Here is a 288358-nt window from a genome sequence, read left to right on the forward strand (position 1 = left end):
GAACGGTCTCCTCAACCTCAGCTGGGCGTACCTGGGGGCCACGACCTGGTCCCAGCTTGTTGCAAGTCCATCCCCCCCATCAGGGGCTCTAGTGAAGAAGCTGGCTGGGGCTTAGACTCCACACCCTGGGGAACCCCAAGTTGAGGATCAATAAGATCTCACTACCACAGGTGCTGCCAAAGTGCAAAATAAAGAAGACTGCAACAGAATAAAAGAAAATGGCAAGTAACACAGCTGCAGCAAAGCTTTCATTTGTGAATCTGACAAACCAGAACTACCAATCTTGAAAATTCAAGTTGAAAATTCTCCTGATAAGAGAAGGTATGGGGAAATGTATAAATGAAGTCAGGTTACATCACCCTTCAGGTGAGTGGATAGCGAAAGATCATAAAGCTCAGAGCACAATCTCGCTCAGCTTAGAAAATGATCAAATCATACATATATAGCACCCTCCTAGGTAGGTGCTAGGTTTAGAAACTAAGTCCTGAAGTGTACATAGTTTGTTTTTGGAGTATCTCACTTAATTCCCTCAACCATATCCAAGTTCTCCAAAAAAAACAAAAACACCTCTAGACTGGTCATTGAAGAAACATTTGAATGAGTCTGTCTGGCTGTTAAGCCAAGATTGTGGGAAACCTAGACAGTATTCCTGTGGCTCTTACAGGAGTAGTGCTACATTTGGGGGCTTGGTCCGGGATATTCCCCTGAAATACTGTACTGCATTAGTTGCTGCCGACAACAGCCAAAAAAAAAAAAGGAGGAGAGGAACTGTCAGTATTGCTGTGTGGATCGCATGATGGTAATTGGTATGAAAAAGTGTTGTGCCACAGTGGGGAATGTCTGCTGTACAGTGGGAACAGCTTCCAGTGCAGAAGCATTTCCTGGAGGTGGCACGGAAAGAGTTAACTCAGGGAGCGGGAGCAAGAGCACCAGAAAGGTCTACCTAGGTTCAGGCAGGATCATCGCCAGTGTGTGTGCGCTATTATAGAAAAATGTCTGCTACGCAGTTATCAGTACAAAGGCATTTTCGGCTGGTGGCGATGAGGAAGTAAACTAGGCACTGGAGTGTGAGTGAAGCCTTTTGGGAGACATGGGACAATGCCTCCATTCTGTGTATTACTGCCTGCTTTATAGTATGATTTGCTAATGCCGGAGTATGTGATGGCAGGGAAGAGGTTAATTCAGAGCATGGAAAAGTGTGTGCTGGAAGAGTCTGCCCAACAGGAGAGGTGATCATTAGTGAGTAAGCCTATCTGGAGGAGCAGGAGGTGTTGTTGCCCAGAGTTGGACAATCCAGAAAGCAGGGCATGCTGCAGTGCCATATCCGGGTGTAGCAGAAGGAGAGCCATGAGAAATAAGTAGCAAGATGGCGTACGCAGGTGGGAGTATGAGTACCGGAGTTGCTGGGGGAGGTAGTGGATACCCAGACAGGCTGACGGAGCAGCACGCTGAACAACAGGTGGCTCTGTAAAACGGATATGACTTCCCCTATGTCGCAGAGGAAGTCATGGAAGAGATAGAGCCTAGGTGGGTCTCCTGGTGTGAGAATGAAATTTGGGACTTTGTTTGTGACCAAGCAGTTCTGGAACTGAACATACCCCCCATCTTTGGCAGCAGTTCCAGGCCATTAAAAAGGAACTTCTGTGTTTGAGAAGATCCATACACATGGATAAGGTTCTGGTCGTGAAGGCTGGTCACAGGGATCAGGAGTGGTCCATCAACATCTGATGAAAATATGGTCCAGATTCCCAAGCCAGAGTTTTACTGCTAGAGAGAAAATTGGGAAGCCACAAGCACCACCCCTGTTTACATTATGGTAGGACTGTTCAGCAAGCCGAGTTATTATAGCTTCAGATGACAAATACCCAGGATACAAGTTGTTAATTATGTTCACAGTAGAAGATAGACTCCTGGCTTATTCTCGATCGTTAAGTACTTTTAAGGGGGCAAGCCCCCTATTTCTTATATACCTTTCTCTATTATCCTTGCAAATTAAAGAGAAGGGTGCTTCAACTTCTATACAAAGGAACAGCTGAAGCCAAGTCCAAGTGGATGGCTGTTATGGCAAAGGGGCAGCAGCTTGCTAGAGTTCACAAACCCTAAGGAGAAAAGACTTTCATTCAAAGCCCTCCAACCAAGTTCCTCAGGATTACAACTTAAAAAAGGGTCAAATGCCTTGTTCTAAATCCTTTTCTGAAAAAGGAGGGAGAGGTAGCTTTAGCTTGGGTTTGGGCATGTTATGCTGAAAGGAAAGAAGTCTTTGTGAAGATTCCAATGGAAAAGTCTTTGCGAAGATTTATGTTTCAAGTAACTTGCAAGAACTGAACTGTTGCCCGACATAGAGGGCAGTTTTTGTTTGCTTCACAGAAGAAGGATCCCCTATTGTGTTTCATTCTGCCATCCTTACATGGATTCATGGACTTTGATTAGTAGAGCTTGGATCCTAATGCTTTATTAAGGACTCATGTTGCTGCTCTATGCTACTAAGTATTTCTGGTCAGGTGCTGGTATCTGGATAGCTAGAAGATAGGATGTTTTTAATTAGTGCAGCACTTACTGTGACCCAATAAAAAGTAAAGTATATAAAAATAAAAGAACCAAAATAATCTCCTACAAGTTCATGGCAAATTGTAAAGTGCCATTCTACATCAATCTCAAGTGCAGTATATGAACCTCATACATGCTGTAAATAATATACATTTATTCCTTTGTGCAAGCAAGTCTGGGAAACCCAATGAAGTAAATCTTTAATCTACAGGTTCATTACAAAATATAAAAGTGCCATCATATTAGTGTCAAAATCTAAAGTGCCAAATATATATCCTGAATAAATAATATACACTATATTGCCAAAATTATTGGGACACCTGCCTTTACATGCATATGAACTTTAATGGCATCCCAGTCGTAGTCCATAGGGTTCAATATTGAGTTGGCCCATCCTTTGCAGCTATAACAGCTTCAACTCTTCTTGGAAGGCTGTCCACAAGGTTTAGGAGTGTGTCTATGGGAATGTTTTACAATTCTTCCAGAAGCGCATTTGTGGCTTCTGATGTCAGAGGAGAAGGCCTGGCTCACAGTCTCAGCTCTAATTCATCCCAAAGGTGTTCTATTGTGTTGAGATCAGGACTGTGTGTGCAGGCCAGTCAAGTTTCTACGCCCCAAACTGACTCAAGCACCTAGGCATGCAGACTGCTTCTACAAACATTTCTGAAATAATGAGTTGCTCTCAGGAGATCAGTGAATTCAAGTGTGGTCCTTATGGTCTTTGCTTTCTACACTGGTGTCAAGTCATGTTGGAACAGGAAGGGACCATCCTCATACTGTTCCCAAAAATTTGGGAGCATGAAATTGTCCAAAATGTCTTAGTATGCTGACGCCTTAAGAGTTCCCTTCACTGGAACTAAGGAACCAAGCCCAACCCCTGAAAAACAACCCCACACCATAATCCCCCTCCATCAAATTGGCAACCACCAAACCCAGGCACGTCCATCAGATTGCCAGACAGAGAAGCTGGATTCATCACTCCAGAGAACACACCTCCACTGCTCTAGAGTCTTTGCATTGCACTTGGTGAAGTAAGGCTTGGATGCAACTGCTTGGCCATGGAAACCAATTCCATGAAGTTCTCTTCACATTGTTGTGCTAATCTGAAGGCCACATGAAGTTTGAAGATCTTTAGCTATTGACTCTGCAGGCAGTTGGTGACTTCTGTGCCCTGTGAGCTTTAGTATGCGCTGACCCCGCTCTGTCATTTTACATGGCCTACCACTTTGTGGCTGAGTTGCTATTGTTACCATTTGCTTTCACTTTGTTATAATACCACGAACAGTTGACCGTGGAATATTTACTAGCAAGGGAATTTCACAGATGGACTTATTACACAGGTGGCAACCTATCATGGTATCACACTTGAATTCACTGATCTCCTGAGAGCAACTCATTTCACAAATGTTTGTAGAAGCAGTCTGCATGCCTAGGTGCTTGAGGCCATGGAGGAGATTGGAACATCTAAATCCAATGATTTGGAGGGGTGTCCCAATACTTTTGGCAATATAGTGTATATCCAATATAAAAGTCCCAATTAAAAAAAAAAAAATCACTGTGTATATTGCTATAAAAAAAGTCCACTGTGCAAAATAAAGTGACTGGTGCTCAAGCTTCACATTCTTCGGTGTTCAATATGTGCAACACACTTTGTGCTCCCCTTGTTTTTTACCACACACACCGAAATATTGTGACCCTTTATGTGCCATAAGTGGGTCTCAAGTGCTTTTTTAATGGAGTATTATCTCCTACACTGGTCCTGGTGTCACCGCTCTGTTGGAATGTTTTTCCCATTGCTCCTTTCCGTTATACATGTAACAACATACATATTTCATACCTGTGGAATAGCTATGGAAGTGCAGAACCACTGCAGTAGTCACCAATACTACAGTGATCACTGAGGTCTTCTGAGTCTTGCGCCGAGTTTCTGTCCTTCTACATAGTGAACACAGAGGGTCGCTCACTTTTTACCACCCCTATTCACAGATTACTTTGTACCTTTGTCAGTGAATACAAGCAGTTCTTTAATTGGACAAGGTAGAGATGTGAGGTGGAGACATCATGAGCTCCACCTTGTCCAATCAGAGAACACCTTGCATTCACTGAGAAAAATAGAAGACGTTTAGTGAATGGAAACCAAGCTGAGTGAGTGAGCCACTGCGGTTACTATGCAGGAGAGCAGCCACTTGGCACAGGACCCAGACAGTGGCCATTACTGTAGTAGTGGCAACTACTACAGTGATTCTCTGCTTCCACAATAATTGGCCAGATATAGAATATGTATACTTACAGTACATTCATCCAAGCTGAACCAATGTAGTTACATATAACCAATATGCAATATCAAGCATATCTGGAATTCAGCCATACAGGTGCCAAAATATTAACTGCAATTTAACAAACAGTAGAAGAACTATTTATTAAAATCTATAAACATTTACAAGAACAAACCTTTCTAGAGACAAATATTCAATCCTAGGAAAATCAAGGATTGGCAGTTAGATAAATGTAACAAAATATGTTCGTTGCATGACACAATGACTTTACTCATGCTACACATTCCTTCAGAAGTGAAGCAATTCACTAAACAAGCAGCAACACTGGCTGTAAGATTCCTTTATGACCTTTGATCTGCTTCTCTCACAGAATTCCCCATAAAGAACAGTAAGAATGCTGACTCATACTGAGTTTGCAGTGGGCTGTGAATGTCATTTGTATTGCAGCAGTTTTACAACTGTCACTGCATTGTGAAAACTCCCACAGCACTATTCCCTTTCTATGAATGTGTAAAGTTAAAGTGTATGTAAATGTAAAATTAGAAAACTTTTAAAGATATGTTTTATTAGAAGGTGGTAATAACAGTTGTGTGGTTGGTAAAATTGGAAATTTAATTGTGCTGGTACAATTATAGGAAATCATAAAACATCACAGCAAAACCATACATCCAGGTACAATGCAATGATGAAAATATGTAACATAGCATAATATTTTGGCAGTATGTTTACATATCACATATTTTATATAATAATACATTTACGCGCACTTGCATTTTTATTGGGTACACCTGTTCAATGGCTTGGTAACACAAATTACTAATCAGCCAATCACATGGCAGCAACTCAATGCATTTAGGCATGTGGGCGTGGTGAAGTTGACTTGCTGAAGTTCACACCGAGCATCAGACTGGGGAAGAAAGGGGATTTAAGTGACTTTGAACATAGCATGGTTGTTGGTGCCAGACGGGCTGGTCTGGGCATTGCAAAAACTGCTGATCTATGGTGATTTGCACTCACAACCAACTCTAGGATTTACAGAAAATGGTCTGAAAAAAAGAAAATATCCAGTGAGCATCAGTTGTGCGGATGAAAATACCTTGGTGATGTCAGAGGAGAATGGACAGACTGGTTGCTACAACATTTGCTACAACATTCAGATGGTAGGGTAAGAATTTGGCATAAGCAACATGAAAGCATGGATCCATCCTGCCTTGTATAAACGGTGGTGTAATGGTGTGGGGGATATTTTCTTGGCACTAGCAAGGTGTACCTAATAAAGTGGCTGGTGAATGTATATAACAGTACTACAGTGTGCCGTCTTCCTTTACTTCACCACATTTCCCACTTACATGATATTAAAAATAGAACTAAAAGGCAAAACTTTTTTTTTTTTTTTTTTTATAGAGTGGAGAGGTTTAAGAACACCTGTTGGGTTTTTTTTGCTGTCTGTGGCCCAGTTAGTTTTCCTGACACCAAGAGAAAAATGGTGACAGGGAAGAACCTCCAGCAAATTGCAAGCCTCAGCTTTGTTCCTGTGAGCTGTGTGGAGTGGGGTGTATCCCTCCACTTCAATCTGCTCTTAGAGCTCTCCTTATTGACTTCAGCACTCTGCCCCTTTTTTTCTGAACTCTCAGAAAAGCATTATAAATTCTGGACTTTTAACTGATGGAGAAAAGAGAATACTGCAAATAAACAGGTACAACTTTTTAGAAAGATTACTTGTTTCATCTCTGTGTATCACCTGAGGCCTGTCACTTCAATGGGTATATGTGAAGGTTTTAAACCAATTTAAATTACATTGATCCAAAATGATTCTAGTTTCCCTTTAATTCATTTTCTTGAGGGGTTTTTCTATCAAGAGTCAGAAAGTTACACTCAAATTATGGTTCATAGTTTGCCTTGTGATGGTTAGACATGCTAGGATATAACATTTGGGAAAACCGCTTATTTCCCCATTTTTTTCTCAAATCCGTTTTTTTTTTCATGAAAAATTGGCAAAATAGAAAAAAAGTGTTGAATATGTTCTTTTACAATGATAAATATATGACATGGTATTCAAACTATAGAACATGAGGACCTTAGTGAAAGATTTCTGAGACTTTATGTAAATGTTTTCCACAACACAGCGTAAAGTTTACCTATAGTCTGCTCAGTAAATTGTTTTTTCTTTTTTTTCCCTCTCAGTAAAAATGATGAGACCAACATCTAGCGTTTGGAAACATTTCCACAGTGCAATTTCTTCTGAGATCAAAACTACAATTTCCAAATATTTGGAGAAGAAATATTCTTTTCCAAATGCTACAATGATGACGAAACCCATCCTGGCATGCCAGAGGTGCTTCAAAGACATTAATATATACTTCATGGAATGAAATGATGAGGAGCATTATGAAAAAGTGCAAGCAGCTTTTCTCTCCAGAGTTCTCATTCCAGAAACACTCTGCTTCTTCTGGATTATCACAAAGTGTTTCTTCACCAGCAGCATCTTCAATGAAGGAAGTGTTGCAAAGCACAGCATTCCCAAAAATACACAATCTCTTCATTTATAGAAGACATGACACCTGAAAATCAGGAGAACATTCATCAAGCTTTTCATAAGTCTCCATACAAAATTGGCGTTTTAGTAATGCTGGTAGCATTAGCTGTGTAAAGTTGCATTAAAAATGCAAGTTTTTCCGTGTTTTTTTTTTTTAGAATTTTCGCATTACTGTTTAGCCACGTTTTTCCTCATTTCTAATTTTGCATTGAAACGAATGGGATGCAATTTTGCATTGACATCAGTAGGGCATTTTTGCATTGAAGTCAATGGGACGCAATTTTGCATTGAAGTCAATGGGACGCAATTTTGCATTAAGGTCAATTATCACCAAAAAAGTGCCGACTACTGTATTTTCAGCCAATAACTTTCAGAGGCTGTTATATCAGTGCATCACCAATAATTATGACAAACATTCACATCGTTGCAATAAAAAAAAAAAAATCACTTTACTTTGTCTGTACGTACCATCTAGGTGCCATAATGTGGTATTTTCCTTAAATAGCTCAATCAGAAAAAATTATGCATTATCGCCACTAGAGGATACGGACGATCATAGGAAATAAACATATTAGACAAAACACAACAATTTTTGGTTGCAGATGTGTGACGTTTGTCACATTCACACAGTCAATTCTTTAAAAAATAGAAAGCCCAACTAGTGTGAAAATCTCTCTTTTTTTGGGTAGACTGTGGTAGGGCTGGAACTTCTCTTACTGTGTCCCCACAATGAACATTTACTCTCACTTTCTATTCCAGGGACAGAAGTGAAAGGGACAGGATGTGATGTGATGGCTCTGCAATGGGGACAGAGAGCCTCATTTTTTAATACAACAGGAAAAGGTTAGAACCAGGGGCGGAAACTCAGGCACTGCCCGAGGGCCCAGGGTTAGTAGGGGGCCCCATGAGATGCCCCGGTACCTTTTTCATAGGCTTTTTTGAGTTTGGGCAAGGACACAGGGGCCCCATGATCCCCTATTGCCTGGGGGCCCCATGAGTTGTCAGTCCGCCCCTGGTTAGAATCTCAGGTTTTATCGCTGTCTGCGATTACCTTTACTGGCAATCCAATTACCCTAATTTTTTGTTCTGTAATCACAAAGGAAACCTCCCCACAGGAATCGATAATAACTTAGTAGTGTTTCTTACATTTCCCTACTCTGTTCAAAACTAATAATTTAAAAAAAAAAAAAAAAAAAAAAAGTCTGATGCTCCTTTTTAAGGCAAACTGCATTTCTGCATATATCCACTAGATGGAGCTCATGTTGAATGATAACATGAAATGTACTTCTTTGAAAGTAATTGATTTTACAGCTGAGCACATCCAACTTTCTTTTTGTACCATCCAATAGCCAGTCCTAAGGGAGAAATTAGAGCAGCAAGAGCAAGAGCAGCATCACATCTGGCTGTGTATCTCAGGCACAGCATCATTACTAAAGAGCTCCCCCAGGATCCCAAAGTAAATATCTAGAATCTGGGATGTAATAATCTGCTCTGCTATGAAAGGCTTCAAATCATTTCTTTTTCTGTTGCATCTAATTGGCAGTTTAATGGTAGGTATATATACATATTATTGTTCCGTGCACTACCCACTGTCTGAATGTATGTATTAATGTTTTATATGCAGGATATATAAGTTTATTGGCAAAACTTATTTCACTTATTCAATGTGTCCAAAATATATATATATACACATATATACATACACACACACATACACACAGATTTCATTCCTATTAGACGTTTTCCTTCCTTATTTGCCATGTCACAAACTTTCCAGTTTTGCTGTTCACCTGGCAGGCTGTTCACGTTAAGCAGTCTACCATAACACTAATAGATTGCCACCCCCCAAAAACCTCATTTAATGTGAAATGTAACAGATTTTCTAGAACTTGATGTCGCGGAAAAACACAGATTACTCCCACAAATCTCCCAGTAATACACCTAAGGGAACACTGAAATCTGCTATATCTGCAAATGTTTAATACATGAATGATTTTCAGAGAAACATATTTTGTCTAGATTTTTATTCTGATTTAACGGATGCATTTATGTATGTTTTAGCTCCTTACATTGGAAGCAACTGAAAGCTGGCATGACTTGGATAACACAGAGTATGACTGCTGGCCTCTGGAGAAGCCTGATGAAGTAAATATGATAGATTGTGGAGGTAAGGCTGCAATAAGCACGCTGGAGCAAGAGATGCTGATGCTGCACTATGAAGCTAGGCAGAGCACATGATCTGCTCTCTAATAAAAACGAGATGTTACAATATGTACCAAGTTCTATTGGGTATGCTTTAATATGTATATATTACAAATAGACATTCTTAAATAACATGCAGTGCATATTGACATGTTACTATGTCTGTTACTACTACCACATTCAGAGACTGAATTCCGTCTGATCTGTTACGGCTCAGAACCCTAAAGAGAATGAATTGGACATTAATCATAAAATTAACACATACATAGGGAGTAGTATTATTATTTAGGAACCAAAAATCTCCACACAGCAAGCAATCCACACAAAAATCCACAACATCCAAGCAGCAAATCTCCTTGTTGCCTTGAGCTTCCTTGTGTAGTCAAAAGCCTAGGCAAAGGCTTACAGGATCTCTGCCTACTGGGAGTATTGTAAGTAGTCCAAATAGAAAGGCTGGCCATACATTATACAAATTTGAGAATTTTGCTTTAGATTTACCAAAAACCATTTAATATGAGGTCAAACCTAACACTTTTGATTGTATCTAATTAGGCAGGCCGTTGCACTACATAGTTGAAGGTAATTCTAAAGGAAATTGGGCAGAAATTGGACAGAAAATTGTATAGTGTATGACTAAGACTACAGGGGGATTGCTGTGTTAAATTAGACAGGTTCTGTCTCTGAAAATTGCAGTCAGATGAGGGGATCTACAAGACACAAGCACTGTGTAGCATATATAAAATATTTAAAAGTTTTCAAACTTTAACTTGTATTAATACCATTATGAACACAGATTACATATACTCAAATAATCATTTCACAAGTGTAGCTTTCTTAACTTCCAGTCCTGTATAACAAATCTCTCAATCTCTCTCGCCCCCTTTCTTACTATTTTGCACTTCTTTAGTCTCCCCCTTGAATGCACTCACTTTCCTTACCGCTTTCCTCTTCTGGCATGCCATCTCCTGTTCTTTAGCACCATTCGCTCTTTGTCCAGCTGACTCTCTCCTTGAACCCATCTCTATGTTCTGCAGGTTGTTGGCTCGACAAACCCATATATCCTATATATAGTATTTTGTGTTAAAAAAAAAAGTTTCCTAATGTTTTGAGTAGTAGTCTAATTATACTGTATATATTGATATAGTTTAGAGACTCTAGTCATCCACCGACTGCAATCACTATGACGAGGACTTGTAAAAGGAATTTATAAGTTGACCATCTCAACATCACAGCGCATACATCAGGAGACCATAGTAATACTTTATTGACCTTGTAATGGCAATGGAACAGGAGGAAGGAAGGCATTCTTGGGGCTTAAAAGCCCAAGTCCAGGATAGCACCAAGTCAGCCCGATGGCAGAGGTGTAATTAGTGAGATAGTCATTGGCAAACATATAAACAATTTTGAATTGGTGAGAAGATAGAAGCTTAGTCAGGTGAACAAGTTGAAAAGTGGGATTGGGATCAAACAATTCCACAATTAAAGGTCATATCAGCAGCAAACAGCATAAGAGGAAAGGTCTTTCAGTACTTCTCAGTAGAGCATTTCTTAGTCTTTTAAAACTAATTTGATGCACATTGGGCATTCAGATTCATGTGCACAGAAATATACAGACATGGCTACACCAATTGAGCTATAAAGTGTGTTCCTTCACATGCACCATTGAAAATTTTCAAGTTCTTTTGCAAAAAAGGTTTGCTTCACTGTACATAAACACTGAAGATGCCTATAAAACTTTGACGAGTATTTGAAAAAACAAAGGATACTTACCTTCCAAGATTCCAGCATAAATATTATTTATTTGTGACATATACTTTTATACTCAGTAATAATTGCAACTTTGTCATATTGTCCTACCCTATGCTCTAGTTTAATTGCTATGTTAGCTTCACATCAGTGTGTGAACCACCTTCCCTCCACTGTGAACTCCATCTATCTCCATACCCACTTTGTCCTCTTTTCCTTTGGTCCACTACTTCCATCTTCTGCCCTCTTTGTCTTCATCATCTTCTCACTTTGTACATTTAGGGTTCCGACTGTCTACCCTACTTTATTTTACATTTTTTTCAACCTTTTGCTCACTTAGTCCTTTTCCATCTACTGGCTACATTTGTCCACCATTTTCCTACTTATTCTAGGGATTTCTGTTTCTCTCTATCTTCTGACCTCTTCTGCTGTTGCACATCCCCACAAGTAGGTTACCAACTGTTAGAACTCTAACACCAGAGCGTAGTTAGGGCCTAAAATGACCACTGAAATCAGGAACCTAAAGTTCTTGGTTAACTGTCAGTGTTTGACTGTCTTTGAAGACAAGTCTTGAATTATTTTGCCCTTAATTGCACATGTCATATTGTGTTCCCACTTACAATTTCAGGAAAGCTGCTTTTATGGAGATAAATAATTGTGTCTGTTACCCTGATGGAAGCAAGAAAAAAATAGCAGATAAAACTTGCAATGACACAATAGACAATTCAAACAGGATGGGAATTTATCCTATTCACCATTCAGCTTTGCTATCGGTAAAATGATAAGCCAGTACCAGTTTTTAAAGTCTATTTACAACAAATGCAAAGGCGACACATGTATATAAGTGTTGGCAGAAAAACACCTTCTTTTGATAAATGGATTGCTTCCTAATGTGATGAGTGTGACCGATATTATAAACAACCATATTGATAACAAATCATATATAGATGGATATGTGTGTATTTAACAGTGCATACTTAGCTATGTCCTATAGATCGATTTCACAATACAAACATTTGGAATGAAACAATAAATGGTAACTGCAGATGAACATTTTTACGGTTTCTATTGATTTTTATTGTTCAAGTCTTATGAGATATTTTGGTCAAGCTCCAGAAATTCACGCACTTAGACTGAAATACAACATAGGAGGATATACTAATAGCAATTCAAACAAAATGTTTAGACAAAGGGAATGTATAATACTTTCAAAGATTTCCTATATAAAAGGCTTGATATAAATATGAACAATATGTGCTAAAGATTAAATAGAAAGTATTTTTATCGCAACAGATGGCTGAGACGCAGGGGTGATGAATAAAGTCTGTGTGCCACCCTTGCTGCCAATTTTTTATGTGGAATACCTTACAGAAGGTTTTTGCTTCCACCATGTAAAGCCATAGGTGTTTTTAAAAGGGGAGAAGTCTTGTTTGGAGAGGAAGAACAGACAGAACACAAAATATGGCAAAATTTCTTCCTCAGACTGGCTCTGTCTACTGTGTTTCCCCGAAAATAAGGCACGGTCTTATATTTTTTTTGGGCTCAAAGAAACAAAAAAAAAAAAAAAAAAAAACACACTAGGTCTTATTTTCGGGGTAGGTCTTATTTTTTTTTTAAATGTCCAGGTGTGGACAGGGGGTGCAGAGGTGAGCTGCAGGCAGTTGTGGATGAGGGTTACTATGAACAGGGCCAGTTGATGACAGTTGTGAGCTGCAGTCAGGTGTTGCAGGGGTGACTTGACAGGTGAGTTTCAGACAGGGTGCAGATAGGAGCCACAGACAGGGTGAAGGGGTGAGTTGCAGACAGGGAATGCAGAGGTGAGCTGTGGCCAGGGGGTCAGTGCTGAGCCCAGGGGGTACAGAGCTGAGGCTGGGGGATGCAGAGGTGGGTGGCAACTCAGCTCACCTCTGCACCCCCGCAGCCGCAGCTCACCTATGCACCCTGTCTGCAACTCACCTGACTCAATTTACCTCTGCAACACCTGACTGTAGCTCACCTTTGCACCATCCCCCCTCCACTGACCTCATATGGTTAGCTAGCTTTGCAAAACATAGCTGTCAGCAGCCGGCCCCTCTCTATAGTAACTTCCGTTTTGGGTCCTATCTTCCCACACAGTGCACCAAGCACACTTACTCACTGCTCCCCACTGGCCAGCGATCACCCCTGGGGCATCGGTTTCCATGCATTAGGCTGCAGGAGGAGATGCACCGTCCCTAAACACACTGCGCCTGCAGATATCTGTTCCTTCCCTGTCCCACAGTGACTACAGAGGTAGGGGGGTTCTGTGGGAGCGGATGGTGCTGTCACTTCAGCCACGCGGCTGTGTTTATAAGAGACAGTAGATATGGGTGTGCGCAGGGCCAGTGCTGGAGGTGGCGGAATGGTGTTCCGCCATGTTCCAGCTGAAATAAAGCCCTGATCACAACTAGGTCTTATTTTCAGGGTAGGTCTTATACTTTAGCAATTCCCAAAAATAGTACTAGGTCTTATTTTTGGGGTAGGTATTATTTTAGGGGAAACTGTACATTTATCATACACTCTCAGGGGGATGAATGTATGTTTCTTTGTGGATTAAACATGAGAAAAAAACCCTTAGAGACCTTGTCACCGTTTGAAAAGTTAGAAAAAAAAATAAAAATACTGCAAAGGAAAAGTGTAATTCTGTCGTGCTTGGCACAATGTAAATAGGCATATACAATTCCTGATCAGTGTCTGTGGAAGCTGTAATGGCCACAGTGTTCTGGGTGCTCTGCCAATGGCTGCCTTGCTGAATAGTAACAATAGGGTTAGTCACTCAGTACTGCTTCTATTCACAGAAGACCTTGCATTTTTCTCAATGAATGCAAAGCGCGCATTGAACAGACAAAGTGGGGAGGAAGGGCCATGTCATCATGATTTTCACATCGTCCAATCAGAAAAGGCTTTGCATTTATTGAGAAAAATACAAGATTTTCTCTGAATGGTGGTAGTGCCAATCAAGTAACCCTCAGTGTTTACTATACAGAAGGGCAACTTCTCACTACAGCACCTGAAAGACAGCAGCCATCACTGTAGTAGCTTGGGCTACTACAATGATTTCCAGCTTCCAGAGGCAGATCAGGTATTACATATTCATTCTTAAATTGAGCCAAGCGGACTCAATAGAAGTATGAAAAATCTCAAACTCGGGATTCATCTTTAACAGTCCAGTGGAATTGAACCAATTTACTATCGCACTATAGCCGAATGATGGCTACAGCACATTAGTCCAGTTCTGGGAGGGCATCATATGGTGTTCTCCCAGAATGTGCACCTCTCGCTGTCTGTGATCGCTGTGTCCTTTAGACATAGCTGATTACATGACATGGCAAAAGGCCAATCACAGCTGCCTTTTGCCATGTGATCAGCTGTGTCCAGTTACAGCTGACCACTATGTAAATACACTTGCCAGTTATCGGCAGTACTTTCCTCATGCGGTCACAGCATGAGGAAAGTACTGCTGGTAGTCGGCAATTGTCAAAGCAGATATCTGCACTGATTATCAGTGCAGCCCCAAAAGTGTTCAACAGTGCTGACCAGCAGTGCTGCCCATCAGTGACCAGCAGTGCTGCCTATCCTTTCCCAACGGTGCTGCCCATCAGTGCTGCCAATCTGTGCCCGTCCATGCTGCCAGTCGGTGCCGCCAGTCATTGCCCTTCAGTGCTACCCATTATTGACCTTCAGTGCCACCTATCAGTGCCCATCATTGCCACATATCAGTGCAGTATCATTAGTGCCGCCTCATCAATATCCGTCAGTGCTGCCTCGTCAGTGCTGCCTCGTCAACACACATCAGTGAAGGAGAAAAATGACCTAGTGCAAATTTTATAATAGAAACAAAGAACCATTTTTTTCAAAATGTTTTCTTTTTGTCATTTATAGTGTAAAAAACAAAATGCCCAGTGGTGATTAAATACCACTCAAAGAAAGCTCTGTTTTGTGTGAAAAAAAAATTCACATGGGTACAGTGTTGCATGACCATACATTTGTCATTCAAAATGCTGAAAGCTGTACACTGGCCTGGGCAGGAAGGGGGTAAAAGTGCTCAGTAGGCAAGTGGTTAAGACATACTATACACATATGATGTTAGTTCATTTAAGAACGCATGTTTGTGTGATAGGATGGAATGGTCGCTTTTTGGTGTTTTATGGTGCACGGAATAAAGAATACATTGTACTTCTGATTTTGAGATGTGCTGTTCTAGCAATTGTTGGTCAATTGAAAACTATGCCTTGATATGGTTATGACACTAGTGTCTTCACTTTACTGGTTTTTTATGTTTCTCCTCCAAACATTTGGATACATTTCTATGACCATACCTGCACTGTTACATTTAACATGGTATTAATATATTTAACAGTTACATTCTCCAGTTAGGAACAGTGTTACTCATTTCATAGGCTTGCTTCGCCATTTTCTCAGGTCTTAAGTCTGTAAAGGGGAAAAATGTGATCCTAGAGGTGTCTGTTGTGTTGAAGTAAATGTTTCTCCAGAGGCTCTGTTCACACCTATGCATTGGGTACAAAGTGCACATGATTTTGTGCAGAGCATTTGGAGCTTCCCTATGCATGAACACCGCACAAAAGAGCATTATTCTTTTTCAAAAATAATTGGGCACCCATCAGCAAAGTGCATGGTGGTGTCATTAAGATTTAATTGCACATCTGCATGCCTTCCAAAGAGCTGCACATTTTCTGCGATGAAGGAATGCATGTCATTTTGGGTGCGTTCCTGCAACACACAAATGAGAACCTAGCCTAAATGGATAACAATTACAAAAGCACCATGTATCACAATTGCCATTCAAAAAATGAAACTTCACTTTTCATCCTCTGTTTCATCTCAGTACTGCTGACCTCCTGCAGCCACTTTATGTCTACATGCATGAATTCTAGTGAAGGCTTCATTGCACTTCTCAGGGTAGGTTTCCTGATGGTGATAACATTGGACTATACCTGAGTAATGTGTTACTCAGCCAGGGTGACAAGATGACTACAGAGGAGCACATTTGGCAGACAGCGATAGGGTGTCTTCACCCTGTAAGTCTAGGTTTGTATCTATGCAGGTTGCATTTGATATGTTTCTGTATTGCGTTTTGCATTACGTTTTTGCACTTGCATGTTTGCTGCATTTTTCATTTTTTTAATTTTTCTTGTTGCTAGGCTGATATTAAACACAAAACACATCACAAAAGCAGCAAAAACGCAGCACAAACACAATACATGCTTTTCTGCAGCGTACCCATAGAAGTCTATAGAACCATAGGAAATCATATGTATATGGACTGTACTGCGTTTCTGCAAAACGCTGCAGAAAACGCTTCGGTGTGAACCTAGGGTAACAGGAAGTTTCTGAATGAATATCTTCATGGTAGAATCACTAGTGATTTTAATACTTCTGCACATTACATTTAACATCAGCTTGTTAAAACTTATGAGATTTTAGTTATTGGGTTTTCATAGTTTTAAGAAGGAAGTGCACTGAAAATGCAAGATCTGCCCATTTAGTGAAGGTCCCCTCCCATATGCCAAAATGCAGTTAGGCTCGGTTCACACTAGTGCAGGACATGTGGCCCACATTTGCTTGGATCGACAGCCCATTCTTGTGAATGGCCTGCTGTGCCACGTGAACCGTAGAAAAATGGTGCATGCACCTTTTTAAAAGTGCGGCCACAGGTCTTTTTGACCATGCGGTTTCCCTGTAATTCCCACACCCGCGATTGCGCTGCAGGCTGAGATGTGTGGGGTTGCCATGCAGAATGAATGGCAGCACTGCGCATCTTGGAAGCGCAGTTCGATTTGGCTGCGGGTGATTGTGGGTGCTGGAATCAATACGTTTCCCATAACCACAATGCGGGCTAGTGTGAACCTAGCCTTAAAAAAAAAAAAGAAAAAAAAAAAAAGTTAGTTAACCAGTTCCCTACCATGCTATAGCTGAAGGACAGCTACAGCGCGGTGGTCTGGTTCTGGGTTGACATCCACACACACAATTCCAAAACATGCCTCCTGCAAGCCCCCAGTGGCGCGCACCCGGCGCCACCGGTGATTGCTGATCATGTGATACGGTAAACGGCCAATCACGGCGGCCTTTTACCACATGATCAGCTGTGTCCATTGACACAGCAGATCACCAGGTAAATACAGTTGCCAGTCATCGGCTGCACTCTCCTCACGCTGTCACATCATGAGGAAAGTACTGCCAATAATCGGCAATTGCCAGAGAAGTGATCAGCACTGATCATCAGGGCACCGATGATCAGTGAGCTGATGTTCAGTGCCCAGCAGTGCCGCCCACCTGTGCTGCCCACCTGTGCCCAGCAGTGCCACCCACCTGTGCTGCCTATCAATGCATCCTACCAGTGCCCATCAGTGTTGCCTATGCTTGCCACCTCATCAGTGCCTCCTATCAGTGCAGCCTCATCAACACACATCAGTGAAGGAGAAAAATTACCTGTTTGCAAAATTTTATAATAGAAGCAAAGACAAACTTTTTCTTTCCAAATGTTTTGCTCTCTTTTTGTTTATAGCGCAAAAAAAAAACACCCAGCATCAATTAAATACCACCAAAATAAAGCTATTTGTGTAAAAACAAAATGATAAAAATGTCATATGGGTACAGTGTTGCTTGGCTGCGCAATTGTCATTCACAGTGCGACAGCGCTAAAAGCTGAAAATTGGTCTGGGCAGGAAGGGGGTATAAGTGCCTGGTAGGCAAGTGGTTAATATACTTACCTTACCCATGCTTCAGTCTGGTGTCTAGGCAAGGTTGAAGTCACCATTCTTCTAATGAGAACCCAAGAAATGCTGAGTGACCAAAATCTTACAAAGAAGAGCTCCTGTACTGTGCTTAAGCTTTAGCTGATAATATTTTGCCTAGGCAGCATTCCCTGGGATCTCATCAGATGTTTGGTGACATAACCTGCTGTACAGAAGGTGGGGTAAGGTAAGTATATTAACTAACCTTATTTACCCACAGTGTTTTTAGTGCGGCTTTTTGGCATGGAGGAGGAAATCTTCAAAGAGCCGCCTTATAGCAGATATACTGCTACAGGGCGACTCTGCTGTGCAAAATCACGTGTATATGTGATTTTGCATTTTCGGGTAGGGGGTGCATGCCGCCCTATCCACACCACTATTGGCTGCTTGATATGTCAATCACCGGGTCCCAGCTGGAGATTCCCAGCCAGGACTCAGTGATTGTCGGCAGGGCTGAGAGGGGAGAGATCTGTGTGTAAACAACACAGGTCTCTCTTTCGTCAGCATGGACATGCTGCTTTGTATCTCTGAGCAGCAGAGAAATACAAAGCAGCATGCCTCCCAAGCAAAACACAACATAACACACACAGCACACAGTTAACCCTTTGATTGCCCCATATGTTAACCCCTTCCTGCCTAGTATCATTAGTACAGTGTCCGTGCTTTTTATTAGCACTGATCACCAGGGGCGGACTGACCATTTGGAAACTCGGGCACTGCCCGAGGGCCCGGGGTCAGTAGGGGGCCCCATGAGATGCCCCTGGTACCTTTTTCATAGGCTTTTTTGAGTTTGGGCAAGGACACAGGGGCCCCATGATCCCCCTATTGCCCGGGGGCCCCATGAGTTGTCAGTCTGCCCCTGCTGATCACTGTATTAGTGTCATTGGGGATGTCAGTAGCAGTCAGTTCCCATGCAGTGTCAGAATGCCCGCTGCAGTCCCACTATAAGTCGTTGATTGCCGCCATTACTAGTATAAAAAAAAATATAAATAAAAATTCCAGTATATATACTGCCATTTGCACTATACACTATAACTTTCATGTAAACCAATTAATATACACTTATTGGTATTTTTTTTAGCATGTAGCAGAATACATTTTGGCCTAAATGTATGAAGAAATTGTATTTTTTTTATTGGATATGTTTTACAGCAAAAAGTCAAAAATATTGTTTTTTTTTCAAAGTTTTCGGTATTTTTATATTTATAACGCAAAAAATAAAAAAACCGCAGAGGTGACCAAATACCACTGAAAGAAAGCTTGCTGCAAGTCCATCTCCACCATCTGGCTCTGGTGAAGAAGCAGGCTGGGGCTTAGATTCTGCGCCCTAGGTAACCCCGAGTTGGTGGTCTACAAGGGCTCACCACCACAGGTTCGTGACAGGGGGTAAATCTGGAGGGCAAGTGGTTAATAAATGGACCTGGCTTTAAAGGTTAAAGGTAGAGCATTGGATCACTACTAGAGTTTCATGCATTTAGGGTGTAGATCCACTTCAGTGTATTGACCATGTGCCCTAGTGGGTAGGGCTGGTGCTTCCACTAGGCAAACTAGGTGGCCGCCTAGGGCACACTACCACCTATTGGTGCCTGGGCACAGCACAAGCTGGCACTCTCTCTGTGTGTGATGCTACCACATCATGAATGATCCTTCAGCTAAGGGGAGGGGTGGCAGAGGGGAGGAAGAAAGGATAGAGGAAGATGCTAGGTGCCTGGGGCCAGTGTAGCAGCTGATCTGCCGTTCCTTCCAGTGTTCCTCTCAGACTCAGTCCCTTACTGCAAGCCAGTCGGTGGCTGAAGATCACTGTGGAGTTCCAGCCGTTCATCCTCGAAGGCAGATCTGTGCCTGCAGAGGAACGTAATGTCTGGTGTCTCGTGTCTGTGTGAATGTGACCCAGTCAGCCATCCATCACATATGCAATGTGTCAGTGAGTGATGACATCACGATCCCACAGCCTGCTCTTCTAGTGCCTGCTGGGCCTGCTGATCTGTATCAGTGTTGGGGGTGTTGTGTCAGATCTGTCACTGTGTGGGATTGCTCAGTTCAGGTGTTCTCTTTGTGTGTGGGCTGGGCGACCTGCTGTCACATTGCCTGGGGAATTCCAGCCTGGGATCTGTCAGAGCTATCTTATGGCACTTATTTTTGCAAATTAAAAGAAAATGTAGTCGTTTTATGTTTTGTTGATATTATTTTCTACTGTTTTTAAAAAGGTTTAATTTTTTTTTTGTGGGGGGGTGCAAGTAGCTGGTCTTGTCTAGGGTGCAAAATAGTCCAGCACCGGCCACCAGCTAGTGGGCTGTTACATATCTTAAAATGTACAGAATGTTCAACTTGCATACTGTTTTCTCCAGGTCTGGAGATGGCATGGGTTCGCAGGCCTCCTGGAAGGGCATACAGTGGAGAGTCCTTTGTGGTCATCTACTCGGTTTCAGTGTCTGATGGATTTTATCAGTTTGCAGTAACAAAGGGCATTCTGCCACACAGGTATTCATATATTAATCTGCTATTTTTTTCAGCATAGTGGTAATAATTCTGTTGGTGTTGATTAGAGATGTAGAAATATATTACCGTACTAAAGAATGGTCTATATTGAGACTGAATCTCCTTCAAAGTCTATGGTTTACAGGATTAAAGACCAGTGCATCTGTGTTTCTGCGCAGCCAAGTGTAACAGGTTATAAAACCCTTAACACAGATGTATTACTGAAACCAAGACAGATTTCCACTCTGAAAGGTCGCATAATTAAATGGTCACAGTCAAGTTTTGTTCAGTCACAAGTGATTTGGGCTATATTCACACCTTTGTGTTCCAAAAACGTGTACAAAAAAAAAAAAAAAAAAAAAAAAAAATGTGCTGTGCACATTCCCAGAAATATGTGAAAAACCCATATGGTTGGTGCTCACTGCAAATGGGCTGCCCTATATAGTCACGTCACTTAGATGTAAATGGAGGAATTTGAAACTGCAACATTGTATTAAATGATGCAATCTCATGATGCATCTCACTGCTTCCATTTAACATTGCTTTGCAACAGGATTAATAAATGCCCACCTTTGTGTTAAAAGCAGGGGTATTAGAAGCATATATTTGCAAATCTATGTGGAAGCCACACTCTAGCTATGCAGCAGCCCTCTAGCATTGTCCAGAATTGTTAAGCCCCATACACACTGGAAATTTTTTTTTTTAGGCTCCTAGGGGCATCTGGCATTTTTTTTCCGGTCTCTAAACAACCCTGCATGTTAGATTATGTGTCCATTTTTTTTGTAAATGCACATCAAGCATTGAAGCACTAGAAGCATTCATTTCTGTTAGCAAAATAATTTTTCTGGCAAATAAAAGGAAATAACGCCCAAGTGTTGATGTGCCTTAACACACACGCATTTGCAGGCGGCAAGCATTTTTTTCCCCAAACATCGCTGCCAGGAAGAAAAGTGTCTAGGAGAGATAGCAAAATGTCCTGTGTGCATGAGGTAAGTAGGTATTTCCTATGCCCATCAGCTCAATCTAGTGCCCATTATGCTGCAGTTTGAATACTGCCCATAATAAAAGAACATTTGTTAAGAGACAAGTAGACTAAAGAACATTCATTATTATTTATTATTATTCTACAGGATTTATATAGCGCCAACAGTTTGCTCAGTGCTTTACAATATAACGGGAGACAATACAGCAACAATACAGTTCAATACAAGAGGGAAAGGAGGGCCCTGCTCCTTGGATCTTACAATCTAAGAGGGAGGGGCTAGTGGTACAAAAGGTAATAAATGTGGGGGATGGACTGGTAGGAGGAATAGAAGATTCCGTTATTAGCTGAGGGCAGGATAGGCTTCCCTGTAGAGATAGGTTTTCAGAGAACGCCTAAAAGTGAGCAAAGTAGGCGATAGTCTGATAAATTGGGGTAGAGAGTTCCAGAGGATGGGGAAAGCTCTGGAGAAGTCCTGGAGACGAGCATGGGAGGAGGAGAAAAAGAAGCTAGAGAGCAGGAGGTTGTGCGGGGAGCGGACAGAACGGTTTGGGCGACATTCATTTTTACTGATTCACAAAACAAATGTACATGTAAACTCCCTGGACAAATGGCTACGCAATTTTTTTAAAAAAAAATCGGCCCCATAGTGTTTAGGAGCGCTGGAGATTGCATTATTTAGCAATAAAAACCTGCCAGGGGTTCTAACCCAAAATTCATTTTCCGCTCACTATACACAAGAGATTTTTGCATGACTGTACTGAAAACATTAGTATAATCCTGCAATCTCTACACTTTCTGGTCATCCAAAATTGTGGTCTAACCACACTCACTCTTTAAAAGTTGATATTCTATTGGCTATTTACAGTATGTTACAAAGTGGTTGCTGCAACTCATCAGAGTCAGAAGAGAGAGCAAATGCCATTTATGTATATGCTGCCAAATTTCAGTTAATCTGACTTGGTGCTTCAAAGGAGTTTAGTAATGAATACAGCAACATTGAGTGCCTGTATTTAAGGTGATCTACAGTGTACCTATGGTTAAATGTAAAATCATATCTTCATTCTCACATTGTATTCCAACTATTTCTAGCCAACTCCGATTAACATGAATGATCTTGAAGTTTATAAATGTACTTTGTGTAGATCCCCATATGGAAGAAAAATATTTTAAAATTATTGTTCCCAAATATATTGCCATATATTTGAAATACTGCTTTGGCCATATTATATATTTTGCATGCTGAAATGCGTTTTTATTACAAAATATATGAAAAAATATTTTTAAAAATACATTTTATATATACTGTATGTCTTTAAAAAACCAAATATACATTTTTGGAATGCATTTACAAATATATGTAAAAATATATGTTACAATGACTTTATGTTAAAAAAAATCTGCAGAATATATTTAGAAATACACATTTAAAAAAAAAAAAAAAAAAAATTTTTATATAGATAGATAGATATATCTATATCCCAGCCACGGCACCACCTGCCTGGAGTTTGCATGTTCTCCTTGTGCAGGTTTCATCCGGGTACTCCGGTCTCCTCCCACACTCCAAAGACATGCAGGTAGGTTAATTGGATCCTGTCTAAATTGTCCCTAGTATATGTATGTATTAATGTTAGTTAGGGACCTTAGATTGTACACCCCTTGAGGGTTAGGGACTGATGTGAATGTACAATATATATATATATGTAAAGCGCTGCGTAAATTGACGGCGCTATATAAGTACCTGAATTAAATAAATATATTTTGTAATAAAATCGCATTTCAACATGCAGTGTATATGTATATATTTATTGAGATATATTTTAAAATATATTGAATAGGGCCAAAATTGTAGCATTTCAAATACATGGCAATATATTTGGGAAGAATATTTTTTTAAATATATTTAAAATATATTTTTGTTCCATGTGGGTCCCTACACATGTACTTCTTTGAAAGATACATATGTGAGTAGGCACTGCTGTGTCACATTTCACAGAGCCAGATCTACAGAGGTGCTGAAAGGAGGATTTTCAGCAGGCGGAGTCAGTACAGGAATCACAGCTTGCAGGTAGCAAGGTACCATGGGATATGTAGTCCTTAGTAATGGAGGAGAAGCTGCAAAGCATGCAGGGAATCCAGAAAGCTGTGGAAAGATGACCAGCAGAAAGACAGAACTCACAACATAAAAAGAGAATTTCCAAGTAGGATTATATTGGATTGGTAAAAATAAATATTATTTGTATTGTTATTACAATTCTGATGTTATAAAATGATGAAAAAGTATAAACTGTGATCATCGATTACTTTTAAGCTAGACATAATCATGTAGAATTTCTTTTAATTTCAACCTGCAAACTGAAAGGATAAAAAAAAAAAATCTAACAGATCACCCCCATTCATGCTACACAGCATGGATGGATGAATCTCCTGCTGTGGCTATTGAATTTTGAAATTGTGAAAAAGTGCCTATGTTTGAGTAGATAAAAGGTGCTGTTTGGTTGACAATTTTCCATCCGACTCCTTTGATTTTTTTAATTGAGAGATGCCAGGCAAAAAGAGGCAGATACAACCGCGCACTGAACGAATTTCAGCTGCTTCATCTGGAATCGGCTGAGATTCCCCCCATGTATGGCCAGCTTTAGTATTAAACGTATTTTCTCATATTAAAAGTGGTTGTAAAGGTGAAAATGTATTTTTACCTTAATGCTTTTTCTGCATTAAGGTAAAAAGCATTTCAATGTCCACCCCCACCTTCCCAAATACTAATTTGAGCCTGATCTCGATCCAGCGCTGTGCATGTCTGCAGTAGGTCTGCTCTTCTCTCCCCTCCTCTCAAAGAAGCCATTGGGCTCCTGCTGCTGTCAAATTGCGAGGAGGGGACGGGACATGAAGCTGAGCCGCACTGTATGTGTCAATAAAGGCACACTGTGCAGCTCTGGATCAAGCCCATACGAGTGCTCCCACAGCAAGCAGTGTGCTATGGGGGCACTAAGAGAAGGGAATGAGCCAGGGCTGGCAGCGGGGAACCACAGAAGAGGAAGATTGGGGCTGCTCAGTGCAAAACCATTGGACAGAGTAGGTAAATATGCCATGTTTGTTATTTTAGAAAAAAAATTCAACCTTTTACAAGGATTTTAAACACAAGTAATGTGTAAACAGACCATACACTAGAATTTTCTTCAAATTTGTTTTGCATATTTATTAGATTTCCTAAACATTAGTGGGGTCGAATTACATCAGTTTTCAACCGCAGAGAGAAAATTTAAAGAAGCATGTGTGACTCAAGGTTCATTAGCTCAATGGTAGATGCATTGTTTAGTGAAGTCTATGTCAGATAGAACTGTGTTTAAGGGCCTGGTAGCTCAATTTTATTAAAAAACAGACATAAAGCAAAAGTCTAACAAAAGTTTCCATAAGGGTTGCTCTCCAGCAAACTAGAAATGGAAAATACCAAGCCACCTTAATGCTCACCCAGCCTAGGTTGTAGTACCTAGCTGTACAGGCCCAGTCCTAACCTCTAAGTAGAGGTTCTCCTGACACCCCAGGCTCACTCACTCCACTGAGAGTCACAGATTCCTCTGGTCCCCTGGACTCTCTTCCAGTTGCCTCAGATCTAGTCTCCCAGAATCTCGCAGTCTCCCAGGCTCTCTCGGCTGGCCTAGCTTTCTCAGTCTACTGACCTGGAACTTCTCCCACATGGAGTGCTATCTCGAGTGGATTGCCTTGGTCTCTAGACAGGAGCACACCTCTCTTGGCTGCAGGAACACCAATAACTCCCCTGAGCTATGCTCAGATCTGTATTGATCCTGCACACCTGTGCACTCACACAGGCTGCAAGAGTCAACCAAAGCCTGGACAATATACTGAAGGTTCTATCCCACCCAAGACACTTTGGAACCTTCAAGCTCCCAGCCCCAATCCAGAACAACCAAAATTTAGAGAAAACATAGCACAGCTTTCTCCGTTCACAATAAACATGCCAGAGCTTCTCAAATTGTACCTTTTGAGAATCCGAAGTCATTTTTACAGATTCGCTAAATTTTCACCATGGCAGGGTCTCACAGTGGGCCCCATTCACAAAATTAACTTGTATGTAGGTGTCCAGATACATTGTACCTAAATATCGGATGCGATCCTGAAACTGTCAACTATACCGTTTTGCCGTATTTACCGCAAAACAGTCAAAATGTTTGTAAATACCGCATGAAAAAGTGTTAAATTCAATTCACAGAAGGAAATAAATAATTAAATGCATGTGGTAATAAAAATTAAAACGTAGAAGGGTCAAAAAGAAAAGAAAGTTCCCAGCTCAACTTGCCAGCCAGCTTACTAACAACCAAATTAACCTGTCTAACAGTATATGTTAAAAACAGCAGTTTAGTTAGCACACATTTGCAAATACATACATAAGCCACGTCACTGCACACCGATAATCTGTGGTCCTAACTCTACAAATTTTGAGAGCCCCCATAGAGGCACATGCATTTAATGGATAGACTAAGGGCAGGTGAACCTGAGAGAGCCCACACCTCCTTAACCACTTGCCTACCAGGCACTTATACCCCCTTCCTTACCAGGCCAATTTTCAGCTTTCAGTGCTGCCGCACTTTGATTGACAATTGCGCGGTCATGCAACATTGTACCCATATGAAATTTTGATCATTTTTTTCTCACAAATAGAGCTTTCTTTTGGTGGTATTTAATCGCCACTGGGCGCTTTACTTTTTGCGCTATAAATTTAAAAAAGTGCAAAAAATTTGAAAAAAAAAAAAAGTTTATTTGTTTCTTTTATAAAATTTTTCAAACAGGTATTTTTTCTCCTTCACTGATTTGCGTTGATGAGGCGGCACTGATGGGCACTGATAGGCGGCACTGATGGGCACTGATAGGCAGCACTAAAGGGCACTGATAGGCAGTACTAATGAGGTGGCACGGATAGGCGGCACTGATATGCAGCACTGATAGGCGGCATTGATAGGTGACACTGATGATGGGTACTGATAGACGGCACTGACTGGCATCACTTCTGGGCACTGACTGGCGGCACTGACTGGCACAACCCCTGGGCACTGACTGGTGGCACTGACTGGCAGCACTGCTGAGCTGCACTGGTGGGTGGCACTGGTGGGTGGGCACAGGTGGGTGGCACTAGTGGGCACAGGTGGGTGGCACTGGTGGGCACAGGTGGGTGGGCACAGGTGGGTGGCACTGCTGGGCACATGTAGGTGGCACTTCTGGGCACAGGTAGGTGGCACTGCAGAGTGGCACAGGTGGGTGCACTGCTGGGCACAGGTGGGGGCACTGCTGGGCACAGGTGGGGGCACTGCTGGGAATGGGTGGGCGGGGCTAGTGGGCGCACTGCTGGGCGGAACTTGCGGGTGTCACTGCTGGGCACCGATCATCAGGGCACTGATCATCAGTGCCCTGATGATCGGTGCCGATCCCCGCTCTGACAACTGCCGGTTCTCGGCAGTACTTTCCTCACGATCTGACAACGTGAGGAAAGTGCAGCCGAGAACCGGCACTTGCATTTCCCTGTGATCAGCGTGTCATTGGACACCGCTGATCACGTGGTAAAAGGCCGGTGGGATCGGCCTTTCACCACATCACGTGATCAGCTGTGTCCGTAGGACACAGCGATCACGGAGATCGCCGGGTGCGCGCCCCCTGGGGCGCGCAGGAGAGCGCGTTCTGGGAGGACGTCATATGACGTCCACTCAGAACTGGCCGGCCGCGGTGAAGCCGTCATTCGGCTATGCGCGGTCGGCAAGAGGTTAAAGGTACAGGAGCGCACTGGACACCTAGCATGTAGCACAATGGCAGCCAGGGCGTCCAGTGCGCCCCCTAACCAACAATTCAACAGTACAAAAAATGGCCACTGCCCCAGTCTATAACTGGCTTTTACAGCAAGGAACACATGGACGGGCAACGCATGTCAAAAAGAAAAGAAAGTTCCCAGCTCAACTTGCCAGCCAGCTTACTAACAACCAAATTAACCTGTCTTACAGTATGCATAAAAAACAGGGGTTTCATTAGCACATTTATATATATATATATTTATATATGTGTGTGATTTTAAAACTATTTTCATTCATTTAAAATTTATAAAGATATTTTGCATTTACTTCATTTAACTTAGTTGTTTTTGATACACCTCTAGGAAAGTCCCTTTGACTGGTATTCTAGTCACCTTTTTTGTTTTGTAATAATACATACACTGCAGGGACCGCACTGCCAAATAACTTTTTGGAAAAACGCTACGAGGTATTTTACTGCAAATTTTAAAGAGGAAAATACCCCTTTGTGAATGGAGCACAGATGAAAATTTTTTCTCAAACAAATATCTAACAGTGAATGTGGTTTTTGTTTGGGAACGTCCATTTATTTGAAAATCAGCTGTAAAAAGCAAATGAAAACTTTAGTCCTTTCAAATGACATGGATCAGTTCATTGAATGTGCTGAGAATTTTTGCACAATTTTTTGTATTAAATTTTATATTAATGTTTAGGCCTCATGCACACTCAGGGGCAGACTGACAACTCATGGGGCCCCCGGGCAATAGGGGATCATGGAGCCCCTGTGTCCTTGCCCAAACTCAAAATAGCCTATGAAAAAGGTACCAGGGCATATCATGGGGCCCCCTACTGACCCTACTGCCCTCGGGCAGTGCCGAGTTTCCAAATGGTCAGTACGCCCCTATGCACACCCCTTTCCGCAATGCCCCTGCATGTTAACCTATGTGTCTATGCACACATACGCATTTAAGCCCTCATGCACACTTGACGTTTTGATAATGCTGGTAACGTTAGCTGTGTAAAGTCACGCTAAAAACGTTTTTCAGCTTTTTTTAGCATCTTTGCATTAGTGTTTAGTGGCGTTTTGCCGCGATTAGCAGCATTTTCCCACATTTGCGTTTTTGGAGGTTTTTTTGGGGGGTCAAAGTCCAAAGACACCAGTTTGCAGCGTTTTGCTGCGTTTTGCCGCATTTTTCAGCAGTTTCCAGCGTTAAAGCATTTTTACAGCTAAAACACTCGTCTAGAAACCAACTAGTTCTGGGGTTTTTTACCAGCCAAAAAACATTGAGTACTATCTGTGTGCATGGACACATAGGATAACATGCTGGGGGGTTACTGGCTGTAGAAAAAAACATCAAAAGCCAAAAACAGCCGCTGTAAAAACGTCCAGTGTTCATGAAGGCTTCAGAAGTTTAGAAACAGAAAAAAAAAACACTATCAGTGCATCTAGGAGCATCAGCGTTATGGCAGAACCTGTGCCAACATGTGTAAACATAAAAGCTTATTAATGCTAGATGCCTTTAGCGCTTGAGCATTCATTTCAATGGCCAGAATAAATTATTATGGCCAATGAAATGAGTTAACGCCCAAGTGCTGGATGCACCTAAATGTGTTACACACGTTTACAGGCATCATGCGTTTTTTCTGCCAGAAGGAAAGACCTCTAGGAGAGACAGAGAAACCTCCAGTTTGTAGGAGGACTCAATCAGAATTGTACTAATGAATACCCAGCTTGAATGTCACACTTCCAGGTATTTATTTCCTCTCGCATAGATAACAGCTGCATGAAACAGCTGGGGGCATTTATGTTCAGGCATTGTCCAGGGTCACCATCTTTTCCCTGGAATGAGATGCTGGCTGATAGATGGCACAGTCATGTAAATCCTGGATCTTGTGCAGTTCTTGGCTGACACAGATCAATCCCTGCTACAGATTCTCACCTTGCTACAAAGTTACAATATAGCAGTACGATTACTAAAGTGGGGTGGCGGCGGGGGGGGTGCTGAGAAAACGTTTCCTCCTGTCTGCAGCAGATTGATGGTATCATCTCAGGCTAGGGAAAGTCATTTTCCGAGAGCCCAAGGACTGCTTATAATGAACAAAGCTGGAGCTTTTTTTTTTAAAAATTATACTGTTGTATAATGTGACACATCAGGGATCTAGTCATACAGATTTATAAAATGACTAAAAGGTCCGCTTTAACATCAGAGAGAACATTAACTTGTAAATCAAAAGTAAAAAAAAAATACTGTTAGAAAAAAATGTCAAAACCATAAAAAGAACAGTCAAAATAATGCCATGTATTGGCAACTCAGTAGACTGGAAATGTACGAACATTGGCTTTCTTCCCGAGGCGTGATATTCACAATCTCATTTTCCATAAGTACAGTATCGATATAACTATTATTAGTAACTCACTCTTGATTAAAATAATGTTGATGCAAGTAAAAAGAAATCTCAGGGGGCTTTCTTTTGTTTCCAGTGAAAGATTTCCTGTATATTTAAAGCAGAATTGTAGAATCAAATAATGGCAAAAGTGCACAGTATAATGACGTGATCATGTGTATGGTTTCTTTATGTGTATGCTGAAGAGATGCTGAGTCGGCTAAAAGGTTCTGTGAGGAACAAGAGTGTCCGGCCAACTGGAAAGATGCGAATGGAGAAAACTGCTGTGTCCATCATGCTAACATCCACTCCTGTCCCCTTTCCTTCATGGTAAGTACACAAGCCTTGCTATATGATAGAGTGCGTTGGGAAAAATAGGCCAACACCTGGTGTAGCAGTATGCTGGAAGTGCAGAGGTACATAAACGGTTTATTTATACCCTATCGTGTTATTTACAAAGAGATGCTATGCGACTCTTATGTTGCATCATTATGGTGAATTTTTATTTCTGTCATTTATCATAAAATGGCATTCTTAAGGTTTTTTTTTTTTTTTACAAAACCCAGATTGTATGTTTTCTGCTTATGTAACATGTACCTGCCCCAAGCTTCGTGGGAAATGTAAAAATGTATTTCCTTAAAGGCATAGTTTTACCTTTACCAAAATACTGCCTATGTAGGTGAGGGGTGTCTGTAAATAAATCAAGCTGTGCAGCTTAGACCAAAGTTGAGTAATGCCATTTTCATAGGTGTAGGCCATTTAGGTACCTTACGAAGCCTGACAAAACAAACTACAGCTCATTACCATAGACGTGAATGTATAGAGTTGACAAGCTCCAACTCCTCCAATATTCGATATGTAGCTGCATTTTTGCCACATAGCGATGCAACACGCTACATGTTTTTCAAATATGTCCATAATATTCATTCAGGCTACTATGCTAGGCATTGCTAGGCATTTGGGGAGTGACAAAAACACACCCCAAATGCCTTTTTCCAATGCCAGAGTGAACAGGACCTAATGGCCCTGTCATCTATTTTTCATGAAATTGTTTTTTACTGTATTTTTCTACCTTGTACCCCTCTTGGTAAGCTCCCAAACCTCTTTTTCATCCTTACTGCTTTGGAATGAGCAACTCACATTAGTTGTGGTTATGTACACTGCTCTATGCACACCAGTTCTGGGACAAGGTCAACTGGTGCTCAGGGCGAAGATGGAAAATTGTGCCCCCCCCACCCCCCCACTATTGGTTTGAGAAGGGTATGGTGCCAATAGTAATGAATGCCAAAATGTTTGCTATGTTTGTGGCATGCAATGAAATAGCACCTGTCAGGGATCTCCTCGATCCCCGCCGCGATGGTCCCGGCGCAGGCGCAGTGCACCGCCCTGTGCAGGGACACGGGCACTAGGTCCGGGCCGGCCGCGGCGTTCGCGCATGCGGAGTAGAAGCCGCGGCCGCCCGCTGGGCACCAATGGCAGTGCAGGGCGGGATATTTAAATGGCCCTGAGCTGTCATTGAGTGCCTTCTGGTCTTTCCTGCATCCTGTGATTCTGCGAACCTGTGCCCTGTAAGTTATTGACCCGGATTGTACCTGACCTTGCTATTTTCTCCTGTCCTGACCCTTGCTTTGCCTGACCTCTCTCCTGGATGCCCCCTATTGGATTTGACCTGCTGTTGCTGACCTGGCGTGTGACCCGACCATTCTCTGCCCGCTGCCTTGTACCTTACCGTCCTCTCTCTTACCGACCCGGCCCGTCTGACCTTGCTCATCCATCCATCCATCCACCCATCCCTCGCAGTGGGGTCTTCTGACCTCCTCATATCAGACTCTTTCCCGTGGGAGCCCTTGGCGCATACCACTACCACTGGCGGACGTACCCAGTAGCCACGACCTGGTCTCGGGGGGTTCCAAGTCCATCCCCACCATCAGGGGCCCTGGTGAACAAGCACCCTGGGACTTAGATTCCATGCGCTGGGGACGCCTATTCAGTGGAGTGACAGTGGTACCGCCGGGCGGTCCCTTACAGCACCAGTGAAAAGTTTAAAACAGGTGCACAAATATGAGGCAATGGAAAAAACTTGCCCTGCACTGGTGGCGTCACTGGAAGAAACACCACTACAATTTTCCACCCCCACACCCAGTACAGTGCTCTTCCTTCACCTACAACCCCCCCCCCCCCGACTACAAAGCCTACCCCTATCAGTGGCGTATCTTACACCTGGGGCCCGTACTTTCTTTACACCCCCAAAACCACCAGCATCAGTGCCAGTTTTTGCAATATTAATCCCCAGCAAAAATCCTCAGCAATGGTGTCAGTAGCAGCAATAACAACACCCAGCATTGGTGCCAGTTTCCTCAATAATAACATCCAGCATTGGTGTAAGCAGCAATAATAACTCCCAGCATTGGTGCCAGTATTCTCAATAATAACTCTCAGCATTGGTGCCAGTTTCCTCAATAATAACATCCAGCATTGGTGCCAGTTTCCTCAATAATAACACTCAGCATTGGTGCCAGTATCCTCAATAATAACACTCAGCATTGGTGCCAGTTTCCTCAATAATAACACTCAGCATTGGTGCCAGTTTCCTCAATAATAACACTCAGCATTGGTGCCAGTTTCTTCAATAATAACATCCAGCATTGGTGCCAGTATCCTCAATAATAACACTCAGCATTAGTGCCAGTTTCTTCAATAATAACATCCAGCATTGGTGCCAGTTTCTTCAATAATAACATCCAGCATTGGTGCCAGTTTCTTCAATAATAACACCCATCATTGGTGCCAGTTTCTACAATAATAATCCCCAGCAGAGGTGGTCTGTGGTGCTAGTTAAACCCCCCTTAAAGTGGAATTTCAGCTTAGACCTAACTATCCTTTAAAATGCCCCCCCCCCCCATCCCAACACCTATGCTAACTAACCTGTGTAGAAAAAAAGATGTATATACTTGCTTATTTTGAGAACAGCATAAATATTTGCCAGCACACCATGGATCTTCAGACAATGTCTTCTTTACTGTGATGCAACACCTCTTACTTTAACCTTTTCCTGACCGCCCTATAGCAGAAATACAGCTTCAAGGTGGCATGGCTGCGCAAAATCACTTATATATACATGATTTAGCATTACTTGGTAGGGGACGCGCGTGAGCCGCATGCGCGCCCTACCCTTGCCGCTGTTCGTGGCCACGGCTGTCAATCACTGGGTCCCAGACGGTGATTACTCGCCAGTGATTACCGAGGCTCTCCGACGGGGAGGAGGACTGTTTTGTTTACTAAGAGTTCTCCTCCCTGTCAGCATCGGGTACACTGCTTTGGATGGCTGTGCACATTTTTAAGGCTAGTTAAGCTGAAATTCTACTTCAAAAGAGAAGTATTTGGATTGGGTTAAACATAAAAAATTCTGCACTGAGAACTAAACGATCAAACACTCTTGATCGCTCGGTTCTCCCTTCCACTCTGAGCAGAGAGGCAGGACTGTCAATCACTGGTTCTGTGGAGTGGGTGGGACTGACTTGCTCAAACTCTTGGCAGCTCACTGAGAGGCTATGCACCCCCCCTGAAGGTGCCGGCAACGCTTTCTCTTTGTCTCCAACCTCCCAGCCTCTAAATGACGTCACCTCAGACTCCGAGGCCAGGACTAGAAATGATCTGATGGGCAGTGATCACTCCATCTGACAGATTAGACTGGTATCGGGGGCAGGAGCGCACTTGGTACACTGTTCCAGCTGTGCAAGCACTGTGTGTTGAGCAGCAGTGGTGGACAGTGATCTCCGTACTGGGCTGTGCATCTTCAACCAGGATGAGCCTGACTGGCATACCGTGTCTGCACTGAAACTGCGTGCCACCCCCCCCCCAACCAAGAAAATGATTGTGCCTGGGGCTCCTGTGCCTTCTGCCCACTCCTTGTCCCGGCCCTGATGCACACTACAAATCCCATAGTGCACGGTCCATCTCGGGAGTGAACAAGAGAGGGTGACTACGTTTCTACATATAGTGGGACCATGGAGGGCAAACATAGTCACCTCTAACAGGAACAGATCACAATAGCATTTGGTAATTTGGAGGAATCTGAGGGCAATAGAAGGTACTTTAGGAATACATACACAATTCTACATATATATGTTGTTTGTTTGTTTTTTTTTTGTTTTTTTAAATAAGAGTTTAGCGTCTGTCTCTAATCAGGACACCAAAACCTGACAGAAATGTCAAGTGTTTCCACACAAACCAAAACTGAAGAAATTTGATGTAGCCTTTAAAACTACTTTCTGCATCACTCATATAATATGACAGTTGTACATGGGACTTAAATGCCAACAGCGTTTTTAAAATATGCTGACATGAGCATTTTACTATTTATAGTTTTTCATTCTAAACAGTTTGAGGAACATACACCTGTCTTTCTGATTCTATTTTCTAATGCAGCTTTAGTATTCATTCCTCGCTTGTTTCTGTTTAATTACCTTAGGGAAAAGGGGGAATTTGTGGTCCTTGGATACCAGATGATGGGCAGATATTTACACACACCTTATCCACCACAGGAAAAATGACACAAGGGAACTGGACTGCCAAGGTATAGCTACATATTTTATACACGCTTCCCATGTGAACATTTCAGTTATGGATGTGGGTGAAGAGCAGTAATGATGAGCAAGCCAATCTGTACAAGTCATTATATTTATTTGACCTAAGACTGATGCCTGTAGACAAGAGACAATCAGTGATCCCCATCCGTAAGCACAGTTGTCACCTTTTTGCAGCCACGTGTGCAGATGACTTGATATTGGTCAATCAACCCAGGTCAAGCCAAAACCTATTTTGGATCGAGGAAGGAAGGTTTAGAACTACTGCTAGGTTTTCTCTGCCATTCAGGCCTTTATTAAAAAAGTATTCACCTTTATTCTTGTCCTGCTGACATTTTACCAGACAGGTAGTGAAGATAACTCTCCAAAAACTTTTCTTTAAAATGGAGTTCCACCTGAAAAAAAATAAATAAAAGTCAGCAGCTACAAAAACTGTAGCTACTGACTTTTAAATACAGCCACTTACCTGTCCCTCGGTCCAGCGGTGTCCTCACCACGGCTGGTTTCACCAGCCGTCTTCTCTCCCTGGCGCCGGCATCTTCAGTGTGGGCACTGCACATGCGTGAGAAGCGCTGCGCTTTGTGAATGGCCCCGTAATCTTCGTGTCCCACAAGGGAGGGAGGGGGGAGGACAACTCCCGCTTCCGATCTCCTAGGCTATCGCAGTGGAAGTGGGAGCGGGTATCTGTCAAATTCGGGTACCCGCTCCCCAAAGGGGCCAATCCTTAATGGGGAGCAGGGGACAAAGGCTTAAAGCGTAACTTCCCATTTTGGGTGGAGCTCCACTTTAAGCAAAGTAGAGCAATTCTAGAAGGGACAAGAAGTGAGGGTAAAGCAAAATAAGGGAGCTCCAAATAGCATCTCTAGATCTTACAGGAGCTCTAATTCCTTCCCTACTCTATCCAAAACATAACATTTTTGGCTTGACATACATTTTAAACCTCTAATTGCTGATTTCTCTGTAGCTTGTGAAGAAGTGTAAAATGAATTCATTTTGTCTACTGGTAAAATGATTTCTTAATGTGACATTCCTGCCCTTAAAGGTAAGCATTCATTTTCTTTTTTTACAGACTGGCTCTCATTCAATTTTTTAATCATAGCAACAGGGTCACATTAATCATAGAGCACTAACTGCCAAATTAGATGTGCACCCATTACTTTGATAGAACACTCACTGAAGATGGTTTTACCTCAATTCTTAGCATATATAAATTGTCTGGTTTCTGTAAGTAAAAGAAATACTGAAACACTGTCAAAAATATACTTTTCTATTGTATACCTAAATGTCAAAGGCAACTTCTGATCATAATCATGATATTTGGCAGGACAATGATCTCTTTTTTGTGATTACCTATATTCCTTTTTATATATATATATATATATATATATGCTTGTAAGCTGTTCAAGATGTGATAGCTTTCTTTTACTTTAAAGTGACACTTTTATCAGTATAAAAATTGCAGGCATAACTACAGATAAATCAAGTATAGTAAAAACATTTTGCCTTTCTATAAACCTTTTTGTTAATATGTAATGTACCTCTGAGCTGGCTAACAAATTTGACAAGTCAGTTCTCTAGCTCTCTTCTTGCCACATCAAAGCCCTCTCCTCTTCTGCAAGTCTTTAACCGTTTGCCCACTTCCCTATAGTAGAAATACTGCTACAGGGCGGCACGGGTGTGCAAAATCATGTGTGTGTGTGTGTGTGTATATATATATATATATATATATATATATATATGATTTTCTATTTCTGGGTAGGGGGTGTGTGCGAGGCGCGCGCTCCCTACCCATGCCGCCATTCGCATCCGTGGCTGGCAATCACTGGGTCTCGGCCAGTGATTACTCACCGGCACCAGGTGATTGCTGAGGGTCTCCGATGGGTAGGAGAACTGTTTGTAAACAACAGTTCTCCTCCCTGTCAGCTTGTGCACAGCGCAGCAATACAAAGCAGTGTGCTTACCGTGAAGAACAAAAACAGAGCCCCATAGTAAAACACACCCAGCACACAGTTAACCCTTTGATTGCCTCTCATGTTAACCCCTTCCTGCCCAGTGCCATTAGTACAGTGTCGGTGGGGGTTTTTTTTAGCACTGATCACTATATTGGTGTCACTGCAGATGTCAGTGACACCAGGTCAGTCCCCCCAGTGTCAAAATGCCCGCTATAAGTCGCTGATCGCCACCATTACTAGTAAAAATAAAAAACAAAAATTCCAGTATATATACTGCCATTTGTAAATGCAATATCTTTCACGTAAACCAATTAATTTACACGTATTGGGATTTTTTTTAGCAAACACCTGTCGCAGAATACATTTTGGCCTAAATTTATGCCGAAATTTGATTTTTTTAAAAAATTTTTACTGGACATGTTTAATAGCAAAAGTCAAAAATATTGTTTTGTTCTCAAAATTCTTGGCCTTTTTTTATAATAGTGCAAAAAATTAAAAATGTTCAGGCGATCAAATACCACTGAAAGAAAGCTCAATTCATGGGAGTAAAAAACGTAAATTTCATTTAGGTGCAGTGTTGCCTGACCGCACAAGTGTCAAAGTAATGCAGCGCCATAATGCAAAAAATGGCCTGGTCAGGAAGGGTGGCAAATCCTCAGGAGGGAAAGTGGTTAATTACTGTCAGTGCTAGTTCAGCAGTTCTGCTCTCCCTTCACCTCCCTATGGAGGAGAGAAGTTGAGTCTGCTGACATCACATTCAAGATGGCAGTACCTAGCAGCAGTTTCAGGGCTTGCCTAAAAACGCATGCCTAAAATACATGAAATGCAATCTCATGGGAAGATTGTTCTTCCATTGGCTTTCAACACATATCCTCACTCAGAAGATGTTATTACAAATTTAATATCAGTTGTCCATGTTTTCCTATGTCATCAGCAAGTTGTCATTTGACCCAGTGCAAAATAAGATAGTATTAGGCCCGCTCACATTTGGTCAGAATCAGAGATTCTGCCCCTGATTTCAAATCACAGCAAATCACGCAACGTGTTGTGATCCTGCTGGGTTTTGCAGGCATCTGAATTGCTTGGAAATCACTTCAAAATATGCAATTTAAAATCGCACTAAGATTGTCGCCCAGAGAGGAGCAGGAACATCTTTTGGGTGACAAACGAACATGGGGTAGACCATTGAAGTAAATGGGCTGCCCTGAGCATGACACATGGAAACACATGTAAATTGTGCTTTAAAATCGCAAATTGGGAGCACTTGTTCCTGCAACGTGATATCTGAACACGGCCTTGCAGAATTCTTCTCCAAGTATAAAAACAGGTCAGATAATACATTTCACCAACTAAGGTAATAATATCACTGTCCTGAATTTCATGACATTTATCAGAGATGTACCGCTGAGATTAGTGATATTGTTATAATACAGCGTTTCAGAAACGACAAAATTAGATCATGAAAGCACTTATCCCATTTCTACACACATTCTTATTGCATATATCACACAATCAGTAGGGTTTTACAGTATTTTAGTTGTTGACTTTTGTTTTGCTTTTTATTTTCAGGTTGTCTTAATTCATCCTGGTGTAACTTCCTTAATTGCTCATATTAGGGTTGGTAACATGCAAGTTGCATTGGAGGCTAAAACACTGGTGTTACCTGTAGTAGGTATGTTATAAATTATATGATTCCATTTTGTTGTTGATCATAGATAAGACACACTGGGGTTTAACTACTGAAGCTGGAAACCAGGCTCTCTTCTACATAGAAACCAATCAGTTTCCAGGTTTTATTGCCAAAGCTTAATTGAACAAACTGAGGTTAGAAGCTGATTCGCTACCATGCACAGCTGAACCAGATTCCGAGTGAACCAGTTTTAGTAAATACCCCACTCTGTGAAATTCATAAAGGCGATCATAGATACTGTCTCAAAGTGTGACAAATGGCATGTCTTGTGACAGATTTATGTAAGTGTCTGTAGGGTATACATTGATCTTTTGCAAAATTGTCCCAAAATATTTTTGTCCAAGCAACATTTTGCCTATGACACATTACTTAGGCAATCTATAGATGATGTGATTTGCTTTCCTGCAACCATGGTTGCAGGAAAGAAAATTGCTTGATTACCCCATCAACACAGCCAATGTTGATGGGGAAATCCCTGATGTGGGGCTATTGTGTTCTTTTGGCGGGGGTAGCCGGGAGCCATCTCTGCTGGGAGAACACAGTGATTATTGCTAGCAATTATAATTGCATGCTAGAAATCCAACATGCTGGATGTACCCTAGTCAATTGATGGATCAACTTGGGTACAATCAACCTGCCCATACATGGATCGAATCTCGGGTGGTCCCTGCTGAACCGGCTGAGATTCGAACCAATTATGGCCGGCTTCACACGTGACGTATTTTACTACAAACATGGAGGAGGTCTAATTTCCTCCACTTTACTTTATCTCTTTATAAATTTGTTGCAGCAATAGCGTCAAACAAGAAAAAATGTTGCAGAGTTTCACAAATTTGACTACATCAACACAGTCACAAATGCGTCACAAATGCCTTTCTTAAATCACCCACTAGGTTTTAATAGCAGGCTATTATTAATAATAAATAAACTAAACAATAATAATAAAAATAATAATAATAATGTGTGATGATTTGTGAGCTGCTGTTTTGGGTAACAGTCACTATTGTAGTTGCTTTGCCCAATCTTTATACAATCTTAACTTAAAAACAAAGAAAAGAAACCCATATAGATTACTGAACATCAGGTGGTTGCAAATATGTATAAAATGTGCCATGTAATTTATTCTCTTTCAAAATTAACATCCAGTGATACAAAAAACAAGTGACCATATAGATCATATAGTGCAAAATGTATGCTGGGTATCCATTGAAAGAAAGAACCTATTGATAAAGTGTGCAAGCCAGACTGCTCTTTTTGTCTCCTCTTGATATAGAAGTGTTTGTTTTAACCTGCTAAAAGAATGAAGGTGAGAAATTGTTTTGCAAACCCAGCAAACTGAATTGTAGTATTTGCTTCAATATTATATCCAGATGTGTTAAGTCTACAGAGGTTTAAACAAATCATAAATCCAATTTTCTTAATTATGCAATTCTCTGTAGATCAAACATGAGTCTATTAATAAAAATTTACCTCAGCATTGAACAAAAATTGCCTCATCCTTTTCACAGCCATTGCAAATATTCAAGTAATGTTTCCAATATGTGTATTTTCTATGATCATCAGCTCCATCTAATGACTATAATGTGGTATTTAGTGATTGTGGTATTTCAGGAAAATGCCTCCTTATGGCCACTAGACAGAGCTGAGAATAAACATGTTAGACAAACTACAGAAATTATTAAACACACATATTTTTTTTTTTTTTAGAAATAGACCCCATAGCCTAGGTAAATGGAAAATGTGCAAACAGACGGTTCTCAAAAATGATTGTTGTTTTTATATATATATATATATATATATATATATATATATATATATATAATTATTAAAGCAGATATATTATTAAAGCATATATATATATATATATATATATATATATATATATATGTATGTGTGTGTATATATATATATATATATATATATATATATATATATATATATGGATTAACCAGTTTCCAACCATTCTATAGCCAAAAGACCGCTACAGCACAGTCGGCTAGGTTTGGGGGGTGTCCATGGATGTCCTCCCATGCACCCCCTGAGATCATCAGTGCCCTGATGATCAGTGTAACCCCATCAGTGCACATCAATGTGGCTATTAGTACCAATCAGAGCTGGCAATCAGTACCCATCAGTGCCACCTATCATTGGCACATATCGGTGCAGCCTCATCAGCGCCTCCTCACCACTGCCCATCAGTGCAGCCTGATCAGTGTCCATTAGTACAAACTTATCAGCACACGTCAGTGAAAGCGAAAAAATCACTTATTTACAACATTTTATAACAGAAACTAAGAAACTTTTTCTTTTGTCTTTTTTCATTTGTTTAGCAAAAAATAAAAACCCCAGCAGTGATTAAATGCCACCAAAAGAAAGCTCTATTTGTCTCAAAAAATTATAAAAATTTAGTTTGGGTACAGTGTTGCATGAGCGTACAATTGTCATTCAAAGTGTAACAGCGCTGAAAGCTGAAAATTGGCATGGGCATGAAGGGGGTGAAAGTGGTTAAATGAAGACTTACATATTTGTCTACACTAACTAAATGGCTGAAATTCTGTTGTATAATCAGCATGAATTCAATGTCACTAACATCACTAAATTCACTAAAGTTCTATAGATTTGGAGCAGTTTATAATCCTGGATTATAAACAGTCCCACTTATTTCAAATACACTATACAGTGCAGTTACTCATCAACAGGTTTGCATTATTATCATATTGTTTTCCTGATCTCTTCTATTCCAGTGTGTGGCAATGGTTATTGTGAAGAGGAAGAGTTTTGTGCTACATGTCCAGCAGACTGCGGGGAATGTTCACTCCCATATGATGTTCGAATGGCCATTGCTATTCCAGTGGCAGTCATTACCGCAGGCTTCATTTTATCTGCTATGGTAAATCCATATTTTTTATCTAAACAATAATATGACAGTTATATTATTACTTGTTTTAGTATATAGGTTCATTATTACTGTTTTATCATTATTATTATAATTGAATTAGTAGGGTAGCAATAGAAAAAATGCGGCCCATCTCTCACTCTGATTCATGTCTAAACCCCATGTCATCTAATGTTCCTATGAGATCATCAAATTATGAATCTGTTGCAAAGAACAATCATTTACCAATGATTTCTCTCAGGCCAGAGACACCACTCAGTGTCACAAACAGTGTGTTTGTTGGTGTCTCTTATTTATGGGTATGCAGTTGAATGTCTGGATATTCTAGTGCTCTGGTGCCCAACCTGCACTTGGCACTTTTTGTGTGGCCATTGACGCCTTTGCAGTCAATCTGTGTTTCCAATTACCCTGTTATAGCAATGATTTCTAGCAGTCTCTTGTAATATGTCTCTAGTCTTTTGACTGTCTCCTGAAGCATGTCCCATGTCCCCAACAAATCATATAAATATGCTCACAGTCTCTGACCATCTGTTGTATCATGTCTGCAGTCTCTGACCATCTCTTGTATCATGTCAGCAGTCTCTGAACATCTCTTGTAGCATGTATTATTGTAATATGTCTAGTCTCTGAAGATGTCTTGTATTATGTGTTGCTCCTCAACCATCAAATGCCTTTTTTCCCCCCACAATGGACTAGAATAGGGTCTGTGGAAAAGGATTCTCCTTGTCATTGTAGTGCTCTAGTAATTGATCTTTTATTGATAATATTTGCTTGCTGCCATGCTGGTTCTGAAGCAGCCTATTTGTTGGATCCTGTTTAACAGCCGACTATCAAAATAAATATTTTTGAATACTGTTCCCAATTGACTGCTTCTGCTAAGTTTTACTTTAGCTGTGCTAAAGTTATGAACTATGTATTTGCTGTAACTCATCTACCAATTACTTCTCCCAGCAGATAGTACTCTGTGTTCTGAACCATGTTTCTGCTGCTGGTTTTCTTCTTTTGGCAGGGTACCAGTTACAAATCTGATTTTTCTAGTGGCTTAAAATGTAGTTTAATTCTACAGATGTGCTCAAAAGTTTACACACCCTGTCAGAAATTGTGAAATTGTGTCATCCATATTAAAAATATGATTGATCATGCCAAAAAAAAAATATTTTATTTAAGGATAGGTTCATATGAAACCATTTATTATGACATAGTTGTTTGGCTCTTTTTTAAATCATAGTAACAGAAATCACTCAAATGTCCCTGATCAAACGTTTACATGCCCTGGACACACAAGGTGACACACAAAGGTTAAATGGCAATCAAAGGTTAATTTCCCACATCTGTGGCTTATTAAATTGCAATTAGTGTTTGTGTGTATATACAGTCAGGTCCATAAATATTGGGACATCGACACAATTCTAACATTTTTTTTTTAAATGAAACAAACAAGATTTGCTTTAACTGCAGACTGTCAGCTTTAATTTGAGGGTATTTACATCCGAATCAGGTGAACGGTGTAGGAATTACAACAGTTTGCATATGTGCCTCCCACTTGTTAAGCGACCAAAAGTAATGGGACAGAATAATAAGCATAAATCAAATGTTCACTTTTTAATACTTGGTTGCAAATCCTTTGCAGTCAATTACAGGCTGAAGTCTGGAACGCATAGACATCACCAGACGCTGGGTTTCATCCCTGGTGATGCTCTGCCAGGCCTCTACTGCAACTGTCTTCAGTTCCTGCTTGTTCTTGGGGCCTTTTCCCTTCAGTTTTGTCTTCAGCAAGTGAAATGCATTCTCAATCGGATTCAGGTCAGGTGATTGACTTGGCCATTGCATACCATTCCACTTCTTTCCCTTAAAAACTCTTTGGTTGCTTTTGCAGTATGCTTTGGGTCATTGTCCATCTGCACTGTGAAGCGGCGTCCAATGTGTTCTGAAGCATTTGGCTGAATATGAGCAGATAATATTGCCCGAAACACTTCAGAATTCATCCTGCTGCTTTTGTCAGCAGTCACATCATCAATAAATACAAGAGAACCAGTTCCATTGGCAGCCATACATGCCCACGCCATGACACTACCACCACCATGCTTCACTGATGAGGTGGTATGCTTAGGATCATGAGCAGTTCCTTTCCTTCTTCATACTCTTCTCTTCCCATCACTCTGGTACAAGTTGATCTTGGTCTCATCTGTCCATAGGATGTTGTTCCAGAACTGTGAAGACTTTTTTAGATGTCGTTTGGCAAACTCTAATCTGGCCTTCCTGTTTTTGAGGCTCACCAATGGTTTACATCTTGTGGTGAACCCTCTGTATTCACTCTGGTGAAGTCTTCTCTTGATTGTTAACTTTGACACACATACACCTGGAGAGTGTTCTTGATCTGGCCAACTGTTGTGAAGGGTGTTTTCTTCACCAGGGAAAGAATTGTTCGGTCATCCACCACAGTTGTTTTCCATGGTCTTCCGGGTCTTTTGGTGTTGCTGAGCTCACCGGTGCGTTCCTTCTTTTTAAGAATGTTCCAAACAGTTGTTTTGGCCACGCCTAATGTTTTTGCTATCTCTCTGATGGGTTTGTTTTGTTTTTTCAGCCTAATGATGGCTTGCTTCACTGATAGTGACAGCTCTTTGGATCTCATCTTGAGAGTTGACAGCAACAGATTCCAAATGCAAATAGCACACTTGAAATGAACTCTGGACCTTTTATCTGCTCATTGTAATTGGGATAATGAGGGAACAACACACACCTGGCCATGGAACAGCTGAGAAGCCAATTGTCCCATTACTTTTGGTCCCGTAACAAGTGGGAGGCACATATGCAAACTATTGTAATTCCTACACCGTTCACCTGATTTGGATGTAAATACCCTCAAATTAAAGCTGACAGTCTGCAGTTAAAGCACATCTTGTTCGTTTAATTTCAAATCCATTGTGGTGGTGTATAGAGCCAAAAATGTTAGAATTGTGTCGATGTCCCAATATTTATGGACCTGACTGTATAATGAGTTTATTAGCTCTCACATGGATGCACTGAGCAGGCTAGATACTGAGCCATGAGAAGCAGAAAAGAACTGTCAAAAGACCTGTGTACAATGCAATGGAACTTTACGAAGATGGAAAAAGAGATAATAAGATCCAAAACCTTGAATATGCCAGTCAATACTGTTCAATCACTTATTAAGAAGTAGATAATTCCGGATTCTCTTGATACCAAGCAAAGGTCAGGTAGACTAACAAAGATTGCAGCCACACCTTAAAGAAAAACCTGAAGGTAATCTCAGGAGTTCTATGTTTGGAGATGGGGCTACAAGGCCTATAGCGACAAAAATACCAACCCTACTGTGAAGCATGGTGATGATTTGGGGGAGTAAACTCTAAAGTCAAGGGGAATCCTGTGAAAATTGATGGCAAGATTAATACAGCATGTTATCGAAAATACTGGCAGACAATTTGCATTCTTCCACATGAAAGCTGCACATGGGACTCTCTTGGAGTTTCCAGCATGACAATGACCCTAAGCCCAAGGCCAAGTTGACCCTCCAGTTGTTACAGCAGCAAAAGGTGAAGGTTCTGGAGTGGCCATCACAGTTTCCTGACCTTAATATAATCGAGCCATGCTGGGGAGATCTCAAATGTGCGGTTCATGCAAGATGACCAAAGACTTTGCATGACCCGGAGGCATTTTGCCAAGACGAATGGACAGCTATACCACCTGCAAGAGTTCAGGGCCTCATAGACAACTATTACAAAAGATTGCACACTGTCATTGATGCTAAAGGGGGCAATACACAATATTAAGAACGAAGGGTATGCAGACTTTTGAACAGGGGTCATTTCTTTTGTTTATTTGTTGCCATGTTTTGTTTTATGAGTGTGCCATTCTGTTGTGATCTACAGTTGAATATGAATCCCATACTGTATACAATTCTTCAAGGGTATGCACAACTGTATACAGTGCCTTGAAAAAGTGTTCATACCCCTTGAAATTTTCCACCTTTTTTTCATGTTACAACCGAAACCATAAGTGTATTTTATTGGAATTTTATGTGATAGACCAACACAAAGTGGCACATAATTGTGAAGTGGAAGGAAAATGCAGCTGTGGCTTTATGTTTAGGGTCGTTCTCCTACTGAAAGGTGAACCCCCGCAACAGTCTCAAGTGTTGTGAAGACTCTAACAAGTTTTCTTCTATGATTGCTCTCTGTTTGGCTCCATCCATCTTCCCATCAGCTAAGACCAGCTTTCCTGTCCCTGCTGAAGAAAAGCAGCTCTACAACATGATGCTGCCACCACCATGTTTCACGGTGGGGATGGTGTGCTCAGGGTGATGTGCAATGTTAGTTTTCCACCACACATATCGTTTTGCTTTTAGGCCAAAAAGTTAAATTTTGGTCTCATCTGACCAGAGCACCTTCTTCCACATATTTGCTGTGTCCCCCACATGACTTCTTGCAAACTGCAAACAAGACTTCTTATGGCTTTCTTTCAACAATGACTTTCTTCTTGCCACTCTTCCATAAAGGCCAGATTTGTGGAGTGCATGACTAATAGTTGTCCTGTGGACAGATTCTCCCACCTGACCTGTGGATCTCTGCAGCTCCTCCAGAGTTACCATGGGCTGCTTCTCTGAATAATGCTCTCCTTGCCCGGTCTGTTTAGGTGGACGGCCATGTCTCGGTGGTTTGCAGTTGTGCCATAACATGGGGGGATTGTGATCTTGTCGAAAGAACAATATTTAAGTGAATTAGCTATTCAACTTAAAGACATACATACGTATCAGATTTTGAAGAAAGACCCCACGGTTCAGTACAAAAAAGAATTGGAAATATTGGTAAAGAAAGGAGTAGGGAGTAACATTCTGAATAAAAAGGAAGCTAGGTACTTGGTACCAGACACATGTAGAGTACCGGTCATATATACGGTCCCCAAAATGCATAAGGATGAAAAAAATCCACCAGGGAGGCCTATAGTAAATGGCATAGAATCGGTCCTGGCAAGGATGGGACAGTACATTGACGAGTTCTTACAACCTATAGTGAAGCAAATGAGATCATATCTGAGAGACACTAAGCAACTTTTACAGATATTGGATGGGGTCAAAGGAGGGCAGGATTTTATTCTGGCCAGTGCGGACGTGTCCTCACTATATACTATAATAAGCCATGATGATGCAATGGAAGCAGTAGGCTGGGGACTTAGAACATGCAGTGATTTACCCTGGGCCCAGAGGAAATTTTTGTTAGAATGTTTGGAGTTTTGTTTGAGCCACAATTACTTCTGGCACAGTAATAATTATTACAAACAGATAAAAGGAGTGGCGATGGGCGCAAGATTTGCGCCGAGCGTGGCAAATATCTTTATGGGATATTGGGAAAATAGGGATTTGTATCAGGACCACCCGGAGGAGTTGAAAGTGTACAAAAGGTATATTGATGATGTGTTCATCATTTGGAAGGGTGATTTAACCACCTTGGTAGACTTTCTGAATAAACTTAATATTAACGATAAAGATATAAAATTTACTTGGGAGTATAGCAAAGATGAAATTAATTTTTTAGATCTGAACATTAGGATTACCAATGAGGGTATAGTTACCAAAACGTTTTTTAAAAAGGTTGACCGCAATGGATATATCCCCAGGGGGAGTTGCCATTATCCACCGTGGATATTTAATATCCCAAAAGGGCAGTTCGTTAGAATGAGAAGGAACTGCACCTTTGAACGGGATTATCTTGAACAAGCGGACCTATTAGGCTCAAGATTTATTGAAAAAGGTTACCCAGTAGAGGAAATAGAACGGAAAATTAAGGAAGTGGGTAATATGGATAGAAATACTTTCCTTGTAGATAGGAGTAAGGATAATGGGTTTGATGCTCAGGTTGCGGTCATTTTAGATTTTAATGTACATTTTAAACTAATAGAAAATATTTATAAAAAACATTGGGATATCCTTAAGTTGGATCCGGTTATAGGGAAATTACTACCCGACTCCCCTAAATTTATTTATAGAAGAGCTCCTACGATCAGGACAAAGGTGGTCAAAAACGTACTGGATCCTCCAATGACAAATCACATTACTTTCCTGAATGAAAAAGGTTTTTTTCCATGTAGAAATTGCTTTACATGTTTGGCTACAAAACGATTAAATAAAAGACGGAATAGCTTTATTGCTACTACGACGGGCCAGGAGCATCAGATTAATGACTTCATATCTTGCAAAACGGAGGGAGTCGTTTATTGCTTGGAATGTGAATGTGGGCTCCAATACATAGGCAGGACAAAGAGACCATTATGGAAAAGGCTAAGGGAGCATGCCCAGAATATTAATAAAGGATTTCCAAAACACAGTGTTTCGAGACATTTTGCACTATGTCATAATAAGGATCCCAGTAAAATGAAATTTTGGGGGATTGAAAGGTTTAAAAAACACTGGAGGGGGACTAACAAAATTAAATCCCTTAGCCAGGCCGAGTCTAGGTGGATTTATTCTATGAATACGCAAGTCCCCAAAGGGCTAAACGTTGAGTTTGACTTGAATAGTTTCATTAGTGATTATTGAGAGGTTGTATATACTCCTTTTTTGCCCATTAAGGATACTTTGAGGATAATATGTGAAGGATTTGCTATTATTAGTAGTATTTATTGTCGTTATTTTCTTTTATTAGTACTAATCATGTTTAATTTTTATAAGGTGAAGGGAGAGTAAGTTTTTTTTTCCCCCATCATGTCTATATATTTCTTGATTGTATTTTTATTATATTTATACCAATTTTATTGCTTATTATGTAAATGTGTGGGTAGATTGTATGACGTAGGGAACTATGGCGGTATTTTTATATATATTTTTTTATATATATTTTTATTTTTATTTTTATTTTCATATATATATATTTTTTAGTATTAGTATTTATTAAATTTTTTAAATTATTTTTTGAATTATGGGTATCATCTTAATATATTCCCCAGAGAGGTGGTTTGATCATTTATGTATTTAGTGTTATGAAATTACAGGGTTATCCCCTTAGTTTATCCCCTAGAGATGTGGATTGATTATTTATTTACTTATGGTATTTCTAATATAATCCAGCAGTATACATTTTATTGTTTTTTATTATTTAATTCCCCAATAAAGGTTTACCGATTTGTAGGATCCCCTGATGGGAGATTCTCCCATTGATTTTACGTTGTAATATGCGGCAGGCTATATGATAGGAGGGAGACGGGAAAATGGCCGCCGTTGATAATAGGAGAGGTAGTCGGGAAAATGGCGTGGGTACGGTGGAGTGCATGAGAGGCGGGCCTCCAGCGATGTTATTACATTGGGTCCAGTATAAAGGGAGGAACTGCGCTCGTAGGGTGTTACCCAGATGAAGTCACGAGTAGACGGTGACGTAACGCGTAGGTACGCGAGTCCGTAGTTCCGGTGCGTGGTGACGCATTTCCGGTGGGAGACGCCATCTTGCTACACCCAAGAGGTCCCATTCGCATGCAGTACACCCACACATCAGTGAGGAGGGAAGATTGTCTGCAATGTGAGTGTTATCCTTTTTTACTCTTTGGAAATAAAAACAAGTGGATTTAATACTACACTTAGAGAGTCTCTTTTTTGGCTCACTGGTTGGTGAGCTACTACTCCCCAGGACTGCCCTGACTGACTAGGGGCTCTTTGGAATTCTGCTGAGGAGATCCAGGGAAGGAAGGAAGCTGCTGGCCATTACAAATATAAGGATCCAGGTGATCCTGCAAGCCTGTTGGCCCTTCGGGGTCAGTAGGAGGAGGTGAGGGGGCAATTTAGCCATTTATGGAAGGAGTTTTGACACAGTCACGGCTTTATTCATCATCACAGCTGCACACCGCATGAATATATTTTTTCACTGAAAGGACATTGTTCTTAATTTAAACACGTATGTGGTTTTATTTGTGTGGCACTGTGTGAACACCACTATAGTTTTTTTCCTTATTGGACATTTTTTTGAAGCAATATTTACTTATGTATGCACATTATGTTTATGATCATGGTTTGGCACTTAATTTCCTGTTTTTGATTAAGGGTTGGCACTAATATTTATCACTGTTGAATGTTTTTTTTGTCATTTGTATCATTTTTGAGCGCTGCACTATTCTTTCACAAGTTGTGCCATACTCTTTCCATTTTCAGATGATGGATTGAACAGTGGTTCGTGAGATGTTCAAAGCTTGGGATATTTTTTTATAACCTAATCCTGCTTTAAACTTATCCACAACTTTATCTGTGACCTATCTGGTGCGTTTCTTGGCCTTCATGATGCTGTTTGTCCACTAATGTTCTCTAACAAACCTCTGAGGGCTTCACAGAGCAGCTGTATTTATACTGAGATTAAATTACACACAGTTGGACTCTATTTACTAATTAGGTGACTTATGAAGGCTATTGGTTGCACTAGATTCTAGTTAGGGGTATCCAAGCGTGCTGAATACAAATGCATGCCACAATTTTCAGATATGTATTTGTAAAAAATTTTGAAAACCATTTATCATTTTCCTTCCACTTCACAACTATGTGCCACTTTGTGTTGGTCTATTACATAAAATCCCAATAAAATACATTTATGTTGTAACATGACAAAATGTGGAAAATGTCAAGGGGTATGAACAGGGGCGGACTGACCATTTGGAAGCTAGGGCACTGCCCGAGGGCCCGAGGTCAGTAGGGGGCCCCATGAGATGCCCCTGGTACCTTTTTCATAGGCTTTTTTGAGTTTGGGCAAGGACACAGGGGCCCATGATCCTCTATTGCCCGGGGGCCCCATGAGTTGTCAGTCCCCCCCTGGGTATGAATACTGTATATTCTACCTAGTGGACTGGAATAAGGTCTGAGCAAAAGGGCCCATGTTATTGTAGTGCTTTGGTAATTGAACAATTCATTGCAGGTCACTCTGATTCTGATGCAGCATGCCTATGGGATTCTGATTGTTTTAACTGCAGACTGTTCAATTAAATATATTTTTTAAAACTATCATTCAAAAAGTGCAGCACTATCCCAATCTACTTAAAAATCACTGTTCATGAAACCAATATCTTGAGTATCAGTTTACCTGCAATACAATGTGCATTTATTATCTTTTTCTAACAGGTGAACGTATCCTTTAAGGTAGCCAATTTATCAATTAACTGCTTCCCAACCACCCTATAACAGAAGTACTGCCAAAAGGCGGCATTGCTGCAAAATAATCACGCGTGTATATACTGTATATATATAATATATATATATATTGTGACAGGATGAACGGCGAGGTGATAGAGGGACGCTATGTGTCACCTCGCATATGCTCATACCTGACCGTTTAGGTGGAGTCCACTCCGGGTTTTCGGGGCCACAGTTAAGCAGGTGGTTCCGGACCAGAGTTTGGACTCCACTGATCTCCACCAACAGGTGGTATAAAAAGGGCAGGGCTGGAGCAAGGAGTTGCTCGTGGCCTGGGACTCAGAGAGGTGTTCTGAGAGAGCTGTGTGTATGGACTATACCTACAAGAAAAGGTTTGCTTTTTGTTTTATTTTGGTGACAGGGAGAAGCCCTTCACCTCTGAGAGAGGAAAAGCCTTTTGTTTAGTTAGTGCCTGGATGGCAAGGATTTATTTTCATGTTTTTGTTTATTTTTCTGCAAACCTTTTAAATAAAGCTGACAACCAGTCAGATTTTGACAAGCCTGCTGTGCGGTCTACCTTTGTCCCAGGGAAGGAGATCCCCCACCTGAGCTAACCCCACAATATATATATATAATTTTTCATTTCCGGGTAGGTGTCGCGCACTGCCATTGGGTGCTCTCTCCTGCCAGCAGTAACATGCTGCCGTGTATTTCTCTGCAGGTTAATCTCACCATATAAGTAAAATGTTGCTCCCTGGTCTGCTCTCCACAGAGATCAATTTCCAGGATGGAGCCTCCTCCGTAAGAAGCCTGAGAGTTTTATAGAATCCAGAGTACTGCTTCAACTGAGCTTGTTAACTCATCAGTGAATCAAACAAGCTCACCACAAAGGAAAACAGTCTGTATACTGCTTGAATCTGGGACAAATTTACTGTATCTACCGTCCTAAAAACAACCAGTAGTTTTTCTTGGATTTTTATCACAATATCTAATTAGAATTTGTAGTTTTTAAATTGTTGTAAGATGTTTTTATCAATAAAATTATATATGTTTTAACCACTTGCCCTCCAGAGAATTTACCTCCCTTTCTGACCAGGCCATTTTTTGCGATACGACACTGCGTTACTTTAACTGACAATTACACGGTCATGCAACGTTGTACATATATTAAGTTTATGTTCCTTTTTCCCACAAATAGAGCTTTCTTTTCGTAGTATTTGATCAACTGTGCATTTTTTTAATTTTTTGTGCTATAAACAAAAGACCGACAATTTTGAAAAACAAAAAAAAACAATATTTACTTTTTACTATAAAACATATCCAGTAAAAAAAATTTTAAAAATCAAATTTCCTCATAAATTTAGGACAAAATGTATTCTACTACATTCTTTGCTAAAAATAAATCCCAATACGTATAAATTAATTGGTTTACGTGGAATTTTTTTTTTTCTAGTAATGGAGACTATCAGACTTATAGCAGGACTGCAGCGGACACCCCAAATTTTAATTAAAATCCCAGACCACCCCCACTTATGGCTTCAGATCAGTCCCACTTCAGACCCCAGATCAGCACCTCTCCCCTCCACAACCCCTTCAGACCTCAGACCAGGGTGGAGGCTCAGAGCACACTGAGGGAGTCTATTTCCAAACTACCCTTGTGACTGTGTGTCATGTGGTGATTTCAGGACTGTTGAAAGGTACACCTAAGTTACTATGCCAAAGCTATACGCCAACACTGTTCCTCAGCCTACATTAAAAGGCCATGGTAAATATATAAAATAAAAATTCAGCAGTAGGGTTAGTACTTAAATTGAATGGCAAGGACCAGTTTCGGACTGCTTTTTCATTGCTGGAAGCTGTAGTACAGCTTCTCTAATTGGAGGGGGGGGTGAAAAAGTCAGTCATATTCAACACTCTTGATGAGTGCCTATGGCAGGTGCAGTGGCTTGTATTAATCCCTACATCACCGGAAGACTGCAGCTGCGGAGATACTAGGAGACAAAGGTTGGAGCAACCACTGGCATAGTCAACTAAACTAAAGTTAGGCTATAATAAGGACTTCATTTAACTAGTTGTGATCAGTAGTATCTTAAAAGTCATTAAAGTCATAATCATTGGTGGTCAGTGGATATTTAAAAAACATCTCCTTATTGCATTAAGATTGTTGTCCTGCACCATTACCCATAGTGTCAGAGAGGAGCTCACAAGAGTAGTAGAGCTCTAGTAAGTGCAAATGCTAAAGCTGAGCACTTGGACAAGAGTTTCAGTGATGTTATAATCCTAGGACAGTCCTATAGAATCTGGGATGCTTGGCAGGTATGATCCATTTGAAATATAAAAGGTGCAGCGCTAAAGTAATGAATGAATGAAATTAAATACTTCTAAAACATGTGCATATACATAAATAAATGATAAGGTGAATAGAAGCATCAACAGAGCAAATAGCAGCTATGTTTAACCACTAGCCTACAGGGCACTTATACCCCCTTCCTCCCCAGGCCAGTTTTCAGCTTTCAGCGCTGTCACACTTTGACAATTGCGTGGTCATGCAACACTGTACCCATATGAAATTTTTATCATTTTTTTGAGACAGAGCTTTCTTTTGGTGGTATTTAATCACCTCTGGGGTTTTTTATTTTTTGCGAAACAAACCAAAAACAACTGAAAATTTTAAACAAAAACGTTTTTTTCTTAGTTTTTGTTATAAAATTTAGTAAATAAGTGATTTTTCTCCTTCAATGATGTGCGCAATGAGGCTGCACTGATGGGCACCATTAGGGGGCACTGATGAGGAGGCACTAGTAGGTGGCACTGATGGGCATTGACAGTCATCACTGATGGGCACTGAGGGGCAGCACTGATGGGCACTGACTGGCACTGATAGGCGGCACTGACTGGCGGCACTGACAGGCGGCACTGACAGGCGGCACTGATAGGCATCACTGATAGGCATCACTGATAGGCATCACTGATAGGCATCACTGATAGGCATCACTGATAGGCATCACTGATAGGCGGCACTGACTGGCATCACTGATAGGTGGCACTGACTGGCATTGATAGGTGACACTTAAAGGAAGCTCACATGGTCACTGATATGTTGCATTGATGTGCACTGGTAGGCACTGATATGTCGCACTGATGGGCACTGACAGAGGGCATTGATGGGCACTGACAGGTGGCACTTCTGGAGCCACACTGATCATAAGGGCACACTGATCATCAGTGCCCTGAAGATCAGTGCACATGTCCCCTTTGAGGAATGCCGATTTCCGGCTCTCCTCTCAAGCTGTCAGAGTAACAGCTCGTGAGGAGAGAAATGCCAATAACTGGCATTTCCCTACTTACATGTGATCTGCTGTGATTGGACACAGATGATCACATGACCGAGCCGACATCTTCAGCTCTTTCTGTCGATCGGTGATGCGCTGTGTCCGAAAGACACAGCGCACCACCGATCGTCGCACTGCGTGCCCCCGGAGCCATGCATGCGCGGTTAGAATGAGAGAACCGCCTTGCGCCCGTCATTACACTATATGGCAGGCGGGAGGCGGTTAAAAGCAGACACAGCATGGCGCTCTGATCAGCACTACCAGTCTAAAGTGTGAGAGTTCATGAATTATTAATATAGCAATAATTAATATACTGATAAGTGTGGTGATGGTATCCGTGACACTGAGTGGTCAGCGTTGGGTGATATAAAAATGAATAGTGACTGATAGTGAACATATATCAAATGACACAATTGCAATAAACAATAGTTATAAAAAAGTCCAGAAAATAAATATATGAACAGGTGACATCCAGTGCTAGTGAATCCGTGAGAAGTATTCCTTTATATGCACTCACCAGAAGTGCATATAAAATGCGCATGAACAGCTGGTTTCTTCCTCAGGTAAGTCAGGCAGCACACCCATCAGTTATATGACCATGAAGGCCAGCATGATCTCAGATAGGGATGATGACACCAAGCAGCATGCAAACTGCAATGAGAAATCCTGAGGAGTTAGCTCACAAAAGAGCCAGAGAAAATCGGCTAATAGTGTAGCACTTTATTAAAGGTGCAGAGTATCCACGTGGAGAGTACAAACGGTATAAGACAACTCACTAAGATGGCCGCTGGACCTTGGTGCGGCTCCGGCAGCGTGACATCTGTGTGTAGGCTCCTTTTCTGACGCATTTTGTGCACACGCACGTTTTCAAAGGGATATGCCTCAGGTATGATCCATTTGCTCCCTCTGCTGAAGAACCATCAGGAAGGGACAGGTTGTTTCTTCAGATGTCACTGGATAAGGTGTCCTCATTGAAACATGTCCTCACAAAATTTTGGCTTTTCCCCCAAAATTTCATCAAAGTGACAATGGTCACTGTGGCAGCTTGATAGGAATTTTCTCCTCACCGCTCTACCCAAAAGTTTAAAAAAAAAACAAAACTGGTTCAGAAACAGTATAAGCAGCCAAAACCATGACTCCCAGTGAAACCCAGACACACTATGTAGGGAAACTAGTGATGCAAAGGCCCCCAATAACCCATGGAATTTATGAGCTGAAATAGTCAGTCATGCTCATCATACAGTATGCTGATAAATGTATATGCAGTAGATGTTAGTAGTGATGCATTTTACTGGTCCATAGTGGCATTTTGCACTGGGGAGCAAAGGTATTAAGAGCAGTTATATCTTTGATGGATACAACTGCCAGGTAGATTGTCTAGATAAATGTTATTTTTGCATCTTGCGCAACAAAAGATTTTGTGCACTTAAACTTAGAACAAATTAGAATTGAAAAAAAATAAGACTAAGATTAGTTTATTTGCTTTATTTAATATAACACGTTTAATTTCTTTCTATTTCTTACTTTATATAGTGGTTTCATTACCAAAGACAAAAAATGTTTTGGGATGAAAGTTGGATCATCAAGCACAATGATATAAAACAAGGTATGAAGAACGTGTTAATACTTAGCATTTCTCTGCCCCAATTTTAAATGCATTCTTTATATGTAATGCTGGAAGTCTGCATATGACCTTTAATATCTCCATAAATGATCTTAGTCAGCACAACAGCCTGTATCTATTTTCATTGACAATGCATTTGCACACACTTACACATCCTTGTCTTTTCTGAGAAGAAGCAGGCTACAGGAATGACAATGACATGTCATCAAAATCATGTAGTGATAGCTAATGGTGTTTGTTTGTTTTTTTTGTGGTATCATGCTCCTCAAATCTAAAGGTGCCGGATGTATTGCTTACAAAAAAAAAAATACATAAATAACTAGGACACATGGATGACCTATTTGATCTCTCCAACCTTTTTAGTAAAAAGCATTTATTGCAATGTACGCTCCAGAGAAGCCCAATCCATCTTCATAAACCCCGTTGCAGAGTTACATATAAGAGTTGAGGTACATCCAGGTGCGTCCCTAGGGTTGGTGTCACCCGGTGCAATAACACTTGGTGACACCCCCTCCGACGATCCCCGCAGAGTGAATCGGATCTGTGGATTAGGGAGCATAATGGATCAGACTCCGATCCATTATGCTCAGTCCGCAGATCCGATCCATCCTGTGGGGATTGTCTGCTTGCTTTACAACTTACCTTTTGTGGAGCGGATCCGGTGTCGACACAGGCGGTAGGTGTCACCCGGTGCGGCGTGCACCCCCCGCACCTACCTAGGGATGCCACTGGGTACATCGTACATGATGTCCACCTGTCCTGATAGCTCAACTGCATTCTTTGCTGCTGTCAGTGTTTGGAATAAGGTATCTAGAGCCCAGCAGAAGAAATGAGTGGGGAAACATCTACAAGCAAAATGCAAAGGGAGAAGAGTGGATTGGCTTACTGCTAGTGAAAGATCGAGGTAAAGGTTGGCAGAAAACAAGAAGCTAGTAAGGGAAAAGTCAAGGGGTAGATGTACAGTAATATGGGTATGGATACAAGGGAGAAAAGGGGGTCTAATGGTTTTCTGGCAATTAGACAAGGAACCTGAGTGGTCTGGGGAATAGAGGCTTGGATAATCTGAGAGAATGGTAATTGGAGTGAAAAAATAAAGCTCACATTAGGGAATAGTGATGAGCCAAACACTCCTGGGTTTGGTGTGAGCAGTGTTCAGAGAACAGGAGTCAAGTCTGAGTGCCGTATCTAAACCTCTATTGAATTCCAATTGAGACAAATGTTAAAAATCAATTTTGGGTTAAAACGAATGGTATGTAGGGCTGGGGTACATGTGCTAAAAAAATAAAAATGGAAATATTTAATTTTAGTTATATTTAAAGTGAAGTATCTGTGCAATTTATGCAGCCTACTACAGAAACACTTCCATTTACAGAGAAAAAATGTATTTAAATTGCAAGCAAAATGACAGCTCCCAGGATGCTTTATTCTGCTTGTAACCTGCTTGTTCTGCTTGATTCTATTCTTCTATACCAGACCATTATTCCAGATGAGGGTCTATAGAAGTGGGGGGATACCCACAAAAGCACAACATATGGGTTACTCTATAACCTATAAAAGACCCTTCAAGGCTGGTATGAATTTTAGGGGGACCCCTCCAAATAAAAGTGTGAGGTCCTCACAAAGTTTCATAACACTTCCTTTAGGACTGATATGGGTTTTAAGGGGAACCCCACGCAAAATCAAGAAAAAAAAGTTTGAGATTCCTCTTAAAATCCATATCAGACCCTTATCAAAGCATGCAACCTGGCAGGCCAGGGAAGGCGGGGCCTTCCGGAAACCTATTTCAACTATACTCGTTTGTACTTGTATATTCGTTTTGTACTCCTGTGATCCGTTTTCAGCTGACATTGGGCTAAAGCTCACTGTTGGCTGATGTCACTCAGCCAGTCCAAGCTCTGAAAAGGTTCCAACGTCAAAGTTGGGATCCACCCAGAAGCCTGGATTGACACCTGGTTCAGCCTCTCAGCGAGGTGCTGAGAGCCTGAGCCAGCCACCTGCCCCCTCCACAGCTCGGTGCTCCAGTGAATGCTGGAGGGGCAGAGCAGAGAGCCAGTGACTCCTCTGTTAAGAGTTACAGCTCTCTGCTCCATCCAAGACATCTGCTCTCTAACTGCCTTATTACCTCCACTTATGCTCGTCTATGGGACTTCTCCAGAACTTCTTCCATCCTCTGGAACTCCCTACTCCAGTATGTCCAGTTAGCTCCTACCCTATCTGCCTTTAGGTGATAGTTGAAAATGCATTTATTCAGGGACACATACCCCACTTCAACCTAATAACTATACTTCTGCTACCTCTATCAGATCACCCCCCACAGCTATTACCTTTTGTACTACTTCCCCCTCCCTTTAGATTGTATGTTCCATGAGCAGGTCCTTCATTATTAGTATTGAACTGTATTTAACTGCTAGTGAACAGTGGAACTATTCTGTAAGCCTACTGTGTCTCTGTACAAACTGTTGGCACTATAGAAATCTTGTATAACATAATTAACATATATATATATATATATATATTGTATTATGTACAGTACATAACACACATATCGGTTAAAAAAAAAACTGTTTGCCCTTTGCAAGTGCTCTTAGGATGCTGATCTTGAAACAGTATTTCATATCTTCAGATAATTCTACAGCTCGGAATCCTACAGGAAGTACACTTCAAGCTGCCAGCACCTCCAATGGCAGTTGTATCACTACACTGAGCTCCTGCACAGCAGCTGTCAGCACTTCCAGACAGCAATTCTTCACCAAGACTGGCAGATAGTATGTCTTTATCAATCTTTTTTTTTTTTTTTTCTCTCCTGTTCTCTACAGAAATTCATTTGAAATCCCTTTCCTTCTTGCTCAGTTATTTGTCTTGTTAAATCTGATATTACTTTGTTTCCATGCAGAATAATCCTGACATTGTTTGGATAAGTCATTTAAATGTAAATAATTGCATATACCAGGAACAAATGTTGTTTGGCAGACAGAAAGATAAAACGTGCTGAATCAAATATGAATTTGAACATTTAGTCCTAGATATATTTAGTTTAAAATGAACTCTATTTATACTTTTATACGTATCTATACTACAGTGATACATATTACAATCACCTGTAAAATTGAGTATGGCTTTTGCATTGTTCATTAGGTGTAGTAACCAGCATTATTATTTCCCATAGATCTTTCCAATCTTTTTGTCCTAGCTTTATCCATTAACCTTACTGTAATTATCATAGGTCCTATAAAATAAACATGTATTATCGTATGTTGGATTACATGATCATGGACAAAAACAACTCTGAAGACCTTACTGTATCTACATACCTTTTTCAGATCAGTGACTGAAAATATTGAAGGAAGGAGGTCAGCAATATAGCCAGGAAACTAACATTTTGAGAGAGGTCAGCAATGGAGTCCTTGTTGTTCTCCTTTAAAAGCTGAACTCCTGGATAAACAAACATTGTCTAAACTCAAGATCCATGTATAGTCTTCCTTTAGTCTTGGTGCCCTTTGTGTGTTATGTTATACCTTCAAGATCTGTGCAGTAATTCAGTACAAAACAACTTTGTACTTTTTGTCTTTGTCATGTTTTTCAGTAATAAAGACCACCCACTGCTGTTCTCTTTCTTTGTATAAGGTGGCTGGTCTTGTCTCTACCCTCTCCTGGAGTTTTCTGCAGGCGGTTTGTAGTAGAAGACCTACTGGGCTTCTCCCACACCTCTGGTCAGACTGAACAATGCCACTGCTACTTTTAGGGTCCATGCACAAGGGGCTTAAAAAACCCTGCTTCTGCAGGAGTTTTGTGTTTTGACTGTAGAAGCAGCTCAGTGTTATCCTATGTGTCCATGCACATTAGGATATTTAGAGGCATGTTTTAAGCTCAGCATTTACAGGCAGAAAAAACCCTATAGGCAGTAAAAAATGCTAAATGCTCCTGTACATAAATGCTCTATATGAGCGTTATTTTTTTGCCAAGGTAACTGGCTTTTTTTTTAAGCCCAGTGTGTATGGACCCTTAAAAGGGAAATATCTGGGTTTGCAAAGTTGTTTTGTGCACAAAAATAAGATTTATATCCTTTGTGGCTATTGAGGAACATACGTATTTACATAGACGTTTTTGTGCCCGGGGTTGAGATGTTGATATAAATATTTGGTTTATAAACTTCTAATGGCTATTACAGAATAAGCGTTGCTCTGTTAAGCAGCAGATGGCAAATATTTTATGAGCTAAGGATGCTTTTACAAAGGGTTATGATATTAGTTAATGCACTATATTAGGAGTCAATATGCTTTCACTATATTAGCAGCCAATATGCTTCATTACACCAAATAATGTTTATCTAGCATCTGAAAGAAGGCAATATATTATAATGTAGATTATAATTATGGAAGTATTTCCCAAACTGCCACTTTACCTGTTTGTAGATTCTTGTTTGCATTTCTAGCTGCAAATCTAATGTAGGATAGGAATGTATGCAGTTGAATAACTGAAGATGTCGTATTACCAAAGTAGACGCAATGCTGAAGCATACGGTAGAGTGCAAGTACAGAAAGCCCGCAGAATTGATTTACTGCATGTCTCATACCATACATCACCACCTTCCACAGCTGACATGTTGTTCTACTGTTCACATGGCCTCTAAACCATTCTTCATGTCAGTAGAAATATATAATAATATAATATCTCCGCATCTACTAACATCAACAACTCTCACTTCCATTTATAACAAGTCATCATTCATTATTAAAAATATAGCACAAGTATCATCATTTAGCATGTAAGACTTGGCTCCAGCATGCAAACCCATACAAAATACATATCTGAAATAACTGCCTATTGTTTTCATCTTTAACATTTGTTTTACCCTATACCGTCATGCCAAATACACAATAAAATGGGGTTGAAATCAGTGCAGAGAGAGTTGTCTTTTTCCGTGCAGATAATGACCTAGTCTCACCGTGCTATAACAAACGCAGGTTGTTGTGGTTCAGTCTCTCAGCCGCTATATGGCATTTATTAAATAGAAATATTTTGAGAGTAGTCCCTAGTGTATGTTAGTTTATCGTAATTACTTAACCCGGTATACTTCTTGTCAGGACAAGGAATAACAGGACATGAGAGTCCAACAGAGACACAAATGGTAATAAATCATATTTTAGTGGAGTGAGAAGGGCGATCCTTTGTAAAGTTTTTACTGCTGTACATCTCCCTGTTAGGTATATCTCCCCTACCTTCCACACTGTGTGTCAGGGGGTCATAGGGCATCACAAGGACAGAAAAGAAAGGAAATCTCCCCAACAGAGATACAATCAATTTCTAACCTTTAACTACTCTCTCCACCACTAAAAAGTTCAGGCTGGGCCTTTAATCTCTTATCTTTTGTGAAGTCTTCAGTAAAGGAAATATTTTTTATGCAATTCTTTTGTATGCCATGGCCAGCCAGAATGCACAGTTTTAGACATCATGACCGTCCTGATGTAATCTTTAATATACTACATGATGGGGGAACATATCAATGCTCTAAAACACAGGTGTCAAACTGGCGGCCCTCCAGTTGTTGGCAAACTACAAGTCCCATGAGGCATTGCAAGATTGACAGTTACAAGCATGACTCCCAAAGGCGGAGGCATAATGGGACCTGTCATTTCGCAACAGCTGGAGGGCCGCCAGTTTGACACCTGTCAGGAATGGACTCGCCAATGGTGGTGGGACTCACCTGCCTTGTGGGCTGCAGTACCAAGGCTGGCCAGTGGGTGCTCTCAGCAGCCAGAATCTCACTCCTGCAATCAGGCCATCACCTGAGGCTGATTGCAGGAGGTGTCTTTAAGCAGAACCAGGCCTGTGATCAGTGCCTTGGTGTATGTTTCCCATGAGCCCCTGTACCTGCATCCTGTCTGCTTCCTGCCTGCTTCCTGCCTGATCCTGATTCTGCTTTGATCCTGACTCTGAACGAACTCCGCCTGTCCTGACCTCGGCTATTCCTGACCACTCTTCCGCTCGCTCCTGGTACCCTGTTTGCCTGTTTGCTACCTACCTGGCCTGCCCGACTATGTTTGATTTGTATATATGGTTATCTGTTGGAGGTTGGGTTGTTTGCACTGTGTTATGTTTACCTTGCACTGCGTTTGTGTTGTTTAGTCTTTTAATAAATTGTCTTGTAAATAAATTGACTCTATACCTGAAGCCTGCGTTTCCGTGTCAGTCCACACACCTCTGGTCATACCCGGAGCCTTGACAACACCCCTGCTCTAAAAGGACTCTAGATTATTTATTTATTGCAGGGACTTATATAGCACCGTCAATTTACGCAGCACTTTACATATTTATTGTACATTCACATCAGTCCCTAACCCTCAAGGGGTGTACAATCTGAACTTACATTTATACATACTAGGGCCAATTTAGACAGGAGCCAATTAACCTACCAGCGTGTCTTTGGAGTGTGGGAGGAAACCGAAGTACCCGGAGGAAACCCACGCAAGCACTGGGAGAACATGCAAACTCCAGACAGGTGGTGCAGTGGTTGGGATGCGAACCAGCGACCCTAGTACTGCCAGGCAGAAGTGCTAACCATTTAGCCACTTCAACTTCTGTAAGCCATCCTTCTGATGCTACTTCCCCTTTTACCCACTGTGAATGGTTGGAATTAGCTATCCTCTATAGCCGGGTCTCTGAACCCCCCTTCCCGGTCAGCATCGCAGAGTTTAACCACAAGAGAGAACTGTGTGTGTGGACTCTATTCCCCCTTTCTCCTAGCAACAGCAGCAATGGACCAATTAGCAGCAATGAGGAGAGAAATAGATACTGGAAAAAGGATGAGAGTGTGACAGGAGAGTGATGTGACAGGAGTGTGACAGGATGGTCAAGCAAACTCCACCTAAGAGACAGAGCCTGTTCAGTGGCGCCACAGCCATGTGAAGGACAGCCAGAGGGTACAGAGTAGTGAGCAAAGATGCTACCTACCAGAGTCCTCACGGGCAACCCAGAGTGAGCAGATACCCAATCGGAGAGACCACTGCTGCTGTGTCGCTGGGTCTGGTGAGAGGGCCTTGGAACCATTACTTGTTACCACTGTTAGAAACTTAGCCATTAGGAATTACTGGGCTACTTGTTACCACCATTAGAGACTGAGCCATTAGTAACTACCTTCCAACTACACTACAGCTCTGATACTGCCTGCAGGCTTTATTGGTGTCCTTAACACGCATCAACAGGACCCACCGTTTAGACGGCTGAAGAGTCAGAACTGTAGACTTTCCCTAACAGTTGCTGCCCTGAGGCCTTGTGTTTTTTTTGTTTTTTTTGTTAGAGGAACCTCCTTAAGAGATTCTGTATCCACTGTTTATACTGCATTTATTTACTAAGATTGTTTATTGCTGGTTTACTAGTTTACCCTTTTTATTCTGGTTAGTGGTATAAAACCTATTTTTTTGGTCAATTTGTCAGAGTTATTACTCTGTCTAGCAGACTGTGTCATATTCTATCTAGTGTGTGCTCATTTATGTTACATTTTCCATTTATTCCAACCCATATCAATAGAATGAGTATTTTCCACTAAACGGGTGTGTATCTATTTACTGGTAGTAGCCCACAGTCAGGCGAAAGTAGGGAACCACGGAGAGGCTACCACATAAAAAGTCTAAGGCACATCAATGGAGGATTCTCAAGTAGCTTGACAAGATGGTCTAATCTTCTTCGATGGTGAGGCGGACAAAAGAGGCAAAAGTGGTGGAGGCGGAGGCAATTCCCTGCAAAAAAAACCTCTTCCACAGAGGACCAAGGCTGGCACCTCCTGCATTGAAGACCGTGATGTGGGCACTACTGCTTCTAATTAGGGGGTGAGTGATCTTCAGCAATCCCCCCATCCCTCCTCTAGCCCTGCTGCATCTCCATCAAAGGCCTCTGCCTGCTCCTTAGGCCATGATTTCCACACTTCCTGTGCTTTAGATAAGGAGATGGCTCATATTTTCCTCAGTCAGAATAGTGGTGTGGACCCTGATCTGGTTAGTCCTGGGCGATCTCCAACACCTCTGTCTATCCCACCGCAGTATTTGGGAGACACAGTCCTTGTTGCCCGCTTTGCTGATCTGTTACAGTGGGAATTGGATAAGGCTACAGTTGCAAGAAAAAGTATGTGAATCCCTTGGGATTACGTGGAGTTTTGCATGAATTGGGCATAAAATGTGCTCTGAACGTCATCTAAGTCACAACAATAGAAAAACACAGTCTGCTGAACATAATACTACACAAACATTAGATGTTGCCATGGTTTAATTGCACATAACATGTAAACATTCACAGTGCAGGGAGGAAAAAGTATGTGAGGCCCTAGCTTAATGACTTCTCCCAGAGCTAATTGGAGCCAGGAGTGAGCCAGCCTTGACTCCAATCAGTGTGATGATATTGGATGTGTTGCTGACAGCTGTCCTGCCCTTAAAAAACACACACCTGTTTTGGGTTTACTGGTTTCAAGAAGCACTCTCTGATGTGAACCATGCCTCACAGAAAAGAGCTCTCAGAAGACCTACGATCAAGAATTGTTGACTTGCATTAAGCTGGAAAGGGTTACAAAAGTATCTCCAAAAGCCTTGATGTTCATGTGTCCACGGTAAGACAGACTGTCTACAAATGGAGAAAGTTTAGCACTGTTGCTACTCTCCCTAGGCGTGGTCATCCTGTAAAAATGACTGCAAGAGCAAAGCGCAGAATGCTGCATGAGGTAAAGAAGAATCCCAGAGTGTCAGCTAAAGACCTACAGAAATCTCTGGCACATGCTAACATTTTTGTTGACACATCTACAATAAGGAAAACATTAAACAAGAATGGAGTACATGGGAGGACACCACGGAGGAAGCCATTGCTGTCCAAAAAGAATATTGCAGCACGTTTGAAGTTTGCAAAAGAGCACCTGGATGTTCCACAGCACTACTGGCAAAATATACTGTGGACAGATGAAACCAAGATTGAGTTGTTTGGGAAGAACACACAACACTATCTGTGGAGAAAAAAAGGCACAGCACACCAACATCAAAACCTCATCCCCACTGTAAAACATGGCGGAGGGAGTTGTCATTGATGGGAAAATGAATTCCAGAGTTTATCAAGACATTTTGCAGGAAAATGTACGACCATCTGTCCGCCAACTGAAGCTCCACAGAGGATGGGTGATGCAACAGGACAATGACCCAAAGCATACAAGTAATTCAACAAATCAATGGCTGCAACAGCACAGAATACGCCTTCTGGAGTGGCCCAGTCAGAGTCCTGACCTCAACCCGATTGAAATGCTGTGGCATGACCTTAAGAGAGCGATTTACACCAGACATCCCAAGAATATTGATACAATGAAACAGTTTTGTGAAGAGGAGTGGTCCAAAATTACTCCAGATCGTTGTGCAGGTCTGATCTGCGACTACAGGAAACGTTTGGTTAAGGTTATTGCTGCCAAAGGAGGGTCAACCAGTTATTAAGTCCAAAGGTTCACATACTTTTTCCTCCCTGCACTGTGAATGTTTACATGTTATGTGCAATTAAACCATGGCAACATCTAATGTTTGTGTAGTATTATGTTCAGCAGACTGTGTTCTTCTATTGTTGTGACTTAGATGACGTTCAGAGCACATTTTATGCCCAATTCATGCAAAACTCCATGTAATCCCAAGGGGTTCACATACTTTTTCTTGCAACTGGTACTACTAAGCTAGAGGTGAATTTAAAGGCGTATTTCCAGGAATTGGGTCAATGTGTGGATAGTATTGTAGACGTAACTGTCCATAATGTAACTCAAAATTCTCACGATTACCGAGTTGCAGGACCGACTGGAAAAAGCTTACAGTAAAATAGACCACCTGGAAAACCGTGCCGGTTGCTACAATTTCCATATCCGGGGACTCACGGAATTGGTGAAAGATCTTACTACCCTTACTCAGTCACTTATGCGATCTGCAGTGCCAGTGACTGATGACCTCCATATGGAAATTGATTGCATTCATAGGGCCCTGATTCCCCCCAGACCGGAGATGTTATTGTCAAACCACACTTCTTCCAGATTAAGGAAGTGGTCATAAAATACGCTTGAGAAAACCCAGACAAGTAACTTGCTGGCCACAAAATTTAAATCTTTGCGGATATCTCTCAAACTACCATCCATAAAAGAAGATCCTTCAAACCATTACTTTCTTCCTTGGTACAGGGGGAGATTAGCTATCGTTGGGCTTATCCATTTCAGCTTCAATTTACCTACAATGATAAACCCTACACTTTTTCTACATTTCATGAAGGGGAAGAAATCTTACTCCAGCTGGGCTTCATTTCCCATAGTCATTCATCCCACAACCAGTCAAGGTCCAGGGTTCCGCCTCCACCACTTTTGCCTCTCTGGTCCGCCTCATTAAAGAAGATTAGACCATCTCGTCAAGCTACTTGACAAACCCTCCATTGATGTGCCTTGGACTTTTCATGTGGTAGCTTCTCCGTGGTTCCCTATGGAACATTAGCTACCACTGTTAGCTCATTTGGTTTCTTGCCTGTGCTTTTTTCCCTTCCCCCCTTCCTTCATCTTTGTTGCTTATGTTGCCCTGACACCCCCCCAACCTACCACTTGTGAGGAAATCCAGAAAGCTGTTAAAACTTTAGCTCTTCATAAATCACCAGGATCTGATGGTTTTCCTCCTATTTATTACAAAACCTTTCAGATCTTTTGGTTCCACATATGGCTTTTTACTTCAGTCATCTACGGGATGGGGGTGTAGTGCTACACGATAAGAGTAGAGCATATATTAGTGTCATTCTCAAGCTTAACAAAGCTACCACTGCTGTAATTAATTACCACCATATTTCTCTGATCAATTGCGACCTAAAGATTCTTACTTAGGTTTTGGCCTTGCGACTCAATACTTTTTCTGGCAAACTACATTCATGATGACCACTCAGGGTTTATTCAAGGACGTCAAACTCTTGATCAGATCCGTTAAACTTTAGCATTGATATCTGCAGTGAAATCTAACTGGGATAATTCCCAACCAAGGGAAATATTACTGCTATCTCTGGATCTCCACAAGGCATTTGATTGACCTGGGACTACTTATTTCATACATTGGGCGCCTTTGAGATTGGCTCACCTTTATTTCCCTACTACGAGCTTTATATTGTAATCCCTCGGCTCAGGTTCCAATTCGCAGGTATAAATCGGCTCCTCTTCTTATCAGATGGGGTACTAGACAGGGTTGTCCACTTTCCCCCTTACTCTTTGCGCTGGCAATAGAGCCCCTTGCTATTACTATTCGTTCCCACCCTGACATCACGGGTATTCAATGTGGCTGACAAGACCACAAATGTGCCCTGTTTGCTGATGATGTTCTTATGTATGTTTCCAATCCCCGAACATCTTTGCCCAATTTGTTGACTTTGCTTCATCAATTTTCTCTGGCTTTGGGACTCACTTTAAACTCTTCTAAAACTGCTCTCAACATTACTTTATCCTCTTCGGAGGTACAGAACCATTGAGACAATTTTGATTTTCAGTGGGCTACCCGTTCTTTCCCTTATCTAGGGATCCATCTTACACTCTATTGCGACATTATAATGTGCCAATTATCCCCCAATTTTTAAATGACTCAAGGAAGATCTGCATAGCTGGTCGGACTTCCCCTTGTCTTGGTTCGGTAGCATTTACCAAGATTACTCTATTTTTTTCGGACATTACTAATTGCGGTTACTGTGATTACAATCAAATCTCCCGATTTGTGTGGGGTAATAAACGTCACCGGATTAATAATTCAACACTATTCTCAACCTCTTGGTCTATTTTCATGCGGCCCAGATAATGCAGCTCTCCTACACTACAGCCAAGGGTCCTAAACCCCAGTGGGTTAGTATTGAAGCCCTATTTTGTCGTCCTTATGCTATCGGCTCTCTTATGTGGCTTCCCAATCGACTGCGTCCTCCCATTTTATGCCCTAAATTATCTTATTCTTTAGCAGTATGGGATAATCTATGCATCCGAAAATCCTTATCTTTCCCCCATACCTCCTTAGCTCCTGTTTTTTGTAAACCTGAATTTGTACCTGGGCTTGTGCCATCTTTATTTCAGTGGTGGATTAATAAGGGCTTTCTACGTATCGGGGACTATTTAGATGGGATTCGCCCATACTCTTCACAATATTTTCGAGGTAAGCACCATTAACGGAACCTTTAACACTTATTCTACCTCTCTCAAACTCTCTTGTTGAGCTTCTGGTATGTTAAAAGGTTGCATATCTACTATATATACTTCCCTTATTGATCCAAAAACCAAGCTTCATTACATGATTCAGTGGGAAAGGGACTTGAATATCTCTATAGAACTAACTGATTGGCAGGATATGGTTTATGCTTTGTCCACGATTTCCATTAATATTGAATCTAATTATAAAACGCTTCTGCGCTGGTACCTGGTCCCTACACACCTTACAAAAATGTACCCGACCATGTCACCTTGCTGTTTTTGGCATTGTGGGTGGGAGAGAACTATGTGCCATATTTGGTTGCAATGTCCTGTGGTAACTAGATTTTGGATCCGCAGATTTAATTTTCTTTACTCAGTGACAGGAGTGAATGTCCATAGGTCCCCAGAGGTAGCCCTTTTTGCAGAATTTGCCCTCGGGTATCCCCAAGAAATCGGTCAAACTGATTCTTTACATTCTCCTGCCTGCAAGGATTACAATAGCTGAATATTGGAAGCAATCGGTAATACCACTTGATTATGTAAAAAATAAACTTAATTGGATTATGAATAATGACAAGCTCATTTGTATTCTTAATAATAATGCCTAAAAATTCAACAGTACTTGGGATTCAAGGATTCGTTACCTCTCCTTCCCTAATGGGTTCATGGCTGACCCTCCTTTACATTACTCTCTTTTATGCTCTTCTTCCTTTCTTCTTCATTGTTTCTCTTCTACAGTTTGTGAATCTGATATTCCACTTTGCTGTATTATATATCGGTGTCTGACTACAGGTTGATTATGCCTATGGTTATTTGTTTCTCATTGTGCACTATATACCAGAATCCTGTTTACTGTTGTGATTTATTGTCTTGGTCTGTAGATTGCACCGGAGGGATTGTTTGGTCCCGTACCTAATTGCTCAGTCCAATTTTTTTTTTTACATTTCTGTACAGAACAGGAAAAAACATTTTTGAGGTTTTTTTTGTACACTATCTCTGTACAGAACACCTCCAGGTTGTCGTATTTCATTGATTTTTTTTGTTCACAATTTAAAAAAAATGACAGCAGCTTCAGACTGAAGTGTAAAGGCAACTTATAATAAAGTTAGGACTTCACATGTGGCTATACAAGGGCTGTACAGTGTATCAAGCCTAAGTAATGCTAAAGAAGTTCCATATGCTGCATACAGCCTAAATTACAAAATTAGGAGACAAACCACAGTTAACAGGAAGAAGTAAAGACATGGAACAAAAGTGAAGGGAATATATAAAAAGCAACACAGATACTCTTTGGAGTTCCCTCACACCTCCATACCAAAATTGTTTGCGTTTGTGACAGATTTGTGTACCTGGAACAAGTACATGAATCCATCTTAGAAGGTGGCACTGAGGCCAGAGTCCTTATTGTACATTCAGTCCTCAATGCAGCTAAAGCCGGCCATACATGGGTTAAATTCCGAAAGAATTTTCTTTCGAAAATCTTTTCTAAGAATTTTCATTCTAATTTCGCACCATTAGTGGGTCACAGAAACAGCTGATTTTCATGTGACCATCGAATTTGAGTGATCGGGCATGTTAGAAATTTTTTTTTAAAACTAATGAATTTTGATCAATGATGGGAGAGTTGTGCAAGAAATATAAATGAAAAAGAAATGAGCCTGAGCTATGACCTGGAAAGAAAAGAAAATTCTTGGCCACAAAAATTATTTTCTGTAACAACATGAGATGAAATTGAAGGCTTGGTTGTTTGAATTTTGAAATCAATGGTGGCGTCATTGGATTACAAAACGCACAAAATTTCTGATTTTCTAAAGAAAAGTAGTTCGGAATTCAACCCATGTATGGCCTGCATTAGGTTTTCCAACTCATTCCTTTAAAACCAAACACATATTCATTACACAGGTTTTGTGGCTGATTAAGGTGTTAATTAAACTCACTTAGAACCTTATCTGCATTAAATTTATATTTGTTTGGTTTTAAAGGGATGAGGTGGCAAGCCTAATGCAGCTCAGCATTATAGAGTGCCATCTCTATAGCCACTGTATCCATCACACAGACCAGCATGGTCAAGGAATTTTGTAGTAGGGTGGGTGCGACCTGATGGGCAACTGACTTGTTCCCCAAAAGGTTCACAGCAATGGAGTCCACTGTCGTGCATAGTCACTCAAAAAGCAAGGTGGACCTGATGGAGAATTTGATCTTTACGTTTTCGTTTCCTATTGGTATCCACCCAGCAGGTGCTGCTGCTGTGGAGTTTGCATACCCTGGCAGAAATTGTACAATTTTGGCATTGATATTGAAAATATGACTGATCATACCAAAAAACTGTCTTTTATTTCATGGAGCACAATAAAACGATACTTGAACAAAAATTAGCTGCATGGTTGAGTTGCCAAAAAGAAGCCACTACTATATCAATACCACAAAAAAGCCTGGTTACACAATGCCTGACAACACCTTGACACCCTTCAGTGGGCTTTCTTGTGTTTTCTGGAAACTCGACCATGCAGCTAATTTTTGTTCAAGTATCCTTGTATTTTGCTCCTTGAAACAACTACGGCGTATTTTTTTGTTTCAGAGCAGCCTGTATTTCTCCTGCGTCTACAAACTATGATATAGATACTGCAATTTACGCCATTGTTTGCTATACAGCGCTGCACTGGTTTAACTAACAATTGCGCGGTCATGCAATACTGTCAATAAATGAAATTAATGTCCTTTTTTCGCACACATAGAACTTTCTTTTGGTGGTATTTGATCACCTGTGCACTTTTATTGTTTACGCTATAAATGAAAAAAGACCAACAATTTTGAAAAAAAACTAAAATTTCGTCATAAATTTAGGCCAAAAAGTATTCTGCTACATGTTTTTGGTAAAAAAAAATCTCAATAAGTGTATATTGATTGCATCTACAAACTATGGTATAGATCAGCAATGGGCAAACTACGGCCCGCGGGCCGTATACGGCCCGGCGGACCTTTTAATCCGGCCCGCGGAGCTAGGCTCCCGCAAGGCCAGTGGTCGGCAAGCCGCGGCTCTTTACAATAGATGCGGCTCTCCTGTGTGCCGGGCGCCCGCTCCCCTCCCTCCTCTCGGGCGGGCGGGCGACCTCCTCTCCTCCTCTCCCCTCCCCTCCTCTCGGATGGCCGCCCCCCCTCTAGGATGGCCGCCCCCTCCCTCCTCTCGGGCGTCAGGACTCTGCAGCTGTCAGGATGTAGGCGGGGCAGCCAGGATGTAGGCGGGGCAGCGTGACGAACTCTTCTCTCACAGTCCTCCCTGAAGACCAGAACGGCGCGGGAATACGAGAGGAACGCGCGGAGGAGCAAAGGTAAGTGAATTGACACAGGGGGGACTTACTATATGGGGGACTTACTATATGGGGAATGAATTACTATATGGGGGACTTACTATATGGGGAATGAATTACTATATGGAGGACTTACTATATGGGGAATGAATTACTATATGGGGGACTTACTATATGGGGGATGAATTACTATATGGGGGTCTTACTATATGGGGAATGAATTACTATATGGGGGACTTACTATATGGGGAATGAATTACTATATGGGGGACTTACTATATGGGGAATGAATTACTATATGGGGGACTTACTATATGGGGAATGAATTACTATATGGGGGACTTACTTTATGGGGAATGAATTACTATATGGGGGACTTACTTTATGGGGAATGAATTACTATATGGGGGACTTACTTTATGGGGAATGAATTACTATATGGGGGACTTACTATATGGGGAATGAATTACTATATGGGGGACTTACTATATGGGGAATGAATTACTATATGGGGGACTTACTATATGGGGGACTTACTATATGGGGGATGAATTACTATATGGGGGATGAATTAATATGGGGGATGAATTACTATGTGGGGGATGAATTACTATGTGGGGGATGAATTACTATGGGGGATGAATTACTATATGGGGGATGAATTACTATATGGGGGATGAATTACTATGTGGGGGATGAATTACTATGGGGGATGAATTACTATATGGGGGATGAATTACTATATGGGGGATGAATTGCTATATGGGGGACGAATTGCTATATGGGGGACGAATTGCTATATGGGGGATGAATTACTATATGGGGGATGAATTACTATGGGGGATGAATTACTATATGGGGGATTAATTACTATGCTTACTATGGGGGAATATTACTATACTTACTATGGATGACACATACACATCATTCATCTACTCTTGGTCCGGCCCCCGGGTCCAATATATGAACCCATTGCGGCCCTCAAGTCAAAAAGTTTGCCCACCCCTGGTATAGATATTGGAATTTACACAGCTTTTGACTGCCTATAGAGGCATATTGAATCCATGGATGATTTTTTTTTTTTTTTCCCCACAAGGCTTTTGAAAAATGACAAACATTTGTCACTTAAATTATATATTTCTCACACAAGCCATGGGTATATGTGGAATTACACCCCAAAATGCATTCTGCTACTTCTACTGAATATGGGGATACCACATGTGTGAGACCTTTTGGGAGCCTAGCCACATACAGGAGCCTGAAATCCAATAACTACTTTGAAAGCCTGAAGGTGCGTAACTTTCTCATTTCACTTCCTCAATACCTATCACAGTTTTGGAGGCCCTGAAATGCCAGGATAGCACCAAACCCCCCAAATGACCACGTTTTGGAAAGCAGACACCCCAGGGAATTTAAAGAGAGGCATGTTGTATTTTACAGATCTATTATTTTCTCACAAGGTTTTGAAATCTAAAAAATGTTTTTGTTTTCTTTTTTCATTGTCCAAAAACGTGTGACAACAAACGATATGCAAGATACTCAGCATGCTTATCAAATTACTAGGGGTGTCTACTTTCCAAAAAGGGGTCATTTGGGGGGGGGGGGGTGCTCTCCTGGCATTTCAGGGCCTCCAAAACTGTGATAGGTAGTCAGGAACTGTAGTGAGGAAATAAAGCCATTTAAAAGCCTGAAGGTGCTTATTGGATTTTGGATCCTGTACTTGGCTAGACTGCCAAAACGTCTCTCATATGTGGTACCCCCATACTCGGGAGAAGACGCAGAATGTATTTTGAGGAGTAATTCCACATATAACCATGGCATGTGTGAGCAACAAATCATTTAAGTGACAATTTTGTGTAAAAAAAAAAAAAAACTGACACTTTTTGTTCACATGAAAAAAGTCAGTATTTTTTGCTAGGAAATTACTTTGAACCCCCCAAACATTATATATATATATATTTAATGCAGACACTCTAATGAATAAAATGGTGGGTGCTGCAATTTTTTATGTCACATAGTACTCACGAAGCGATTTTTCAAATGCAAATTTTTTTTAATGCACAAAAACACAATATATTGGCCAATTATTTAGTAAAATATAGAAGATGATGGTATGCCGAGTAAATAGATACAAAACATGACATGCTTTAAAACTGCGCATGCCCCATGCAATGGCGACAAACTGCATACATTTTTAATATCCATAGGCACTGCTTTAAAAACCTTCATAAGATACTATTTTAGATTTACAGAGGAGGTCTAGTGCTAGAATTACTTCCCTCAATCTGACATTCGCGGCGATACCTCACATGCATGGTGCAACCGCTGTTTACAAACTGGCACAGGGTCAACGCTCGCGTATGCAGGTGTGCCCAGGGGGGCAAGGGTGCTATTTTTTTTATTTGATTTTGTTAATTATTTTTACACTGTCCCTTTCGTTTTGTTTTAACACTTTTAATGCTATAACAGGGAATGCGAATATCCCCTATAACTTCAATGGGCATTGTCATATATTCTTTTTTGAGAAATCTGGGGTCTATCAGACTCTTGATATCTCCTCTGCGCTTACATTATCTAATATCACTAAAATCAGTGTGATCAGATGCTTTCCCAATTTCCAAATGGCGCTGTTTACATCCTACAAAACTAAAGCGATGAAATGTATTTTATTTATTTATTGCAGGTACTTATATAGCACCATCAATTTTTATTTATTTATTTACACAGCGCTTTACATATATATTGTACATTTACATCAGCCCCTAACCCTCAAGGGGTGTACAATCTAAGGTCCCTAACTCACATTAATACATACACATACTAGGGCCAATTTAGACAGGATCCAATTAACCTACCAGCATGTCTTTGGAGTGTGGGAAGAAACCGGAGTACCTGGAGGAAACCCACGCAGGCACAGGGAGAGCATACAAACTCCAGGCAGGTGGTGCCGTGGTTGGGATTTGAACCGACGACCCTAGTACTGCCAGGCGGAAGTGCTAACCATTTAGCCACTGTGCTTCCAATTTCTTAGACTATAGAGATGATTGGCACCATTCCGGTCTCCAATCAGCTCTATGGCCAGCTGGCAGAAACACCAACTGCACTCAAAGTTCAGTGATATACCAGTACGTTGCTGGTCCTTGTAAGGTGTATATGCTATGTTTTTTTTTTTTTTCTTTTTTTTGTGCAGCCTGTGGGCTGAATGAAAAAAAGAAGAAATCTCGGCCAGAAAAAGTGTGTGGATTTGAGGATTGGGCCACAGCACCTTCTGGATACAAAATTGACATGATGATCTCTTCCTGGAATTTCAGGAAGGATCCATTGCGTCCAGTTGCTTTGTAAATTACAAAAGCTTTATATATAGCCAATTGAAATAAATAAATAGACACCTTTCTGTACCAGTGTTGAGCTTTCCAGGAAACTAGGTATGGATTCATCATTTGGTTGTTGAAGTCCACCCCTCCCATGTTAAGTCGTGGACACAGAGGGGTTTCTTAACAACGCCAGATACCGTGTTAATTTGGACTATCACGTCTGTGTGAATGGAGGACAGGATGAAAACATCCCATTTGTCCTTCCACTTCACTGCAAGCAATTCATCATTCCTCAAGCAGGCTTTCTCCCCCTTTCTAAGTCCGGTATTTACAAGCCATTGTGGGAGATTAGCTCGCACAGTGCCACATGAGCCAATTTCAAGATTGTACAAATGTCTAAATAGTGGCACGCTTGTATACAAATTGTCCACATACACAGTTGTGTTCAAAATAATAGCAGTGTGTTGAAAAAAGTGAATAAAGCTCAAAATCCTTCTAATAGCTTTTATTTCCATACACACAAATGCATTGGGAACACTACACATTCTATTCCAAATCAAAACATGAAGAAAAATAGATCAAATTTGTGTTGTTCCTCTAAAAAAAATTGAAGAAAAGTGAATATTAGACTGTTCAAAAAAATAGCAGTGTTTGTATTCTTCTTTACAAACTCAAACATTCACTATATAAACTGAAAAATGTTAGAAGATTTTGCTTTCCTTTGAATCACTTAATGAATATTTTGTTGTATAAGCACTGTTTCTGAGAACTGCTGTACATCTGTGTTGCATGGAGTCAACCAACTTCTGGCACCTGTGAACAGGTATTCCAGCCCAGGATGATTGGACTACATTCCACAGTTCTTCTCTATTTCTTGATTTTGCCTCAAAAACTGCATTTTTGATGTCACCCCACATGTTTTCTATTGGATTAAGATCCGGGGATTGGGCTGGCCACTCCATATTGTCAATCTTGTTGGTCTGGAACCAAGATGTTGCACGTTTACTGGTGTGTTTGGGGTTGTTGTCTTGTTGGAACACCCATTTCAAGGTCATTTCCTCTTCAGCATAAGGCAGCATGACCTCTTCAAGTATTCTGATTAGAGATGAGCGAATCGAACATGACGAAGTGGAATTCGTTCCGAAGATTTGGAAAAATTCTATTCGCGACGAATCCGAAGATTAGCAAACTTCGGATGCACGAATCGAATTTTCCCAAAAATGGCGGCGACATGTGTGGCGACGGAGAAAATGGACAGAGAAGATGGGGCGGGGATCTCTGGGAAGGCGCGCTGACCCATAATGCATTCATGACATGTGATCGCATTAGCCAATCAGCAGCCAGCCAGCACTGTGTAATGGTGGAGCTATAAATCGCGGCCATCTTAGAATTCTCCATTAGCCTCCGGTCATTCAAGAGAGACAGACCTGTGTGTATTAAGGGACAGAGTTAGGGCCACAGAGACTTTAGGGCCACAGAATCGTTACTCAGGGACACAGAATCGTTACTCAGGGACACAGAATCGTTACTTAGGGCCACAGCTATCAAAGAATCGAAAATTTAAAGTGACATACACCCTTTTTTTTTTGGTGGCTGTCGTGCACAGTTGGTGCTGCAGTTTGCCGATTGTGCAAAATAAACTGACTTTCTGCTTCACAACCACTATTGTACGTTCAAAGAGTTAAATCCATTTACACGCCGGCTGGCGGTAATATTTTTTGGGTGATTAGTGCATTCCAGTGACACAAACGTACAGTTTCCAGCCAACGGCAAGCTGCAATTGACCGATTGTGTACAATAAACTGACTTTCTGCTTCACAACCACTATTGTACGTTCAAAGAGTTAAATCCATTTACACGCTGGCTGGCGGTAATATTTTTTGGGTGATTAGTGCATTCCAGTGACAGAAACGTACAGTTTCCAGCCAACGGCAAGCGTTGTGCGCATTAAGCCAGACACCAAAGGGCAGCACAGACCTGTTATTACTCGCTCAAGCATGGCTGAACAAAACCAGTCTCTACCACAAATTGGACCCAGACCTGCCCAGGGTCTCGTAACTAGATTGCACGGAGGAGTAGAGTCCGTTATCGGAATTAAATAGACAAAACGCCACACCAAAAAGAGTGGCCATTTCCAACACTTATTCCAGAAAGAGGAACAACCCGTTTCATATACGGCCCGTAGACGTTTCACGTCTGCCACATTCAGTCGATTTAAGACGCAAGCTCCACTTCCTGTGGTCTCTGACTGTCAATATACCTTTAAGTGTCAGCTTTGAAGCTATATTCCCTCCGGAGCACTGACACTGGTGCCCTTCCGTCAACATGCCTTTAAGTTTCAGTTTTCAACCATATTCCCCACAGAAGCCAAACTCTTGGGTATCCCAGAAGCTGCTCAGCGGGTCAGGGCAATAAAGCTCCCGGTTCGCAGGTTGTTCCGTCTTATGGATGGAAGTACGACGGTATATGATCTTCTTCGCACCCACGGCATTACCTCATAAAATTTCTGCATTGCATCTGCAATCACAACGCTGACTTCCCGGATCGCCACTCAGCCATTGGACTCTTGATAGTCGTCTCCCCACGCTGCTGCTGGGGGGACTTTTTAACATAGGCCTCTGTATGGCCTTTAATTGAAGCTGCTTACGCTCCGCCACTCTGCCATGGGCCTCTTGGGTATCCCAGAAGCTGCTCAGCGGGTCAGGGCAATAAAGCTCCCGGTTCGCAGGTTGTTCCGTCTTTTGGATGGAAGTACGACGGTATATGATCTTCTTCGCACCCACGGCATCACCTCATAGAATCTCTGCATTGCATCTGCAATCACAACGCTGACTTCCCGGATCGCCACTCAGCCATTGGACTCTTGATAGTCGTCTCCCCACACTGCTGCTGGGGGGACTTTTTAACCTAGGCCTGTGTATGGCCTTCAATTGAAGCTGCTTCTGCTCCGCCACTCTGCCATTGGACTCTTGATAGTCGTCTCCCCACACTGCTGATGGGGGGACTTTTTAACATAGGCCTCTGTATGGCCTTCAATTTAAGCTGCTTACGCTTCGCCACTCTGCCATGGGCCCCTGTACCGCCTCCTCTTGCTGCTGCCAGGTCCAGAGTGTGTCATGGGTCCCTGTACGGCCTCCCATTGCTGCTGACTTCATCGCCAGACTCTGCCATGTGCCACTTTCAGGTCTCCTTACACTGTTGGTGGGTTCCATTTTGTGATAGGGTGCTGTATGGCCTTCCATTGCTGCTGCCTCCACCGCCACCCTGCGCCATGTGCCTCTGTCGTCTGCTCACGCTGCTGACGGCTTCCGCTTTTTAACCGAGGCCTGTGTTTGGCTTCCGAATACTGCTGCATCCACCGCCACCCTGCGCCATGTGTCTCTGTCGTCTGCTCACGCTGCTGACGGCTTCCGCTTTTTAACCTAGGCCTGTGTATGGCTTCAGAATAATGCTGCCTACACCGCCACCCTGCGCCATGTGCCTCTGTCGTCTGCTCACGCTGCTGCCAGGTCCATACTGATTCATGGCCCCCTGTACCGGCTCCTCATGAACGTGGTTCAGCGGGTTTGCATCACTTAACGGCAAATCGTTGACAAACGCTGGGACTTTCAGTGTTGTGCGCATTAAGCCAGACACCAAAGGGCAGCACAGACCTGTTATTACTCGCTCAAGCATGGCTGAACAAAACCAGTCTCTACCACAAATTGGACCCAGACCTGCCCAGGGTCTCGTAAGTAGATTGCACGGAGGAGTAGAGTTCGTTATTGGAATTAACTGTGAGGGACTTTTAAACCTAGGCCTGTGTATGGCCTTCAATTGAAGCTGCTTCTGCTCCGCCACTCTGCCATTGGACTCTTGATAGTCGTCTCCCCACGCTGCTGCTGGGGGGACTTTTTAACATAGGCCTCTGTATGGCCTTCAATTTTAGCTGCTTACGCTCCGCCACTCTGCCATGGGCCCCTGTACCGCCTCCTCATGCTGCTGCCAGGCCCGTAATCTGCCATGGGCCCCCGTACCGACTCCTCATGCTGCTGCCAGGCCCGTAATCTGTCATGGGCCCCTGTACCGCCTCCTCATGCTGCTGCCTGGTCCAGAGTGTGTCATGGGTCCCTGTACGGCCTCCCATTGCTGCTGTCTCCATCGCCACACTCTGCCATGTGCCACTTTCAGGTCTCCTCACACTGCTGGTGGGTTCCATTTTGTCATAGGGTGCTGTATGGCCTCCCATTGCTGCTGCCTCCACCGCCACACTGTGGCTCCACACTCTGGTTTTGGCCCCGTGACTGCCCAAATGAGTGAAGTGTGCAGTGATTCTAAGATCGACGGCACTCATCTGCATGTCATACTGACTGACAGTATTATTTCTCTTCCCCAGCAGACTCCAAGGGCATTTAAATTAAAGGTACAGTGTTCTGCACTAATATAAAGGCTCTCTGAAGCCTAGAAACACCCTTTTTATAAGTTAAATTCGCAGCGAATATATTTGGCTCGAAGCGAATTTATTCGGCGAATTCGGCGAATCAGCCGAACCGAATTTTTGAATAATTCGCTCATCTCTAATTCTGATGTATTCAAACTGATCCATGATCCCTGGTATGCGATAAATAGGCCCAACACTGTAGTATGAGAAACATCCCCATATAATGTTGCTTGCGCAACCATGCTTCATTGTCTTCACAGTGTACTGTGCCTTGAATTCAGTGTTTGGGGGTCATCCTACAAACTGTCTCCGGCCACTAGACCCAAAAAGAACAATCTTACTTTCATCCGTCCACAAAATGTTGCGCCATTTCTCTTTAGGCCAGTCAATGTGCTCTTTGGCAAATTGTAACCTCTTCAGCACGTCTTTTTTTCAACAGTGGGACTTTGCGGGGACTTCTTGCAGATAGCTTCGCTTCAGATAGGCGTCTTCTAATTGTAACAGTACTCACAGGTAACTTTAGACCTTCTTTGATCTTCCTGGAGCTGATTGTTGGCTGAGTCCTTGCCATTTTGGCTATTCTTCTATCCATTCAAATGGTAGTTTTTCGCTTTCTTCCACGTCTTTCAGGTTATGGTTGCCATTTTAAAGCATTTTCTATCATTTTAGCTGAGCAGCCTATCATTTTCTGCACTTCTTTATATGTTTTCCCCTCTCCAATCAACTTTTTAATCAAGGTACGCTGTTTTTCTGAACAATTTCTGGAACGACCCATTTTCCTCAGAATTTCAGAGAGAAATGCACTGTAACCAGCATGTACAACATTTGCTGCCTTCCTTCCTTAAATAAGGGCAATAATTGCCACCTGTTTTTCAAAGAATGAATGACCTCACTAACAGAACACACTGCTATTATTTTGAACATGCCCCTTTCAATTAGTGATTCAATTACACAGAATCAGCAGCATGCATGTCATGACTGTTGGGTCTGTTGGATTTCTATTATTCTACACCTGCTAGTAAGCTATTTGCCATCTAGAAATATAATTTCTACCAAAAACAGTGATTAATCAGGTTAGTGATTTCTGACTGCTATTATTTTGAACACAACTCTAAGTGGTACCCCTTATGGAACAAACACGACACCAGGTCCTAAACTATCTTGCCACTGCTCCCCATGTAGTCTGGGCAGTGGGGGGGCTCTACTTCGCTGTCTCTTCCCTCAAAAACCCTAAATTTGTACGTATAGCCTGTGGCCCTCTCACAGAGCTTATACAATTTGACCCCATATCTGGCACGTTTGCTGGGGATGTACTGTTTGAATGCAAGGCTGCCAGTAAAGTGAATGAGGGACTCATCCATGCAGATGTTTTGCTGGGGTGTATGCACATCTGCAAATTTCTCAGTGAGGTGGTTTATGAGGGGCCAAATTTTGTAGAGCCTGTCATGTTCAGGGTCACCCCGAGGATGAGTGTGTTATCACGGAAATGCATGAAGCGCGTTATCGTCTCATATCTATGCCTGGTCATGGCAGCAGAGAACACGGGCTGTGGACCAATACGACCGCAACACATTCTTTTTTGTAATGCCCATGTTGAGGGTTAGGCCCAAAAAAGTTTTAAATTCAGAAACCGTAATGGGTTTCCATGTAAATGGTCTGGTAAGGTTTGAATTTGGGTTTGCGGTTATACAGTATATTGTTGAGCATATAAATTGCTTTGGTCCACAATCAAATTGTACAAATCTTCTGTGAAAAACAGCTCCATAAAATCAAGGGGAGTTAAATTTGCTGTTTCCACCTGAATTCCAGGTTGGGCAGTGAATGGAGTAAGTACGGGTGCTGCAGAATCTGTGAGCTGCCAATCAGGATTTGCAAGCACGTCCAGAAGGACACTATGGGCTTGTGTTTGAATTCTTGGTGGCTGAGGGACACTACTTGTGCTCGCCACCGCACCAGCTTGTACTGCACTTATGGGACTCACCACATCACCATATGATACTGCAGTACTGGTATAAAAAAGACCAGGATGTACTAGGCCGCTGGTGCTCGCCAGTTCACCAAAAGGTAGTGCGGCACTAGTACTGGCACTCTGCTGCATCTGAGACAAGTCATGCAACCCTAGCACTTCAGCTTCATGGGGTCGGGTATGCCTTATCTTAATAGAGACCTCTTTTCCGCCATCTGAGCTATGTGTCAGGGTGCTGCTGCTGTCTACAGGTTCGTATTCTGAGGCTGATTGTGTCAAGGAGTCTTCAACTTCGTTCTCACCTGACATGCTCAGAATCCTGTAGGCCTCTTCACTAGTGTGTCTTTCGTTGGACATTTTGGACTCTAAATTTACAGGTACCTAGTGCGACTCATGGGGAAAAGATCACCTGGCTATCAGGGACTGCTTGAACCGCTACAAAAAAAATTTACAGGCAAGTGCTAACACAGATCGGGCCTGATTCTGTGAACACTGCAGTTTTGTCTGCAATGTATTACAGGTGACAGTGATCAGAAATTATACTGACACTGCACTTCTTGTTAGGGATGGGGGGGAGCGTTGGGGCTAAAAGTAAGTGGTGGCAGCAAACGGGGATGATCCTGCTAACACTAAGTTTTTTGGGACACTAATACTAAGGGGGCACTGGTATAGTTTTGTTCGTGATCAATATATTAATCCGTACAAACACTATACTAGTAATGACAGTGATCAGCGACCTATAGAGTGAGTGTGATAGTGTACGGGCAATCTAACGCTAGCTGACCCTAGCTGGGAGGAACGCCCCTAACTGACCCCTAACTGACCCTGACGCTATCTGGCATCGCTAGTGGCACTAACACAGTAATCAGTGAAAAATACTGTACACTGACACTGTACTAATGGCACTGGCAGGGTGGCAGGGGGTAATCAAAGGGTTAAATGTGTCAATCAATGGGTTAAAATGTCTCTATCTAACGTGTGTGGGAGCTTTTACTCAAATGTGATGTCTTTCTTCTCTCTCTGGAACAAAATGGTTCCAGCGAGAGAAGAACCAGCTAGATCCTGTGCCTGTATGTACAAATAGAGGCACAGCTCTGCATCTCCATTCGCTGTACGAGATTGGCAGAGTCCCGGCCAAAATCACTGGCCAAAACCTGCTGACATACACCTCCTACAACGAATGAGAACGCACTTTAAATCCCCGGAGAGCAAAGCAACGTACAGATAAGTCACTGTGCCTGCAGCTACCACCCATCCGCAGTACATTGCGGGTGGGCGGGAAGCAGTTAAATAAGGATGGCATGATCAGTCATATTTTCAATATCAATGCCAAAATTTCACGATTTCATTTCATTAGCTTTCAGCCACGGAATATCCCAGTCATCGGCTAAATGGGGCCAGGAGTCTAGCACTGTGTGGAAAACTGTCACAATTATGACAGCTTCCCAGCAAAGACATGCTATATTATGAGCATTAGCCTCTCCCTGTATGCCAGTTTAGAGTTGATCTTAGTTACTGCAATTTCCTAATCTGCAAAGTAATGATAATTGTTTAAAAATCTATAGCAACAGCCTCTTAAAGTGGCAGTAGTAAGAATTTTTGGCATGTATCAGTACTATTACAGAAACTGGCACAAATGCCTGCCTGAATTAAGTGGGGATAGACTTAGTGGGACCTACTGGCCAAAAAATTGTCATAAATACTTTAGTGAATTCCTCACCTGGAGTTTACAGAAACTACAGGGGAAGAACCTAGTGTAGGTTCTGGTAATTAAAGACAAAGTAAAGGCTGACCTGACTTTTTTTACGGAAGGGACAGGTGGAAAAATCTATCAAAGAGAAAAAAAGGGACAACAATAAATGGAACCTGTGCAGTAGTGAAGACTGTGACATTTCTAACTAAAGTAGTACAAATGTTCTAGGTTTTTGTGCCTGAACAATATATCTTTTTAAACAGATAAAAGAATGATAAGCTTTTAAACAGGTCTTTCCTTTTGGATGTCTGATAGTTAAAAGATGAGCAAAAATCTTCCCAACTTTAGAATGATAAAAGTTAAATTTCTCTAGGTAATCTGATGGTAGACTGCGGTGAGATTGCTTGGCAGTTGCTACAAGAAATGTACTGCTGAGTGCTTGTATAAGTGAAAATCTCAGTAAGAGAAAACAAAACAATGAAAATCACTATTCTCCTTTTGTAGCGATGGCAGGATAGTGGCTATTAAGAAAATCCCAAAGAAGACATTTACCCTTTCCAAAACTATACGGAGAGAAGTAAAGCAAATTCGGTAAATGTATGCTGTGTTCCAGTGCTAGAATAGAAATAGTTTTAGATGTGTTATGTAATTCTGTGTTTTGTGCGTGCAGTGATTTTTTTTTGCTTATGGAACCTAATACTGCAATTTGCCATTATGTTAGCATAAAACCTTTTTATCTGGCTGGAGGAGGCTGTCATTAAAGTGGGCTACGCTGAAAGTTTCTAAAGTGAAAATAGTATGTGCTGCTCACAGTGCCCAATCACAGCTTGAATCTGACAGAAAGCAATAAAAATATGCTTGTGTTTCATTTTTGATAAAAAAAAGTCTAGTAATTAAATTTTTTTTTTTTAATTCAAATTGCATCGCCTCATCTTTTATAGGGATCTTGATCACCCGAATCTTTGCAAATTTATTGGTGGTTGCGTTGAAGTTCCTAATGTTGCTATTATCACAGAATATTGCCCTAAAGGAAGTTTGCATGATGTACTCGAGAGTGAGGATGTCCCACTGAACTGGGGTTTCAGGTAATTACTTGTGTATAGTTTGTGTCTATCCCCCCCTCTCTTTGAACAACACCCCTCTAGCATTTTTGGCTGTGGCCATCTTGAGTAAAGGCAAATGATTTATGTAGCACTTACTTCCTGGAATCCAAATTTTATAAAATTGTGTCGCGTTCCACTAATATATAAATAATGAAAATTATTAAATTAATATGTGTACTTATGCCCAGTGTAATCAACAAATCTCTTAAACAATATACATATATATCATTTGTGACCCTACAATATATCTGTGCTTATTTCCACATTCCATGAAACATTAATAAATGTGTAAACTTATTGCAAAAAAAAAAATATTTTATATAAAAAATTCCTTCCAAACAAAATATAAATAAATCTCAAAAGTCCACACAGTGATTCGTTCTCATTGCGTGCTCTTTCACTATATATTAGTGGAGTGCAACACGATTTTATATATTAGTGGAGTGCAACACGGTTATACCAGGATGATGCTGCAGGCATCATCCTGGTATAACCACTCAGTCCAGTGATGTACCAGTATATCGCTGGTCCTTGTTGGGTATATATTCTATGTTGTTTTTTTTTTTTGTATGCAGCCTGTAGGCTAAATGGAAAAAAGAGAAGAAATCTCTGCCAGAAAAAGCGTGTGGTATGCCCACCATTAGAATATATGGCCCTGCATCCACCCACTTCTAATGGTGGGCACACATTATTATTATACAGTATTTATATAGCACCAACAGTTCACTCAGTGCTGTACATTACAATGGGAGACAATACATGAGACAGTACAATAACAATACAATGCAATACACGAGGGGTTCGAGGGCCCTGCTCCTTGGAGCTTACAATCTAGGAATGTAAACCATGTAACATGAAATGTTCTTTTTTTTTTTTGGTCGTTCAGCCCTCTAATAGATTCCTCTATTCACATTGGTTAATGTGGATAAAGAAGTCTCTGCCAAATTTTGTTTTTTAAATATATATACACCAAAGCATAGGGGCTATCCACCCACTGGCCACCCCAGGCCTCCATGCTTCGGCATATATGCTCTTTTTTACCTGCAGATAAAAAAAATCAAATCCAACAGCGCTGCACACACTTACTTATGTATATTCTTAGAGCAAGACTCTGTTGCTGTCAGAATAAACAGGTCAGTGCTGCAGCTGAATGGCATTGCTGCAAAGAAAACAGCAATGTTAAAAATAAAACAGTAACAATAAAACAGTAACTCAATAAAATAACTTTTTTATTGAAATAAATGCTTTGGCATATATGCTCTTTTTTTAACTGTAGCTGCACACAGTTACGTATATTCTGAGAGCAAGACCCTGTTGCTGTCAGAATAAACAGGTCGGTGCTGGAGCTGAATGGCATTCCTTCAAAGAAAACAGCAATGGTTAACAATAAAACAGTGAAACCGTAACAATAGAACAGTAACTCGACAACAACAAAAAAACTACAACTATTTTTGGTTTTTCACATTTTTTATTTTTTTTTTCGTACTTTTACTTTTTCGTTTTTATGGGGTTTTTTTTAAATTTTAACTTAACCAGATTGTAGGGTCTCTCAAAATGCGATAGCCAGTTTCCTGACTACCTACCATCTTTTTAAACCCTGTGCAAATATGTGCCCTGAACTGTGCCATGCTGTACCCTATACTAATACTCCACTAGTGTGTGGTATCAACAGAAGCAGTACTTGAAGCAAAGACCAGGTTGGCCAGGACAGAATGGCCAAAAAAAACGTGGGTCATGCCTAATTCCATGTCTGCTACAGACACGACATCTTTTGTGGGTGTCCTTTGGGCCATAGCACATTCTGAATGCAAAAGGGCCGTGATGATCTCTTCCTGGAATTTTAGGATGGATCTACTACGTCCAGTTGATTTGTAAAACAAAAAAGCATTATATAGAGCCAATTGAAATACATTAACAGACACTTTTTTTGTACCAGCATCTGACTTTTCAGGAAACTCAGTACGGCTTCATCATCTGGTCGTTGAAGTCCACCCTTCCCATGTTAAGGTTATAGTTGTGGACACAGAGAGACTTCTCAACAGCACCAGCTGCTGTGGCAATTTGGATGGTCATGTCTGCGTAAATGGAAGACAGGACGAAAACATCCCGTTTGTCCTTCCACTTCACTGTGAGAAATTCCTCATTTCTCAAGCCGGCTTTTTCCTCCTTTCTAAGACGGGATTTGCAAGCAGTTGGGGGAAGCCCCGGAGATTAAGTTGCACGGTGCCACATGTGCCAATTCCAAGATTGTTCAAATGCCTAAATAGTGGCACGCTTGAATAAAAATTGTCCAGGTATAAGTGGTACCACATATGGAAAAAGGATGACACCAAGTCCCAAACTATCCTGCCTCTGCTCCCCATGTAGTCTGGGCGTCCAGGGGGCTCTTTTCCCTCATAAACCCAAAACCTATATGTATATCCTATTGCCCTTTCACAGGTCTTATACATCTTGACCTGATATCTGGCACGTTGAAATGCATAAAACGCATTATATTCTCATATTTATGCCTGGCCATGGCAGCAGCCCATGTTGAGGGTTAGGCCCAAAAACACTTCAAATTCAGAAACCGTAATAAGTTTCCATGCAAATGGTCTGGCAGGGTTTGAATTTGGGTTGATGGCGATAAACTGTTGTGCATATAAATTGCTTTCATCCACAATCAATGGATACAGATCTTCTGTAAAAACAGCTCAAAATAAAAAGAGAATAGTTACATTTGCTATTTCCACCTGAATTCTGAGTTAGGAAGTGAATGGGGGAAGTATGGGTGCTGCAGAATTTGTGGGCTGCGAATCGGGATTTGCAAGCACATCCGGAAGGACATTAGGGGCGCTATAGCCCTGTGTGGAAATTCTTGGTGGCTGTGGGACACTGTTTGTGCTCGCCACCGCACCACCTTGTACTGCACTTATGGGATCTGCCACGTCACCAAGTGATACTGTAGTGCTGGTATGTAAAAGACCAGGATGTACTAGGCCGCTGGTGCTTGCCTAAAGGTAGAGCGGCACTAGTACTGGCACTATGATACATATGAGAATCATCATGCGATTGTAACATCTCAGCAACCTGGGAACGGGGTCGGGTATGCCTCACCTTAGCAGGGACCTCTTCTCCATCATCTGAGCTATCTGTCAGGATGCAGCTGCTGACTACAAGTTCGTATTCTGAGGCAGATTCTGTCAGTGAGGCTTCTCCTTCGCTCTCATCTGACACACTTAGAATCCTGTAGGCCTCTTCACTAGAGTACCTTTTCGTTGGATGTTTTGGCCACTAAATTTATAGGTACCTAGTGCGACGCGTGGAAAAGAGCACCTGACTGTCAAGAACTGCTTAAACTGCTACAAAAAAATTTACCTGCAAGTGCTAACAGAGATCAGGCCTGATTCTGCGAACACTGCAGTTTTTTGAGCAATGTATCAAGTGACAGTGATCTATTGACACTGCACTTGCTGGGGGAAAGGGGGTAGGCATAGGGGCTAAATGCAGGTTCTGGGGCTGATCCCGCTAATGATGTGTTTTTGGGGACACTATACTAATATGAACGCTAGTATAGTGCTCATCAAAGATATTGATCTGTTCAGACACTATACTAGCAATGGAGACTTAGTGTGTATTTGAGCGTTTTCCTGGCAATTAAGGGGTTAAATGCAATGACTGTTGTAGTGAAGGGCAATCTAACGCTATCTGGGAGGGATGCTAACTGACGTCAACTGACTAGCTAAAGCTATCTGAAGTCACCGGCAACACTAATAGAGTGATCAGCAAAAAATTTGTACACTGTACTAATGACACTAGTGACAGAGCAGTGATAGGGTTAACGGGGGGAGCGATTAAGGGGTTAAATGTGCCTAAAAACTGAAATTGTGTGCTGCTTTTAGGGTTCATGTATACGGGGCATTTGGAAAACTCTTCTGAATGATGGAAACTGACTGCTGGAAAACGTAGGTAAAAAACGTAAGTTTAGCCGCGTTTATGCACGTTTGCGTTTAGAAGCGTTTTTAAAAGATAACCTCAGGAGACCTTTCCAAAAGCCCAGAATGCACTGAAAAATAGTAAATTCACTAAAAAAAGCCTACTAAAATACAGCATGAGTTATTTTATCAAGTCATGCGGTATTTTAGTAGTGAAACGCATACATCATGTTTCAGCTGTCAGCGGGATTCCCACTGACAGCTGAATGTAAAAGAAAGAAAAACAGCGTGGGGTCCCCCCCTCCCATCCATACCAAGCCCTTATCCGAGCATGCAGCCTGGCAGGTCAGGAAGGGGGGGGCGAGCAAGCGCGAGCACCCCCCCTCCTGAACCATACCAGGCCACATGCCCTCAACATGCAGGGGTTCTTTGGGGTAGGGGGAGCTCCCCCCCAAAGTACCTTGTCCCCATGTTGATGGGGACAAGGACCTCTTCCCCACAACCCTGGGCTGTGGTTGTGGGGGTATGCGGGCAGGGGGCTTATCAGAATCCCCTTCCCCACGTGACTGAGTATGGGGTACATGGTACTGCTACCCATTCACAAAAAAAAGTTGTAGTGTGGAAAAAAGACAGGAGTCATTCTTTCACAAGTCCTTTAATAAAAAAATGTCCCCCGAAGTAGATCCAACGTCAATCACGATGTCCACTGCCGCTCCAAAAAAAAGGCTTTGTTACCATCGCTGGCCCCAGGCCGTCTGGTCAGAAGCTGGTTTGACAGTTCTTAAATATGCAAGGGGCGGGGCCACCGGTGACATCACCTGAGTGACCCTGCCCCGTTTGACATCGACCGGGGCATGCTGGTCTCTGATGTCACACATACGTGATGGCCCCGCTCCTTACGCCCCTTCAGAGTGGCAGCGGACATCGTGATTGATGTTGAATCTACTTCAGGGACATTTTTTTATGTTGAGGGCATGTTGTCTGGTATGGTTCCTGACCTGCTGGGCTGCATGCTCAGATAAGGGTCTGGTATGGATTTTGGGAGGGAACCCCACGCCATTTTTTTTTGGCGTGGAGCTTCCCTTCAAAATCCATACCAGACCTGAAGGGCTTGATATGGATGGGAGGGGAGACCCCATGCCGTTTTTTTAAATGATTTTTTTAATTGCTGGCAATTCTTTCTTTTACATTCAGCTGTCAGTGGGACCCTGCTGAAAACTGAAACATGGTGCATGCTTTTGCACTACTGAAATACCACATGACTTGATAAAACCATGCAGTATTTTAGTAGCCTTTTTTAGTGGATTCAAATGGGGTTTTTTGAAAAAATGCTATGTGGTATCCTACTGCATACTCGGATGCAGTAGGATACCACTTCGTGAATTGTGCCCTGGATATGCACCAGTCAAAAAAGCTTCTAAACGCAAACGCTTATAAACGTGGCTAACCTGCGTTTGAAACGCTGATAAAATCTACTCCTGAACGGAAGTTTGGTGCGTTCAAAAAAACGACTGTAAACTCAACTGCCTGTAAACAACATAGTGTAAGGATCAATTTTCTTTATCCCCTCAGAGAGCCCCGGTCTATGGAGAGATTCCTGGTTTATCAACAGAATTCTGGGAACACCCTATGAACACGGAATAACAGCAAACAGCTTATGTTCAAAGATGTTCAAAGTTTATTAGACATTACTAAGATATAGGATACAGAAAAATAAGGGAGGGGAGCGAGTTTCAAAACTGTAACTTGTAAGTTTCCATCATGAGCTAACTACATGAAACATGACATATACATTTCTTGGTATAAACTGTTTTTGCTAGCTTTCTGAGAATTAGCCGGACAAAGAAAACTTCAGGGTCATCTTATCATTGTTTATACATTCTGGTGCAAGCTGAAACAGTGTCATTAAACTTCTAATATATCTGCAAAAACCTAACTTAATACTTAAAATGGCGTACATCAACAAAATGGAGGTTATCTAGATCCTTTCAATGGGCACAGAGGAAAACATTAGGGAGAGTTCAGGGGCTGCTGAAAAAAATGCAGAAAAGCTGAAAAAAATGCAAAGTTTATCAGCTGCACTGTACATGGAGCCTTACTCACATGTCTTCTTTCTTCTCTCTCTGGGACGGAATGTGCCCAGAGAGTGAAGATTGCTTCATTTCCTGTAGCTGTGTTAGTGTAATCACAGGTACAGGAAGATCTCTGATAGGACAGGGATCGATCATCCGATTCAAGTCGGACATTACTGGCCTAAATCGGATGATTGATCCCTTGGGCACCCGAACCATGGCATCTGTGGGTCGGCGGGCATGCGTGCCCCCGGCCCGCGAATCAAGTGTGGGTGTATATGTACGTGATTTTGCGCACCGGTACCGCCCTGTAGCAGACTGGAAGCGGTTAAGTGACAGATCTTCAGCTGTTTGTAAATAAAAAATTTCACTTTTAAGTCCTCATGCACACTAGGGGTTTATTTACTGGAATACTCAAAATCTGTTGCAGCTGTGCATGGTAGCCAATCAGCTTCTAACTTCAGCTTGTTCATTAAGCTTTGACAATAAAACATGGAGGCTGACTGGCTTCTATGCAGAGCTGCACCAGATTTTGTACACTCCAGTTTTTGTAAATAAACCCCAAGGCATCAAAAACACAGCTTTTAAGGGCATTCGATGATTTTTTTTTTTTTTTTGTCTGTGTGCTCATGCACACATAGGTGTTTAGAGGTGTTTGCAGGCAGAAACAAACCTCAGGGCCAGGATGTTCAGGAGGGAAACGTTTTGCTGCAAAGAAGTGCGTGTAAATGCGCTTAACTTTTAGCTCTTGAGCATTCATTAATTTCAGTGGTCAGTATAAATTAATATTCTGGCCAATGAAATGAATGAACATCAAAATGCTTGACATGCCTGAATGTATCCTAAATGCTTTTGGAAAAAATCAGGGCTTTAGGTACATTCTTTAATGCGTTTATAAAAGTTGCAGTGTGAATGAGGCCTTTTTATTAGCACTGATCACTGTATTAGTGTCACTGGAGATGTCAGTGGCAGATAGTTCCCACCCTGTGTCAGTTAGTGTCAGATATCCCGCCATGCTATCACAGTCCTGCTATATGTCACTGATCGCCACCTTTATCTAGTATAAAAAAAAATAAATAGAAAATTCTGGTATATATACCATTGTTTGCAGATGCTATAATTTTCATGAAAACATGATTTTTTTTTTGTACCAAAGACATGTAGCAGAATACATTTTGGCCTAAATTTTTGAAGAAATTTTATTTTTTTTTTATAAACAAACTCAGAGGTGAAAAGGATTTTTCAGACTCATAAAGCAGGGGGTGGAGAGCTGCAGATACACACTGCACAAGAGCTCTGAGAGCTGATTGGAAGGAAGGGACATACCCCCATCACATAGAATACAGGAACAGAGCTGAGGATGTCAATCACAGGCTATGTTCTTGAGATCCCTCCTTTGTCACCTTTTTTTCTGTTGGTGTCAGGAAAACTTGTCAGAAGTGACTCATACAGATAGCAGAGGAATGAGGCAGCAGGGAGAAATATAGAGCTTTGGAAAAAGGCAAGTAAACACTGTACAAATGTGTGCTTTATTCAGATTTCATGTCTGAGGTTTACAACCACTTTAAGGCATCCCAAAAATATGTTGGGTAGGGAGTTAAGACACTGGACATCTGTAGCTTGTCCTGTTCTTCTGTGGCTCCACTCTTCACATTTTCCAGCAATTGTGGAAAGTTAATATGTAACTCCCAAATTTTGACAGTTTTAGAAGCAGTTATAGAAGCTTCTGACCATCAGACAGTGTTTAAAAAATACGCAATATATAGTATTACTTACAGTATATGATTACCTTTAACCAATTCAATACCGGGCAATTTTACACCTTCCTGCCCAGGCCAGTTTTCAGGTTTCAGCGCTCTCACACTTTGAATGACAATTGCGCGGTCATACATCACAATTTGCTTATAGCAAAGAATTAGCAAGCATTTACCTGAATAATAATCGATTCATTCAGGGTTTTTTTTTTTTTTTTTTTTTTTTTTGTGCTTAGCTGTGATTTGGCCACAGCTAATCACATGACATGTGCATGTGATTAGCTGTGACCATTCACAGCTAGACACTAGTATACAATGGATGGCATGAATGAAGCCATCCATTGTATACAACTGTCATGTGACCTGCTGTGATTGGTCACAGCAGGTCACATGGTACCGGCAATGGGGGCCGATACTCAGATATGTCATCGGCCGTGTCCGAGGTACACGGCCGGTGACAGATCGCGCCGCTGCGCGGCTCTGCAGGAGCGCAATCTGCTCATGTGCGGGAGGATGCCATATGGCGTCCACCCGGAACGCTGATGACATTTACCGGCCGCCATTCGGCCATAGGGTGGGCGGCAAATGGTTAAATTCTACTGGATTTCAGTTAAAGTACCCTGACAAGTAAAAACAATTTTTTTTTGATAAAAAATTTTCCTATATAAAGTTACACTAAACTCTGGTTTAAAAAAATATTCAAGTATGTGCTCCTATCTCGAAAAATGACCTTTTGTTAGACTCATCTTCCAAATCTCAAAAAAAAAATTTAGTTTTTCCTGTTGTAATCTTGCTACCTGTTAGAATCTCTCTATGGTCACACTGTATATAGAACATAGGCACCCTCTCTTGCATGGTTGCAAGATGGACTAGAGATTATGGACTATGGAATTTGCAGTGTGCATAGAGCAGTGTACATGACCACCACTAACATGCACTGCTTGTTACAAACAAATGGAAGTGAAACAGAAAAGGAGACGTTTGGAAGACATGGAAGAATTTACAAGGAGGCAGAAAAACACTGAAACAATTTCATGAAAAATACATTACAGAGCAATGAATGTGTGTTTTTGACGTATACTATTATCATTTATCTCTTAGATTGTAAGCTCCAAGGAGCAGGGCCCTCCTGACTCTCTTGTATTGAACTGTATTGATGCTGTATTGTCTCTCGTTTTATTGTACAGCGCTGAGCAAACTGTTGGCGCTATATACATCCTGTATAATAATAACAATAATATTGTCACTTTAACTCTTTGTTAACATTTACAGTAGTTTACCATAATAAGCTTTAATTACCTACATCTGCCCCGTACCCCCACAACTATTATTTTCCAGCCAATTTTTTTTCATTTCGATTTTTCTTACCATTAATATTTTTTTGGTTTAGTATATTAATTTGTTCAGTGTACCATTATGAAAACAGCACAAAATTCAATTAAAAAAGCATTTATTTTACATTTAAATAACTTTGCAACAAATTTTAGACTATAGTCTACAGTATAGGAAACAATGTTAAAACAACTGTAGTGCATTTCTGCAAAACGCAAAGCACAATAAAAACATATAGGTGTGAGCCAGACCTATGTGTTTTGTGTTTCACAGATATGCACTACAGTCCATTTAACATGGTTTCCTAAGTGACATGTTCACATCTATGTCTTTTCAATCGCTGTGTTTTTGTAAAGGGTCAAGGACAGATTGCATTTTTGGTGCAATTGACTTCAATTAAACCATGTTTCTTTGTCAATAGGAAAGTATTGAGGGCAACTTTGATACAACTTTGATGTGACTTTACATTCTTTGGCACTCAAGACGCATCAAAGTAGTGCAGGAACATTTTCAAGGCTCTGCCACTTTAGGTTGCATAGATTTAAAGAAGTTCTATTGCCATCAAAGTTCTGCGACTTGTCATGCGACTTTGTGCACAAATTCTCATGTTAGGGTTATGGTTAAGGGTTAGGGTTAAATGTTAGGGTTAAGGGCTAGGGTTAGGGTTAGTTGTTAGTTAAGGTTACATTTTAGGGTAAGGATTAGGGTTAAATGTTAGGGTTAAGGGTTAGGGTTAAGGGTTACCATTAAATGTTAGGGTTCGGGTTAATGGTTAGGGTTAAATGTTAGGATTAGAGTTCTAACCCTAACATTTAACGCTAACCCTAGCTCTTTACCCTAACACTTATTCCTAATCCTAACTCTCGACCCTAACCCTAACATTTAACACTAACCCTAACACTAGCCCTTGACCGTAATCATAGACCTTAAAGCTAACCATAACATTTAATGCTAACCCTTAACCCTAGCCCTTAACTCTAGCCCTAATCCTTACCTCTAACCCTAATATTTAATGCTAACCCTAACCCTAGCCCTTAACCCTAACTTTTAACACTAGCCTTAACCCTAACCCTAGCCCTTAACCCCAACCTCTAACGCACATCACAGTAGCAGCCAATACTTTCCTATTGGTCAAAAATAATGCAAAACACAATCAAGAATGCATGTTCAAAAAGGCAAAACACACCGGAAAAAATCATCAATTGCAACATGCATAGTCGTGAACCTAGCCTAATGCCCAGTACACACTATAAGAAAATTGAACAAACAATCATCTAGTTTTCCTTCATGTTTACGAACATGTTTACTAATCATACGAAATTTCTCATACGACAAAGGTTTTTTTTGGTTTGTTTCTGATCATGTGCAGTCTTTCGTATTTGATTTTTCTTGTATGAAAACTGACAAAAACAGTGCACATTAATCAAAAATCGTTTGTTCTGTTCATGTACAAGAAGGATTTTGGAGTCTGTCCCTTCAGAAATTATTGTTTGGAAAGTCTGAATCGGATGTCGACAGTGGTGTACACTCTATAGGAAAATTAAATGATCATTCCTCGTGCAGAATTTTTCTTCCAATTTTCTCATTGTGTGTACCCCACCTAACACTTTTCTTTAAAACTAACAATGATAGAAGTAGAAAAAGTGTATTTTGTTCTTCTGGGGTTTTTTTATGTGATATTTAAAACCTTTTTTTAGTTTTGGATAAAGTGGAGATGGATTAGAACACCAGGCAGTCTTCATTGTCTGTGCCCCCAGTAGTGAGATTCAACCTCTATTTGTCCTGTTTACTGTTAGCATAGAAAGTGAAAGGAAATCTCAAATTTTGGGTTGATATCAGAACAGTAATAGAGGGAAAATCTTCCAATGGGGAGACTAGTTCTGGTGACCCTGGTTACATTCTGGGATTCTCTCACTTTGGACAAATTTTTTCTGACTTCCTGTTGTGCCTATGGGAAAGGAAGTGAAGGAAATTCTCCCCTATGTGACATGGTAAAAAAAACTGACAGGGGACACAACCCTGCCTTGCTTTATCAAAAAAAAAAAAAAGTTTAGCCTTTAGTTACGCTTTAAATAATGACAAATGTATTGCCAAATTTACAGGCCCATAGCAGAAATGTAAAACATTCTCGAATCCATAGTCAGAGTACAGGTGTGAAGATTTTGCACTGTTACATGTCAAAGTGCCCAGCTACCCGTGCCTTTCTTTAACAAAAGCTTGCTTGCAAATTATCCTTGAAAACAGCAGAAAAAAAAACAATTTGGTCCCTATAGACTTTAATGGAGTTTGGCACAATGTTCGGTGTTTGCCAATTTCCCATTGGGTTTGAACACAGAGTGAACCAAACTTTGCCTGCTTTGCTTATTGCTAACAATAAACAGGGTCCGTTCACATCATTCTATTCTAAGCAGTGTGTACATTACAGAATGTTAACCTTAGAAGTAAATATAGGCTGTAACATATTACCACATTTAATCTCCAGGCAGCTCTATGTGTCAATGTTTTACCTTTTTTCCCATACAGTCATTTTGCATATTAAATAGTAGTTCTTGCTGTCATTAGTGATGGTGATTTGGCTGTTGTCTAATGCTGATTTACTAAAACTGATGCACACATTATCTGGTGCAGCTGTGCATAGTAACCAATCAGCTTCTCGGTTTTATTGTGAAAGATTGATTGAACAAGTTGAAGATAGAAGCTGCTTGGTTATTCTGCAGAGCCGTACTAGATTCTGTACACACCAGTTTTAGTAAATCTCCCCCATTGGCTACTTTTTGGATTACACACACACACTTTTATGGGAATAAAATTGTATTTGGACCCCTTAGCAGTGTTGTGGTGCTTCAGTCTCCATTTTTGTTACAATACACTTGTAAGACAGGTCCAGCTACTCTGAAAGTCAACTTTTTCGATAGATGATTAAGAGTTAATTCATCTAATGGTTTCTTATGTCTCTCAAAGTTGTTGGACTCTTTTTTTGTGTGTGTGTGTTTTTGCTTTGTGTTTTTTTGATTTGTTTTAGATATAGTGGAGAGATATTAGTAAGTCTGTTGTTTTTCAACAGAACAAGCTGTCCTGCAGATGCAGCAGTTGGAAAGTTGGGACAAACCATTTAACACTGACAGTAATGTTTAAGATCAGCTTTTTATTTATGTAAAACCTTTTTCCCAAAATGAAGAAAAGAAAAACCTTTTTGCCATATAAAGTGTTAGCTGGAGTTTGAGTTCAATTTGTTTACTGAATCTAAACCTGCTAGTACATCTAACACTACCCTCCCCCACTCTGATAAGGCTGCTCCCCAAAGGTGTCTGTTGCTCCCTCATCCAAGATTTATGAGACCCAGCTGTTATGTCATATTTGCAAAATGTTTTGACAAGCTCAATGTAGACCTGCTTGACTAGAGATTACATAATAAAAATGCCTGAGGGTCAAAATGTACAAAGTGAATCACCTATTGACCTAATATATTTTTCTGGAAATCCAATAATGAGATCATTAGATCCCAGTTCTTAGAGAATCCAATACCCCCTTCACAAGGACCTAATTATTTTACGTTGTGGAGAATGCAGCAAAGTAGAGTGTGTGTAACCCTGTGATGGAGAGAGAGTCAGATCCAGAAACTCAATGTATAACGAAAAGTCTAGATTTGGGTGGATTGATCGTTTAAGACAAAAAGTTCAGATTTAATGTGGGTCTTCAAATTGCAAATTTGTTTCAAGCTGGTTTCCATTCCCATAGGTTATACTATGACACCTACTGTGGTGTGTACTACAACATGTGAAGAATACAGTGCCCAACCCTGCCCTTCTCACCAACTCATGACAAAGGACCAGCCAATCTCACACTGCACTGTCGCTTGCATAACAATGCCACTCTCAGCTGCACCCTGCACAAATATTTTCCAGCTCCGGACCACAATCTAGTACCAGCAGCCTGAGAGCGATTGACACTGGGTTAAGTTAATTAGCAATTAACCCTTAAAACTGCCACCAACACCTTTTTACTGAGGAAACTCACAAATCTTAGCAATAACACTATGACTTTAGCATAAATGTCTGCAACACAGACTGTCACCACAGACAGGTATATTCAGAGGATTATTATCAGTCGCACTCTTCAAGAGACAGGGATTCTTTAGTTTGCATTAAAAGCCTTAAAAATAGTTTTAACATTTTTCAAAATAGAGGTTTTTAAAGAAAAGGTCAAATGGTGCAGTTACAATATTTACAGAAAAGGATGTTACAAAGACATAAACAGAACAATAATGCAACAGAGAAATAAAAGGAGGTGAAAATGGAGAATACTTGCAAAGTCCTTGGTTCTGGCAGAGTCCAGTTGTCCAAGCAAAAACATTGCCGTGGCTCTCAAGTCCATTAAGATGTTCCTTGGTTGATGTTAAAATGAGAGCTTCCTTAGCTGGCCCTGTCATTCCCTTTTCTGTGAAATCAAAGAGGTGTCACCCGAGAACAGCTGACCAATCATCTGGTTTAAGGGTGCTGGGAGGTCACCACATTTATGACCAAGTCCTGGCTACAGTTTCATACCTATATTAATAACTTCCAATACATGCAGATGGTATTCTAGAAACTAACATAATATTATTCAGAATTATATTTCGTATCCAGGGATATTAAACACAGCATACCTTTGTCACACATTATTATTATTATACAGGATTTATATAGCACCAAGAGTTTGCTCATCACTTTACAATATAACGGGAGACAATACAGCAACAATACAGTTCAATACAAGAGGGATAGGAGGGCCCTGCTCCCCACATGAGGCAGGAAACTGCTTTCTTTCCTTTCGTATGTGCTAGGGTAGTCATGTATGGCTTTGAGTTATTTGGTATGATATTCCCAATTCAAATATATACCTAATATTAATGTGTCCTGTCCCTGTTGAATTCTATGAACTCTGTGTGGAATTGTTAGTTGTTGAATAGTTGTTTTATGGCACGCTCTGCGTTACTAGAGCTTTAGTGGCCTTACACTTCATGTGTGACAGGCTTGACTGAGTCATTATTGTTTTACGATAGGAGAGTTTTTCATGGTTGGAAACAGACATCCTGCCAAGACTAATTAGCTGTTTACAGCTCTGACTAGGTCTGGACATTGGTGTATATTGTGTTTTAGTTAAGATAAGAGGCTCTTTTGAAGTTTGTTAAATCTTACAGCTACACATTCCACAGTTTGCAAGAGGAGGGAAGGTGGAAAGTCACTGCTTATAAAAAACAAAATGGCTGAGACCTTAACAGGGTAGCTATCGCCTACAGCTTTCATTTCCCTATTGCGCACAATTGTTACACAACATACAGGGGGTTATTTACTAAAACTGGAGAGTGCAAAATCTGGTGCAACTCTGCAGAGAAACCAATCAGCTTCCAGGTTTTATTGCCAAAGTCTAACTGAACAAGCTGAAATTAGCTGATTGACTACCACGCACAGCTGCACCAGTTTCTGAATGCACTAGTTTTAGTAAATCTCCTACACATAGTATATAGCAGGGGTCTCAACTTTCTAAACAAAGGGCTAGTTTACTGTCCTTTAGACTTTAGGAATACTGGACTGTGGCCAGTGGGAGTAGACAAGGTCCCGACATTAGTGGGAAAAAATAATGCCCTATTGTTTGTGTCAGTCAGAGGAATTGTGCCACATCATTGGTGTTATTGAGAGGAATTGTGCCCCATCACTGGTGTAATTCGAAGGCGTTGTGCCCCCTTCATTGGTGTGAGGGGGGGAATTATGCCCGATTGTTGGTATCAGTGGATAAAATAGTGCCCCATGGGCCAGATAAAGGCAAGCAAAGGCAAAGCAAAGGGCCACATCTGGCCCCCGGGCCGCAGTTTGGAGACCACTGGTATATAGATACAATACAATAGTTATCTGAAGTTATTGAAATAATTTTAATTAACAGTACTTTTTATGTTACCTACACCTAACACAAACTTTTGCAGGTCTCATCAAAATTTCTAAGTTATGAACTGTATCAAATGAAATCAAGCAAAATGGCAGCCCCCCTGTGGCCTCCCTTCAGCAGGCTTGCTAATTGTAGCAGAAAATTGCAACGGTGCAAAAAAAGGAAGCAATATCAAGTGATGGCAGGAAGCAAAAACTGTTAAAATACATTGTGGTTTTTTTCATAGTATCACTTTTTTTGTAATGTAGGTTTAGTGAAATGCTGTAATAAAAGTTACATGTGAATATCTGTTTGGTAAATTAAAATATGAGAAGCTAATATTAAAGCAAGGTGAGCAAAAGAAGTAATACATCAAGACATACTTGTCCTTGCACTTTGTGTTGACACATCACCCTACTGTCTCTACAGAGAGCCTGCAGTTGCTTACTTAGGGATCCATTAATGACCTGTGCTTCAAAGGGAGCCATACAGTAATGCTTTGCATAGCAAAAGGTGTGCAAATCTTTACAGCCAAATAGTTATATATTGTTAACTTTTTTTTTTTTGCTTGTATATTTGTGTGGGTGAGTATATATATATATATATATATATATATATAATTATTATTATACAGGATTTATATAGCGCCAACAGCTTGCTCAGCACTTTACAATATAATGTGATATAATATAATATATTGTGTGTATTTGTGTGTATATATATATATATATATATATATATATATATATATATATATATTTATATAGTGTGTGTGTGTGTATGTATGTTTGTTTGTGTGTGTATTTATATATATATATATATATACACACACACTTTATGTATTTAATTTCTCAACTTGATCACTCCTGTGTCATTGATGGTGGCAATTATTATGTTTAACATTCTTATTCTTGCATGTTGAACTGCAAAACATGGAAAATATTTTCTGCTGTGTTCAGGTTTTCGTTTGCTAATGACATAGCAAATGGAATGGCATATCTACATCAGCATAAAATGTTCCATTCTCGGCTTAAATCCACAAACTGTGTCATTGATGATCGATGGGTTTGTAAAATTACAGGTGAGTAAAGTGCTTTGCTTTTATAACATAGAATAAAATAAGGAAGCAATTATTTATTTTGAATGCACAATTGTTTTTACATTTGGTAAATGTTGGGTAGTTCTTGGACTCATTGCCAGTATTAACATATTTTCAAACAGAGTATGGAAGTTGGCAGATAGTAGTTGTGTATACTCTGTGTCATAAGCATTTAGCGTGGGGCCCTCTAAAGAGCAGTCTAAAGATACAGACATAAGGTAAATGTCTCTCAAACCAGCTGGTTATGGTGACCACCATTTCTAGCACTAAGTCCTGGTTCACACTGAATGCAGATTTAAAATCTTGTTACTTCACTTGAAGTAGCGTGATATCAAAGCCACTGGTCTGTGCGATTTCATGTGCAGCTTGCCTGACATCTGCAACTCAATGCACAGATCTCTATGTAAGTAACACATGGAATCGACAAAATAGTGTAGAAACATTTTTTAAAATCAGTGCAGCACTTTAAAGTCAGAGTCGAACCGATTTAAACTGTTACATTGCCGGCAATGGAGTGCCACTTGTTATGCAATTTTGAGCTGAAAAATCACATGACAAATCACATCAATGTGAACCAGGGCTAATACTCGTTCAGTGCTCTTAATAGGTCATCCAAAATTTTGAATTGTCATCAGTACAGGAATAGAGGTTTTATGGTCACAACTGTCTAAGGGAAGTTACTCTTATTTTAGAAAGTTCCTCTCACTTCCAGTTGTGTCGTCTACAGTATAGGAACCTGAAGAGAAATCTCCAAAATGGGACACAGATGGCAAAAAAACTGATAGGGATTGTATCTATTACCTTACTATGTCAAATAAAAAATTGGAAATATATTAATTTAACAAGCTGCTGTGCCTAATATAGTGGCCACTGAGTGTATATTAGTGTGCAAGTATTAACATAAAAAATAAAGGTAGTTTAAAAAAACTCTGACCTTGCAGGATTTATGCTTGCATTTGGCCTCCTGTATGACTAAGTAAGTCCCAAATTCAGTTACTATGTGATGTATAAGCCTCATAAAGTAAACAAAAGCTTTCTTCATTTGTGACTTACATGCTCCCCCCCTCACAGATGTTGCAATCTACTTTGGGGGAGTTTCAGCAAAACAGGCAGTGTTGGCAATCTAGAAAGCAGTGGGCAGGATTAAATATGGACAGGTACTGATTAACCACATTTAGTCCATGCCAATTCTGGCATTCCTCTCCTACATGTAAAAAACATCTTTTTTTTTTTTGCTAGAAAATGACTAGAATCCCAGGCATTATATATTTTTTTAGGCACAGGCCCTATAGAATACAATGGTGGGTGTTGCATATTTTTATATCACAGTATATGCCCAGCAGTTTTTCAAACTAAAAAAATACACTTTTTTTATTATTTTGAATTTCAATCTACAAAAACATAGATTCTTTTGTAAAATATAAAGGATGTTATGTTGAGTAAATAGATACTAAACATGTCCCACTTTAAATTGTGTAAATCAAGAGAACGCCGCCATATCACAGTACCAAAAATCTTCATAGGGGACAATTTAAAAGCCTTTACAGGTTACCAGTTTAGAGTTACACAGGAGGTCTGGCTCTAGAATTATTGCTCTCGCTCTGATGTTTGCAGCGATACCTCACATGTATGGTGCAATCGCCATTTTGCATGTGGGACCAAAGAATGCCTTTGCCTTTACGCACAAGCATGATGGAACATGTGCACAAAATTTTATTGTTTGATTTTATTTTTTTTTCTTTACACTGTCCTTTTTATTATTTTTTTACCACTTTTATTGCTATCAAACAGGATAAACAACATCCCTTGTTATAGCATGGGCCATGACAGGCAGGGGCGGACTGACCATTTGGAAACCCGGGCACTACCCGAGGGCCCATGGTCAGTAGGGGGCCCCTTGCGATGCCCCTGGTACCTTTTTCATAGGCTTTTTTGAGTTTGGGCAAAGACACAGGGGCCCCATGATCCCCTATTGCCCGAGGGCCCCATGAGTTGTCAGTCCGCCCCTGATGACAGGTCCTCTTTTTAGAGAGATCTGTGGTCTATTAGACCCCAGATGTCTCCTCTTGTGTCCTAAGCATCAGATCATGCCAAGATCAGTGTGATCTGATGCTTGCTCAAGTCAATTTCTTTGAGACTGGAACTGGAAGTGAAGAAATCTTTGTCATCGTTCCTCTCACTGTGTCTCAGGAACAGAATGCCATCGGTCACATCCTTACATGGCTCCTGGATCGCACAGGAGAGCCTGATAAAGGCAGCAGAGGGGGGACCCCCTTACGCTGCCTGTAAAAGTAATGTAGTAGCTCTTTAGCTGCTCAGATTACTTTTCCAAGATGTGGAATCGACTGTTGAGAATTATATCTCGGTCATCACTGCAGCTTGTAAGGAGATATCACCCTTCCCATCCAAGGACATTCAGATACATCCTATGGATGAGAAGTGATGAACGACCTGCAGGCTGGTGAATGAGCAGTGACAATGCTGATAGCCACAGCCACTGTAACATTTTTTCATCCCTCTGTAATGCAAACAGGCACAGCCTACATGAAAGCAACAGCTCTGCTCTGAATTCTGGAGCAGTGCAGCATTGTTGCCCTATCATCACAGGAAGCTGAATTAGGTGGACTTCACAGGCAGGATCAACAGGTATTTCTGGGACCTTGCGTGGGGCTAACAGAAAATTGCACGTGTAGATACACTTATGATTACATATTTTTTTTAAATATTACTGGCTGTGAAATTTTGACTTCATTCAGCTAATATGCTGTTATCATTCTTTGCCTTCTTTTAGATTATGGTTTGGACAATTTCCGCAAAACAGTTTCTGCAGGTGATTATGATACTGCAGGTCAAGCATACATACCACTGGAAGTTCAACCTATGTCCAGCCAAGGGAAATCTGCAGAAGCTGATATATATAGGTACTAAATATATGTTTAAATGTGCAAGCATTCAGTACCTATTTGTCTAGAGAACTAGCTTTCATGATGTTTGGCAATCAGCTAGAAGTCAAGAAATCTTATCAAAACTGATGACTGATCTACCATTCTATGGCTGATCTGCGAAAAAGGTATTGCACCCAGGTACTGCTTGACAGCCCTACTAAGTTGAATATTTAATTTTACAAAATGATGCATAAGTTTAACATCCTTGTTTATGCAATGAAAACAACACACATGGGATTTGCAACATGCTGGTGAAATGTTCTTCAATATTTAAACTGGTCTTGGCTTGCACATATACACACATACAGCAGTATGATTGCAACAAGATGTAGCTTTGTAGTTAAGAAACATAAAATGATTTATTATTTTACAATAACAATTCTAATGTTTGCTTTTAAAAACAGTCTAAAATGTTTGTTTGTGCTGTAAGTGTTTGGGGGAAAATGCACAGGGTTTAGATTATTTTCTGAATAACTGTTCTGGACAATAAATTGTTCTTTTCAGCTATGCCATTATTTTACTGGAAATAGCGATCAGAAATGACCCCACATCGGTAAGACATTACTAATTTTATCTTCATAGATCCAAAGTTTTTTTTGCTTTTATATATCAAACGCAAGAAAAATATTTCTTAACTTTACAGCACAGGACACAAGAACTGTAATCTTAAGCATGAGTTATATGCAGCTGCCTTCAGGTAATTAGACACTGGCAACTGGCCCCTGTGGAACTTTTCCTACTCCCATTAAGCCTCAGTTCTTTACTAGTGTTTTTAGGAGATGGGCAGCTTCTCCTTTGAGAAGCTTACCTCTTTTTTTTCTCTTTTTTCAAGATTTCTGCTAGCAAGTCTTTGCTGTTTCCCAGCCACTGTTGCTATCCTTCTGCAGCTTTCTGAATCAGTTGATATCTCAGAGGAACCTTGGGGGACTGTATCCAAACTTTGTCTGGAAGAAGATGCAAGGCCAGTCTGTAATATCACTTCGGGCACTGAAACCTGTACAAGCAATCTCCTTGGCATGCAGTGCGTCATGTTGAGCTAGTCACAAGATGCTATACCATTCCCTGGTCCTGAGCATGCCATTGCTCCGATTTTCCTGGGGGCTTGTAGGAGAGCATGGGCCACAATACTTTTTTAAATGCTGCAGCCACGGAGCAGAACCACTAGTTGTTTGAATTTGACACCCTTTTTTCAGGCTCTTACACCATTTTTCTATCTCTTGGCATGCTCTGTCCAGCTGGCCATGCTGCATCATGCTCACATAGTATAGCACAGCATTCCTTGGACACTCCCTGGGCCCCAACTGCCTACAATGCCTGAAGCAGAGAGATTCACTGTTCCCTCCCCATATTAGTAAAGGTTGTGAGTACCCCTTTGGCAACATCTAGCAATGTGCATGACATATCATAGACACAAAGGCAGGGAGTCAGGGTCCTCCTCAGCTCTGACTCAGCTAGCTGCTTGGGGGAGGGAGACCAGCCATTTCTGGCCTTAATAAAACTTTGACAGGTTCTGTGGAAGATGTTCCCATCTTCAAGTATCCGGTGGACAAGAGGTTGGAAGCCCTCTTTAAGGCCTTGTTTTAACTAACAAATACTACCATACTACCACGACCATTTGCCAAAACTGTGTTGTCTGGACTAAGGATATTGCCCGAGATCCTGGTTCCAAGTTATTGGATCCATCCGTCCACCATCTCCTAGAGCTTATATCTGTAGCTTTTACTATTTAGCCAATACACTTCACCAGAAATCCAAGACACGCCTTCTCCCCATTCACATGCGAAGCTCAAATGCTGGTTGGCAGAATTCACAAACATAAGAAGTGTCTCAAGAGAATGCCCTTTAATCCCTATTTGGTGCCCCTATGGACACATATACAGTATCAAGGAAATTACTAGGGGTAAGAGTTGCCCAAGAAAAAAGGCTCATTGGCTTCTGAGTCCCTGAGTCCAGGAAAGGATCTTTTTGCCCCCTCAAGCTTTAAAGTGGTTGAAAAGCCTGAACGTTTTTTTACCTTCATGTATTCTATGCATGAAGGTAAAAAAACCTTCAGTATGCATCTCCCCTAGCAGCCCCTGTAATACTTATTTGAGCCAGTGATGTGCATGAATGTGGCTTCTGTCCCAGCTCTCTGCCTCCTCATTGGCTCAGAGACAGTAATGGGAGCTGCTGCTGTCAATCACAGTAAGTGAGGAGGGAGCAGGGGCCAAGCCCCATTCTGTGTGAACGCACAGAGCAGGGCTCAGAAGTGAGCATGCACGACTTCCCCCAGAGCAAGTAGCTTGCTCTAGGGGCACTCAGAAGGGAGAGAAGCCCAGGGTGCCAACAGGGGATCTGAGAAAAGGAGGATCAGGACTGCTTTGTGTAAAACCCTTGCACAGGGCAGGTAGCCATAACATATTCATTATTAAAAAAAATTAAGCCTTTAATATCACTTTAAGTCTAAAACTGGGGCAGACTTCTGTCATAAGGCATGGACCTCAAAATCCAAAACCCTCCAAGTCTGGAAGCAAGTCCCCTTGCCATTAAAAGGGTGTCAGAGACTTTTGGTTCCAGAGTGTCAGATCCAGGATCTACAGGAATAAGAGTTTGACTCGTCCCCATTTCATTCTTTCAAATTTGCCTTTTCCCCTGAAAAAAGTGCATCTACCTGTTGCTATTCAACAGCTATTATTACCTCTGTTATGGATGAAGAATTATTCCAGGGTTTATACTCAACCCCATTCACTGTTCCCAAGGCAAGTTGAAATCTTCATCCCATTCTGGATCTGAAGACTCATGATTTGTTCTTGTGGATCCAAAAATTCTGCATGGAATCTGCCAGGTCTGCCTTCCTTTCACTGACCTTCTGGCCTCTGTGGACATCAGGGTTGCCTACTTAACATCCCCATCTTTCCATCTCATCCACACTATCTGTATCTTACTGTACACATACAGCATTACCAGGTTGTTGCCCTTCCTTTTGACCTGTTCACCACAACACGGGTCTTCTCCAAGGTACATGCCCTGGTCTTAGCTCTGTTTTACTGTTATCCACATTGTAGGATACCTGGATGATTTCCTGTTAAAGGACCGGTCCACCAAAAGCCTACTAGATAATGTCTAGTTAATACTCTGTGGTATGCATTCTTGCTTTTTTCCAGTCTGGTCTGGACCTGCATCTAGCCTTGAGTACCATCATGGGGCAAATCTTGGTCCAGCCATTCTATTTCAGAGACCATTGGGCTCTCATTCCTCATTTAAGACCTTTGAGCAGTATGTTGCACATTTCTCCCCTTGTGAAATTCCCTGTGACATGGTAAATTCTTAACCTGGCAATTCATTTTCTAAATGCCGCCAAGGCAGGCATCCTGAGTACTTGGAAGCAATCTACCCCTCCGACACTTCAACAGTGGTTTTCCAGGGTGAATGATATTCAAATCATTGAAGGCCTTACCATGGCCCTCAGAAGTCTGCAGATCAGACTTAAGCCAGCCATACGTGGTTCAAGTCTTGGCCAGTTTAGCAGGGACCAACGAAGATTCGAACTATCTATGTGCAGGCTGGTTGTACCCAATTTGATTTCTGTACGACCTAGATACAACTAGCCTGTTGGATTCTTCCTGCGATTATTGCCAGCAGCTATAGCTGCTAGTACTAATCACTGTCTTCTCCCAGCAGGGGCTGCTGCCCCCTCCTGCCCTTCCTTGCCCCACCCCCCTCCCCACCAGAACACAAAAAAGCTCAGTGGGAGGGATTCCCCCATCTACGGCCTGCCTAAGAAATGGTATTATTGGGAAGAATTTGAATGCTTTTCCAACTATACAAAATATATTTAGGAAGTTGATACCCCCCCTTTTTTTTTCTCTGCCCCCTCACCTTATGTTTCTTTTCCATGCTTCCGTTTTTCCCTGTCAATATACCGATAAAAAATAGTTTGGTTTCACCGATTCCAAATGGTTTTTTTTTACTCGGTATGTTGCTGCCCTGTGTTTACACAGACTATGTTCCTTGGGCAGCTGTCTTGTATTTTATCATACACTATATTGCCAAATGTATTGGGACACCTGCTTTCACATGCACATGAACTTTAATAGCATCCCAGTCTTAGTTCAATATTGAGTTGGCCCACCATTTTCAGCTAGAACAGCTTCAACTCTTCTGGGAAGGCTGTCCACAAGGTTTAGGAGTGTGTCAATGGGAATTTTTGACCATCCTTCCAGAAGCGCATTTGTGAGGTCAGGCACTGTTGATGGACAAGAAGGGCTGGCTCACAGCCTCCTCTCTATTTAATCTCAAAGGTGTTATATCAGGTTGAGGTCAGAACTCTGTGCAGGTCAGTCAAGTTCCTTCACCCCAAAATCACTTATCCATGTCTTTATGGACCTCGTTTTGTGCACTGGTGCACAGTCATGCTGAAACAAGAAGGGGCCACCCCCAAACTGTTCCCACAAATTTGGGAGCATGAAATTGTCCAAAATGTTTTGGTATGCTGACGCCTTAAAAGTTCTCTTCACTGGTACTAAAGGGCCAAGCCCAACCTATGAAAAACAACAAGTCTGGACCAGCACTCCTGTGATTTACAGGACCCAAAAGAGCTTTGGCCCTACTTCTTTTAATGACTTGTTCAGTACTAGATGTTTGCCATTCTCTGTTTTGGTGAATCTCTCAACTAAATAAAATAAAAAAAAAAATCTTAACTTGGTTCTTTAGGTCCTCCAGAGGCCGCCTTATAAAACATTTAGGGCTATTCTGACCTCTCTCACAAGGTGGCCTTTCTTGTTGCTGTCACTTTTGCTCAGAGTGTCTCATCATGTAAAGAGCCTTTCTTAGAATTACATAAGGATATGGTGTTCTGCAGTCTATAACCTTCTTTCCCCATTCTATCTTAACAAGAGTGTTGCTTTTCTCTCCTTATGTCCTGTTTGAAAACATCCCAAGGAGATTTCTCCTTACTGTTCCAATATGGTACGTAGTACAAGAGTCTACCTCTTGACTACTTGGATTCCCTCTTTTTTGTTCCTGAAAGAGGCTCCATGCTTCTTACTTCATCATTGCTGGGAGGAATAGGCAAGTTATCATTTTTGCCTATATTCTAAAGGAATAATATTCCTCAGTTCCCTGTAAAGGCACACTCTGGTGTAACTGGTTTAGTTGGTAACATTGCTTTAAATACACTAGAACCTTCAGAGCATGAAAACTCAAGAACAAAAATGTTTCAGCCCTCCTGCCAACCTTTAGTGTGGCATTGTTTGTGTTGAAAACCAGAGGTGCACTTTAAGTGAGAGGTGGAACACTGGCCCTAAATTAATTTCCAGTGTAAAGGATGGAAAGGGTGCACACAGATTGAACCAGGGAACATTCTACTATGTGCTAAAGATGAAAGGGAATGGCTGAGGTATCTGCACGGAAGGTTACATAATAAAGATCAGATAGCTGAGTCTGGATGAGGACACTCAACAGAACAAGGGAAATACAAAGATAAACAGATTTAACAACACAAATATAAATAATTTAAAATATTTGTCATGACATATGGTCTCCAGGAAGTATTTGAAGCTGCAGGATTAAGAGGATTTAATGAGATGCTTAGGTAACATTCAGGATGCAAAGATGAAACCGCATATACATAATGTGTAATCATGATCACTCAGCGTTCAGAAGAGGATAAACTATTGACAAGCTTTCAGGGAAAATAAAGTATAGTACAATGGACCACAAAAGGCTTATAGTATTTTACAGTATATTCACTGGTGATTCCAGTCTTTGGAATTGAATTGGATCACTTTTGTTTATTGGTTTATAAATAAAATGTTGTAAAAGTTTTTAAAATGTGTAATTCGGTCTTTATTGCTTAGAAAGGAGACACAAATTCAGCAGAGTACTGCTGCCTTCCATTACCAGAGTTAATAAAAGGGAAATCCGATAATGCCTGTCCATGTCCATCAGAATATGCGGAGGTGAGTCACTCCAACACTAAACCAAACTAGTAATTTTTGTATGCTCGAATATGCATTTCTATTTTTGGTTACTATTTAAGTGCTGGTTCACATACTGTATATGCGGATTGGATGCGGTTTGAACCACATCCAATCCGCATGACATGTGAAATAACATTGATTCCTATGGTGCCTGTTCACATATGTCCGGTGCACTGGCAGTGCGGATTCAGTGCGAATTGAAAGAGTCCTGTACGATATCCATGCAGTGCAGTCCGGTTCAGGTGTGGTTTACAGGCTATTGACTTCTATGGGAACCATTTCTAAACCGCACACATGTGAACAGGATAAAATCCTGACCTGAACCTGCCCTGAACTTGATCTAAAGCTAACCTGAACCACTGACCAACTATTCAATTAGCTCTGAAACCTGAGCTTCAATTCACATCTCATGTGTGAGTCAGCTCCAAAGAAGATATAAAAATCACTATTAAACCAGTTAAAGCAGAGTTCCAGTAGTTTTTGTGTTTATTAAAAGTTAACAGCTACAGTTTTTGCAGCTGCTGACTTTTATTAAACACACACTCACCTGTCCCAGGAGCTTGCGATGAGATCACCTGCGCTGTCCCTTCTCTCCCTCTTCTCCCCCTGGCACAAGCATCTCAACTGCGGGCACCCGGCTGCGGCAGCTTGTGGCTTCACAGCTGGGTGCGCAATGTTAATGCCGAGTCGCGCTGCGCCTTCTGAATGGTCCGGCAGTCTTCTGGGACCTGTGAAGTGTCCCAGAAGATTGCGAAGGTAAGGAGGGGGATCGAACTGTCAAAACCAGGCACCTGATCCTCCCCTGAAATGTGCCAAATGTGGCAGTGGAGGAGGGGAGGGGACAGACAAGCGGAGCTTTCTGTTTTGGGTGGAACTTCGCTTTAGGAATAAAGTGAATCTACACTTGCTACTTACATTAACATATTCTTAAAGAGCAGTAAAATCACTTTTAAACAAGCCTTTATTCATTTCTGCATTCTTTATTTCATAAGCATTGTGGTGAAATATATGTTCAAATTTTTCAACAGGTGCTCACAAATCTAGACTTTTCCATATTACTCTAGCTCCAGAAACTCAACACCCTGCTAGCCCTTTAATGCACAAGAGGCTTTTCTTAGTTGTCAAAAACTGTACAGTTTTGATATCAATCCACATTCTTTAGATTTATTTGAGATCACATTACTGCACATTACAAGCATCTAGAGAAGTTCATAGATAGCTTGTTTTAAAATTATTTTACAGCTTTTATTATTATTATTATAATACAGGATTTTTATAGCACCAACAGTTTACATAGCACTGTATAATATGAGAGCAGACCGTACAATTTAATATAGGAGGGATCAGAAGGTCCTGCCCGTCAGAGCTTACAATCTAAGAGGCAGGGTGCTTGTTAAGAATATGTGAATAATTAATGTTCATAGTCTGGGCACAGGTACAATTTAAGAATCAATATATCTTATACAGAGGAAGTATACAGGAAACTGTCTCCTGAAATCACCTGCCCAGTTGCACATGGGTTTAGGAAATGGTGGGATAACAATCTGGTTTCTCAGTGCTAGTCACCTAAATCTAGTCATACATGTTACAATCTGATCGTAGAATCCCCATGCAATCTCATTTGGAGTTACCTAAACTATAAAAGGTAAGGATCTTCCTAAGCTATATTATTATTCTATATCAATTGATACTTAGTTATTTTTTTAAATGCAAGCAGTATAAGTACATGGATTTGACCTAGTATAAGACCTGGTAATGAACTATTAATTGTTTAAGTAGAGAGACTAAAGTGCAAGCCTACTATGCCATAGTGCTGAGCCAAACTACCCTGGGTTTGGTTTGAGCAGGGTTTGGCTAACTTCAAAGAGGTTCAGAAGCCAAACTGGGAGCCAAATCTATCAAATAAAATGGACATTTTCTGGTCTAATAGGCAAGGGGGTGTCAAAAATAGCATGGGGGCTGGCACTGCCCTGAGAAACATGCATCAATGGAAAAAAATTTAAAATGACATGCAGCTAGGAGAAATTATTATTTAGCATTGACATTTACATTTACAAAAGAAAAAGTTTTTAAATTGCTGGCAAATGAAATCCCCCTCCTGCTTCTTTAAAAATAAAAACGGCACAAAAACACTGAAGGCCCCCCAATAAATAGCAGACCCTCATGTTCTGTTATGTACTGTGTGGGAACTTTGGAGGGACCTGTGTGCTGTTTTATTTTGTTTTTTTTTCTGTAGCAAGAATGAAAAAGAAATTTGCATATGTACCCCCAAGATCCTGAAAAACTGGCCAAAGGCATTCAGTTATTTTAAAAGCAAGAATGGATATTACAAATACGTTTGCGAAAAATGTGAAATTACAGGCCCCAATAAAGCAAACAAAAGACTGCTGTTATCCATTGAGAAGCACTTGTGCTGTGTCTAATACCTAGATCACTTTATGCCAGTGTATTAAGTTAATCCAAGGTGACCTGTCTCAGTGATATCACAGCAGAGGCTTTTCACTACAAACGGAGACTGCAATGTATCTGTGTGCTACTGCAACTGATCCAAATCTGACATGAATAAAGACCCTGGATTTCCTCTTTCTTTGATTTCTACTATAGCTGATCAGAAAGTGCAGAAGCCAAAACCTCGCACAAAGGCCTACATTTGAGCAAATAAAGAAACTGCTCTATAAGATGAATCCGAACAAAGTCAGTCCTGTGGATATGATGATGACGCTGGTAAGCATGTATTTCAATATCGTATTTCTGTTGTGAGGCACTTTGTTACAGAGTTGAGCAAGAGCCCAAGTGTTAAAACAATTTATTTACTGAGGTAAGGCATATTTCCATTCTGTAGCTTTAGAATGCATCTGTTTAACAGATTATATTATCAGGCACCTGTAATCACTGTTGTACATCACCTAGTACAACAGAAGTGTCGATCCTATCTGTGCATGATCCAGGGAGTTTAAATTAAATCTTTACACTCATTTTAAATTATGTTTAAAGTGGAATTAGCATCAGATTATTGATAATGGGTATGTGTATACATGCTAAATTATGTGCTGTATAGGTAACACATACAGGTATTTATAGCCTATCTAAGAGATCACAGTACTCCCCTGTTATTCCCTTCATCTAATTTTATCTCTAGAAAGACAGCATCATCCAGGGTCAGCCCCTACTTCATGGACTGGGATGCTGGCTCAGTGATGACAGTGATGACACCTACGTAATCCTGGTGCATGTGCAGGTCTTGGCTGTGTTTACAAACGTCAGACACTGTTGATCTAACTAGCTACAAAGTTGCAGATTTGTTATTGGGGAAACTGGGGAAACGCTTTCTCCTGCCTGCAGCAGACTGTTGCCAATATCTCAGACTAGCCAATGTCACTGACTGTATCGCATAGCTTTTAAAAATAATATGAGGAATTTATTCATGCACACTTGTAAATTTACTGAAAGGTCCAGTTTAAGCAGAACAAAATACGGATTAAGCTACCTGTTTGCTAGTAATTAATTGCCATGATGAGTGATCCCCCATCATCTAGTAATTCATGAATAGGTGTGATCAGCAGCTGACAAGCTAATTACATGCCATTCATTAAAAAGAATGTGTGAGTGCTCCTTGCCCTCCTCCTGCTCTACTGTTGTCCCCCCAGCCCCTGTGTGTCTCTTTCCTCAAGTGCTGATGCCCCCCTAGCCTTTACAGGTGATGTGCTCGGGGTCTTGGCTTCATTTCTATTTCAAGTTCAGGATAGTAAGTGGGGAGATCGATAAACATGGCTCTCATATCTGAGAATCTCTTCACTTTGTGAATGAACACAGAAGAGCTCAGTATAGAGAAATTCCATGTTCAGTGTTAATGAGTTCTGAACAGCAGGGGAGAAGAGGATAGAGTACTAATTTTTTTTTCTATCACAAAGAGGAAACATCAGGGGTCTGATCCCTGATATTTCTCTAAAATGGAACTGTCACATTTGGTGTATTTACTGTATACTGTTATCATCCCCTGGTGACAGTACTAAAGTAAAAAAAAAAAAAACATGTTGCTGCCCACATAACACATATGGGCTTTAAAAGAGAAGTTGAGGTTTTTTTTTTTTTTAGAAGTCATACCTACCTAGGTGGATGCAGCACCAGTCTGATGCTGCATCTGTCCCCCACTGACTAAAAGTCTGAGAAATGAGCGATCAAAGACCACTGATCAATCACTTCTCAGTGCTCCCATGAGCAGAGAGCTGGTGACTGCCTGGGCTGTGGAGGGGGCAGGAGTGGCTGGCTCAGGCTCTCAGCGGATGAGTCAGATGCTGGTCAAGGGATCTTGGTGGATCCCAACTTTAAAGTTGGGATCTTTCACAATCCTGGACCAGCTGATGATGTCAGCCGACAGCAGACTTGTGCCTGCTGTCAGCTGAAAACGGGTCAAAGGAGTGCAGAATGAACTGAACTCCAGTGATCCACAGGAGAAGTACAGCCAAAAGAACTTTGGCTGTACTTCTCCTTTAACACTCACAAGCTGCACATACAGTATGCGTCACTGGGTGGCTGATGTTTCTATGCTGAAAGCTCACTGTCAGACAGCTCTTGAACCTAACTGCCAGCCAGCAGGACAGGCTCCTGATCATGTAACCACTGTGACAATCACAATTGTCACATGATCAATGATCCTTCTCACTCTCCTGGGAGTACAGACTTTATTAAAAGGATGCCAAGGCTAGGCAGGGAAGGACTTAACCTATGGCAGTTAATCTATGGCATTAAAATAATAAACACGCTCCATTCTCCCCCCCCCCCCCATACACACACACACACATACAATTTACACTGACATAATGGTCAGTTTTGTGATTTTCACCACTACCCAAAATTTACAGATAATTTTTATTACCGCAACAAACTTTGATAACTTTTAAGGGGGCAGTTGACTGGTGGCTAGTTGATGATAGGTAGCCTCCTCACCATCCATTTTAGAATGTGGGAGAAAACCCAAGCAAGCACAGGGTGAACATGAAAGCTCCATGCAGGTAGTGTCGTATTTATGGTATTTGACATAGCATTCATTTTGATAAATGCTGATTACATTTATTATATTTTAGGGGTTAATTATACAAGTTTGAGCGCAGTGCAGAAGATTTGTATCTGAGAAAAGTTTGTAGTGTATACGTTTTTGCCATCCTAAACTTCTATTGCAGTATTGTGTTTAACTTAGCACCTAAATGTGCTAAATAACCCATGGGTTATTTAAGGGCTCCACATTTGCCGGCTCCCTGCCTACTGAGGAAGCCCGAATCTGAGGCGTAACGCGTATAGGTGGAAGGAGCTGAGCCCTAGACATTTTCAATTGATGACCATCTGGGAGAACGGGGTGGTGAGCCATGTAACGAAATATACATTATATGCTGGCTTGTTTCTTACATTTTGCAGGTGTTTTTAATCTGGGCGATAATAAATCATTTTATAAATAGAGAGCACTTTGGTTCCACGTTTCTATTTTACATAATACATATTATATGAGAGCATCAGCTGGAGGGGTATATACTGTGGCAGTGCTGGGAGAGGAGCGGGAGGAAGACCACAGAGGGTGTATAAAAGTGTGTCCATATGTTGAGCGCATAATGATTTATTGATGAGGTCATAAAGTAAGGTGAGCAGGTTTTTCAACTAATGGTGGTGGCATGGTTGATACTGAAGAAGAGAGAAAAATTATTTTATACACATTGCACAGTGGTGTTATAAGAGACTTTTTATGGGACTTTAATTATTTATTTTTATTGATTTTTATATGAGATATTAGTCTATTGCGCTACACTTTATTGTTATTCATTTTGGTACAGGTGTTGTGAAGTCACTGACAGTGTCTTAGCAGCAACTATTCAGAGCACTATTGTATTATTTTAGGGTGTGTTGTGCTGATTGAATAGGGTTTTAGATCTAACTTAGCACCTGTTTAGTAAACTTCACATTACAGTCACTCATTTGGCTGATGACCTATTCTAATAAAAAAGTCTCCCATAAAAATGAGGACAAATGTCTTGCGCTATTTATTATGATTACCCACTGAATAAAGTCATAAAGACAACATATGTTAGTACAGTATGTAGTTATTTTTCTGCCCATTTATAAACTAACAGTATGGGGAAGTTAGTAAATATTATTTATTACAATAGAAACAAATATGCTTTAAATTCTATTGTTCTATTGCGCCACCATTTTTTGGTTTCAATCTTCAGAGTCTTCTCCAATGAAAAATAGAAATTCACAGATTACTGTAAACCCATGTTGTAATATGGGATTGCACTTTATTATTGTGGTTGTTGTTTACTTTTCCTGTGACATGAAGAATGTGATTCACCATTTGTATATGTCCTGAGGACCATTGCCACTGAGACAAAAAGTGACAGGGAATCAAAAATTTTAAGCTGTCACCAGGACAGGAGGCGAGAGAAAATCTTCCAATGGGGAGACTTGTTCCTTTGACCCAGGGTCTTGGATAATATTGTTTGGGGGGGGGCAGCTTGGGTATGCAGGGAACAATTAGGTGGTGTGTGCAGAATGCTGTGGCGAATTGCGGATGTGGCACAATTGTGTAACAAATGGAGGGGCTTAAAAACTTGTGCTTACTGGCTGTTAATGTGGTAATACATGCCTTATACCCAAAAAATGTGCTTTAATTATTGTGCAACACCACAAGAGTCTAAAACCCTCAAAATAATTTTTAGACAATGAGACACTTCAATTACATGTGTTTTCTGCACAAAGCCTATCTTTATAGTCAGTGACTACTTAGCAACCAGCAACTGTTGTAAAATGTAAATAGTGCAGTGCTCAGGAGCATACCATATACAATCCAAAGCACAGGGTGCAGTGATCAGAAATACAAAATACACAGTACAGTGTGCAGTGGGGGTTGATAACACACGTAATGCAGAGGTCAGGAAAGCATAATGCACAAGTCAGTAGATATTGTAAAACAAAAAATTACCTCTGTCTCCATGCCAAAATCTCTCTCAAATACGGCTCTCTGTCAAATACAGAATTCCCTCTATTACCCCCAGTACAGATTTTCCCCAGTGCAGATCTCCCCTAGTACATGTCTCCTGCAGTATATATCTCCCCAAGCACAGCTCTCCCCCCAGTACAGATTTCCTGTAATACAGATCTTCCCCTTTACAGCTCTCACCCAGTACAGCTCTCCAACTAGTACAGATCTTTCCAAGCACAACTTTCCCCCCACTATAGATTCCCCAGTATTTCAGATCTACCCTGGTACTTCTCTCCCCAGTAGAGAACCTCCCTCTTGTACAGATCTACCCCAGTACAGCTTCACCACTAGTACAGATCTTTCCAAGTACAGCTCTCCCCCCAGTATAGATTCCCCAGTATTACAGATCTACCCTGGTACATCTCTTCCCAGTACAGAACCTCCCTCTTGTACCGATCCACCCCAGTACAGTTCTACTCCAGTACGGCTCCACCACTAGTGCACAGCTTTCCCCCCAGTATAGACTCCCTGGTATTACAGATCTACCCTGGTACTTCTCTCCCCAGTAGAGAACCTCCCTCTTGTACAGATCTACCCCAGTACAGGTCCACCACTAGTACAGATATTTCCAAGCACAGCTCTCCCCCCAGTATAGATTCCCCAGTATCACAGATCTACCCTGGTACATCTCTTCCCAGTACAGAACCTCCCTCTTGTACAGATCTACCCCAGGACAGCTTTCCCCTCATAACACACTCACCAGACTAGGCAGTTCAGAGTGAGATGAAGTCTTCCCTTGCCTTGGTCTTGGAACTGACAAGGAGCTAAAGAGAGCCTCCCTCATCTGAATTGCCTGTCCCTGAGATCTTACAGGAGGCAGGAGAAGCTCCTGCTTAAGACACTCAGCAGCTGTCAGTTCTGCTGCTGTGCTATGGATGCACTGGGGAGAATTTAAACCCCCATCTCCCTCCTTATCTAAGCCCCTGCATTGACCTCACTTTAACCCTTTCACTGCCTAAATCAATTTTTTTTCCCATTTTGCCCACAATGGAAAAATGCAGTACATGAAAACACACTTTAAACCCCACAAGATATTGTATTTATTTTTAAAGCAGAGACACTGGAAAAACAAATCCTGGCAGCTGCAATTTTTATGCCAATGATATTTGTGCTACTGTTAATCAAATCTATAATTTGGGTAAAAATAGATTTAAACTAATTTAGGGAACACAAACACATAATCCCCAGGTTTTGGTAAAATTTAAAATGAGATTTTATTAAATAGATACCACATATGTTAAGCCTCAAAATTTTGCGCAGCAGCATAGCATTGAAAAACTAAAACTACAGATAAACCCGAGACACATGGCAAGGATCAGTCAGAGGACAGGACTTTCACCACCATGTAGTAGTGATCGGGCAGCTTTACAGCCATCCAGATCACTTTTACAAGAAATCCAGCAGCTGGAACTAAGAAAGTAAACAACTCCTGCAGCTATCGTCTAGTTTGTTTTTATGCCAATGCAGGGGTGTATTTACCATAAGTCAAATAATGCACTTACCTAGGGCAGCATTTCTCAGGGGGGCAGCACCTCCCCTCAGAAGAAGTGATGGAAGAAGGGACGCGTGCCATGGGAACCAGGTGAGATCCAAGAGAGGCTGCGGACTTGTCAGGAATGGACTCAGCACTGGAGGTGGGACTCACCTGCCGTGTGGGCTGCAGTACCAGGGCTGACCAGCGGGTGCTCTCAGCAGCCAGAAGCTCACTCCTGTAGTCAGCCAACACCTGGGCTGATTGCAGGAGATGTATTTAAGGAATGTCCAGGCCTGTGATCAGGGCCTTGGTGTATGTTTCCCATGAGCCCCTGTACCTGGTATCCTGTGTTCCTGCCTCGTTGCTGACCCTGCTTGATCCTGAGCTCTGCTGACCATCTCCTGTTGAACCCCTGGCTTGCCTGACCATCCTTCTGCCTGATCCTCGGTACCACGCTGCCCGCTACCTGCTGAACCTGGCTTGTGACCCCGACCATTCTCTGCTTGCCCCTCCTGTACCACGCTGCCCACACGATACCGACCTGGCCTGTCTGACTACGCTTACTTCACCCGACGATCCATCCCGCACGGATCACCTCTAGTAAGTCTGCCTGCCTCTTCCCATCAGACTCCGTTCCTGCACTCCCCTGCCAGTACTCTCTACCACAGCCGGATGCACTCAGGGGTCGCGACCTGGTTCCGGTCTGCACCAAGTCCATCCCCACCATCAGGGGCCCTGGTGAATAGCAGGCTGGGACTTAGACCCCGCGCCCTGAGGAAATCTGTGCTGTGGGCTCGGCCTGCCTGACCGCTCCACCTCTCCAGCCCTGACTGCACTGGTACCTATTAGTTTAAGGTTTATTGCACCTGGTTGTACATATTTATGTAAGTGTTGAGTTTGATTGTTTGCACTGCGTTTATGTTTGTGTTGTCTTTAATAAATTATATTGTGTTACACGCTATACCTGAAGTCTGTGTTTCCCTGTGTCGGTCCACACACCTCTGGTCATACCTGGAGCCCTGACAGGACTGCTTGATGGTGTGTGTAGAGCATGACCCCCGTTCCCAGGGATGTCCGGAGCTTTGAAGATGAGTGTGGAAGGCTCTCCTGAGTGGGGGGCAGGGGTGTTGTTGGTCAATATCAGGCTCTCTCCGCAGGAGGGGGAAGGGGGGGGGGTGGTCAGTGTCCATGGGGCAGATGATTTTTGTGTTCCCTAGGGCAGCACAAAACCTAAATACACCACTGTGCCAATGGTGCCATAATGATTACATAACTGTTAGGAAATGGCAAAAGGGTTAAAGAGATTTCCTTTCACTTTCTGTTTTTAAAAATGACAGGCTGACATTGGTAAAGAAGCCTCACATTCTCCTGAGAAACTGAACCAGTTTATGCCTGTTTTAATCCACAAAATGATATAATTACTAGGCTCTCTACATGACCAAGGGTTATGCCTCTTAACGTTTCTGCTCAGGACATGTTTTTAGGTCTTTTAAGGGTTAACTAGAGAAAATCTGCAGGACCTGATAGCATTTCAAGAATTGTAAAGAAATGTGCCTTTCACATGTCTATGTGGACATCTTTAATGGCAGGAGGTGGTGCCTTCTTGCTTGAAGTCCTCAAAAATTGTTCCAATCTCAAAGAAGTCTAGTATTTCCTGCCTTATTGATTATCATCCCATGGCTTTGACTTCTGTTGTAATGAAATGCTTTGAGAAATTATTCTTAAATCACACCAAGTGTGCAGTTCCCTGAGGCTGGATAACTACCAGTTTCCTTTTAAAGAAAATAGATCTATGGAGGATGTTGCGCTGGCCTTACATTCTGTATTATCTCAGAAAAATTATTTTAAAAATGATCAATAATGTCTGCAGGCTTTTTATCGGTTTTTAGTTCAGCGTTTAATGCAATTTTGCCAATGAAACTTGTTAGGCTATTTTTTTGTGACTGAGCCCAACCCTTTGTAACTGGGTTCTGGATTTTCTGGCTGAGAGGCAGCAGAGGGTAAAAGTTGATAATTAATGCTCACCAACACTGTCCCTTGTCCAAGAATGGTGAGCTCAGCCCCTTTTTTGTTTTGTATACACTTATGAATGTGTCTCTCGCTTTGAGGTGGACTCTGTAGTAAAATTTGCAGACTACACCATGGTATTGAAGAAAATAAGGGGCTTTGACAAGTCTGCATATTTTCAGGATATTGAAAACCTTGTTAGTTTGTGCATAGAGAACAACTTACAGCTGATTCACACATGTGCAGCGTGGATTGAAGCTCAGGTTTCACAGCTAATTGATACAGTAGTTCACAGGTTCACGTCAGGTTTATATCAGGCTCAGGACAGGATTAGCTCAGGATCTTATCCTGTTCACACATATGCAGTTTAGAAATGTTTTCCATAGAAGTCAATAGCTTGTAATCCGTACCTGAACGGGCCCACAGTGCTCAGAAATCGGACATGACTTTTTTTAAAACCGCACTAAATCTGCATAGTCAGTGTACCATACATATGTGAACAGGTACCATAGGAAGAAATGTTAGTTCACGTCATGCGGATTGGATGCGGTTCAAACCACATATATGTGAACAGGCACTTAAAGTTCAATGTAGCTAAGGAAATTATTGTCAGTGTTAGGAAAGTAAGAGACGTTGGCTATGAACTGGTATTGGATCGATGGGATGGAGGATGAGAGTGTATAGAAGTCCTGCTTTCTGGGAACAATATTCAGGGAGGATCTATTGTGGTGGGCAAGAGTCACCAGAGACTATATTTTTTTTAGGAAGTTATGGAGGGCAGGCTTTTCAGAACAGGTCCTCAATTATAAAGCTGCAATTGAAAGTGTGTTAACGTATCACATTTCTCTGTGGCAAGGATTATGCATGGTCTATGACAGAATATAATATAAACAATACAGAAAATTATTGCAAGGGTAGGTTTACAGATCATTGGGGAATTGTAGGAGAGGAGGTGTCTTTGGAGAGCAATTTCTATTTTAGAAGATATTTCATATCCTGGTAATGTGCTGTGTGCATTGCTACCTTGTGGTAGACAGTATAGAATTTTCTACTCCCGTACTAACAGATTACAGAATAGCTTCTTTCCTCACTCTTTACGGTTTTTGGATGCTAGAGGTGTTTTGGAATAAACTGATTGGAGGGTCATGTATTTATTATGGTATGTGTGTTGATTTCAGTTAAGTGTTTTTATGTAGGGTGTGGAATTCTTTTAAAGTGAGGGAGCCACAACTGTGTTTCCTTTTATGATTGTTATTGTGAAATGATAATACATTTTCTGAGTCTGGTTCTGTTTCTATGTCTATGGGACAGGAAGTGAAAGAAAATCTCCCCAATGGGTGAAAGAAAAGCTTATCAGGGGTTGAACCATCTCTGTTTTCCTAAACTTAAAAAAAAAAAGGTTTTTGCTGTAGATCTACTTTATTGTCATTACCCTCAGTAAAATACATAAGAAATCTTTCTTTATGCACTTGTTATATAAAAATATAGTATGTTTTGCAATATACTAATACCTGTAGTTAGGTTACTAACTAGCAAATAACACTGAGCTGATATTAAATTCAAAGTGTTTAAAGTACAATATCTTTATGGTGTAATTTAATGGCTAATTTGGGCTTTGAGTTTTCTCTCACGTAATATATTTTCAGTGGCAATTTGAAAGACGTACTGTACAATATTTACAGAGAATATTACAGCACAGATGGTGTTGATTGTTTTGTGGCATTTATATACCAGAAATAATGTAGTATTTATGACACTGATGAAATGTGGGAAAAACAGATGGCAGGGTATAAATTGCATAGCTTCATTTAAGACTCTGTGTTAGAGACACCAGCTTGACTTTAAGGCCCAAAAACTTCTACTAATATATCTCTGTCTCGTAAATGCTCTGGTTATAGTAAAAATTACACACTCATTATTTGAAAGAAATACTTCAGCCCAAAACACAACTATTGGGCTCATTATATCCACTGCTGTATGCTACCTAATTGGCAATTGATAATGCTTTATTGCATTGGCAGCCTTTAGAATATGTAGAGTCTACCAGATTCAGTGCAAGTGAAATGTTTGTAGCTAATTTTCTGCACATTGATTGCTCTCTCTTATTTTGGGAAATGCATGCCATTGGTTTGCAGGGGAAAGACAAGTACTGCATACCCTGTTGCGCTGATGATGCTTGTAATAGGGCAATATATAAAGTGATTCTAAAAGCAGAAGGTTTATTTTCTGTGCATTAAGATAACAAACCCCCTTATACTTACCTGAACCACATCTCCCCACATGGAAGAAAAATATATCAAAATATATTTAAATTTAAAAAAAAAAGAAAAAAAAAAAATATATATATATATATTATATATATATATATATATATATATATATATATATATATATTGCATGTTGAAATGCGTTTTTATTACAAAATATATGAAAAATATTTTTAAAAATACATTTCAAATATACTGTATGTCTTAAAAAATACAAATCTACATTTTTGGAATGCATTTACAAATATATGTAAAAATATATGTTAAAATGACTTTTTCATATGTTAAAAAAAATCTGAAGAATATATTTAAAAAATATATTTTGTAATAAAAACACATTTCAACATGCAGTGTATGTGTGTGTATGTGTGTGTATATATATATATATATATATATATATATATATATATATATATATATTGAAATATATTGAATATGGCCAAAATTGTACCATTTCAAATATATATTTGGGAAGAATATTTTTAAAATATATTTCAAATATATTTTTCTTCCATATTGGTCAGTCCAGCGATGTGCATGACAGCCACAGCTCTCCAGGTTCTCTTTCCTCATTGGCTCATACAGCAGTGGGAGCCAATATTGGAGACAATATTGGACAGAGTGCCAAGGGATAGCCATCATCCTTTGAGAAAGGTAAAAGGCAGGCAGTTTCACTATATCTAGCTGTATTTGAGTTAGAACTGTGTCCAGGCTATAGGTAGTACCTGTCCTGATGAAAATGGTTTATCCAGACAGAAAGTAGGGGAAAATCTACTGCAGAGACAGATTAAAAAATATCTGACAGGGGTTTAGGCCTTCCCTTTCTTTACTAAAAAGCATTTTTATTACTATGCTGCTATTGGAAAATTCCTCTCACTTCCTGTGTGGTAAAATGTCATCAGCAGGGGCGGACTGACCATTTGGAAACTCAGGCACTGCCTGAGGGCTCGGGGTTAGTAGGGGGCCCCATGAGATGCCCCTGGTACCTTTTTAATAGGCTTTTTTGAGTTTGGGCAAAGACACAGGGGCCCCATGATCCCCTATTGCCCAGGGGCCCCATGAGTTGTCAGTCCACCCCTGGTCAGCAGGTTAGGAACTGAGTCTCTTTCTCAGTGAGAATTTTTCTAATACAGGATTGCAGTTAAGAGAAGTTCAGGAAATAGAAAAACAAACATTTTTACCCAACAGGTGGATGCAGCATCAGTCCATCAGTGCATTTGTCCCCTGCAGCCTTTACACCAAGAACTGAGCAATCAAGACCAGGGATTGCTCAGCACTCAGTCTTCAGTGAGCAGAGAGCCACTGACTGTCAGTTACCGACTCTGTCCTCTGCCACTCTTACTGGAGCACTGGGCTCAGGCTCTCGGCAGTCGGGAATCTGGTTGGATCCAGAATTTAAAGTCGGGATGTCTCCAAAGCTTGGATGGGCTCAGTGAATACAGGTCATAAGAGTGCCGAACTAAGTGCATTTCTGTGACCAACAGAATAAGTAAGGGCCAAAAGAGCTTCGACCATACTTCTCATTCAAAACACAACAATGTTCTAAAAATTAGTTTTGACTGGACATACAAAGGGGTGTATTTATAAATGTTTTCACACAAGAGTAAGTTTTTTTTTTTTGTTGAATTGAATGAAAAAAATGTTTAAATCCTGGATGAAAGCTGTGTGAACCTTGTGTAAAAATATTTTTTTTACTGACCCTTTTAAGTTATTTGTGAAAAATATCTTTACTTTTGACTGTAAAGTAGGAGGTAATATTTAAACTACTACGGTAACCTCTTTTTATAATTTTTTTTATAAATTATGTATACAATATATTCAATCTTCAGTGAATATAATTAAATGAGGGCTTATATTAACAGATATACACAATACATTAGGAAACATTTTAGCAGCACTTCTTAAGTACTCCTAACTGTGGTATAATAGGTATTCATGAGCACCTATTAACATTTCAGATCTATGCATCTAAGTATAAACACTTGTACAGAAAATGAGATGTTTGGCATTTATGTAACTTTGCTGTGTAGGCTATTGCTCAATATAATATGCCACTGCATTACATTTGGCAGTTTTCCTTGAAAGCATTACCTAACTCAGCTTCATACTGGAAAATCTACCCCACTTGTTTAAAAGAAAATCAGTAACTTATTTACAATTTAAATATATACTGTATATGTGAATACCATCAGCCTATCCAGTGTGTATCAACTTGTATGTTTACATTAGTTACTTACAGTGAAAGAAATAAGTATTTGATCCCCTGCTGATTTTGAATGTTTGCCCACTCACAAAGAAATGATCAGTCTAAAAATCGAATGGTAGGTGTATTGTAACACTGAGAGACAGAATAGCAACACAAAATTCAAAAGAAATGCATGTCTAACAAATTATGCACTGATTTGCATGTTCATGAGGGAAAAAAGAAGTATTTGATCCCCTATCATTCAGCAGGATTAGTGTTTTTCATACAGGTAACAAGCTGAGATTAGAATCAGTCTCTTAAAGGGAGTGCTGCTAATCTCTGTATAACCTGTATAAAAGACACCTGTCCACAGGAGCAAGCAAACAATCACATTCCAAACTCTCCACCATGGCAAAGACCAAAGAGCTGTCCAAGGATGTCAGGGACAAAAATGCAGACCTACACAAGGCTGGACTGGGCTACCAAACTATCGCCAAGCAGCTTGGTGAGAAAGTGACAACAGTTGGTGCAATCATTCGTAAATGGAAGAAACACAACACAACTGTCAGTCTCCCTAGGTCTTAGTGCACCATGCAAGATCTCACCTCGTGGAGTGTCAATGATCATGAGAATAGTGGGGAATCATCCCAGAACTACACGTGAGGATCTTGTCAATGATCTTCAGGCAGCTGGGACCACAGTCAGCAAGAAAACAATTGGTAACACACTACGCCGACAAGGATTGAAATCCTGCAGTGCCCGCAAGTTCCCTCTGCTCAAGAAAGTACATGTCCAGGCCTGTCTGAAAATTGCCACTGAACATCTGAATGATGCAGAGGAGGACTGGTTGAAAGTGTTGTGGTCAGATGAGACCAAAATCGAGCTCTTTGGCATCAACTAAACTCGCTGTGTTTGGAGGAGGAGGAATGCTGCCTATGACCCTAAGAACAACATCTCAACTGTCAAACATGGTGGTGGAAACATTCTGCTTTGGGGGTGTTTTTCTGCTAAGGGGACAGGACAACTACACCGCATCAAAGGGATGATGGACGGGGCAATGAACCATCAAATCTTGAGTGAAACCTTCTTCCCTCAGCCAGGGCATTGAAAATGGGTCGTGGATGGGTGTTCCAGCATGACAATGACCAAAAACACACGGCCAAGGAAACAAAGGAGTGGCTCAAGAAGAAGCACATTAAGGTCCTGGAGTGGCCTAGCCAGTCTCCAGACCTTAATCCTATTGAAAATCTGTGGAGAGAGCTGAAAGTTCGAGTTGCCAAAGTCAACCACCAAACCAAACCACCGAACCAGTGGGCTTCAGCAGTTGATATGTATATTGCTGACAGCGGAGAGTCGCTGTTGTCAGAATTATAATGTCTCAGTGAGGGGATTCTTCTAGCCACCATGACTGTGTACATGGGGGGAATCTGTTTTTAAAAAAAAGAAAAAAAAAACCAACAATTTTTGGATGGCCTTAGGCTTTCCTTGATGATGTCTTTCCGAAAGATGTTCCAGATCCCAAAGCTATTGACAGCAGCAGACAGTAATAAAGGGCCACAATGCAGAGGTGGTCAGTGCCACTAGACTACCACAAAGATGACTTTTGGGAGCCAACCCTTTAATTGTGAGGGGCTGGCTTTGTCTATTCCTTCAGATTATTGGCTCTCAGAGACTCATCTGACCAAGGACAAAAGTTTTGCAATGTATTCAAGGTTTAGGTGCATGTTCTTAACCATAAATTCTGGGTAATGGCAAATCAGAAAACTGGAAGATCCACCTGTAACCGAAGCTGACAGCGAATTTAAACTTCTAACCACAGAGACAAGGAAAAAAACACTTTGCCTACCCACCTTGAGGGTGACATTATACCCATAAAGAGATATTAAAAGTACCCAGATGCACAAATGCATTAATTTGCCTCTATACCCATATGGAAGAAAACTATATTTGAAATATATTTTAAAAATATTCTTCCTACATATACATGTGAAACTCAAAAAATTAGAATATTGTGCAAAAGTTCATTTATTTCAGTAATACTACTTAAAAGGTGAAACTAATATACCCCCCTGGGTAGCTCCAAGAGATTCCCTTAATTTCTGTAGATTTCTTCTCACTTCCTGTTTTGGCTATGGGAAAGGAAGTAAAGGGAAATTGCCCCAATGAGACACAGATGTAAAAAAAAACTGACAGGGGTTATAACCCTCACTTACTCTATCCAAAATAAAAAAAAAATGTTTTCCTATACTTCTAATTTTAAAAAACAGCAGATAAAAGATTTATGAGGCTAGATGTATTCACAATTGGGTAGAGAAGCTGAAGGCAAAATTTAGTTGCCATATATAAATAGTGCTGTGCATTATAATGTGTGTTGAGGATCTGAGTGATTGTACTTGCTAGAAGCACTTCCATCCTCACAGAAAACTGGCTTGCTGTCAGTGTCATAGTAAATTGTCCTTTCATCATGCCAAGGTCAATGGAAATGTAATTAATGGCATGCTCAGTACCTGTACAGTTACAATATGGCTGACATGGAGCCTGAAGCTCCAGTTCTGATAATGCCAAGATGTCATACAATGTGATTGATGGCAGAGCCTGCTCTTATGGTGGTGTGCCTTGAAAATGTATATTTTGAGAGTAGCAAGTATTAAAAGTGGTTTTCATTAGCGATAACCAAATCTGCTTAAGTTCACTTTTCTACCAGTTTAGTGAACTTGAACCTGCCATCTGCTTTCTTTTTTATTATTTATTCATTTTTACCAAACATTTTTTCTCCTTATACAAAAATACATGACACATCACAGACGACAACAACAACAACAACCCCCCCCCCAAAAAAAAAAAAACCCCAAAAGGCTTGCAATGTACAGTATTCAATGAAGAAAAGAGAAAAAAACACCAATCCAAACCTACTGTGGGAGTTGTGCTCCTGTATGTCCGTATGAGCCTTTTATATATAGGTATGGGCATAAATATACCTCACTCAAAAATAACAGAGTAGATATATGAATATATTACCGCAGTAACCTATCTTGGATACCTTCAAGTAGGGTCGTCTGAGGGCATCCTCTTTTTGATGCGCCAATTTTTCCCCAAAGAGTAATTAACCTCCTTAATCCAATCTTCCACTCTTGGAGGGGCAGGTGAAGCCACTAACTTGCTTGCCAAAAACAGATGATTAATAGCCAGCTTTGAAGAGTTATTTAACGCCAAAAAAAGCTCCCCCAAAACACAGCTGAACGAGACAGAGGGGGAAAAACTGATAGATATATCTTATGCCATTGGATTCCCATTTTTCCATGGTACCCAATTTAGCAACTTCCAACAGAGTATAATTTCCCCACAGAGGAGTGTATGTAGAGAATCACTCATAACTAAGCACAGATTTAACCGCTTAAGGACCGCCCTATAGCAGATATAATGCTACAGTGCGGCACCTGTGTGCAGAATCACATGTATATATACGTAATTTTGCATTAATGGGTAGGGGGCATGTGTCCTACCAGTGCTGCCATTCGCGGCTGTGGATGTCAATCACCGGGTCCCAGCTGGTAATTACCCGCCGATACCTGGTGATTACCGGTGATCACCAACGGGGAGGAAGATTGTTTTGTTTTTGTCAGCTCAAGCACACTGCTCGGGATGGCTGTGCACAGTAAAGCCATCCCGATCATTGTGCTTACAGTGAAGAACCCCGCCCCCTAGTAAAACACTCCCAGCACACAGTTAACCCTTTGATCGCCCCTCACATTAACCCCTTCCTACCCAGTGCCATTAGTACAGTGTCAGTGCTTTTTTTAGCACTGATCACTGTATTGGTGGCACTGGGGTGTCAGTGACACTAAGTTAGTTCCCCCCCAGTGTCAGAATGTCCACCGCAGTCCCGCAGAAAGTCGCTGATCGCCGCCATTACTAGTGGAAAAAAAAAAATCCCATTATCTATACTGCCATTTGTAAACGTTATAACTTTTATGTAAACCAATTAATTCACATGTATTGGGATTTATTTTTAGCAAAGACACGTAGCAGAATACATTTTGGCCTACATTTATGATGATATTTGATTTTTAAAAAATTTTTTACTGGACATGTTTAATAGCAAAAGTCCAAAATATTGTTTTTCTTCTCAAAATTGTCAGTATTTTTTTGCTTATAGCGCAAGAAATAAAAAATACACAGACGATCAAATACCACTGAAAGAAACCTCAATTTGTGGGAAAAAAAAAGGACATACATTTCATTTGGGTGCATGACCGTGCAGTCATCAGTTAAATAACGCAGTGCCGTAACACAACAATGGCCTGGCCATGAAGGGGGGTAAATCCTTAGGAGGGCAGGTGGTTAAACTTGTCTCAAATTTTTTTGAATCATTAAAAAGTAGCAAAGGATTTCAAATGCAGTAACTCTCTGGCTTCTAAAAGCAATACCACCCTCATGTCACCCAAAATATCTTGCATATATATATGCCTGGTGTCTCTATTCCCAGCCACAAGGAGACCTGTTAAATGTTGAATCTGACTAGCTATGTAGTATAGTCGTATTTTAGGGAGTGCCAATCCTCCTTGATCTAAGGGTCTTTGTAAAAGTTTTAACTTCACTCTTGGAAATTTAGATGGGATCATTCTGGAACAAATATAGCAACTGGGGGAGCCAGATCATTTTAATTACGTTGGTGTGACCAGCAGCTGAAAGTGAAACTACCAATCACAGGGGTCAGATTCAAGGTTAAATAATCCTTGAGGTGGGAAGAGATAATGCCCAAATGATGGAATTAATTCACAGATTTTCTGTCATGGATCTCCAGCATTAACCACTTGCCCTCCTGAAGATTTATCCCTCTTCCTGACAGGCCATTTTTTGCTATTTGGCTCTGCGCTATATCAGCTGGTAATTGTGTAGTCATGCAATGCTGTACCCAAAAGAAATATATGTCCTTTTTCATTCAAATAGAGCTCTGTTTTGGCGATATTTTGCACCTCTAGGTTTTCTAATTTTGGCGCTATAAAAAAAAAAGACAAAATTTTGAAAAAAAAACCTAATATTTTCTCATTTCTGTTATAAAAAATATCCAATAAACTCAAATTTCGTCATGATTTTAGGCCAAAATGTATTTTGCTATATTTCTTTGGTAAAAAAAATCCCAATGGGTGTATATTAATTGGATTATGTAAAAGTTATAGCATCTACAAACTATGGTATAGAAAGTTATAGCATATATCCTAGATTGTAAGCTCGAAAGAGCAGGGCCCTCGAACCCCTCGTGTATTGTTTTGTTTCTGTCTTGTCTCATGTTCTGTCCCCTTTGCTATTGTACAGCGCTGAGCAAAGCCTTTGGTGCTATACAAATGCTGTATAATAATAATAATAATATACAATTGCACGGTCATGCAGTGTTGTACATAAATGAAATTTCTGTAATTTTTTTCCCCCACAAATAGAGCTTTCTTCTGGTGGTATTTCTTTTGCACGATAAAGAAAAAAAGACCGACAATTTTGAAAAAAAACCCCAATATTTTCTAAGTTCTGTTTTAAAATATACCTAATAAACTTTAAATGTCATCATAAATTTAGGCCAAAATCTATTTTACTACATGTCTTTGGTAAATAAAAAAATCCCAATAAGTGTATATTAATTGGTTTATGTGAAAGTTATAGCATCCGCAACTATGATATACAGGTGAAACTCAAAAAATTAGAATATTGTTCAAAAGTTCATTTATTTCAGTAATGCAACTTAAAAGGTGAAACTAATATACGAGATAGACTCATTACATGCAAAGCAAGATAGTTCAAGCCGTGATTTGTCATAATTGTGATGATTATGGCTTACAGCTCATGAAAACCCCAAATCCACAATCTCAGAAAATTAGAATATTGTGAAAAGGTGCAATATTCTAGGCTCAACGTCTGACACTCGAATCAGCTAATTAAGCCATAACACCTGCAAAGGGTTCCGGAGCCTTTAAATGGTCTCTCAGTCTGGTTCAGTAGGAATCACAATCATGAGAAAGACTGCTGACCTGATAGTTGTGCAGAAAACCATCATTGACACCCTCCATAAGGAGGGAAAGCCTCAAAAGGTAATTGCAAAAGAAGTTGGATATTCCCAAAGTGCTGTATCAAAGCACATTAATAGAAAGTTATGTGGAAGGGAAAAGTGTGGAAGAAAAAGGTGCACAAGCAGCAGGGATGACCGCAGCCTGGAGAGGATTGTCAGGAAATTGCCATTCAAAAGTGTTGGGGACTTTCACAAGGAGTAGACTGAGGCTGGAGTCAGTGCATCAAGAGCCACCACACACAGACGGATCCTGGACATGGGCTTCAAATGTCGTATTCCTCTTCTCAAGCCGCTCCTGAACAACAAACAACATCAGAAGCGTCTTACCTGGGCTAAATTAAAACAGACCTGGTCTGTTGCTCAGTGGTCAAAAGTCCTCTTTTCTTATGAGAGCAACCTTTGCATCTCGTTTGGAAACCAAGGACCCAGAGTATGGAGGAAGAATGGAGAGGCACACATTGTAAGATGCTTGAAGTCCAGTGTGAAGTTTCCACAGTCTGTATTGATTCAGGGAGCCATGTCATCTGCTGCTGTTGGTCAATTGTGCTTCATTAAGTCCAGGGTTAACGCAGCCGTCTACCAGAAGATTTTGGAGCACATCATACTTCCATCGGCAGACAAGCTTTATGGGGATGCTGACTTCATTTTCCAGCAGGACTTGGCACCTGCCCACACTGCCAAAAGCACCAAAACCTGGTTCAATGACCGTGGGATTACTGTGCTTGATTGGCCAGCAAACTCGCCTGACCTGAACCCCATAGAGAATCTATGGAGCATTGCCAAGAGAAAGATGAGAGACATGAGACCGAACAATGCAGAAGAGCTGAAGGCCGCTATTGAAGCATCCTGGTCTTCCATAACACCTCAGCAGTGCCACAGGCTGATAGCTTCCATGCCACGCCGCATTGAGGCAGTAATTGCTGCAAAAGGGGCCCAAACCAAGTACTGAGTACATATGCATGCTTCTACTTTTCAGAGGTCCGATATTGTTCTATGTACAATCCTTGTTTTATTGACTGAATGTAATATTCTAATTTTCTGAGATTGTGGATTTGAGGTTTTCATGAGTTTCACCTGTAGAAACTGGAATTTACGCCATTTTTTGCTATACGGCGCTGCGCTAGTTGCAATTTGCAACTGACAACTGCAATGCTGTACATAAAAAAATGTATGTTATACTATTTTCCCACAAATAGAGGTTTCTTTTGGTGGTATTTGCCTCTGGGTTTTTTTATTTTTTGCGCTATAAACAAAAAAAATCGACAATTTTAAAGAAAAAAAATGTTCTACTTTGTGTTATAAAAAATATCCAATAAAATCAAATTTCATCATAAATTTAGGCCAAGATGTATTCTGCTACATGTCTTTGGTAAACAAAATCCCAATAAGCGTATATTAATTGGTTTGTGTGAACGTTATAGCGTCTACAAACAATGGTATAGATATTGGAATTTACACAGCTTTTACTTTCTGACTGCCCATCACATTTCTTGAACTGCTAAAATGCCAGGGCAGTACAAACACCCCCAAATGACCCCTTTTTGGGGGGTATAACATTTTTTACACAAAGTTGTCATTTAACCACTTCCAGACCGGACACTTTTACCCCCTTCCTGACCAGGGCAATTTTCAGCTTTTAACGCTATCTTACTTTGAATGACAATTGCACGGTCATGCAACACTGTACCCAAATGAATTTTTTACCATTTTTTTGAGATAGATAAAGCTTTATTTTGGTGGTATTTATTCACCACTGGGATTTGTATTTTTTTTGCTATGTAAATGAAATGTCCAAAAAATTTGAAAAAAAGTGTTTTTTTTAATAAAATTTTGCAAATAAATAATATTTCATCATAAATCTTAGCCAAGGAACTGATCTCAGTGGCAAAAGATCACCCCGAGCGATTCAGGAAGACTTGGGCTTGTTGGACCCATTTCCAATCTACTGATACTTACCTTGGCTTGCTGAAGGATTGAACGAGAAAGACTTGGAGACACAGAAGGCCTCTAGAACTTTCACCTCGGCAATAACTCCATTAACGGTCATTCACTGAATTATATCGCTAATTAAAAAGATGGAATTAGATACAGCCAGGCTGTTACTAATAGATGTAACTGGTTTGGTTATGCTTATTTAAATATGAACCTCATCATCCAACCACTTCCCCCCCCCCCCCCCCCCCTGTTTTTTTTTTTTTTTTTTTCTTTTCTCCCTCTTCTCTCCCTCTCTCTCTCCCCATTCCCCCCTTCTATTTGTCATGTGGGTCTCCTCCCACCTCATTTTGATATCTCATCTCATATTCTTCCTCCATCCCCACGCTCCTCTCTTTCTTTTCTTTTCCTTCTCACATTTACACCCGCTTTTCTCATAATCTAATTAGCTATTATTCTCATTCGGTACGGAACACTCATAGCTATACAGATGTAACAATATTCTACAACAGTAGCCCACATTTTTTAGAGATGGAAATATATGTCATAGATGCCTTGAGAGGATACTTTTGTCGATCACTTCAGAATCCGCTTATGTGTACTCTCCTTACATAGAGCCTAGTGTATAACATAATTATCTAAAGTACTTGCTGCTGTCAGTATTACTATGGTTACGTCTATCACTTTTGCCTTACTGTGGAACTCCGTCCTCTGATGTTCTACAAATTAATATATTGTCTTGATCCCGTCTGCGTTACGGGAGAACGTACAAGCAATTTTGCACGGACTGCGATCCGTATCTGTCTATCATTTGTTTACCTTTCATACTTCAATAAAACGTTTTTTTGGAAAAAAAAAAAAAAAAAAAAAAATAATAAATCTTAGCCAAAATTTATTCCGTTATCTTTTTAGTAAAAAAAAAAATCCAAATTAGTTTATAAGCAAAAATTATAATTTTTAAACATTTTTTTTTACATTTTTATTTTATTTTTTTATATTATTATTATTTTTTTTTTTTTACATACAGTACAGCAGTACAGTGTCACCATGGTGACACTGTACTACTTGTGAGGGGTGATGAAGATTTTTTTTTTTTTTTTACACTGATTGCTTTTACACCCATATAGGATGTAAAAGCAATCATTTCTCTTTCTCTCTGTGTGCATTCTTGCACTCATTGAGAAGAACTGAGTGAGCTGTGATTGGTCACAGCTTGTCACATGGTACAAGGCTTTTGTGAATAGCCTTGTACCATGTGACCTCTGTGATCAGTCACAGATTTCACACATAGTAAGCAATGATGTCAGAAGTGACATCTTGCTTACTACTTTGCATGTGATCACTGATTGGCCAATCAGTGATCACATGATCGGGACCTCGCACAGAGGTCCCGTCTGACGATCGGTGTTTCACTGTGTCCGGAGGACACAGCGGGCACCGGATCGCGGTGCTGCGCGCTCCCAGGGAGCGCGCACAAGCAGGGTGCGGGGAGGCCGTTTATAGACGGCCACCCGACCCTGCAGTGCCACCGTCTGGCCGTTTATATACAACGGCCGGTCGGGAAGTGGTTAAATGGTATATTGCTCACACATGCCATGGGTATATTTCGAATTACACCCCAAAATTTATTCTGCTATGTCTCCTGAGTATGGGGACACCACATGTGTGAGACTTTTTAAGAGCCTAGCCACATAGGGAAGCCTGAAATCCAATGACCCCTTTGAAAGCCTGAAGGTGCGTAACTTCCTCATTTCACTTCCTCACCACCTATCAGTTTCAGTGGCTTTGAAAATGCAGGATAGCACAATACCCCCCCCCAAATGACCCCTTTTTGGAAAGTAGACACGCCAGACTATTTGCTGAGTGGCATGTTAAGTAAATGGAATACTTTATTTTTTTACCACAAACTTTTGGAAAATGACACCCAAAGGAACTTAACCACTTCAAGTCCAGACACTTTCACCCCCTTCCTGTCCAGGCTAAATTTCAGCTTTCAGTGCTATCACACTTTAAATGACAATTGCGTTGTCATGCAACACTGTACCCTTATGAAGTTTTTAGCATTTTTGTGAGACATATAAAGCTTTATTTTGGTGGTATTTATTCACCACTGGGATTTTTATTTTTTTGCTATATAAATTAAAAACTCCAAACATTTTGAAAAAAAAGTTTTTTTTATAAAAGTTTGCAAATAAATAATCTTTCTTCATAAATCTTGGCCAAAATGTATTAATCTATCTTTTTAGTAAAAAAAAAAATAACCCAAATTAATTTATAACTAAAAATTATAATTTTTCAAAAAATTTGTTTACATTTTAATTTAATTTTTTTTTATTATTATAGTTTTTTTTTAACATACTGTCACCCTAGCAGTACAGTGGCACCATAGTGACACTGTACTACTTGTGGGGGGGGGATGAAGATTTTTTTTTTTTTCTTTTACACTGATTGCTTTTACACCCATAAAGGCTGTAAAAGCAATAATTTCTCCTTCTCTCTGGCTGCATTCGTGCAGCCATTGAGAAATACTGTGTGAGCTGTGATTGGTCACAGCTTGTCACATGGTACAAGGCTGTTGTGAATAACCTTGTACCATGTGACCTCTGTGATCATTCACAGATTTCACAAGTAGTAAGCAATGAAGTCAGAAGTAACATCTTGCTTGCTACTATTCATGTGATCACATGATCGGGACCTCACACAGAGGTCCCGTGCAACGATCGGTGTTCCACTGTGTCTTCCGGATGCAGCAGGCACAGGATCACGGTGCCGCGCATTTCTAGGCAGCGCGAACAGGCAGGGGAGAGAGGAGGACGTTAATAAACGGCCACCCACTCCTGCAATGCTCTCGTCCGGCCGTTTATATACATGGGCCAGACGGGAATTGGTTAATAAAACACATGGTGAGTATTTTGCAGATCTAATTTTTTTTTCTCATAAGGTTTTGAAAACTAAAAAAAGAAAAAATAAATTTTCGTTTTCTTTCTTCATTTTCCAAAAACGTGTGGCAACAAACGAGATCTGCAAATACTTAGCATGCCTCTTATCAAATTCCTTGGGGTGTTTACTTTCCAAAAAGGGGTCATTTAGGGGGGATTTATACTGATCTGGCATTTCAGGGCCTCTGAAACTGTGATAGGTAGTCAGGAAGTGTAATAAGGAAATAAACCCCTTTAAAAAGGTATCTTGTATGCGGCTAGACCACCAAAAAGTCTCTCACATGTGGTATCCCCATAGTTAGGAGAAGTAGCAGAATGTATTTTGGGGAGTAAGAAGACACCCTAGAGAATAAATTGGCGGGTGTTGCAATTTTTTAGGTCACACAGTACTTGTGCAGCGATTTTTCAAAAACAAATTTTTTGAAAAAAATAAAAAATTTTGAATTTTAATGCATAAAAACACAATATATTGGCCAATTGTTTGGCAATATATAAAAGATGATTTTATTCTGAGTAAATAGATGCCAAACAGGACATGCTTTAAAACTATGCACGCCCCGTGCAATGGCGTCAAACTACATACATTTTTAATATCCATAGGTGATGCTTTAAAAGCCTTTACAGGCTACCACTTCAGATTTACTCAGAAGGTCTAGTGCAAGAATCAATGCCCTCAACCTGGCATTTGCTGCGATACCTCACATGAAGGTGCAACTGCTGTTTACATACCAACACGGGGCCAACGTTTGCATGTGCCACTGCGTGCAAGCATTTTTTAAAAATGATTTATTTATATATATTTTTTATTTTTACATTGTCCCTTTTCATTTTCATTTACTTTTTAATCAGAGTATAGCATTAGCATCAAGTCAAATAAACTCCTGGGATATTGATCTGGTCAGTAAGTAGCAGAGGGGTTGTTAATCAATTTCAGCTGCTGTGGTGTTCATGAAATTAACAACAGGTGCACTAGCTGGGCAAAAATCAGACAACCCCCAAAACAGGAATGGTTTTACAGGTGGAGGCCACTGATATTTTTTTCCCTACTCATCTTTTCTGACTGTTTTTCACTATTTTTGCATGTGGCTAAGCTCAGTGTCACTACTGGTAGCATGAGGTGATACCTGGACCCTACAGAGGTTGCACATGCAGTCTACCTCTTCTAGGATGGCACATCAATACGTGCCATTACCAGAAGGTCGCAAGAGCATGGAGGAGATTCCGAGAGACAGGCAGTTATTCTAGGAGAGCTGGACAGGGCCATAGAAGGTCCTTAATACATCAGCAGGACTGGTATCTGATCCTTTGTGCAAGGAGGAACAGGATGAGAACTGCCAGAGCCCTACAAAATTACTTCCCGCAGGCCACTGGTGTGAATGTCTCTGACCAAACAATCAGAAACAGACTTCATGAGGGTGGCCTGAGGGCCCGACATCCTCTAGTAGGCCCTGTGCTCACTTTCCGGCACCATAGAGCTCGAATGGCATTTAAGATTGAACACAAGAATTGGCAGGTCCGCCACTGGCTTCCTGTGCTTTTCACAGATGAGAGCAGGTTCACCCTGAGCACATGTGACAAATGTGAAAGGGTCTGAAGAAGCCGTGGAAAACATTATGCTGTCTGTAACATCGTTCAGTATGACCATTTTGGTGTGTCAGTGATGGTCTGGGCAGGCATATCCATGGAAGGACGGGCACATGTCTACAGGCTAGACAATGGCCCCCCTGACTGTCATTAGGTATTGGGATGAAATCCTTGGACTCCTTGTCAGACCCTACACTGGTGCAGTGGGTCCTGGGTTCCTCCTGGTGCATGACAATGCCTGGCCTCATGTGACGAGAGTATGCAGGCAGCTCCTGGAGGATGAAGGAATTGATATCATTGAATGGCCCTCACGCTCGCCTAACCTAAATCCAATAGAACACCTCTGGGATATCATGTTTTGGTCCATCCAACGTCGCCAGGTTGTACATCAGACTGTCCAGAAGCTCAGTAATGCCCTGCTCCAGATCTGGAAGGAAATACCCCAAGATACTATCCGTCGTCTCATTAGGAGCATGCCCTGATGTTGTGAGGCATGCATACAAGCACATGGGGGCCATATAAACTAAGGAGCACCATTTTGAGTTGCTGCAATGAAATTTCAGCATAATGAACAAGCATGCTGAATCATTTTTTTACTTTGATTTTCGGGGTGTCTTTGAATTCAATCCTCTGTAGGTTGATCATTTTCATCAAACTAAGGGGCATCCTTACGTTTCTAACACATTACTCAATCCATATCAGTAAAGATATCCAATATAATATTTTTCCCTATTGAGATCTGATGTGTTTTTCAAAGTGTTTCTTTAATTTTTTTGAGCAGTGTATATATCACCTGTGATGGCAATAGGCAGTGACAGGTATTCTTTTCTGAGAAATCTGGGGTCTATTAGACTCTAGATATCTCCTCTGCCCTTAAATCATCTGCTCTCACTAAGATCTGTGTGATCATCTTTATATCTGGCAAAATCAAAGTGATGAAATGCTTGTAGCTTCTGGTTTCTTAGACTATAGAGATGATTGGATCCATTCCAGTCTCCAATCAGCTCTATGGTCATGCCGGTGGAAACGCCGGCTGCATCCTCAGGTTCCCCGATGGCACGGGAAGCCATGGAAGGCAGTGGGGGGTGCGCATCTAATTAGCTTGTAGGACTGCTTTTACCTGAAATTCGATCGCCGGATGAAAATAATGATACTGGTTTACCACTTAAAGTCCAGTGATATACCAGTACATTGCTGGTCCTTGTTGGGAATATATGGTATGTTATTTTTAATTTATGTAGCCTGTGGGCTGAATGAAAAAAGAGAAGAAATCTCTGCCAGAAAAAGTGTGTAGTATGCCCACCATTGGAATATACTGCCCTGTATCCACCCACTTCTAATGTTGGGCATACATGAAATTTTCTTTTTTTTTTTCTTCATCCACATCGATCAATGTGGATGAAGAAATCTCTGCCAAATTTTTTTTTTTAAATATATGCCGAAACATATGAATGATCCACCCACTGACCACCCCAGGCCCCCATGCTTGAGCATATATGTTTTGTTTAGCTGCACGCACTGATGTATATCCTGAGAGCACTGTCTGTTGCTGTCAAAATAATCAGATCAGTGCTGCAGCTGAATGGTGTTCCTGCAAAGAAAACAACGGTTAACAATAAAACTGTTTCAATAGAACAGTAACTCAATAAAACAACAACTTTTAATTGAAATCTGTGCCAAAAAATATGAAAAAATAAATGTATGCCGAAGCTTGGGCATATATGGGGTTTTTTAACTGAGGATGAAAATCTCATCCAGCAGAACTGCACACACTGGCATAACTCCTGAGAGCACACCTTGTTGCTGTCAGAATAAACAGATTGGTGCTGCAGCTAATTGGTGTTCCTGCAAAGAAAACAACAACGGTTAGCAATAAAACGGTAGCGATAGTACAGTAACTCAATAAAACAACCTTTTTATTCAAATCTGTGCCAAAAAATATTATTTAATACATATGCCGACGATTAGGAGTGATCCACCCATTGGCCACCCCAGGCCCCCATACTTGGGCATAAACGTTCTTTTTATAACAAAATGAACAATCTCATCCAGCAGTGCTGCACACACTGACGGATATTCTGAAAGCACACCATGTTGCTGTCAGAATAAACAGATCAGTGCTGAATGGCATTCTTGCAAAGAAAACAACAATGGTTAACAATAAAACAGTAATTCAATAAAACAACTATCTTTTTTTATGTTTTTTTTTAACTTTTTAAAAAGATTAAAAAAAAACTAAAATCCAGATGTTAGGGTCTCCTAAAATGCGATAGCCAGTTTCCTGACTATCTAACATCTTTTGGGACCCTGTGTATATATGTGCCCTAGAATGTGCTGTACCCTATACTAATACTCAACTAGTGTGTGGTAACGATGGAAGCAGTTCTTGAGGCAGAGACCAGGTTGGCCAGGACAGGAGGGACAGAAAAAGCAGGTGTCACCCCTAATTCCATGTCTGCTACAGATACAACATCTTTTTTGGGGTGACTTTTGGGTTGGGGTGCCAGGAATGGCATCAGGAAAATGCCTCACATGCAGTCGGCTTACTGTATCTGGGTTGGGGGTTTGGGCCACAGCACCTTCTGAATACAAAAGGGCCGTGATGATCTCGTCCTGGAATTTTAGGAAAGATCCACTTCGTCTAGATGCTTTGTAAAGCACAAAAGCATTGTACAGAGCCAATTGCAATGAATATACAAACGCTTTATGTACCAGTGTCTGACTTTATGGGAAACTAAGTACGGCTTCATCATCTGGTTGTTGAAGACCACCCCTCCCATGTTAAGATTATAGTTGTGGGGCTTCTCAACACCGGCTGCTGTGGAAATTTAGATGGTTGTGTCTGCGTGAATGTAAAGGCAGGACGAAAGCATCCTGTTTTGTGCTTCCACTTCCACTTCCCTTCACTGGGAAGGGGTTTTCTTTAAGTAACACCCTTTCAAAATCAACTGCCTGCTGAACACCTGTTTAATGAATAATTAGAATCACCTGTAGATGAATTCTTGTTAAGTAGGATTTTGTTGTCTAAAATTTAGCTTTGCTCCTAAGACTTTCATTAGGGTGTATGCATTTTTGCAACATGGTCTTGAATGAATTTGTTAGGAAAAATACTTTTTTGTGTGTGCAAATTAACAAATCTTGTTTGCAATCAATGACCCACATTTGTGGGAGTATTTTGTAGTATAGTGTCTCATAGAAAATTCTGATTCTCAAAGGAAAGTAAAGGTTTTCTAACATCTGTTGGAGTGTACTCATTTATGCTGAGCATTGTAAGTGGTACCCCATACGGAAAAAAGATGATACCAAGTACAAAACTATCTTGCCACTGATCCCCATGTAGTCTGGGCATTCAGGGGGTTCCCCATGACTATGTTTTCCCTCGTAAATCTGAAAATGACATGTATAGCCTGTTGCCCTCTCACAGGTCTTATACATTTTGACCCCATGTCTGGCACGCTTGCTGGGGAGAAATTGTTTGAATGCAAGGCAGCCAGAAAAATTAATGAGGGAATCATCAACACAGATGTTTTACTGGGGAGTATATATATTTACAAGTTTCTGGATAAGGTGATTTTAGGAGGGGCCAAATTTTGTGGAGCCTTTCATATTCTGGGTCACCACAAGGATGACAGAGTGTATCGTCATTGAAATGTATAAATTGCATTATATTCTCATATCTATGCCTTGCCATGGCAGCAGAGAACAAGGGCATATGATGAATCAGGGCTGTGAACCAATACCACCGCAATTCATTCTTTTTATTAATTCCCAAGTTGAGTTAGGTAAAAAAAAAACTTTAAATTCAGAAATTCAACCCCCCCCCCCCCATGTGCGGCCATGCTGTTTTAAAAAGTGACAGCTAGTAGGGGGAGAAGATGAGTGCTCTGACTCAGTTGCCTACACGCTAGTTCTAAAAGTCAAAAGTCAAAAGCTCACCTGGCTGCAGATCGCTTGCCCAACAGCCTCTTACTCATCAGGTGTGGCCCTTTGGCCCTTTGAGTTGCTGAGGCAAGGAAGCAGAGGGGCTCTTCTTTCCTGGACATGTCCAGGAACCCAGGGAGTTGTGGGAAGTAGAGTTAAAGGGGTCTGCACCTGCTTCTTGCTACTTTCTTTTTGAACCAATAAAAAAGGCAATTGGAGCTTGATTTAGCTAGTGGCCACAGCAAATAGCCCCTGACCTTTACAGTATAGTTATAGTAAAGCTACTAGATATTTAATTGGATATATGTTTTAAAAGTCTGACCATCACATTAGTTTTAATAATAATTCTATAAATTTAATTTTTTACACTCTAAAACAAATTACTTATATGCTGAATAATGCATTTCAGCTGGCGTTTTCTCATCAGAAGCTTACCTGGGCCGAAGTCTTTCTTTTAATGCACTTTATATCTGCAATCTATCTTAGTGTGCAGTTTTTAGATATGTCTAATTTGCTTCCTCAGTTTGTGTTATGTTGCTTAGTTCAAGGTGTACAATGATCGATAGTCAGGTTCTGGACCTCTGTTTACTGGAACTGCTTAAATAAGCTTTATGTTTCCATTTCAAATGCTAAGTGCCATAATCTGATATTGCTTTCTTGCCACTATAATGAACATGATATTATGCACATATAAATAAGTCTACATTTAAAGGGCTTTCTAATGTAATGTGGATTTCTAATGTCAGTGTATAGGCAATCCTCTTCAGGAAGTTTTATTTAAAAACTGGGCAGCTTTAAATCATAACTTGAACCAAACAACTAAACTATGTAGCAGGAATAAATATATGTGAACTGTTTTACCATTGAAAAAAACATGAGTTATTCTGCTTGGACAGTATTGTGATTCACACATTTCTACCATACTATATTGCTGAAAACTTATTCAGCTAACGCTAACACATAATTAATCATTTACATTTCTTTTTACGTATAGATGGAAAAATATAGTAAACATCTGGAACTGTTAGTTGCTGAACGTACCCAAGATCTAATGCATGAAAAGCAAAAAACAGACAGATTACTGTACAGTAAGTTAATGTATTTCTTCTCTTCTTACCCAGTTGTAGTTTTTGTGGCTTCACTGGTGATTAATAACATTCATCTGCTGTTTTTGTAAGACTTTATTTGTAAACCAAAAAAGAAAATGCAGAGGTAAAAAAAATATACATTTTCTCAGAGCTGGTAAGACAAAGAAAATGCAAAGAAATTATAGATATTAATGTAAAGTATCATAGTTTATTCATCATAAAAGTATATATTACATTATCTGTAATGGAACATGACAACATATGTAATAACAAGGTGTATTTTTGTTTTTTTTTAGCTTTGGAAAAAGTAGGGGGAGTTTATAAATTTGGTCAGTTTTTTATCTGTTTTTTTATCTGTTATCAAGTGCTCCATTGGGCTCTGGCTAACATTGGTTTGGCAGACAGAGAGTGAGGGTAACTCTTCAATAGTGATGAGTAGAGATGAGCGAATCGAAGTAGGCGAAGTGGAATTCGAGTCGAATATTGGAATCCGAAAAATAGCCTACTTCGGACGCGCGAATCGAAATTTTTCCTAAAATGGCGGCGGACATGTGCGGCGACGGAGCGGGGATGTCTGGGAAGGCGCGCAGACAAGGCGCGCTGACCCATAATGCATTCCTTAATGACATGTGATCGCATTAGCCAATCAGCAGCCAGGCAGCCAGCACTGTGTAATGGTCGAGCTATAAATAGCGGCCATTTTAGAATTCTTCATTTGCCTCCAGTCATTCAAGAGAGGTAGACCGCTCTGTATTAGGGACAGAGTTAGGGCCACAGAAACGTTACTTGGGGACAGAGAAACGTTACTTAGGGACAGAGAAGCATTACTCAGGGACACAGAATTGTTAATGAGGGCCACAGAATCGTTACTTAGGGCCAAAGAAACGCTAGTTAGGGCCACAGAATTGTTACTCAGGGACAGACAGAATTGTTACTGAGTGCCAGAGAATTGTTACTTAGGGCCACAGAAACGTTAGTTAGGGCCACAGAATTGTTACTCAGGGACAGACACAGAATTGTTACTGAGGGCCACAGAACTGTTACTTAGGGCCACAGAAACGTTATTAGGGCCACAGAATTGTTACTCAGGGACAGACAGAATTGTTACTGAGTGCCAGAGAATTGTTACTTAGGGCCACAGAAACGTTAGTTAGGGCCACAGAATTGTTACTCAGGGACAGACACAGAATTGTTACTGAGGGCCACAGAACTGTTACTGAGGGCCACAGAAACGTTAGTTAGGGCCACAGAATTGTTACTCAGGGACAGACACAGAATTGTTACTGAGGGACACAGAATTGTTACTGAGGGCCACAGAACCGTTACTTAGGGCCACAGAATTGTTACTTAGGGACACAGAATTGTTACTGAGGGCCACAGAACCGTTACTTAGGGCCACAGAATTGTTACTTAGGGACACAGAATTGTTACTGAGGGCCACAGATTTGTTACTTAGGGCCACAGATTTGTTACTTAGGGACACAGAATTGTTACTGAGGGCCACAGAACTGTTACTTAGGGCCACAGAATTGTTACTCGGACAGACACAGAATTGTTACTCAGGGATACAGAATTGTTACTGAGGGCCACAGAACCGTTACTTAGGGCCACAGAATTGTTACTCAGGGACACAGAATTGTTACTGAGGGCCACAGAACTGTTACTTAGGGCCACAGAATTGTTACTCAGGGACACAGAATTGTTACTGAGGGCCACAGAACTGTTACTTAGGGCCACAGAAAGGTTACTCAGGGACACAGAATTGTTACTGAGGGCCACAGAACTGTTACTTAGGGCCACATAATTGTTACTCGGACAGACACAGAATTGTTACTCAGGGACACAGAATTGTTACTGAGGGCCACAGAACCGTTACTTAGGGCCACATAAACGTTAATCAGGGACACAGAATTGTTACTGAGGGCCACAGAACCGTTACTTAGGGCCACATAATTGTTACTCAGGGACAGACACAGAATTGTTACTGAGGGACACAGAATTGTTACTGAGGGCCACAGAACCATTACTTAGGGCCACAGAATTGTTACTCAGGGACAGACACAGAATTGTTACTCAGGGACACAGAATTGTTACTCAGGGACACAGAATCGTTGAATTAAAGAGTATGTCAGACAACATGCAGAGGAGTGGCAGAGGAGGCAATGTTTTAGGAGCGAGCAGACGTGGCAGCAGAGGAAGGGGTCGAGGCAGCACTATTCGCAGCCAGAGGCCAGTGCTCCCGGTGTCATCCAGCGGTCGTGTCTCCACCGACAACCCTGCCGTCATCGATTGGTTGGCTCGGTCGTCTTCCTCTTCCCAGGTCACCTCTGACACCTACAGCCAACGGTCGGTGGGTACGTCAGACACAACCGTTAGTTGGCATGGCCCGGGACCAAGCCCACTGAAATCACGTGTCCTCTACCTGCCCCTGTCCTTTGGTGTTCCCTCACCAAGCGAAGTATTGCATGCTGTGGGCTCAGCCCCACTGTACAGTGAGGAAGAGCTAACAGAGGGCGGTCAGGAACGGGGGGAGACATCCGCCTTTTCAGCAGCCAGGCGAAGAAGTAGTGGCGAGGAGAGTGGCTCGGTAGCCGGTCTAGAGACAGGTCTGTCTCCTGACCCAGACGCAGCCGAGGGGGCTAGTAGTGAGGCGGAGACCCTACTTGATGATGAGGAGGTTGATCGCACTTGGCAGCCTCGTCGTCATCAGGCAATTTCTTCCGCATCATCAGGAGAAGAGGGTGGCAGCTTGGCAGCGAGCAAAACAGTCGGTGGGTTGCCCAGGAGACAGCAGCAGGGTCGCAGCAGTGTCAGTGGAGCCAAACGGCCACGGAGTAGAGCACCAGCTCCACTGCAGCCTACCACCACGGCCAGTAGTGGTGCCGGTGTGCACGGAGGAAGCAGCAGTCAGCCAGTGAGGAGTATCGGGGGCAAAGTTTCCTACTCGGCGGTGTGGCAATTTTTTGTCAAGCCGCCCGAGGAAGTAAACATAGCCGTATATCGACTATGTGGCCAGAAAGTCAAGCGTGGCCAGGGGGCCCATGTTGGGACTACAGCGTTGCGGCAGCATATGCAGCGTCGCCATTTGGTGGCCTGGGAAAACCGTGATAAAGATACGGCGGTTCTGCCCGCCCCAGCCCCCGCTCCATCACCCGCTCCGTTACTTGCTCCGTCACCTGACGTCAATCGCCCTCCATCAGCCAGTCAAGGCTCCAACACCTCTGCTGAGGGGAGTTGTCGCTCGTTGGCATCTTCCGCTCGTTCAGATGCTCCTTCTCCTGCTACTCCTCTTCACGGATTCCGTCAGCAGTCTTTCTTGGAATCCGTTTCCAAGAGACAACAGTTTGCGAGCACGCACCCGACGGTGCAAAAGCTAAACGTCCTCCTGTCCAAGTTGCTGGTGCTGCAGTCCCTCCCTTTCCAAGTGGTGGACTCAGCACCTTTCCGAGAAATGATGGCTTGTGCCGCGCCGCGGTGGAGAGTGCCAAGCCGTCATTTCTTCGCCAAAAAGGCAGTGCCAGCCCTGCATTCACATGTAGAAGAGATGGTGGGCCAGTCTTTGAGCATGTCGGTCTCTGCCAAAGTGCACGGCAGCGCCGACGTGTGGAGCTGTAACTACGGTCAGGGACAGTACATGTCATTTACGGCCCACTGGGTGAACGTGGTGCCGTCACAGCCGCACCAGCAACTTGGACAGGTCACGCCGCTTTTGCCTCCACGTTTGCACGTCCTTGGTCCGGCAAAGATGTCCGCCTCTACCACCTCTTCTTCCGCCGTGTCCTCAGCCGCCACCCCCGTGCCAAGTCCCATTACCCGACCGGCATATCACATGTGCAGGGCGCAACGGTGTCACGCTGTTCTGCACCTGGTATGCCTTGGCGAACGTAGTCACACAGGGGAGGAACTTCTCAGTGTAATGAACAGAGAAATCGACAGATGGCTGTCTCCGCGCAAACTCAAAATCGGAACCATGTTGACCGACAACGGAAAGAACATGTTGTCTGCTCTGCGTCAAGGAAGGTTGTGCCATGCACCATGCATGGCTCACGTGTTCAATCTGGTTGTCAAGCGGTTCCTAAAATCCACCATCCCACTGCAAGACATCCTTAAAATGTCACGTAAACTTTGCATGCATTTCAGCCATTCCTACACCGCAAAGCACACCCTCCTTGAGCTGCAGCGGCAGAACGGAATTGCACAGCATCGCCTGATCTGCGACGTTGCAACAAGGTGGAATTCAACCCTACACATGTTAGACCGCCTTTACGAACAGCGAAAGGCCATCACCGATTTCCTGATGTTACAAGCGGATAAAGGTACTCCCCTGTGTAACTTTGATGTCAGCCATTGGCAGCTCATGCGTGACACCTGCCGCTTGCTCAGGCCCTTTGAGGAGGCCACGCTATTCGTGAGTCGGCAGGACTATGGGATGAACGACGTCATTCCTCTGTTGCACGTCCTGGAACAAATGCTGTTAACAATGGCTGGTCAGTGGCGGTAGACGTGGCGCACAGATCTCAACGCCACATGACCCCTGTGGGGGCAGGACAGGAAGAAGAGGAGGAGGTAGAGGAGGACATTTGTGCTCAGGAATTATTGAGTGAAATGGGTGGTTTTTCCACTCAGCGGACAGGAGTGGAGGAGCAGGAGCATCTGGTAGAGGAGGAGGAGGAGGAGACAGAGGACCCAGACGCACCGTGGCAGTATGCTGTGGAGATGGAGGCAGGGAGTCCCTCGCATTCCTTGGCACAAATGGCCCATAGCATGCTCGCTTGCTTGCGTAGCGACAGCCGAATAATAACCATCAGACAGAGGGATGACTTTTGGCTGTCCACCTTGTTGGACCCTCGCTACCTTTCAAAAATGGTGGCCTTTTTCACACCTGCTGAGAGGGAGGCCAAAATAACGTACTATAAAAACCACCTATGTAGTCAGTTGGTCTCTGCCTTTGTGCGCCAACGTCCATCCTCAGACACTGTGGGCCCTGTGCGCTCGCGTTCCGCTGCCATGGCAGCAGGGGAGGGGTGGGGTGGTAGGAGCAGTGGCAGCTCCACCAGCAGCGGCTGCCTCAGTCTGCAGTCGATGATGAGTAGCTTTCTTCACCAGCGCAGTGAGGAAACTAGTAACCAGCCGCAGCAGCAGCAGCATCAGGTGGACCTGGAGCAGGACCTCAAACAACAGGCTTGGGCCTACTTGGACAGCACCCTGCCAACCGAGGTAGACAATCCCCTTGACTACTGGGCAACGAAACTTGACCTTTGGCCCCAACTAGCTGAATTTGCCCTTGAAAGGCTGTCATGCCCGGCCAGTAGCGTGGCATCGGAGCGCGTGTTTAGTGCGGCAGGAGGTATTGTAACTCCGCGGAGGACACGACTGTCCACCCAAAGTGTGGAGAGACTCACGTTTGTGAAAATGAATCAGGCGTGGATTAGTCTGGATTTCAAACCACCAGTTCCTGACACAACTGACTAAATCCGCCATGAATCATGCCTCAAACATGTGCCACTTTCAGGTCTCCTCACACACTGCTGGTGTGTTCCATTTTTTGTCATAGGGTGCTGGCAGATTACGGGCCTCCCATAGCTGCTGCCAGGCCCCTAATCTGCCATGGGCCCCTATATACCGCCTCCTCATGCTGCTGCCAAGTCCAGAGTCTGTCATGGGTCCCTGTACGGCCTCCCATTGCTGCTGTCTCCATCGCCACACTCTGCCATGTGCCACTTTCAGGTCTCCTCACACACTGCTGGTGTGTTGATTTTTTTGACATAGGGTGCTGGCAGATTACGGGCCTCCCATAGCTGCTGCCAGGCCCATAATCTGCCATAGGCCCCTATATACCGCCTCCTCATGCTGCTGCCAGGTCCAGAGTCTCTCATGGGTCCCTGTACGGCCTCCCATTGCTGCTGTCTCCATCGCCACACTCTGCCATGTGCCACTTTCAGGTCTCCTCACACACTGCTGGTGTGTTGAATTTTTTGACATAGGGTGCTGGCAGATTACGGGCCTCCCATAGCTGCTGCCAGGCCCCTAATCTGCCATGGGCCCCTATATACCGCCTCCTCATGCTGCTGCCAAGTCCAGAGTCTGTCATGGGTCCCTGTACGGCCTCCCATTGCTGCTGTCTCCATCGCCACACTCTGCCATGTGCCACTTTCAGGTCTCCTCACACTGCTGGTGTGTTGAATTTTTTGACATAGGGTGCTGGCAGATTACGGGCCTCCTATAGCTGCTGCCAGGCCCCTAATCTGCCAAAGGCCCCTATATACCGCCTCCTCATGCTGCTGCCAGGTCCAGAGTCTCTCATGGGTCCCTGTACGGCCTCCCATTGCTGCTGTCTCCATCGCCACACTCTGCCATGTGCCACTTTCAGGTCTCCTCACACACTGCTGGTGTGTTGAATTTTTTGACATAGGGTGCTGGCAGATTACGGGCCTCCTATAGCTGCTGCCAGGCCCCTAATCTGCCATAGGCCCCTATATACCGCCTCCTCATGCTGCTGCCAAGTCCAGAGTCTCTCATGGGTCCCTGTACGGCCTCCCATTGCTGCTGTCTCCATCGCCACACTCTGCCATGTGCCACTTTCAGGTCTCCTCACACACTGCTGGTGTGTTGAATTTTTTGACATAGGGTGCTGGCAGATTACGGGCCTCCCATAGCTGCTGCCAGGCCCCTAATCTGCCATGGGCCCCTATATACCGCCTCCTCATGCTGCTGCCAAGTCCAGAGTCTGTCATGGGTCCCTGTACGGCCTCCCATTGCTGCTGTCTCCATCGCCACACTCTGCCATGTGCCACTTTCAGGTCTCCTCACACTGCTGGTGTGTTGAATTTTTTGACATAGGGTGCTGGCAGATTACGGCCTCCCATAGCTGCTGCCAGGCCCCTAATCTGCCATGGGCCCCTATATATCGCCTCCTCTTGCTGCTGCCAAGTCCAGAGTCTGTCATGGGTCCCTGTACGGCCTCCCATTGCTGCTGTCTCCATCGCCACACTCTGCCATGTGCCACTTTCAGGTCTCCTCACACTGCTGGTGTGTTGAATTTTTTGACATAGGGTGCTGGCAGATTACGGGCCTCCTATAGCTGCTGCCAGGCCCCTAATCTGCCATAGGCCCCTATATACCGCCTCCTCATGCTGCTGCCAGGTTCAGAGTCTCTCATGGGTCCCTGTACGGCCTCCCATTGCTGCTGTCTCCATCGCCACACTCTGCCATGTGCCACTTTCAGGTCTCCTCACACACTGCTGGTGTGTTGAATTTTTTGACATAGGGTGCTGGCAGATTACGGGCCTCCTATAGCTGCTGCCAGGCCCCTAATCTGCCATAGGCCCCTATATACCGCCTCCTCATGCTGCTGCCAAGTCCAGAGTCTCTCATGGGTCCCTGTACGGCCTCCCATTGCTGCTGTCTCCATCGCCACACTCTGCCATGTGCCACTTTCAGGTCTCCTCACACACTGCTGGTGTGTTGAATTTTTTGACATAGGGTGCTGGCAGATTACGGGCCTCCCATAGCTGCTGCCAGGCCCCTAATCTGCCATGGGCCCCTATATACCGCCTCCTCATGCTGCTGCCAGGTCCAGAGTCTGTCATGGGTCCCTGTACGGCCTCCCATTGCTGCTGTCTCCATCGCCACACTCTGCCATGTGCCACTTTCAGGTCTCCTCACACTGCTGGTGTGTTGAATTTTTTGACATAGGGTGCTGGCAGATTACGGGCCTCCCATAGCTGCTGCCAGGCCCCTAATCTGCCATGGGCCCCTATATATCGCCTCCTCATGCTGCTGCCAAGTCCAGAGTCTGTCATGGGTCCCTGTACGGCCTCCCATTGCTGCTGTCTCCATCGCCACACTCTGCCATGTGCCACTTTCAGGTCTCCTCACACTGCTGGTGTGTTGAATTTTTTGACATAGGGTGCTGGCAGATTACGGGCCTCCTATAGCTGCTGCCAGGCCCCTAATCTGCCATAGGCCCCTATATACCGCCTCCTCATGCTGCTGCCAGGTCCAGAGTCTCTCATGGGTCCCTGTACGGCCTCCCATTGCTGCTGTCTCCATCGCCACACTCTGCCATGTGCCACTTTCAGGTCTCCTCACACACTGCTGGTGTGTTGAATTTTTTGACATAGGGTGCTGGCAGATTACGGGCCTCCTATAGCTGCTGCCAGGCCCCTAATCTGCCATAGGCCCCTATATACCGCCTCCTCATGCTGCTGCCAAGTCCAGAGTCTCTCATGGGTCCCTGTACGGCCTCCCATTGCTGCTGTCTCCATCGCCACACTCTGCCATGTGCCACTTTCAGGTCTCCTCACACACTGCTGGTGTGTTGAATTTTTTGACATAGGGTGCTGGCAGATTACGGGCCCCCTATAGCTGCTGCCAGGCCCCTAATCTGCCATAGGCCCCTATATACCGCCTCCTCATGCTGCTGCCAGGTCCAGAGTCTCTCATGGGTCCCTGTACGGCCTCCCATTGCTGCTGTCTCCATCGCCACACTCTGCCATGTGCCACTTTCAGGTCTCCTCACACACTGCTGGTGTGTTGAATTTTTTGACATAGGGTGCTGGCAGATTACGGGCCTCCTATAGCTGCTGCCAGGCCCCTAATCTGCCATAGGCCCCTATATACCGCCTCCTCATGCTGCTGCCAGGTCCAGAGTCTCTCATGGGTCCCTGTACGGCCTCCCATTGCTGCTGTCTCCATCGCCACACTCTGCCATGCGCCACTTTCAGGTCTCCTCACACACTGCTGGTGTGTTGAATTTTTTGACATAGGGTGCTGGCAGATTACGGGCCTCCTATAGCTGCTGCCAGGCCCCTAATCTGCCATAGGCCCCTATATACCGCCTCCTCATGCTGCTGCCAAGTCCAGAGTCTCTCATGGGTCCCTGTACGGCCTCCCATTGCTGCTGTCTCCATCGCCACACTCTGCCATGTGCCACTTTCAGGTCTCCTCACACACTGCTGGTGTGTTGAATTTTTTGACATAGGGTGCTGGCAGATTACGGGCCTCCCATAGCTGCTGCCAGGCCCCTAATCTGCCATGGGCCCCTATATACCGCCTCCTCATGCTGCTGCCAGGTCCAGAGTCTGTCATGGGTCCCTGTACGGCCTCCCATTGCTGCTGTCTCCATCGCCACACTCTGCCATGTGCCACTTTCAGGTCTCCTCACACTGCTGGTGTGTTGAATTTTTTGACATAGGGTGCTGGCAGATTACGGGCCTCCTATAGCTGCTGCCAGGCCCCTAATCTGCCATAGGCCCCTATATACCGCCTCCTCATGCTGCTGCCAGGTCCAGAGTCTCTCATGGGTCCCTGTACGGCCTCCCATTGCTGCTGTCTCCATCGCCACACTCTGCCATGTGCCACTTTCAGGTCTCCTCACACACTGCTGGTGTGTTGAATTTTTTGACATAGGGTGCTGGCAGATTACGGGCCTCCTATAGCTGCTGCCAGGCCCCTAATCTGCCATAGGCCCCTATATACCGCCTCCTCATGCTGCTGCCAGGTCCAGAGTCTCTCATGGGTCCCTGTACGGCCTCCCATTGCTGCTGTCTCCATCGCCACACTCTGCCATGTGCCACTTTCAGGTCTCCTCACACACTGCTGGTGTGTTGATTTTTTTGACATAGGGTGCTGGCAGATTACGGGCCTCCTATAGCTGCTGCCAGGCCCCTAATCTGCCATAGGCCCCTATATACCGCCTCCTCATGCTGCTGCCAGGTCCAGAGTCTCTCATGGGTCCCTGTACGGCCTCCCATTGCTGCTGTCTCCATCGCCACACTCTGCCATGTGCCACTTTCAGGTCTCCTCGCACACTGCTGGTGTGTTGAATTTTTTGACATAGGGTGCTGGCAGATTACGGGCCTCCCATAGCTCCTGCCAGGCCCCTAATCTGCCATGGGCCCCTTTACCGACTCCTCATGCTGTGACGTTGCAACAAGGTGGAATTCAACCCTACATATGTTAGACCGCCTTTACGAACAGCAAAAGGCCATCACAGATTTCCTGATGTTAAAAGCGGATAAAGGTACTCCCTGTGTAACTTAGATGTCAGCCATTGGCAGCTCATGCGTGACACCTGCGCTTGCTCAGGCCCTTTGAGGAGGCCACGCTATTCGTGAGTCGGCAGGACTATGGGATGAACGACGTCATTCCTCTGTTGCACGTCCTGGAACAAATGCTGTTAACAATGGCTGGTCAGGGTGCGGTAGACGTGGCGCACAGATCTCAACACCACATGACCCCTGTGGGGGCAGGACAGGAAGAAGAGGAGGAGGTAGAGGAGGACATTGGTGCTCAGGAATTATTGAGTGAAATGGGTGGTTTTTCCACTCAGCGGACAGGAGTGGAGGAGCAGGAGCATCTGGTAGAGGAGGAGGAAGAGGAGACAGAGGACCCAGACGCACCGTGGCAGTATGCTGTGGAGATGGAGGCAGGGAGTCCCTCGCATTCCTTGGCACAAATGGCCCATAGCATGCTCGCTTGCTTGCGTAGCGACAGCCGAATAATAACCATCAGACAGAGGGATGACTTTTGGCTGTCCACCTTGTTGGACCCTCGCTACCGTTCAAAAATGGTGGCCTTTTTCACACCTGCTGAGAGGGAGGCCAAAATAACGTACTATAAAAACCACCTATGTAGTCAGCTGGTCTCTGCCTGTCTGCGCCAACGTCCATCCTCAGACACTGTGGGCCCTGTGCGCTCGCGTTCCGCTGCCATGGCAGCAGGGGAGGGGTGGGGTGGTAGGAGCAGTGGCAGCTCCACCAGCAGCGGCTGCCTCAGTCTGCAGTCGATGATGAGTAGCTTTCTTCACCAGCGCAGTGAGGAAACTACTAACCAGCCGCAGCAGCAGCAGCAGCAGCATCAGGTGGACCTGGAGCAGGACCTCAAACAACAGGCTTAGGCCTACTTGGACAGCACCCTGCCAACCGAGGTAGACAATCCCCTTGACTACTGGGCAATGAAACTTGACCTTTGGCCCCAACTAGCTGAATTTGCCCTTGAAAGGCTGTCATGCCCGGCCAGTAGCGTGGCATCGGAGCGCGTGTTTAGTGCGGCAGGAGGTATTGCAACTCCGCGGAGGACACGACTGTCCACCCAAAGTGTGGAGAGACTCACGTTTGTGAAAATGAATCAGGCGTGGATTAGTCTGGATTTCAAACCACCAGTTCCTGACACAACTGACTAAATCCGCCATGAATCATGCCCCAAACATGTGCCACTTTCAGGTCTCCTCACACTGCTGGTGTGTTCCATTTTTTGTCATAGGGTGCTGGCAGATTACGGGCCTCCCATAGCTGCTGCCAGGCCCCTAATCTGCCATGGGCCCCTATACCGCCTCCTCATGCTGCTGCCAAGTCCAGAGTCTCTCATGGGTCCCTGTACGGCCTCCCATTGCTGCTGTCTCCATCGCCACACTCTGCCATGTGCCACTTTCAGGTCTCCTCACACACTGCTGGTGTGTTGAATTTTTTGACATAGGGTGCTGGCAGATTACGGGCCTCCTATAGCTGCTGCCAGGCCCCTAATCTGCCATAGGCCCCTATATACCGCCTCCTCATGCTGCTGCCAGGTCCAGAGTCTCTCATGGGTCCCTGTACGGCCTCCCATTGCTGCTGTCTCCATCGCCACACTCTGCCATGTGCCACTTTCAGGTCTCCTCACACACTGCTGGTGTGTTGATTTTTTTGACATAGGGTGCTGGCAGATTACGGGCCTCCCATAGCTGCTGCCAGGCCCCTAATCTGCCATGGGCCCCTATATACCGCCTCCTCATGCTGCTGCCAAGTCCAGAGTCTGTCATGGGTCCCTGTACGGCCTCCCATTGCTGCTGTCTCCATCGCCACACTCTGCCATGTGCCACTTTCAGGTCTCCTCACACTGCTGGTGTGTTGAATTTTTTGACATAGGGTGCTGGCAGATTACGGGCCTCCTATAGCTGCTGCCAGGCCCCTAATCTGCCATAGGCCCCTATATACCGCCTCCTCATGCTGCTGCCAGGTCCAGAGTCTCTCATGGGTCCCTGTACGGCCTCCCATTGCTGCTGTCTCCATCGCCACACTCTGCCATGTGCCACTTTCAGGTCTCCTCACACACTGCTGGTGTGTTGAATTTTTTGACATAGGGTGCTGGCAGATTACGGGCCTCCTATAGCTGCTGCCAGGCCCCTAATCTGCCATAGGCCCCTATATACCGCCTCCTCATGCTGCTGCCAGGTCCAGAGTCTCTCATGGGTCCCTGTACGGCCTCCCATTGCTGCTGTCTCCATCGCCACACTCTGCCATGTGCCACTTTCAGGTCTCCTCACACACTGCTGGTGTGTTGATTTTTTTGACATAGGGTGCTGGCAGATTACGGGCCTCCCATAGCTGCTGCCAGGCCCCTAATCTGCCATGGGCCCCTATATACCGCCTCCTCATGCTGCTGCCAAGTCCAGAGTCTGTCATGGGTCCCTGTACGGCCTCCCATTGCTGCTGTCTCCATCGCCACACTCTGCCATGTGCCACTTTCAGGTCTCCTCACACTGCTGGTGTGTTGAATTTTTTGACATAGGGTGCTGGCAGATTACGGGCCTCCTATAGCTGCTGCCAGGCCCCTAATCTGCCATAGGCCCCTATATACCGCCTCCTCATGCTGCTGCCAGGTCCAGAGTCTCTCATGGGTCCCTGTACGGCCTCCCATTGCTGCTGTCTCCATCGCCACACTCTGCCATGTGCCACTTTCAGGTCTCCTCACACTGCTGGTGTGTTGAATTTTTTGACATAGGGTGCTGGCAGATTACGGGCCTCCCATAGCTGCTGCCAGGCCCCTAATCTGCCATGGGCCCCTATACCGACTCCTCATGCTGTGACGTTGCAACAAGGTGGAATTCAACCCTACATATGTTAGACCGCCTTTACGAACAGCAAAAGGCCATCACAGATTTCCTGATGTTAAAAGCGGATAAAGGTACTCCCTGTGTAACTTAGATGTCAGCCATTGGCAGCTCATGCGTGACACCTGCGCTTGCTCAGGCCCTTTGAGGAGGCCACGCTATTCGTGAGTCGGCAGGACTATGGGATGAACGACGTCATTCCTCTGTTGCACGTCCTGGAACAAATGCTGTTAACAATGGCTGGTCAGGGTGCGGTAGACGTGGCGCACAGATCTCAACACCACATGACCCCTGTGGGGGCAGGACAGGAAGAAGAGGAGGAGGTAGAGGAGGACATTGGTGCTCAGGAATTATTGAGTGAAATGGGTGGTTTTTCCACTCAGCGGACAGGAGTGGAGGAGCAGGAGCATCTGGTAGAGGAGGAGGAAGAGGAGACAGAGGACCCAGACGCACCGTGGCAGTATGCTGTGGAGATGGAGGCAGGGAGTCCCTCGCATTCCTTGGCACAAATGGCCCATAGCATGCTCGCTTGCTTGCGTAGCGACAGCCGAATAATAACCATCAGACAGAGGGATGACTTTTGGCTGTCCACCTTGTTGGACCCTCGCTACCGTTCAAAAATGGTGGCCTTTTTCACACCTGCTGAGAGGGAGGCCAAAATAACGTACTATAAAAACCACCTATGTAGTCAGCTGGTCTCTGCCTGTCTGCGCCAACGTCCATCCTCAGACACTGTGGGCCCTGTGCGCTCGCGTTCCGCTGCCATGGCAGCAGGGGAGGGGTGGGGTGGTAGGAGCAGTGGCAGCTCCACCAGCAGCGGCTGCCTCAGTCTGCAGTCGATGATGAGTAGCTTTCTTCACCAGCGCAGTGAGGAAACTACTAACCAGCCGCAGCAGCAGCAGCAGCAGCATCAGGTGGACCTGGAGCAGGACCTCAAACAACAGGCTTAGGCCTACTTGGACAGCACCCTGCCAACCGAGGTAGACAATCCCCTTGACTACTGGGCAACGAAACTTGACCTTTGGCCCCAACTAGCTGAATTTGCCCTTGAAAGGCTGTCATGCCCGGCCAGTAGCGTGGCATCGGAGCGCGTGTTTAGTGCGGCAGGAGGTATTGCAACTCCGCGGAGGACACGACTGTCCACCCAAAGTGTGGAGAGACTCACGTTTGTGAAAATGAATCAGGCGTGGATTAGTCTGGATTTCAAACCACCAGTTCCTGACACAACTGACTAAATCCGCCATGAATCATGCCCCAAACATGTGCCACTTTCAGGTCTCCTCACACTGCTGGTGTGTTCCATTTTTTGTCATAGGGTGCTGGCAGATTACGGGCCTCCCATAGCTGCTGCCAGGCCCCTAATCTGCCATGGGCCCCTATACCGCCTCCTCATGCTGCTGCCAAGTCCAGAGTCTCTCATGGGTCCCTGTACGGCCTCCCATTGCTGCTGTCTCCATCGCCACACTCTGCCATGTGCCACTTTCAGGTCTCCTCACACTGCTGGTGTGTTCCATTTTTTGTCATAGGGTGCTGGCAGATTACGGGCCTCCCATAGCTGCTGCCAGGCCCCTAATCTGCCATGGGCCCCTATACCGCCTCCTCATGCTGCTGCCAGGTCCAGAGTCTCTCATGGGTCCCTGTACGGCCTCCCATTGCTGCTGTCTCCATCGCCACACTCTGCCATGTGCCACTTTCAGGTCTCCTCACACTGCTGGTGTGTTCCATTTTTTGTCATAGGGTGCTGGCAGATTACGGGCCTCCCATAGCTGCTGCCAGGCCCCTAATCTGCCATGGGCCCCTATACCGCCTCCTCATGCTGCTGCCAGGTCCAGAGTCTCTCATGGGTCCCTGTACGGCCTCCCATTGCTGCTGTCTCCATCGCCACACTCTGCCATGTGCCACTTTCAGGTCTCCTCACACTGCTGGTGTGTTCCATTTTTTGTCATAGGGTGCTGGCAGATTACGGGCCTCCCATAGCTGCTGCCAGGCCCCTAATCTGCCATGGGCCCCTATACCGCCTCCTCATGCTGCTGCCAGGTCCAGAGTCTCTCATGGGTCCCTGTACGGCCTCCCATTGCTGCTGTCTCCATCGCCACACTCTGCCATGTGCCACTTTCAGGTCTCCTCACACTGCTGGTGTGTTCCATTTTTTGTCATAGGGTGCTGGCAGATTACGGGCCTCCCATAGCTGCTGCCAGGCCCCTAATCTGCCATGGGCCCCCGTACCGACTCCTCATGCTGCTGCCAGGCCCGTAATCTGTCATGGGCCCCTGTTGTCGCTTGTTGGCATATTCCGCTCGTTCAGATGCTCCTTCTCCTGCTACTCCTCTTCACGGATTCCGTCAGCAGTCTTTCTTGGAATCCGTTTCCAAGAGACAACAGTTTGCGAGCACGCACCCGACGGTGCAGAAACTGAACGTCCTCCTGTCCAAGTTGCTGCTGCCAGGCTCGTAATCTGTCATGCGCCCCTGTACCGCCTCCTCATGCTGCTGCCAGGTCCAGAGTGTGACATGGGCCCCCGTACCGACTCCTCATGCTGCTGCCAGGCCCGTAATCTGTCATGGGCCCCTGTACCGCCTCCCCATGCTGCTGCCAGGTCCAGAGTGTGTCATGGGTCCCTGTACGGCCTCCCATTGCTGCTGCCAGGCCCGTAATCTGCCATGGGCCCCCGTACCGACTCCTCATGCTGCTGCCAGGCCCGTAATCTGTCATGGGCTCCTGTACCGCCTCCTCATGCTGCTGCCAGGTCCAGAGTGTGTCATGGGTCCCTGTACGGCCTCCCATTGCTGCTGTTTCCATCGCCACACTCTGCCATGTGCCACTTTCAGGTCTCCTCACACTGCTGGTGGTTTCCATTTTTGTCATAGGGTGCTATATGGCCTCCCATTGCTGCTGCCTCCACCGCCACACTGTAGCTCCACACTCTGGTTTTGGCCCCGTGACTGCCCAAATGAGTGAAGTGTGCGGTGATTCTAAGATCGACGGCACTCATCTGCATGTCATACTGACTGACAGTATTATTTCTCTTCCCCAGCAGACTCCAAGGGCATTTAAATTAAAGGTACAGTGTTCTGCACTAATATTAAGTCTCTCTGAAGCCTAGAAACACCCTTTTTTAAGTTAAATTCACAGCGAATATATTCGACTCGAATCGAAATTTTTCCACGAATTCGCCGAATCAGTCGAATCGAATTTTTGAATACTTCGCTCATCTCTAGTGATGAGCTTGGCCATGTGGTCACATTAGGTCAATATTGTCACAAGCAACCCACCCCTTTGTGTACATGCAGCTGCAGGTGGGGAATTTGGCATGATGTTAAAGTGAGTCTGTAACCAGGCGATGGACATTCAAGTATTTAAAGCTTATTTACAGCTTGTGAAGTATTTATAAACAAAGGTCTCACTGACTCACTGCAGGTACTGTGGAGCAATTTATTCTAGGATTGCAGTGTTGTAATTCAAGTAAGGTCTGAGCACTCTGTTCTCCACTCATTATGTGTCCTTGCTCTGTATTTATTTTGGAGATGAGAAGACTGGAAGGTTGCAAAGTCATTACTGGGTAGGAGGGGCAGGGAGAGGTGAGCTGCTAAAAGAAGGACTTAGTCTGCATTCTCACCTGAGCGGAGCATATTCCTGTAATATTGAAGCATTTTGGGGTGTTTTTAAAGCCCTTTACAAGTTCTGAGCAACATGTTTTGCATGAGTTTCAAGCTTCAGTTGTTTGTTTCCTTGGCTGATCAAGGAGAAGTTAGCAGTCCTAGAGGTGAGGAGGGGTTCTAGAGGAGGAGAGGAGTTTTTCAGAAGAGCACTTCCAGGTACCTCCACTGAAGTCTATGGGACCAAAAAAATAGCTCATGTACTTTTTTGAGCATAGGGAATTGAGTACACAAATGACTAATCACTGAAATGTGAACAGGCAAAATTACCAACAGTAGGATTCTGCGTGTTCGGTGTACTCAGGCATAGAGAAGCACACTGCAAAACACTCAGGTGTGAAAAGAGACATATGTTTCTGCTGGGGAAATTGAGAATTAATTGCTGCGCAGTGCCTGCAGTCACATGGGTCATGAGATCTTTAAGGTTAATTTACTGCTTGTTCAGAAAATGTAAATACTTGAATTTCCATTACCCTGCCATGTATTTTCTTTAAGTAATGAAAAAACTATTCAGTGATGAAATCCTTATTCACAGAAATTGCTCATAAATGCTTTGCTGCCACCAGGATATTAGTGTATATCACCAAAACAGATGAAGTAATCTGGTATTGGTGCAAATAACATAAACTAATTATAATATTGTAGAGCAGATACCATACGGTGTCACAGCATACCCTTCTAATGAGATGTCATGTTCCCCCAGAGCACACAGTGGATCTAATAAAGTACTTATGCAAACAGTTACATTTTTGTCTTTTTAAAGATGGTATGTTTTTAAACAGTTTTTTGTGTCTGTTCCAGTCATTTTAATAAATTTTTAGACAGTGGTTTTTATTTACTATATACAACTTAAGTTTTACAAATAAAGATTTAATACACATCAAAGGATTTCAAGAGCACTATACTAGATTAGCTAAGGAGACTGCACAGTAGAGCTGTTTGATTCACATCTTTCTTTGGTAGAAACCTCCTACTGAGACTTCTGATATCCAAATCAATATTTGGTATGACCACCCTTTGCCTTCAAAACAGCATCAATCCTTCTAGGTACACTTGCACACAGTTTTTTAAAGAAATCGCAAGGTAGGTTGTTCCAACCGTCTTGGAGAACTAACCACAGATCTTCTGTGGATGTAGACTGCCTCAGATCCTTCTGTCTTTTCATGTAATCCCAGACAGACTCGACTATGTTGAAATCAGGGCTCTTTGGGGGCCAAGCCATCACTTTCAGGACTCCTTGTTCTTCTTTATGCTGAAGACAGTTCTTATTGATATTGGCTGTATGTTTGGGGCCATTGTCCTGCTGCAGAATAAATGTGGGGCCAATCACATGCCTCCTTGATGGTATGGCATGATGGATAAGTATCTGCCTGTAATTCTCAGCATTGAGGACATCATTGATCCTGACCAAATCTCCAACTCCATCCACAGAAATGCAGCCAGAAATGTGCAAGGAACCTCTACCATGCTTCACAGTTGCCTGCAGACACTCATTATTGTACAACTCTCTAGTCCTTCAGTGAACAAACTGCCTTCTACTACAGCCAGATATTTTAAACTTTGGCTCATCCGTCCAGAGCACCTGCTGCCATTTTTCTGCACCCCAGTTCCTATGTTTATGTGCATAGTTAAGTCGCTTAGCCTTGTTTCCAAATTGGAAGTTTGGCTTTTTGGCTGCAATTCTTTCATGAAGACCACTTCTGTACAGACTTTGAACAGTAGATGGGTGTACCTGGGTCCCACTGGTATCCACCAGTGCTATGCTAATGGCAGTGTTGGACATCTTGCAGTGTCAACAGGAAGTAAGCATAATGTGTCTTTAATTTGCTGCATTGTTACATTGACTGACCACTGTGTTTATAGTCCTCAGCATTGCCAGTTTCTTTATGCTTCTTCAAAAGAGCTTAAACAACAAATCTTGACACCCCTGTCTGCTATGACATTTTTGCCTGGAGAGACCTTGCTGATGCAGTATAACTACCTTGTGTTTTGTTGCTGTGCTAACTATTGCCATGGTGTATGACCTGTGACATGAAACCGACTTCCACAATCTCACTTTAGTAACAGAGTTTGGCTGTTCTTCACCCAGTTTTAAGCCTCCTACACAGCTGTTTCTGTTTCAGTTAATGACTGTGTTTCAACCTATACATGAAATTGATGATCATTAGCTGCTTGGTATAATTTGTTAATCATACACCTGACTCTACTCCTACAAAATTCCTAATTTGTGCAAAGTACAAAGTGTACAAAGTATGCAAATGTAAGAATGTAATGTTGGTTTGCAGCCAAAGGGTAGTCACATAAAATATTGATTTGATTTAGATTTTTCTTCTGTTTGCTCACTTTGTATTTTGTAAATTGATAAAAATAAACAATTCAAATTTATTTTTTGAAAGCATTCTTCACACCTGCCTAAAACGTTTGCACAGTATATATCAATACATTATCTTATTTTTTTTTTTTTTTTTCGTCCTGGCCATACCAAAGAAAGGAGATTTTTTACAACACAGTACACATTCTGTTAAAAATAAAAATTTCTCAAACACTATATTTGGATAGGCAGGTCCTCCAATATGAAAATACTTGCATTTTGCGGTTAGTATTTAGGAACCAGGCACTGCCTTGTAGGAGTAGGTGTGCCCATTGTCACCGTGTCATGAAGTTTAGTGTTTTCAGAGCACTCTAGAGAGGGAATGAGCTATCATAATAAAAGGCATACCCTGGTAGCTTATAGTGCATATTCTAAAACAAAAGTTGACATATGTTACCATTAGTGTTTCCTTGTAGACCAACACATCAATTAATTTGTATACAGTATGTGCCTTTTTATTCACCATTCTTTTTATCAACAATATGGAAAATGTTGGGAAGGAAAACACTGTTTATATATTTATAAAATGATTTGAACACCTGGGATGATACACATTGCTGTTTGTGTTGGGCAAACCTTACTGAAGATAATGAAGGTTTGTTTTCAGGGACTATCTAAGCAGGGTAGAGAGAGGAGCTTGGGAAGAGTGGGCAAACAAAACTAAGTGGTCCTGATAGAGACAGATGTTTGTGTGCTACAAAAAAAGGGGGGGGGGGGGCAATGCAAAACTTCTGTGATTTATGGACATGGTGAAAGGCCAGTATCTTTAGAGGACATGGTTTATTGTGACTCAGCTTTTTACATGTTTCAGCATCCACGTACTTTGCGATTCTCAGCATTCGGTCACTTGAAATTTTAGATCATAGGAAGTTGATGCCAGAAAACTTCATTTTGCCAGATCCTGTGATCACAGGTCTGAATTGGGAGCAGTTAGCTATGTAATGGCCACCATATGCCATTGAGTGCAGGTTTCACTCTGAGGTCTGAATAGTAAAGTGTGCCCACACAGGGCCAAGACCCCAACATATCTTACTAGTGTTGGCTTAGATTGAAGCCCAGACCTTCCATGCATACTGTTTTTACCCAAGAAGTTTGATTTACTTATCTTGTTCTTTGTGATTTTCAAGTCAGGGGAAAAGCAAAATGTAACTCTTACCTACAATGGATTAGATACTAACAGTCATGGGTAATAACTGATCCTGCATGTGATTACTAATAAACATAAATATGTAAAAATATGGTGGCAATAAAACCCAACAAATAAAATGGATGCCTATACAGTATAAGCTTGTTAAACAAATTGTAATGTTTCTACGTATTCTTTGTCCAAAGGTATGCTGCCAAAACAGGTTGCAGATGATCTGAGACAAGGAAAACCATCACAAGCTCAAAGTTATACCAGCGCGACTGTATTTTTTAGGTAGGAACAAGTCAACAGAGATTTTACTTGAATTAGTATGTACAGTGATTTATGTTTCTGTAAATGGGTGTCATGAAGGTTTAATTTTTTCATTGTATGCGAAAATAGAACAAGGAATATGACTGGTCACTATGGCAAACATTCTTACTTTTGTCCCCATTTCCTTTTCTTTGTTTTTTAAAATAGTTTGCAAAAGATTGGTACTGGTTATTTTGTGCATGAAATATTGCTAACCATTTCCAAACACTGAAATGCATTTCATCCTTCCATTTATGAATATATTTTCATTGTTTAAGTAAAGACATTCTTACCATGCTGAGAAATGAATTTCCACTGTGATGGCACCCAGAAAGAGCATGCTGATTAATTAATTTCCAATGTGATAGCACCCAGCAAGAGTAAGACTAGGTTTCCTTGGGCTTCTGGGGACCATCCAAACACTGCCTGCCTATTTGTGTGTCCTCCCACCCACTTTCTTTTATAGTTTATTGAAACATGAAAACACCTGCATAAAACTGTCCTTGAGCATTTTGGTGAGCATATTAAAACAGTGTCCTAACTGGATGCTGTGACGGACCTCCTGTCACCCAGTTTGGGTGATTCCATCAGATAACTGCTTCTTCTCTGCTGTGACACAGGACCAAGGTATTATAGCTGGGCATTGCTCCCAAGGCCAGGCGACACTAGCTTAGGTGCAAAAGTGTAACTCTTCAACAATAATACAGGTTTTATACACCCCTGTCCTGGTTGGGTCTGTCACAGATGCCTACTACTGCACTTAGCTAAACATCAGGATGGGAGCGTGTCATCTCATATCCAATGAACCCTAAAGGCAGTGCATGGGATGACTGTTCCAACTCATGATGTCGGTTCTAATCTAAAGCCAGAGGTACGTGGAACTTGCACAGTCCCTAGAAGCCCAATGTCACTATGGGGTTGGTTTACTAAAACTGGAGAGTGCAAAATCTGGTGCAACTTTGCAGAGGAACCAATCCGCTTCCAGTTGCTTTTTTTTCTGTCAAAGCTCAATTGAACAAGCTGAAATTAAAAGCTGATTGGCTACCATACGCAGCTGCACCTGATTTTGCACTCTCCAAATTTAGCAAATCATCCCCTATGTGTTAATAAGAGGCATATTGTGGATTTGATTGAAGGCGAACTAGTAGGGTGCTAAGGAGTATGACAAAATATTTTTGGAGAAATCGACCTATACAATTTTCATAGAATATCATTCATTTTATGCCCTGTATATGTTGAATGCAGTAGCAAAAAAAACAAACAAAATAAAACAAACTGATAGGTTATGTTGAACATTTTCAGCTGATACCCTACAACAATGCTCTCCTATAAATCTTCTGAGTGTGCATCCACCATTAAGAATGAAAGTGACATCATGTAAATATTTAAAATACTGCTTTAACCACTTTGTGACCACCCTATAGCAGAAATACTGTTATAGGGCGGCACGGGTGCACCAAATTGCATGTATATATACGTGATTTTGCTTTTTCTGGGTAGGGGGAGCGCACAAGGTGCGTGCGCACCCTACCCACGCCGCCATTTACTGCTCTGGTGATTACCGAGGATCTCCGATGGGGAGAACTGTTTTATTTACTAACAGTTCTCCTCCCTGTCAGCGTGAGCACACACAGCACAGCCATCCAAAGCAGTGGGCTTACAGTGAAGCACACAGACACCGCCCCACAGTAAAACACACCCAGCACGCAGTTAACCCTTTTTATCGCCCCTCTCATTCACCCCTTCCTGCCCAGTTTCATTAGTACAGTGTCAGTGCTTTTTTTTTTTAGCACTGATCACTGTATTGGTGTCACTGGGTATGTCAGTGACACCAAGTCAGTTCCCCCCAGTGTCAGAATGGCCGCCGCAGTCCCATTAGAAGTCACTGATTGCCGCCAATACTAGTAAAAATAAATAATAATCAAATAATCCCAGTATATATATTGCCATTTGTAAACGCTATAACGTTCACGTAAACCAATTAATTTACACGTATTGGGATTTTTTCAGCAAAGGCATGTAGCAGAATACATTTTGGAAATTTTATTTTTTTTTTATTTTTTTACTGTTTAATAAAAAAAGTCAAAAATTTGGTTTTTTTTCTCAAAATTGTTGTTTTTTTTTAAGCGCAAAAAAATTAAAAATGCACAGGCGATCAAATACCACCAAAAGAAAGCTCAATTCAAGGGAAAAAAAGGATACATAAAATTCATTTGGGTTCAGCATTGCATGACCGCACAATTATCAGTTAAAGTAAAGCAGCGCCTTAACGCAAAAAATGGCCTGGTCAGAAAGGGAGGTAAATCCTCAGGAGGGCAAGTGGTTAAACTAATCTAGGCAACAAATGTTTCTATTTCCACAACACAGATTACAATATTTTTTTTCTGAGCCAAGATGTATAGCTGTTAAGGGTACAAGGATTACCACACTTCTAATTGTCTGTTTGGTTGTGTTACCAATGTGTTGACGTATTTAAATGCATACTATATCTAGCATGCCATTCTTTAGGCACTATGCTGTATCTTTGAGTCCTGACTAGCAGAATAAAATATGCGATCATACTGGTAGAAGGTCAAAATTAATCTGTTAAAAAACAAACAGAGAAAGTGGCTGTCAAATTCTAACCATAGACTATTGTCACCAGTTGATAATTCTGAATGTTGACAATTCCATTTTGGAAATACCTTTCAATGCATTGCATATTATAATGTATTATCTGTTAAATGTAAAGACTTGTTTCAGAAACTGGGGATACACCTCCATAAACAAATAAGACAGAAACAGAAAAAATTGTTTTTTGGTTGCAAAATTTATGTAGAAACATTTTGTTAAAGAAATGTATTGTACTGGATATGCTACTCTTGGGTAAGATCTGCAATTATATTTAGGCTATCTGCATTTTGAAAGGTAAAATAAATAAATTCTGTTGATATACGCAGGGTACCATCATGCACATGTCCTGTTTTAATGAGACAAGGCTTATTCACATAGCCACCTAAAGGCAAATCCTGGTATTGCACTATTCCCTTAGGAGTCACTAAAGATTTGGTACCCCTTGTAGTCCTGCAGAGACAGGCAGCACACATTATTCTTAGATCTGCACACAGTAACCAGTCCTTAAGCTTGGTTTTGTGATCTGATTAAGGTGTTTAGAACTCGGATGGGGTAAGGTGTATATGGAATGCCCAAGGAAATGGCAACTGAGGGCAACTTCCTGGAACTATGTACAAGTCTTTAAACAGCAAAATTCTCTTCTTGGAGAGCTCTCCATCCTCTTCTGGTGTAGCACCTCAGACCCCAGATAATCCTCCTCTATCCAGGTGTCTGAAGGAATCCCTAGGCAGGGGATCCAGTGCCTGCCACTTTAAGGTGAACACTCCCTGGCAAAGTCAATCAAATAGAAAAACACCAATGTTTGACTTCCTCAGTACAACACGGTATCTGTCACTTGCTGAGGTGCAGCCCTCCAAAGATCAGGGAATCTAAGCACTATCAAGAGAAAACACAAGAGAGCGCACTCTCCACGTGCATTACTGTGATAAAAATGTATTTAAAAATAGGTAACAAAAATGCATACTCACAAAAAGACCATAAAAACAGACATTGAGCCAAATCTTTTAGTCCCAGACACAGTGGTCCTGTAAAAACAACTGCCTGATTGGAAATAGCTGACATGTTTCGGGAGACTAACTCCCTTCCTCAGAGCTAAGACAACCGGAGGAGCCAATACCCCATATATAGGGGAAAGAGCATGTGTAGGACATCACCACATCCTCTCCGTATGGAGATGACAAGGGCGGAACCCACCAGTTGCCGCCCAACATTATGCCCCGCACCTGTTAGAATGCCTAGATGAAAACTTTAAATCACACACTCCTTAAGCAGTTAACATGCTGAAATAAAATGCAATACCTATTATCATTCAATGCATGAAAACTTATTGGCAAAGAGGAAATATCAATGTATATGTAAAAAAACCGTTTTAAATTATGAAGGTGGACAACTTACTTATGTACCAAGAAAATATGCAGAGTGAACTGGAGAGACGGTAGCCCTCTCAAGCCTCATGACCAGTGACGGGGATCATGGGCCCCTGTGTCCTTGGCCAAACTCAAAAAAGCCACCCAGGGGAAATATAAAAAAGCCACCCAGAGGAAATATATATATAAAATAAAAATTATATATTAATAAAATGCGCAAAAAATAACATGTAACTCATATCAACATTATAAAAACATATGGAAAACCATATATATATGAATGGGAATGTGGCTGCACTAAAAAACACGATAATAACTGTAATAAAATCAAAAAGTGTATACAAATGTATATAATGCAAGTAACGTGTGCACTTGCTAAATGTGTATAAGAAGGAGCCAGCAAGCGCTAAATACAACAAATTGGCAGGGACATGGACCAAAAGGGGAGAGTAAGAACAGGCCAGGGGTAAACCAGGCCTATCTGAAAAGACAGATCCCCCAGTGGGATCAACTAAGGGGGTCATCCACCCATGCACAAAGACATGTCCACATACGGCCCCATGGTGTCATACAAATGAACATGGTGGGGACTGTACAAGAACCAGGCATGTGGGAGGCCTCAATGTACTGAGGTACCACACCAAAAACCTAGTGGAAAACCCCAATGACACTAATGGTTATTGTCAATACTGACACCCCTAGAGAACACATATGGACTGGGATCTGAACTAATCATACTAAAGACTGAATGTCTAATCTATAATTGAGACCCCTAGGGACCAGGAAACCCAACTGATGCATCCAAAAGGATTCCCTTTTGCTAAGCTTACAAAACTTTCTGCCCACATTGATGTCACCCTGTATGGCCTCTATACCAAATACTTTAAGTCCCTTGGGACTTTTTTCATGCTCATCACTGAAATGACAGGACACCATGTGTTTGTCAAATCCATGAAGTATACAAGACACCATGTGTTTGTCAAATTCATGAAGTATGTTTCGCTTGTGTTCACCAAATCTAATTCTAAGAGAACGTGAAGTATGGCCCACGTACAAAAGCCCACAAGGGCAAACTAAACAGTAAATGACAAACTGTGTCCCACAATTGATGTACTGTTTGATATGATAGGCCTTTCCGTCCACTCCGACAAATTCTTTCTTCCTGTGCCACATATATTCACATGTTGAGCACCCCAGATCTATAGCTACCTTTTTGCTCAAACAAAGTACTCCAACCCAAAGTTAAACGTTTGGTGGGAAGTTTGACTCTGCTTGGAGCTAATATGCTCCTTAAATCTCGAGAGGAATTGGAGGAGATTTGCATTCAGCTCACACAAATACAGAAGGATTTAGAGGCCTTCACCCATATAGCTTTTTTTTCTGAATGGGATAACAAAATTAATGACAAAACAGTGGAATTTGAGGTAGATTTGATCAGCAAAAAGGCCAACAAATTTGAAAGCGATAGGGAGGACTTCTTAGCAGGACCTGAACACAACTGTAAGTGTAAGAAATCACAGCCTGTATCCAGGGGGGAACAGTTAGACGATCTGGCACCACCTAACCATGATCAGCCTTCTGGATCATTTGTGAGTAGGGTCAGAGGAGGGGGTGACACTATTCTAGGACAGGGACCATACAGACCTGTTCAGGAGAAAGTCTACCACCCCCTATCTCAACCACACCATCTAGGGTCGAATAGACCAAGGGGAAGGGGAGGATACTCACAATCACATAAAGAACGGGAAGTACAGGAAGCAATATAATATCAGAAAAGATAAGAAATTTCAATACCCTAGAGAGTCCTGTCATCCTGAAACACATTTCAGTGTCCATGAAGGGAGGATAAGGCCAAGAGATTCCGTTCACCAAAGTACATCTGAATAGAACTTCCACTTTACCGAAGGGATTCCCCAGGGAGCTTCCTCAGGTAGAACAGGGCCCATCTAGGGATGACAACACATCTGTCATTGGTCTTACCACACCAGGGGATTGCAGACCATCCCCTTCCTCCACGTTGGTTCTTCCAAGTCATCTTTCATAGAAATGGGATCTCCCATGGGAAACAACATCAGGCGGAAACTTGCCGGAGAACCCGTAGAGGAGGGAGAGGTGAGACAAAGTCTCAAAAGAGGAAAGAAATAATACAGGAACTCAGTACCATTAATATCTTCAATCTTTCCAGGGTTGTTTTTAGTGATTCTGATTTAAAATTACTACAGAATAGTTTGAATTTTGCCCCCCCAATCTTCCAAATCCATTTGAATTATTTGTGGACCTTAATAGGTTCACACGGAATCTCACTGTAAGGGAATTCCCGTGAGATGGCTGGTGAATAGACGTGCGCATGTGCACAGAAATGCACGATCACGCACATGCATGGTGAAGATTGGTGCCAGATGGACTATTTAAGAGGTGCCTCTGCCTGTGCTGAGTGCTGACTGGTCTTCAGCTGTTCCCTGTTTCCTGCTCGTTCCTGTGTTATTTCCTTGTTGCTGACCCGGCTTGTTCCTGACCTGACTCTGATTGCTCTCTTGCTTGATACTGGTTCCTGACTTTGGCTCTGCTCCTGACTTTGGCTTGTTTATGATCTGGTACCTTGCTGTCTGCCCATTGATGACCCCGGCTATTCCTGTGACATTGCTCCTGTCTCCCATCCCTGCTTCCTGTCTTGCTCTGGTGAACACATGGTGATTTACCATACCAGCGCTGCATAACACTGCTGTTTCTGAATCAGAGGTTCATCAGTCTTCCAAAGTCTCCAACTGCGAGAGCTGCAAACAACATCTACTGGCGCTCTCGTCCCCTGGTCCCTAGATACCCTCTCTTCCATTTCCAGTGGGGTCAGGGCTAGTGACACAAGTGAGGCCGAGCTCGTCATTTCAGTCTCCAATCAGGTACGTGACACTCAACCTCAAAAGATATTTTTCCACCAAAGATTCAAAAATAGAAACAGGAGAAGAAATGAGGGAAGTTGATCACTTGGATAGTGACATCGGCCCCGAGGATGAAGCTTTAGCTGTTTTGGAAGAACTGAGGGCTGAGGGGTGTGTGGAACAGGATGGAATTGGTGATCTGGAGAAATATGGCCCATGGTTTTTGGAGACCCATGGGCATGCAAATTTGGGTATGGTGCAACACACTCCCTTCAAGCCCAAATCAACATTCCATCCACATTGGGCAAAACGGAACCATATTGTTTTCTTCTATGAGGTGGTTTATGCCGAGTTCAAGAAAATGTGTAAAAAGTCTAGGGAAGATCATTGTGCTAGCATGACCCCTACAGACAAGAGATCTCTTGAGAATAGAGAAAAACAATTTGGACATTGTCATCAGACAAGCAGACAAAGGAGGTGGCCTTGTCATTAAAGACAAGGCCACCTACTTGGCAGAAGCAGCTCGGTTCCTGACAAACAAAGACACTTATGAGCTTCTCCCTGGGGATCCTATTGCATTTTATAAACCTGCCCTCAAGTATTTGCTTGATCCAGCTATAGAGAATAAGATAGTTTCCAAGCAGGATTGGACCTTTTTGTACAGATCATTTCCCATGACTCTACACTTGTATCACATCCCCAAAATTCACAAAAGTAAGACCAACCCTCCAGGTAGACCCATCATCTCTGGGATTACAAGTAATTTAGGCATAATTTAGGCATTATATCAATTACTTTTTACAAGATTTGGTCGTACATCTGCCTTCATACGTGAGGGACTCTGGCCACATTATTGACATCTTGTCTAGCTACCACTGGCAAGAGAGTTACAGGTGGGTCTCCTTGGATATGTCATCATTATACACATCCATACAACATCCAAGGACAACTCTTTGCACCCTTTTCATATTTAATTTTTATTGAAGTGCATCGAGTTCACATTGACTCACAATTACTTTACCTTCACAAGGCAGTTCTACAGGCAGAGTAAGGCCACGGCCATGGGGGCCAGGTTTGCCCCAAGCTATGACAACATATTCATGGGTTTTTGGAAACAACATCATATTTGGACCCTGTGACGGAACACCTACCCTTCTCACCAACTCGTGACAAAGGACCAGCCAATCTGACACCGCGCTGTCACTTGCATAACAATGTCACTCTCAGCTACACCCTGCACAAAGATTTTCCAACTCGCGGGACCACAATCTATGTGCCAGCAGCCTGAGAGCGATTGTTACTGGGTTTGATTAATTACGCAATTAACCCTTCACACTGCCACCACCGCCTTTTTACAGAGAAAGAGGAAACTCACAAATCCTAGCATTAACACTATGATATTAGCATAAGCATCTGTAACACACAATGTCACCACATACAGGTCTATTCAGATGATTATTACATACAGTAGCACTCTTCAAGAGACAAGGATTCTTTAGTTGCATTAAAAACTTTAGAGACAATTTCAACACTTTTTCAAACTAGGGTTTATTATAAAAAAGGTCAAAATGGTGCAATTAAAATATTTACAGAAAAAGATGTTACACAGACATAAAGAGAACAATAAAGCAATAGAGAAATAAAAGAAAGGAGTAAAGAAGGCAGAATACTTGCAAAGTCCTGGTTTAGCAGAGTCCAATTGTCCAAGCAAAAATGTTGCCTTAGCTCTCAAGTCCGTTAAGTTGTTTCTTGGTTGATGTTAAATGAGAGCTCCCCTTCACCAGGCCTGTCAGTCCTTTTCTATGATATTAAAGGGGTGTCGCCTCAGAACAACTGGACAGTCATTCAGTTTAGGGGATGGGTGCTAGGAGGTCACCAAGTTTATGACCAAGTCCCAACTACAATTTCATAATAATATTAATAACCTCCAATATGTGCAGGTGGTATTCTAGCAACTGGCAGATTAATATTCAGAATTATATTTTATACCCAGGGATACCAAACACAGCGTACCTTTGTCACCCAGGAGGGAAGATACTGTTTTCTCCCCTTTCGTATGTGCTAACATAGTCATGTGGGACCTGGATTGGTTCGTCATATTCAAATATATACCTAATATTAATGTGCCCAGTTCCTGTTGAACTCTATGAATTGCATGCGGAATTGTTACATGTGGAATAGACGTTTTATGGCACGCTCTGCATTCCTAGAGCTCTAATGGCCTAACAGGTCATGTGTGATGGCTGGACTGAGTTATTGTTTTACGATAGGGCAGAGGAAAGTGCTTTTGCAAAACAGACATCCTGCCAAGACTAATTAGCAGTTTACAGCACTGGAGCTGGCCTCTATTTGTGTTTTATTTAAGATAAGAGGCTCTTGGAATTTGTGGCTGTAAGTTGTAACAAACTTCAATTTTCAAGAGGAGGGAAGAGGGGAGAAAGAGAATTTTGTTCATGAAAAACAAAATGGCTGAGACTTAAGGATGGCTGTCGCATACAACTTCCATGGCTTTATTGCACATAATCATTAAAGATCCATAACCATTTGAGGCAAACCTGTTCCTCTATGCACGATATATCGATGATATACTGTCACCTGAATCCCTATAGCATTGAGTTTACGCATGTAGTAACACATGATAACAGTTTGGTCTTTTTGGATCTAGAACTCAGGGTCGGGACAGATTCATGCATAGTGTCTGTGGCAAACTTGCTCATCAGAATTGGAGCGGAGTTCCCCCTCAACCCTCTTTTTCGTGTTCTGTCTGTTTATTTGAGGCATTCCTCAGCCTCATTCCTACCCTCCTCCCTTCCTGAGAGGCAAACTTTATCTCCTGGCAAATGGTGTGGAACAACCAGGAAGACATGAGAAGTGGAGCCAGCCAGTCTGCGGAGGTGTCACTTTTATCACCCAAAACTATGTAAGCTCACTCATTATCAAACCGACCAGAATAAGTGCACAGTCCTCAGGTCAACTGTATGGTTCATATCACGAGATATGAAGCTGGTAATTTAGTGTAGAGTTTCCCGATGACCACTCCCAAGTCAGAGCCCCCCTCCCTTCCCCTGAGAGGGACCTTTAAGAGAGTTAAGTGAGTTAGTCTGAGAGACTCACACACACAGAGATCTCCGAGGTAACACCGTAACAGAGGAGATCAAAGAACCATTCTGCTCTGCATCTTGAATTTGCTAAAACCAGGCAAGGCAAGTAACTTACCCTGTAATTCCCTCGCTATTCTATGTTTGCTGTGTCTTTATATTCATATACAGTGAGGTCCATAAATATTGGGACATCGACACAACTCTAACATTTTTGGCTCTATACACCACCACAATGGATTTGAAATGAAAAGAACAAGATGTGCTTTAACTGCAGACTGTCAGCTTTAATTTGAGGGTATTTACATTCAAATCAGGTGAACGGTGTAGGAATTACAACTGTTTCCATATGTGCCTCCCACTTGTTAAGGGACCAAAAATAATGGGACAATTGGCTTCTCAGCTGTTCCATGGCCAGGTGTGTGTTATTCCCTCATTATCCCAATTACAATGAGCAGATAAAAGGTCCAGAGTTCATTTCTAGTGTGCTATTTGCATTTGGAATCTGTTGCTGTTAACTCTCAAGATGAGATCCAAAGAGCTGTCACTATCAGTGAAGCAAGCCATCATTAGGCTGAAAAAACAAAACAAATCCATCAGAGAGATAGCAAAAACATTAGGCGTGGCCAAAACAACTGTTTGGAACATTCTTAAAAAGAAGGAACGCACCGGTGAGCTCAGCAACACCAAAAGACCCAGAAGACCACAGAAAACAACTGTGGTGGATGACCAAAGAATTCTTTCCCTGGTGAAGAAAACACCCTTCACAACAGTTGGCCAGATCAAGAACACTCTCCAGGAGGTAGGTGTATGTGTGTCAAAGTCAACAATCAAGAGAAGAATTCACCAGATTGAATACAGAGGGTTCACCACAAGATGTAAACCATTGGTGAGCCTCAAAAACAGGAAGGCCAGATTAGAGTTTGCCAAACGACATGTAAAAAAGCCTTCACAGTTCTGGAACAACATCCTATGGACAGATGAGACCAATATCAACTTGTACCAGAGTGATGGGAAGAGAAGAGTATGGAGAAGGAAAGGAACTGCTCATGATCATAAGCATACCACCTCATCAGTGAAGCATGGTGGTGGTAGTGTCATGGCGTGGGCATGTATGGCTGCCAATGGAACTGGTTCTCTTGTATTTATTGATGATGTGACTGCTGACAAAAGCAGCAGGATGAATTCTGAAGTGTTTTGGGCAATATTATCTGCTCATATTCAGCCAAATGCTTCAGAACTCATTGGACGCCGCTTCACAGTGCAGATGGACAATGACCCAAAGTATACTGCAAAAGCAACCAAAGAGTTTTTTAAGGGAAAGAAGTGGAATGTTATGCAATGGCCAAGTCAATCACCTGACCTGAATCCGATTGAGCACGCATTTCACTTGCTGAAGACAAAACTGAAGGGAAAATGCCCCAAGAACAAGCAGGAACTGAAGACAGTTGCAGTAGAGACCTGGCAGAGCATCACCAGGGATGAAACCCAGCTTCTGGTGATGTCTATGCATTCCAGACTTTAGGCTGTAATTGACTGCAAAGGATTTGCAACCAAGTATTAAAAAGTGAAAGTTTGATTTATGATTATTATTCTGTCCCATTACTTTTGGTCACTTAACAAGTGGGAGGCACATATGCAAACTGTTGTAATTCCTACAACGTTCACCTGATTTGGATGTAAATACCCTCAAATTAAAGCTGACAGTCTGCAGTTAAAGAACATCTTGTTCGTTTCATTTCAAAACCATTGTGGTGGTGTACAGAGCCAAAAATGTTAGAATTGTGTCGATGTCCCAATATTTATGGACCTGACTGTATATATATTTTTGTGACATCTTTGTAACTATTTATTTTGCATCTGTTTGACCGTTAGAAATAAATCTTTCTTTCTGAAAGTGTTAAACTGTTTCTAAGCGCTTACTTGCAATTCACGAATCCCTGCCTTTGAAGAGACGCTACTGTTGGATTATATCTCTGTATAACAGGTCCGCGGGCCGTGCTATATAGATCAATATTTCAATCATTATAGTGTATATTTGATAACGGGAGTTTCCCAGTCTCCGACAAAAGTGGTGGTGGCAGTAGAGGGTTAGTTGCGTAACTAACCCGACCCAGTAACAAGCGCATTCAGGCTGCAGGCACCGATTGTAGTCCATTAGCTGGGCAATCGCTGTGTAGGGTGCAGCTGGGTGGGGCCTTGTTACGCGCGTCACACCGCGGTTTTGGATCGGCCGGCCCTTCGGTCACGAGTTTGGTGAGAAGGTCTGGGGTCTGACGCCGTGGGCGTGACGTAATACTGTTAGTCGCGGCTGGGCGATTGTCGCCTGTTGGTGGCGGCGGCCGCAGGTCGTGACAGTGTCTAAAACTCATTTCGAACCCACAGCAGGCAACTCATACCTACACACTGAGAGTCATAATCAGCCAAGATGGATCAAAAATGTTCCTCTGGGCCAGTTCTGTAGGTTGAGGAGGACTTGTACTCTGGTTGAAGACTGACACTCAAAGTCAAATTTTGAGAAAAAAGTTTGTGGAGAAGGTATGTGCAGTCACCAATATTGATGAGGCGTACAATAAATATAGGAAGGAATACAACAGTATGGCAGGCACTAAGGTGGTTACTGTGACTGCACATAAGCCCAGGAAATATGAGAAACCCAATAGACAACATAGTGTAGCTTTCCGTACTAGGTTCAATCAGCAAGCCTCTGATATCAAGAGAACCCTCAACAAATATTGGAATATTCTAATTCAGGATCCCCTCCTTTCTGCACATATCCCTCAACAGCCAGAAGTGATATTTTGACGACCTCAAGATTTGAGGAGCATATTGGCTCCAAGCAGAATCAAACTTTCCACCAAACGTTTAACTTCGGGGTGGAGTACTTTAACCAAAAAGGTAGCTATAAATGTGACCTGGTTTACCCTTGGCATGTTCTTCCTCTCCCCTTTTGGTCCATGTTTGTGCCAATTTGTTGTATATGCATCGTATGTAGCGGTTGCTTGCTCCCTCTTATGCGCATTTATCAAGTGCTGATGCACACGTGGCTTGTATACACTTTTATATTGAGGTTATTATTCTGTGTTTTAGTGCATCCACATTCCCATTCATATATATATATATATATATATATATATATATATATATATATATATTTTTTTTTTTTTTTTTTTTAATTTTTTTTTTTTCCCATATGTTTTTTATAATGTTGGTATGCGTTGCATGTTATTTTTGGCGTGTTTTATTAATATGCGATTTTAAATTTATATATATATTTCCCCTGGGTGATTTGCCAATGCTGCATAATTTGTGTGGCCTCTCTCCACCTCCTCCATTATTTTTTTGGCCCCTTGCATCCTAGTCATCCCTCTCCTTTCATATGCAACAAGCATTACATCTGCCCATTTTTGCCAGCGCACTTTTGCCCTTGTCCTGCATAACCGCGATGATGCACTTCCGGTGCACTGTTAATAGCAGATTTCCCTTGGGTGGGTGGGACAGGGCACATGCATCTTCGCCAGACATGGGAGGTGTGCATGCGCACTAGCGGTGGCACATTTTCGGAATTGTGGCTGGTGGCTATGAGTCTGTGGCTTGCGCTCCATGCATCGCGCCATGAGGCTTGAGGGGGCTACCATCTCTCCAGTTCACTCTGCCTATTTTCTTGGTCCATCAGTAAGTTGTCCACCTTCATAATTTTAAGATTTTTTACATCTACATTGATATTTCCTCTTTGCCACTAAGTTTTCATGCATTGAGGCAAATGTTAATAGGGATTGCATTTATTTGCAGCATGTTAACTGCTTATGGATTGTGTGAGTTACAGTTTTCCTCTAGGCATTAGCTGTGGGGCATAGATATTGGGCGGCCCCTGGTGGGCTTCACCCTTGTCATCTCCATATGGTAGGGGTGTGGTGATGTCCTACACATGTTCTTTCCCCTATATATGAGGTACTGGCACCTCCGGTTGTCTTAGCTCTGAGGAAGGGAATGTGTCTCCCGAAACGCGGCAACTATTTCCAACCGAGCAGTTGTTTTTACAGGACTTCTGTGTCTGGGACTAAAAGATTTGGCTCAGTGTCTGTTTTTATGGTCTTTTTGTGAGTATGCATTTTTGTTACATATTTTTAAACACATTTTTATCACGGTACTGCACGTGGAGAGTGCGCTCTCTTGTGTTTTCTCTTGACAGTCCCTGGCAAAGGGCTAATCCAGTTTCCCACCAGAGTGCTTCTTTCTCCTTAACTGGCCCTGGGGGTGTAGGATTATTCACTCAGTCCTATTCCTATGAGCTAGTGGGTGGGTAGCTGCTTTCAGGCCTTCCACTGGGCTGGCTGCTTCCCTGCTGCACAGGTGGTCCTTGCTCTGGGGGCCGATGAGGTCTTACCTTTCCTCCTCTCCAGAACCACTGCCTGGAGGTGATCCCCTTCCCAACTGGGCCTCCTCCCAGGCTCCTGCACCTCAACCTACTCATTCCATCGTCCACCTGAACTCTCCTGCTTATAAGCAAACTCTCACATTTAAGGGCTGCCCTAGCCCCATGCCAAGCCTCCTGCTTGACGGTTTGGCCAGGGTCCTTTAAGTGTGCAGGCCAGCCTCTCCTCACCCCCTGCCCACTGCTTCTAGAATCTTCTACAAGATTTTAGGGCAGGGGAAGGAATCAGGGGACTGACATGCAGAGCCTCTCAAAATTTCTCAAAAATTGAACTCTAGCTCCCCCTGGCCATCTAGAGGGGCACTATACTGGTATCACAGCCTGTCCAATCCTATATAACAACCAGGGCTACCAACAAGGGCAGAGCCATCCCTCCTGTACTGGGCCTGGACCCCATCAACTCAGCATGGGGTCCTGGGGCCGAGCTGGGAATGGTTAAGAGCCTTAACAGGTCACAGGTGGAGTAATTCTGTAGTTCCCAGCACTTAAAGAAAAGTTTTCTAAGCCCCACAGTTTGCCACAGCAGGTCACCTCTTTCTTCTCTTCTGGGTGCCTGGGTGGGGGTTGAGAGCCTGTCAGGTAGGCTGTATGAGGACCTGTCATTTTTTATGGTGGTGCTAATAATGAATGGCCTATGTTGGTGACCCTTCCGAAGTACCGCAAAGAGGGTTCTTGGTTAGATTTCCATTTTTATACTACCTTGGATAGCAGGATGTCATAATGTTTTAGGAAAACGTTGAAAGACATTTCACCTGCGCCTAGGTCTTTTGTCTAAAAAAATTAGCTCTTTCACTTTGTTTCATATGGGGAGTAGTTGAAAACATAATAAGTCCTGTCATTCAAAAGTTATGTTTCGAAACATGTCCAGCTCTTTATCAAGTTAGGATCAACTAACAGTAGTTGCTTTGCTTTTAAATGGCAGGAGCTATTATGTTTTATACTAGCCCCTATGCAAAATAAGGTAAAAGAGCTATTATTTAAACAAAAGACCTGGGTGTGGGTACGGAATATCTTTACATCCAACATATTTGAGGATCTCTGCCTGGTCAAAGGAGGTTTCATCCTGGCACCATGCATCGGCTAACGAGTCCACTTCAGAATTACAACTACATAGTGTTAAACACAATGTATGGAAAACTGTGTATTTAAGTTTGTAACTACTAAAGAGGTACTGTATATCATAAAATGGTCATGGTAATGTGTCTGTTTTAAAGCATTGGGGTTATTCAGCAAAGAAGCCCAGAGAATAATGCAAACTGTAACCCATAGTGAAAAATCATATTAACCACTTAAAGACTGCCCGCCCGCAATGTACTGCAAAAGGGCGGCAGCTACAGGACCAGCGATGTACCCATATGTTGCTGTGTTTTTCCAGGTTTGGAGCATGCACCCCCTGCTAACCCTTGCTGTCATTCACTGTAGGACATGTTTTGTTAGCAGGCCCCGGCCAAAACACTGATCTCCTGCAACGAATGGAGACACAGAGCTGTGCATGTATTTGTAAAGACAGGCACAGGATCTAGCCGGATCTTCTCTTCCTGGAATGAAATGACACACCACATGTGAGTAAGGCCTGTAGTACACATGAATTCACCTAGTCGTTAAGCTCTCCTGGCAGTAGAAAAACATTAAACGTGGCAAAATCACATGTAAATGCGGTACCTCGTTTAGCCACATTTATCCAAGTTTAGCTCTTGGAAGTTTATGCATTTGATTGGCCAGAGTATTTTCCATTGACACGGATAACCTTCCAAGCACTAAACGGAGCTAATGTTTAGCCATTTTTAGCCAGGTTTACACGCGTTTTTGGCATATTTAGCATTTTTTGGTCAAAACATTTCTCGTCTGAATGCGATTATTCTGTGTTCAGAAGAGGAACATTTAACTGTCCCTAAACTCTGCTGCTCCTAAACTCTGGTAAAAGCCTACGTGTACATGGACGCATAGGCTTTTATTGAGTTCAGAAGTGAAGCAAAAAAAGAGCGCACCAACCTTGCACATTACCTCAGTAAACTATGAATTTATTAAATAAAACATATACAGTTGTGTTCAAAATAATAGCAGTGTGTTGAAAAAAGTGAATAAAGCTCAAAATCCTTCTAATAGCTTTTATTTCCATACACACAAATGCATTGGGAACACTACACATTCTATTCCAAATCAAAACATGAAGAAAAATATATCAAATTTGTGTTGTTCCTCTAAAAAAATTGAAGAAAAGTGAATATTAGACTGTTCAAAAAAATAGCAGTGTTTGTATTCTTCATTACAAACTCAAACATTCACTATATAAACTGAAAAATGTTTGAAGATTTTGCTTTCCTTTGAATCACTTAATTAATATTTAGTTGTATAAGCACTGTTTCTGAGAACTGCTGTAATTCTGTGTTGCATGGAGTCAACCAACTTCTGGTACCTGTGAACAGGTATTCCAGCCCAGGATGGTGAAAAAGGATTCCTTGAAACAGTTCCACAAATGCATGAAAGGTTGTGTAGCACTAAAACAAGGCTGGGGAAGCCCGACCAAAACGGTGAAGTGAAGCAAAAAGAAAGAGTGCACCAACTTTGCGCATTACCTCAGTAAACTGTGAATTTATTAAATAAAAAATATATATATATACTCACAAACAAGTATATATATTTCCTTTGAGGATCTGTTTATGCTTGTTATACTTCCTTGTTTGTGAGTATATACAGTTATGTTCAAAATAATAGCAGTCAGACATCACTAACCTGATCAATCACTGTTTTTGGTAGAAATGATATTCTACATGGCAAATAGCTTACTAGCAGGTGTAGTAGAGTAATTGAAATCCAACAGACCCAACAGTCATGACATGCATGCTGCTGATTCTGTGTAATTGAGTCACTAATTGAAAGGGGCATGTTCAAAATAATAGCAGTGTGGAGTTCTATTAGTGAGGTCATTCATTCTTTGAAAAACAGGTGGCAATTATTGCCCTTATTTAAGGAAGGAAGGCAGCAAATGTTGTACATGCTGGTTACAGCGCATTTCTCTCTGAAATTCTGAGGAAAATGGGTCGTTCCAGACACTGTTCAGAAGAACAGCGTACCTTGATTAAAAAGTTGATTGGAGAGGGGAAAACATATAAAGAAGTGCAGAAAATGATAGGCTGCTCAGCTAAAATGATCGCAAATGCTTTAAACTGGCAACCAAAACCTGAAAGATGTGGAAGAAAGCGAAAAACTACCATTCGAATGGATAGAAGAATAGCCAAAATGGCAAGGACTCAGCCAACAATCAGCTCCAGGAAGATCAAAGAAGGTCTAAAGTTACCTGTGAGTACTGTTACAATTAGAAGACGCCTATGTGAAGCCAAGCTATCTGCAAGAAGCCCCCGCAAAGTCCCACTGTTGAAAAAAAGACGTGTGCTGAAGAGTTTACAATTTGCCAAAGAGCACATTGACTGGCCTAAAGAGAAATGACGCAACATTTTGTGGACTGATGAAAGTAAGATTGTTCTTTTTGGGTCTAGTGGCCGGAGACTGTTTGCCAGACTGTCCGATTGAATCCGATTGAGCATGCATTTCACTTGCTGAAGACAAAACTGAAGGGAAAATGCCCCAAGAACAAGCAGGAACTGAAGACAGTTGCAGTAGAGGCCTGGCAGAGCATCACCAGGGATGAAACCCAGCGTCTGGTGATGTCTATGCGTTCCAGACGTCAGGCTGTAATTGACTGCAAAGGATTTGCAACCAAGTATTAAAAAGTGAAAGTTTGATATATGATTATTATTCTGTCCCATTACTTTTGGTCCCTTAACAAGTGGGAGGCACATATGCAAACTGTTGTAATTCCCACACCGTTCACCTGATTTGGATGTAAATACCCTCAAATTAAAGCTGACAGTCTGCAGTTAAAGCACATCTTGTTCGTTTCATTTCAAATCCATTGTGGTGGTGTATAGAGCCAAAAATGTTAGAATTGTGTTGATGTCCCAATATTTATGGACCTGACTGTAAAAGTGAAAAAATGTCCAAATTGGTGTTTAAACACCACGTAGTAAAAGGAGGAAGTCATGTGACTAACGTGATGCAACGCGTAGGCACGCAGTGATGCACTTCCAGCGCGGACGCTATTTTACTACACCCATGCAAGTACACCCAGAACATGAGGTTCTAAATGCCTGTATACACATGAGTGAAATGTGAGTGCAAAATTGGAAGGTTTGGCTTTATTTTACATACATTAAAAAAGTAATACACTATGGGAGATTCTGCTTATGTTTTATAATGAAAAACTGGCTATACCACACCTGTATACCTGGAGAGGATTTTGCCACCATTACGTTTATTCCTGAGGGGGAGATCGCTGCAGGAAGAGGCGCGCAGTGACAGAGGAATCATGTACATGGAGGATCCAGTTTGGTGATCCTACAGGTGTTTTGACCCTTGCCTATCAAAGCAAGGAGGTGAGCGGGTATTTCAGCTATCTGTGGATATCCTTCTGTGGTCATGCACATCCACTATCCACTTGCACAAGTGCTTTATATATTGGACTACGTGGTGTTTAAACACCAATTTGGACATTTTTTCACTTTTATATATTATTTATAGTGTCATGCGTTTATTTTTTATGCATGTTTGTCACACATAGTGTGACATGGTTATTTCACTTCAGTGTTTACTGTCACGGTGATTTATTTTGTTTTACACAATTTATGTGTTTGGGTAGACATTTGTTTTTTGGGGGTATTCTCTGGTTAGTATTGTAATAAGGAATTTTTTCCTGGATATATGTGCGTTTTTCTTTCGTCTTTAGTCCTATTTTTGGACAGTGTTTATTTATCAGTCCCATTTGGACTATTCTATCTTATTGTTTGAGTGTTCACCATCACTGTAGATCCTATTTAGGATCAATTCACATATAAGAAAAATTAATAATAGCGCCTATGGTCAAAATTATATAACTTACTAATAGTGTACCAGCTGCAAAAAATCACCATATATAAAGTGTACCAATAAATAAATAATTTGCGCTAGTAAATGTGTATAAAAAGAAATCATCAAATCATAAGTCCAGAAAAAAATATATATATGCCAATACCACAAAAAAAAAAAAAAAAAAAAGTGTTGAAAGTGTTACTGGCCCTTTAAGTTCCCTTTTTGAAACACAGTCTTAGAGGGTGCTGGCCCGTTAATGTATTTACTTATTTAATTTATTTATCATTAGTGTTTTATTCAAATTTCTTTTTATTCTATTTTTGTTCTCTTGTTTTAAAGTTTTTTTGCTTGTGATGGCAAATATATTGGATACATTGTATATCCTTTGTGGACTCCTGTCATCTGTGGGGCGGCTTGCTTTGCTTGATTCCCCATTGATGTCAGCTGTTCGTTTCCTGTGAGTGAATATTTAAGGAGGTTGAGACGTCTCACATCTATCCGCTCCGTGAGGACGTCGATGACGAAACGCGTAGGGCGGAGCTTGATTGATGTGACGTCATTACGTTTTTGGCTGCCAGCTACTGCGCATGTGCTGAGTAGCCAGGCTCGTTTATGTGATTGCTGTTATGCTGTTGATGCTGGTGTCGGCTGGGACACCTCTTGAGTAAGTGCAATGAGTACCTAATAAAGGAATTGGTTTTTATAATATTGCACCATGAAGTCTTTCTGTTTCTCTCGAGTGCTTGGCATTTCCCCCCATGGATACGTTTGAAGGTGGTCCTTTATCTATTGGAGAAGTGGATTTTCGATTAACTACAAAGTTTTTCATCCTGTTATTTCGATCGATGAGGATCGATGTGTTGCAGAGTTTTCGTTTCTGAAGATATATTTATGGATGATCTGCCATTATATTATCAAGGTTTTTTGGTGAAAACTTTTCATATTTAGACACTTTTTTTGCACAAAAGTTTTTTGCACTTAAAAGTTTTTTTAATTTTTTTTTTTTTTTTTGTGGTATTGGCATATATATATTTTTTTCTGGACTTATGATTTGATGATTTCTTTTTATACACATTTACTAGCGCAAATTATTTATTTATTGGTTCAATTCACATATACACCATACTTTGCGAGATTATTGGTGTATACACTTTAGTCATTGGTATCACTTTGAATCCTGTAGTGGATTGCAATTCACTTTCTTCACAAAAGGATCCCCAGAGGATCAGGTCACTTTCAGACACTAATAGTATTTACTTTTGATCTTATGTGGATCAAGTCACTTTTATATTTTTTCGTTTATTTAATTCAGATTTTATCACATGTATTTTTATGTTTATGTTTTGTTATTCACTTATGCATGGTATTATATATTATATATTTTATGTAACGCTTTATCATTTATTACATTTTTTGTCCATAGATCATTAGGTATAGGATTAGATGTTAGCAGCTCCTTCTTCTTTTTATATTTGAATCTATTTTTTTAGTTAGGAGCGCAGGAGGTTTACACCAATATAACCTAGCTATGTATGAGAGTATGTATCATAGTAATATTTTTCCTCATTTCCCTCACAGGTGAAAAACTGTGAATCTTTTCCCCATTCAACATTTAAAGTGTTACTAAACCCACAACAGTAAAATCAGTCTGTATTTGCAGTAAAGCATGCTTGTTATATTCACTGGGAAACCTAAGGGGTTAATCCTCTGCATTGTGTAAAATGGCCGTTTGAGCCTGATTGCTTTGTTGCTCCCCTTGTTTAAGTGACCACCTCTTATCTCCTGGTAAGACAGACTGAACCATAGGCATTTTGCACATGCTCAGTTTGGTGTGTATTGCTAGAGAGGTTGTTTTGTTTGTTTTTTCTTGGGAAAGTGCATGTGATCAGCACAGGGTCAATCAGCACTGTCCAGACAGAGGTCAGGGGTTTTGCATCCTCCTAGAGCAGAAATAAAACTGCTCCTAAGCTTTAGTCAGTGCTGTGCTGGACACTGATAGAAGCCACAAGACTGCTCTAACTGCTGATGAGAAAAGGTATTTAGCAGTTCCATGTTCTGTGGTAATTGCATTTCTATGTTCTGTGTACTGTGGGAGAGCAGATATAGTGAATGCAGGGTCCTGGGTTATGTAACACTTTAATGTATGCTGACATTTGATAAATATAGTGTATTTGTTTCCCTCCTTAGTGACATTGTGGGGTTCACAAATTTGTCTAGCACCAGTACACCATACCAGGTGGTAGATTTCCTCAACAAACTCTACACAACCTTTGATGATATAATTGACAACTATGACGTCTATAAAGTGGAGACGATAGGTGATGCCTGTAAGTTGCCATCTTAAATGATAATTTTCTATGTAGTTGCTGCATTGAAAATCATTCTAAAGTTATGTATACATGTGCCACAGTCCAGCAGATACTGAACTGCATGTGTAAACAGTGTTGGAAGTGCCGTGCCGACATCACCCATAGAACCTTTATACATTCTATCTATACTAACCCAGCCTGTACAAACTCATATAATTTAGAGTCCAATTGGTAAAGCAACATATATTTATGAGGTCTATTAAAAAGAATGCACAACACAAATAACATAAAATTGTTACCAATACTTACTGTAATTTTTCCTTCCCTGGCTTTTCCTCATGCCAACAAGACATCGGGTCAACTCCACCCCCTTGACCACGATAAGACATTCCTGAATAAATCAATAAAGGCAGCCAGTACGTGGTGCAGGTGTTCTGTAGATAGCTTGCAACAAACTAGGGAGGACATATGCCAGCATGAGTCTGTGCCAGAAAAGAAAAAATTAGGTAAGTATTGGTAACAATTTTCTGTTTTCCTGGCTCAGCTTCATGCCAGTAAGATCTTGGGACTAAACTAGCCAAACCCAAGGAGGGGAAAGGCACCAGACACCAGGTGCTGCTACAGAGAAAATGTAATGTCTAGACACAGCAGAAGATAACATGGAAGCTCCTATAACTCCAGATTGGGACGAGGCCACTAATTTGTAGTGCTTTATTAAAGTATAAGTTTAATGGCTTAGTCCTTGACAAATACATCAGAAGAGACCTTACGTCTAGTCTGCTCAAACTAGACTCCTCCGTATCTGATGCGAAGGCAAAAACGCTGGAAGAAGCGATTCCCAGTTGAAGTGAAATTCTGAGGAGACCTTAGGCAGGAAACTTTGAGAAGGTCGAAGGGGAAAAAAAAGTTATAAAAAAAAAGCTATTAGGAGTGTTTTAGTAGCATTTAGCATTGAGTATCATTTAGTGGTTTTTTTTTTATTCTGCTGGAAAAACGCTCCCAAAAACTCTGCAAAAACATTTTTTTTATGCTCCTAGGCGCTGAAGCTTGAAAAACCCTACAAAGCTAAAATAGTCTGCATGGACACATAGGATAACATTAGCTTCAAAGAGCAGAAAAAAAATGCTAACAGCTTCTAGGAGGTTAAAAAACGCTAGTGTACATGGAGCCTTAAACATCTGCTGGTTGTTTACACTAGAGAGCTGGCAGCCTGCCAAGATCTGCTCTCAATAGTAAAAAAGTTCAGATTTCAATAACTGTGTTGTGAACTTTGAAAATGCATTTCTCCACATTGCCTTTGGCTACAGAGTTGAATGAGAACTCGCTTTGGTCTCTATGCACACTAGTTTTTTTTAAGCTCCTAGAAGCTATTATCAGCATATTTGTTTTTCTGCTCCTAGAAGCTAAATAAAGTTATCCTATGTATTTGTGCACACTATATTAGGCTACTCCAAAGACATGCTGGTAGGTTAATTGGCTCCTGTCTAAATTGGCCCTAGTATGTATATGTATGAATGTGAGAGTTAGGCACTTTAGATTGTACGCCCCTTGAGGGTTAGGGACTGATGTGAATGTACAATATATGTATGTAAAGCGCTGTGTAAATTGACGGCGCTATAAAAGTACCTAGAATAAATAAATGCAGTATGGCTTCTTGCAGCAGAATGCTGCAATGTCAGTGACTTATCTTGCTGAGACCACCGCAGCGAGAAACACTGTTTTTAAAGTGAGATACCATAACAGATTGTCTGTCTGAATTCTGAAAAAATTATGATTTCAACAACCTTTTTAAAACTAATGGCAAATCACACCAGAAAAAAAGGACGTATCGACTTATCGGAAGAATTTTGATGCTGCTCTGAGGAATCGGACCAGTAGAGGCTTCCTAAACCAGGATGTATCCGTAAGGGTCAAAAGTGCTGACACTTGAACTTTAAGGGTGTTGTAGCTTAGACCTGCATCAAGCCCAGATTATAGAAAATTCAACACATCAGCCACTGTGGGCAACTGGAAAGAAAACCTATGTTCAAAAGAAAAAGCTTTGAATCTCTGACACACTTGGTGGTATGTGACTTTGGTAGAAATTGTCCTAGCCGAAAGGAGGGTGGACATCACTGATTCTAAAAGATTTAAGCCTTGCAGCTTACCTCTTTCAAATTCCATGCAGTTGAGACCAAATGGGCTGGATTGGGATGAGTCTTGCAATTCTGAAGGAGTAGGCCTTGGGCCTGAGGAAGTCTGATTGGTGGATACTTCGCCAGGTTAAACAGGAGGGAAAGCCATGGCCTCCTTGGCCAGAACAAAGCAATCATGGCTGACACCCCTTCTTCCATGATCTTCAGTAGCGACTATCAGAGCAGTTGGTGGAAAAAGGTCAACTTGCTTGAATTTCCACCTCTAGAAGTGGGCATCTTGAGCTAGAGCTTGTGGACAGAAGTAGCAGGAGAAGAACTGAGGTACTTGGCAGTTAATCGGAGTTGCCATGAGATCCAGCTTGGGAATTCCCCATTAAGCAAATATTTCTGCCAGATATCTCAAATCAAGTATCCACTCTGTGTGGTTTGAAAACCTACTGCTCAAACGGACAGCCAGGGTATTCTGAAGGCCCGGTACATACGCTGCAGACAGATCTCTGCTGTGATCTGGAGAAGCTGAGGACTCATCGTTCTCCCTTGTTTCATTATGTATCAAACATCAGAAGGTTGACTCTCTTGCCCTGAATGATGGGCAGAAATTTCTTAAGAGCCTCCGTGGCCCCTCTCAGTTCCAATAGATTGGAAGAACATGGAATCTAAGAACACCATGTTCCCTGAGCCCTCAGGTCCCATCAATGAGCCCCCCAACCGAGGAGACTAGCATCTGAAGTAATTGTGATCCAGTCTCCAGGGTTGGTGGGCCTGTCCAGAGAGAGATTGCCCCTCTGGCTCCACCAAAGGAGGTTGCTGAGAATGAAGAGAGGAATCTGTGATGCCACTGGCTCAGAAGGCAAAACTGGAATTTTCTCATCTGCCATTGCACCCACGGAACTGCTGGAATACAGGCTGTTAGAATGCCCAGGAAACTCATACCCCTGCTGACCAAAATCAAGGTTGAAGTCATCATCTCCATGGCTTTCAAGCACACCCACTCCATCTTGTCCTCAGGAAGGTAAACCTTGTACTGGAGTGTGTTGAAAGGACATACCCAATTATTTCAGTCTTGCACCAAGTCCATCCCCACCATCAGGGGCTCTGGTGAAAAGGCAAACTGGGACTTAGACGCCACGTCCTGGGGAATCCCATTCCGTGGATCACTAGAGATCCCGCCGGGCGGTGTCTGACACTTTTATTGATGTATTCAGGAATGTCCTATTGGGGGTTAAGGGGGTGGAGTTGACTTGAGGTCTTGCTGGCATGAGGCTGAGCCAAGAAATATAGATGTGTAAGAACAGATTTCCTTGCAGCACTCTTATCCAGCTAATATACTGTACTTTAATGTGCTGTCCCAATAGAGGGCACATTACAGGGTTATGTTTACTGTATACTGCTATTACTCTCTCTAGAATGCCACCTGTGTGTTTTTACATATACAAATCATATGTTTTCTTTTAAGACATGGTTGTTTCTGGAGTGCCTAAAGAGAATGGTATTTACCATGCCAGTGAAATTGCAAGCATGGCTCTAGACCTAGTTGCTGTGTGCAAGACATTTCGAATTCCTCATAAGCCAAACACTCAGCTCAGGATCCGTGCTGGAATTCATTCTGGTATGTTATGCCACTCCACCAAACTTATTGATTACAATACTGCATGAACATTTACTATTTCCAATGAAAGCGGGGCACTAAGGAATAATACTAATAGTGTTGAGAATAATAATTTTTTAAAACCGTCTTTATTTAACAAAGTATATAAGACAGAGAAAGGGTCAAGTTTCAGAAATATTGTCATGACATATTGTATTACAACAAAAATATAATGGTTTCACATTCTTTGTCTATATTATTTCCATCCAAACTGTCAAGCCCTTGAATGGCTGGTATCATAATTGATCATATATGCACCATAACAACTTAGCTATAAAGGATGTGAGGATTTAGTTCCACTTTAAGTAAGGTGTGGACAATTCTAAAGTGTGCCTATGTAATAAATTAAACGTGAAATGAGGATGTTATCTGGAGCATTTGAACTTAGAAACTAGGTTTGATGTCATTAAACTGTATTAGCCATTAAGACACAATAGGATTTGGCCTCCATAGTTCAAAAGAAATGTTAAGAAAAAGTGAAGAAAGAAGGGAATAGTATTTTTATAATAGCAGTTGAAAACTGCAGAAGATGGCATGTCACGATGGCAAGGACCTACAGTGGGTACAGTTTATATTCCACTCTTTGATAACACAATCTCTGGGCATTGTTATAGTAAGCTGTCCAAAAGTTGCCTGGTAAATTGAATGGATCAACTCTATGTAGGGGGAAATGGGGAAACCTCTGCAACACCAAATGAATATGCACAGTTTCATTATTACCAACAAAATTTGTGCTAATGGGGAAGTTCAAATTATAAGAAGAAAAACATGATGTTGTATAAAGATTTTGGCCTGTAACAGGAAAAAAAATCATGTCTTAGCTACTGAAGGTACCAGACATTGAGCCCTTATCACTGAATCCTCCCCATCCACCTTTTAGATTCAAGAAAAGCTCTGAAATGCTGAGAAGGGAATTTCCACCAGTTATTGCAGGTGTTGCTGCAGCTTACAAATCATAAAAAGATTAGGTACATGCAGCCTATTCTTTAGTAAGTTTACTGGTGATTTGTTATTCTGACAGGAGTTCTTGTTTAAGGGGCAAGTTTTGGCAGACACAAGGCAGAGATAAATATATCCCTTTACTTCCTTTTCTTTTATTTCTTATTCCTTTACAAAACAATAGATTATCCACTGTGTAATGTAAATGTTTCCTTTAGGACCTGTAGTTGCTGGAGTTGTTGGGACAAAAATGCCAAGGTACTGCTTGTTTGGAGACACAGTGAACACAGCTTCGAGGATGGAATCAACAAGTGAAGGTAAATTTGGCTACAAGCCATGCCTTTTATATTGCATCGCACTGTATGCACTACTTTTTGTCTATAATTAAACACCTAGACAATTTAAAATGATAACTTTTATAGCATCATAGTTTAGTGTTGTGTATTTTGTTTCTTGAAGTATAACTCAGTTTTCTAAATGGTTAACTGTTCCCAATAGTCAGAATGTAAGCCATATCTTCCTACTGCAAGTTACATACATCCTCAGTAGGAAAGATTGCCGACAACCTCTTTCTCATCAGTCCCATTCTTTCTTGCCTGAATAGGATTTCAATGAATGTTACTATCTTTGTGGTGAATCACAGAAGCATTACAGAAAAAAACAAATATCGCCTTGAGCTAAACTAAAAAAATTACATTGGGTTGCCACTTTAAGACCAGTACTGGGTCACACTGTATGCATTTGCTACATTTGTGTATGAACAGTATTTTCTTTTTAATTCCCTGTTAGCAATATGCCCTGTGAAAAGGCTTGTCCACATGAGTGAGCACATTTTACCACAATTACTGATTTGCAAGAAGTGGTCCTGATGCATTGTAATGACACATCACACTGTTTTTTCCTTTTTTTCAATGTTCTTGAAATGTCACAAAATTACATTTTATTCATGTGTATGCACTCCACGGTGTTGCAATGTCATGTAACGCGTTGCAATACATGTGGTCACAAAAAGTACATTGTGTCATAGTTTTCAAGGAAATATTACTGTAGCATAGTGATATAAATTGAACTCATAGGGTTTGCCTGGGACTGCACTAGGCATGGCTGCCTAGTGCAGCCCAACATATATGGTGTGAATGAGCCCCAAAGAGTAACATTTAACCAAAGTACCAGCGTCTCATCCTGCCCTGGCTTATCAAAGGCTACAGGAGGCACAAAATGAGCAAACCTGATGATGTTGTGCAGATTTAAAGTGTTACTACACCCACAACAGTAAAATCAGTTTGTAAAGCATGCTTGCTATACTCACTGTGGAGGGTAATCCTCTGCATTGTGTAAAAACACTGTTTGATCCTGACTTATCTGATCCTCCCCTTCTTCCCGTGTCCCCCTCTTATCTTCTGATAAGACATATCATGTGGAATCACTCTGAACATGCTCAGTTTAATGTGCATTGCTAGAGAGGTTTTTTTTTTCTTTGGAGAGTGTATGTGATCAGCACAGTGCCAATCAGCACTGTTCAGACAGAGGTCAGGGGTTCTGCATCCTCCTAGAGCACAATGAAAACTACTCCTACAAGGTTTAACCAGTGCTCAGCTGGACACTGATAGAAGTCACAAGACTGCTCTAACTGCTGATGAGAAAAGGTATTTAGCAGTTTAGATTTACTAAAATAATTGCACTTCCATGTTGTGTGTACTGTGGGAGACCAGATATAGTGAATGCAGGGTCCTGGGTTTAGTAACACTTTAACTAATGAAAGGGCTGTATTAACATTTAAGCCAAATATTTCAGTGGTGGCTAATACCAATGTCTTAATTCAATACCTTCTCCTGTAAAAACTGAACCCACTAACAAGCATTACTTCCATGGTTCCAAGTGATGGTGAAAAGCTGTGCTACTGTTGTTGCAGTACGTGCAAATACTACATCTCTTCTGTAAATAAATACTTTTTCAATTTATTCATGGCTGTGGGAAGATTCATCTGGGCTGTATGAGATGGCAAATGACATATCAATCTACGCTAATAATAGTAATTATCATCTCTGTATCATTTTAACATATTTTGATATGACACAAGTTTAATTAGTTACTATTTGGAAACAAAGACTTTAGGTAAATGGTTATAAAATTAATTCCAGAAGCACTTGAAAACCCTATAGGCATTAAAATGATAGGCGATAATGTGATCATAACTACCCTGACCACAGGTCATAGACGGGTCATTATGTGGTAAACTTTTAGGAGTAATAACTTTTAGGAGTATAAATTCTGGTGATAACAACATCAAAGTGATTTGAACAACATTCTCCACATGAAAACAAGGGACTAATGGGCCTATTAGGCATGACAAATGACTCAGAGCAATATATTCTCCATGAAGCATCTTCAACTGCACCTTTGAGAATGTTGTTAATAAAAACACATTCCATGACACTGGGAGCCAGAGCAGCAAAAAACCCAGAGTCAGCTGAAAACCAGTCTGAGAGAAACACTTGTTCTGAGCTTTTTTAGCCCTTCTAAACAACTGGAAATACAACCTGATCCATACAAAGATGGATTTGAAGAATGTCTCTTTAAAAAAGGAAAAACAATTTTTAATACATTAAGGGCATTAAAATAAATAAAGTTAAAGTGTTACTAAAACCAGGACCATGTATTCACTATATCTGGTCTCCCACAGTACACAGAACATGGAAGTGCAATTATTTTAGTATCTTGAAAAAGTATTCATACCCCTTGAAATGTTCCACATTTTGTTATGCTACAACCAAAAACATAAATGTATTTTATTGGGATTTTATGTGGTAGACCAACACAAAGTGGCACATAATTGTGAAGTGGAAGGAAAATGAAAAATGGTTCTCAATATTGTTTACAAATATATGTGAGAAAAGTGTGGCATGCATTTGTATTCAGCCCCCTTTACTCTGATACCCCTAACTAAAATCTAGTAGAACCAATTGCCTTCAGAAGTCACCTAATTAGTAAATAGTGTCCACCTATGTGTAGTTTAATCTCAGTATAAATACAGCTGTTCTGTGAAGCCCTCAGAGGTTTGTTAGAGAACATTAGTGAACAAACAGCACCATGAAGATGAAGGAACACACCAGACAGGTCAGTGATAAAGTTGAGGAGGCATTTAAACCAGGGTTAGGTTATAACAAAATATACAAAGGTTTAAACATCTCACAAAGCAATGTTCAATCCATCATCCGAAAATGGAAAGCGTATGGCACAACTGCAAACCTACCAAGACATGGCCGCCCACCCAAATTGACAGGCCGGGGAAGGAGAGCATTAATCAGAGAAGCAGCCAAGAGGCCCATTGTAACCCTGGAGGAGCTGCAGAGATCCACAGCTCAGGAGGGAGAATCTGTCCACAGGACAACTATTTATTGTGCACTCCAAAAATCTAGCCTTGATGGAAGAGTGGCAAGAAGAAAGCCATTGTTGAAAGAAAGCCATAAGAAGTCCCATTTGCAGTTTGCGAGAAGCCATGTGGGGGACACAGCAAATATGTGGAAGAAGGTGCTCTGGTCAGATAAGACCAAAACTGAACCCTTTGGTTTAAAAGCAAAACTAACACTGCACATCACCCTAAACACACCATCCCCACTGTGAAACATGGTGGTGGCAGCATCATGTTGTGAGGATGCTTTTCTTCAGCAGGGACAGGTCAAAGTCAAGACCTAAATTCAATTGAGAATCTGTGGCAAGACTTGAAAATTGCTGTTCACAGATGTTCTCCATCCAATCTGACAGAGCTTGAGCTATTTTGCAAAGAAGAATGGGCAAAAATTCCACTCTCTAGATGTTCAAAGCTTGTAGAAACTTCCCCAAAAAGACTTGCAGCTGGAATTGCAGTTTTTTCATCACCTGAGTCAATACTTTGTAGAACCACCTTTCGCTGCAAGTCCGTCACAAAAATAAGCCACATATGAAAAAAATATATATTTATTATATAATATTCTGGAATTGCTAGAAAATCTAGTTTAATATCTTGGCTTTTGAAGATGTACATTATTCCCAGTTGTTGACTATGTTTAAATTATCATATAAAGTTAGAATTTACAAATTTCTATATAAAATTCCTCCAAACATCACTGCCAAACTCAAGATTGCATTCTCAAGGTATGGTATAGGAGGCAGTTTCAGATAGCATGCCTAACTCCAGCAGAGTGATGCATAATTTTGCTTTCAAGTTGGATGTTCACCTAGGTCACTTTAGACTTAGATACCCTCTAGAAAAGATGAGGAAGTAATGCAGACCACAAAAGTTCTCTACAAAACGTCCATCAGCGTGGATGAATCTAACCTTTTCTATAGCTTATTTCCATAAAAATGATCTATCCTGGATGCAAATGTTACACCTGTTCAGCTAATGATCGATATAATGTTGCAAATATCCTAACAGAAACATGGATTCTTTTTTTTTTTTTTAAGCTTCTGTTTAATCAAGTTTTGATTGAAAAAACACAAAACAGAGCCTGCTGGGTATACCCTGGCTCGAGGTGGATACAATACTGTATAAAAAACACTAGAAATGTCAAAAGATTAGTTCTAAATGAACAATGCCGGCGGGTGGTAACCTTGCTCAGAGTACCAAGGCAAAGAGAAGGATAAGTGCAAAATAATGTAGTCCTGTCCAATACCACATTAGGGGACACATAACAATGAGGTGGGGGGAAAGAGGGTAACTTAGCACAAGGGGATCACATGAGGCCATAGAACCAATATCATATAACAGGAGGTGAGACAAGAGGTAGGCATTTTGAGAATATACAACTTAGGCAGCTGACAGATCTGAATCTATCCAGACACTCCAGGCTTTATTGAACTTCTCGGTGCACCCTCTAGAGTGGTATTATTATTATACGGGATTTATATAGCGCCAACAGTTTGCGCAGCGCTTTACAAAATGAAGGTAGACATTACAGTTACAATACAATTTGGTACAAGAAGAAATAGAGGGCCCTGCTCGTTATGTTGCTTTGTACAAGGGAACCAGAGAGTTAATGAGCAACTTCCATAGAACAAAAGTGGGGCAGTAGAAGACTTCCATTGTAGCACTATTGTCTTTCTGACACAATACAGTAATAAACCGTGTAAGGTCCTAACAGCTCTGGTATGTGCCAAGGCACCCACAAAGCCCAGATCTGTTCATGTTCCATCTAGGAGATGGGGTAAGAATTATTAAAAGTTGCGTGTCCCGCACTGAAAAAGCACTTCCCTTCTCCAGTCCTTGTATACTACAATCCCATGCTCAGTTCTGAGCAACCTGTCATCACGGTCAGACATTGTTACATGCAGATGTATTCCAAGCCTAGATCTTTAGATGCTCCAATGGTGAGCAGTGCAGTGAAGATGAGATCGTATCTTAAAAGTCTGCTGTCTAGCTCAGTGTTTCTCAACTTTTTTTCAGTCAAGGCACCCTTTAAAATTACGGACAGTCCTGAAGCACCCTTTAAAATTATGGATGGTCTTGAGGCACCCCATTCTAAAATGGGGGCCTCTAAACTGTCCATAATTTTAAAAGGGCAACCCATTCTAAAATGTGAAAAACTATTCTAATAATTTTACCTAATGCAGCAGCATCCACACACATAGGACACCCAACATTAGAGTTGACTTATTCTTCCAAAGCAAATACACTTTTCCACACGGATACTGACTAGTATTCCAATGTTTCTCCTCTCCCTCAGTTTTTCTCCATCACTGAGCTAATGTGACCCCAGCGATGACAGAAAGGGTAGGGGAGGTTCAAACTAGAATGCTGTGTAGGCAGCTGACATCCTCCTTATCAGCTGATGATGTCATTGGATGTCAGGACACAGACGGCAAGAAGGTCGTAATGGTGCACAATGAAAACCTGTGGCTTTGTGTAACTAAAAGGCAGGCTTGTTCCACCCGCTGGCTTGTATACAAGTTTTGGGCAATTTTTAGACATTTAGCCAAGGCACCCCTGAAGACTCCTCAAGGCACCCCAGGGTGCCTAGGCACCCTGGTTGAGAAAGGCTGGTCTAGCTTCATCTTTTTAAGAAGTCATTACAGGTTTATTTTAAATAAACCCAGGCTACTTTTGTTTCATTGTCTATTTTAAAATGTATATTGTCAATATAATTACTATATTGTCAATAATAATTAACTATGAAACAGAATGATTACATATTACAAAATGCAGTGCAAATGTGATGTTCATGGGACTATTTGATTTAATGCTGGAATTTCTGTGTAAACTTAAGTTGTTATGTATAACAAAGGTGAGAAGATAAAATGCTCTTATTCTTCTCTGACAACATTTCTTATACCATCTGTCCAAACATAACTTCAAAGCTATCACTGGTGGAGAAAAAAAAGTGACAAGTGTCTGTTGACAGTCTGTTCTGAAAGCTTAGCCTCCAACACCAGTCACACCAACACACTCTAGAAGCTACTACTTCATTCTGTGCATTTTTCTGCTTTGAAATGAGTTGCTTCACTGGTGTTGCACAACTGTAATCCTGAAGGAAATCCTACAGGCCAGATTTCAAGATAATGCACAATTTAGACTGGCCATAGATGGGTAGAATTTCAAACAAAAAGTCTTAGGAATAGAAACTTTTTTTGTTTACTTTTCTAATTATTAGTGTGGTCAATTCGACATTCAGTTTTGAACACAGTGACAAGAAGATTCAAAGGAGCTGTGTGTAATTTTATTTTCTTCCTAACGGACAAATCTGAGTGTATGTGGTTTTTCTTCAGTAAGGTCCGTTCCAAAATCAAGTGTTAAAAGCAAACAAAATCTTTGGTACGACAACTCCTGCTGCTGTCAATCATAGCCAGTGAGGAGAGAGTGGAGGGTGCCACTGTGCCACGTTCTGTGTGTCAATGGATGACAGCGAGCACACATGAGTGCCCCCATAGCAAGCTGTTTGCTATGGGGGCACTGGGCAGGGGTGAGGAGCCAGGAGCACGGACGAGGGACCCAAGAAGAGGAGGATCAGGGCTGTTCTGTGCACAATAAAAAATGAATCCTTTACAGCCACTCTAAAGTGCATGTACGGGCAAAAGCTAAAATATAGAGTCATGCTCGCCTCAAAGCTTATCCCTGCTAGTTGTATATGAAAACACGAAAGTACACCAGTTGATTATTTAGGCCTAATAGTGGGGACAAGACTATTCCTTTCAGTCTGTAAGTATACAAATTTATGGATGACCCTGTTAGATATCATTGATGTAGTGGAGCCTCATATGGATTAGGTCCAGGTACATCAAGTAGGGATTCACTTGTAGTGTCAGATACTGTAGCAATCGTGCACACAGAGATGGATGCGAACCTCCATTTTGGCAAAGGCCTCCATCTTCTATCATTTTCTACTCTCAAATCAGCTTCCCTTATCCTCCCTCCCTCTCTGTTGAGTGACATGTGCTCTGTATGATGCAGAGGTCACAGGCAATCAGGCTCAGCGGGAAAGCTCCAGGGCTATAAAATCCCAACCTAGCTGGTGCCCAGATGTCTGTTAGCTTATCAATCTGGGATATCGTAAAGCCATAAACCAAGTCCTTCACTGAGCTCAAAGACATTCAAGATAAACTGTGAACCAGACATCACATTCAACATCCACTTTCCCTTATGATTACATATCTTGGAATATGAAAGACTTACATAAAAACCAAGCATATATTCAGACCGGTCACTTTAACACAAGTCGTCTGATATATTACACCCCCTAGCTGACACAAACAGGAGAGCAGAAAATTATATCTCCTTAACCGTCCCAGCAGGCATGTCATATTTCATATCTAGATGTTCAGCAGATGATTCTGCGTATTAATCTACCCGTGGATAGAATGTTACATGTACCTAGGAAAAGTTATTGACCATAGTATAATTTGGGAGGGATTTGGTCATAGCCTGAGCTCCCCACCTACAGCACCCCTCCCCAAATGAGGTGATTGGTTCTCTGCTTTAAGGAGACACCCTGCTGAGTTCCTAGAAAAAGGCTGTTATGCTTGGAGCTAAGTAAGCTGAGTTGCGCTAAGTTGAAGATTCTCCCTTTTAACATCGGAACCAACTTTGGGAGATAAGGCACCCTTTTGGCTCAGAAAACTTGATCTGCTTAAACCAGGACTTTAGGCAAGTACTTTATCTCTCTAAAATCCTTTCTGTTATCTCTTTGCTGTGTTATTGCTCTCTGTATATTTATATATATATATTGGCTACATCGTTTTCTGTAAATATTTTTATTGCACCCTTTTGACCTTTTAGTAATAATCTTACTTTCTGAAAGTGTTGAACTGTTTCTAAAGCTCTTTAATGCAAACTAAGAACCCCTAGTTCTGAAGAGCGCTACTGTGTGTTTTAAAACGTCTGCATACATCTGTCTGCGGTGACATTGTATATACAAACGATTATTCAAACATCATAGTGTTATTGCTGATATTGCCGAGTTTCCTCTTTCTCTGTACAAAAAGGAGGTGGTGGCAGTGTGAAGGGTTAATTGCGTAATTAACCTGACCCAGTAACAATCGCTCCAAGGCTGCAAGTACACAGATTGTGGTCCATTAGCTGGAAAATCTTTGTGCAGGGTGCAGCTGGGCGTGGCATTGTTATGCACGTGACAGCGCGGTTTTAGATTGGCTAGTCCTTGGTTTGGTGAGAAGGGCTGGGGTCTGACGCCGCGATCGTCACAGATACCACAGAGTTAGTCCAGGGTAGCCTACACATTTCTAAATTGCTATGAATATGAATGGGATTCGAATATTTTAGGAAAGAGGATATTGCTGCTCCCAAATAGCCCTTACCTGTCTTCTCTGTATGTGTTATACATATAATGCTAGCCTATATGTTGAATGCACTGTTTTGTGTTATTAAAGCCCTTCCTTGGGATAAAAATGATCCTCCCCACAACAATCCCTTCCTCCCACCCCCCAACTGATGTGTCTGGTTTACTATGCACTTGTATTAAAAAGTATCCTGTTCTCTTTGTATTTCTTTCTTTGTGTGAAATTCCAGGTGATCCCACTAGTCCCCCTGCTTTCCTATTTCAGCCTGGCTACGTTATGTATGAGAGCACATCCACAGGTTTCTGGCTGTGCTGGGAGAACAGCCTGCCTGCACACCAATGGTCAAGACTTCTGCTGACATCCCCCTGCACAGCCATGCACTGGGAAGATCAGTGTGTTGCTCTTTTTTCGGTCTCTTGCTGACACCTGACACACCCCGTCCCCCCCTGCAGTCCTTGCCCCACCTCTCTAAGCCCCCTATGCAGCTGAGAACAGAGGTGATGTGATCACCAGATATATATATATATATATATATATATATATATATCTGCATTTCTATTTTAGACTGAATGGGTTGTTTTAACTGGTAAGAGTTTGCAATTACTTTAAGCTAGCCTTGCACGAAATTCATGAGTATCCTTGTTAGCATCCCTGGTAGCTCTATAAAAGCCGATTTAAAGTTGACTGGGCCAGGTAGAAAATTATCACATTATCCAATGAATCAGATGCAGTCCTGTCTGAATGCCTGAACAGTGATTTGATATAGTCACTGTTCGTCTGAAAAAAGCCAGCAATGCAGATTCCTTCTTCCACAATGCTTAGTGTGAATGGAAGAATCTTTAAAGTGGTTGAGAACCTATACATATGTGATGGGAGTCACTTTGGGTGGGGGGCCCATGGAATACAGCTCACTTTGGAGAGGTGGGGAAACTCCTGTCTCAGCTCCCCATATCCTTCTTATGTGTAAGTCATCCTGTGCCTGTTAGGGGTACAGGGTGAAATGTCCTAATATTGGCGTGGGGAATTGTTCATTGTTTAATGCCATGTGGTTGCATCCCATTGTTCTATTGTGTGTCTTGCTTGGGAGCAAACTATTATGGGATGTATGTGTTTGTGTTTTGGCTTGGTGGGGGTGTCTGCTGATGTGTCTCTTGTTGCTTAATGTGGTTTGCCCTGCCCTGTGTCATTATGCAGGGAGGGGGAATTGTTCTCTTGAATGTATATATCTTTTATCTATGTTAAAATAAAGTAGTCTATTTCCTGGTTTTACGTCAATTGGTGTCCGTGGTCGGTGTTTGGACAGGGAAGCGGTAGTCTAACGGAAACACCCTAGTGCATTCGGGGTCCTGTTCCGTTACAACATATACTTAGCAAAGTAAATATCCTCAGTTGATACACAGAGATGAAACCAATCCTCCTACAAAACGTGAACTTGTTTATCTGCAGTCTTATCTTTTTTACATCCATTCAAACTGCTGATTTTATAAAGCTTGGCTGAGAGTTCAGAAAAAAAAGGAGGAAGAGAGCTGAAATTTCACACTGCAAAGCTCAGTGAGGAGAGCTCTGATTGCTGACTGGAGGGAAGGGACACACCTCCCTCCACATAGCACACATGAACAGAGCTGAGGCTATCACTCTACTTGAGGTCCCTCCCCTGTCACCATTTTTTTCTTGGTGTCAGGAAAACTTGTCAGAAGTGATTTCATGCCGATAGCAGAGGAACGAAGCAACAGGCAGAAATGACACTTAGTGCTCTTAAATGAGACACAGGTACACACTATAGAGGGATACGCTTTGTTCGTATTTCATGTCTGAGGTTTACAACCACTTTATGTTTAAACAAGAGGTATATAACAGTGTATGGCTTTATCCCAGTATGTGAACTCAGGGATAATGCAATTGTTATTTCTGCTTTCTCATCAACTGTATGTCTACTGTTGGAGCTATAATGATGTGCGTGGATAAATTCTACCACTGTATATGTACAGAAATCTCATCTGTCACTGCCCAAAATCCTTAGCCTGTGGATATTGTTGATGTGATTTCTTTTCATTAGATTAGCTCTACATATGGCAGTGTCTAGCCTTCAGTAGGCTTTACTGTGAAAATGCTTACACTTTATTTTTTGAACCCAAATGATCCTCGATAATGGCAAAACTGCTACAAGTCTAGGGAGTGCAGTGCTCCCCGAACTGCCAGCCAAACAGGTCAGCACTCCCTTAGTAGATGACCTCGTTGAAACATGCACATTTTGAGTCATATAGGGCATGCTATGATAGAGTTTTCGGTGTATGATGTGTGTGTATGTATGTGTGTGTGTGTATATATATATATATATATATATATATATATACAGTTGTGTTCAAAATAATAGCAGTGTGTTGAAAAAAGTGAATAAAGCTCAAAATCCTTCTAATAGCTTTTATTTCCATACACACAAAAGCATTGGGAACACTACACATTCTATTCCAAATCAAAACATGAAGAAAAATATATCAAATTTGTGTTGTTCCTCTAAAAAATATGAAGAAAAGTGAATATTAGACTGTTCAAAAAAATAGCAGTGTTTGTATTCTTCTTTACAAACTCAAACATTCACTATATAAACTGAAAAATGTTTGAAGATTTTGCTTTCCTTTGAATCACTCAATTAATATTTAGTTGTATAAGCACTATTTCTGAGAACTGCTGTACATCTGTGTTGCATGGAGTCAACCAACGTCTGGCACCTGTGAACAGGTATTCCAGCCCAGGATGATTGGACGACATTCCACAGTTCTTCTCTATTTCTTGGTTTTGCCTCAAAAACTGCATTTTTGATGTCACCCCACAAGTTTTCTATTGGATTAAGATCCGGGGATTGGCTGGCCACTCCATAACGTCAATCTTGTTGGTCTGGAACCAAGATGTTGCACGTTTACTGGTGTGTTTGGGGTCGTTGTCTTGTTGGAACACCCATTTCAAGGGCATTTCCTCTTCAGCATAAGGCAGCATGACCTCTTCAAGTATTCTGATGTATTCAAACTGATCCATGATCCCTGGTATGTGATAAATAGGCCCAACACCGTAGTATGAGAAACATCCCCATATCATGATGCTTGCGCAACCATGTTTCACTGTCTTCACAGTGTATTGTGGCTTGAATTCAGTGTTTGGGGGTCGTCTGACAAACTGTCTCCGGCCACTAGACTCAAAAAGAACAATCTTACTTTCATCAGTCCACAAAATGTTGCGCCATTTCTCTTTAGGCCAGTCAATGTGCTCTTTGGCAAATTGTAACCTCTTCAGCAGATGTCTTTTTTCCAACAGTGGGACTTTGCGGGGGCTTCTTGCAGATAGCTTGGCTTCACATAGGCGTCTTCTAATTGTAACAGTACTCACAGGTAACTTTAGACCTTCTTTGATCTTCCTGGAGCTGATTGTTGGCTAAGTCCTTGCCATTTTGGCTATTCTTCTATCCATTCGAATGGTAGTTTTTAGCTTTCTTCCAAGTCTTTCAGGTTTTGGTTGCCATTTTAAAGCATTTGCGATCATTTTAGCCTATCATTTTCTGCACTTCTTTATATGTTTTTCCCTCTCCAATCAACTTTTTAATCCAGGTATTCTGTTCTTCTGAACAATGTCTGGAACGACCCATTTTCCTCAGGATTTCAGAGAGAAATGCACTGTAACCAGCATGTACAACATTTGCTGCCTTCCTTCCTTAAATAAGGGCAATAATTGCCACCTGTTTTTCAAAAAATGAATGACCTCACTAATAGAACACCACACTGCTATTATTTTGAACATGCCCCTTTCAATTAGTGATTCAATCACACAGAATCAGCAGCATGCATGTCATGATTGTTGGGTCTGTTGGATTTCTATTACTCTACTACACCTGCTAGTATATTATTTGCCATGTAGAAATATAATTTCTACCAAAAACAGTGATTGATCAGGTTAGTGATGTCTGACTGCTATTATTTTGAACACAACTGTATATATATATATATATATATATATATATATATATATATATATGTGTGTGTGTGTATATATATTATATTATATCTCACATTAGACTTATTTATTTTTGTTTTCTCAGCACTCAAAATTCAGTGCAGCTCCAGTGCATATGAACTACTGAAACAAATCGGAGGCTATATTCTGGTGTGCCGTGGGACATTATCTATAAAGGTATTATTTTAAAATGTTACAATCCTAAAGAAATGCACAGGCACAGGCTTCACTGACTTTCTTTAGAAAATGCTAGATGTTTAACAGTCATGTTATTATTATTATGTTGAGACTCTGTATTCAATATTGACTATGCCACTAATCTAAAGTAAGTATGCCACCAGTGAAATGAGTATTCCTGTCTTTTTTACATTTCTTTCGAGCAAAGGTGAGGTGAGAACCTCGCCTGAGGCAGAGTTCCTTTGCTATACTGGAAAGGGGGGGCGCAATGAGTCTCCTAAGTCCCCACTGCTTCCCCACTCCCCACAAAATCTAATAAAGCAGGTAGTGAGATAAGAAAATTACCTTCCCTGTTTGTATTCATGAAAACCAAATACAGTCTGCATCACTTTAACCACTTGAGTTCCGGAAGATTTTACCCCCTTCATGCCCAGGCCATTTTTTGCTTTTTTTTTACTTTAACTGGTAATTGCATGGCCATGCAACACTGTACCCAAACAAAATTTATATCATTTTTTAACACAAATAGAGATTTATTTTGGTAGTATTTGATCACCACTGGACTTTTTTACTTTCTTGCAATATAAACAAAATAAGACCAAAAATTTGAAAATAACTATTTTCTTTTTTTTACCTTTTTTAATTCCAATATTTCTTCATGAATGAGTTTAGAGTGGGTACATAGCACAAACAACAGATGATGGTGCAGCATCACAGTTACAGTTGGGGCTTGTACATAAGCATAAATGTTGAACAATAGAACAAAGCCAAGACGCCCATGTAAGGATAGGCAGGCATTCCAACAGAGAGGGAATGAACAGAGAAAGGGGAAGGTGTGGGTGAGGGGTGAGGGGGGATAGAAGGGAAGGGGGATGGGTTGGAATAAGTCAAGAAAAGGATTAAACACCAGTTATACATTCGCCGGAGCATCATCTGGGTATAGATGTAGAAATACAGCAGTCATATAACATATGTCATCAAAACCCAATATTTTTTATGTTCCTCCATAAAACATATCCAATAAAAAATGTTTTAAAATCAAATTTCTTCATAAATTTTGGCCATAATGAATTCTGCTACATGTATTTGATTAAAAATATCCCAATAAGAGTATATCTATTGTTTGTGTGAAAGTTAAAGCACCTACAAACTATGGTATATATATTAGAATTTTTAAATATTTTTTTTTATACTACTAATAGCAGTGATCAGCGACTTATAACAGGACTGCAATAGTGTGGCGGGCAATCTGACACTAACTGATGCTGAGGGAACTAACTGTCACTGATATCACCAGTGACAGTAATACAGTGATCAGTGATATTATACACTGTCACTGTACTATGGAAACAGGCTGGGAAGGAGTTAACATCTAGGGTGTTCAAGGGGTTAAATGTGTGCCTAATTATGTGTAATGTGTGTTAAGTGTGCTGCTTTTGCTAAGAGATCTCTAAGTTTCACATCTTTGCTTTGCACGGATGAGAAACACAGAGATCGTTCCCTTTGTACAGAGCTCTGTGTCACAGCCTGCCTTCGACCTGGACTGTGACACAGCTGGGAGGATTAGGGCCTAATTATTAGAAGAAGGGGGATATGTGGACTGTGATGCTCTATGTGCCTGCAGACTGTTACCACCAAGGAATAGGCAGTCCGAGTGACTGGCAGGATCAACAGGTAGTTTCTTCAAAAGTTAAGGGCACAGAAAGATTATAGAATTTATTAGTAAGGTTTTACTGTTTTTTCCACATTTACAATCACTTTAACTTTCATGCCCTTCTTCCCATTTCTTCTGTTCTATTTTTTTGCCAGTTGTACTTTTTATACTATACTTGTATATCTCAGTACAGGTTTCCTTTAACTATAATAAACATAAAACAATATAAATCAAAGTAAGATGGCAACACACACTGACAGATGTCACAAATGCCACATTTGTTGTATTGCTGAAAGCAAATTGACCAGTCATGGGAAATAATTATATAAATATGGCCTAAAGTGGTCCTCTAAATGGATGTGCATGGACATCTAAACTCTACACTGGTAGATGCCTTAGATGTACAATTACTTTGAATTTATGTAATTCACCTCTGTTTTTCAATAGGGCAAAGGAGACATGACAACTTACTGGCTTGAGGATAAGACTAGAACATCGACAAAGAATATCAGTCCAGACACCTCTGGGGTTTTTAAGGAAGTTGAAAGAGAGGCTTATGATCTGATACCAGGAGTACTATCCACTGAAGCACTGTCAACTTCATTCTGAATGGTGTTACCTTGCTCTCTTCTAAATTTGTATAAATTTTATGTGAGTCCTATTATGGATGAATAGGCTGGTGTACCTGATCTATCCTGATCCGATACAGATCTGCAGGACATCAAAATGGCTCGGAGACTAGAAAAGCACTGGATGACATTTTTCATAGCAGCTAAAAACTTGATGGCTTAAAGGAACTTTTAAAAAGAGAAGGTGCAATAACCAAGTCAGTGTATAAGCTTTTGGACTTTATTGTTCAGGCTGAACAACTGAACAGAAGTGCATTATTTGATGGATTATGTCTGTTAAGTCCCGTGTTGGTATTATTGTTTCTTTCTCACTATTACTTCTGTAACTAACATGACACCAATACATACTGGTTGACTATTACTTGATTGTTAAGGATTAAAAGGTCAGTCTAGTCAAACCGATTATAGCTCTTTTTATCGCTTATGTGTTCAAGTGGCTTGACTTGTTTTTGCCTAAATTCCTTGATCTGCCATTAAAAGAGGACCTCACTGATTAGCATTTTTTTTCTTTGCAGAGAATGCAGCAGGAATAATTCTTTGCAGCAGTGGGACAGATTTGTTAATTCTAATTATATAAAACATTGATAGACTAGTAAGGAGGTAAGACATCCATCTATAACTGAACGTTCAGTCTTAAGTGGACTGGCCATTTAAGATGTCTTATCTAGTGTCACGTATTTGGTGTAAATCACCCTTCCTGATTCAACAGTATATCTAAAACTGAGATATGAGTACTAAATGGACTGACCATTTAAAATATCTTATCCAGTATCACATATTTAGTGAGTGTTTACATAGTTGTCATTTTTAAATAGAACACGGGGAGGACATAGAGAATATAGGACATTTAGGTACAACAACAGATTCTTAGTACACACTGTTCTAAGGTAAAATGGAGATCTGAGTAGAGGTTAAGAAAATGAATGCATATGATAATTTTTCTTTTATTATAAATGGATAACATGTTCATATGAAAAAGCTTTGCTTGTCCCTCCTTAGCAGAAATTATAACTATTAGATCTACCAAATAAAAGACTACAGATTGAATACAGTTCCCCAAGTTACCGAACAAGGTTGAGAAGGTGTGGATGTTAGTAATTTTAATTATACTACTTGGTTACCATGGGCAAGGAGAAACTTCCCCTAAATAGACGCTAGAAATCAAATGTTACATAACATCTTATAATAACTTAATACATCTAAATGCATTCATAATTCTATAATGGGTGCAAAAATAATACTGTTTAAATATTTGCATCATAATAATACTGATGCTTCTAGTCCTGTATAAAGGAGTCTTAAGAAATTTGAGGCACACACAGTGACCCATGATTGCATTTCTGAGAATTTTTACATTTAAAAATAGAATACATAAAACCTTGGACAGTTTTAGAGCTCTTGCAACAACTTATTTGAGGGCCCTGGTTGATTATGTCATTTGACATACCCAACATTTGCGTGCCCAATAATTGCAATAAAGTTCTGGCCAGCACAGTGTGTAATTCCACTTGTTTTATTTAATCCCCTAAATGTATTAATAACAAGCCAAGAACATACATGAAAGGCATGGTCTAACCCAGACGTTTATCAGTGCTTCCATAATCAGCTCAGTCCAAAGTTCTTCAGGCCTGCCTACAGTACTGTAGTTATATGTATCAACATGATTTCATGTACATTCTTTTGCATGCCTTCTCACCAGCAGCCTTACAAGGTCCACAACCTAGTGGGATGGTGAGGCCACAAAATTGCTTATTTTTGTAGGTTTTGGTTGTTAAACTGCCTTTAAAGCCTTTTGGACTAGCAACTCACCAGACCGAAAGTCATACTGCTGCCCATTTCACAGAGCTTACACATCTGTCAGGAAACAACACCTTTCCTTGCCTGCTGATGCAACTGGATAGGATAAAGAAGAACTGCAGATAAATACAGCTACATAGACAGAGAAGTGAAGAGTCTTCAGTAATAACCTTTGAATGTTTTAAAATTGTCAAGCTGGAGATGTGGACTCACTCCAGGGTGTGCTTAAAAAACTCTGATGAGCATTTTCTGCTTTTTGTCAAACTGGAGGAGGCCCTCCTGGATCTCCCCATGACACAAAGACCTCTGGTAATAAACCTTCTGAACAGGGCAAAGCCTGTTTTTGAACGGCCTAAAAGGAAGTCATCAGAGAAACATCAAATGTGAATAACCCTCCTGGCACAGAAAGGCACTGAGGAAATGTCTCATAGTTAATACTTAGTGTCACTGTGGAGTATAAATATACATTATGTGCAATTTTCGTATTGAAAATGTTCTTGACAACTTTTTTTTTGTAAATAATAATAGAATATATACATTGCATGTGTCTCATGCATATAATAATGGAACAATAACACATGTAATGCATGTAGTACAAGATGACTAAAGTAGTCTTCTTTGATGAAAAGAAGCACTGCTGCTTGTAGGGAACACCATATATCTGTAGCCTCAATATTGCTCAGACTGTCACACAAATGCACAGAGGAAAAAGCAGCTCGTAGCAATGTGGCCTAGTGAATTTCTATTTGGATCTAAATGAACTGCCAATTCCATTCTGTGAACTACGTCTTCATTTAGATATATTAGTCTTCTCCCCAAGACTCTAAATCACTAATGTATATTGGCTGTACATTAAAAGGCAGAAAGTCAGACTTAAATTGGCCATAGATGGTTCGAATCTCGGCCAGTTCAGCAGGGACTAGGTTTGGGCAGGCTGAATGTACCCAAGTTGATTGATCAATTAGCTCGGGTGCAACCAACCTGTCGTGTTTTACATGCGATTATGTGAAAATTCTATTTGCCTTTACAAAATCATCCCCCAAATCACAGTCTAGATTCAGGAAGTAGTTTCTTTGCACTATAGTTGTTACATTGCAGTAAAATGGCAGCAATTCTGAAATTTCTGGTGTCACTATGGGTGAGTATACACTGAAGGTGGAACCCCCCATGTGATATCAGCATATCTCTCCCTCCTTTTTCACCCAAAGCTGATTGACAGTATACAATCTTCTAGTGTTGTGCCTATTGAATGCTTTATAGAACAAATCACCTACCACTGTCATATGATAACATTATTTATTTTTTATTTTTTTATTTCAGGTACTTATATAGCGCCGTCAATTTACGCAGCGCTTTACATATATATTGTACATTCACATCGGTCCCTAACCCTCAAGAGGTCTACATTCTAAGGTCCCTAACTCACATTCATACATACACATACTAGGGACAATTTAGACAGGAGCCAATTCACCTACCAGCATGTCTTTGGAGTAGCCTAATATAGTGTGCACACATACATAGGATAACTTTATTTAGCTTCTAGGAGCAGAAAAACAAATATGCTGATAATAGCTTCTAGGAGCTTAAAAAAAAACTAGTATGCATAGAGACCAAAGCGAGTTCTCATTCAACTCTGTAGCCAAAGGCAATGTGGAGAAATGCATTTTCAAAGTTCGCAACACAGTTATTGAAATCTGAACTTTTTTTTCTATTGAGAGCAGATCTTGGCAGGCTGCCAGCTCTCTAGTGTAAACAACCAGCAGATGTTTAAGGCTCCATGTACACTAGCGTTTTTTAACCTCCTAGAAGCTGTTAGCATTTTTTTCTCTGCTCTTTGAAGCTAATGTTGTGGGAGGAAACCGGAGTACCCGGAGGAAACCCACGCAGACACAGGGAGAACATGCAAACTCCAGGCAGGTGGTGCCGTGGTTAGGATTCGAACCAGCGACCCTAGTACTGCCAGGCGGAAGTGCTAACCATTTAGCCACTGTACTGCCCATGTTACCCACATTATGTTACCCACTAGAGCCCCTGCAGTCATCCCTTCTTAAGCTGACTCTTTTGAGTGCTGCACAGCCAGATCACAGGACTGCATTTTACATGCAGTTCTATGGTACTTCTACAATTTAATTTTGTATAAATGAAAGTCTTTAATGCATGAACCAGGTTTTTCTCTATTGGCCTATGTTTTTATTCTAATGTCTTGACTTCTGCTTTGTGCTTGTTCACTTTTCCTCTGTGCATAATTATTTGTGGGTGTTGGAGCTGAGCTGCCTTGTTTGTGAATTCCACTTTAGAAATACTGAGCAAAATACCAGTTTTACTTTTCTGTACAAGGAACCATTGAGCATGAGTTTACCTTCCACTGGTACTGTGATCTATTACACCCCCACCTGAGATACCTGTGTAGGTTTTGACATTTTGGTGCAAAAACACCTACTGAGAAATACGTATTCTCTTGTCCCTAACAGAAAACAGACTCAGAGCCTGGACAATCAGGTACACATTGTGGAGTGGCGCAGGACATGCTCATTTCATCATACTCAGAAGTACTGGGTATTTCATGGATCCGCAGGTGGCAAATTAGGCTAGTGAGTGAGCAAAGGTAATTGTAGGCTTTCCATATTTTGTACAGTAACGTAAACCTCTTTTTCCAATATGTGTAAAGTGCAGGTTCACTTTAAATTATAGCTTTGCATATCTGAATGCTTGGGAACATTGTAATGCTGGCAAAAGACAATAAACCTGGGATAGGGTAAGGAAAAACATTGTCCTGACATCCCGCAACTTCCTTTACCATGTAGCATATTATAAACTGTTTTAATTAAGTCAAATTCTGAAAATCATACTTAGCTCTGCCTATTATAGCTTTTTATAAGGATTCCTTTCTATCTTTTTGTTTCAAAGTATTATAACCTATTACATTGGTACAAATTTGATTAAATATGTACTGTCCTACCTATATTGGAAGTCTCTCTTAGCATTTCTACTTTTAGTCAGCATTCTTGTCTATTATATGCCATATTGCTACATTCTAGAAACCCTGCAGTGTGAAGTAATACATTATTAAATCTTTTCATCATTTTGTTTAATGTATAATGTGTATTCAATAGCACTCTGTAAATGTAATGTGTTACATAGTTAGATGCAATTCTTCCATGCTTAATAAAGAACAGAAAGTAATACCTTACATCTTCCAAAAATTAAACTACACTTCATCTGAGCACCACAAACCAAAAGTGCTATTTCATTAATTTTTAATATCCAAAGCGAACTCACTCATCCATCCATGTCTTCATGCTTTATTTTGCTATGAAATAACTTTGAAGAACAACCCCCTAGCATTTCTAGCCTGGCCATTGTGAGTAATGAGCAAATGATTCACATAGCATTTACTTGCTGGAATCAATCTGCCCTTAGATCAGACATGCAGGCAGGAGGGTGTGCTTAGTACAGAAAACCCCTCCTCCCCTCCTGAAGACTTCTGCGAAGTACGATATACTTTCCTACCTATTTACTAATGCTAGCAGCATAAAGATTCAAAATTGTCAATGTTGATTGAGAGAGTGAAATTGCACTTTATTGCGTCAGAGGAAGTAATGTCTAACTTACTGGCAAGCATAGAAATTCATGGGCCTTCATTCTATATATTATAGGTGCTTTTTTGATTTGTAAAAAATTCTTTATATTTCGTTCAGTGTGTTTGGATGATAACCATGATGTATCACCCTTTACAGTATATTCATTTTAAAATATTATTACATTCAAATAAAAGGTAAATTAGTGTGCAGTAATGATCATTGTGGATTTTTTTTTTTGCAATAAATATTTGCATGAGAATAAAGAATTGTTCAAAGAATTTAAGAAATCATTGACCTTTAGCGAATCAAACCCTCTGTACCATTTGTAAAGTATTGTGCCAAACACTTCATATACTACATCTGCAAACATACTTTCTACATTTGAACTCTTCAAAAGAGATCAGATTTGTTGACGCCTATTATTTTTTATATTTTATTTCTGTATGTGGTTTTTAATAGCTTCTCAAATATCCTTCAGACAAGTTAATCAAATGTTTTGTTGGTAAGCACCCATGCAGTGATGTGCACTACCTGTTGCTTACATGACACTTTCAGTTTCCTTTTCTGCAATGCTGAATCCTTGGTTAAGCTGGTATTCAAATTTCAACCAATTCATGTCATCAAGGGCCTGGCTTCATCCCAACCAGAGTGCCATTAATGGTAATTGACCAATAGAACAGGATAAAATGTGTGAATCCCAAAATACATAAAGTAAAATATAAAGGACAATGTTTTTTTCTTTTTAATTTGAATATAATAGGGGACAGTTATTAGCCCTGTCAGTTTTTTTGTTGCCACCTGTGTCCCATTGGGAAGATTGCCTCCAAACTAAGGGAAACACTGGTTGTCACCAGGGTCACCAAAACGAGTGTCCCCACTGGAAGATTTCTCTCCTGTTCCTGTTCTAAAGACTGCATAACATTTTGTATTCAAATTTCAACCAGTTCATGTCATCAAGGGCCTGGCTTCATCCCAACCAGAGTGCCATTAATGGTAATTGACCAATAGAACAGGATAAAATGTGTGAATCCCAAAATACATAAAGTAAAATATAAAGGGCAATGTTTTTTTCTTTTTAATTTGAATATAATAGGGGACAGTTATTAGCCCTGTCAGTTTTTTTGTTGCCACCTGTGTCCCATTGGGAAGATTGCCTCCAAACTAAGGGAATCACTGGTTGTCACCAGGGTCACCAAAACGAGTGTCCCCACTGGAAGATTTCTCTCCTGTTCCTGTTCTAAAGACTGCATAACATTTTGGATTTTCTTTCACTTTTGGTGATAATGGTAAACAGCACAAATAGAGAGGGTGAAAATCCCCAATAAGGCACACAGACAACAATAAATACCTACCAGTTGTCCTAAAAACAAATGACTTTAGTTAAATGAACTCTTAAAGTGAACTGCAGACACCAGAGCTACCTAGTATTGCAGAATTAGGTTTTAGGAGACTCCAAGCTTCTTTTAAGTCACATTAAGGCCTTGATTCCACTTTATAAATAGGTATAGATTTTGTTTAACTGAAGTCCCTTGGTAATGTGGCATATTAGTAATTGACCTTAGGTCTTTGAAGATTTGTCTGTGAAGGTTTTTATTTTTTCTAGGTCATGGTATTCGTAGTAGTATTAAGTCACATTCAGCTGGACATTTTCTTTAATGTTGAAGACGTTTCACTACTCATTCAAGAAACTTCCTCGGGTTCTAAGTTGTTACAAATAGTAACTACTTGCATGAAAGGCAATACAGTTTCCTATTACAGAGCAAGTTCAGCAAAATGTAAGTAACTACTATCAGCTCCTCGAGGACTTAAGTACATATAAAGCTGTCCATGCACAAGGATCTTTTTAAGATTTGAAAAGTATTTAAAGATTTCCTTAAAAATTCCACTAATATTTAATGGATTGTAATAAAGATATAAGTAAAAAAATATAACACTGCTGCATTTTGGGTACAAAAGTGATCACAAATATCAGATTATCTTGGAGATATCAGACAAAAGAATGATTTTACATTCTGATTTCCTCAAAACTGTAGTTGTAAACAATTACAATTTGAGTCTATAATAGTTTTGAAAAAAAAGTAAAATCCTGCTAAAAATCTGCCCATGACCAGCCTCAGCCATTTGGACCAAATTACATATTTGTTTTTTTAATAATAGTAGCATTAAGCAACATTTCTAATTGTGGAAATGTAAATTTTACATTGTATATCAGTTTAATCCCGATACTTAAAAAAATATGTGCCTTTACTTTGTCCCCAGTGACCTACCTGAGTTGTAACATTGGTCTATATTTTTTTAGTAACTTGTCTTTCATTAAGTATTTTTGACAGTCTGATTTCCTTTTTATGTCACCTTCCATGTCCTTATTAACAATGAACACAGTATGTGAAAGCATGTGTGCCCATAAATTTTGTTGTATAGCTAACAGCTTTGATAAATTCAAGCATAAACAAAAATGCAAGCAAGCATGGATTCCACTTGTCCTTTTGCACTTGAAAATTATCTTGTACCAACATCTGTGCAATCACTTGTCTAATTAAACTAATCTTAAAGAGTCACTGTCCCTGCCAGCTTAAAAAAATTGCACATAAAAGCACAGAAAAATCCAGTATTTTATATGAATTCTTCAGTGTTTTTCTTTCCATAAATTAATATTTTACACTTGCAAGGAGCTTTTAAACTTGTTAGAAAAATGTGCTAGTCACAGAGCACAACCAATATAGGGGAGAGCTCTAATACCTGTGCCACATCCTTAGGCTCTATTCACACTTCACATAGCAGGAACTATTGTACCCGCTCGGGATTTTGTTTGTGCGATTTTCAGGCAAATCATGTCATGCATAGGGTAGCCCATATACTGGAATAGGCTGTCCTATGTGTGTTTGTAGCAGAAAAGAAGCTCAAAGAACAAATTTTGACCCTGAGCTAGGTGCATTCTTACATGCACATTTTACTGTGATTCTTGCGCATTTTGATGCTCGACAGTTGCAGCAAAATTGCTCCACATTTGGAGTGTCATTCGCAATGAATGGTACCCGAACACACTTCGTGCATTTTGCCACAATTTCGATTGTGGTTAGAACTGGGCTAATCCTGCCCATGATTCCTAATTGTCCAGGTGTGAACGGGGCATTGATTCAAAATGTAAAGCAAGAGTAACTGAAACAGACAGCTGGACCATTGAGGCACTACATATTGACCAATTTCTTGAAAATTATTTTTTTTAATTTAGATAACAAAACAGTAAAATGTTACACACTTGTTAAAACCAAAGCCAAACAGAAAAATGATACAATGCAATTACCTAATTTACAGCTAAATGCTTTATAATGCGTGAGGGATAATTCAAATAAATATAACAGGGACAGTGTCCATTATGTTCTCTAGCACAACCCCCTTCTTGCTTGTCAAAGTCCTCTGCTTTTCTTTTTTTTTTTATTAATATTTTTTACATTTCAATATTAGAATAAATAAGACATCACATTACAAAAATCATTACAAAACACATTTTTCACTGCATATTGTCCCCAATACCCCCTCCCCCCCATGTCCTTCACGATACTCCCAATTATTTTCCAATGCTCTTATTCCTTCTTATTCTCCTAGACTTTCTATGACTTCCATCTCCTCCTTCCATTCTTCTAAATTCTTTACTCTTTTCTTTACTTTTTCTTTTCATCTTTCCTTCCTCTCTTTCTATTCTCTTTCCCTTTTCTCCTAATTCCTCTCATTGTTTTTCTTTTTCACTTTCCTACCTCCATTTCCTTCTAACTTTACTTTTCCCTTTTAGATATTATTATTTCTTCTCTTCAACCTCTATTCTAGATCAACATATCTATTTGAACTGTTAAGCTCATTCCCTTTTTTCCCATGTTCTTTTAAATTTCTCCATTTTATCTTCTGCAGCATAGTATAATTCCTCCATCCTTTATAAATAATCTATTCTGCATATCCAATCCCTTATTTTTGGAACCTACTGAACCTGCCAAAATTTTGGTATGAGTCCCTTTGCTGCATTTATCAAATTAAATATTAACATATTCTTATACTTTTCCACTGAGAGCTTGGTCTTATGAAATAGGCATATACCTGGATCTTTCAAGATACTAACTCCCCAAATTTCCTGTATTTGGTGAATTATTTCTTCCCAGTATTCCTGTATCTTGGGGCAATCCCACCATATATGTGCCATTGTACCCTTAATCCCACACCCTCTCCAACACATAAGTGACTTCTCTACTTGTTGCTTATGTGCCACGTTCAGTGCAATGTACCATCTTGCCAGTCATTTATAATTCATCTCCACCACCTTCATGTCTACCTCCCCTTGTGTTAATCTAAATATTTTCTTTTTTGCTGTTTATTAAATAGTATCCCAAGTTCCATTACCCACTTTTCCATATACAACAGAGGAGTGGATCCTGCTATTGCAGTAAGGATCTTATAAATACGCGAGGTACCGTGTTTCAGTATCTTACTTGCACTAAACAGTTGTTCAAATGAGTTCAGATCCTCCATTATCCTAAGTGACTGTGGGAGCATTGTGACAAAATGTTTTAATGAAAAATATTGCCATTCATCTATCATAAAGAACAGCTCCTTTTTATTTTTTAACTGCTGGAAGGAGCATATTTCTCCTTTTTCCAATATATCTTTTAATTGTGCATCCCCCTTTTTAATCCATTTTCCAAAAATATCCTCTTTTCTTGGTGGGACAAAATTTGTTCCCACCAGCGGTGTTAATGGTGAATTAACTCCCCTCCTATTTGTTTATAAACTACATCCCAAATCTTAATTTCATTCTGTGTGAAAGTGCTTGTATTTTCAGCCAACATACGGCGCTGATGTGGAAGCCAAATAATCCCATCTAATTGTGTCTCCCTTAATGTGTTTTCTATTTTAAACCAACTTTTCCCTTGTGCATTATATATCCAATCAAATATTCGTGATAACAGTACGAAACGGTAGTATCTCTTAAAATCTGGTACATTTAGACCCCCCTTTTTCTTTATCTCTAGTCAGCACTTCATATTTTATTCTTATTTTTTTATTTCCCTATATATATCTCAGTATAGTTTTTTTTACTGTTAAAATACGTTCCCAGCAGATATATTGGTAACATATGTAGTTTTTTTATTCTTTTCGGTAATATTAACATATTTATTCATCCTAACCAAGAGAGTGATCCTATAGAAATTCTCCTTAATTCATCTCTTATCTCATTTATTAATGGAATATAGTTTACTTTATACAAGTTTTTAAGGCACAGGGTCAACTTTATTCCCAGGTATTTTAGTTCTTTTTCTCCCCTTGCAAAAGGGAATTCCCTCCATAAGTCCTTTTTTTTCTCTTATTGGGACATTGATATTTAAGATATCAAACTTAAAAATTAATCTGTCAGAATCTGAGAAGTCTCCATACCACTTTAATATTTTCATTAAATTGGGTAGTGTCAGCCTAGGGTTTACCACATAAAATCGCATATCGTCCGCATATGCTGCCACTTTATGTCCTATTTCTCCTATTTTTATCCCTTTTACATATCGGCTGTTTCACACCGTCGCAAGAAGAGGCTCTAAAGATAGTACAAACAACAAGGGCGAGAGCGGGCATCCCTGTCTTGTCCCATTGTGCATTTTAAAAAACTTTGACAGTGAGCCATTTACCTTCACCACTGTTGAAGGTTGGCTATAAAGCCTTCCTATCCATTTTCTCATTTTGGGTCCAACTCCCAATGCCGTTATTGTATCCATTATCCACCCCCAATCTACCCTGTCAAACGCTTTCTCTGCATCTATTGATAGAACCAAAACAGGTGATTTATCTCTCTTGCTTTTTTGAATGTGAAGTAGAGACCTTAAACCATTATCTCTTCCTTCTCTCCCGGGGATGAACCCCACTTGATCTAAATAAATCCATTCTGACATAAAATCTTTCATCCTAGTTGCTAAAACCTTTGCGTATAACTTTGCATCAATATTTAATAGTGAAATTGGCCTATAACTAGTACATTGAGACTTATGTTTCCCCTCTTTCAGAATTACAGTAATATATGCTTGCAATAACTCCTCCCTCATTTTTGTCTCATCTCCCAATACATTCATATATACAGTCAACTTAGGGACTAATTGTTTTCCCTGCGTCTGTACTCCGCAATGCCTCTTTGATTTCCTGTACTGTCTGTTTTTAGATCTTTCCACTTCACTGTCTTTTAGATTTTTCGGTTTTATATCATACAGCTTACTGTAGTATTTTTGAAAAACTCTAGCTATATCAGTGGTTGAGTACACCAAGTCTCCATTCTTATCTTTAATCTTTTCTATAAAATTCCTCGATTTCTTATTTCTCAGTGTTCTCTTTAAAAGTTTACCAGGTCTATTCCCTCACTGATATCTTTCTCTTGCCACCATATTAAATATTCTCGTTTCTTGTTCCAATAAGTTGTTTCATTCATCTCTTTTTGATATTATTTTCATCTGGATATCTTTTACCATTCTCTTTTTGTGTGATTTCTCTAGGTCATATAGTTCTCCTATTAACATATTTATTTTCTTCTGTTGTTCTTTCTTTATTTCAGCTCCTATCGCTATCAGAATCCCCCTGATATATGCCTTATGAGCTTCCCAAACCATGGCTATTTTAACTTCTCCAGTTTCATTTGTTTTAAAATATTGTTGTATTTCTTTTTTTTATTCTCAATTCCGTCTTGTGATCCTGAAGGAGTGTCTTGTTCAGTTTCCACATATTTATCCTATTATGTCCACCTCCCCAATGTAACTTCATTATGACAGCTGCAAGATCCGATATTGATATAACATCTATGCCCACCTTAATCAGTGACTCCAGAAGTCTATGTTCTATCATTATATAATCCAATCTGGAATACATTGCATGTGCAGAGGAATAGAACGTATAGTCTCTCTCTCTAGGGTGCTTAATTCTCCAAGAATCCACAAGTTGACATTGATATAACCCCCTGTTGATAGATTTTACACGCTTATCTCCCCCTCGCTGCACCTGTGATGATGTATCCATCTGGGGGTCCATGCAAAAGTTGAAATCCCCTGCCATAATTAGCTTTCCCCTTTTAAACTCCAACACATTCCTTAGTATATTCTTCAGGTAAACCACAGTTGACACAGTTCCCCACACACGGCTAATGTGTAAGGTAAAAGTCTTGGAAAAATCAGTATGTAAATGAATAGAAAACTGGCTAAAAGATCGTATTCAGAGAGTAATGGTTAATGATTCATACTCTGAATGGTCTAGGGTTGTCAGTGGTGTACCCCAAGTTTCAGTGTTGGGACCCTTATTTTTTAATATATTTATAAACAATATAGGGTCTGGGATTATAAATACCATTTCAGTCTTTGCAGATGACACCAAGCTGTGCAGTGGAATAACATCCCTACAAGATGTCTCCAACTTACAGGCCGACCTCAATGCACTGTTTAATTGGGCAACTATGTGGCAAATGAGGTTTAATGTTGATAAATGTAAGCTCATTCACTTGGGGGCTAAGAATATGCATGCATCATACATACTGGGGGGGGGGGGTACAACTGGGAGAATCAATGGTGGAGAAGGATCTGGGAGTTCTGGCAGATCACAAGCTTAATAATGGCATCTAAAGCAAGCAAAATCCTCTCTTGTATTAAAAGAGGTATAGACCTGTATCCCTGTACAAATCATTAGCAAGACCTCATATGGTATATGCAGTTCAGTTTTGGGCACCAATTCACAAAAAAAACATAGTGGAACTGAAGAAAGTACAGAGAAGGGCAACCAAACTGATAAGAGGCATGGAGAACCACAGCTATGAGGAAAGATTAGAGGAACTGAATGTATTCTCTCTTGAGAAGAGGAAATTAAGGGGGGATATGATCAACATGTATAAATACATCAGTGGTTCATATAGTGAACTCTGTGTAGAGTTATTCACCCTGAGGTCATCACAGAGGACAAGGGTGCACTGTTTACCTCTGGTGGAAAAGAAATTTAATCTCCAAACACGGAAAGGTTTATTCACAGTGAGAGCTGTGAAAATGTGGAATAGACTCCCTCAAGAGTTGGTTCTGGCCAGCTCAGTGGATTGCTTTAAAAAAGGCCTGGATTCTTTCTTGGATACACAGAATATAACTGGATACTAACATTTATAGGTAAAGTTGATCCAGGGAATATCTGATTGCCTATCGGGGGATCAAGAAGGAATTATTTCCCCTGCAGGAGCAAATTGGATCATGCTTTGCTGTTTTTTTTTGCCTACCTCTGGATCAACTGTGGGTGTAGGATTATAACTTTTTTTTTTAAATGGTTGAACTGGATGGACTTTTGTCTTTTTTCAACCAGACTAACTATGTAACTATATAACCATTGGATTTTTATTAGGACAGTAGATATTTGCTAATGTACATTTTATATTCTGTAATCTCCCCCTCAGAAACAAAAATCTGCCTTCAAGATTCACCATCCTATTTTCTAAATTAAATCTTAAATTCTTAGCTATCCTGACTGCTACCAATTTAGCACGTTTAGATGGTGAGTCTGCATAATACCAGGTAGGATAATATGCAATAAATGATTCTCTTGTAAAAACACTACATCAACAAATTGTAATTCCATAAAAATCTTATGTCTCTTCAGAGAGAGTTCATCCCCTTTACATTATAGGTCATAAAGTTCACCTCCTCCATATTCTACATTTTCTTTTAATTTCTTCTTCTATCATCCTGATGGGAGTACAGTTATCTATTAATGGGCACTCCAGAATATCTCCAAGATATTTCTTAAACCCCAGCCCTCCCCACCTCCCACCCATACCCTTCCACCCCCTTTCTCCTGCCCCTCCCCAACCACCCCTTGGCCTTTATTTCACCTTGAATCATTTGTGGTCCTAATCCCACTATTTATTCCACCTAGGAGAGAAACTCTGACCACACAACCCCAACCAATCCCGCAACCCTACTCTCTGGGTCACGATTCTAGTTGCAAGTGTGACCTCCCATTGTGATTTCCTGTTGTTTCCCGACACTCTGAAATTCTTATTATGCCTAGGCAGGAAAAGAAGGAGAGAAAAGAGAAAAAAAAAAAAAGAAAAAACACCCACCAACAAAAGGGGAGAGGCAGTATTCTTCACAAGACTTCAAGTCCCTGCCCCCCTTCTGCCTATTCTCCCTTATTTATTTTCTCTCTGATGTGCTCTCTTTTTAGGGATAATTTGCCAATCTTCTTTGTCCATTCCTATACTTTCCTTTACCCCTGCTTCCCAACCTGGAATATCTAGTTTCTGTAGACCAAGTCTATCACAAAAGTCCCGTAGTTCTTTTGGGAACCTCAATCGTGCCAAGCAACCTTCTTTCCATCCAATTAAGCATGCTGGGAACCCTCAGCTGTATCAAACATTTTGTTTTTTCATTTGTTCCAATAATAGTTTCAAAGTTCTCTTTCTACTTAATGTTTTTGGTGTTAAATTGGCAAAAAATTGTAGATTTATTTCTTCATATTTTATTACTGGTATCCCTCTTACCTTCTTCCAAAGATCTACTTTATCCTTATAATGATGAAATTGTACAATCACATCTCTGAATTTTTCATTCACCCCTCCTTGAAATCTTCCAGTTCTGTGTATTCTATCAATTTTCACCTGGTCTGTTGTTGGTCTGTTCATAATTGTGTTGAACCCTTTCCTCATAGTCTCCATCAGGTCTTCTCCCTGCGGGGTCTCGGGTATGCCTCTTTTCCTCAGATTGTTCCTTCTATCTCTGTTTTCCTGATCTTCCATTTTGTAGTACAGTCTCCTTTTTTCTTTCCGCATGTCCTCCATTTGTTTTTCCAGGTTAGTTATCACTTGGGTGTGTTTACTCCTCCATTTTCTCCACACGGAACAGGACATGCCCCAGATCCTTATGTAATAGCGCCACTTCATTTTTTATGGATCATTCTAATTTCAAAAACATTTGTGCAATTTCAGTTTTAGTAGGCAATTATAAGCTTTTTTTCTTGTACTTCCATATTCGCCAATATCAGCAGTTTCTTCAATTTGACTCAAATTAAATTAAATAGATAATCTGGAGCGATCCCAGACATTATTTTCAATCTCCCTTCTACTGCTTGATCCATGTTGTTTCTCTGGGGTTCGACCCTCTGGACTTTTCTCTTGTGAGGGCATATATTTTTTAATTGTACTCATTTGAGATGTTTTAGATCCTCCCCCTTTCACAGATTTACTCTTCACAGTGCTTGTGAAATGTCTCTGCCTTTTTAAATCAAGGGGAAGTAGAAAAGTAGAGACAGGAATAAAGAAAAATACTTCCACAGGACAAGATAGAATGGAGTTATATTACAACTTACATGTTCGCATTCCTTTTATTTTTCCTCTGGGAATAATATCACTTGGCTCTCTAATTTATCCCCATCTCAATTTCCTCCCTTGGGGCTCCTTGTACCACTTCTCCTTTTCTTACATGGTTCTTCTGTCCCCACAGGACGGTCTACAGGATGAATTACCCCTAAAGTTCCTTTACAGTTAATAATCGGAATTAAATTCAGGACTCACCACTTCCAACAACCCTTTTTACATCACCTCTGTTCAGCCTTCATCCACTTTGCTGGTTCTTTGCTATTTTTACATATTAAGCACCGCTCTGTTTCGTACTCATTTTCCTTAGGTGGTTCAGGGTACTCTTGGGTGGTCTGTCTCAATCAGTACAATGTTGATCACCCTCCATGGTAGCCAGGGGGACCTTCTCTCCAGTCTGAGCACAGAGACTACTCTCCTCACTTCTCTGGCTGATGGCCTCCCAGCGCTCCTCTGCGGTGACCATGTGACCTCCCAGCAGTCACCGCTTCTCACTTCAGTGGAGCTGCTTCCCTTTCAGTTAGGGACGGTCGCCTGCTCACACTGCCACAAAGGCGACTGGGACACCCCACGGGCAGGTAGAAAGCTGGCAATCTAGTCTGTAAAATCGCACCTATGCATAGATTCCTGCTGGTGGTTCACAGGAGCTCAAGAGCTCAGCAGCTCTCACCTCATGGACCTTGTTGGCGCCATGCTCAGGCTCCTCCACTGTCCTCTGCTTTTCTGGTGTATGTATCTGCTGGGGGAGGGGTGATAGGGAATACTATAGAGCAAAGACTCCTATCCTGGGGTACACTGTACCCCAAGGTGTACATGGAGGTATCTTAAGGGTTCTTGAAAAAAATGTGATGGCTGCTGTTGTGGCAATGGGAAGTCATGGATCTCAATATGTTTCCCAGGTCTGTCGTTCCAGCTGATGGTGCTGTTTTTCAATGCTATCATTGTTCTGAGTCTTTTGTCCAGAGTCCTATGTCTTGTAGCCAGAGTCTAGTGTCCCGAGTCCCGTGTCCTGTGTCTGAAGTTTTGTATCCTGGGTGCTAGGTAGAGTCCAGTGTCCATTAATGATGTATAATGTAATAAGGCTATCAAAATTATAGTTAGAATTTTTTCAACAGAGCTGAAAAAAGGTGACCAGCCTCCCAGGACACTAGCAAAAAACAGTATGGTTAGAGGTATGGTTATACTTTTTCACAGGTAAATGCTGTTCTGTGATCTCCACCTTTAACTGTCTCCCTGCTTGTCACAATCGCAAGATCGCAACCACCAACATGCGACAATCCCACGACCGCTGCCACCAAATATGTCACGATCGCGGCGTCAGACCCCAGACCTTCTCACCAAACTTGTGACCAAAGGACTGGCCAATCGGAAATCGCGATGTGATGTGCGTAACAATGCCACACCCAGCTGCACCCTGCACAGCGATTTTCCAGCTAATGGACTACAATCTGTGCCTGCAGCCTGAATGCGCTTGTTACTGGGTCAGGTTAATCACGCAATTAACCATTCACTGCCACCACCTCCTTTTTTGTACAGAGAAAGAGGAAACTCGGCTTCAGCTATAACACTATAATGGTCGATATAATCGTCTGTATAAAACGGTCATAATACAGTTCTTTTATACAGAGGGTTAAACAAACAGTAGCGTCTCTTTAAAGGCAGGGATTCATAAATTGCAATTAAAAGCTATAGAAACAGTTCAACGCTTTCAGAAAGGAAGATTTATTACTAAAAGGTCAAACAGGGTGCAATAAAAATATTTACAGAAAAAAGATGTAACTAAGATATATATACACATACACACAAAGAACCATAGCACAGCAAAGAGATATCAGAGAGAAAGGGAAGAGTTAAAGTACTTGCCAAAGTCCTGGGTCAGCAGATCCAAGTTGCAGAGCAGAAGCGGGATTTGATCTCCATATGTTACGATGGAAAAATAGGAGATGTCTTCAACTTACTTTTTAGGCCTGCTAGCCTGTTTTTTTAAAGTCCCCCAGCAGGGGGGTGGCTCTGAGAAACTGACCAATACTCTGTTTAGGGAGGGATTGGCAGGCAGAACCCAAAATTAGAACCAGCATCTTTCATAATTCATATTCTGGCCTATAACTTCCCAGCTGCACAAGCCACAATCTCTCCGTGGGTATTTTATTATGCAGATAAGTCTAAGGATCATGTAGATATGAATTATGAAATTGTACGTTACACGGTGTACGAGTTCTATGTTTTGGCTCCCCTGATGATCTGAGGTAGACGAGTGACCCATCAAAATGTTCGTCTGCGCATTGGCCATCTGACGAGGTACCCGGTTTTTATGTAAGTCTTCCATATTTCAAGATATGAAACATAGGGGAAAAACTGATTTTACCAGAAGTTATCTGATTCTGTCACCTACGCTGAGCTAGGTTTTATGAGGTTACAATTCTTTCAATTCCTGGGAGAGCTGCCTTATCTCCTTACGAGGTGTGAAATGTTATAGCTTCTGGGACAGTGAGTCTCCAATTCTCTTAGGACAGCTGAGTTATCCTGGCCTAGGTGAGAAAGGCTACACTTCCACAGACTGCTAGGCACCGAACTAGGTGCCTTGGCCTGTCAGTGACCCATAACCAGCCACATCTGTCACTGTGCCTCTCAGGAAGGGAGGGGGGAAGGAATGAGGGGAGAAAGTGGGGAAGCTTAACAAAATGGTAGGACCGCGCCCATCTCTGATGCGCAAGTTTGCGACACTGCTAAGCTACGGATGTGATCCTTATCAGTTCCTAATTAGGGCAGAGAAGAATTGCTCATTTGATCATCTCCCTATAAATTAGACCAGCTTATGGGGGAGGTCACAGATGGAGGGGTTCAGTCGCAGACGGGGGGGGCATTGTCCTGCATGAGTGCATTTTCTGCTGGAGTGCAAAACAGCAGTTGAACTAAAGCATGATAACTCAAGCAGCAGAAAGATACAACAAAGAACTCTACTACACGCTGGACTGCAAGCAAACACCCTGGTAAACATTTCCTACAAGTTTTATTGTCACTCCATGTACCTTTTAATATGCCCCCTCTATTCCTTCTTTTCATATTACTATCCTCCGTTCTCAAAAGTTCATTTCTTTACCCCTCTGCCCCCTCCACCCCAAAGCTTATACATCTCACCCTCACTGCTACCATCTCCCTACTACTGCTCTCATCACCTCCTGCTAATACTTTATTCACCTGCTAACCCAAACACCAGGACAGGAAGGCATGTGCACTCATATACATCCCGCTCCCATCTTACTTTCCTCACCTTCCTTCTTCTCCTAACCTCTGGGGATATCTCCCCAAACTCTGGTCCTCCAGTATCTCACCCCCATACCAGGCACCCTCCTTCCTGAAGGAATAGCCACAATTCACTCAATTTAATCTCAATCCCTAAGCTCCTAAAAATCACCCTCCCTTTTTCATGTGCACTCTGGAATGCCTGCTCTGTAATAGGCTCACCTCTGTCCATGACCGTTTTGTCTCCCACTCCCTTAACCTACTAGCAATTGAAGAAACCTGGCTTCAAGCATCAGATTCTGCTTCTCCCGCAGCACTTTCCTATGGAGGCCTTCTCTGGACTCACTCACCCAGACCCAATGATTGGAAAGGAGGTGGAGTTGGTTTGCTTCTATTCCCGCTGAGCACCTTTCAAGTCCTCCCTAACCCTCCCTCTCTATCCTTCTCTTCTTTCGAGACTCACTGCATTCGCCTGTTTTCTCCCATTTCTCTGAGGATTGCAGTGATCTACCGGTCTCCTGGACTGGTGTCACGCTTTCTGGATGACTTCTCTGCTTGGCTACCCTTCTTTCTCTCCTCTGGAATACCCACTATCATTCTTGAAGATTTTAACATCCCAATTAATGTGAACAACCCAGTTACATCCCAACTTTTCAACCTAACCTCATCTTTTGCCTTAACACAATAGCTACAGTCCTCCACTCACTCTGATGGGAATACATTAGACCTTGTTTTCTCCCATCTTTGCACTCCCTACAACCTCACAAACACCTCCTTTCATCTCTCTGATCACAATCTCATCACCTTCACAGTGTCCTCATCTTTAAACATTTTTTCCTCCAAGCAGCAAACAATTCCCCACAGAAACCTTTACAACTTAAACCCTTCTCGTTTCCACTCTGCAATTGATCGCCTCTATGACAGAATCTCTCCCCTATCCTGCCCTGACCTGGCCACTGCTGTCTACAACAGTTCATTTTTATCCACACTAGACTCACCTGTTCCTCTTACTACACAAAGTATCAGGCCCTGACCATTACAACTGTGGCAGACTGACAACACCAGTAATCTTAAGTGACATAGTTGTGCACTGGAGCGATTGTGGTGTAAAACCAAATCTCATGCCTTCATGCTGCCAAACAAGCCTACTTTACCACTGTTATTAATACCTTGTCATCCAGCCCTTGTCATCTCTTCTCTGCTTTTAATTCTCTAATTTCTCCACCTCCACCTCTACCTTCACCCAGTAACTCACTCACTGCTTACGAGATTGCAAATCATTTCAAAAACAAGATTGATGGAATTTCTTATTGGCATCTCCACTAAACAGACATCTATCCCACTTAGCATACCTTGTACTATACCTCCCTCAACACTTTCCTCTTTTGACCTTGCTACTACCGAAAAGGTCACTAAAGTTTTTTCAGAAGCCTGCCTCGCCACCTGCCCCCTGGATCCTGTCCCCTCTCAACTACTACGGTCACCCTCTTCTTCTGTCCTATGCTCTCTAACTCACATATTCAATCTCTCCCTCTCCAATGGTGCCTTCCCCACCCCTCTAAAGCATGCACAGATCACACCCATACTTAAAAAGCACTCGCTGCACCCCCCAACCTGAACAACTTAAGACTCCCTGCTTTTGTAGATTTCACCTCCGCAACATCTCCAAGATATGCCAGCCCTTAACCTCTGAAACCACTAAGCAACTTATTCACTCCCTTGTTATCTCTCGCCTTAACTATTATAACTCCCTCTTCATTAGCCTACCTAATTGCAGGCTATCCCCTCTTCAGTCTATCATGAATGCTGCTGCCAGACTCATCCACCTGACTAACCGTTCCATATCTGCCACCCCTCTCTACCAATCCCTCCACTGACTTCCCATTGCCCAACGAATAAAATTCAAAACATTAACAATAACATATAAGCCATTTGTAACTCTGCCCCAAATTACATCACCAATCTGGTCTCCAAATATCACCCAAACCATCCTCCCTACTCCTCGCACGACCTCCTGCTCTCTAGCTCTCTTGTGTCCTCCTCCCCTGCTCATCGCCAGGACTTCTCCAGATCCTCCCCCATCCTCTGGAACTCTCTACCCCAGTCTATCAGACTATCGCCTACTCTGCCCACTTTTAGGCGATCTCTGAAAGCATATCTCTTCAGGAAAGCCTATCCCGCCTTAAGCTAATAACGGAATCTTCTATTCCTCCTATCAGTTCATCCCCCACCGTTATTTCCTTTTGTACCACCTGTGATAATTGTGCGCACAGATATGGACAATGACAACCATAATTTGTATCATACTCTGTAAATGTCATTCTCACTCCAAATCAGTCCCCCTCCCTTGTTTTTGAATGGCATGTGGTGTGTGTGTATGCTGGGGTCACAAGGACATCGGGCACAGCTGGATACACTTCATGGTTGTAAACCCAATTAGCTGGTTCCATGATGTCTGACAGACCCTTGCCTTGGCCGGGTCGTAAAGCTATAAACCAGTCAGTCGCTGGACATGAAAGCATTCCAGAGGGGCAGTAAAACATACATCCCACTTGAAACCACTTTTACATACAATTTCATAAATCCCGGCAGGAACAAGGTACAATAAAACAAAGCATATATTCAGAGAGGTCAGTTTAATATGAGTCACCTGATACCTTACACCCCTAGATCACGTCTACCAGAGAGCAAAAAGCGATATCTCTTTATGTCATATTTGATGTCTGGACGTTCAGAATATGGTTCTGCATTTTAACCTGCCAGTGGCTAGGCTGCTGCATGCACCTATGGAAGGTTATTGACCATGGTATAAATGTGGGAGGGATTTGGTCATAGCCAGGGTCCCCGCCTAAACACCCCTCCCCAAATGAGGCAATTGGTTCTCTGCTATAAGGAGACACCCTGCTGGGCTCCTAGAAAACAGGCTGGAGAGAAAGATGAAGAGATTCTCCCTTTTTAACATCAGGAACCAACTTTGGGAGAAAGGGTACCCTTTTGTTCAAGACACTTGAATCTGCTTAAACCAAGGACTCTGGCAAGTATTCTACCTCTCTAAACTTCTTTCTGTTATCTCTGTTGTGTTATTGCTCTCTTTATTTATATATATATATATATATATATATATATATATATTGGCTACATCTTTTTCTGTAAATATTTTTATTGCACCATTCTGACCTTTTTAGTAATAAATCCTATTTTCTGAAAAGTGTTGAACTGTTTCTAAAGCTCTTTAATGCAAACTAAGAATCCCTGTCTCTGAAGAGCACTACTGTGTGTTTTAAACTTCTGCATACATCTGCCTGCGGTGACAGTGTATACAGACGCTTATTCAAACATCATAGTGTTACTGCTAAGATTTGTGAGTTTCCTCCTTCTCTGTAACAAAAAAAGGTGGTGGTGGCAGTGTGAAGGGTTAATTGCGTAATTAACCTGACCCAGTAACAATCGCTTTCAGGCGGCTGGCACATAGATTGTGGTCCAGTGAGCTGGAAAATCTTTGTGCAGGGTGCAGCTAAGTGTGGAATTGTTACGCAAGTGGCAGTGCGGTTTTAGATTGGCTAGTCCTTCAGTCACAAGTTGGTGAGAAGGATCCGGTCTGATGCCATGCCCGTCACACCACCAGCCCCTCACTCCTAGATTGTAAGCTCCAAGGAGCAGGGCCCTCCTAACCCTCTTGTATTGCACTGTATCGTTGCTGTATTGTCTCCCTTTATATTGTAAAGCGCTGAGCAAACTGTTGGCTCTATATAAATCCTGTATAATAATAATAATACTGGGGCTGGCTTTAATATTTTTGTTTGCCTGTGTCCCTACATGGTGTAGGCAGAAGTATAGAAGACTGTTCCATAATTTCTGAATGTCTGTGTCACTCAAAGGATAGTAAGGTAAAGGTGGGACTGGATTTTGGGCTGCACAATGTTGATGCAAAAAGCAATCATTTTGTAGAATGCGTCTATCTCTACAAGGCTACAGCTTGTGTGAGAACAGTGTGTACAGTAGCCTTGGAATAACCATTCCCAAGACTTTGGGCCAGGGTGCTTTAAGATTTAAAGACAAATTCAGACTTTAAGACTTAAAGACAAATCCAGTTTGAGTACACAGAACTAAATGAGATTGCTGACTGTCACTTTCAAAATCTCAAATGCTAGCATGCTTCGCTAAGCTACAGCAGTGCTTGACACTTGATTAAAGGATGCTGAAGCCTGTTATCAGCTTGTATAAAGTGACAGATTTATGTTCATCCTCCTTTAACTGGACCTGAAGTTTAATTTAAAGATTTATACAAAATTGCTTGCAGCTTGTCCAAAGCTACAAATGTTTCAGGAATTATTGTGTGCACAATGCTTACAGACAAGATGAAGTCTGTGCAAACAAGCCATAAAGGAGTCAAAGTTTCACATTAGGGAAAGCAAGTGATGACTTTGCAATGTGTATAGACATTTGTTACAGCACTTTTTTTCATGGTGAGTGTTGTGGTGATTTCTGTGAGAGACTGGGTAAAACAAATGTTAGATCAAAAGACAAGCCAATTATATCTATTTATTTTATTGACAGATGCTAATTGTCACACTTTGATCCACTCCACTAGTCTGCAGTTGGACTGAAAACTGAAATAATTTCAAATGTCAGGTGTCTAATTTACAAGTACGCAGTGGACACTGGGTCCTAAGCAAACATACGTTAGCTGCCAATACTCTAAATAGCCTAAATGCAAAAAGAAATCTGTCTGACAAAGCCACCCCTGATCAAATTCATGGGGAAGTTCTAGATATTTAATAATCAGTACATGGATATCTAACCTAGATATTTCAATACATACCTTCCAGCAAAAACAGTATTACAAAATTACCCTTTGGGCAAAAATCAACAGTAAAGGTTAACCAAACAAAATATAGTCTAACACATACACAAAAGGAAATACAAAAACACAGATTTATAATTGCATTTTAAAAACACTTGCAAACCTAAAAAAAAATACAGTACTAGCCCCAGGCTCTTCAAAATGTTTTAGGCCTATTATGTCACCCTAATGACACAAGCAGAAAAAACATTTTTGATACGCATGCGCAAACACTTTGCCAAACAACATAATATACCATCAGAACAAGATATTTTCATATGTTATGTTCAAATATAGACAATTCTAAAATTCCAGAAAATCTCAAAGGGGATACAGGCATGGCACAACTGGGTCCAACACACCTTAGCCCATATGTTCCTAAATAAGCCTGCCTCTTCCTATTCACAAATCAATGTAACATGGACCCAGAGAAGCAAACTGCTTTTTTTCTGTTACATGAGGAAAGATAAGTTTTGTTCAAAATCTATACTGTTTATCCATCCTGTATACAACACTGTGTTTGACACAAAAACAAAAAATATTACTCAGAAATACTGGCCCCCAAAACTTACAAGCTGTTGCACAGCTAGCCAGTTTACACATGGCTACCTGCACATGCATTCTCAGCTAAAAGTTTTAAAACACCCTCATTTTTCCAGTGTTTATTGAAATTTACGCAGTTTAATGTCTCAATGTACTCTGACAATAAAGCACAGAACAAATAAACAATTGGACATAAAAAAAAATCATGGAATTATTTTCTTTAACAAAATGTAATCTAAATTTTTGACTCATTAAAATAGCCACCTTTTGCAGATATATCAGCCATACATGCTTGTGGCATTCTTTCTATAATGGAAATCAAATATTGTTTGGAAAGTTCTGCCCAACAATGTTGCCGAAGTACCCAGAAATGTGTTGCAATTGTAGGTTGCTTTGATTTCATCCTTCTGTCCAGCTGATCCCAAACTAGCTCGATGGAGTTTGTCTGGAGACTGTGCTGGCCATTCCATGATTTAAAGCCTATCGTCTTATTTTATTCTAAAGTAGTTCTGACACATCCTGGAGGTATGTTTTGGGTATTTATCTTGCTGTAGAATGAACTTCTGACCAACTAGGTGTGTTCCACAGGGTACTGCACGGTGCTGCGAAATCTGTGCAAGTCGCTGACTGAATCCAGCAAAAGAGTCCCACACTATCACGCTTCCTCCTCCATGTTTGCCAGTTGGTGTCACACCGAGGAATCATCTTTTCACCTACTTGACAGTGTAGAAAAAAAACCCTGCATGATGAACCAAAGATTTCAAATTATGATTCATCTGTCAATAAGACCTTCTTCCTGTCTTCAGTAGTCCACTGGTGGTGCTTCATGGCTCAGGCAAGCCTCTTTTTCTTATTTTGTCATCTTAGCAATGGTTTTCTTACAGCCACTCAACCTGTAAAACCTGCAGCTAGAAGTCTTCTCTTCACAGTTGAAACTGAGAACTTTTTAAGATTTTTGGAAACTGAGACTTGCTTACTTCAATCAGTGTTAAGCTGTGCTTGAAGCTGTTGTCCTGTGAACCACCTGTCATGCAAGCTGTTGACTCTTAGAAACTTGTCCTCTAGTGTGGGTTTGTTGGTCTGCCAGTCCACCCTCCTGTCAGAGTTTCTTCCACTTTCCAAGTGCCTTTTGATGGAGTAGGAAAGTGTACTTACTGACACTGACTTTCTTTGAAATTTCTTTAAAGGAAAGAACTACACTTTTTAGGGATATAATGGTATGTCTTTGTGTTAATTGTCTTTCTCTCACTATTTTGAGACCAATATATTACTTCCTGCAGTACGATACAGTCCAAATATTGCTCAAGAGGGCATGGTAACACAGTCTGTTACAACTATGTATTTGGGCAACTATGTGGCAAATGAGGTTTAATGTTGATAAATATAAGGTTATGCACTTGGGGGCTAAGAATATTCATGCATCATACATACTAGGGGGAGTACAACTGGGGGAATCAATGGTGGAGAAGGATCTGGGAGTTCTGGTAGATCATAAGCTTAATAATGGCATGCAATGCCAAGCTGCGGTTTCTAAAGCAAGCAAAATCCTCTATTGTATTAAAATAGACTCCAGAGAGAGAAATATAATTTTCCCCCTGTACAAATCATTAGTAAGACCTCATCTGGAATAGTGCTTCTCGAAACCAGTAAACCCAAAACAGGTGTGTGTTTTTTAAGGGAAGGACAGCTGTCAGCAACACATCCAATATCATCACACTGATTGGAATCAAGGTTGGCTCACTCCTGGCTCCAATTAGCTCTGGGAGAAGTCATTAAGCTAGGGCCTCACATACTTTTTCCTCCCTGCACTGTGAATGTTTACATGTTATGTGCAATTAAACCATGGCAACATCTAATGTTTGTGTAGTATTATGTTCAGCAGACTGTGTTCTTCTATTGTTGTGACTTAGATGACGTTCAGAGCACATTTTATGCCCAATTCATGCAAAACTCCACGTAATCCCAAGGGGTTCACATACTTTTTCTTGCAACTGTACATCTTTTTACAAGGCTTTGGTCTGGGCTGCAGGTGCAGGTGGCCTCATGCTGAAGGTCAATATTGAATTGACTTCACGTCTTCTCCCTGCCCATCCTGAATGCTTTCATGTGTTAGGAATTCTATTCCAAAAGGATTTTTTGGTTGACGTGATTCCTGAAGGGTTTCTTAAGAGCTTTCTACTATTTCAAGAAAACTGAATGCCCCACTCAAATTCTTTTGCTTCTAAGCATTGAAATAGACACAGTTGAAATAGTTTTCCATTTGTCCTAAGACAAATTGGCCAATTTACAGGCATTGAAATGGAATGTGTGACTCCTGTGCTACCTTGAAAATGAATAACTAAACCGTTGATGTGAAGATGGGATAATACATAAAATAAATGATAAATGAAAACATAAATTCAAATACTGGTGAAATAGATGCTTGTGTCTTTAAATGTCTGCTGCTGCTGCTAGCATCAAAATGTGTTCCCGTATTCATAAAACCTCAATAGTAATGTAATATGTGATGCTGTGCTGCTATCAATGTGTAACCGTGTATATATCTCTAATGTGCATGAAAATTAAGCATATATATTACCAAATGTGACATAAATAAATACCAACCTAGAAAGCATTAATCATGTGCAAACCTATAAATCAATGAAATGAGATTGTGCATATAAATATAAATCAGTCCATAAAGTCTACACTGTAATAGTGTTTATCCAACACCCAAAATATAAACGTGATCAGTGTTAGCTTCACACAGTAAAGTGCCACCTCTGTGTTATAATCCATCCAGGTTCCACCAACACTTCCAACCTCCTTCACCTCCAGACCACTAGGGACTCCAGTCCTTTCTCCCTTAGATTTAATATCAGGAGATCTGGTACCTTTAAGGCTCATATGGATAAATGCTGTCACCATATCCTTGCCCATATGGGGGTAGACCATACCATGTCAACCTTCAGAGACACTGCCTCTTGCTCAGCTCCCTCTGCTCAGACTTAGTTCACGATCACGCGGGCATGATCTCAGAAGTCGGCTAGCTGGATACTGCTGTTTAAGTGGGCAGGAAGGGGATGTGCCAACTACACAGCATCACATATTGCATTACTGTTGAAGTTTGCAGGCATTGCTCAGGTAAGCAAGTTTCCAAAAAACACAAATTCTGCCAGATTCAATCCTTAATGAGTCACTGAGAATTTGCTTGTAGAATTATTCTGTTGGGTAGAGTCAGCAGGTCTATGCATGATGACCTATCAGTTTGATGAATCTTCTTGGAAGACTACAATGGTCAAACGTGTTGGCAGCTTGAAGCAGTATTCAACCCTGTGCTTGAGTATTACACCGATGCAACCATATCTGGTGGATATGAAGCATAAATTCAAGGTGCATGGTCTGCAGAATCTTAGCCAACCTCCTAAGCGCAAGTGGATTTTTTTAATAACCTTTCATCATATGACTTGTTTCCCGTCTGTAGCTGTAGAACCGTAGGGAGAACGTTTGAGGAACAGACAACTTCATTTTGGACAAATAATCTGTCAGTTATGTCACTACTACACTTTTTTAGTTCTGAAAAGTTTACAGTTGAATACTTGGTTTATGGCAAAAAATGTTTTGGGTGCAGCTAATGTTATTTCTTATGCCATTTTCCGTTTGCAATGGAAGCAAGTCTGAACACTGGGCCAGCAAGCAGCAAAACAAGGCCTTCCTTGTCTCATGTCATTATGGTCGTTTTATTGTCAAGTTTGGTTTAAATTTTCATCCCTATCCTTAAAGTCTTACTAAACCCACAATAGTAAAATCAGTTTGTATATGCAGTAAAGCATGCTTGTAATACTCACTGTGGAACCTAAGGGGTTAATTCTCTGCATTGTGTAAAAACACTGTTTGATCCTGACTTCTCCAATCCTCCCCTTCTTCCAGTGTATCCCTCTTATCTACTGATATGACATATCTGTGTAGAGGCACGCTACACATGCTCAGTTTGGTATGTATTGCTAGAGATGTTTTTATTTTCTTGAAAGAATGCATTTGATCAGCACAGAGCCAATCAGCACTGTCCAGACAGAGGTCAGGGGTCCTTCTAGAGCAGAAAAAAAACTCCTCCTACAAGCTTTAACGTGCTCGACTGGACACTGATAGAAGTAATAAGACTGCTCTAACTGCTGATGAGAAAAGGTATTTAGCAGTTTATATTTACTAAAATAATTGCACTTCCATATTCTGTGTACTGTGGGAGACCAGATATAGTGAATGCAGGGACTTGGGTTTAGTGACACCTTAAGTGAGTGGAGTATTGACAATCACAGTGATAGACTTTTTCAGTGTACTTAATTTTCAGTGTATTTAATATTTTTACAAGTTGAAAGTATGGCGGGCTTCACCTCAGAAAAACATTTGTCTGTCCTATTCTTTCTATTCCTCTGATAGATTTTAAGCACAAATACCTTATTTGCCACATTGCCAAAGGATAGAAAAGCCTTTGATTTCAAAGGGCTGTGCCACATCCATAATTTAACATAAGGCCATTAAAAAAAAAAAAAAAAACCAACAACAAAAAACAAGCTGAACTTTTAAGGCACCACATTCAACTTTCATTGAAAGAAGAAACTTTGTTTTATTTCAAAATACCAACAATATCAATAGTAGAGATGAGCGAAGAAATGAAAAATTCGATTCGACTGATTCGGCGAATTCGTGGACAATATTCGATTCGAGTCGAATAAATTCGCTGTGAATTTAACTTAAAAAAGGGTGTTTCTAGGCTTCAGAGAGACTTAATATTAGTGCAGAACACTGTACCTTTAATTTAAATGCCCTTGGAGTCTGCTGGGGAAGAGAAATAATACTGTCTGTCAGTATGACATGCAGATGAGTGCCGTCGATCTTAGAATCACTGCACACTTCACTCCTTTGGCCAGTCACGGGGCCAAAACCAGTGTTTGGAGCCACAGTGTGGCGGTGGAGGCAGCAGCAATGGGAGGCCATACAGCAACCTATGACAAAATGGAAACCAGCAGGAGCGTGAGGAGACCTGAAAGTGGCACATGGCAGAGTGGGAGCAATGGGAGGCGGTACAGGGACCCAGGTCACACTGTGGGCCCAGCAGCAGCGTGACCAGGCGGTACGGGGGCCCATGGCCGATATGGGGCTTGGTGGCACCTATGGAAGGCCTGTAATCTGCCAGCAACCTATGACAAAATGGACAACCGCAGGAGTGTGAGGAGATTTCAAAGTGGCACATGGCAGAGTGGAAGCAATGGGAGGCCGTACAGGGACCCAGGTCACACTGTGGGACCAGCATCAGCGTGAACAGGCGGTACGGGGGCCCATGGCCGATTTGACCTCATTCATCCCATAGTCCTGCCGACTCACGAATAGCGTGGCCTCCTCAAAGGGCCTGAGCAAGCGCAGGTGTCACACATGAGCTGACAATGGCTGACATCTAAGTTACACAGGGAGTACCTTTATCCGCTTTTAACATCAGGAAATCTGTGATGGCCTTTAGCTGTTCGTAAAGGCGGTCTAACATATGTAGGGTTGAATTACACCTTGTTGCAACATCACAGCATGAGGAGTCGGTACGGGGGCCCATGGCAGATTACATGTCTGGCAGCAGCAATGGGAGGCCCGTAATCTGCCAGCACCCTATGTCAAAAAATTTAACACACCAGCAGTGTGAAGAGACCTGAAAGTGGCACATGGCAGCAGAGTGTGGCGATGGAGACAGCAGCAATGGGAGGCCGTACAGGGACCCATGACAGACTCTGGACTTGGCAGCAGCATGAGGAGGCGGTATATAGGGGCCCATGGCAGATTAGGGGCCTGGCAGCAGCTATGTGAGGCCCGTAATCTGCCTGCACCCTATGTCAAAAAATTTAACACACCAGCAGTGTGAAGAGACCTGAAAGTGGCACATGGCAGCAGAGTGTGGCGATGGAGACAGCAGCAATGGGAGGCCGTACAGGGACCCATGACAGACTCTGGACTTGGCAGCAGCATGAGGAGGCGGTATATAGGGGCCCATGGCAGATTAGGGGCCTGGCAGCAGCTATGTGAGGCCCGTAATCTGCCTGCACCCTATGTCAAAAAATTTAACACACCAGCAGTGTGAAGAGACCTGAAAGTGGCACATGGCAGCAGAGTGTGGCGATGGAGACAGCAGCAATGGGAGGCCGTACAGGGACCCATGAGAGACTCTGGACTTGGCAGCAGCATGAGGAGGCGGTATATAGGGGCCCATGGCAGATTAGGGGCCTGGCAGCAGCTATGTGAGGCCCGTAATCTGCCTGCACCCTATGTCAAAAAATTAAACACACCAGCAGTGTGAAGAGACCTGAAAGTGGCACATGGCAGCAGAGTGTGGCGATGGAGACAGCAGCAATGGGAGGCCGTACAGGGACCCATGAGAGACTCTAGACTTGGCAGCAGCATGAGGAGGCGGTATATAGGGGCCCATGGCAGATTAGGGGCCTGGCAGCAGCTATGTGAGGCCCGTAATCTGCCTGCACCCTATGTCAAAAAATTAAACACACCAGCAGTGTGAAGAGACCTGAAAGTGGCACATGGCAGCAGAGTGTGGCGATGGAGACAGCAGCAATGGGAGGCCGTACAGGGACCCATGAGAGACTCTGGACCTAGCAGCAGCATGAGGAGGCGGTATATAGGGGCCTATGGCAGATTAGGGGCCTGGCAGCAGCTATAGGAGGCCCGTAATCTGCCAGCACCCTATGTCAAAAAATTAAACACACCAGCAGTGTGAGGAGACCTGAAAGTGGCACATGTTTGAGGCATGATTCATGGCGGATTTAGTCAGTTGTGTCAGGAACTGGTGGTTTGAAATCCAGACTAATCCACGCCTGATTCATTTTCACAAACGTGAGTCTCTCCACACTTTGGGTGGACAGTCGTGTCCTCCGCGGAGTTACAATACCTCCTGCCGCACTAAACACGCGCTCCGATGCCACGCTACTGGCCGGGCATGACAGCCTTTCAAGGGCAAATTCAGCTAGTTGGGGCCAAAGGTCAAGTTTCGTTGCCCAGTAGTCAAGGGGATTGTCTACCTCGGTTGGCAGGGTGCTGTCCAAGTAGGCCCAAGCCTGTTGTTTGAGCTCCTGCTCCAGGTCCACCTGATGCTGCTGCTGCTGCTGCGGCTGGTTAGTAGTTTCCTCACTGTGCTGGTGAAGAAAGCTACTCATCATCGACTGCAGACTGAGGCAGCCACTGCTGGTGGAGCTGCCACTGCTCCTACCACCCCACCCCTCCCCTGCTGCCATGCCAGCGGAACGCGAGCGCACAGGGCCCACAGTGTCTGAGGATGGACGTTGGCGCACAAAGGCAGAGACCAACTGACTACATAGGTGGTTTTTATAGTACGTAATTTTGGCCTCCCTCTCAGCAGGTGTGAAAAAGGCCACCATTTTGGACCGGTAGCGAGGGTCCAACAAGGTGGACAGCCAAAAGTCATCCCTCTGTCTGATGGTTATTATTCGGCTGTCGCTACGCAAGCAACCGAGCATGCTATGGGCCATTTGTGCCAAGGAATGCGAGGGACTCCCTGCCTCCATCTCCACAGCATACTGCCACGGTGCGTCTGGGTCCTCTGTCTCCTCCTCCTCCTCCTCTACCAGATGCTCCTGCTCCTCCACTCCTGTCCGCTGAGTGGAAAAACCACCCATTTCACTCAATAATTCCTGAGCACAAATGTCCTCCTCTACCTCCTCCTCTTCTTCCTGTCCTGCCCCCACAGGGGTCATGTGGCGTTGAGATCTGTGCGCCACGTCTACCGCACCCTGACCAGCCATTGTTAACAGCATTTGTTCCAGGACGTGCAACAGAGGAATGACGTCGTTCATCCCATAGTCCTGCCGACTCACGAATAGCGTGGCCTCCTCAAAGGGCCTGAGCAAGCGGCAGGTGTCACGCATGAGCTGCCAATGGCTGACATCTAAGTTACACAGGGGAGTACCTTTATCCGCTTGTAACATCAGGAAATCGGTGATGGCCTTTCGCTGCTCGTAAAGGCGGTCTAACATGTGTAGGGTTGAATTCCACCTTGTTGCAACGTCGCAGATCAGGCGATGCTGTGGAATTCCGTTCTGCCGCTGCAGCTCAATGAGGGTGTTCTTTGCGGTGTAGGAATGGCTGAAATGCATGCACAGTTTACGTGACATTTTAAGGATGTCTTGCAGTGGGATGGTGGATTTTAGGAACCGCTTGACAACCAGATTGAACACGTGAGCCATGCATGGCGCATGGCACAACCTTCCTTGACGCAGAGCAGACACCATGTTCTTTCCGTTGTCAGTCAACATGGTTCCGATTTTTAGTTTGCGCGGAGACAGCCATCTGTCGATTTCTCTGTTCATTACACTCAGCAGTTCCTCCCCTGTGTGACTACGTTCGCCAAGGCATACCAGGTGCAGCACAGCGTGACACCGTTGCGCCCTGCACATGTGATATGCCGGTCGGGTAATGGGACTTGGCACGGGGGTGGCGGCTGAGGACACGGCGGAAAAAGAGGTGGTAGAGGCGGACATGCTTGCTGGACCAAGGACGTGCAAACGTGGAGGCAAAAGCGTCGTGACCTATCCAAGTTGCTGGTGCGGCTGTGCCGGCACCACGTTCACCCAGTGGGCCGTAAATGACATGTACTGTCCCTGACCGTAGTTACAGCTCCACACGTCGGCGCTGCCGTGCACTTTGGCAGAGACCGACATGCTCAAAGACTGGCCCACCATCTCTTCTACATGTGAATGCAGGGCTGGCACTGCCTTTTGGGCAAAGAAATGACGGCTTGGCACTCTCCACCGCGGCGCGGCACAAGCCATCATTTCTCGGAAAGGTGCTGAGTCCACCAGTTGGAAAGGGAGGGACTGCAGCACCAGCAACTTGGACAGGAGGACGTTCAGCTTTTGCACCGTCGGGTGCGTGCTCGCAAACTGTTGTCTCTTGGATACGGATTCCAAGAAAGACTGTTGACGGAATCCGAGAAGAGGAGTAGCAGGAGAAGGAGCATCTGAACGAGCGGAAGATGCCAATGAGCGACAACTCCCCTCAGCAGAGGTGTTGGAGCCTTGACTGGCTGATAGAGGGCGATTGACGACGTCGGGTGACGGAGCAAGTAACGGAGCGGGTGATGGAGCGGGGGCTGGGGCAGGCAGAACCGCCGTATGTTTATCACGGTTTTCCCAGGCCACCGAATGGTGATGCTGCATATGCTGACGCAACGCTGTAGTCCCAACATGGGCCCCCTGGCCACGCTTGCATTTCTGGCCACAGAGTCGACATACGGCTACGTTTACTTCCTCGGGCGGCTTGAGGAAAAATTGCCACACCACCGAGTAGGAAACTTTGCCCCCGCTACTCTTCACTGGCTGACTGCTACTTCCTCCGTGCGCACCGGCACCACTACTGGCCGTGGTGGTAGGCTGCAGTGGAGCTGGTGCTCTACTCCGTGGACGTTTGGCTCCACTGACACTGATGCGACCCTGCTGCTGTCTCCTGGGCAACCCACCGACTGTTTTGCTCGCTGCCAAGCTGCCACCCTCTTCTCCTGATGATGCGGAAGAAATTGCCTGATGACGACGAGGCTGCCAAGTGCGATCAACCTCCTCATCATCAAGTAGGGTCTCCGCCTCACTACTAGCCCCCTCGGCTGCGTCTGGGTCAGGAGACAGACCTGTCTCTAGACCGGCTACCGAGCCACTCTCCTCGCCAGTACTTGTTCGCTTGGCTGCTGAAAAGGCCGATGTCTCCCCCCGTTCCTGACCGCCCTCTGTTAGCTCTTCCTCACTGTACAGTGGGGCTGAGCCCACAGCATGCGATACTTCGCTTGGTGAGGGAACAGCAAAGGACAGGGGCAGGTAGAGGACACGTGATTTCAGTGGGCTTGGTCCCGGGCCATGCCAACTAACGGTTGTGTCTGACGTACCCACCGACCGTTGGCTGTAGGTGTCAGAGGTGACCTGGGAAGAGGAAGACGACCGAGCCAACCAATCAATGACGGCAGGGTTGTCGGTGGAGACACGACCGCTGGATGACACCGGGAGCACTGGCCTCTGGCTGCGAATACTGCTGCCTCGACCCCTTCCTCTGCTGCCACGTCTGCTCGCTCCTAAAACATTGCCTCCTCTGCCACTCCTCTGCATGTTGTCTGACATACTATTTAATTCAACGATTAGGTGTCCCTGAGTAACAATTCTCTGGCACTCAGTAACAATTCTGTCTGTCCCTGAGTATGAATTCTGTGGCCCTGAGTAACAATTCTGTGTCTGTGCGAGTAACAATTCTGTGTCTGTGCGAGTAACAATTCTGTGTCTGTGCAAGTAACAATTTTGTGTCTGTGCGAGTAACAATTCTCTGGCACTCAGTAACAATTCTGTCTGTCCCTGAGTAACAATTCTCTGGCACTCAGTAACAATTCTGTCTGTCCCTGAGTATGAATTCTGTGGCCCTGAGTAACAATTCTGTGTCTGTGCGAGTAACAATTCTGTGTCTGTGCAAGTAACAATTTTGTGTCTGTGCGAGTAACAATTCTCTGGCACTCAGTAACAATTCTGTCTGTCCCTGAGTAACAATTCTCTGGCACTCAGTAACAATTCTGTCTGTCCCTGAGTATGAATTCTGTGGCCCTGAGTAACAATTCTGTGTCTGTGCGAGTAACAATTCTGTGTCTGTGCAAGTAACAATTTTGTGTCTGTGCGAGTAACAATTCTCTGGCACTCAGTAACAATTCTGTCTGTCCCTGAGTAACAATTCTCTGGCACTCAGTAACAATTCTGTCTGTCCCTGAGTATGAATTCTGTGGCCCTGAGTAACAATTCTGTGTCTGTGCGAGTAACAATTCTGTGTCTGTGCAAGTAACAATTTTGTGTCTGTGCGAGTAACAATTCTCTGGCACTCAGTAACAATTCTGTCTGTCCCTGAGTAACAATTCTCTGGCACTCAGTAACAATTCTGTCTGTCCCTGAGTATGAATTCTGTGGCCCTGAGTAACAATTCTGTGTCTGTGCGAGTAACAATTCTGTGTCTGTGCAAGTAACAATTTTGTGTCTGTGCGAGTAACAATTCTCTGGCACTCAGTAACAATTCTGTCTGTCCCTGAGTAACAATTCTCTGGCACTCAGTAACAATTCTGTCTGTCCCTGAGTAACAATTCTCTGGCACTCAGTAACAATTCTGTCTGTCCCTGAGTAACAATTCTCTGGCACTCAGTAACAATTCTGTGTCTGTGCGAGTAACAATTCTGTGTCTGTGCAAGTAACAATTTTGTGTCTGTGCGAGTAACAATTCTCTGGCACTCAGTAACAATTCTGTCTGTCCCTGAGTAACAATTCTCTGGCACTCAGTAACAATTCTGTCTGTCCCTGAGTAACAATTCTCTGGCACTCAGTAACAATTCTGTCTGTCCCTGAGTATGAATTCTGTGGCCCTGAGTAACAATTCTGTGTCTGTGCGAGTAACAATTCTGTGTCTGTGCAAGTAACAATTTTGTGTCTGTGCGAGTAACAATTCTCTGGCACTCAGTAACAATTCTGTCTGTCCCTGAGTAACAATTCTCTGGCACTCAGTAACAATTCTGTCTGTCCCTGAGTAACAATTCTCTGGCACTCAGTAACAATTCTGTCTGTCCCTGAGTAACAATTCTCTGGCACTCAGTAACAATTCTGTCTGTCCCTGAGTAACAATTCTCTGGCACTCAGTAACAATTCTATCTGTCCCTGAGTATGAATTCTGTGGCCCTGAGTAACAATTCTGTGTCTGTGCGAGTAACAATTCTGTGTCTGTGCAAGTAACAATTTTGTGTCTGTGCGAGTAACAATTCTCTGGCACTCAGTAACAATTCTGTCTGTCCCTGAGTAACAATTCTCTGGCACTCAGTAACAATTCTGTCTGTCCCTGAGTAACAATTCTCTGGCACTCAGTAACAATTCTGTCTGTCCCTGAGTAACAATTCTCTGGCACTCAGTAACAATTCTGTCTGTCCCTGAGTAACAATTCTCTGGCACTCAGTAACAATTCTGTCTGTCCCTGAGTATGAATTCTGTGGCCCTGAGTAACAATTCTGTGTCTGTGCGAGTAACAATTCTGTGTCTGTGCAAGTAACAATTTTGTGTCTGTGCGAGTAACAATTCTCTGGCACTCAGTAACAATTCTGTCTGTCCCTGAGTAACAATTCTCTGGCACTCAGTAACAATTCTGTCTGTCCCTAAGTAACAATTCTCTGGCACTCAGTAACAATTCTGTCTGTCCCTGAGTATGAATTCTGTGGCCCTGAGTAACAATTCTGTGTCTGTGCGAGTAACAATTCTGTGTCTGTGCAAGTAACAATTTTGTGTCTGTGCGAGTAACAATTCTCTGGCACTCAGTAACAATTCTGTCTGTCCCTGAGTAACAATTCTCTGGCACTCAGTAACAATTCTGTCTGTCCCTGAGTAACAATTCTCTGGCACTCAGTAACAATTCTGTCTATCCCTGAGTATGAATTCTGTGGCCCTGAGTAACAATTCTGTGTCTGTGCGAGTAACAATTCTGTGTCTGTGCAAGTAACAATTTTGTGTCTGTGCGAGTAACAATTCTCTGGCACTCAGTAACAATTCTGTCTGTCCCTGAGTAACAATTCTCTGGCACTCAGTAACAATTCTGTCTGTCCCTGAGTAACAATTCTCTGGCACTCAGTAACAATTCTGTCTGTCCCTGAGTAACAATTCTCTGGCACTCAGTAACAATTCTGTCTGTCCCTGAGTAACAATTCTCTGGCACTCAGTAACAATTCTGTCTGTCCCTGAGTATGAATTCTGTGGCCCTGAGTAACAATTCTGTGTCTGTGCGAGTAACAATTCTGTGTCTGTGCAAGTAACAATTTTGTGTCTGTGCGAGTAACAATTCTCTGGCACTCAGTAACAATTCTGTCTGTCCCTGAGTAACAATTCTCTGGCACTCAGTAACAATTCTGTCTGTCCCTGAGTAACAATTCTCTGGCACTCAGTAACAATTCTGTCTGTCCCTGAGTATGAATTCTGTGGCCCTGAGTAACAATTCTGTGTCTGTGCGAGTAACAATTCTGTGTCTGTGCAAGTAACAATTTTGTGTCTGTGCGAGTAACAATTCTCTGGCACTCAGTAACAATTCTGTCTGTCCCTGAGTAACAATTCTCTGGCACTCAGTAACAATTCTGTCTGTCCCTGAGTAACAATTCTCTGGCACTCAGTAACAATTCTGTCTGTCCCTGAGTAACAATTCTCTGGCACTCAGTAACAATTCTGTCTGTCCCTGAGTAACAATTCTCTGGCACTCAGTAACAATTCTGTCTGTCCCTGAGTAACAATTCTGTCTGTCCCTGAGAATGAATTCTGTGGCCCTGAGTAAGAATTCTCTGGCACTCAGTAACAATTCTGTCTGTCCCTGAGTAACAATTCTCTGGCACTCAGTAACAATTCTGTCTGTCCCTGAGTAAAAATTCTGTGGCCCTAATAACGTTTCTGTGGCCCTAAGTAACAATTCTCTGGCACTGAGTAACAATTCTGTCTGTCCCTGAGTATGAATTCTGTGGCCCTAACTAGCGTTACTTTGTCCCTAAATAACGATTCTGTGGCCCTCATTAACAAGTCTGTGTCCCTGAGTAATGGTTCTCTGTCCCTAAGTAACTTCTCTCTGTCCCCAATTCTCGTTTCTGTGGCCCTAACTCTGTCCCTGTCCCTAGTACAGAGCGGTCTGCCTCTGTTCAATGACTGCAGGCAAATGAAGATTTCCAAAATGGCCGCTATATATACCTCGACCATTACACAGTGCTGGCTGGCTGGCTGCTGATTGGCTGATGCGATCACATGTCGTTGAGGAATGCATTATGGGGCAGCGCGCCTTGTCTGCGCGCCTTCCCCGACATCCCCGCTCCGTCGCCGCACATGTCAGCCGCCATTTTCGGAAAAATTTCGATTCGCGCGTCCGAATTAGGCTGTTTTTCGGATTCGGCACGAATCGAAATTTTTCCGATATTCGACTCGAATTCCACTTCGGATACTTCGATTCGCTCATCTCTAATCAATAGTTATACATAAAACAGCAACAAATCGAATATGGGGTATCTGTGCTAAACATCAATATTAAATACTGAAAAAATGCATGACCTCCATCATTAGGTTAACCCCACAACTGACCTAATCCAGCTAACATATCATGTAAATATGTAGTAAACCTACTATTCTACAACATATACATATATTACACAAAGTATTAAATTGCTGGTTTTGTCAGACTGGCATGTCTTTTGTCAATGCATTTTGCAGTTTAAAAAACTACTTTGTCAGGAGCCTAGTTGGAGGTAAAATCTATAATGAATCATACAGTATATACCAAAGTGTCGTATCATATGATTTTAAGGTAAATAAAAAGCAGCCTATTTCCTATAGATTGATTTATTATTTTTTTTAGACATAATCAGGAAAATGGTTTACCTGGGATAACGGACAAGAGGCGTCATCTGAGCTGTTTTTTTTTCCATGACCTGAGTTCCTCCATTTCTGAAGTCTGGGGGCTCCTCTTCTTGTCCCCCTAAATGACCACGTGCCTGTGCTGTTCAATGAAATTTCTGACTGCACTTGGTGGGTTAAATATGGGTGAACAGGCAGTCCCCTATACACAGTATACTCTAAATAATTATGTAAAAATAAGGAACATAATATATATATATATATATAGATATATACATATAGATATATATACATACTATAGAAATGTATCATAATGTTATAGATAAATTAAAAAAAAGTGCTCCCAACAGTATAAGTAAACACTTATTAATTATATAGTGCCCATCTGTGTCCATATTTTTTCTATATACATACGGTATGAACACAAAATAAATGTTTTTTAAAGTATGCTTTATGATTTATTATAGATCTCACTCCGAAACAGGGGTAGTGCTATTAAACTGCAAAATGGATTGAGAAAAGACAAATCGGTCTGACAACAAAAAATCAGCAATGTGACATTTTGTACAATTTATGTATAGAATAATAGGTTTAATACATATTTATATGATATGTTAGCTGAATTAGGTCATTTGGGGAGGTTAACCTAATGAAGGTTATGCATTTTTATAGTATTTAAAGCCCAACTCTGGAAAACAATAAAATTATCCCTTGACATGGGACTGTGCCTACACTGCAAGGGGTAATTGCTCATTTAGGTCTCAGGGACACAGAAAAGCAGATTTACCTACCCTATCCTCTATTCCTCCTTCCTGATATACCCATCCTCACAACATCTTCTACCTCATGCTCCACCGGTCTAAGTTCCTGATGTCTTGAATACCTCACTCAATGTGAGGACACCAAGCAACAGTCCATCACTGGAGCATGGGTGAGTGCTGTCTGCTGATGGAGCCAGGGGCAGACTGACAACTCATGGGGCCCCAGGGCAATAGGGGATCATGGGGCCCCTGTGTCCTCGCCCACACTCAAAAAAGCCTACGAAAAAGACAATGAAAGGTACCAGGGGCATCTCATGGGGCCCCCTACTGACCCCGGGCCCTCGGGCAGTGCCCGGGTGCTCAAATGGTCAGTCCGCCCCTGGACGGAGCAGAGGTTCAGTTAAGTAAAGGCAAATCTGCTCTACCCTAGACATAATGAGCAGTTAACCCTTGCAGTGGGGCTTTAATATTGATTGTAGAAGAAATGTTCCATAATTGTTTTATCAGTGTTTTATGTACAGTATAACTATTGATTTTTATGGTATTTTAAAATAAAACAAGGTTTGAACATTTTGTCTATGTGATGCCTTAAAGGTCTAGCTGTTTTTTTATTATTTGATGGTCACCAAAAAATTCTCATTGGTATTAGAGCAGATGCTCCTTTTCTGATTCCAAAGTACAAATTTTCATTTGCTCATTGAAAACTGACCAGTTAGGAAAATAGGTTAGGAAAGTCTGACTTTTGTGCACTTTCTTTCTTTATTGTAGTGTCCGCTGTGGCCACTGATATGGGATTCACTGATAAAGAGCTGCAACAATCAGATCGGAGTCTTTCAGTTTTATGCTATATTTAAGACCTCACTTTCTCCTTTGATCTTGGGTCTCCATTTTGTTCTGACATGGATCACTGGTGATTCATTTACCCATTTGGCTTTTTTGTCATGTAGAACACAGAAGCTATGGAAGACACCTGGGCATTCCTTTGGAAGTAGCCAGAATCTGTTGGCGGGGTACTATGGGCATGCGCTGGTCTCAAGTTTTTCTTGAATGTTCTCAATTCCGTACATTTGTTTCGGGTAGGATAGTTCAAGTTACTCATGCTGGAGGTAACAGGTTACACATTGTTGATCTGACAATTACCATATATATTGACCTGTCATGTTGTTGTGCCCTTCTCAAAAAGGTCATACTAGTGTGGTCCAAGATTGTCCCACGTAGAGACTGGGTGAGTGGTATCCTCAACCCTCTTCCAGAATGCAGTTGACGGAAAGTGAATACCTGTGTTTGTAAATGTGTTTGTAATTTGGAAGATATAGAAGTTAATAATAAATTGGAATTAAAGTCTGATATAAAAAAACTGCAAGTGGGCAGGCTCTTTATTGCAGAAGAGACATGTAATGTAAACTTACCTGCCTGCTCACAATCTTCTGTAGAATGACGACATCTCATGTCTGCCAATCAAGATGGAACATGGAAGAAGCCGGGGAGAGGATGCTGGCGCTAGCAAGGGACGCTGTGGATATTGGACTGTTGATGCAAAGGTATGGTAAGTATAGTAGTGTCAAGTTGCACTTTTAAGAATTGGTATGGGCATTTTAAATTTGGGCCTGCGTTTCGGCATTCAACAGGCTTTGGTGGGATGCTGCATCAGTTAATGACTGATGTGTAGGTGGTGGATTTTCACCTTGCCAGATAACAGATTTATTTGTTTAATTCCCTCAGTGGGTTGTGCTTAGATGATACTTGCTCTAAACTGATGGCTAGGACTCATCTGTGACTGGCATGATCTTGTTATTGTTAAATTTGATGTTGATGATTTTTGACTTAGTTGAATTTATTGGTATAGTAAATCAATAAAGCTAGGCTCATCAGCAGCCATGAGTAAGCCTGCAAGTGCAGTAAACTGAATTTCATCTGTAGCAATTAATGAAACTTTTGTGGACAGGTCTGTTTGTCATGGTGACATGCCCCTAGGGTGGTACGGGGTGATTAAAGATTGTTAACAAAAAAATGAATACATAAGGAAAAAAACTGGAAATATGTATAGGGGCTAAACAATAAGTGAACTTTCACATGTAGCGCACTCATTGTTACTGCCTACCCTCCCCCACCATCTTAAAGTAACCCACCCTCCCCAACCCCAGAGGTGTACCTATCAGCATCGTAAGCCTAAGTCAGCAAATCATACAACTTGGGGTCATCTCCTGAACTCCGCTCATAGAAGATTATGCACAGAAAACCATCAATGCAATACAAATTACAGTTGTCTTTTTTAATTAGGACCATCAGTAGAAAAACAGTGTTTCAAATAACAGCATCAATTTAATTTGGCCATACTCTTTTAAAGCCCAACCTTTAGCATTTGATTGTGTTTACTGATCCCCTGCATACGTCCACTCATCTTTCCTGCTTTCTAAACTCATTAAAATTGTTCTTTTATTCTATATTTAGCTTTGTAATCACTTGCAGCACAGTTTCAGCAAAACATCTGTAGTATATATTTTTGGCTAAAGAAAGAGTGCATTTTATTGATTAAATAGTAATCAGTGACCGTCCAGGTGTCAGTGATAAACAAGCTTGGTTATGGGCATGACACACAATTCCAGTGACCATCCTCCCATAACAAAAAAGCATTGGGTGGAAAGAAAGATAGTGTATGTGGCAAACAAACCAGTAACAACAACCATGGGTAGAATTTTTAATATCTGATATTTATATAAACATTTTATTGTTTATATACATGTCTAATTATGTTTCATTTCAATATGTTTATTGTTTTAGAATAAAACTAAAAGAACCAATAGCATGATATGATAATACAAGGAGGGGGTCGCAGGCCAAATTGTCACAAAAGATGTAGTTATGCAAACATAACAATATGTAGAAAAGAAACCAGAGAACCTGAATACAGGGTGTAAAGTAACATTGTATGACCACATGCTCCATAATGAAATAAATGGAGAGCCTACAATAGTCAATAAGTCAATAAACACATGAGTTGCAGTTCAATGAGTAAAATAAGTGTTTGATCCCCAAGCAAAATATGATTTAGTACTTGGAGAAACCCTTGTTGGCAAGCACAGAGGTAGAACGTTTCTTGTAGTTGGTTACCAGGTTTGCACACATCTCAGGAGGGATTTTGTTCCACTCTTCTTTCCAGATCTTCTCTAATTCCTTAAGGTTTCTTGGTTGTCACTTGGCAACTCAAAGTTTCAGGTCCCTCTATAAATTTTCTATAGGATTAAGGTCTGGAGACTGGTTAGGCATCTCCATGACCTTAATGTGCTTCTTCTTGAGCCACTCCTTTGCTGTCTTGGCAGTATGTTTTGGGTTATTGTCATGCTTTAAAACCATTCCACGACCTATCTTCAGTGTTCTGGTTGAGGGAAGAAGGTTCTCATCCAAGATTTTACAATACATGGCCTTGTCCATTGGCCCCTCAATGTGGCAAAGTCAGTCTGTACCTTTGGCAGAGAAACAGCCCCAAAGCATAATGTTTCCTCCTCCATGCTTGACTGTAGGGTCATAGTCAGCGTTTTTCTGCCTCCAAACACGGCTAGAGCTAGTGTTCTTTGGTCCCATCTGACCACAGCATTTTCTCACAATCCTTCTCTGAATAATTTAGATGTTCATTGGCAAAATTCAGATTGGCCTGTACATGTGCCTTCTTGAGGAGGGGGACCTTGTGGGCGCTGCAGGATTTCGATCCATGGTGGCGTATTGTGTTACCAATGGTTTGTTTGGTGACGGTGGTCCCAACTGCCTTGAGATCATTCACAAGCTCCTCCCGTTAGTTCTGGGCTGATCCTTCAGTTTTCTCATGATCATCCTTTCCCTATGAGGCAAAATCTTGCATGGAGCTCCAGACCGAGGGCAATTGGTGGTTATTTTGTATTTCTTCTGAATAATCACTAAAACAGTTGTCTCCTTCTCACCAAGCTTCTTGCTTATGGTCTTGTAGCCCATTCTAGCCTTGTGCAGGTCTAAAATCTTGTCCCTGATGTCCTTTGACAGCTCTTTGGTCTGGTCCATGGTGGTGCCCAAAAAAGATTCTGTGGAAAGGGGTCTTTTATACACATAACGAGTTGTCGTTAGGAGCACCTTCTTAAATTGACAGTAATAATCTGTGTACCACATGAACACATAGCCACTCTGTGGGAGCCAGAATTTATGTTGGTTGGTAGGGGATCAAATACTTATTTTACTCACTGAACTACAACTCAATTTATAAAATGTGTATCGTGTTTTTTTCTGGATTTTTGGTTGATATTCTGCCTTTTATTTAAAATACACCTATGATAAAAAATTATAGACCCTTCATTTCTTTGTAAGTGGGCAAACTTACAAAATCTGAAGGGGATCAAATAACTATTTTCCCCACTGTATGTTTAAAGACTTTCAATGGTGAAGAAAGATCCTTATTATGAATGAGCAATAGAAGCCAATGCTGAAGTTGAGTATAGCGGAACAGTTCAGAGGATGGGGCCTTGAATTGTACCCTAACAGTGGACCAGGGTATAACCGAGGATTTTTCTAACATAGAGAGGGCAGAAGTAAATCCATGTGATGCCCAGCAGGCGAATGCGGATGGGGAATAGAGGCTGGGTGAGAAAAGAGGATTACCTGTTACGGGAAGTAGTGGGAGGTGGGCAGAGATGAGGTTGTTGGAGTATTTAGTGCCATCCCTGATTCTCAAAGTGTGCAACATAAGAGGACTAAGAGACAGAGGCCACGAATGGGGGGGGGGTAGTTTGGGGTCCAGGGCAAAGATTTTACAGTCACAGGTTTGCAAGAACAGCTTCCAGCTCTACCTAAAGAGGAGCCGCCTTCCCGATGTATAAGGTTATCAGTGGAGTAATTTGGGCAGCGTGATACAGTAATATTGTCAAAAATTAGGCATGCATAGTCCACAATAGCACTTGTGGATGAACATAGTTCTGCTGGATACGCAAGGTTTATGATTGTGCCAGATGGATGACATAACATAGTTCTGGAAGGATCTGAGCAAAAATGAGGGAATGGGAATAGGGAGTGTTCTGAAAAGGAGTTTTGGCAAGGTGGTCGTTTTAATGGACACAATTCTGCCCAACCATGAGTGTCTTATTATTTTTATGTTTACATACTGTACTTATTTGCACTTTGACCATTGATGTCAGTTTCATCCTTTTTAGGACATATTAATTTCTCATGGATTTTATAAACATAATTTATTATTTATTTGTGGATTTTTGTTACAGCCTTGATGAAGGGGGATTCTTTGGCCCCCAAAAATGCATTGGCTTCTGCATTTCTACTGATTGTCATTATACTGTAAAGAATAAACATATATGGACTTTTGAACTGATTGGTGGGTTGGTGGTTTCTTCTGTTCATTCATTCATTTATCTTTCCATATGTCACTGCAAATTCCCAGCAGGCCATGAGCCAAGAAGCCACCTGACTATTTGAACCTGTTGGTTTAATGACCTTTGTAATTCAGCAGAAAAATAACACTACAAGGTATCTTCTTCAGTGCAAGGCAAGCATGTTACATGTTGTCTGTAATATTCTATGGCAAATTCCGTTTAATTAATTGGTCAGTCTAGAAGAAAATACCATAATTGACTAACAAAGTTGCCTATTGATCATTACCAATATATTTAGCTCCCATTTAGTTTGGCTGCTTTCACACTGATCTGTTTTTCTTCTGATTTTGCTTTTAAAAAACGCAAAAGAAAAACGTGTACCTATGTATTCCTTTGGAACTCTTCATACTGACCCTTGGGGGGCCCGGTGCGTTTTTCAAAGTCCTGTTTGCTGTTCCTTAGTGCAGGTCTGGTTCGGTAAAAGAAATACATCAAAAACACACTTCCCATTGCAAAAAATGTGGCAAAAATGCATCAAAATGCACCTGCATTGCATTGTTGGTGTGGTCTTTGAGTCACACGTCCTTTAAAAAAATGTGTGCAAAAGCGGTACAAACGTGGCAAAAACATATATATGCATTTTTTGCTGTATTTTTGCCAAGGATCAGTGTATAAGTAGCCTTACACAGAAGGTGCCAAAATGCAGCACGCAGGACTTTTCAAAGCACAGTGCATCTGCAGTGCGAACAGTTCCATAGGATTTAATGGGGAATTAAATAATGGAAAAGCATGGTAAAAGTGCACCAGTGTGAAAGAGGCCTTAAGTTTTATAGGTTCCATGTTTATTTGGTTTCCGCTTGTGCCTTTACAAACATTTATCCATTCATATAACATATAATTTATGTGTCTGTTTAGCAGAGTGGCCATTTATTCATCATGCTTAAATGCAGGAGCAAGCCAGGCCGCTGTAATTTCTACAGTGATCTGCAGCCAGATGAGAGCCCCCTCCCCAGTATCAGACCTGACACATGGGCAGCTGTACAAGAGCCTACTACAGTAGCGTACAGCTTCTCACCTGAGTATTCCAGGTGAGAAGTTGTATGTTACTATAGTAGGTGCTTTATCCTTGGGCCTTGATCTCTCCAGCTGTTCACCTCTGGTTACCAGAGGTACCCTAAACTACGCTATGGGGGACCCCGTCTATGAAAATAATCACAAGTATCTGTGTTCTGTGCTGTTTTAATGAAGTTGTGATTCTTATATGCAGCCACATGTGATCCTGATTGAACCACAGAGATATTGCTGTAAAGAGGCCATTTTTGTGCAGCTTTCATTCTGCAGTATATACATGTTTTTGTTTTTTTTTGCCATCCTTAACCTTTTATGCATTATTACTTCTCATTTTGTTCCTGATTAGTAAACTGCAAATTACAGTTAGGCTGGTCATACATGGGTCCATTTTTTTTTGTTCATCCAGAAGGCTGTATGGAAAAAACTAGAGGTGGATGGAGGAATCCTCCCCACTGTCTCTTTGTATTCTAACAGCCAGGAGACTTCCCCACCATCAGAATACACAGATCAGCACTACAGTCTATTGCCTACGAAGTTGATTTAGTGAAAAATATCAACAGGGTGGTTAAGCAGAAGTCAATCGGTAGATCGACTTCTGTTCAACCACTGTGGCAAAACAACGATATAAATTAGGCCGGTTCCTACTGAACCAGCCAAATTTTGCTCAAAGTATGGCCAGCTTTACCCTCTGTCTGATCATTTGGCCAATTACACATCCTGTTACATCAGTTATTAGGGGGAACCCATAAGAATAGGAACATGAAACCTGTCATTGTGGACTTTCTCTTAAAAATGAATGCTCCAGAGCTGATATATTCATCCACGTTTTACCTCCTGGAAGTCACTGAACTGGAAAATATATATCACACAAGAGTTCAACTTTTCCATACTTCCCTATTTGTGTGTTTGTTCTGGAAAGTGATGCGCCAGTTAATGGAGGATCAGGATGATGTGAAATCAGTAGCTACAAAAATCAGAAGTAAATCACTGTAAATAGTTAGTATGACTCTTGGCTGGAGGTTGCCAATGAGCGATCCGTCTGCATTCTGTATGACCAATCTCTTACACTCTAGTTACATCAGAGTTTACAGTATGGCATTGGCTAGTAAAAGTGCATTTAGGACTTTCCATATCAATAAACTATGCTAAATTCACAATAACCTAATGTGTTATCCTGTACAGTCTCCTAGTGTCATATTTTTGTAAATTATTATTTTATTTATATATAAATCTGTAAACCCCAAATGCAGTAATACTACATAATGATATGTCAGAATAAAATGCTTACCATAAGTACATTTCCATATTGTATGATCAGCAGACACATGACTAAGGAAACAGGTCATCAGGGACTTTTAGTGTGCCTATGTCAAAACAAGGGAAATCTGCCATTTTGTCCTAACTACCCTGAGGTGTGCCTGACAGCACACTGATTGTGATGATTTCTAATGATCTGTTCTCTGAATGTCTAAAATATTAAGAAAACAATCTGTCCCTCAGCATTGTATAATAGTATAAATTACATGTAGTCACCAGCTTAGTACCCTTAATAGAAGTTCTGTATTCTGCATTTTAAATTTCTTGCTATAAAGCCAGCAAAGTGACTTAAATTAAAGAGCAATCAAACATAAATCACAAACTCGCCTATGCAATAAAATAAAATTGCCTAGTTAGTAAAACAAGGTTTCAGGAAATTATTAGAATTGTATATTTTTTAACTACTTGCCTACCGGGCCAGTTCTGACAGTTCTTTCCCATATCTGCATTTTCTTTTTTCTTTCTTGTACCTATAACCCCCGCACATTTTATATATATATATATATATATATATATATATATATATATATATATATATATATACATATATAATATATACATATTTAAGCAGAGGCGTTAGAGAGTAAAATGGTGGATGTTTTGTATGCCACATGGTATTTGCACAGTGGTTTTTTAAACACATTTGTTTTGCAAAATACACTTTAATGAGTTTTAATGTACAAAAACATGGTATAATACCCAACTGTTTAGTAAAATCTAAAAGATGATGTTATGCTGAGTAAAGAGATACCAAACATGTCATGCTTTAAAACTGCACATACTTGTGGAACAAACTATGGTACTTAAAAATCTCCATAATTGATGCTTTAAACTGGTTACTAGTATAGAGTTACAAATTAGGTCTGGTGCTAGAATTATTGCTTTCGGTATAACATTTGCGGTGATACCTCACATGTGTGACGCAAACACCTTTTACATATGCGTGCACGACCTACATATGTTTTCCCCTTTGCATGTCAGCACAGGGGAGAGGCAAGCGAAAAAGAATTTTTATTCATTTTATTTAAAAAGTTTTTTTAATGCAGTCCCTTTAGATTTTTGTTTAGCAACTTTATTTCTATCACATCTATCATGTTGTGTCCAAGTGTGAGCACTTTTTTATGTGTTCCCACGTGTTCCATTTTTAATTAGGCTTCTCTATGCTAGTGAAACATGCAAAAAAGGTGCTGGCGTGATTTTTAAATTGAGCCCCACCAAAATGCATGGTATTGCGGTACCATGCGTTTTAGTGGGCACAAACATGCATGTAATTAGTGGATACATGGGGGTGTCATTAAGCACCAATGGCACCTGTGTGCAACTGCAAAAGACAATGCATTTTTGTGTGGTGCAGGAAAACAAGCGTTACCGCACTGCACATGATATGAAAAAGCACCAAAACTTAGTTTGCAAGGCAGAGTTAAGAGGGCAGTAGGTTGTAAATCTCCCCCATCCCCTCAGCTAGCACAAATCTCCCTCAGCTAGCACAAATCCCTCCTCCTAGTACAAATCTCCCTTCCAAGCACAAACATCCCCCTTCGTAGCACGCCCCCCCCCCCAATAAAAATGCCCCCTCCAAAATTCCCCCCTCTAGCACAAATTCTCCCCTCCTCCTAAACCCCCCATAACCTTCATCACAGCAAAATTAGTGAAATCCCTGTACAGTTCAATGATTAAAAGTTCCCTCTGTTAACTTCTGTGTACAGAGAGCAGGGAGAGTGCATCCTGTTCCTCCTCCGGGCTCTCTCCCCCTCCCTGCTGCTATATGTACTATTGCCAATAAAACAGAAAGCTGTGTGTGCAGTCCGACCTCTCCTTAGCAACCAGTGACATCATTGGTTGGTAGGACGCTGGTAGACAGCTTGCACAGCCTTCAGTTTTGCTGGCAGGGAAGGAAAGGAAGCCCAGAGGAGGAATGGGATGTTCTCTCCCTGCTCTCTGTACACAGAATTTAACAGAGGAAACCTTTAATCATCAAACTGTACAGGGCTTTCTGTAATTCTGCGGTGGCACCCCCTAAGGACTCTTTGTGGCACCCGGTTGAAAAATATTGTCTTAGACCATGCCAATGAGCAAGGACATTCCAGCCCCCAATCATCTCTATGCTCACCTGGTGGGACAGGAGAGCTGGGAAGTGGGTAGAAGGTGGCAGAAGTGGAGAGATCCCCTTCCACTATCTGTAAAAGCAATTCAGTGGCTATTTAGCCACTCAGATTGCTTATACAGTGTTTAGCCTTACTGGCTGAAAACACTGAAACCGGGCTTATGGTTGCAGCCATAGCTTCGGTGTCCCTACTTCAACTACGGGTTGTATGGGTACGTCCTATAGTGTTGAAGCTGTTAAAGAAAGTGTTGAAGTGTGAATAGATATGTTCAATATACACTTCTCAAAAAAATTAAAGGAACACTTTGAAAACACATCAGATCTCAATAGGGAAAATATCATGCTGGATATCTATACTGATATGGATTGGGTAATGTGTTAGGAACATAAGGATGCCCCATCATTTGATGGAAATGAAAATTATCAACCTACAGAAGACTGAATTCAAAGACACCCCAAAAATCAAAGTGAAAAATGATGCAGCAGGCTAGTCCATTTTGCTGAAATTTCATTGCAGCAACTCAAAATGATACTCAGTAGCTTGTATGGCCCTCAGATGCTTGTATGCATGCCTAATACATCAAGGCATGCTGCTAATGAGTCGACGGATAGGTTCCTGGGTATTAGCTTCCAGATCTGGACCAGGACATCACTGATATCCCAGAGGTATTCTATTGGATTTAGGTCAGGCGAGTGTGGGGACCATTCAATGGTATCAATTCCTTATTCCTCCAGGAACTACCTGCATATTCTCTCCACATGAGCATTGTCCAGCACCAGGAGGAACCCAGGATCCATTGCACCAGCATAGGGACTGACAATGGGTCCAAGGATTTCATCCTGATATCTAATGGCAGTCAGGGTGCCATTGTGTAGCCTGTTGTCAGGAATCAAGGAGTGACCAGAAAGGTGTGGACTGACACAGGGAAACACAGGTAATATAATACAGTTTATTATTAGCCACCCAGATATCTATATAAACGCACAGTGAACAAACTAACCTTCCACTAATCTTAGGAGGTGCAGGAACACAGGCGTAGTCAGGGCTGGAGAGGTGGAATGGGCAGGCCGGCCGTAGGGTTCTGTAACGACTGCCTGGTGGTACCTCTAGCGGTCCTCAGGGCAGGATTCCCCAGGGCGCGGAGTCTAAGCCCCAGTCTGCCTTTTCACCAGAGCCCCTGATGGTGGGGATGGACTTGGCGCAGGACTGAGACCAGGTCGCGGCCCCTGAGTACACCTGCTAGTGGTAGGGGGATCCGCCAGAGGTATGTGCAGGTACGGCTGGATCCGTGCAGGATGGATGGATGGCAGAGTAGTTAGTGTGGTCAGACAAGCCGGGTTGGTAACGGTGGAGGCAGATCAGTACAGAGCAGCAGGCAAAGAGTAAACGGGTCACAAGCCAAGGTACAGCAACAGGAGGTCAAACAGCATAGGAGTAGGCAGAAGAATAGTCAGGGATGAGCCAGTAGTCAGAACAGGAGACGGTCAACAGAGATCAGGATCAAGCCGGGTCAGCAACGAAGCAGGAACACAGGATACAGGTACAGAGGCTCATGGGAAAACATACACCAAGGCCCAGAGCACAGACCTGGTCATGCCTTATATACACCTTTCTGTAATCAGCCCCAGGTTTGGCCGATTGTGAGCTTCTGGCTGCTAAGAGCACCCGCTGGTCAGCTCTGGTACTGCAGCCCACACGGCAGGTGAGTTCCACCACCAATGCTGAGAGCACCCGCTGGTCAGCTCTGGTACTGCAGCCCACACGGCAGGCGAGTCCCACCACCAGTGCTGAGAGCACCCGCTGGTCAGCTCTGGTACTGCAGCCCACACGGCAGGGGAGTCCCACCACCAGTGCTGAGTCCATTCCTGACACCTGTAGAGGTCTGTGCATCCTTCCATGAACATGCCTCCGCAGACCATCACTGACCCACCACCAAACGGTAATGCTGAATGATGTTACAGGCAGCATAATGTTCTTCACGGCTTCTCCAGATCCTTTCACATCTGTCGCATGTGCTCAGGGTGAACCGGCTCTCATCTGTGAAAAGCACATGGCGCCAGTGGCAGACCTGCCAATTCTGATGTTTAATGGCAAATGCCAATCAAGCTCTATGGTGCCGGGCAGTGAGCACAGAACCCAATAAAGTACTTCAGGCCAGGTGCCGGGCAGTGAGCACAGAACCCAATAAAGTACGTCAGGCCTTCAGGCCATCCTCATGAAGTCTGTTTCTGATTGCTTGGTCAGAGACATTCACACCAGTGGCCTGCTGGAGGTAATTTTGTAGGGCTCTGGCAGTGCTCATCCTGTTCCTCCTTGCACAAAGGAGCAGAGACTGGTCCTGCTGATGGGTTAAGAACCTTCTGTGGCCCTGTCCAGCTCTTCAAGAGTAACTGGAATCTCCTTCATGCTCTTGGGACTGTTCTGGGAGACACAGCAAACCTTCTGGCAATGGCACGTATTGATGTGCCATCCTGGAGGAGTTGGACTGCCTGTGCAACCTCTGTAGGGTCCAGGTATCGCCTCATGCTACCAATAGTGACACTGATCCTAGCCAAATGCAAAGCTAGTGACAAACAGTCAGAAAGGATGAGTAGAGAAAAAATGTCAGTGGCCTCCACCTGTAAAACCGTTCCTGTTTTGGGGGTCGTCTCATTGTTGCCCTTCTAGTGCACCTGTTGTAAATTTCATTAACACCAAAGCAGCTACAACTGATTAACAACCCCCTCTGCTACTTAACTGACCAGATCAAAATCATAGGAGTTCAATTGACTTGATGCTATACTCTGATTAAAAAGTGTTCCTTTAATTTTTTTTGAGATGTGTAGAATACTGCCAAGGGCCACGTCTAGTATTTTTAGCTTTAAGCGGTATTAAACCCACAAATAAATACCTAATAAATTGCAGCTTATCAAATCTTGGTGGCTGCATTGCTTTATTTTCTTTTATTTTAACCTCTTGGGCCAGCCAACAAGTCTGTTGTTTTTCAAATTTCTTTAACAGACAAAGATATTAAGCAAAAGTGGCTGCTAGATGATTGAAACAAACCATTTAACACTGACAGGGGTGCTTACAATGGTCATCTTTTATCCATTTATGTAAAACCATTATCTTAAAAGGGGAAAAAAATGTTTCTGTGACTGCTGATAAAGTGTTATCTGGAGTTTTTGTTTATTTGTTGGTCAAGTCCATCTCAATCTGCTAATTTAACACTACCCTCTTCCCAGACTGACTATGCTGCTGTCCAAAGGTGTCTCTATTGCTCCTCCATGCAGAGTGGAAAAACTCTAAGAGAGGAAAGTGTGATACTGGCCGGATCACTAGATGAAAAAAAAACAGAAAAAAGCCTAAAAAGAAAATGATTGCAGCTGCCACATCTAAGATGTAGTAAGTTGCAATATAATTCATTTTTATCTTTAGGTTTATTGCGGCTTTCTACTGGTGAATAACACATCATAATAGCATGTGAGACATTTTTATAAATATTTAAGTTTTTTTATATTACATTTATTAAATTAATTCAACTTAATTTTTTTGTAATTAATGTAACTTTTACATTTTGTTTGCTTTAGGTTTACTGGCCCTTTAATGTAACCATCAGTGAATTTTCGTTATGTATAGGTGTCAGATCATGTACAGTATCATATCCTGCCTTGTCATTTATTTCTAATACCTAATGTAAAAATAGAGTTATTCCCTTAATACTGTCAGGTTACTTATGCAAAGAGATACAATAGGTCAGAAATGAGGTCAGTTAGAATTTTTGGCAGCTAAATTGACATGAAGCACAGTGGTATAATCAGGTCTGAAGGTGGAAAGCAGTTAAGGTGACTTTGTGAACATGTAACTTGTCACAGAATAAAATAAGCCTGCACTAGTTTTTAGGTGACCTGCACAGCTATCTTTGAGATGATCGATATAATTTGTAATTCGAGCAGTGACGTGGATGGATCTGTATCATTCTACCAGCCTGCAGGCAGGTGTCTGACCAACGTTAAAGTAATGCAAGTAAGCACCTACTATGAGAAGGCTTCCATGGAACCCCAAATCATCAATCAAAAGCTATTACATGCCAGCAGCTTCCCACTATAGGATAGCTAACTCAATTGTTGTAATGTTCTTGCTTCTGAACAGCAAAGACGCATTTAATCATAGAGTTTTTTTCCATACATCTGAGCTCAGCCACTGGGATATTCCACCTCACTTGGGATCCTAACAAAGTTTCTTGCTTTCTAATAAGAAAAAGGAAGACTCAGATATTTTGCAGATACAGATGAGGAGAAGCTGGGCCAGACATACAGTACAACACAGTAATGGCATGTATTACATACCAATATATATTTGCATGTGTATTACCAAACTCTGTAAAACTTGTTATAGCAGCTTTTATGCATCATCAGTTCAGCAGTGTTATACAGCCAGCCCAATGGCTCATTATACATAGGCGAGCTTGCTGTATTTGTAAACGTGGACTGAGTGCTGTTGAACAGCCCATGATGGTTGAAGCCAACCTACGAATATTGAGATTGATTTACTAAAGGCAAATTGGCTGTTCACTTTGCAGATGGGAATTGTATTTGCTCCAGTGTTTAGCGATGTGGTGAAGTTTCAATTTACAAAGAATACCCAATCCTGCAATAAAAATAAAACAATGTATTTGCTCGCACATAGTTGGGTTATGGAAGTCATAGAAGTCATCAGAGCTTCTCCTTGTTCACTAAGCTCTGGGGAAAATTCCATTGCAAAGTGAAATCCCCTTGTAAAGTGAACAGCCTATTTGCCTTTAGTAATCCAACCTCTTTGTCAGGGCTGTTTTAATGCATGGGCACCCCTGGGCACTGCCCCAAGGGCCCCATGATATTCTTGCATTACATCATACTTGCCAACTGTCCCGGATTTGCCGTAAAGACATGCTTTTTACTAAGCTGTTCCGGGATGGCCCAGGTAGTGTCACAGAGCCTATACTTTAATTCTTGAAAGTACAGTTAGGTCCATATATATTTGGACACAGGCATAATTTTAGCTTTTTTAGGTATTTACCAAAACATATTTAGGCTATAGTTCTATAATGGATATGGGCTGAAAGTGCACACTCTCAGGTTTAACTTGAAGGTGTGTACATCCAAATTGGAGGAAGGGCTTAGGAATTACAGCTCTTAATAGTAACCATGCCCATAGAGATACCCATATCCATTATATAACTATAGCGTGAATATGTTTTGGTAAATACCTGAGAAAATCTAAAATTGTGCCAGTGTCCAAATATACAGTTGTGTTCAAAATAATAGCAGTCAGACATCACTAACCTGATCAATCACTGTTTTTGGTAGAAATGATATTTCTACATGGCAAATCATTTACTAGCAGGTGTAGTAGAGTAATAGAAATCCAACAGACCCAACAGTCATGACATGCATGCTGCTGATTCTGTGTAATTGAATCACTAATTGAAAGGGGCATGTTCAAACTAATAGCAGTGTGGAGTTCTATTAGTGAGGTCATTCATTCTTTAAAAAACAGGTGGCAATTATTGCCCTTATTTAAGGAAGGAAGGCAGCAAATGTTGTACATGCTGGTTGCAGTGCATTTCTCTCTGAAATTCTGAGGAAAATGGGTCGTTCCAGACATTGTTCAGAAGAACAGCGTACCTTGATTAAAAAGTTGATTGGAGAGGGGAAACATATAAAGAAGTGCAGAAAATGATAGGCTGCTCAGCTAAAATGATCGCAAATGCTTTCAAATGGCAACCAAAACCTGAAAGACGTGGAAGAAAGCAAAAAACTACCATTCAAATGGATAGTAGAATAGCCAAAATGGCAAGGACTCAGCCAACAATCAGCTCCAGGAAGATCAAAGAAGGTCTAAAGTTACCTGTGAGTACTGTTACAATTAGAAGACGCCTATGTGAAGCCAAGCTATCTGCAAGAAGCCCCCGCAAAGTCCCACTGTTGAAAAAAAAGACATGTACTGAACAGGTTACAATTTGCCAAAGAGCACATTGACTGGCCTAAAGAGAAATGGCACAAAATTTTGTGGACTGATGAAAGTAAGATTGTTCTTTTTGGATCTAGTGGCCGGAGACAGTTTGTCAGACGACCCCCAAACACTGAATTCAAGCCACAGTACACTGTGAAGACAGTGAAGCATAGTTGCACAAGCATCATGATATGGGGATGTTTCTTATACTACGGTGTTGGGCCTATTTATCGCATACTAGGGATCATGGATCAGTTTGAATACATCAGAATACTTGAAGAGGTCATGCTGCCTTATGCTGAAGAGGAAATGCCCTTGAAATGGGTGTTCCAACAACACAACGACCCCAAACACACCAGTAAACGTACATCATCTTGGTTCCAGACCAACAAGATTGACATTATGGAGTGGTCAGCCCAATCCCCGGATCTTAATCCAATAGAAAACTTGTGGGGTGACATCAAAAATGCAGTTTCTGAGGCAAAACCAAGAAATAGAGAAGAACTGTGGAATGTAGTCCAATCATCCTGGGCTGGAATACCTGTTCACAGGTGCCAGAAGTTGGTTGACTCCATGCAACACAGATGTACAGCAGTTCTCAGAAACAGTGCTTATACAACTAAATATTAATTAAGTGATTCAAAAGAAAGCAAAATCTTCAAACATTTTTCAGTTTATATAGTGAATGTTTGAGTTTGTAAAGAAGAATACAAACACTGCTATTTTTTTGAACAGTCTAATATTCACTTTTCTTCAATTATTTTAGAGGAACAACACAAATTCGATATATTTTTCTTTATGTTTTGATTTGGAATAGAATGTGTAGTGTTCCCAATGCTTTTGTGTGTATGGAAATAAAAGCTATTAGAAGGATTTTGAGCTTTATTCACTTTTTTCAACACACTGCTATTATTTTGAACACAACTGTATATGGACCTAACTGGAGGTGTGTAAACTGGGGCAGGCCGGTAGAGGCCCCAGTGCATTACTTTGCCCAGGGCCCAAGATGCGATTAAGATGACCCTGCTCTTTGTGTATGTGCGACAGGATAGCAAAACTACTTGATATCATTAATTCCTTAATTTCCAGATCTCTGACCTTCTATGAAACAACAGTTGTGTTTCAGGTTTAATAATATTAATGATAAAAAGTCAATCCAGTACTCAGTCTTCCTGCCCTCCTCACGACTCATTTCTCTTCTCTAAGAATTAAATTATAGCAGTAGTGTACATGAAAATCTTCAAGCACTATTCCTGTTTATATTGGTCATGTGTTATAATGTTATTTTTTCTATGTTTCTCCAAATTTTCATAGTACACTACCAGTTCTTTTCTGAGTTAAAAAATGTATCTACAGTATGTATACATATCAGATCTTTGAGCATGTCAAAATGTTTTAGATAGAAAGATATCGTCTAGCTTTCAATGAAATGTGCTGTATACAAGTCTATTTATTTCAACTAGCTCATGTTTGACGTGCACTTAAATGTCTCTAGAGCGCATCAGAAATGTAATCAATGCTGGCATACTTTGGATAACTTTCCAGCTGTAGTAAGCGGCATGTCATTAGAGTAAACTGTCAGAGAATATAATTCCCAGTGTTATTGAATTAAAACCTCATTACACTCTGCCCACCAAGAAAGAAAATCATTTACAAGTTGTTTCTACACTCAACGCCCCATTGAGAATGCAAACGAAGATGAAACCTATAAAAGAGTATTATTAACCATCTAACAATACTCCCCTTGTTGCACTGGATCAGGAATATTCTTGGCTTGTAAATTGGTCCCTTTTCGAATAGTTATTTAAAAACTGCTGACAGAGCTTTAGAAAAGTTATGTTTTGTTAATATCCTGCAGGATGTCTAATGTTCAGGGACAGGTTGTTGAGAGGCAAGGTCATCTGTGCAGGCTTTTTACCAAAGGATTGCATTATGATGCTGATTGTATGGAATATATAGTTACTATAAACTGCACATCAAAATCCACACTTATTATTGTTCATATCAATATACAGTTTACCTGCAAATTTCTGGCTGTGACTGCTTTCACTAGTTCTGTATTCATCCCATTATTTCAACATTAATAGATTCTTGCTAATTAGGCAAAACCATAGTTTTCTTGTATTTCACTTATAACAATGCCACATAAAATACTTTCTTTGCCTTCTGAATCAAGCCAACTAAGTTACACCACAAGGATAGATTACAGGAAACTAGACAAAAGCATTATAGTTAAAGGCCAAATTAAGTCACGGCAATATATATTACTTTTTGGATCGAGAAATCCAGGAAAAGTAAAAATTCTCCCTTGCTCATTTGTATGTAATGCAGTGTTTCTCAATCTTTACAACATTATGGTCTTGAGGCACCCCATTTTAAAATGGGGTGCCTCAAGACTGTCCATAATTTTAAAAGGGTACCCCATTCTAAAATGTGAAAAACTATTCTAATAGTTTTCTACAACGCAGCAAAATCCACACATGTAGGGCACCCAACGTTAGAGGTGAATTATTCTTCCAAAGCAAATACACTTTTGCACACTGGTACTAAGTAGTATTCCAATGTTTCTCTTCTCCCTCAGTTTTTCTCCATCACTGAGCTGATGTGACCCCAGTACTGATGGAGAGGGGCAGGGGAGGGTAGAAGAAGAGAAGCTGTCTGTCAGCGGTTGCAGGAGAAAAATAGAGAGGACCAGTTCCTCTACATGCTGCCCCCGCTGCTCTTCCTGTCCAAGTGTAAAACAGAATGTGACAGGGAGGCTGCACGGGCCCCCTGGAGCATGGGATGGGGTCGCCATTGCAATCCCTGATGCTACACCAGCAGTTGGGGGGTGGGTGATAAAAACATTTCTCATCTATGGGGTTTTACCGATCCCTAAACAGCAAGTGTAAAGGAGCCCCTACTGTCCTGAGCCCCCTATAGGGCTGCATTCACACTGATACACTGCTGCTTTCCTGCAGGTCAGCTGTGCTTTACTTTAAACTTCTATTATATCTTGCAGGTGTGGTACACTTTCTAAAAGTGCACCAAATCTCCTGCATTCAGCTAACAAAGCAGCTAACCCACAGTAAAGCTGTAGTTGCACTGTACTGCGCTTGTGGATCAGTGTGTGAAAGCAGCCTAATAACCCTTTTTTTAAAAGTGTTAATATGCCATTTGCAAAACTATGTGATGCTAGGCTGCTAGAAAGGTCCAAGGCGAAGTGCATTTGATATCACTCCTGGAACAGGAGCCGGCACTACATAGGAAGCATCAGCTTATGCGACTCCTGCTCCCTCTGTAACCGCTTGCAAACACTGGATCCATGCACTCTGATGCTCTGGGATGGCAGGTCAGCAACTCACAATTTAGGCTTGCCGACCTGCCATCCCATGAGGTCATGGGCCACTTTAGAGGGCCCCATGAGCCACAGGTTAGCATCCCTGATCTAGCCCTTGCAATGCGTCTATGAAAAGGAAGGGTCTTTACTTTTCCTGGAGTTGGGCTACCAGTAATGCAACGGCAATCTACAAATGGAACATATCTCATCAGAGTTGATTTATTGGTATATAGAAAATATGCAAAAATCATTTTTTCACAGGTTTCAAGTGATGTTGGGCTTCTGCTGTGCACAGGGGTGGACTGACAACTCATGGGGCCCCCGGGCAATAGGGAATCATGGGGCCCCTGTGTCCTTGCCCAAACTCAAAAAAGCCTATGAAAAAGGTACCAGGGGCATCTCATGGGGCCCCCTACAGTGCCCAAGTTTCCAAAATGGTCAGTCCGCCCCTGGCTGTGTAGCACTGAGTGACTGAGAGAACAGACACTGGGCACCAACAGTGTCACATGAGATCCTTCTAGATTGTAAGCTCCAAGGAGCAGGGCCCTCCTTTCCCTCTTGTATTGAACTGTATTGTTGCTGTATTGTCTCCCGTTATATTGTAAAGTGCTGAGCAAACTGTTGTCGCTATATAAATCCTGTATAATAATAATAATAATAATATAATAATGAGGTTAACAGTGAGTCCCTAGATGTAAGCTCTGACCAAGGTCTTGTCTCTTTGCTCCTTTGGTGTAGCATCTGGAGCATCTGAGGAGTGAAGGGATGGTTAGCGTTTGTATGTGGGGGAGGGAGTCATTATTTAAGTAAGCCTATTGTGTTCCCCAACATGGGCAAAAAATGAATTTACTTTAAATAGTAACTCCATTTATGTTGAGAAAAAACAATCTCTTCTAGGTGATCAATGTACATTTCAGAGATTTTGTTAAACTTTGATACACCTACCTATTTGTGTTCTGAAGAAAATGTTTGTTCCACTATGTCCTTTGGATACTGATTCTGAATGGGAGTCACTGGTCGTTATAATCAGCTGGTGCACCCTTAGTGTTCTAATGGCAAAAGTTGCAGGGTCTGCATGCCTTTAGATGTATTTAACCTTTGCAGATTATCTCACCAGAAGTAAAAATTCTATTGCAGAGGATACCTAAAATTAGATTGTATCGTAGATTCAAATTTCTGGGAAAAAAAATCACACAAACAGGAAATGACATTTCTGGGGGCGTTCTATACACCAGTTGTGTACAGAACTCCTCCAGGTTTCCATATTGCATTTAATTTTACAGTAGATCATAGTGGCTGCAGGTTGAAAAGGATTGTGTAGCAATTGTATTTACTACTGTATATATTATTTTAAATTTGTTATTTTTTTTTCATGAACATGGGGTTACCCATTAAAAGTACTTAGCCCTATATCCAACAAGTTTGCGCTATTTTATAACACTTATGCGAAAAAGTCCCCAAGGGTTTTGCTGTATATAAAGTTGTTTGAAATTACTTGATTAATGTCTTCACTGTCACCAAATATTTATGTCTACATCTGCAAAATCAATAATAGGATAAAAGAAACAAACAAAGCATGTATAGATGCATGTCTGATCATTTAGTCAGCAAAAGTGTCAGATGGCATATAGCACTGGCATGTTAGCATAACGATCCAGCTTCATTTTAGCAAAGTAACTTCCAAGATTCTATTGAGGTCACAGCAAAAGTAAAATCAGCAATGAGGCAACTGTTAGCTTGCAGTAGACAGATAATAAAATAAAATGTTGAGGGGGAGATGCAGGAGGCTCAATTCACTGAGCTGCATGAGTTACTTTAACTCCATTCCTTATATTATCCTGTGATCATCCTGTCCTTAACCACTTGCCTACCGGGCACTTTTACCCCCTTCCTACCCAGGCAAATTTTCAGCTTTTATCACTTTCACACTTTGAATAACAATTATTCAGTCATGCAACATTGTACCCAAACAAAATGTTTATCACTTTTTTTGTTTCTAATAGAAAAGTTTGGAAAAACTAATTTTTCTTCATAAATGTAGGCCAAGATTTACACAGCTACATATCTTTGGTAAACATTACCCATATCAGTTTATATTATTTAGTCCATGTGAAAGTTATAGAGTCTACAAGCTATGGTACGTATGATTGAAATTTGACAAATCCTAATATACAGACGGCTTATTTCATTTCTTGAGGCCCTAAATTGCCAGGACAGTACAAATAACCCCCCCCCCCCAAATGACCCCTTTTTGGAAAGTAGACAGTCCAAGTTATTTAGTAAGAGTCATAGTGAGTTTTTTGAAGTTGTAATTTTTTTACTACAATTCTTTGGAAAATGAACAAATTAAAAAAACAAATCACAAAATTGTCATATTAACAAGTTATTTCTCACACACGGCATTAGCATACTTGCAATTGCACCCCAAAACACATTCTGCTACCTAGTGAGTAAGGGGATACCACATGTGGGAGACTTTTTCACAGCCTTGTTACATACAGAGGCCAAACATCCAAGGAGCACCTTCATTTACTTTCCTGACTACTTATCACATTTTTGACATCTGGGTGTGTTCTTTCCCTCCAATCAGCTCTCAGCACTCCTTACTGAGCTCTGCAGAGTGTAACGTCACCCCCCCCCCTCCCTGCCCCTGCTTTCTGAAAGCTCAGACAAGCTGTATCAATTCTAAACTTTGAAGGGCTGAAGCGAAGTGATGACTGCGGATAAACAGGTATAACATAAGCTACATACATAGGAGGATTTGTTTCATCTCTGTCTATCACCTGAGGCCAGTCACTTTACTGGGTATATGTAAGGGTTTACAACCACTTTAACTTGAGCAGCTGCTTTTTTTTCTATTAAAAAAATACAAAAAAAAGTAACAACAGTCACCACCAAATATATCTTAGATTACGGGAAAATAATCCTAGAGGCATTTCAACCAAATGTAACAGGCACTTCAGGCTACGGATTTACAGGCTGGGTTAGGAAAAACTACAAATCATCAGCGTAACCTGCTACTTTGTGTTCCCCAGCTTTGGTGTGAAAGTCTGTAATGTCAGGTTTGGCCCTAATCCAGCGAAGTAGGGGTTCAAAAGTGCTGACAGTGTACCATTAACTCTGTCGAAGGCCGTTGGTCGTGAATAGAGGGCCTCAATCTATCTAAGAGAGTGTACACCTAGGCCGAATGCTCTCATGTCAGCTTTCATGTGCAGTGTCTTGAAAAAGTATTCATACCCCTTGAAATGTTCCACATTTTGTCATGTTACAACCAAAAACGTAAATGTATTTTATTGGGATTTTATGTGATAGACCAACACAATGTGGCACATAATCCTAGATTGTAAGCTCGAAAGAGCAGGGCCCTCGAACCCCTCGTGTACTGTATTGTTACTGTCTTGTCTCATGTTCTGTCTCCCTTGCTACTGTACAGCGCTGAGCATACCCTTTGGCGCTATATAAATACTGTATAATAATAATAATTGTGAAGAGGAAGGAAAATGATAAATAGTTTTCAAAATTCTTTACAAATAAATATGTGAAAAGTGTGGTGTGCATTTGTATTCACCCCCCCCCCCCCCCCCCCGAGTCAATACGTTGCAGAACCACATTTCGCTGCAATTACAGCTGCATTCTTTTTGGGTAAGTCTCTACCAGCTTTGCACATCTAGAGAGGGACATTTTTGCCCATTCTTCTTTGCAAAATATCTCAAGCTCTGTCAGATTGGTTGGAGAGTGTCTGTGAACAGCAATTTTCAAGTCTTGCCACAGATTCTCAATTAGATTTAGGTCTGGACTTTGACTGGGCCATTCTAACACATGAATATGCTTTGAGCTAAACCAGGGGTCCTCAAACGTTTTAAACAGGGGGCCAGTACACAGACCTTCACACTGTTAGGGGGGCCGAACTACAGTTTGAAATAATATGAACAAATTCCTATACACACTGCACATATCTTATTTGTAGTGCAAAAAAAAACAGGAGAAAACAATACAATATTTAAAATGCACTGTACACTGTAACGCACTTGACACCGCAATACACTGTACACTGTAATGCACTGGACACCGCAATGCACTATACACTTTAACGCACTGGACACCGCAATGCACTGTACTCTGTAATGCACTTGATACCGCAATGCACTGTACACTGTAAAGCACTGGACACCAAAATGCACTGTACTCTGTAATGCACTGAACACCACAATGCACTGTACTCTGTAACGCAATGGACGCCACAATGCACTGTACACTGTAACGCACTGTACTCTGGCACACTGGACACTGCAATGCACTGATATAGTGGACACCACAATGCACTGTACACTGTAATGCACTGGACACCACAATGCACTGCACTCTGTAACGCACTTGGCACCACCATGCACTGTACTCTGTAATGCACTGGATACTGCAATGCACTGTACACTGTAATGCACTGGACACCGCAATGCACTGTACACTGTAATGCACTGTACTCTGATACACTGGACACAGCAATGCACTGTACTCTGATACACTGGACACAGCAATGAACTGTACCTAATGCCTGGTGTGCTCTCCTCCTCTCCTGTTGCTCCTCTGGCTGCAGCAGGTGAAATCCAGGGCTTCCAGGCGGCCGCAAGGACCCAGCGAGAAGCCTAGCTATTTGCCGGCCGGCAAATTTTTTTTCCAATTTTTTTTTTCAGTTGTCTTTGGTGGGCCGTAGTTTGAAGACCCCTGATCTAAACTATTCCATTGTAGCTCTGGCTGTATGTTTAGGGTCTTTGTCCTGCTGTAAGGTGAACCTCTGCTTCAATCTCAAGTCTTTTGCTGCAACCACCATGTTTCACGGTGGGGATGGTGTGTTCAGGGTAATTAGTTTTCCACCATACATAGCGTTTTGCTTTTAGGCCAAAAAGTTCAATTTTGGTCTGATCTGACCAGAGCACCTTCTTCCACATGCTGCTGTGTCCTCCACATGGCTTCTCGCAAACTGCAAACAAAACTTCTTATGGCTTTCTTTCAACAATGGCTTTCTTCTTGCCACTCTTCCATAAAGGAATGTGGAGTGCATGACTAATAGTTGTCCTGTGGACAGATTCTCCCACCTAAGCTGTGGATCTCTGCAGTTTCTCTGATTAATGCTCTCCTTGCCCAGCCTGTCAGTTTAGGTGGACGGCCATGTCTTGGTAGGTTTGCAGCTGTGCCATACTCTCTCCATTTTTGGATGATAGATTGAACAGTGCTCCTAGAGATGTTCAAAGTTTGGGATATTTTTTATAACCTAACCCTGCTTTAAATTTCTCCACAGCCTTATCCCTGACCTTTCTGGTGTGTTCTTTGGCCTTCATGATGCTGTTTGTTTGCTAATGTTCTCTAACAAACCTATGAGGGCTTCACAGGACAGCTGTATTTATACTGAGATTAAATTTCACAAGGCAGTTGGCTCCACTAGATATTAGTTAGGGGTATAAGAGTAAAGTGGGCTGAATACAAATGCATGCCACACGTTTCAGATATTTATTTGTAACAAATTTTGAAAACCATTTATCATTTTCCTTCCACTTCCCAATTATGTGCCACTCTGTGTTGGTCTATTACATAAAATCCCAATAAAATACATTTCCGTTTTTGGTTGTAACATGACAAAATGTGGAAAATTTCAAGGGGTATGAATAGGGGTATGGGTATATGAATACTTTTCAAGGCACTGTATGACCAATCTATCTGGTCAAATACCTTCTTTGCATCAGTAGACAACAGCATGGTATGCAGTTTATTAGAGTGTGCCCAATGGATGATGTTGATGGCTCTAGTTGTGTTGTCCTTTGCCTTGTGTTGGGATGTAAATCCAGCCTGATCTTGGTGGATCTGTATGATGGTAATGGTTGCTCTGAGTGTGTCCAATGGGAGTGACGCTACATCTAAGATGGAATTGTAGCCCATTGTGAACAGAGAGGCCAAGATTTGAGCAAAATGTTTTATAATATACAATTGAGAACCCAAAAGGGCCTGGGCAGCTACCATTTATTACTTTTCTCGAACAGGACCGTTAATCACAGGGCATTCTCTAACAGAGAAAGCTCTCTAACAAGTAGTCTTTTACAAGTCAGATTCTGTAACAGCACAATTTCCCACAAGTCCTCCTACCTTCCATCAAGTCTGTATCTTTAAAAAGGCAACCCTTTACAAGGCCCTTTAACAATGCTGTCTCACTAACAGCGCTGCGTTAGGCAATCTCTCTCTGGCAAGTCTGTCTCTATAAAGCTGGGAACACATCATAGGAAAATCAGTCAAACGATCATCTGGTTTTCCTCAATGTTTCACAGCAAGTCAAACCTGAGGATGTTACTAATTGTACAAAAATTCTTAGGCTTTTTTTGTTTGAAGTAGAAATGATGTAGCGTAGATTATTGTTGTTTAATGTTTCTGATCATGTGTAATCTTTCATATCTGATCTTTATTGTACGACAAGTGTACAAATTAAACAAATCATTACTTGTCTTCACTTACAAGAAAACTTTTGGAGTGTGTCCCTTCAGAAATTTTCATTTGGAAAGTCTGTATCGGATGTCGAAAGTTGTGTATACACTATAGGAATATCAAACAACTGTTTCTCGTATGGCATTTTTCTCCCAATTTTCTCATAGTGTGTACCCAATTAAAAGTGCAGCCTTCTACAAGAGTCTTTATGTAACAAGGCTGGCTCTTACAATATATCTAAACCCAAAAAGTAAAATATTGCAGCTTACTAGTCCTTGGACACGGTGGCAGTATTATTATTATTTTTTTTTCACCTGGTTATTCTGCCAGTACCAATCTTTCAGTCCAAGAATGCCTTTCTGTATTAAATCAGCAGAAAAAGGCAAAAGAACCCTGTTCTTTTCCTATTTTTTTATTATCTGCAGAGCTAAGTACAGTTTAACCTATATTAGTCAGCACAGACAGAGAGCAGATAAGCAATCAGATCACAAAATTAGGTCACAACAATAGATTATTTTTTTAGGGTGCTTAAACCTATCCACAGTGTATCAATCTGTTAGTACAATAATTGTAAATATATAGAGTAATTTCCAAGTACCCAGAATAGAGTACTGCAGAAGGTAGGAGGTTCTTGAGAAAGGGAGTTCTTACATCCCCGAAACGTTGTTTTTTTCCTCCTCCTTTCTCTTTTCACCAGGGTTTGGCTTAGCTATTCTTTTCATTATTCTGTTCTGGGTACTGAACTCCTGTATGTATTTCTGAACATATTATATTATATGTTTTCAGTGTAGCTCACTTTACCTATATGCATGCATGTATTTTTGTTGGTGTGATTCAACATTGGAGTGAAAATCTTTGCTGTATTATGCTTGATGTTATATGACATGCTTGGATATCTGTACCCCATTGTATAATTGTATGTATATACCTGATACAAATTTATTTCTAAAGCATTTTTGTTATGTCAGTACCCATCTTAACCAATTCCCAGTGGATGATAATAAAAAATAAATTGTGTATCACATACCTAGTAGAGGCCGAACTGATGAAAGGGCTCTCCCTTACAGCTGCTGTCCTGTTGGTCTGCCGAGATTGATGGCAGGTTGGGACAGGACACGGAGTGGCATGGGCTCCTCTAGTAAGTCCTGGCCAGCAGAAAAACAGGATCTTGTGATGAAGTAGAAGCTGAAGAATAGGAACTCACATGCCAGATGTCGTCACAAGGCTTGCAGAAATAAGAGGCAGGAAGGTTGTGAGGCAGGCAGAAGTTTTTTACGAGTGTGCAGGAGAGGAACAGATTCAGAAGACGATAGTGTAAAGAGGAGCCAGGCCAAGGTAAGTATCACATGGGCAGAAGACAGGCCGAAAGGATAAGGCGCAGAGTCGGAAAGCAAGCCAGAGGTCAGGTACTGGAGAGATGGAAATCAGGCATAGACAGAAGGCAAACCAGGTAAATCATGGGAACAAGCAGAGTTTGGTCACAGGAGATGATTACCACTCAGCAATGATATTGAGTCTTGCAGTGCTTTAAATAGGCCACTTGACACCAAAGTTAATTAAAATTATGCATGCTCACATTGATTCACATGCTCATGCTCACGTATATGCACAGTGGCTAAATGGTTAGCACTTCCGCCTGGCAGTACTAGGGTTGTTGGGTCGTATCCCAACCACAGCACCACCTGCCTGGAGTTGCATGTTCTCCCTGCGCCTGCGTGGGTTTCCTCTGGGTACTCTGGTTTCCTCCCACACTCCAAATACATGCTGGTAGGTTAATTGGCTCCTGTCTAAATTGGCCCTAGTATGTGTATGTATGAATGTGAGTTAGGGACCTTAGATTGTACGCCCCTTGAGGGTTAGGGACTGATGTGAATGTACAATATATATGTAAAGCGCTGCGTAAATTGACAGCACTATATAAGTACCTGAAATAAATAAATAATAAATAAATAAATATGCACACGTTTAGATGCATGCACGGCCCGGTTTCTGTGCACAGTTCTGTGGATCGTACTGCATGCATGAGCAATTCTTTGAGCACGGCCATAAATTCGGTTTTGCTGAGAGTAACAGTATGGTGACATCATAAAACAGACAAATGACATGTACTTCTGTATTTTCAATAAAGAAAACAACGATTCAATGTCAGCTAAGATCTGTTGTAGTTCTGTCTGAGAGGCATAGACAATTTATTTTGTCCTAATCCCATTACTTCAGGGTTAATATGAAGGGTCTGTTGTAACTCATCCATAATGTTCAAGGCTGTCTGTAGGAATGGTCTTTTCAATTAGTTAGCGATGTCCACCTTCCCTTTACATCCAGTCTGGTCCAGAAGACCTCCAATCTACTTAGAGTACAGTTTAATTTTTCAGTTCATGACTTCCTTCAGTTGTTTCTAAGTGCAATCTACTACCAGAAATGTGGACCAGGTATTAAAATATATTTTGTTTGGGAGTCCTTGTACCAAATTGTGTCTAGCGTGTCCAGTAGAATGATCTACTGTAGTAGGATTTTAAGATCCTTTACTATGGGGAGCACAGAGATTATCCATTTGCAGTAAAGATTCTTTGACACTTACAATGCAAATATGTTACCATGTTGGTGAGGTTCTCTATTTTTACTAGTATCCTGTTTTGTTGTGTGGTGGATTAGAGACATCTGTGGATGTGGTTCTTACTATATCTGTGATAACTTTCATCAAGGTTATCAACGATTTCCAAAAGCATGCTATATGGGGACTTTGCAAGAATAGGTGGGTTAATTTGAGGGATAAAGAGTTGTACCTAAAGCAATCATTTTATCCACTCCTGTTTTAATGAATATATTAAAAGCCCAATGGGCTGTAGATATTATTTTAATTTTATCTCCCTCCTGCTCTGCAAATATTGTTCCAACCTGTTAGTATTACTTGCTGAACTTTTGCTTTGAGTTATGTAGCACGTGAGACCATTTCTTTATTGAAATTGGACAAGGGGAATAAGACATCAGCATGATGCCTCAAGTTGAGTATAACGCTCTAAGAGAGACTTTTTTTTTTTTTTTACCATGGATGCAGATAGGTAAGGTTAATGTACTTATGTATGCTCCTCCTAGCCCACTCCCTGTACACCACAGAGGTAGACCTTAGGGGAAATACTGGGGAGGATGTTAGTGGGGTTCACGCAGAAGTCTCCTAGTTTCCCTACAAGCAATAACGGTATCTTTTATCAGTATATTTTGTTACATACCATTGGGTTTCTGCATTTGTTTTTGTATAGTAGGAAAAATGTTCTGTCCAGCCATGTAAAGGTCTGAACAGACATACCAGACCCCCCCCCCCCCCCGTTTTTTAAATTTTAACAGGTTTTGTACCAAGCTATGTTTATTGCTGATTTATGATTACTTTGAATTATGGTGGGTATTGTGCTTTGGCTAGCAGACTGCCAGGGGGTCAGTAAGGGGTTAACACAGGATTTGTGTCTTTCTGGTGTCTTTCTGGACACAAAAAGGTCTACCCCTTGTAGCACACTCCTAGATAAGTGCTAGGATTAGTTAGATTTAGTGCTAGCTCACTGTGTTCAGTGGAGCTGTGTGTGTTTATATTAGGCAAATTTAGCTTGCCTCACTGTAATCAGTGTGGCTGCAATTGTCTGTTAGGTAAATTTAGCTGCGCTCACAGTATCCAGTGCAGCTGGTTAATTAGGCCAGTTCAGTGTTCTCAGCTGCTGCTAGTCTGATAACTTTCTCTGCTTTACAGACAGTTGTAGAATTCTCTGGAACATAGGTGTGGAGCTATGCAGATTGCAGTATGAATATTTATGCAGCCTTGACCAATCCCAGGGAGCAGGGCCCTGAAAATATCTAAGTAACTGCCTAAATACTCTGGAAGACTGGGTTGTGGGTCTCTTCCTGCCTGGTGGGCTACTGGCCTCCAGGCCAATGCTGCCATGTGCCTGCTGTTTCTGAACCCTTAGATGGGTTATATGAGGGCCTAGGTACTGAAGCTACAGAGAAGTGACTGAGGGGCTGTCTGCTGAAGATCTAGTCAGGTATCACTGGAGAAAGATGTCGCTTGGAAAGGTGGAGATGGCAACCAACTGTCCCTAGACATTCTGTGAGTACAGACTGCTGTGAGAGATCTTAGAGGCCTTTAGGCTGCTGCCACCTCTCTTGTGCTAGACAATTAGCAGTGTATTTGCTAAAGTGAACATTGGCTGGTGTTCTGCAGAGCTTAGTCTATCTAGTTCTCTGTGAAGGGACTCTGCTCTTGTTGATTTAAAGCAGGGATCCTTAAACTACGGCCCACAAACTGGATATGGCATGCCAGGCCAGACGATAAAAAGAAAATAAATGGCGCCGGCTGGCAAATAGCTAGGCAGCTTGCTGAGTCCTCAGTCATGAGGACCCCGAGAGCGGCAGCCTGGAAGCCCCTGATTTCACCTGCTGTGACCAGAGGAGCAACAGGAGAGGAGGAGAGCACACCAGGCACCAGGTACAGTGCATTGCGGTGTCCAGTGTATTAGTGTACAGTGCATTGAAGTGTCAAGTGCATTACAGAGTACAGTGCATTGCGGTGTCAAGTGCATTACAGTGTACAGTGCATTGCGGAGTCCAGTGTGTTACAGTGTACAATGCATTGCGGTGTCCAGTGCGTTACAGTGTATTGTGGTGCCAAGTGCATTACAGAGTACAGTGCATTGTGGTGTTCAGTGCATTACAGTGTATATTTCATTGCGGTGTCCAGTGCGTTACATTGTACAGTGCATTGCGGTGTCCAGTGTGTAACAGTGTACAGTGCATTTTGTTGTCCAGTGTGTTAGTGTACTGTGCATTGCGGTGTCCAATGCATTACAGTGTACAGTGCATTGCAGTGTTCAGTGTGTTACAGTGTACAGTGCATTGCAGTGTTCAGTGTGTTACAGTGTACAGTGCATTTTAAATATTGTATTGTTTTCTACTGTTTTTTTTGCACTAAAAATAAGATATGTGCGGTGTGCATAGGAATTTGTTCATATTTGTTTCAGACTATAGTCCGGCCCCCAAACAGTGTGAAGGTCCGTGAACTGTCCCCCTGTTTAAAAAGTTTGAGGACCCCTGATTTAAAGGAAGAAGCTTGTGTGCTGTAAACTGCTTCTATTACAAAGCCAAGTCCACAGTTTGCTATATGTAAGGACTTCTTCAACTTTATAGAAAGGAGATCTCAACTTGTCCTCAACTGGTCACAGTTTCTGTTTTTGGAATATCCCATTCAATACCCTCAACCCTATCCAAGTTTTCCAAAAATAAAAACAACAAAAATAGCACCCTAAACTGGTTATTGAGGAAAACAGTGACTGTGTGTGCTTGGCTGCAGGGCAATCCACTAGGGAAGAACCTGGGCAGATTTCCAGCGGTTCCTACTGGATTAAACGCTACATGTGGGGGCTTAGCTTGGATTTTCCCTAAGAATATCACAGTGGCTACTACTAGTAATGGGGGAAAATGGGAGAGGCTGTCACGTTGTTGGCGCTCTGTGGATTGTGGAGAGGCAATTGGGGTGTTGGATTACAGGAAGGTAATCGGTGTGTTGGAAAACTGGTGTGTCACAATGGAAAATATCTCCTTTACAGTAACAAGCACTGCCAGGACAGACGTATTTCCAAGTGGTGGCAGTGAAAGAGTTAACTCGGGTAACTGGCGAAAGCATCACTGAAGCCTATTTGGGGACAAGTGAAGCTACCACCATTATGTGTGTAACTGCAGATGCTGCCTGCTTTACAGTAGAGACTGTTAATATTGGAATACTTCTGAGTAATGTCAGGGAAGGAATTAACATGCAGCACAGGAAAGAGTGCTTTGGAAGAGTCTGCCCAACAGGAGAAATTTCCGCCAAAATGTCAGCCTATCACAGCAAGTGGGTGGAGTCGCTGCCCAAGCTCGGCTAATCTTGGAGCATGGGAGGAGCTGTGGATTCACTTCTGGGTGTAGCCAAGGGGATTCCATGTGGACAAAGCACCATGATTGTGCAGGTGAAGAGTGGAGAGCCATAAGTGATTACTGGAGCCGCTAGTAACAGTGACAGTCATATACATTGGCTGGCGGAGCTAAAACACAGAACACTGACTGACACCAGAGTGCAGTTGGTGCCCCAGGAATACCTGGCGCTAATGCAGATGGAATGATGAATACCTTGTGCTGGTATGTGGCAGATGCCAGCAAATCACAGTCAAGTTGTGAGCCTGGGGCCAGTGCGGCCATTACTGCAAAGAGTTATAGAGACAGCTGCTGAACAATTTGTAGCCCACAATGTTGCAAGTAGATTGGGAGACCAGCTATGCCACAGAGATGCCAGAGTCCAAATCCAAGTTTCTACAGAGCGGTGGTTAGACTGCAGTGCAGCCATTGGGGCCAATGGTTGTTAGCCAGACCACCATCTTTCAGCAAAGCGAAGCTGTCATTTCAAAGCTTCACAAGGTTGCAGTCACAGCCAGCTACAGTTACAGTGAACCTACTACAGCTAATCTAGCTACAGAGCAGCCAGCTGTCAGCAGTTCACCAGTGCTGGATTCCACCAGTCTTCCAGACAGAGAAGCCCACAGCGACAGTTAACGCTATCATGCCCGCACAGAAGCCAAGATTCTTACAGGGGAGCCAGTGGGCAGCGATAATGATGGAAAAACAAGGATTGCCTGGCAGCTAATTTACTTGCAGTCCAATTCAGCTCTCAGGACCTGTAACGTTGACTCTAGAGGCAGTTACTAATTCCTGAATCCTGGATTTTACCATTAAGGATGGAGGAAACTGAATCCATGCCTTATATTTCTCTGTCCTAAGGCAGGCTTTGTGTTAAAGAACACTGAACTGTCAAGTATTAAAAATGGCCACCACCTTCACCAAGTCAAGTTTATGTTAGCTGCTGTTGCAGCAATGGCTAGCTGTTCATTATTATTCTACATATGTGCAAATGAGAAAGCCCTCTGTCATGTTTCTCCAGTAATATCATTAAATTCTCAAGTTTTGAACTGCTACTTAAAGGGGCAATCCCATTATACCAAAACCCCTTCCTTCCTATTCTTGCAACTTAAGGAGAGGGAACTTCAACTTTTTGTGGACATATAGTTGAAGTAAAAGTCTGAGTTTCTGTTGTGGAAAAGGGCAGCAGCTCATTAACATTCCATACAAATGCCAAGGAGGAAAGACTTTCTGCCAAAGTTTCTCCAAGTAAATTCTTCAAGTTCAAGTGTTCAACTGAACTGCAACTTAAAGGAGCAATCCCCTTGTCCTAAATCCCTTCCACCCTTGCAACACAGGAAAAAGGGTACTTTAGCTTATGCTTTGACATGTTATGCTAAAGTGCGTTTGGATAATCAAGTGGATTGTTTGAGCAAAAGAACTTGGTATAATGAAGAGGTATGAACTGGGCTAGGAAAGAGAGGGTTATGTTGGATTTCTGTTAAAAAAAACTGTTTTGAGTTGACTGTTTCTGCAAGAGTTCCTCAGTAAATGTTCGTTAACTGTTAAAGTGCCTGGTCTGCAGTTCTTCCACAAAGAGTTGCATGCAGGGCGTATCATGAATAGAGCTTGTACAAAAGGGGATGAAGAGGAGATAGGAGAGGGCCATTATGCAAGGGTTAAATGTGCAGGAAAGTTGGCAGGAGGTGTGGCTATACTGCAATTGCCATGGGTGACCAGTGAAGTGGTGTGAATGTGCCAGTGAGAGGTTGGTACCTGGCATGGGACATGGTCACCCCAGTAGTGAGGGGGTTGATGAGCTTGACCCCCTCCCTAGCGATCGGTACCCAATACATGGGACCAACATCACGGCATGGGCAACTTAGGGACCTAGCCTGGTACGAATACAAGAGGCAGCAAGGAAGTGGATCCAAGTCAAGTGTAAAGCTCATTAACAACAGAGTTCTGAGCTGAGAGTCTGGTGGGAACTCGCATTGTCACTGGAAGTGAAGTGACAAGCTATGGCTGAGCTGGTGAGCCAGACATAGACTGTGTCCCCTTGTAACTGGTGTATTTGTGAGAGGAAGTGTACAGTGACATGAGAAGAGTGCTTAACCGTTAAGTGCTTGAGCCTAACAAGTGGAACTGTGCAGAAGTGATCGGCTCGCTTCTGAGTTGGTGTGCAGCTTTAATGCTGAGTTCACATGAATGTGGCCCGAGTGCCTGTCTTCCTAGGGCATTAGCAAGCATGTTCGTGAGGGTCCCCGTGTCAGGCACTAAGTCCCACCCACACCCCACAGCATTATAGAAGCCATACAATAGCTTCTATGAATGATACATAATCTATGAGTGGAGAGGGTGGACCTTTCAATTATCCGCCTGTCCTAAAGTTATAGATCTTGTTTCTTTCATATAATCTCTAGTACAGTTTTTATTTATAGAGCAGATGGGCAGAAAGGGAACGCATAGTTGGGCAATCCTGATGAGTGCCTGTCACAGCTCCCTCAGTTCCATTAACCTCCTCTGCACTGGAAGATTATGGAAGTGGGGGTGGGATCAGAAGGGGAAGACTTCACCTAAACCAGGAGACAGCACCACAAGGGACACATCACACTGATGGTATTGTCTTTTGTGCTTATTTGTTTTTTTATAAACTTACGTTTTAAATTTTCATTATTGCATTTTTCATGTTTATCCTTATGCTAACCACACAGCATTTATCAACAGATATACATTGTATATAAAATCAGAAATGAATTTAAAATACCAACACATATATTTTAAAAAGATTAGGACAAAAATGAATGCATAGCTAACCTTCAATTCCTCCTTCTGGGTTTTTTTTACCCAACAACCTAGGAACAGGAGGTGCATACATAATATATTTACAAGCATTTATAAATACAGACAGCGGAGAGCAGCACATCCCCACACTCACTAAGCTCCTGTAATGTGTTTCTAAGCATATCTACGGTCAAAATCTAAAACTATATCATTATTTCCACATTTCAATATTTCTAGCCTACTTATTGTAATCTGAATAAACCTGATTTTGTAAACCTATGTAGCACTACCCCCTTAAGGGTTGCTTAGTAATTTTTGGGTTCGCTATTAATCTGGACCTCTGAAATCCCATCGTCTGCTGACACGTCTGCTGACACCATCGTGCTCTAGTGACCCAGATAAATCACACCTGTAAAATGGACTCACACACAGAGTAGTATAAACCAAAATGAAGTTTATATTGGATTTGGAGGTAACTGAGTCAAGAATAACAAAATCACACTGGTATTGGCAGCAAGTCTGATCACTCTTGGCAACTGTGAGCAAAAGTAACGACAATCACTATAAAACAACAGTATCTGTTAGTAAGTCTGCTTTCAGAAATAATCCACTGCCTCCAGTTTAAGGGGACTGTTGAATCTCCGGAGAGCAGGAATGGCTATCAATAACAGATAAGCTCACTGTGGGACCTCAGAACTAAATAACAAGGATTAAATGTGAAATAAAGAGAATTCACAGTTATAATTGGCAGTGTCCTCTTTAAGAGCTCTGTAATGTCTTCTGCATGCTTGTTGAGGCCCAATTGATATGAAGTTGTGTCAAGGGGTGCATGATAGTTCCTCAGAGTGGTCACATCAAAGATAAGAGTGGGAAAAGGAGAAGATTCAACACTTCCTGGATTGATGGTAAAGAACTAGTGCAAGGTTCCCTTTAAGGGCTCATGTACACTGCAGCTGATAAACTCACGTTTATGAGCTGTTCAGCGTTTTTTTCAGCAGCCCCTGAACTCACCCTAATGTTTTCCTATGTGTCCTTGTACACATCTTCGTTTACAGTCGTTTACAGGCATTTGAGTTTACAGTCGTTTTTTTGAACGCAGAAAACTTGCATTCAACAGTCGATTTTAGCAGCGTTTCAAACGCAAAACACTAGTAAACACGGCTAAATGCGGCAAATCGCGTTTATAAGCGTTTGTGTCTGAAATGTTTTTTTAACTCTTCCAGCTCCCGATGCTGACTAGAGCCTTTTTTCATCATGAAAAATGCATGCAAAGCATTTTCAAGGTACTCAGATGGACAAAACATTGAAAACAGGATGTTCCTACCAAGCTTGTCACACATTGTAATGACCAATTCACACCTCAGACCTCTTCCACCCTTGGAAACTAAAAATATGTTAATGCCCATTCACACCTCAAATTCCTCATGAAGACCCCCTTCCCAGGTAGCCTTATTGACTCACTCCAGCAGACACCTTTCCCACCACTGGAAACAAAAGAAATGTTAATGAGCAACTCACACCTAAGCTAATTTCAACACATACTGTTGTCTCTGCTTCTACTCTATATTTCTCGGAAACAGTCCTAAATAGTTCATAATTTACCACTTTTCAGTGCATTCTGGGCATTTGGGAGGTTCTCCTGTGCTTATCTTTAAAAGACGCTTCTAAACGCAAACGCACAAAACGTACATAAACGCGTTATGCAAACACGGCTAAACAGCCGTTTTTTAACCTACATTTTCCAGCAGTCAGTTTCCTTAGTTCAGAAGTGTCCTGTGTACATGGGGCCGAAGAGCTCCAACCATGAATTGAGCTTGAAGTAGCAAATAGCATAAATGTCTATGGACAAAGGCAACTTCCTCTGAACGTCAAAAGCAAAAGATGAACAGTAGTAGGAATCCTGCTCTGCAGAGAGGGAAACTGACTTGTTGATTTAGTTGTCACTACTGTATCTTGGTCTGTAACTGTATATCCTGCGGTCAGCTTGAACAATAACTGTACTGCAGATATATTCTAACAATGGAGCTAGTATAACTAGGTCGCAACTGGGGCAACTGTATGTAATGTTCACAACTATGTGCAAGCAGATAACTGAGGTGACAAACTATCAATATTCATTTTGTTAGTGGATGCATGGGTATCCCTCACCTGATCAATGTGGTTTAGCAGATTTCTGCAATCTGAGACAGCTCAGGGACCCTTTGGTTCAGACTTGGCGTTCTGCTCTGTCTCCTGCTGTCAGAGTGACCTGCCTGGCAATGTGGCAAGCCAGGTTGTCAGTGAGTTCTTTCTGCTCTGTCTCCAATCCTGGCTCTGCAGCCTAGTTCAACACTTCAGCCATCAGCACATCTCCTTCAACCTCCCTCTGCATTCTCCTGGCAAATCTCCAGGGCTTTGATATTTATATGCCCCTGCCCACACTCTACCTCTCCTGGGAAATGTAGTCCCAGACACTCTATCAATGTGAGAAACCCTGCATAGAAAGCCACTGCCATCTAATGTCCATTTTAATGTATTGCAAGTAATAACATTTCAAATATAATGGTTGTTTGAGTTCCTATTACAATGCTAAGGTTATAGAATGAAAGTGTGTGCTGTGTCCAAAAAACTCCTTTAACCACTTGCCGCTCGGTCACAGTAGATTCACTGTGGCAGCTGCAGGCTCAGCAATTTCTCCCTGTAGACAGGTAGAGGGAGTTTCTATGTTTATGTTCTGCATAGAACTGTCATGATGATTTACATCTAGCAAACAACCAGAAAGTGGGTTACATTCATTGTGCACTGCTGTGTCAAAGAGCCTGCCTTCCAAACAACAGAGGTGCTCAGAGGAGGAGTTTCAGCATGTGGAGTCAGTACAGAAATCAAAACTTGCAGGAAGCAAGGTACCATGGGATATGTAGTCCTTAGAAATGGAAAGGAAACAGCAGAGGAGAAGCTGCAAAATATGCAGGGAATGCAGGAAGAGATAACCAGCAGACAGGCAGAACTCACAACATTTTTTTTTTTGGAAGATTTTTTTGGATTGTCAAACATAATGGTTGTTTGGGTTGCTATTACAATGCTAAGATTATAAAATGAAAGTGTGTGCTGTGTCCATATAACTCCTTTACCACTTGCCACACGGTCACAGTACATTCACTGTGACCGCGCGGTAGCTGCAGGCTCATCAATGTAAATAAACTTTGCGATATTGCTTCCGGTGTGGTTGGACACCGTGCATTTTTTTTCTTAATTTATATAATAAAAAAATTAAAAACCCCAGTGGTGATCAAACTATTATTATTATTATACAGCATTTACAGTTGCAAGAAGTATGTGAACCCCTTGGGATTACGTGGAGTTTTGCATGAATTGGGCATAAAATGTGCTCTGAACATCATCTAAGTCACAACAATAGAATAACACAGTCTGCTGAACATAATACTACACAAACATTAGATGTTGCCATGGTTTAATTGCACATAACATGTAAACATTCACAGTGCAGGGAGGAAAAAGTATGTGAGGCCCTAGCCTAATGACTTCTCCCAGAGCTAATTGGAGCCAGGAGTGAGCCAACCTTGACTCCAATCAGTGTGATGATATTGGATGTGTTGTTGACAGCTGTCCTGCCCTTAAAAAACACAGACCTGTTTTGGGTTTACTGGTTTCAAGAAGCACTGTCTGATGTGAACCATGCCTCGCAGAAAAGAGCTCTCAGAAGACCTACGATCAAGAATTGTTGACTTGCATGAAGCTGGAAAGGGTTACAAAAGTATCTCCAAAAGCCTTGATGTTCATGTGTCCACGGTAAGACAGACTGTCTACAAATGGAGAAAGTTTAGCACTGTTGCTACTCTCCCTATGCGTGGTTGTCCTGTAAAAATGACTGCAAGAGCACAGCACAGAATGCTGCATGAGGTAAAGAAGAATCCCAGAGTGTCAGCTAAAGACCTACAGAAATCTCTGGCACATGCTAACATTTTTGTTGACACATCTACAATAAGGAAAACATTAAACAAGAATGGAGTACATGGGAGGACACCACGGAGGAAGCCATTGCTGTCCAAAAAGAATATTGCAGCACGTTTGAAGTTTGCAAAAGAGCACCTGGATGTTCCACAGCACTACTGGCAAAATATACTGTGGACAGATGAAACCAAGATTGAGTTGTTTGGGAAGAACACACAACACTATGTGTGGAGAAAAAAAGGCACAGCACACCAACATCAAAACCTCATCCCCACTGTAAAACATGGCGGAGGGAGCATCATGGTTTGGGGCTGCTTTGCTGCCTCAGGGCCTGGACGGATTGTTGTCATTGATAGGAAAATGAATTCCAGAGTTTATCAAGACATTTTGCAGGAAAATGTACGACCATCTGTCCGCCAACTGAAGCTCTACAGAGGATGGGTGATGCAACAGGACAATGACCCAAAGTATACAAGTAATTCAACAAAACAATGGCTGCAACAGCACAGAATACACCTTCTGGAGTGACCCAGTCAGAGTCCTGACCCCAACCCGATTGAAATGCTGTGGCATGACCTTAAGAGAGCGATTCACACCAGACATCCCAAGAATATTGCTACACTGAAACAGTTTTGTGAAGAGGAGTGATCCAAAATTACTCCAGATCGTTGTGCAGGTCTGATCTGCAACTACAGGAATCGTTTGGTTGAGGTTATTGCTGCCAAAGGAGGGTCAACCAGTTATTAAGTCCAAAGGTTCACATACTTTTTCCTCCCTGCACTGTGAATGTTTACATGTTATGTGCAATTAAACCATGGCAACATCTAATGTTTGTGTAGTATTATGTTCAGCAGACTGTGTTCTTCTATTGTTGTGACTTAGATGACCTTCAGAGCACATTTTATGCCCAATTCATGCAAAACTCCACGTAATCCCAAGGGGATCACATACTTTTTCTTGCAACTGTATATAATGCCAACTTTTTGCTCAGCACTTTACAAAATAAAGGGAGACAATACAGCAACAATACAGTTCAATACAAGAGGGTTAGGAGGACCCTGCTCCTTAGAGCTTACAACCTAAGAGGAAGGGGCTGGTGGTACAAAAGGCAATAACTGTGGGGGATGGACTGGTAGCAGGATTAGAAGATTGCATTATTAGCTGAAGGCAGGATAGGCTTCCCTAAAGAGATAGGTTTTCAGAGATCGCCTAAAAGTGGACAGAGTAAGCGATAGTCTAATAGATTGGGGTAGAGAGTTCCAGAAGATGGGAGAGACTCTGGAGAAGTCCTGGAGATGAGCATGGGAGGAGGAGACAAGGGAGCTAGAGAGCATACCACCAAAAGAGAGAAAGAAAGCTCTATCTGTATGAAAAATGATAGAAATTTAATTTGGGTACAATGTTGCATTTGCCTGTTAAAGTAGCACAGTGCTAAATAGCAAAAAATGATCTGGTCATGAAGGTGGTAAAACCTTCCAGAGGTCAAGTGGTTAGGAACAACATAAGGATGAGGAATGAGGAATGTTTCTTTCTACATGTGATCAAAGCAATCTGGTCCATGATCAAGAAAAAGCATTCTCTGGTCATTTCAAATGTGAACGGGGAAGCAAGTCTTTTCTCCAATACAAAAAAATCACCCAGCCAGTGCAAAGCCTATATTATCTAGATTTCTCCCTGTAGACAGGTAGAGGGGGTTCCTATGTTTATGTTCTGCATAGAACTGTCATGATGATTTACATCTAGTAAACAACCAGAAAGTGGGTTACATTCATTACACTGCACCACTAAGCTGCTGGAAGATTAAACACCTCTAGTCAACAGATTTCGAAAGGGATGAAAGAACAGGAGACTTTGTATATTATGTCTACAGACTTCCCACAAACATTTACATAACAACCTACAACCAGATAAAAGAGTTCATTCTTAATTAAGATATTCTAGCTTAATTGCATAATATATGATTTGCTTCCTAGTAGCAAGCATCTGCTTTGTCTGTTTCTAAAACCCTTGATTTTAACATTTGATGAGACATTTGTGAATAACAATTTTCATAAAGTATGCTATGCCCTAAGCACAGATGCACTTTTCTGTTCCCAAGAAATGTCAAGTGTCCATAAGAGAGAACAGGCACAGCCCTGAGTGTCCTCAGGTGCCAACTCCCCTGAGAAGCGACCCTTTCTTCTATCACCTCGTTACTTCATCTGGCGTTCGTCTTTGTAAGAATTTACTGCCTGCATAGGCATACGTCAGGCTCTACCGGTCCATAAATATGTACACATATATGAAGTAAATTGCTCATGGCACTGTGACGTTTTGTAGAGACAAACTTTCAGAGACCTAATTTTGGTGAGAGACAGGATAAATTATTAAAGGGAATGTGCAATCCTTTCAATTAATTTTAGATAAATAGGTGGAAGAAATAAGCTTGATTTAACCACTTCCCTTCCGGCCCATGTACATAAACGGTGCAGGAGCGGGTTGACGTTCATAAAAGGCACCCGTATTTACAGCCTGTGCTCGCTCCCAGGGAGCGTGCGGCACCACAATCCGGTGTCCTCTGGACACGGAACACAGATCGCTGTACAGGACCTCTGTGTGAGGTCCCGATCATGTAATCACTGATTGGCCAATTAGTGATCACATGAATAGTAGTAAGCAAGATGTCACTTCCTGAGATCATTGCTTACTACTTGTGAAATCTGTGAATGATCATAGAGGTCACATGGTACAAGGCTATTCACAACAGCCTTGTACCATGTGACAAGCTGTGACCAATCACAGCTCACACAGTATTTCTCAATGGCTGAAAGAATGCAGTCAGAGAGGAGAAATTATTGCTTTTACAGCATTTTACAGGGGGTAAAAGATATCAGTGTAAAAAAAAAAAAATCTTTATCACCCCCTACAAGTAGTACAGTGTCACTATGGTGACACTGTACTGCTAGCGTGACAGTATGTTAAAAAAAAAAACATAAATAATAATATAAAAAATAAAATAAATATGTAAACAAACATTTTGAAAATTTAAAATTTTTGGTTATAAACTAGTTTGGGTTATTTTTTTTTTTTTTTTTTACTAAAAAGATAACTAAATACATTTTGGCCAAGATTTATGAAGAAAGATTATTTATTTGCAAAATGTTATAAGAAAAACACTTTTTTTCAAAATTTTTGAACTTTTTCATTTATATAGCAAAAAAAAAAAAAATCCCAGTGGTGAATAAATACCACCAAAATAAAGTTTTATCTGTCTCAAAAAAATGCTAAACAATTCATATGGGTACAGTGTTGCATGACTGCGCAATTGTCATTCAAAGTGTGATAGCACTGAAAGCTGAAAATTGGCCTGGTCAGGAAGGATGTAAAAGTGTCCAGACATTTAGCAGTATGTAGTAAGTCTGTGCTTTACAAACCTGGTTTTTATGATTAATTTGTTATTATATGTGTGGGAGCAGCCATAGTTGCTCATTACACACCAAATGCCCTTCTTCCAGCTCTTCAGTTCTGTAGTGCTACATAATGGTTGGGCTTTACTGCTCCTTCTCACAATGCAAGCCTATGAGTCAGCCAATTCATCTGTGTTGCAGATATTATAGAGATGCTCGTAGCAAAAAGCAAGAAAAAAGAAAATAGCGCAGGGCAGACATTACTAGGTTAAGAGGGGGGTAGGAAAGACAGGAAAGGGTTAAGAGAAAAAAAGGTGCGAGTTAGAAAATGGGCACGTTACCTGATTGGTGATGGGTGTGCAAGGTGGGTGTGATTGTGGGGGTCATCCAATTCAGTCCAGTAGGTGGCAGCGGTGGAGCGAGCTTCCCTCCCACCCTTCCTTGGGGTTTGTTTGGGTGTTTTCGATTCTAGGTTTGTTCTGTTTCTGGGGGAGGTTGTTGCTCTTTGGAGGTGACACATACTTTTAAGCTAAAGCTAATGGTTGGGACCCATCGGCAGTATGGTGTGCCCGGGTGCATTCCGGTTAACCGAGGTTTAACTGGAAGGTGGGTTCTGCACTGCGGATGGTATGTTTTGTCTCCGAGGCAGTGCGTTGCGGCTGGAGGCCTAGTTATAATATAGGTTCTACAGGGGGATATCAGTTTTGTTTGGTGCCTTCGAAGACCAACAGCTTCTCCTGTATGTTTCTGTTTTAAGGAATGTTTTTTGTGTATTAAAGTTGAATTGTTAATAAGAGAAGAGTTAAGAGAGGAGGAGAGAGAGAGGGGGAGAGCAAGGGAGGAAAGAGAGGGAGAGAGAGAGGGAGGAAAGAGAGGGGGAGAGAGAGAGGGGGGAGAGAAAGGGGGGGAAAGGGAGGAAAGAGGGGTGGAGAGAGGGAAAGAGAGAGGGGGGGAGAGGGGGAGATAGGGGAGAGAGAGAGAGGGGGGAGGGGGAGAGAGAAGGAGAGAGAGGGGGGAGAGAGAGGGAGAAAGGATGGTTGGAGAGAAGGAAAGAGAGAGGGGAGAGAGGGGGGGAGAGAGAGAGTAAGAGCGAGAGAGAGAGCGAGAGAGAGATAGGGGGGAGAGAGGGAGGAAAGAGAGGGGTGGAGAGAGAAGGAGAGAGAGGGAGGAAAGAGGGGTGGAGAGAGGGAAAGAGAGAGGGGGAAAGAGGGAGAGAGAAGGGGGAGAGAGAGAGTGAGAGCGCGAGAGAGAGATAGGGGGTGAGAGCGAGGGGGGGGAGAGTGAGGAAAGAGAGGGTTGGAGAGAGGGAAAGAGAGAGGGGGGAGAGAGGGAAAGAGAGAGGGGGGAGAGAGGGAGAGAGAGGGGGAGAGAGAGAGAGAGAGAGAGAGAGACGTTGGTGTAGGGGGTCTAAGCTAGCATATCTCTTATACACTAGTCAAGGGTTCATTTACTAAATACAAATAGCCTGCTCACTTTGCAGGGTAAATTACACTTTGAAGGGAATTATTCCCGGAGCTAAGTGATTGTGCAAGCCTTTTTTACTTGCACATGATTGTATGTTGGAAATCAGCAGTGCTACTTCTCACTCTCTGGGCTCTTGGGAAAATTCCCTTTCAAAATGCAACTTCCCTTGCAAAGTGCCTATTTGCCTTTAGAAAATCAACCCCTATATCTCAACAGTTGTAAAGCTAGAAAGTTTGCTACCTTAATGCATTCTATGTATTAAAGTGTTACTAAACCCACAACAGTAAAATCAGTCTGTATATGCAGTAAAGCATTCTTGTTATACTCACTGTGGAACCTAAGGGGTTAATATTCTACATTGTGTAAAAAGGCTGTTTGATCCTGAGTTCTCTGCCCCTCTTCTTGTTCAAATGTGCACGCTTATTTCCTGATAAGACAGACTGAATCTGTAGCCACATGCACATGCTCAGTTTAGTGTGTATTGCTAGAGAGGGTTTCTTTTTTTTCCTTGAGAGATCAGCACAGGACCAATTAGCACTGTCCAGACAGAGGTCAGGGGTTTTGCATCCTCCTAGAGCAGAAAGAAAACTCCTCCTACAAGCTTTAACCAGTGCTCTGTTGGACACTAATAGAAGTCACAAGACTGCTCCAACTGCTGATGAGAAAAGGTATTTAGCAGTTTATATTTACTAAAATAATTGCACTTCCATGTAACAATGTAAGGTAACAAAACTTCTGCATGCAATCCCTGCATGCAATCCTCCCATACTTACCTGAGCCTGATCTCGATCCAGCAATGTGCATGAGAGCAGTGGCTCTCTTGGCTCTCCTCATTGGGTAAGAGACAGCAGCAGGAGGCAATGGCAATGGCAATCACAGCCATTGAGGAGAGGTGGGGGGCAGGGCCAAGTCATGCTCTGTGTGTGAAGGCACACATAGATCTGGAGTGAGCCCACACAAGTGTCCCCATAGGAAGTGATTTGCTATGGGGGCACTCAGCAGGGGGGAGGAGCGCCAGTGGGGGATCCAAGCAGAGGAGAATTGCGGCTGTGTAAAACTATTGCACAGAGCAGGTAACTATAACATGTTTATTATTTTTTAAAAATAATAATTGAAGGTTTACAATCACTTTTAGGCTAGGTTCACACTTGTGCAGTGCGGTATATCACCGCACTGCATTCCTGTGCAAATCACATGCGAATTGTGTGCGGTGCGATTGGAGCCATACATTTTGTAAGGATCTAATCGCACCGCATCCACACCAAAAAAGGTGCAGGACCCTTTTTTGGTCCGTACTAGAATCCGATAGCATGGGTGTTCACACCTATGCAATCTGATTCTGCACATCGCACCGCGTTTCGCGTACCGATTTCAGGGTGTTAACAACATACACACCTGCAGCAGTTCACACAGGGGCAGACTGACCATTTGGAAACTCGGGCACTGCCCAAGGGCCCGGGGTCAGTAGGGGACCCCATGAGATGCCCCTGGTACCTTTATCATAGGCTTTTTTGAATTTGGGCAAGGACACAGGGGCCCCATGATCCCCTATTGCCCAGGAGCCCCATGAGTTGTCAGTCCACCCCTGGGTTCACATGAACGGGCTGTGATTGTTATGCGGTGTGGAATTCACACAGAAAATGCTGCAAATTCCGCACCGCATCAGTGTGAACCCAGGCTGAGCAGTTAGAAAAAGTTACTGTTGCAGCTAGTCAACCTTTCTCAATGTAATCTGTAAATCTCTACATTTAGTACCATAGCAAGAAAAAAACCACAAAAATATGTAAATGTAAAAGTCACATCAAAACAACTTTAACATAAACACTTCAATAATAACTCATACTGTTTGCGCATTAAAGAGATACCATATTTTCCCTTTAAAGCAGGAGGTGATACAGTAGGAAACTGAAGGGGAATCATCAGAAGCGAGACAAATTAATTCTTTATTGAAAGTGCCTCTGCCTGCAGAAAGCATCCTCCTGAAATGCCTGGTGTAATACATAAACTCAACAGCCAAATACTCCGTGAAAAAACAATACTGGGAGCTATAATCTCCTTTTCAGGCTAAAGCTGCATACTTCAGTCTTTCCCTGCTCCATGGCATCTGGCTGATGAATGCTGACTTTATGTAGTCGGTTACTTTCCTGGCACTGCCTGCAAACAAATAATTCAGCAGCTAGTGTCAGTTCTCACTAGCAATGGTCACCTGACAGATGCTTAGACAATGCAGGATGGTGTGGGAATCAGACTCAGTTTCTGAATTCTGATTGTTCCAATTACTGGAGGAAACCACTGAGAGTGCAGCCCTAAATACCTATGCATTGCTTAGAGTGGAGTCCGAGCCGTTTTTGTGTTCATTGAGTCCTCATGCACACTTGACGTTTTTACAGCTACTGTTTTTGGCTTTTAACTTTTTTTTCTACAGTTATTAAACTCCCTAGCATGTTATCATATGTGTCCATGCACACATAGACTGTAATCAACGTTTTTTGGCTGGGACGTTTTTTGGCTGGAAAAAAACCCCCAGAACTAGTGGGCTTCTAGAGGAGTTTTTTAGCTGTAAAAATGCTAAAACACTGAAAAACGTGGCAAAACATGCTAAATGCGGTAAAACCTCGTAAACCAGAGTTTTTGTATTTTTTTTACCACAAAAAAATGTTTTGTGGTTAAAAAAACGCTAAAAACGCAAATGCGGGAAAACACCACTAAACGCAGCAAAACGCCACTAAACACTAATGCAAAAACGCTAAAAAACTCACGTTTTTAACATGACTTTACACAGCTAACATTACCAGCGTTATCAAAACATCAGGTGTGCATGAGGGCTAAGCGCTCATGTACACTGCAGCTGATAAACACGTTTAGGAGCTGTTCAGCTTTTTTTCAGCAGCCCCTGAACTCACCCTAATGTTTTCCTGTGTCCATGTACACATTGTCGTTTACAGGCAGTTGAGTTTACAGTTGTTTTTTTGAACGCAGAAAACTTGCGTTCAGGAGTAGATTTTATCAACGTTTCAAACGCCAAACGCTTGTAATTGAGTGTAAACGCGGCTAAACACAGCTAACTGCGTTTATAAGCGTTTGCGTTTGAAACTTTTTTTAACTCTTCCATTTCCAGATGCTGTCCAGAGCCTTTTTTCATCATGAAAAATGCATGCAAAGCATTTTCCTGGTACTCAAATGGACCTGGCACACCATACTACTGCTGCAATAATTTCTGCACAGAAATGAGCTGGAACACATCCAAACACCACAAAAACGCTTTGAAAAGCAAACGCTCATAAACGCACATAAACGCGGTATGCAAATGCAGCTAAACAGATGTTTTTTAACCTACGTTTTCCAGCAGTCAGTTTCCATCATTCAGAAGTGTCCCATGTACATGGAGCCTAAAAGTGTAGCTGCTGACATTTAACCACTTCCCGTCCGGACATTTATGCAGGAGCAGTGC

At 41.7% G+C, this 288358-nt stretch overlaps 1 protein-coding gene across 1 annotated transcript; it reads left to right on the forward strand.

Moving 5' to 3' along the window:
* The first annotated feature begins 1366 nt into the window (after positions 1–1366).
* Positions 1367–207863, forward strand: LOC149473686 (atrial natriuretic peptide receptor 1-like). The gene is made up of 23 exons (XM_089674786.1): positions 1367–1459; positions 9421–9526; positions 20399–20561; positions 29927–30050; positions 34192–34296; positions 37828–37930; positions 40693–40838; positions 54828–54900; positions 57554–57683; positions 82317–82403; positions 82754–82897; positions 98848–98969; positions 101779–101908; positions 102437–102485; positions 107770–107871; positions 110497–110616; positions 140284–140377; positions 160608–160695; positions 182195–182334; positions 185908–186060; positions 187257–187355; positions 199895–199986; positions 202088–207863. The coding sequence occupies exons 1-23, from the start codon at positions 1367–1369 to the stop codon at positions 202247–202249; spliced, it is 2625 nt and encodes an 874-aa protein (XP_089530912.1). The 3' UTR covers positions 202250–207863.
* Positions 207864–288358: the final 80495 nt, after the last annotated feature.

This window comes from Staurois parvus, unplaced genomic scaffold (genome assembly GCF_062004578.1).
Source record: "Staurois parvus isolate SC_StPar_1 unplaced genomic scaffold, SC_StPar_1.0 ptg000012l, whole genome shotgun sequence".
In the NCBI taxonomy this organism is placed as follows: Eukaryota; Metazoa; Chordata; class Amphibia; order Anura; family Ranidae; genus Staurois; species Staurois parvus.

What these genes read in the sequence shown, in the direction of transcription:
- LOC149473686 (XM_089674786.1), top strand. Translation starts at nt 1,367, where the DNA reads ATGGCGTACGCAGGTGGGAGTATGAGTACCGGAGTTGCTGGGGGAGGT. An exon ending in CCACTGAACTGGGGTTTCAG is followed by an intron (nt 82,898 to 98,847) that starts GTAATTACTTGT and finishes TGCTGTGTTCAG; the next exon opens with GTTTTCGTTTGCTAATGACA. An exon ending in GTCCATCAGAATATGCGGAG is followed by an intron (nt 107,872 to 110,496) that starts GTGAGTCACTCC and finishes TTTCTACTATAG; the next exon opens with CTGATCAGAAAGTGCAGAAG.